The 250,259-nt window shown below is 31.1% G+C and overlaps 14 protein-coding genes and 1 long non-coding RNA gene across 30 annotated transcripts; 5 read left to right on the forward strand and 10 right to left on the reverse strand.

Moving 5' to 3' along the window:
- Nucleotides 1–372: 372 nt before the first annotated feature.
- LOC130451221 (F-BAR domain only protein 2) lies at nucleotides 373–8,672 on the reverse strand. 3 transcript variants are annotated; one of them, XM_056790100.1, is made up of 14 exons: nucleotides 8,143–8,672; nucleotides 7,987–8,078; nucleotides 6,982–7,198; nucleotides 6,253–6,706; nucleotides 4,922–5,089; nucleotides 4,758–4,859; nucleotides 3,863–3,965; nucleotides 3,611–3,774; nucleotides 2,779–3,138; nucleotides 2,313–2,640; nucleotides 1,936–2,091; nucleotides 1,750–1,882; nucleotides 1,470–1,672; nucleotides 373–1,375 (listed from the first exon to the last, which is right to left on the reverse strand). In XM_056790100.1, exons 1-14 carry the CDS (start codon nucleotides 8,179–8,181, stop codon nucleotides 1,048–1,050), a joined length of 2,847 nt encoding a protein of 948 aa, XP_056646078.1. In that variant the 5' UTR covers nucleotides 8,182–8,672; the 3' UTR covers nucleotides 373–1,047. The 3 variants fall into 3 exon arrangements, with proteins under 3 accessions (XP_056646078.1, XP_056646081.1, XP_056646079.1); XM_056790103.1 differs by lacking the exon at nucleotides 4,758–4,859 and having other exon boundaries at nucleotides 5,015–5,089; XM_056790101.1 differs by lacking the exon at nucleotides 4,758–4,859 and having other exon boundaries at nucleotides 8,143–8,605.
- A 1,221-nt stretch (nucleotides 8,673–9,893) lies between these two features.
- LOC130450892 (protein limb expression 1 homolog) lies at nucleotides 9,894–28,020 on the reverse strand. Its single transcript, XM_056789595.1, has 5 exons — nucleotides 27,370–28,020; nucleotides 20,965–21,128; nucleotides 20,243–20,384; nucleotides 19,436–19,821; nucleotides 9,894–13,257 (listed from the first exon to the last, which is right to left on the reverse strand). Exons 1-5 carry the CDS (start codon nucleotides 27,560–27,562, stop codon nucleotides 13,252–13,254), a joined length of 891 nt encoding a protein of 296 aa, XP_056645573.1. The 5' UTR covers nucleotides 27,563–28,020; the 3' UTR covers nucleotides 9,894–13,251.
- A 3,541-nt stretch (nucleotides 28,021–31,561) lies between these two features.
- Nucleotides 31,562–49,213, reverse strand: LOC130450805 (protein rolling stone-like). Of its 4 annotated transcripts, none has more exons than XM_056789440.1 (5): nucleotides 49,052–49,213; nucleotides 37,234–37,362; nucleotides 35,089–35,428; nucleotides 33,198–33,378; nucleotides 31,562–33,020 (listed from the first exon to the last, which is right to left on the reverse strand). In XM_056789440.1, the coding sequence occupies exons 2-5, from the start codon at nucleotides 37,315–37,317 to the stop codon at nucleotides 32,783–32,785; spliced, it is 843 nt and encodes a 280-aa protein (XP_056645418.1). In that variant the 5' UTR covers nucleotides 37,318–37,362; nucleotides 49,052–49,213; the 3' UTR covers nucleotides 31,562–32,782. The 4 variants fall into 4 exon arrangements, with proteins under 4 accessions (XP_056645418.1, XP_056645419.1, XP_056645417.1 ...); XM_056789441.1 differs by lacking the exon at nucleotides 49,052–49,213 and adding an exon at nucleotides 43,537–43,659; XM_056789439.1 differs by lacking the exon at nucleotides 49,052–49,213 and adding an exon at nucleotides 43,508–43,641 and having other exon boundaries at nucleotides 31,563–33,020.
- A 5,831-nt stretch (nucleotides 49,214–55,044) lies between these two features.
- LOC130451006 (uncharacterized) lies at nucleotides 55,045–60,167 on the reverse strand. The gene is made up of 6 exons (XM_056789789.1): nucleotides 59,810–60,167; nucleotides 59,637–59,688; nucleotides 59,496–59,554; nucleotides 59,163–59,319; nucleotides 58,612–58,819; nucleotides 55,045–58,377 (listed from the first exon to the last, which is right to left on the reverse strand). The coding sequence occupies exons 1-6, from the start codon at nucleotides 59,874–59,876 to the stop codon at nucleotides 58,087–58,089; spliced, it is 834 nt and encodes a 277-aa protein (XP_056645767.1). The 5' UTR covers nucleotides 59,877–60,167; the 3' UTR covers nucleotides 55,045–58,086.
- Nucleotides 60,168–61,345: 1,178 nt separating this feature from the next.
- LOC130450958 (solute carrier family 12 member 6) lies at nucleotides 61,346–131,825 on the reverse strand. Of its 3 annotated transcripts, none has more exons than XM_056789713.1 (14): nucleotides 131,204–131,825; nucleotides 78,819–79,336; nucleotides 78,529–78,761; nucleotides 76,317–76,510; nucleotides 75,941–76,259; nucleotides 75,351–75,863; nucleotides 74,851–75,213; nucleotides 74,386–74,791; nucleotides 73,943–74,050; nucleotides 73,821–73,871; nucleotides 73,393–73,512; nucleotides 73,125–73,261; nucleotides 71,276–71,415; nucleotides 61,346–71,089 (listed from the first exon to the last, which is right to left on the reverse strand). In XM_056789713.1, exons 1-14 carry the CDS (start codon nucleotides 131,352–131,354, stop codon nucleotides 70,998–71,000), a joined length of 3,345 nt encoding a protein of 1,114 aa, XP_056645691.1. In that variant the 5' UTR covers nucleotides 131,355–131,825; the 3' UTR covers nucleotides 61,346–70,997. The 3 variants fall into 3 exon arrangements, with proteins under 3 accessions (XP_056645691.1, XP_056645694.1, XP_056645693.1); XM_056789716.1 differs by lacking the exon at nucleotides 131,204–131,825 and adding an exon at nucleotides 98,798–99,178; XM_056789715.1 differs by lacking the exon at nucleotides 73,821–73,871 and having other exon boundaries at nucleotides 131,204–131,378.
- LOC130450959 (facilitated trehalose transporter Tret1-2 homolog) lies at nucleotides 110,818–115,389 on the forward strand. Its single transcript, XM_056789717.1, has 3 exons — nucleotides 110,818–111,071; nucleotides 113,103–113,915; nucleotides 114,776–115,389. Exons 1-3 carry the CDS (start codon nucleotides 110,918–110,920, stop codon nucleotides 115,297–115,299), a joined length of 1,491 nt encoding a protein of 496 aa, XP_056645695.1. The 5' UTR covers nucleotides 110,818–110,917; the 3' UTR covers nucleotides 115,300–115,389.
- A 581-nt stretch (nucleotides 131,826–132,406) lies between the features above and the next one.
- LOC130450962 (secretory carrier-associated membrane protein 1) lies at nucleotides 132,407–139,484 on the forward strand. 2 transcript variants are annotated; one of them, XM_056789722.1, is made up of 7 exons: nucleotides 132,407–132,646; nucleotides 132,761–132,856; nucleotides 136,020–136,151; nucleotides 136,218–136,425; nucleotides 136,670–136,916; nucleotides 136,968–137,094; nucleotides 137,318–139,484. In XM_056789722.1, exons 1-7 carry the CDS (start codon nucleotides 132,590–132,592, stop codon nucleotides 137,480–137,482), a joined length of 1,032 nt encoding a protein of 343 aa, XP_056645700.1. In that variant the 5' UTR covers nucleotides 132,407–132,589; the 3' UTR covers nucleotides 137,483–139,484. The 2 variants fall into 2 exon arrangements, with proteins under 2 accessions (XP_056645700.1, XP_056645699.1); XM_056789721.1 differs by having other exon boundaries at nucleotides 132,437–132,646; nucleotides 136,017–136,151.
- Nucleotides 133,748–135,289, reverse strand: LOC130450960 (isovaleryl-CoA dehydrogenase, mitochondrial). The gene has a single exon (XM_056789718.1). It carries the CDS (start codon nucleotides 135,135–135,137, stop codon nucleotides 133,890–133,892), a length of 1,248 nt encoding a protein of 415 aa, XP_056645696.1. The 5' UTR covers nucleotides 135,138–135,289; the 3' UTR covers nucleotides 133,748–133,889.
- A 708-nt stretch (nucleotides 139,485–140,192) lies between the features above and the next one.
- LOC130450961 (venom protease-like) lies at nucleotides 140,193–147,418 on the forward strand. 2 transcript variants are annotated; one of them, XM_056789719.1, is made up of 7 exons: nucleotides 140,193–140,598; nucleotides 143,387–143,542; nucleotides 143,657–143,713; nucleotides 143,772–143,932; nucleotides 143,988–144,094; nucleotides 145,102–145,519; nucleotides 147,144–147,418. In XM_056789719.1, the coding sequence occupies exons 1-7, from the start codon at nucleotides 140,541–140,543 to the stop codon at nucleotides 147,306–147,308; spliced, it is 1,122 nt and encodes a 373-aa protein (XP_056645697.1). In that variant the 5' UTR covers nucleotides 140,193–140,540; the 3' UTR covers nucleotides 147,309–147,418. The 2 variants fall into 2 exon arrangements, with proteins under 2 accessions (XP_056645697.1, XP_056645698.1); XM_056789720.1 differs by having other exon boundaries at nucleotides 140,262–140,598; nucleotides 143,764–143,932.
- A 2,521-nt stretch (nucleotides 147,419–149,939) lies between these two features.
- Nucleotides 149,940–157,311, reverse strand: LOC130450965 (palmitoyltransferase ZDHHC16B). The gene is made up of 8 exons (XM_056789724.1): nucleotides 157,107–157,311; nucleotides 156,903–157,050; nucleotides 156,644–156,835; nucleotides 156,229–156,346; nucleotides 155,938–156,143; nucleotides 155,705–155,813; nucleotides 152,056–152,248; nucleotides 149,940–150,148 (listed from the first exon to the last, which is right to left on the reverse strand). The coding sequence occupies exons 1-8, from the start codon at nucleotides 157,151–157,153 to the stop codon at nucleotides 150,046–150,048; spliced, it is 1,116 nt and encodes a 371-aa protein (XP_056645702.1). The 5' UTR covers nucleotides 157,154–157,311; the 3' UTR covers nucleotides 149,940–150,045.
- A 1,672-nt stretch (nucleotides 157,312–158,983) lies between these two features.
- Nucleotides 158,984–163,738, reverse strand: LOC130450966 (FUN14 domain-containing protein 1-like). 4 transcript variants are annotated; one of them, XM_056789729.1, is made up of 4 exons: nucleotides 163,570–163,738; nucleotides 161,387–161,562; nucleotides 161,079–161,274; nucleotides 158,984–159,646 (listed from the first exon to the last, which is right to left on the reverse strand). In XM_056789729.1, exons 2-4 carry the CDS (start codon nucleotides 161,548–161,550, stop codon nucleotides 159,479–159,481), a joined length of 528 nt encoding a protein of 175 aa, XP_056645707.1. In that variant the 5' UTR covers nucleotides 161,551–161,562; nucleotides 163,570–163,738; the 3' UTR covers nucleotides 158,984–159,478. The 4 variants fall into 4 exon arrangements, with proteins under 4 accessions (XP_056645707.1, XP_056645705.1, XP_056645703.1 ...); XM_056789727.1 differs by lacking the exon at nucleotides 163,570–163,738 and adding an exon at nucleotides 162,402–162,540 and having other exon boundaries at nucleotides 161,387–161,536; XM_056789725.1 differs by lacking the exon at nucleotides 163,570–163,738 and adding an exon at nucleotides 161,970–162,113 and having other exon boundaries at nucleotides 161,387–161,536.
- On the forward strand, nucleotides 162,886–170,865 carry LOC130450964 (uncharacterized). The gene is made up of 14 exons (XM_056789723.1): nucleotides 162,886–163,136; nucleotides 163,850–163,953; nucleotides 164,012–164,188; nucleotides 164,287–164,503; nucleotides 164,567–164,784; nucleotides 164,843–165,028; nucleotides 165,293–165,446; nucleotides 165,514–165,690; nucleotides 165,795–165,961; nucleotides 166,043–166,225; nucleotides 167,402–167,618; nucleotides 168,987–169,198; nucleotides 169,265–169,444; nucleotides 170,471–170,865. The coding sequence occupies exons 1-14, from the start codon at nucleotides 163,112–163,114 to the stop codon at nucleotides 170,735–170,737; spliced, it is 2,484 nt and encodes an 827-aa protein (XP_056645701.1). The 5' UTR covers nucleotides 162,886–163,111; the 3' UTR covers nucleotides 170,738–170,865.
- A 5,153-nt stretch (nucleotides 170,866–176,018) lies between these two features.
- Nucleotides 176,019–178,399, reverse strand: LOC130451305 (uncharacterized). The gene is made up of 3 exons (XM_056790247.1): nucleotides 178,304–178,399; nucleotides 176,877–177,108; nucleotides 176,019–176,225 (listed from the first exon to the last, which is right to left on the reverse strand). The coding sequence occupies exons 1-3, from the start codon at nucleotides 178,378–178,380 to the stop codon at nucleotides 176,019–176,021; spliced, it is 516 nt and encodes a 171-aa protein (XP_056646225.1). The 5' UTR covers nucleotides 178,381–178,399.
- Nucleotides 178,400–189,586: 11,187 nt separating this feature from the next.
- On the forward strand, nucleotides 189,587–222,475 carry LOC130451658 (uncharacterized). Of its 2 annotated transcripts, none has more exons than XR_008910768.1 (5): nucleotides 189,587–189,743; nucleotides 214,066–214,260; nucleotides 217,648–217,702; nucleotides 217,782–217,896; nucleotides 217,955–219,145. It is a non-coding gene; the product is annotated as an uncharacterized LOC130451658 (long non-coding RNA). The 2 variants fall into 2 exon arrangements; XR_008910769.1 differs by adding an exon at nucleotides 222,325–222,475 and having other exon boundaries at nucleotides 189,613–189,743; nucleotides 217,782–222,270.
- Nucleotides 200,678–220,229, reverse strand: LOC130451656 (major facilitator superfamily domain-containing protein 6-like). Of its 3 annotated transcripts, XR_008910767.1 has the most exons (7): nucleotides 220,091–220,203; nucleotides 219,830–219,984; nucleotides 211,974–213,043; nucleotides 211,156–211,319; nucleotides 204,734–205,105; nucleotides 201,690–201,933; nucleotides 201,050–201,617 (listed from the first exon to the last, which is right to left on the reverse strand). XR_008910767.1 is itself a non-coding variant. In XM_056790812.1 (6 exons), exons 1-6 carry the CDS (start codon nucleotides 220,188–220,190, stop codon nucleotides 200,823–200,825), a joined length of 2,208 nt encoding a protein of 735 aa, XP_056646790.1. In that variant the 5' UTR covers nucleotides 220,191–220,229; the 3' UTR covers nucleotides 200,678–200,822. The 3 variants fall into 3 exon arrangements, 2 of the variants coding, with proteins under 2 accessions (XP_056646790.1, XP_056646791.1); XM_056790812.1 differs by lacking the exon at nucleotides 201,690–201,933 and having other exon boundaries at nucleotides 200,678–201,169; nucleotides 220,091–220,229; XM_056790813.1 differs by lacking the exons at nucleotides 201,690–201,933; nucleotides 219,830–219,984; nucleotides 220,091–220,203 and adding an exon at nucleotides 214,792–215,782 and having other exon boundaries at nucleotides 200,678–201,169.
- Nucleotides 222,476–250,259: the final 27,784 nt, after the last annotated feature.

Raw genomic sequence — 250,259 nt, forward strand, 5'->3', positions numbered from 1 at the left:
CTTGGAATTTTTCTAGTTTTTCAACATAAAAATTACTGTAGTTGGATTGTCGGGGTAGTTGAATAACAAATATGAAGGCACTATTAGTATTACCTTTTATATTTATAAATATGACAACGTCATTCACCTTTTACAAGAAACGATAAAGGAATGAATCATTAGCACTAATAGGCGGTTGAGTCAACACGCTTTCTATATCTGGCTGTCAAAGGCGGGTACCGTGCCAGTAGGGGCATACCCAATCAGCTAGTAAGGGTAATCTATAACAACTAGGGTTACACTTTTCAATAAGCTCTAGGAGTTTTGTAGCAATGGTATTATTAACAAAAATTTAGCTGTAAATTGATCAAGGAAATAAAACCCACAATAAGATAAGATTAAACTTATTTATTTTTTTTTTCATCTCATAATGCATAAATAAAATATCGTATCATTTATAATTTTTAATCAATTTAATAATTAAGCCTACTTGGGGTTAAGTAGAATATTCGATTAAGTCTTTCCAGATTTTATTGAACTCCCTGTATAAATTTTTATAGAAATTACACAAAAAATTAATACTGAAAAGATAATAATAGATGAGTATATTATTGGTATGGAATATAGCTGAAATTCTAAGGAATGAATTTGCAAACAGGACTGTGTTCTCCTTTGGAATTCAAAAGCTTGTAGACCAGAACAAATTGGAATAAATATTGTAACCCTTTCAATGTTGATTATTTAATGATTATAATGTCTAAAATTATTATATAATATATAATTTAGTTATTGAATAAAAATACAAGTAAATTAAAAGCATAACATCATGTCTCTATATTTAATTAAACCAACTCTATAAGAATGGATTTATATCAAATTATTTTTCTCTATTTTTTAGATTTAGAAAAAAAGAAACCCCGATGTGGGCGCTTTATCTTTTATTTGATTATAAAATAGCATTAATAAACTATATAATATATGCTATATTCAACATGGGAATTGTCATAAATAAAAATTAGTTGACTCAACTAAACATACAGAGGTATTGCACAGGATATGTTAGGAATGCTAGCAATTTTGGTCACCAACAGAAGAAACTGTTGACACTGTAGATGGAGTACCGATACCAGAACTAAATTTCTGATCGCCATCGCAAATATATTTTCCAGATACAAAACGTCGCTTTACTAGAGACAATCTGTAACCAGGACCTACAAGTTGAAAATCTATTCCTGACAAAGTTGTGCCTTCACAATTAAACTGTGTTAAAACCGTTTGAGGTGCACCAGGGCCATTTTCGAGGTCGTATCTCGCTGCTACTGATCCTACACCATGATTTTCTGAATGCTGAGATAGTTCTGTAAATTTCCATATAATCCTGTTATTATCGTTAGGCCTGAAATTGAAATATTTTAATAGAGGTAGATCAGAAACTATTTTTAAGTAATTTTATGAATTAATTTATATTTTTATTTATTCATAAATCTTACCATTGAGCTGTGGGCTTTGTTTGCATATTTTTAACTCCTCCGGGAACGGGAACAGCTATAGTGACATTTAATAATGGGGTCGGTGAACTCATGGCATGGGAATTGTACTTGTAATCAATTTTCAAATCTGTATGGGCACTTGAACATTTCCAATAAGCGACTAGTTGAAAAGGACATGAATTTGCCCCTGGTTTTGGTTTTATCTAAAATAAAAGCAAAAAAATCGAAATCAAACCATATCATTCAAATTTTTGTCCAAAATCAATATTTAGTTAATTACCTGATATTTTAGAATATCAACATTAAAATAAGAAGCACTAGGATTTTGTTCAGATTGCTTTTTTAGTAAGGAACTTAACGCAAACATATTAAATTCAATTCCTATGTAGTCAGAAGCAGATTGTCCACTATCTCTGCAACATGATACTGTTAGAATAAATGATTATGAAATGTTTATCATACTTACAAATAAACTAATTGATTATTAGGTAAAATACTATTTAGTTTATGAGTATTCTTAACCCTAAACACTAATTTAGCAGGGTTTGGATTATTCGCAAGAATGGTTACAATACCAGCTGGGAAAGATAACATCATTTCTCCAGACATTTTCACTTGGCATCTAGAACAATTTTAATGGAATATTTTGAAATAATGATCAAATTTCAACTATAATTTTTTTTATTAAACTAAAAATATATGGTACAAGTTCAAATACTGTACACAAATATTTCATTTACGTATTTTGAACTATGGAAGCACTGTCAAATTTAGTTTTGACAACCCATTATTAAATCAGATCTTACAAGCTACTATTGGAGATAAAAAATTGAGAGTAACTACCTTAATTCATCTGCTCCTCTAAAATATGAATGTACTATCTCATGGAAAGCAACAGCAAGGGGTATGGTATCGGCCATTCCAATTGTTAAAGGTGAAGGTCCTCTTGACACACCAATTGGTACCGAAGCAGTACGAAATTCTAAACTATTTATACTGTCAGCTCGAGATATGGTACTTTGATTTATGAGATTTCTGGGAGGATCTGACCTACGGGAAGGCGGTCGTGGAATTGATATACAACCTGATGTAGGTGTAGGTGTTTGTCGTTGAGGATGTTTAGGAGGAGGTTGCTGAAGTTCTCCATCTTCAGAAAATATTTCTCCCAATTCTATAATATTTAAATATATCAAAATTGAAGGTTTTATATAATAACTGTCATTTTATTCTTTAAATTTGTATATAATAAAAATTAATATGCTAAATATCACATGTTGTTTAAATTCATGAATAAATAAATAATCATTACCTGCATATCTTGAAGACACAGACAGAGTAGGAGAGTTCAAAGCAAGTTGAGAAGGGCTTTGGAGAGGTGCATAAGGATGAGAACTGGTTGGTGTAGAAGCATTTGAAGCTGTGGGGCTTTGAACAAAGTTTAAACCTAATAGATCGTTACTAGGTTTTCCTAGTTGTTGTGAAACAGATTGTGATCTTTTCATTGCAGAATCTGTATCCAAATTCGACCCGCGTCTGGCAAATCCGCCTGTTGGAGAAAGATATAAATTTTCTACAGTAGCTCTGAGTTCATCAACAGAGGCTGAGATAGGAGCAGATCCATTGTTCAAAGGCTTTATTTCTACATGTATTTTCCTCTCCCTCTCATCTTCTAAAAAATAATATTACAACGATTTTAGCACACAAATTCATAGTTTACTACAATAACATTGTATATTGCACAAAAGTTATCTTAGCCTCTACAAAAAATAGCTTCGTTATCAAAATGGTTGTCATAGTGTTACTGTTGGTATGGTGGTATTAGCAAACAGTGTGTTTGATATGAATATCACAAATGGTTAAAAAAGTGGAACTTACATAAATTCATAAGGAAATTTAAAAGAGTCACAACTATTTTGAATTATATAAAAAAGGTGTACAGAAATGTCTAAATAATAAGCTTGTGCTATAATTAACAAAGATGCAGCAAAAAACACATGGAAAGCAAAAACACATAAAATGATAACTCAGAAATGAATGAAAAAAAATTTATTTAATTAATATAAAGATGAATTGAGAACTATTGTTAAATTTTGAAGTATAAAATTAACTTTTCTTTATGAAATGAATAGAATGCATTTTACCTGAATCAGAATCTGATGATGAATAAAAACTTCCTTTTTCAGTGTTCCAATTGTGAGCTACCTCAGGTCTTATTACATAACCATCTTCGTCCACTTCTTGAGTTGAAGTTTCAGCATTGTCAGCTGTTGTTCTCTGGCTCTTTTGAGAATCGTCTTTTTCTTCCCTTTGAAAATAAAAAAATATTTTCTCAATTCACTCTTCACTTTTCATATTTTAACTGTTCAATGTCTAAATTTTTTATATATACTCACAAATCTGATTTTTCTTCTTTATTGCTTTGGTTATCTACACTTTCTTTACTCTTCTTTTTGGTTTTCTTTTGTTTTGTCTTATCCCTTCTACTTCGCAAAAACCCTACAAGTATATTGTATAGTTAAAAATGTATACTAGACAGGTTTAGTGATATGAGAAAGTGATAAAAGCTTTTTATAAAATAGAAAATTATCAGCCATCAAAATTTTTTGATACAAGTGACATTTACTTGACTATTTTAGGGGATATAATTTGATGACTTGAAAATTAGAAAGAATTTTATATGTCGCATGAAAAATATGTAAACTAGACATTAAGTGCTGAAGCAATTACTGTAAATGTGCTAGCTACTGAGAGATGTCTTTTATAACAACATTGCACTAGTTTCGATAGTTTTAGTTTCAGAGGTCGACCTTTTCAGTCAATTTTGTATTTTTTTAAAAATTCAATCAACTGAAGAATCGATCTCTGTTATAACAGATGTAAATGTCTGATGCTACATCTTAAAACTTGCCAACACAATGCCATAAAGAATAAACGAAAAATGTCATGCGCCTATATACAATAATCAGTAAATGATAAAGAGAAAGCCATCTAGGTAACTTAGGATCGCGAACAGCTGAAAAGGGAAATATAAATAAAGAAAATAAACCTTCACCAAAAATTAAAATTTAGTTGGGGCCCAGTCATGCAGCTGTGATGTCAGGAACGGTAGAACATATCATTATAAAACTTCTCAAAGCATTCATTGAAACTACTTTTAATTTATGCTCTATAAATTTCACACATTGAAACGAACGAAAATGGAAAATAATACTCTTAAAGCGACCGAAATTTTGAGAATTTTATATGTTCTTATGGTCCTAGTACATCTATAAGGAGAGAAAAATTTACACTTGGATCCTCTATTGGAGTGTCTTGTTAGCTGCTGTTCCCCTTCAGGACTAGTCGGACTGGAAGGAGCACTGCATGGACCCGCTCGACTTTCACGAGATCCTAAAAAATAGCCCAAGCCCCCGTTAAATAGTGCTATAGCCACCCGAAGGCTGTAAACGTACCCTGGGAATTAGACATGAAGAGGTTTAGTAGAGAGGTTGTTCGGCGAGATGTTTTGGCATGTGTTTGCACCAATTGTTCATTTTGACCATTACCTTCTCTCTTTGTTGGCTTCACCTCTGCCTCTGTCACTGTGGGAGACGTCAAAGGATCTTCCAATTCTAAGGCACCTGCATGGAACAACGGTAAATTTATTCAGTTGAATGACAAGAGTGAATTTTCAATTGCATAACAGCATGTAAACAGGACCTATCACAAAATTGGTTGATAAATAACAACTGATAACTATATTCAATATGATGAAATATTTATGAATCTTCAACAGGTATAAAAAAATAAATGCATACATAGGTGTACATGTTTTACATTATACAGGATGTCTAGTAAAAATTGAAAATCAAATTCCCGTCTTTCGTGAATTTACTCCATTTTTATGATTTTTAATATTTATTTTAGAAAAGACAAGCATAATAAAACAACCAAGTTATTTTTTTAATTTAAGTAATTCTTGCTCCACTGCTGCAAGCTGTTTTTGAGACACTTTTCTCTCTGTTTTTTAGTTTTCTTTTCCAGTTTCCAGCAAATTTTGTTATTTTTTTGTCTTTTTGTGCGGTGACTTATTTTTATTAGCCATTCTTCATAGAGAGTATCATACAATTTGAAATATCTTTAGAGTGATCTGAAATAATCTCTCCACAAGCCCTGTTGCAGTCAACAACATATGAAATGACAACAGTTGCACAGATTATTCTGGATTGTTGCCAGTCTTATTGGGAATAAGGAAACTGATTTCTTTAGTTAATTGGAATGCTAAGAGGCATTTTTTCAAAAGTTTGGAGACCGTATACATCAAACTGTGTCTATAACCCTTGTAAAAGATAAGCATGTCCTTATCTTTGATCTTAATGCATGTTTTCATACCCTAAATTGATATCTTGCAGAATAAACCATTGGCAACTTTTTTGAAAATCTATTTTATACATAGGACTGCTTTGAAAAATTTCGCCTATCCTCATCAAGTTATTCAAAACCGAAATCAAGACTTCATAAAGAAATGGACTTAGGGGCCAATCACTTTGATAATTTTTAAGGACCAAAAGAGTGCTAGTTCAGCTAATAGTAGTTTATTATCCAAAAGACTTTTCTAGGATTTTAAAACTTTCACATGATGGCTTTTGATGTGTGTTTTACAGAAAAGAAACGAATTTTTTCAAGTGTGGATATAATGACTGAATTTTGTATCACTATTAATAATGAAGTTAATTAAACATTATCATATTAGTTTTATATGGTACAATTTGGGAAGATTGGGATATTGTTAGTTTAATCTCACCTGGTCTTTCTAATCCAGTGGATTTGCTGCGAACAAATTGTTCCAGTAATTGATCGACAGTTAATTCTATACATTGTTGTCTAAATTCCAAGTGGACAGTTCCCATTTGTTGATGAGTCCAATCAATAACGTCTGCATACTTTGTCAAAAAGTCTTTCATGTGGGTCAAGTGGTTCATTTCCAGATCTTGGAAATTTTTACATGTAACTGACATTTTCTTTTCAAAATCTTCCTTAACACTACTATATTTATCCACAAAGATCTTATAGTCTTCTTGTGCTTTTTTCAGCTTTATTTCAGCTTTTTCTATTTCTTTGGCAGAGGTACTTTCCTTGCGCAGCTTTTCTAATTCGAGGCCTCGCTGTGTGTATGTATCTCGACATTTTTGAACATTCAACGTAACTGATTGCATTGCTTGAACCGCTTCCAGAGTTCCAGACTCCTCTTCTTTAACCTATGAAAAGTAATATAATATCATTTCTGCATACAAAGTTTTATTCACATTACATTTCACATTATGCAAAATACTTAGAATATCATGATAACTTGTTAAAATAGAACATTTCCAAATTTGTCCATAAATACAATTAAGTTTATCACTAGATTTCATGACCTTCAATAATAATTTCAATCAAATAATTTGTCAAACCAAAACAGATGTATTGTTCCACAGAAATAAAAAATGTATTATTTCATTGGAATTGAAATCAAACTAAATAAGTTACTTACTGATTTGTGTTTTTTATGTAATTCCTCGGCATACTTATGGACTTCCTTGACTAAATCTGTAACTTTCTGCACCATCTGCATATGAAGAGCAGATAATCTCTCTGCTGATGCCTTTAAAACTTGCCATAATGGAGCAAATGTTCCATGAACACAACAACTACCTGCTTGTTTTGCTAATTTACTTAGTGATTTTGAGTTATTTTCTTCTATATTTGAACTAAAATTAATTTTATGAAAAAAGTAAATAGCACTTTTTATATTTGGGGCCTTCTGGGGATAATACTGGAATTTATTATTTCACATGTCTGTAAATATGCTAATTTCCAGAAAGATGAGACATAGACTTTGTGATAGAATTGAATAGTGCATTTAAGTTGAGGAAATAAGAAAATTAAATAAAACGTAAATTGAATTTATTAAACACATTATAATATTTGACTTAATTTTTACCAAACTATTATAATAAACCTATTCTGATAAAATTAATCATCAAATTTAAAATAAGTAAAACTTTGAATTGAAACTATAATGAATAAATCTGTCATCATTTCATTATATCATAGTTTCATTTGCTATAGTTTTAAATCATAATTTAATGTTTATATTATCATATTATTTTATGGCATTGTTTAAAAATATATTTGTTAAACATGGTGATTAAATAAAGATAATTTATATAATCAGGCAGGTGAAGTTGCTGAAATAATTGATATTATACGTCTATCTAATATATAGTATAATAAATGATAAAAAAATATGCAAGTTAATTATAAAGGCTAATACAATAAATTTAATAATTGTTTCAAAAAAACATCACCATTCCAAAGTCAAAACAAAAGAAGTTACACAAATATAAAGAATAGTTACCTATTCTAACTAAAATTCAAGAAAATAGAAAAATTTATCATTTACAGTGAAAATACAAACAACTTGACCAAATTAACATGATTATGACATCTTATGTAGGTATATCTTGTGTTTAACAAACGCATTCATAAAACTTACCTCTCTCTAAGGAACTCTGCGAACTCCTTGCTAGCAACTAAGCCATATTTCATGTTATGATACAGCACATCAAATCCATTGTTTTTTTCTCCCTAATTATTATAAAATTGTAGATTTAATGTAGCTAAAATTTAAGGTTATTTATCAATTACTTACCCAAAAATAGTCGTTAAAATCAACCGTCATTGTAAACATGTAATCATGCCAATTTATAAAGAATAACTTTTTATTAAGGGCACAAGAGAGTTCAACTTCTAGATTGTAAACAATTAACTTGACAACCGTTGGAAATCCTAAATAAACTACTTGTCAACCAGATCACATTTTATAATTATTTTCAGCACAAAACAAACAACATTATACGCCCAGGATACAACACAATAATTAAATATTTTAAAACCCGTTTATCAAGACTCCTTTAAATTGTAATATTTCATTTTACAATAAAATTAAAAATAGGGGGCGGAACCACAGACCTTTAGTCTTTTGGGTTAACGATCACAAAACACAAGGAAATCCAGTTCCGGCAAAAACTTTTCAGTTTATCAATAAAATGCAACAGCAATTACGATATGATTTCTCTGACAGAATCATATACGATATTTTTTTATTTTCTCTTTCTCATCACAATTACTGACATTTAGATTAATTGACAAATAACGTCATAGTCGTTTTATGATTTCGACTATTTTTTTATATTTTGCTGTTGGTATTTGTTATCATCCCTTTATGTTGGCACTTATTTGGTATTTGTAATTAAATAAGTCAAGATGTCTCTGAGGAATTTTTTTAAAATTACAAATACCTTTATTTTTGAAAACAGAAAGAAGTAAATGGAATTACACATTTTTCTATTCCACGAAAGATGGCAGGACAAACTCAACTGAGTTAAAATAATGGATAATTTATATTTGTCATGAATATAATGTACAATAAAAGGAACTGTATTTCGAGAAGGTAACTAAATTGTTTTTATAATGTTATTTTAGTAACTGAATTTTGTTAATAATATATTTTAATGACATTTTTTATGTAAAAAGTAATCACAAGAGGGTAAACCCTGCCGCATGGAGATGCCTGTGGACATTGAACTTGTATAGGGTGGAGTGTTCGAGAGAAACGTGCCTTGGTAGCTGATTCCACAGGCTTGCACTTCTCCAAAGAAAGGTATCCAGATAAATTGACATTCTGGGCGTCTGCAAATAGTACTCTAGGTGGTATTATGTTGTAAATCTCTGAAGAGCATCTGTAGTATCGGTACAATAGAGTAAGGTCAGCGACATTTCTTCTATACTCTAAGCTGTCCAAGTTTGTTGTCATCTCTGGATCGCTCGTAAGTCGAATTGCACTCTTCTGTATTGAGCATCCTACTAAGATATTCGATAAGTGAAGACGACAAACCCTACGATCATAATTTTTTTAGAATGTTGCCTATCAGACCTTGTCAAAAGCCTTCGATATGTCCAATGCGATTGCTCTATATTTCCCAATTTTCTCTATAGCTTCCGGCCATACGTTGGTGATATAAGCCTGGAGGTCCCAGGTTGATCTATGTTTACGGAAGCCGTATTGATAGTCGCTGATGATGTCAACCCGTACTTAAAACCGAATTACTTCTTGTGTGGAAGCAGATTATAGTGTTTTTTGGACCTGTATATTGCGATAATTTTCATATTGATGAACAGGTGATATTTGTTAGAAATGAAATAAAGGAAATACAAATGCTATATCAATTCATTATTGTATAGCTTCTTGTTTTTGATCAACTATTTTGTATGAATATTTGAACCAATACAGGTTTCGATTTATGGTAGAATTGATAAGGCCACTTTTGTACAGGTTGATTAAAAAGTCAGTAGTTTTCAAAAATGTAATTGATTAAATGTATACAAATCTTGGTTTAGCGGTATACCAGAAATTAGCGATAAGTGATCAGTCATTATTAAAAGTATAATAAAGAAATAATGCAATAGCTTATACTACGTGGACAAAAAAAACATGTTTACTAAATATTACAGTTTTTATTTAGAAGCACATTATATGACAAACTCAATAGAGTAGCAAACCCTTTCCGCTTATTAATTAGGTTTTAATTGCTATATTAAATCTATCCAGTACATTTATCACAGGCTAAAATGCGAAAAATATTTTTTGTCAAGTATAAACAATATAATGTGTAGTGGGTACTGCTATTTGAATTTTCATTGGAAAATAAAATAGAAAGGATAATGTATGGTCATATAAGGTATGTGAACAGGGACGGAAGTAGACATTTCGGACAGGAATGTGGTCTAAATTACAGTGTTTACATTAAATAATATTTTGATTGTTTCGGGTTTAGATATATAATAAATCTATTTTATTTTGAATAACAGACGTTTAAATAATGTCCATATTTTAATTTTACTCAATTTCAACTATTGAAACAGTGGCACACTTATAAATGTTGCTTCTCCTATTTCTATTTTTTATTTCAAAGTCATATAAAATTCCACTTGTTATGTTGGTGATCATGCAAAAGAAAATGTTTTGTATGAATACGTGCGATGTTTTTTCTTTTATTTTTGTATAAGGTACATTTCGATGTCAATACGAAATCGAACTTCCAGATGATAAGGACATTCTACAATGACACTGATGATATTGGTATCCACCATAGGTTTACTTACATAATACCATTAGTGTTGCGGCTAGATCATTTTCACAATCGGCATAACAATCTACCAGTGGCGATATTTCGTAACAACAGTACAACAGTAATAAAAACTATTTCCACTGCACTAATACTGACAATTACATTTCCATAAGCAAATTATCGTCTTCAGAGACCTCAGAACTAAAACCTATTGACTCGACTTACCTGTTTACCTCAATAATTCCAGCGGGAATACCTTCTACGCGTGAATCATTTATTCCTTAATTACTAAACTATAGAATGGGCTCTAAGGAATATGCCCTTTGTTCTTATTTAAACTGTTCTTACATTTAGCAATTTCAGTGGTTTAAAATTCATCCAACAATTTATTTTTCCGTTCGTCTATATTTTAAATGAGCTATGTGCTCTTTAAACCGGACATAAACACATCTCTTTGTTAGCCTGATATACTTCCAGCCACAATCACCACAGCTAAGTTGATATATACCACTCTTTTCCAAATTTGGTGTTTCATCCTTAGGATTACTAAATAATTGTTTTCATGTATTGTTGGATGTTGAAAATTCCTTCCATTTACTTTGTTTAAACAGGCTTGGGAGGTATCAGAGCAAATTTTTCCTGTTTTTCATTTTGATTTTGGAAAGAGGATTTCTCAAACCTTAATTTTTCGCGAGAAAAAGTTTATTTCTGGGAAAATTTAGTATAAAACAGAAAAGTCAAGTCATTAGATTTTAGTTTACCTTCAGTTTCTGAAGACGATAACTTGGTTATCGAAACGCGCGTCCCACAGTGTAATCGTCAGTGTTGTTGTAGTGGTGGTAAACTCAGTTTACCTTCAGTCCCTGAAGACGATAACTTTGTTATCGAAACGTGCGTCACACAGTGAAGTGTGAGTATTGGTGTGGTGGTAGTGTAAGCAGTGTGTTCAGTATGATTATGACGAACGGTTCCAAAAATTTCAACTTGTTTATTTTGTTTTTATATGTATAATTATCCAATATTTTCCAAGACAACTCTTTGTAGCATGTATGGATTAATCTGTATTACTACTACCACTACTTGATTCATATTCAGAATATATTTTCTCTGTTCTCCGGTATAATATACTCTTATTACCATATGGTTCGACTTGAACAATTTTATATCAAAAGTTAGTACTTTTTAAAAAGTGATGATGATCATTGCTAATAATATTATGGATTGTGAGCAGAGGCATTTTCATAACAAAAATTCCAAATTACACTTGAAATGAATTTTATTTACACATAAAGTATTGTATATATACTTATTTTTGTTTTTTTAAAGAAGTTTTCTCGATTTTTTTGTCCATTTTAAATTTCCTTTTTTCATATAGGACAAACAAAACCAATCATTATATCAAAGCGTATCAAAACATCTGTATTATATTTTTAGTTATCAAATTCTTTCAGTAAATATGAAATTAGAGTCATAAAGCACAAAATATTATATTTTAATAGTGTAATATCAAAATATGGAAAAATACAATAATCGTTGAAATACAACAACCAAAAATTTTAAAATATTTTGTAACATACATTCGTATATTCAAAAAATCACCTCTTAAAATATACAATTCCAGAAAATGTATAAAAAAAGTCAAAGAACGATAAAATTTTTATTGTATTATGCATGTAATTTTTAAAATTATAAAAAATATATTTATGGAATTTTACAAAATTCCAATAAATAAACACAAAATAGAGATCATCATCTAATAATCTTTATTAAAATATTATTGTGGAAAATAGTGTCAGTTAGATTCTGAGGATGAGAATATAATTTTTGAATTTGGTGGGATACATCCTTTTTTAAATAATTTCAAATTTATATGAATGAATGGAAAGAAATAGGACCTGAATAGGAAATATTTGTAAATTAATATGTTTTCTATTAAAATGTTAGTAATCAGCAACAACACTTAAACAAACACCAATATGTTTTGAGAATTTCTAAATTTATTAGTGAAAACTCAATTGCAATGCAGTAGTCCTTCTGTAGCTATATTACAAAAAATATAGAAGTTTGAAAATGCCCAAAAATCAGTGAAATTATACAATATTAGAAATACTACTTTAGATAATGTATTTAAAAAAAGGGAACACTGTATATGTCACATTTATATTCTGAATATATTTCTACTTTGAATTATCCGCATTTAGGACCATTAGGCATTTCCATACTTTATTTTATTACTTACTTTCACTATTCTACTATGCTCTTATTTTGGCCCACTTAAAATCGTGCCAGAATAGTGCCGTCACTATGGTTTACATTTATTTTTTTTTCAAATTAGTTTAAAAATATCTGTTTTTACATGAATTCTTCTGCATATTACTTGACATCATTATAAAGTTTTAAAAAAATTATGATATTAGTTTATGAATGAATTAGTGACAATGCAAATATCTTCATAATTACTGTCACTCTTGACCTCAATCAAAATGAGAAATAACTATGGCAATAATATATGCATTCTCATTTTTTATCGTTTCACATTTATTAAAAAAATTTGATCACATTTGTTGACAACAACATTACAAAATGTCTTCCTTTATTACGACCAACCTTTTTCTTCATCACGGGCGTATTTACAACTGAAAACAAACAAAGAATAAGTTGGAGAATCCTAGAACGATGAAGAGGTACTATAAAATAAACATTTCCACAACTCTTAATATTATATTTATGAATATCAGTGATATGTTAAAAAGAAACACAAAATATTCAAGTTTTATGATCACCAGACAGCATTATTTCACGATTTTATAATTGTCCTTAAAGAAAATACTTTTTGCCTCTTGGAATATCAAAATTATTCGTCTATTCTATCAATGCGACATATTTTCAGTAGGAACTAAGAAAAATATTTTCTTTGTTAACAAAGAATTTCACCTGAAGGCATTGTTGTATTGGTCATGTTGGATATAATGAACTGGCTTTTGCATTCTGGCTTCCCATATCTGCGGACAGCCAGCACACTTTTGAAAGAGGTAATTCTAAAACGCACATCGATGTTACACTCTGCCACACCAGTAACCATAATAAGATCACAAACTGGTGCGTGGAATATGTCAATCCATACACACATCACCGACATATTCGATATCAGATAAAAACGAAGGGAGCAATAAAAAAGAAAAGCCCAAAAAACAGAAAAAGGACCTACCTGTACATTGACAAGTACGTAGAACTATTAAAAAAGAACAATGGAACGAGGAAATACTCAGGGCATATAAAGATGCCTCCAGTAAAGACGATAATAATAATACCTGGACGAAACCATTCTGGTGGAATCCAGAGATAGAAAATGCCAGAATTGAATACAATAGACTAAGACGTAGATACACCCGCGAAAAACAACAACAATTAAAACAGAAATGGGAAGAGGGTATGAAGGAACAAAGTAGATTCCTTAAAAGACTAATATTGCAGGCCAAAATGAGATGTTGGGAAGACCTCATAGTAGATTTAGAAAACGACATATGGGGTCAAAGTTACAGGATAGTAACGGGCAAGTTGGCAAATAAAACACAAGGTCAGCTTAGTGCGAAGAGGAGGAAAAAGATCCTTTGCACACTGTTCCCAAAAACGAGAAGGAGGAGGACACCGCTGGTGGCCAATGACAACGAACCCATACTACTATTACAAGAAAAACCAATGAGTTTTACCAGCGAAGAGCTCGATAAAGCCATAAGAGACATAAAAAACGGCAAGGCTCTAGGATCAGATGGCCTGCCTAACGAAGCTCTGAAAATCGCGGTGAAAACTAAACCGTTGCAAGTCTAGAATTACGAACTTCTAGAACAACAACGGTTTCCGGATAGCTGGTAAACAGTTAAAGTCGTTTTACTCCCAAAAGAGGGTAAAGACCCAAATGAGGCAGGCAGCTATCGACCAATACGCCTAATTAACTCTTTTGGAAAATTACCAGAACGCATGATCGCAAATAGATTAGCTGAGGAGATTGAGGACAAACATCTTCTATCTCCACACCAGCATGGCTTCCGACTCAAAAGATCAACAGTGTGGGCAATAAAGGAATTGAAGGAAATCGTAAAAAATACAAGCCACAAAAGGGGTGTATTTGTGGCTGTAGACATCAAGAACGCTTTTAATACCGCTAAATGGCATAAAATAGTCAAGGCATTTGAAAATAAAAGAATAAGCCCATACCTAACGAGATAGATAAAGAGCTACTTGAGCGGCAGGAGGGTGACTTCCGGCATCATATCACATAAGTGTCGATGGGTGTTTCGCAGGGCTCGGTCCTTAGACCAGTTCTGTGGAATATAATGTATAACGGCATCCTAGAGTTGGACTACGACCCAAAGGTTTCTACGCATACGCGGACGATCTCATATATTATATCGAGGGAAACAAAGAAAATGAGGTCAGAAACAGAACAGAGAATACTATGGCTCTGGCGATCCGTTGGATTACAGCAAACGGACTTAAAATGGTTCCGCAAAAAACGGAGATACTAGTGGTGAAAGGACCCCGAAAAACAAACGGTCCTTTCAAGATGGTTGCGGAGAGACAGACGGTTGTGGCCAAGACAAAAATGAAGTACCTAGGAGTGATCATAACCAAAAATTTCAATTTTTTGGAACACACAAAGTATACGGTCGAAAAAGTCAACAAAAAGACATCACAACTACGGAGGCTGATGCCGAACGTAGGGGGGCCTGGCTATTGCAAGCGCAGGGTTCTGTGTCAGGTAACGCACAGTGTTCTCCTGTATGCGGTGCCAGTCTGGCGCGATGCAATGAACATATAATCTTATAAAGAAAGATTAATGGCTGCCCAAAGGAAAGACTGCCTACAGGACCGTATCGGCTGAGGCAGTTCAGGTTATAGCAGGATTTCCATCGATTGATCCCATGATAGCTGAGACATGTATCCTATATAAAATAGGACGCAAGTTAGTCGGCAATAGACGGACGGCAAGAGAGAGAACATATAAAAAGTGGCAGGAGAGGTGGGATAGATTGGAGACGAAGGCCCAGTGTGGACGAAAACTCTAATAAGAGATATAAGAAGCTGGGTCATCTGCAAACATAGAACCAATTCTTACTACGTCACGCAGATTCTCGCGGGACACGGGCTGGTTCGGTACCTTCACCAAAAGGATCCATAAGACCGTGGATGACACATGTACGTTATGTGGGCAAAGGGACGACCCGGCCCATGTCCTTTACGAATGTGTACGATGGGGTGAGGAGAGAGGTGAATTGAAAGATCAAATAGGAGACTTGCTGAGATCATAGGAGAAATGCTTAATGACAGGGAGACTTGGAAGGCGGTAACGACGTACATGACCTAAATAATGACCAAAAAGGAGAAAAAGGATAGGAACTCCCAAGGATAAAAAGTTGGGATAAAGGAATGAGGATGAAATGACAACTTGTTGTCCTCCCGGCGTACGCAACTCCCAAGGATTTAGGAGGAGGAGGGTGGTTTAGTGGGTGAAAGTCCCACACAAACTTACAGTATTGCACCCGCCAGCTGTGAGGACGGCATTAGCTTCCATCCCACCTCAGGGCAAAATAAAAAAAAGATCTGCGGACGTAACGCTGTGTGACTTATAACCAAAAACGAAGAACTTGATAAACATTAACGCCATCACATTACAAAATGTTTTGAGCATATTTATATTACATATTATATTATTGTTAATGTAAGAAAATTACAAATGTTATGCTTTATCATAGCCACTAGTCCAATGAAATGATAAAAAGGTTAATAGTGGAATTTTTATCAATCAATCTTATAACACTTTTTACCAACTTTCCATACTCATTTCTCTTACTATTTTACTCCTAGATTACTTCAATTAATTAGTATCTATCTTCTATTTGTCACATCTTCAAATAAACTTTTTTTGTCATTTTCTTGTCCCCCTGTAGATTAAATTATTATATTTATATAATATCATTTTTTTACATTTACCCATATATCTATTTCTCATATAGAAACAAAATTTTTTAAAACTTCGCAATTATAATATTATTTATCAAAAAATTGAGTAATTTAGTTCGCTGAACTAATATTATATTTCAAAGCAACTGTGTGAAACTGGGTTGTGTATATACACACTTTAAAGAATGTACGTTATTCAATTTGGGACAATCCGTATATTGATTGACCTAGTCAGTCTTCATTGCATTAAAGATATATTCTCACACGTAAATATAAACTCTAAAATAATTCGTTTCTGACAGCTGGGTTTCTACAAAACTATTATTTGAAATCATCATTCGGCTTATATTGCTTCAGGCGGGTGCTAAATGCGTTCAACCATGGCATAACTGACTAAACTCATGTTATTAAATGTTGAGATTTATAACAATAAAAAATGATTTATTTTTACTGTCTTGATATGTCATAAAAAAATTAGAAATAAAACGTTGTGAGACCGTGAATTAAAAATAGGACAATGAATATGGCGGTGGTGAGTCAATGGACTATTACTAATTTTGATGAACAACTTTTGATAATTATAATAATGTTTGTTACTACTTATACGAACTGTTCAGAGAATGTTTCCAAATCATCCATTATTATAATATCGTTTCAATATACACGAGTTTTTTTTTATTCAAAATTTATTTAATTATTTTAAAGTCCATGCCCTTCTCGTTATCTGCCACATCTAATAGTAATCTTTATTATGTACTCCTTCCTGATGGATGATATATTATTTTTATAAATATCTATATTTTTCCACGGCATTTAGTACTTATAACGAATATTTTTTAATGGAACTAAACAAGATATTTATAAATGACAGCTCAAATTATCGAGATATTAAAATTTAAACAATAGTTATGCAAAATCGAGATGTGATTATGAAAACTAATACGCACTGTCAAACAAGTGGCACCAAGAGAAAAAAATTACCTCTTTTTCCAAAAATATTCTAATCACATTCAATAATAGAATTAAAATTTTTCACTTTTTGAAAAATATATTCAATTCTAGCAGCTAAATTTGAAATACTCTTAAATCGCTCTTGTTACTGATGTTTTGAACCTTTGTCGTAATGATCTTTACACCATTGTAATTTTCAAATCTCCACTGGTAATTCCGCATACACAAGCTAATATATCTATGGAAAGTTTATGGTTTGATGTCATATACTCCTATTACTTTTTTTATGGTAAATTAAGATAAATCAACACTTATTCAACTAACAAGTGTGCTCAATCAATGTTGGAATTTCGTATAAGTTTTGTATGTTCCAAATAAAATATTGATTCAAAAATCCTTCGTTTTATTCACATAAGAACCACTTCTCGTTTGTTAAGAGCTGGCGTTTTTATACCTACTTCTATGGTGACGGTTGATTTCACCGTCTAATATATTGTCCTTGAATCGATTGATATTTTTATCGATTATCGATCAATAATAAGGTACCTACACCAACAGTCTGGATCAAAGTTAATTGGTCTGCTTTATTAGTGCCGACAACAGCTAAAATTTTTTTCAGAAAACTCGATTTTTACGAGGTGATCACTCAATTCCATCGTTTTTTGATATTAAATTTGTTACAATATTTCAAGATTAACGCCTAAATATGAATGACATGTTTTTGTCTATACAAAATTGACGCCTAAATATGAATCAGGAGCAAATTAAGTCGTAGAAATAAAAATTTCGCAACTTGATTTTGATATCGAGTTAAAAAAATTTTGTTTTGTTAACGAATAATTTTTATAAGAAATTGTGACATGTTTTTGTCTATAATGTCCCAGCTGAGTAGATATTAACTACTTCGTTATACAGTCTCTTAACAAACCTTTTTTTATCAAGAATCCCCACCATCTCTTCAAATACGATAAGCGGGGAATTTTTGATTCAATAAATTTTTTTGCCGTTTTTGCACCGTATACTATTTATAAGATAACGTAATCATTTTTATGGATTATTAAAAGCAATTTCAAAAATTACCACCTGGATTCATATCCGGTAAGGTCGGGCGACACGTTCGAAACACCCTGTATACAGACGTTCGATTCATAATAATATTATTAGAATTGAAATTATCGACGTGGGAACATTTATAGCTTTTATATTATTAAACCGTTATTCAATTATTTTACTAATTACTGAGCGTTAATAATTATTTTCAAACGGTTTTATCCAGCTAGCCGCGTTTGCTGTTTACATTTTTTGAGTTGAAATTAGTTATTAAAATTCAAATCCGTTCCTGTTAACAGTTCGATATGATACTCAGTAAACACCTTTCATTCCGCGAATAACATAAATTCACAGATTCACTATCATTGTAAAACTAAAATGAACACCTACGCCACTGATTTTTGAATTATATACACAAACCCCTATATATCTATTAAATGAGAACTTTATGCGTAAAATAGAGCGCAAGTGGAACCATAAAAATTAGATTACAATTGACATTTAGATATGTAATTATCCCCTAAATTCCCATAAGTATTTCCTATTATTTTGAGGTGTGTGTGGCGCCATCCAGAATCATTTAAGTAAAAAGATAATATACTAAAAACTAGATAAGAAAATTAGCATTTGGGCCATCACAAAATTTTCCTCATCAAACTAAGAAATTGAATAGACAAGATATAAAATCGTAGACAAAAAAATTTTGTCTAATAATAATTTAAGCCATATCTTGGTAGTTATTAGATATCTGCGGTAAATTTTATGAATATCTCGATAGATGCCCATTTTTTTATGGTTTAGTTATATATTTTATTTCCCTTTGCAACAATATCGTTGTTAACAAAAACTTACCTGACTATGAGCCAAAATAAGAATGTCCTTTTTTTCTTTGGGAAACCTAAGTTCTCGACTAGCTAATCTTGCAGATTCTAATTCTCTTTCAGCCTGATTAAGCTCTTTCCTGAGCGAACCCGAACATTCTTGTTCCCTAGCTATCCAATCTAATGCCATTTGGGACCTCATGTCATCATCCAAGGCTCTGTTTGAGTAATGGGCTACAACTTCTTGTCTACTACATTGCCGTTCACGCATGGCTTTAAGGCTACCGTTCCAATGAAGAAGTTGAAACACTGTCATTAATTCTTGAAATTCTAGCATAGTGCGCCCTTTGTTCGATTCTAACATAAATCTGAAGGCGCCTATGCCTGTATTTGGATTGTCGGCTTCTTCACTTTCACCTGAAATTTCGATTAACTCTCAATATAAATAACAAGTGACGCATTGCATTCGTGGAATGTCGATCTGACATAGGGTAATTTTTGTTTACTTGATTTTCAGTATACGAAACGATATCATTACCACAAATTTCTAGCACGAACTTCCCAACACATCTCAAAAATATACTCCCCCTTCGTAAAGTGAGTCCAAAAAATCAAAAATCGAACACAGCTTCAAGTTTCTACTTAACACACTAAAAAATTTTTATTCCAAGAAATATCGCTGGAATATTCCCATTCTCATAAAAGTGGGCTCATTTTTGAGTACATTTTTCAAAAAATTCAATATTTTTCATTGATCATTTAATATTCTATAAAATTAGTGGAGTTTCATGAGCTGATATTTTGAAATAACGTATTCTTAAATAATACTCCACATTACCTTTAAAAGATGATCGTGCCTCCGCCACTGCTTTTTCTATAAAATCGTCAGATATTCTTCTAGAAGGATGTTCATTAAAAACGGAATTCATTAAAGCTATTTTCGCTGCACTCCGACGTGCTTCAGCTTTGGTTGGACAGTTCTATGAAACATTCAAATTTAAATATTTTTGAAAAATAAAAAACTATCAAGTACTACAATATTTTTATACGTATATGACCATATAATTAATTTTCTCGGACATTTGAATAACATATTATTTTGAAAGATGAGTAAAATAGTAACAACTTAATTAAAAATATAATACTTTTATTATATAATTATTAAAAACATGATGATTAACTCGTAAATCTTGTCAGTTTGCAATATCAACACTGCTGCATGCTGTGAATTCTTTATTCTGAACATATTCTTAGCTTGAATCGACTTGACACTAGTCGACCAATGTTTGTTTGGTCCATATCTCTTACAAATTATCTCATTATCATGATCTTTCAACGTAGTGTGTCTACACATGATGGTACATCATCCATATCAGATTATTATCATGATATATCCAGTCTGATATACATCAAACGAACAAGATTTCATTCAACAATCGCCAAATTGTTTTAACCTGTTGATTAACTACTTTTTTACAATTACCATTATTTCCAAGAAATTATCTACAAGGTTCGAATGTTTAGTTCGAATTATAAAATATACTTGTAAATTGTACTAACTTGAAAACTACCAAAGCAAGATCCACCTGGTAATGTAACATAACAAACATATGGTTGAGCATTCGAAGGGACTGATTCGTATATTACAAGGGCACCATTACGTAGATCTGCACCTCTGGCTTGTTTCATTTGCCAGAATTCTTGTAAGGCTTCCACTACATTCACTAAAACAAATTAAATATATTTCAATATACGGTTCTATTAGAACGATTTAGATAGTTATTGGCGTAATCATAATAGATCACTTCACTCAATGAAAAAAAGCCAAATCAATTCGAAAATATAAGGGACGAAATATACTGTTTTGAGAAAATTTTTTTTCCTTTCCATTCAACTAATTTTTAACAGTAGGATAAAATATTTGAACAAATAATTAAGCCTTGAAATAGTTTTGTGTTCATACTTGACAATACTTTTACTGATACTAACAAAGTGCCAGAGAATTTCTGGAAACGAAACGACATCTTATTCAAAATTTGTAAAACCAACTCGAAAAAATTTAAAGGATAATTAAGGAAATGTGGTACGGCTCAATATATTTCAGCCCCAATTCCATAATACAGAAGGTAGCAACAAGGATTATTTCTTATTATTACTTAATTAAAAACATTGAATTCAAGTTTTATAATACATCAGTAACATAAGTTCTTCGTAATTTTTTTCATTAAAAGTAATGTTGACTAAAATAAAGATGTTTGTATAGAAATTAAAGTGTTTTTTAAATATAAACTAAACCGAAAAACTCCTTCCAATGGATATGATTGGAATTGAAAGACTACTTTTTCGTTTAAATATATATTACTCTATCCCTATTTATTAATTTTTAAAATGATAGCAGTGAGACCGGATCTGCAGATTCAGCGGGGTTACTAAGTAATCGGTAGCGGGGTATATGTAATGCACTGGTTCGACAACGGCATTTTACGTGACATAGCCAGACAGCAAAAAAGTAACAAACGCGGCATAAATTTAGTATGAACTTTAACTTGTACTATTGAATGTAGAAAAACTGGCCTTTCACAGACGAGATAATAAATAACGAGCCGACGAACTCTTTCGGTTTTGGAATTAGCCCACTTGTACCTTTGTCTCGTACACAAAAATTATCACGTATGCGACAATCAATATGATAAATATAACAAACTACTAGACGAGACACAAGCTTATTCCACGTACTTTTCAGTTGGGTTTTAAATTATATATATATATATATATATATATATATATATATATATATATATATATATATATATATATATATATATATATTTGTATAACAGGAGCAATGAAATGAAAACATGTTTTATAGCCTATAGAGATCATTCTAAGTCTCACGATATTGCATTTAGCAGTGGAATGCGTATAAGGAAGAATGAGTCACAGATTGCGTAGAGAGGTAATTCTGCGGAAAAACTCCTCCCTGCTGGTTAGACAATAATACTGGAACATGTCGCGGGATGGAATTTCGAAAAATTATAGTTTTTTCAAGGCATTCGATACAAAATATAGTAACATTAAGTAGTGAGATTAAAACATCGATACTGTACATGGAAAGAAAACTATTAAATCATCCGGTTCAATATCAATAAGAAATATTAAAAACAAGGATTAATGATCATGTCGAATAACTGAGCTCTTCTCTAATCTAGTTGTGGATAAACCAGCAAAAAAGGGTATCAGCATTCGTATATTATTGGAAGCAATTGGAAAAAAAGAATCGAAAGATGGAATACGACTGCAGGTTCAGTCTCAATGTGCATAGTGGATGGAGTTGGAAGACTCATTAAAGTGAAAGCCGGAGGATGTTTTTATTTATTTATTCAAGGATCAGGAATTAAATAAGTACCGATTATTAGATTTAGTATATATGTTACTGTGAATGTCCGAAATGCAGTATATGTTAAGATACTCTGGTGCCTGTTAACATCCACCAAGGTAGTTGGTGAATGACAGTTATTTATCCTTTACATGTCGACTTCGGTCATTCACCGTTGACTGTTATCAAAGACCACGACGACTTGGTCAATGTTAATTATGATCGAAATTGTGATGCTTACCTGATTAATATAGAGAAATAATGATGTGTGGAAACAGAAGTTCTGGACCAGTATATGTCAAACGAAGTCACAAATTGTTACAAATAAATAGATGGAAATTGTTTATTAATCGAAATCATTAAAACAACATACCTATAGGTAAGTTAGGTTAGGTTAAACAAACATAACCTCTTCGTTACTTGTGTTAAAACAAAATAGCGCACCGACGCATTTTCGACTGTGGTCAGTGAGTGAAGCAGCGTATATTAAAGAGAGAACAGTATATATGACGTTCTCGCTTTTCGAACAAACACTAGCGTTTATTAACATTCACACAAATTGTAAATCGTCGAATCGAAAGTTCACAGTAACTTCTCCATGTAGTGTATGTCCGATTCAAGTATAAATTAAGAACAGTTTTCGAATTACACCATCGAAATTGGTAATTGTCGACATACCTGGTGCATTTTAACATTCACTAATATTGGACATTCACAGTAACATATATACATTCTTCGATTTATTTGTGTATTAAATTTCTTTGAGCTAGATGGAATGGGTCAAGGAATGAAGAAATTGTGGAAACATAGGAAGCAGGAGTTGAAGAAAAAGTCCGATTAGAAGATCTGTCGGTGAAAAAAAAATAGATCTTTGGCATAGTTTGAGATTCAATTGTTGTTATTTAGAACATGCCCAGTCAAATGCATAATTCTTTAATAGGAAATATTATTTTCATTAATATCTTAATATTTATTCTCAGCATTTTTTTAAAGCAACCGAAACATAAGTTCAATTTTTTGTTCAGTGTAATTATTGTACCAACATTTTGATATTATATATTAAAAATATCTAGCTTTATACGTTGTGAAGATTCTTCTACGAAATGGCCTTCATTAATGATTACAAATAATGTGACTACATTTTGAAGGATCATTTATTTTTACTCCTTAATTAATATTTGTTCCGATCTTTAAAAAATACCAAAATAATTGTTTCAAATATTTTTTAAACCTAAAATCATGAAACTAATGCAACTCCCACGTTCAAATTAATCGTTATTTATAATAATACTCAATAACGAAAAAAAAAATAAATAAATAAAAAACTACTTAAAGCATATAGCAATCAACTTACGTAAATAAAAAGGAAAATAAAATTTGACTAAAAATACCAAGAATTTTAATATTTTCTCACTAGTGTCGTTTGCCCATACTTTACATTTTATGCTCATACCTATACCTCGTCTGAATTCAAAAAACATCTCCAACCTATCTAGACATAAAATTTTAATTTTTTTTATAAAATGTTGAATACGTACATTACATCTTTATTAAAAGTGGAAATACGCTTATAAAATCAATGAAGAAATTTAACGATTTGTCAAGCTTTTGGTTTCCAATAATATATAAGAAACGATATTGAATAAAATTAGTGTGCCAAATTTCTGCAATCGTAACAATAGAAGTGATAATTGTGTTAACGTAAACCGAATTGATATACAAACCATGGTTTGTGTCAAACTTGGTGTAGTCGGTTTTAGCGCAAATAAAAGAATTTTTTTATACATTCCACAATTCTCGCTAGACATAATCCATAGGACCTAATTAATAGGTATTTTCGAGTGTTGTGAGTTTTCTAATGAATCTATTTGTCAATTATAAATGTAAAAGTGGATTTCTTTAGACTGTGCCATTTTGTAAAATGATTTACTTATTTTAATAATTGATATAGATTGAAAATAAATTCGAAAATCGAATAAAGTGCAAATTTTTACAGTAGAGCATATTCACAGTCACATATTCATAAATGCTTTCTATAGGAATGACTCTTTAAAGTAATTTCATGATGAATATTTGAGGAATCGCTTCTTTCGCATATTATTTTATTGTCAAGTTGTTAAATTATTTAATACTTGTAAAAGAACCGGTGTCTACTCCTTTTATGATAATCAAACAATTTTAAATTCACAGTTAATATTGAAGGTAGCTATGAAACCTTTATTCTATTCTATATTGGTACTAAATTTCGAAAATATTCTCAAACTTTTATAACCAGTAACGATATCACAGAGATTTTTTCCGTAATTAAGTAATTCAAAATCAGTTACTGAAAAATACCGTAATTACAGTTTCAAACACAAGATAACTCAAAATTATTAATATCTTTTTCTACTTCTTATGAAAATGAGGTTCAATATCTTTCTGTTATAATAATTATGTTGTGGTTCAACTCTTAGCATGAAGCAATAGTCAACCATCATCTCATCTTTCTTGATATTTGTTCTCAATCGTCTTGATGAATCACAAACCAGTTTATTGAAATTATTAAGGATGGAGTTGACTACATTTATTTATTAATTAGAGTTTTTTCTATTTCCTAAAAAATCTTCCACGTTATATTTAAATTATTTTCAAGCGAAAAATTTGCGCATGTCGAATACATCATTTGTAATGTAAAGAGAGAGAGAGAGAGAGAGAGAGAGAGATTCGTTGTGTAAAGTTTGGAAATATAAGGAGAATTTTTTTTGGGGGAATTTAGGTATGTTTGATTCGGCCTGATATAGGAATTTTTTCCTCTGCACGGCTGGGGTTGTGGTGATTTTATTGGGATGTATTTGTTCAGCTGCTTCTAGCGGGGTTATTTTTTGACCGAGAAAACGAGTGAGGCTTGCAAGTAAAAACGGTTCTATTATTATTTTTTTGTGTTTTTTGGTATTTTTTATATATTTTTTTGTTTTTTTGTGCTTTTTTTCCTAATCTAATTTGGTGTGGGCGGGTACAGCTACGACTGTATTATTCCCTTTCGTCGGCCATTTGGCTGGAGAACCGGTTCACCAGGTTGCAGGGAAACAGCAGAAAACCTGCAACACCGACGATTTTGTAATGTATATTTATTTTAACTTAAATACCTATGATTTTAGAAACAATATTTCAATATCTTATGCCTTCTTCTATTTTTATACTCCGTTAACTTAACAAATGAAGTCTTGTTTGTTAAAAGGTTAAGGGCCTATTATCAAGACGCCTACGCGAAACTGGTCCGTACTAGCACATTTTGCTCAAAAAAGATGTCAAAAAAATCTAGCGACGTTATATATGTTGAGAGCTTTTCGATTTTCTACAATAGTCCTGACCTGTTTCAGTGTCTACCTAGGTTCTATTCCTTTATGAATAGAAATTAAGACCACTAAGCGGCTATCGCAATATAAGATACATGATGCACCATTAGTCTTTGGAATATTACGACTTTGTTGGGACGTCAAAGTGATCTGCGAATGATTAGTGTCTACTAATAGTGTTTTGGTCGAATGCATTTCTTTGATAATCCCGTTGGCAACTTTTTGTCAGATTTTCTTATATATTGAAATCCAGACAAATTGACAGATGTAGTTAATTCAAACCAATACTATATGTTACTTTATTACATTATGTATAAATGATTCACTATAATTGTAAACGTTTGGTAGATTGATATCAATTCGCAATCAATTTCTTATCAAGAAGATTAACATTCGGATACCGTAGTTCTATAATGTATCAATGCAGGAATTAATGAGCTCTATGTTAAAAAATTCATGAAGTGATTATTTATCGGCCGCCCATTTACCATATTTTTTGACCCCAGCATATAGGGATGAGTAAAAACTGCTTCAAAAAGCACACTTTGATTCATAAATTTGTTTATGTCCCGCTTTGACAGACATAATGTCACACAATTTGAACATAAAATGAAATAAAAAATATTTATTTTCTGGAGACTGTGTGAACCACTGCCGAGCATAAATGGAAATCATCACATTATCTGCGCCATCTGTGAATCAGTCTCGACGACCAATCGAACAGTATTGTATATAAGTATATGAGCAGATTTAAAAATATTAAAAATAAGACAAATAGAAGTAACCATTGAATGGAAGGAGTATTAGAGGTAATGCGCGATATAATTTCGAAAAAACAAAACGAATTGTTTGTTTGCGATAAGCATAATCTTTGTTGTCTGACGATTCTATTCTATCACGTTCCAGATTTAACGCTTGGTAATTAAAAGATTCTAATTAAATTAAATTAAAGCTTCAGGATAACTAAATAACCGAAAGTACACGGAAATTAATAAATTAATATCAATATCGTATCTACTTCAATAAAGTAAAAACAAGATAAGATTACCACTTCAAAATTTAGGATAAATTAAATAAAACATTTATTATGATGATTTTTGAAAATATTATAGCCGTATAATATTCACGCCGACGAAAGTTGAAAAAAATTTAAAACATACATATTCAAGATTAATTGTCACTAAATAATAAATGAATAGTTTCTGTAAATTGAAATTTAGTAAAAAAACATGTAAATGTATATTTACATACCTCTATAACTGACATCCTCATATAGTTGGAGCATGGGGGCTGTAGCCGAACAGGTCCATTGGGGGTCCGGGTAGACCATCATGTCAGTCCTATTGTTTGTAGTTGCATTAGCCGCGGTGACCCCGTCAGCATCGCCGGAAGGTTCAAGAATGCGCCGCGAAACAAGATCGCGGCTCGCACATGCACTTCGCATTAATAAGTACCACTGGTAGTGCCACTGATATGGTGGGCGCGCTCACTTTTTTATTTTTTGTTTTTGCATCCCGGTCCTGTGTGGTGTGCAGAGCACCGAGTAATAGTGTCCTAGCCCTGGCCGTTGCCACCAAATTACATCGAAACGACAATCGAGAGAATACAAAGCTCGCGAAGAAGGTAAAAACGTTCTTCGTTCGTTCTTCCCAAAATCCGCCGCCGAGAGACCAGAAGTGTCAGTGCCCTGCCTGGTGCCTGCGACCGTCAGCTGGTAATCGCGACCACCTTACTGCACAAATGCACACTACTGAGTAACGAGTCCGCTGTCTTCTTATTCTCACTTTATTCTTCTCGTCGTTCTTCCTTCCTTTTACTTCTTCTTAGTCGTCGCGACTGCCGATATTGTAGTACCTACCCGCGAACGCAAACCACTTGTGTTATTATTTTAGTTGCAACTGTGGTACCGTATATACATCTAGTCTGTTCTGCTCTGGCAGTGCCAATGCCGATACGTTCAGGCCCGAACCGGCAGCAAACCACTACTTCTTTTCTCCTACTCAATATTTATTTTTGACGGTCCAACGCATCACCGGATTAGGAAATTTATTACAATTTTTCATGTTATACGGCCCTCTTACTTTTTCGGTTATTTTTTTTAATTCTCTCATGTATTTATACGTACTCTATGATATTGCAATGTTTAATTAAGGCTTTGTCGCTTTTCTTAACAAATTAATTATATTTTACATTTCATGTCGTCCACTTTTTCTTTTTCTCATTTATACGAAAGAAATTCCTGTTATTATTTTTACTTTATTCTTTTTTCTGTACCTGTTTCCATCCATTTCTTCAATTCTCTTTCAAACACGATTTCATTGGCATCAGATATGAATTATGTTTGCCTCAGATTGGAGATTCTTTTATAAATCTAAAAATCTTTACATTGTTTTAAGCTTTTATTATCTCTATTACTACTATAGGACATAATTTTTATCAGTATTTCAACCTCTCCAAGTTTTTAACATTGCAAAACAATATTTTTATCCATATCAGAAATTTATATTACGATTATAGGCACAAAGTTGTTCTAGATCATGTGTATGAGACGTGTATATGAAAAATGACGAATTTACGACGTTATATACTTTGTTTTGATATTTTGAAAAGGTATTGCAAACTAGTATACGAATCACAACTTGCCAACAAACGTAATGCGACAGCGAATGTTGCTTTGACAGTTACGCACTCTCGAAATATGTGTCTTTTTTCGCAATTTTTGGTCCAATCAAAATTATTAGGACCTCAAAGTTTGCAGGAGACATGAGTTGGAAATTTCAAAAATTTCCAGTACTATTATCCAGGGATAGTATATTTATTGAATGGTTTCCACCATATTCATTTCTATTTACATACAAAGATTTTTCATCCAACAACGTCTCCTTTGTGTGACCTTCTTTTTGGTAATTAGGTGATTCATAATGATGTAAACGACACATTTTTTCTTTATTTCTAATTAATTCATTAGGTATTACTGAGAACACGAAAAGAAAGATTTGGAAATCTCATCCGATACGAATAGTAAATTTTCTGCGTGACAACAGTTACTATGCGACATAAATGGTTTCTCGTTATGTCTACACTTGACATAAATCATGTGCGTCGCAAAAATTTTTGTCGAATGCTACACAAGACTTTATGTGAGATGTGGACCCAGCTTTAGTCGTTTTCTATGAATGTTTTTATATATAACACCAACAAGTTTATATCAGTTTTTTTCTTTGTTTTTATTGACTTCCTAACGAACGTTAATATCTGGTTTTATGTTGGTATATGAAAACATATTTTATATGCAATTTTAATCGCATTTATGCTTTTACATACATTACTACAAATGAAAGGCTCAATTAGTTGAAATATATATAAAAAAAAACATTCTGAAATACATTTTATCACTTTACAACGGAATGAGATTGTGTCTTAGTATTTTAAATTAATCCAATTGTAGACTGTTAAGCCGGTCCTGTTTTTTATTCACTACTGTCCCCTTGAGATCGCCATTAGCAAACCCGCAACCAACTCGTACACTGTTGACATTTTGCAAATTTTCTCATTGTGTAGAAGATATTTGCAAAATCGTTCTATTTTTTATAAATAAGACTTTCATTTTATTAATCAAAACAAGTTTTTTTTATCATTAGCTGCCGATTTATTTAATCCCATAAAAATAAAAATTATATTTAGAAAATAACTACAAAATCATAAAAGTGAACGTAGAAAAGACGAATTCAAAGAATCACTAGATTCAATTTGTTACAGGCAGTTTTTCCATTAAAAGGGGCAATATGTACTGGGATAGATTAATGAAGACCTGTTCGTATGAATGTGAAATAACAAGAAAAAATATCCCCTCCAAAACGACGTAATATTAGCAGAAATAGTGCCCATCAAAAACAATAGTATAGAGTATAGACTGTGCGCGGAAACAACAATAAAAATAATCGTAATAATGTTTTAGTCAATTACAAGAAAGTTGACATCTGGAACAAGAATTATTTGATCACTTAACGCCATATTCGTCAGGAGCGTCAACTAAATATAGAACACTCTGTGGAGAAGATCGAAGCCACTATATTTCGATAGTTTATACCTTCAAATTATTATTTTGAAATAATCTTCTCGAGGTTCGCCTTGCAATGATATTATCATCTATTTTATATTGTCTTTATTATTCTTGAAAACTCTAAAGTAAATTTATTGAAAGCAACAAATCAACGTATTATCGTTTTCATTTTACGTAGAATCACATTTTTTAACACATTATCGGCAACACTGTCTACGACTAAGTCTTCAGCCTCTTAGCCGTCAGAGCAGTCACATGATTTTTGCATCTTACCATTTACCAACTTTTTTTAATTAAAACTGGTATTCCCTCTTAGTGTACCGTTAGTCTAAATAACAGCAACATAATTGTTCAATAGATATCTAGCTCACCCACGTTCGACAATTCATTACCATTTTTCCTATTTCGCATTAATCCTCGGTAATTATGGTCAAATACAATATAAGAAATATGTATAAATGTATAACAATAATAAAATTTTACTTACAATAATTAAGATTTCCGGTGATTTTTGATGTTATTAAAGCTTGTAAAAATTTTTAAATTCATAGAATTCAAAATTCAATATTCAAATTGACGTAGATAGAAATATGAGCGATGAATGACGTATTTTTATAGGTTAGATAAGGATAAGTTTTAGTTAATTTCAATAGGTTAGGTCGTTACGTATGTAGTTCTAGCCAATGACATTCATGACCACCTAACCTATTAAAATTAACTAAAACTTATCCTTATCTAACCTATAAAAATTCAACGTCATTCATAATCTAACCAATCAAAAATTAATGAAAACTCCTATAGAAACCAGAATCAATATTTCAATTAATCAATATTTCTATCAACGTCAATTTGAATATTGAATTCAAATCACTGGAAATCTTAATTAATTACTGTGAATAAAATTTTATTATTGTTATACATTTATACATATTTCTTATACTGTATTTGACTATAATTTCATTTCCAGACGATGAATACATAAGTATTCGAAATCTGGGAAATATATTAAAGTTGGACCAGTTTGGTGTTTCATTGCCACGTTCCCAATAAAAAACTACTATATATATATATATATATATATATATATATATTACGGGGGGGACTTATATAGGAGTTGATAACAGTACAATTAATAATTAGTGAAAAAGTCGTTAGTGTACAATTGTTATTCGTTTGTTAATCTTGTTTAAAAAGTGATCAAATTCCTTTTAAACGCAAAGAATTCACCCTTTCGTCTAATTCAATTCTGTCAATTCGTTGGAATTTTGCTGAAAAATTGGAAATTATAAAACTTACCTTTAACAACCCTTTGGGCATATGATTCCCAAGAATATTCTGTTCTGGAATATATAGAGGACGATGGTCAATAAAACTTGACTAATTTATCCAACTTTTTATTTAATTTCCTTTATATATATATATATATATATGTGTGTGTATATATATAAATTTATGAAAAAAGGCCAAAAATACAAAAAAATTGTCTACTACTTAATGGTTATAAATTCGACTTATTATTTTCTAGTTGGAATTTATTGAAGGAACTCTAGATACTTTCTTTTTCATTACACAAAATTATTTAAATGGGATCTTTCTGAGTCATGGAGTTGCAGATCATATATACAGGGTCCTTCACGACGAGCTTTTCTGAAATGCTCGTTTCAACTAAAATTATTTCAGTTTTCTGAAACCTCCGGTATAACCGACCCAAAGTAGAATGCTATGGTTTTCATTAAATTTTTGGTATCTACGCGAAATTTCTATATAACTTTGTATGAGGCATCGTCCACCATTTTTTAATTATTACACATATTCGAAATTTTTGGATACATGCAGCCCTCCACTAAAAAACTATATTTCTAAGTTTAAGTGAGTCGGGTCGAATATTTTTGGGATTTGGACAAATAACACTTACAGCTTTAAAAATCTGTGAAAACCTTGACAAAAATTTATATAGGGTGTTCAGAAAATGGTGCTGAATTTCGCTATCTAAAAACTTCGAAAACTTAATTTTTTTAAATGGCAACCACCATTTTTCTCTTTACCATTGAATTCTACACTTCAAATTAAATAAACAATGAAAACAGCTTGACGTTTAAACGTTGCAAAATTGTTCATTATGTCCCGTTTAGGATTTATTGATGAATATTATTTCAATTCGCTGGTAATTTTTTAAAAACCATAGTATTCCATTTAAAATAACGTAGTTTCAGTCCACTTGCGGTATAACCGGAAGTTTCAGTCCACTTCCGGTATAACCGGAAATTTCAGAAAATTATTTTAGCTGAAACGTGCATTTCGGGAAAGCCATGCAAGCAAATTTTCAGAACACTAATCGCAGTACTTTCCCATATACATATCGATTCAACTCGTCGTGAAGGACCCTGTACAAAATAAATATTTTCACATAAAATCTCTTTGTAATTCTTTTGGTATATAAAAGTATTTATAGTTCGCACTTACATTTCTTTGTTATACAAAGTAAAGTAAACGTAGGAAATTAGGTGTTTGCCACGTAATTTGAAATACCCTGTTTTTTTACATCTATATAAATATAATATGGCACTAATTAAGAAACTCTAACACGGTAGGTATAGGTCATCAAACTACATTACTTAGCATTGCTTCATTTACAAACGAGGACTGCCTCTTTGTTTCCTTCATGGATATGTCGAATTGTTTACTACAGAATTTTTTTGCAATAGACATTCTGACGAAAGAAATCAGAATAATAACCATATGAAGAACGACCTGGAACATAATTACACCTAGACATACACCTATTGTCTGGCCCGGCTTCGACCAATCAACTATGCTGTATATATATCTCGCACCGCCACTAGAAATAATAATTACTAATCAATAATTAATTTTAAGTGTAAGTGCAAAACTTGTTTTTATAACGATACACTACTAAACTTTTTTATAGAATGAACAGTCTTTTCTATTATTAATAATCCATATTAATTATTCCGTATTTGTTGAATTAAACCTGATATAACAAAAATATACTTACTAGCCAGTGCCTCCTGCGAGATAGTAAATTAAAGTAAAAAGTACGTAAGTTAATCCTAGTACTATTGTATAAATAACATGTAGGAATCTTATCGGGTGGGACACCATACATAAATCCAAAAACATCATTACTGAATTGTTACCGTGAACAAAGTAGTTCATAACACGATATTGGCTATTGCCTGAAATAATGAATATAATTAAATGAAATTTAGTCTATCAATGATCAATAGTAGATAGCATGAATATAACAAAGAAATAAATGAGAGGCGATAGATTTTTTGGAAACATTGTGATTGAGCAATATAATGGAATTTTTACGAAATCAGAGCATCGGATAAACGAAGTAATAGGCGATATTATTTATAATGAACGCTGTATAGATTTGTCTACTTCGAAATAAGAGTACTTTCTCCGAAAGAGACCTTCCATAACGTAACTATCAATTCGATGTCTCATTCTATTAACAAGTTCATCACAATGTTATTTTTAAATTGAATCATTTAGACAGGGTCTTTCGAAACGTTCGCATGTGAAAAAAATCGAGTAGAAATCACCAAACAATCACATCATGTCTATAATGCATAGATTAATCGCAAATTAACAATAAGGTTTAGCCAATAAAAGTTTGTGGAACGTTTAAGTTCCTCCCTATCGAGCGGTCGAGAGAGCCATAAAAGTATTTAGCTGCTGCCGCATTTTTAAATTTACTTTTGTTTCTACAACGTACTCCAAGGTTTACCGGCGCATATTATTATCTATCGTTGAATTGCTGCTCACGAGCAGTGGTAAAAGTCGCAACGACATAATTATCACGACGATCAAAATGACAATGAAAAATAATTTCTATGACAAATTTCCTACTACGCTCTGTATTGGTAATTGATATTGGGCTCGCCAGTTCGGACCCTCGAACGATTTTAGGCGTTTTTAGAGGGTAAAATGCATTTATTTTAATTGCCACTACTGCTATTGGTTAGTTTTCTAGCCAATAGCCATTTTTACAATTTACTTGGGAAGCTTTCTACGTGGTTTTTCGTTTATTATTAACACCGAGAGCTCAGTTGAAAAACCTTCGAAACAAAAGTAAATTAAAAATACGACAGCAGCTAAATACTTTTATGGTTCCCTCGACCGCTCGATACGGAGGAACTTAAACGTTCCACAAGCTTTGATTGGCTAAACCTTATTGTTAATGATTGTGATTGTTCGGTGATTTCTAATCGATTTTTTTTCGCTTAATGCAGTGATATAACTCGCATACGAACGATTTGAAATACCCTGTATTAAACAATATTAAAATTTTGTTCGTATATATAATGAAGAAACAAAAATATTTTCCATTTTGCTAACTTATAAACGAAACACGAAACAGAAATTTTTATTGGAGATATAATAGGTATATGAAAACCATTGACCATGAAATTATGAGAATCGAGTGACGGTTACAATTATGGAATACAAAAGTTGGCAACTTGAGTATGTATTATTTGTTATATGGAAATTCTCGCACTCCGATTCCTCACAAATCAAACTACCGTTAGTCTCGTAACAGACCACCCACCCACCTATTCACATCTAATTAAAAAAAAATAAAATTAAATGCAAAAAAAGTTATATCTTTAAAAAATCCTGATGTATATCTAAGATAGATTTATGAGATTTGGTTATTTCATATTTACAAATGTCAAATTGACAATAAGCATTAAAAAATTAATTATGTAATTATAAAACTTGTGATGATTTTCTGAAAATGTAACAATGTTCAAAGTAACAACATTCAACGTCAATTAGTTGAGTTCTGATCAACTTCAATAAATATTATTGTCACTTTGGCCTATCACACGATCAAATTTAAATCTTGATTTTTAATAAAATAATAATGAAAATACCATCGAATAAAATACTCCAGTAGACAGTTGTAATTGCGAAAGCAGTAGGTGTTGTTACTGTATTCAACAACCAGTAAATTGGGTACAGTTTTAATACCACCTTGTGTAATTTTACCATATTTTGAAAATATATTGCTAGGACAGCCGTTGATAACATGAAAAACGCTAATAACGACTGGATGGTGCAGCCTGTATACCCCCAATTTGTCAGAAAAATAGGATATTTCCCAGCTCCACTTTCCACTATTATCGAATAAATCCAAGTTACAAAGAATATAAGCATCACTATTGTTCTGTACAGAAGATATATTAGGTTCGGTTTAGTTCTATCTTTTTGCCACTAAAAACAATAAATTTGTTTAATTTCTTAGACCTTTTCATATATTAATGCATCTAAATGTTCTTGATTTTACGTCTCTTCTGTTTTAAAATTAGTTTTTTTTGATAATTATTAAAAGAAAGATAAATTTTGAAAAATCGAAACGTCAATTTTTTATCAATCTCTCAAAAATTATCAAAAAAAAATAATTTTAAAACTGAAGAGATCTAAAATCAAGAACATTTAGATCTATTAATAAAAACAATAAATATATGAATATTCTAGTAAATTACAGAAATAAATAATAATACAAAATTATATTATTATCAAGGTAAACACTTTTTTGATCGCCAGGATTTCCTCTATGGAATATAAAATTACTTATTCGATAATATACCATAATGTACCATGATAACTATTTACGTAATATATGAAGTAAAGCTCGTTATATTATTTGTAAAACAAATTAATAGTAGTTCGTTATTTAAAAATATTTAAAAAATCTTAAATAATCATAGGAAATAATAAATAATTTCAATTTTTTGTTGTTATCTTATCAAATATCAATTATCCTGAATTATGATGATGTAATCACTTACAGGTATTATGATATATTAATTCTTATAATAATTGAGTCAGTTAATTGCCAACAACTGGTTAATTTATCACAAGTGTCTTTTGCTAAGATAAAAATCTCAAACAAGGAAAATTATGACTAGAAATTATCCTCAGTCTTAGAGAGATAACTTTATTTCACTTTAAAAATGATTTTTTTCAGCAAAACACCCTGGTATAACCATTTTTTGATTAATACTATTCGGATAATACTTTTTGGAATAACCAAATTGATTTTAATTCGGCAGCTTCGCGGATAAATATTTAGAACTGGGGCTCCACCCCAAACTTAGTCCAAAAATTTTTTGCTATCCTTCAGATACTTTCACGGGATAAAATAAGTTATGTTATGTGGGAGTAATATTTTTTTAACATTTTCAACATAATTTCAACTGTTTCATGATTTGTTTATACATCATTAAAAAGTTATTTTATTTATTATTTGAATTATCAACAATTACAAAATAATTAATAATTACATTTAATATGATCCACGAAATTATAAGTATGATTAACTGTCACGTCCTTGATACCTATAATATTAAATGGAAGGAATACATAAATATTTCACGATGAGCTTCCAACGATTGACCTAACCTAATTTAACCTAAGTATATCTATCCTAACCTATCCTAAGCTAACCTAACTTAACCTAACCTAACATCATATGCTATTGCTTTAGATGACAGCGTATTCCGATATGATTGGATAATTATTGACATTCAATATGCATAAGATAATGAGTGTTATGATGGAAAATCTTAAAGCACTAAAAAACAACCCTATATGCGCGAAAAAATAAATTTTTGGAGTTTGTTTTTAGGATGGAGTCCCAATTCTAAACAATTACCGCTTCTTGTAAATATTTACACAAATATTTAAAAAATAGTATAAATTCATAATTAAAGCGCTATATATATTTTGTTTAACAATTTTAACAGTTTACCCTTACTTACGTCGAATGTTTTTAGAAACTGTAGAAAAGTAATCGAATCAGTGTTTGAAAAAATTAACAATGTAAATGTATGTTTTTTCTCTTATCTTCAATAATTAAACTGCTGTTATAAATGACTAAACATCAAGTTTTTCATACAAAAAGTTAAGTTTATGCCGACATATTATATTATTTAATGTTCGAAGAAATACGCAAACAATAATTATTACTTGTAATGTAAATGTTAATGTCATATGCACTAAAAATATGTACTCACTTGGCAAGTTATAAATATTGTGGGATCATCATGTATTGGATAAAAATTCTTGACTGTTAAGTGTTTCCGTAAAAATGGACCCATACTTCAAATGAATTTATGTATGTAAGCAAATATACGCAGATATATCTAAAAAAGGGAACAAAAGTTATAATTGTATATCGTGCATGACATTTATGAGAAGGTATCTTTTGTTAACACATGACCTACCATAACTCAAAAGTTTATAGTATATCGTTGGCAGATGAATTTTTTTTGTTATTGATTTTGAAGCTCGCAACCATCACACTCGTTCACAATATATGTGACATGAAAAAGTTATAAAAAAGTAACCGGTGCACTGGTAAAATTAAAGGACTTTCTAAGAACGCCGTAAACTTATTCGAGCAATTCGCTGGGAAGTATAAACGAGATATACGGTGTCTCAAAATAATGTAAATCCAATGAGTTTCAAATGGATACATACCCTTTATTCTTAAAAAAAACCGTTGAAACTGTTATCGTTATAAAAAGCTTGGTAAATTATCAAAGTACACAATTTGAAAATATTATAGAGAAAGAAAATAATTCACTTCCCTATACAAATTTTAAATGAAAATGTGTGGCGTTTAATAGAATTTTTATATTCAACAATATAGCCACACTATGATTTTTGAATGTTCAAATAAAAATCAATTATCAATTGCTCAATCTATCTATTAATAGATCTTAATGAAGTTTGAAAATAATTACTACATCTACAGTTATTAAATTATACGCTTTTGAAAAACAAATAAAGACATATTAAAATTCTTTAAAAATATTCTGCAACAAGTTATTCAATTTGAAAAAATTTCCTTAGATTTTTTATTTCAAATAGTCGTACCCCTACAAAACATAAACCTGTGGAATTAAATCGAACGATGTATCGAAGCGGAGACGCGATTTGATTAATTTGTTTACAACAAATAGAAAATCAAAGAAATTATTATTGAGCTATGAACCTTAAAATCGGTACGACTAGGTAACGAAATAAAGTTAAAAAATTGGAGTGATGAGATAATTCATTGCCATAAAAGTATTCTGTTTAGTTATTGTTTTGGAGTGATGCTCATTTGTACAATTTCGATATCTAATTGATGGTTTACATAAATGAATCATTTATTACAACTTCCCGAAGTCATCATAGTTACATCGTATCTAAAGTAATACATAAAATCGTACTTGAGATAAAAAACATGATTTGACAAAAACCTCTTAGTAACTAATCAGGTATTTTCCCGGTGGAAACGAGATTCACAAACGGTGTTATATACATGTTTGCGGTAAAGTTGTAACCCCTCAAAATCACCCCTTCTAAATGAGTTAACATAGCTACAAAATTTACTTAAATTAAAGAATACGGACATTTAAAAAGTTACATCTAAAATTATTTTAAAAAACGTCAAATAAAAATACGACTACATACAATAATTAAATAATTAGGTATTACAATTCAATTATTTTAGGTAGGTATACAGATTATAATATTATTATTTTGTATCAATCAATTTAGTCATATAGGAATTTTGGAGGCAAAAAACAGTTGTTGACTGGACTAATAGTACTGTTTAGACGTCGTATAAGCGTTTCAAGAGGTATGATTAGTACATGAAATATTCAGTTCTTACCTCAAACAGATTATTATTCAATAAAAAACAGATCTGCTTAAGATCAAAGCGTGATTTCAACGAGTAATTATATTAAGTTGTTTGCTAAATTTATGAATGCTTCACCCTATATACCAAATAATGAAGCATTCTTATTACCAGCCAGATAACAAACCACTTCAAAAAATGTCTCCTCGAATTTACCGAATTTCCATTTATTACCTAATTAGTCTATAAAAAGTTGCACTACCTTTATTCGATGGAGCTGCTTGAAATATATTCAACACAGAACTCGTTTTTTCTGTCCCTTTCTCATTATTTCGTGCAATGAATCTGAGGAGTTTTGGAAATAACTCGTATAAAAAAATTTATCTTTAGTAGTCATATAATTGTCAGAATTTTAAAGAACGATAAAGTTGCAATAAACATTAGCCTAGATCTTTGGGATATTCTTAAAAATCTGTGTTGCCGATTTAACAATTATGCTAAATATTTTTCGATATGTTTACTAAAATTAGATATTTATTATGGAAATTATATAATATATATAATATAATCATAATTACCACAACACCTGATATATTTATCGTCTCTTTCTTGTACAAACTATATGGATCTTTGGAAGATAAACTTTATTTGTAAAATCGCATGTATGTTTCTAGGTTCAGGTTTTTTTTTAAGAAAATTTGAAGTAGGTACCATATATTTTATCATCGGTTATACTCGAACGACTTTTTGGTTTGGTTATTCTGTTAAAATTGTAGTAATACAAATTCATCTCTTCGATCACCGTTTTCATTTTGCAATTTTTATCAAACTTTTTCCACCAACTCTGTACGACTTGATTCTCCCGCTCTTCAAGTCTTTTTTTACAAAGTTTCAATCCAAATTTAATGTTTGCCATTATGTCGTATCATTTTATGTACTTAAACTGCTGTTATTAATAAAACATGCGTAATTTTGTAACCTGTCCATAGATTTACATGAACTGAAATGAGTTCGAAACATGGAAAATATATATATCTCAACGTTCAATAGATAAAACTACTCATTCTCTAAAATCAGAGAACTACACAGCTTCGATATGGTACCTATAATGAATGATAAACATAAATCTATGTATTGCTTCCTAATTTCTCAAAAATCATTCCTTATTGAGTTATCAACTTTTTATTAAGTAATTCCCTAATAACAATGAATATGTGAGAGTATTTTTAACAAATAACTTTGTACAATACACAATACACGTTGTAAAAAGACTTACATATGTATCTGACAATTATTTTCATATACCAACCACAAAGGTATGTTGGAAACTACATTGTTTTGAATCACATCATAAAACTTAAAACTATAGTGTACTGACCTTTCAATTAGGTATATATTCCTGAAGAGAAACGGCAGTTTATGGATAAATAAAAAATAGTAACTCGTTAAAATAGCCATAAAACTTCATTTATTGGTGATTTAATACAGGGTCGTACAAATAAAAAGAAATCACGAGATATTAATTATAAAAAAAGTTATAATATTAATAACCTAATACGCTGAACAGTGAATCAATTCAATTATCGTTATAAAACATTCTCTATAAGTTTTGCCGAATAATTTCTATATCAAAATAATTATTACTATAGAAACATGTAATCAATAAAATGATCGTATAGCAAATATAACTGGCCTTACAAGTGTTTCAAGTAGATCAAAGTAATCTGAGATAAGTACGTATATAAAAAAAAGTATAAATATTTTCGCTACCTGCTCTACATTGTAGATAGGACAAAAGAATTGGATTTTAGATCCGTAAGAAAGGAAATACCATATGATGAAGGCCCGAGTCGCGCTTCTTTCGGACGTGGGAAAAATGTTTAGTCCAAGACAGTGGTGGTGTATAACGTAATCATTAGTATGTAATTTATGAGAGATTAAAAGAAAAAATTGTTGAAATTATGGGAAAGTTTATCTGCAAAAAACTGTATATATGATATACTTATCTAAAAGCATTCGTAGGCATTTTATCTCGTAATTTTTCACTACAGGCTAAATTAATCATTCAGTTCAGATAAATATTTGTTTATTTGATGTTAACAACAAATTGAAATAAAATGAGGAAATGTTTTCAACTCTGATTCCGATTCACTTTGTATTTGAGTTGTTCATATGAAAACTTTGAGAAATATCTACCTCGTGAGTCATGCATAATGGAGATTACCTATATCGAGATTTAGAAGAATTTTAGGAGATTTTTATTAATCCTTTTAGCATGGAATTTAATATGTATCTCTAATTTAAGTTTTTATACTGATATGTGTTTGCAATGGTTAAATGAATTAATATTCTAAAATATCTCTTAACTCTCTGCATTTGCTGATGTTAATGAAATGGAAATATTACTATAATTGGTAGTTTTTATTAAGAAGAGGATTTAAATCGTTGTATTATCGCAAAATTCTCTAAATATTACGAAATATTGATTTCCTGGAAGCCAAGCGCGTGGAAAAGGAAAAAGTTTATGTAGTCAATGTAATATGACGTGGAGATATTTGCAATGTATTTATTTTCTTCTAAACAATTTAACTATATCTGATGAAAGCAATATTTATATAATGATATAACAATATACGAGGATATATTGAAAATCTCTTAGCCTACTATAGAACCAAACAAAATTTCAATGTCAAAATATTTCATTACTCAATTACTCATTACTCATTACTTAATTGGATACATTTATTACAGCGAACGATTGTTACATAGTAACAATTCGGTTTAAGAAGTCCACATCGTTTCCAAATCGAGCACATATCGAACGCGATGTTTCTACCCTTGCACGCTTTTGGTTAACATTCAAACGTTTGGGGATCCATTTTGCAACAATTTTTCTCATGTCCAAATTGACGTCAACTACATGACGAACGCGTTCGTATGACATATTCAGTGTTTCAAATCAAATCCGTTTTAGCCCAATTCGACGATCTGATTAAATCATGTCATAACTGTATCGATATTTTCGGGGACTGACACAGGAGCTGGCCTTTCCGATCGGTCATCATCTTCATTGGAAAATTTACCTCTTTTGAAGCTTCCAGTCCAATTTTTCACGGTCGCATACGAAGGACATTGATCACCAAGGGTATTAAGCATATCTTCGTAAATCTGCTATCTGCTTACCTCTTAACCCTTTTAAATACAGGTATTTGATGATGGCTCGAAACTCCAATTGGACATCTTTTTTCTTTTATTTTATTGCGTAACTTTGGTATACTTTTTTAACGTCAAACTTTACACTTACACTTCTAATAAGTTATTGTTCGTTGCTATGGTAACGCAATATTTTGTTTCTGCACGGAACTGGTCTAGGCCAACTAGATATCAATACATCCTCGTATCTATTAGGCCTCAATCTGTCTATTTTTAGACATAGGCCTCTCCATGACGTCTCCACTGAACTATTTGTTTGGTCCTCTTTCGTTTTCTGCACTTTTACAATTTTATCCAAATTTAATTTAGTAAATATAATTTTTGGGAACCGTATGTAAAACCGAGAGTACACACTGCCTAAGAGAGTCCGATATGTTATTGTATTTGCGTTTGTTAATACTCTTGACTGATATTTAGGAATTGCTCTAAGTATGTATTTATTTATTTGTTTGTACAAGTGAATCGGACGAGAGTTACTTATGCTTTTAATTTATAAATTTTTCTATAGCTGCTTCGTAGATTTTTCAAAATCTAAAATAATACAATCTATTCTCCCATTTTATTAATATTCTTCGAACTAGAAAAGTCAGAATTGTTAATTTCTAAGTACCAACGCAATATTTCTAAGTAAAAAAGCAACAAACAGTGAAAAAATTCTCACGTAATTATGGAAGTAGACACTCAAAACAACTAGATTTTCTATTGTGATTTTATGAAATTCCCATTGAATGATTAACCGCAAAGAATGAACATGATCTTCGGCATATTAATGTGTATAATTTTGTATGCTAATAATGTGTTATTGCTGGTTGAATATAAAAATGAATTGCCAAGAGTATTAAAGATTATAGCGCTGCCGTTCATCAGCTCAACTAAAAACGAAATGAATTATTAGTTTGAAAAATATCATTTTATTACTATTACTGCAAAATTTCCGGAAGCAAATATGAATCTCCGATTGTTATTTATGTATATAGCCGACTTGTAGTCGTTGATATGCAGTGGGGAAAAACCAAATGGATACAGAAGCTCATTTCCACTTCCATTGAGTTATGATTTTGATGATGTCATTTAACTACAAAGTCTATTAGATCTCAAACAAGACGATTTTTACTAATTACAAAAATGCTTCATTCTCTCTCTCTCTCTCCCTCTACTTAATTAAAGGATCGCGATAACCAAATAAAGAATTTTTTAGCAAAAAACCATCATAAATATTTTGTTAATTAAATAATTATGCCTGTATAAAATACACAGGTCTATAATTATTAATTTTTTCAATATAGAAATAGCTCATATATTTTCGAAAAATATTCAATATGAAAAATAGGCAATGAGTATGCTTCAAGGTTCCATAATCAAGATGGTTATATATAATAAAATTAGAACTGGTCCTATTATTTTCTTAAATATAATTGTATAGATCTACATCAACAATAAATTACCTCTGAGTTTTTTTAATACGAATACGTACACAAATGATGTTATGTTATCCTTTTCACATTTGCCTTTATTTAATTACCACTTTTTGTGAATACACTATTTGCCAACTTAACGTTATGTGTAGAGTTATTTTAACAAATCATCCTTTATACAAGTACCGATCGGTAAATAGAGGTATGGGTAGATAAATCACTATCTGTATTAGATTATTGAATTTAAATCGCTTATCAGACACACTATCATATATCCAGAAATTCATTTTCATATCCAGGCAAAAGAGTAGGTGAAATTCTGTTTTTATTTGGTTAGTAGATAACCTTAATATTGATTCAACATTTTATCATGATGTATAATAAATAATAAATATTGGAAAATATGGTAAAATAAATACTTATCAATATTAATAGTTTATGTTATTTTTACATTGAATTTTTCTTCCTTTTTACCAACATTTCTACCCATTGCTATGCCACTACTTATTTAATCTGGTTTGTATATCTAACACATAAAGTTGTCACGAGAATTCCAATAGATTAAACAAAAAATCAGAAGATTAATGTCATATTCTGATAGATACGGTACTGCAAAGTAAACTAATCTTGATGCAAATGTCTCACATACATGGGACTTTCATGGTAACGGTTAAAGTGTACATATGAATTATGTAAAATAAACATTGATAATATCCCTAATGAAACTTATAAATAACATAAGAAATATAAACATACAGTGAATTATAAGTACTAAGTCTATGCTTTTTAACTTAATAGATGTTCTCAGAAGTTCGTTTAAATATTTTTAACAATGTTGAATCAGGATATGAGTTCTTTAGGTTTTAAGAAAAATAGGAATGGTTCGAAGGAGACTATAGGACGATTCTGTATATAAGGTTTTTCCAATAAGAGGTGTTATTTTGAACAGCCCGCTATTTCGGTAAATGTCACTTTTGAAGCTGTCATTTTTTGACATTTGACAAGTAGAAACTACGCCATCAATGAAAATGGAACGATACACGCTTCAAAAACGCATTGAAATTATTAAAATTCACTATAAAAATGGTGAAAGTTTGGCAGAGACGGTTCGTAAAACTAAAACATTTTTGGGTCGACGTGAAGCATCTTCTCGGACCGCAATACAGAAATTGGTGGAAAAAGCTGTTGGGACAAGTTAGTGATGTGAAGAATAAAACCTATGCACGTCGCTCAAGAACAACTGAGAATATTGCTGCTGTAGTCCAAAGTGTTGAAGAAAACCATGGTTTGTCCATTCCTCGTCGTTCTTTGGAATTAGCCATTCCACAAATGCCATTACACCGTATTTTGTATTTAAGACTTGGGTCTTAATGCCTATAAAGTTCAGTTAACACAAGAACTCAAGCCGGCCGATCATCAACAACGTCGTGTCTTTGCTGATCGGGTACTTGAAATGCATGAAAATGATCCGGAATTCCATCGAAAAATCATCTTAAATGATGAGTGATGACTGTTTGGTGTGGTTTATGGTCTGGCGGTGTCATTGGACCTTACTTTTTCGAAAATGAGGCTGGAGCAACAGTTACGGTGAATGGATTGCGTTATCGAGAGATGATTAATGATTTTTTATGGCCGGAATTGGATGTTATTGATTTGGACAACGTTTACTTTCAACAAGACGGCGCTACGTGCCACACAAGCAACGAAACCATCGATGTTTTACGGGAAAAACTTCCGGACCGTGTTATCTCTCGAAGAGGTGATCATAATTGGCCACCGAGATCTTGTGATTTAACACCTTGCGACTTTTTCCTTTGGGGCCACGTGAAAGATAAGGTCTACGCCAACAGTCCAGCATCGATTCAAGACCTCAAAGATGGAATTCGTGACGCTATCGAGGACATAGGGCAGCCGTTTTGCAATTTGGTTACGGAAAAATTTCATGAAAAGGAAATGGTCCTGTAAGTGCAGTCGTGGCGGCCATTTGGCTGATGTTGTGTTCCATTATTAACGGGCATACCTTATAATGAAATAAACATCCGATCATTTATCTCAAAAAATGGCATTTTTCTTTGAATATCAAAATAACACCTCTTATTGGAAAACCCGCTATATATGTATATATATATATATATATATATATATATATATATATATTTATATATATATATATATATATATATATATATATATATATATACACGGTGTTTTAAACAAGCGTCGTCACATTAGTAGAATATGCACAACACTACTAAATAAGTAACTAATTCTCGTAAAGGCTTGAATATAATACGAGGATGTATCGATATCTAGTTAGCCATGCATAAACAAAATATTGCGTTACCATAACAACGAAAAATAACTTATTACAAGTGTCAGTGGAAAGTTTGACGTCAAAAAAGTAAACCAGACTTACGCAATAAACTAAAAGAAAGAAGACGTCCGATTGGACTATTGAGCCATTATCAAGTATCTACCTGTATTTAAAAGGGTTAAGAGGTAAGCAGATTTACGAAGATATGCTTAATACACTTGGTGATCAATGTCCTTCGAATGCGACCGTGAAAAATTGGACTGCAAGCTTCAAAAGAGGTAAATTTTCCAATGAAGATGATGACCGATCGGGAAGACCAGTTTCTGTGTCAGTCCCCGAAAGTATCGATGCAGTTCTGAAGCACTGAATAGTTCATATGAACGCGTTCATCATATAGTTCACGTCAATTTGGACATGAGAAAAATTGCTGCAAAATGGCTCCCCAAATGTTTGACCAAAAGCGTGCAAGGGTAGAAGCATCGCGTTCGATCTGTGCTCGATTTGAAAACGATGTAAACTTCTTAATCCGAATTGTTCCTATGTATGAGATTTGGGTACATTTCTACGATCCAGAAACAATCGATGGAATATCGACACTCTGGTTCTCCAAGACCTAAGAAGTCTTGTGTCCCAAAATCTGTTGAAAAAGTTCTTGCTTCAGTTTTTTGGGATTGTCATGGAGTAATCATGATTGATGTTTACTTCGTTATTTACCTTTAGGGATGTGAATAAGTCAACGAAAGTATTGAAGACTTCCACATTTCGGATCTAGTTTCAAAGTGAGCTGTTTCTGTGAAGCTGTTTATGTCTTTTTTCGTACGCCGTTCCATAAAAGAATTATATTCCTTTAAATATTGTTCCCTGGATTTCGCTGGAAGAAGATTCATAGTCGCTGCAGTTGCCGATTCAACAACATCTTCGGGTATGTAGTTTACACTTTCACTTCACTATTATTCTCCATCACTAATAATAAGACTACACTCCTTTCAATTATACACAAAACGGATTTTCTTGAACGAATATCAAGAAATGAAAGTGTGACAGTTTATCGGAGAAACGAATTGACATGAGAAAGAAAGCGTTCACAGCCCACTATTTTAATAAAATAATTTTATAACTGCATTAAAAAAATGACACGTTACGTCACTTTTTTTTAACGCAAAAGCGCGAAAAAAATGAACCGCTACGGTACTTTTTTGACCGATTCAGAAATTACTTTCTTTATGAATGCAATTGAATCAGAAAAAAAAGGTGAATATTATAACGGACGTAGAAAAAGGTATTTTACTAGAATCAACTTCATATTTTTTAGTACCTCATATATTACTAAGAATTTGATATGTGATGATTGCTTTTTAGATATTAGAATATGCAGAACTTCTTTCAAGTATAATTTTTCTTATCTAAAATTATTAATAAATTTTGAACATTGTTCCACACTTGGAGGTGTAGTATATAGAGGATTTACCAAAAAAGTAGCTCCATTACCAGTTAAGACAAAACACTGCAAAATAAGTTACTTAGAGTGAGCTACCTCTATATTACACAATATCCAAAACTTGATGTGAACATAAAATTACGCAATATTGTGGCGATTCATCTAACGACTCTTCTGTAACCAAATCCATAAATGTCGTTACATATTGTGAAAAATTTAATATAATTGTAATCAATATGGGAGGGATAATTCGGTTTGATTAAACCTCTAATTAAAATTCAAAACTATTGCTTAAGTTATATAAAGGATACCGATATTTAAAGTGGGATACAATTTTTCAAAGCACACAACCAACCCATTGTCTGTTTAAGAATCTGGCACTCGCACAATACCTACTTATTCTTCTTGGTCGAAGTAATTGCATAAAGTAATCAAGTTTCAAAATAAATTAGTTTTTATTATGATTAGAAGACGAATTTTATAGACAAACATAATGACGTACTATATATAGTGAGTAAATGGATTCTGTAACTATAATGTAGTATTTTCAATAAACTTTAGTGAACCTTAACAGGAGATTTAGAATTGAGAAAACCGTTTATTTGAGCACCATTTATAAACAATTTTGTATTATGTATTCATTAATATGTGAATTATACAAATAAATTCGAAAATATGAAAGATAAAATTCAGTAAGTAGTTCCATGCTAAAACTGTAATTCTATTACGAATGAGTGACTCCATTTTCATTTTGTGAATATCTTTCGATAATTATATTTGTTTTGAAATCAAGGCGAACACTCAAAATTAAAATAGTGTGAATCTAATAATAAAATATAATCCGGACAATAACGTAAATTGTTTCCCTATAAATTCTTGAGAATTAGGAATTCTTATAAATGCTGAATAATTTTTACTGCTGAAGATATCGTTTCTTTGGCTATGTTTCTTATTTTGACAATAGTTAGAGATTCATTACTTACATGGTTTAATGGTTTAACTTATCGATAAAAACTATTTAAAATGGGCAGTAGCGATGGTGTGCGGGTGTGCAAGACACCACCGCAGTAAAATGTCAATACACATACAAACTTTTATGCTGTTATGAAAATTATGAACAAATTACTCCTTTCTGAAAGCTACACTTTCTTGAAAGGTGAAATTAAAAATATCAGCGAAGTCAAAAGTTTTTTGTCAAATAATAGTTATCTCAAGCATTAAATTTTACTCTTAGAAATTTGATTAATAAGGTACGTTTAGAAATTAGTTTAAAACAATATATGTGTTTCTTCTATAGTTTATTTTAATATTTGGTATTTTCGATTTAGGGTGGCAATAATTCAAGATATACCGCATAGAAACCGACTAGAATATTTCTACAATTTCTAATTAGTGATATGTTGTACTCAATTAAAGTTACGGAAGTCAATTTTGTTATAAACAATGTTTTCCATTTATTCTTAATGAACCACCTTATATATAGTAATCATTTCATGTAAAATATGACAAAAAATAGTATTTTTCCAGTGTATTCTCGTAATCATTTTTTATCGGCGGTTTTAAAAACTGGCATATGAATTTTACAATTTTTATCATCAAATTGCCCATAATATTGATAACATAATCAATTTTTATCATACATTTTCAGTAATTGAACTTAGTTTTTTCCAAAATTTCTACAATGAATGATTATCCTTACTTATATTTGAATTTACTAGTTCGCTAATTTGAATGAATTTCAGAAAATACATCGAAAAATATAATAATCTTTCAACTAATTTCAAATCAAAACAAGTTTGTTGAATTTACTTACTGAACATACCTATATTAGCCTTATGATATTATTTTTTATTTTGCAGTGAGTCCATTTCGATTATTCTTTATTTAAGTCACCACACGGCTGTCCACTATATTTCTTCAATAACAAATCAGGACCGTACCCTTAGAAGTTTATATGCATCTTGGTAGGGACAGTCAATCGTATAAACTGATTCATAGAGATAATAATCAATACATTTTATATACACTTCTTAATGAATTAATGACAATTGGAAGAAATTTTAATTTTTCTATTTAGTAAGGACGCTACTAATTTGAAACTAAGTGCATATTGGAATGCAATCAATTTACGTATGTCTAGTGGATTTTCATTTGAATATATCTAAAAAATACGAGGTGCAATAAAAAAATCACTTCACTACTTTCTTCCTACATCTAAAATACGTTCATTTTTTAACATAGTCCTTTTCCTGATGGGGATATTAATAAATTAAGAAAATTTATATATTTATTCAATTCCGTCAGAACTGAGCCAGCATTTTTTAACAATTTTTGTATATTTAGAAGATTTATATTACTTCATTATAAAAAGTTGATTAATAATTGATAATATGTCATAAATCACATTAAAATAATTCCTAACATTGCTATACGTATTTCTCAATCACATCAAAAAAATGATTACTCACTTTGTTATGTTTACAACTTAATTAACGCGTTTCTAGATCACTATAAACAACAACAAATAACATAATGTAAATTTAAATAAAATTTGATTTGAAACGTGTGCTACTTTTAAGACTATCAAAAAATACTGATACTCATATCTATACCTATTACCCATACACCACCAAATGGGTTTATGTTATGAAATCGTTATGTTGAAAATCTGCAAGGACGATTACATATGAATTTCATAATGCAGTAACAATTTTTAACTTTTCTATCATTAAAATTGATGAATGTAAAGGTTTGTTATTGATTCTATAAAATTTATAATTATTGGATACTTGAAAAATTCAATTAACTATATATTATTTTACGGGAGCTGATTTGAAAACCCCCAGCATTAATATCTCAAATAGACAAATTTTATTTGCAATTGGGGCGCTTTACATAAATATTTATAGCCCGGTCTAATCACCGAAGGATAGTTATTACCCCGAGGGCTTGATTGACACGTTATTTTGATTAATTTTTGCAGAAATAATAAAAACTTGCTAGCACTGAATTTCATTACTGTATTTTATCAATAGAAATTGTTAGGAGTAGGTGACACCGTTGGTCCAACGTTGAATAAAAGCATTAAATTCATTTTACACGTATGATTTTTATTCCAATTAAATATGAAACAATAATGCGCACAATTAAATTAAACTTGTCGATTATATAGTGAAATTGAGAATCTTCTTTTAAAACTGCCAAATAAATGTCATAATACTCATAATAATCTACAAATTATTCCAACAATGCAGTATATGATTAATATTGATAGTTTCCAATAGAAATGATATATTGGAATATCTGTTTTTAATTCTTGGAAAATTTATAATACATATGACGCACCGCTCACGATATATGCATTCACCCATTAAAATTATATCACCATTAAGATATTATATAGCTTGAGAATTCTAGTTTTATGCCCTATATATACTACCGATGAGTTATTAGGCGAAAAGTATCATCTTCGAATCAAAATACGGAAATGAAATTGATTCCTGAATATTTTCCCATTTTTAAATTAAAAATTAATAATTTTTTCATGATCTTTTTGGAATGCTTTTACCTTAATTTCTTTCTATACAACCACTTTGATTTTCACAATATTTTCATTAATTTTTATGTTATTCCATTCAAATTCTTTTAACTGCTTAATATTGAGAAAGTTTTTAACTTTTTTATTATCTAAAGGTATGGTAAATGGTCGCTACATATTATGCTTCTTGGTTACTTTTACTACCATTCTGAAATTGGTAGGCAACGGAAACTGATTAGAATGTATTCTATCGATATAAATGCCATAACACTTTAACTGGGGCCAAGTTGATCATTACTCTGAATAGAATCATTTATGTTATAATATTTCACACGAAAGTTACAAGGATGTATTGATATCTAGTTAGCCATGCATAAACAAAATATTGCATTACAATAGCAACGAACAATAACTTATTACAAGTGTCAGTGGAAAGTTTGACGTCAAAAAAGTAAATCAGACTTACGCAATAAACTAAAAGAAAAAAGAAAACCGATTGGACTATCGAGCCATTATCAAGTACCTACCTGTATTTGAAAGGGTTAAGAGGTAAGCAGATTTACGAAGATATGCTTAATACCCTTTGTGATCAATGTCCTTCGTATGCGACAGTGAAAAATTGAGCTGCAAGCTTCAAAAGAGGTAAATTTTTCATTGAAGATAATGAGCGATCGGGAAAGCCAGTTTCTGTGTCAGTCCCCGAAAATATCGATGCAGTTCGTGACATGATTTAATCAGATCGTCGAATTGGGTTAAAATGGATCTGATCTGAAGCACCGAATATTTCATACGAACGCGTTCATAATATAGTTCACGTCAATTTGGACATGAGAAAAATTGCTGCAAAATGGATCCCCAAATGTTTGAATGTTGACCAAAAGCGTGCAAGGGTAGAAGCATCGCGTTCGATATGTGCTCGATTTGAAAACGATGTAGACTTCTTAAACCGACTTGTTACTATGGATGAGACTTGGGTACATTTCTACGATCCAGCAACAAAGGAACAATCGATGGAATGGCGACACTCTGGTTCTCCAAGACCTAAGAAGTTTCGTGTTCAAAAATCTGCTGGAAAAGTTCTTGCTTCAGTTTTTTGGGATTGCCATGGAGCAATCATGTTTGATTTTTTTGGATAAGGTAAAACAATAACTGGATTGTTTTGTTTTTGCAGGACAACGTCCCTGCACACAAATCTCATGTTGATATGCAAAAAATTCGTGATTTAGGGTTTGAATTACTAGAACACCCCCTTATTCACCAGATGTGGCTCCGGCCGACTATCATTTCTTTCCTCAATTAAAAAAAGTTTAAAAGGTCGTAAATTTTCTTCGTTAACGAGGAGGTAATAAAAGCTGTGAAGGTCTGGTTTGCAGAACAAGAAAAAAGGTCTAGAGACGTTGCAGGTTCGCTGTAATAAATGTATCCAATTAAGAGGAGAATATGTTGAGTAATAAAATATTTCGACATTGAAATTTTGTTTGGTTCTATAGTAGGCTAAGACTTTTTCAATATTTCCTCGTATATTCAAATTAAAACAAAAATATGGAAAAATTTCTAAAACTTGAAGGAAACCTTAAAGTGTGCACAACGTGTGTGTGTGGGTGTTTGTCTCACGGGATTGTAATCACCTGCATTGAATGAATTAACAGTTCGAAGTTCAACATTTAACCCATGTTACTTCAATTAAGATTATATTGATTCCGCTACATAGCGTGTCCAGGAATTTAATAACCAAAAAATTTCGAACTGAGTACAAGGAATGAAAATAATGTTTCTATTTCAAAGAAATTTTTATTATATGTTTCTACATCTACTATTAATTGGAAAACGTACTAAAAAATTCAAGTGATCGATTATGTACATCCGTGTATAGTAATTGGCCTACATTTCAAATCTTTTCCTATAAAATTAGTTTTTTCTTTTCAGCTTCAAGTCTAAAATTTAGAAATGGACAATTTTCTATATGTCCATCGTAGCTTCATAATTAAGCAAAAATAACACCTTGTAATTATTCCGTGATATTCGTTATGACGTAGAGATGGATTGCGTTGGTATATTATCTTCTCAAATACGATATCTTGAGTCATTAAAAGTAATGATACTGACGTGATTTTTACAGAATAAGCCTTTATTTATTCTAGTCAGCTGATTTTTCAATATTATCACTCAATGTCATGTATTTTAGAAATTTTAGAAATATTTTGATTTCATTTTTATAATTATCAAGTCTTTAAACCTGTACTTCGTCAAATGATTATTCTAAGTTAACACCACAAACATAGATGCTTTTAAACTGTTCGATTGTTGTACTGTAGTTATAATCAAATATTTTCTATCGATACTTGTATATTTTTAATTTCAACAAATTTACTATTCATCAAGTAAAAACATCGATTCCGTTACATGATTTTACCATCAAAAACCTTGAAATAATTTTTACTTATGTAATAATTTGAGTTACCTAATCCCCGAATCTTTATTAAAAATGAAGGAATTTCTTAATAATAATTAAAAACTTTAGTCGCGTTTATACATTTATGCTTATAAAAACAGTAAACTTAGCAAGATTGCAACTAACAAATCTATACCCTATACGTTTCTAATTTCATCTAGTTGGAATTCTGCACATACCCAAAACAAATCAAATTCAAATATCATCAATCAATTGACAATACCTAATCAGATTTTTTGGACAAAAATAATAATATGAAGGTGAGTAATCAATGACAAAGACTTTTGAGAGTAAGGAATAAGGTGTACTGTATCAAGTTGACGAAAGTAGACAGAAGGCACACAAATTTCATCATCCATGTATGGTCCGGGTGAAAAAACTTGACGTAAACCAGGACTGGTTTTCATGAATTCATATTTATTACTTTTTACAAGCAACTTTATCAGAGATTGTATAAAAATATGCAAATTTTTAACCAGTGCAACATATAAAAATATTTCAGTGACCGATTTTGCTGCATTTTTAATTCAGGAATGGATATTATCGCCTCACTTTTCGTTTTAGATTTAATTTTATGGTTACGATCTTCTAAATTTAACCGGTCGTCCAACAGTCATGTTAAATAGGTACTCCACAAGCTCAAGCAGACTTCCATCTACATTATTTTTAAAAATCAACTCTTCAGGTGTTTTATTTAAAAATCATATATCAAATATATTATTTATAATTGTGACTTAAATTTAAGCATTTCATCAAAATTAATCTATTAAACGATCAATTTGAAAAAAAAATCTATATTTGTAGTTAATGTGTCCGAGAGTTTGGAAAATAATCGAAATTTATTACCCCTTCCTTCTTAACTAACTACTCAGTCTAAAAGCGGCGTTTTCCTGGGAACACAACAAAAGTAAACCAAAGGTGGTCCTTCAGTAAAAATCTTGTGTGATTCCGTTATGCTAATATTTATTTATTCTGATTCTACCGCCCGTAAACAAACCAATTAACATGTTTTTCAGGAGGCTAAACATGAATATTTGATGAGTTTCAGAATTTACAGGGTGCCACAAGAGAATGACTCGTTGTTCGAAAAAATGGAATTTTGTACAATGACAGTCCTTCCTTACAAATTATAATTTTTAATAGCTTCAAAAAATTAAAAACTAAATAGCATTAGTTTATTAAAAATTTCGATTATCTAAATGTTTTCCAATGAAATAAATAAATATTAAGCTTCAAAGTACATCATAGTCATCAACAACCATCGTATCCTTATGGTTCCATTCGACTTTTACAAAATGTGTAACTTCTAGGTATTTATTCTCGGTCGAAAGAAGATAAAATTGTACCTCTCCTACTTAGCCGTATCTTGTACATAATAAGATTGTGGATAAAGTACCATTTAATAATTTGCGTTACATCATGATAGAAAAGAAAACGAATCCGCAAATACTGAAGGAATAGATAGTTCCAATAAAAGAAATATATGAGTAATAAAAACACAATCACTAATGAAGCTCGAGGTGTTTTTGTCGAATAAATTAATAACACTCTCTGGAAGCAAAAATATGAACAAACATGATCAGAGGGATGCTTATTCTCTCTGTATATATATTGTTCAATTGCATAGAGTCCAATCGGTCAACGATTCCTGCACCTGCATCAAATAACAAAGAATCTCAGACAATTACCGTAAATGGTTAGCTAACAGCATAGCAGTTACAATTTTGTGAACTTCTGGAAAAATTGATTGAGCTCACCATATTAAAGTTTGGATTCTGAAGACTTAAGGATTGGTTCAAAATATGATAGGGATGTAAATGAAAAATTTATTTCGATTATAATTTTATTATTTAAAAAGCAGCACCTAATAATAAGTTACAGTTATTGAATTATAACTTGACAAACGATTTACTATTGCACAAAAAATAGAAATTACAATAACCATATAACTATAATGCTACCAGTCGTATACGACATAAGGCTAGTGTCTTGAGCTGCATGTGTTTCACCACAGAGAAGACATTCAAGTTATTATAATAATTTACTAAACTATTGTTCACTAGATCGTCTAAAATAGAGTCTGCGACAAATTTACAAGAAAACAAAGAATTTCAAATTTCTTTTCTTGTAATAGGACTTAGCACTCAGTCATTATTTGTGTAAAATTTGAACAGACTGCAAAGAAGAAAAATTATAATCTGTATAAACTTATAGTAACAATTTGTAAGTTATTTTTTTGATAAAGATAAATTTTTGGAGAGTGGATGATAGATCAGCACCTAAAAGTTAGTAGTAAATGATATATATAAATTACATATTTACTCAAATATATGATCGAATGTACAGAATTCATAAAACGGAGACTTCTACCACTAGTAAATGGTGGAAGCTACTCCCATATATGCTTCATTGGTAGAGACACTAAAAAATGATATTAATAAAAATATCTGGAATATTTTGATAATTCTTAAAATGACTGATTTATGACAGAAATATTGGGTTTCTACACATCATTCAATAATTTGAATAACAAGATATAATTTCGGTTGTACTATTTTATTGATTGTGCGTGTCTACAGACTACCTAAAACTCTTTATTTTTACGTATTTTTTATTCATTTGTATGTTGATTTTATTGCTACGTCTATATATTTATCACTTACTGGGGATAGACCAGCTTCAAATAAAAATGAGTAAAACTATCAATAAATATAAAAAAAGTTAGTGTAGACACAAAAACTAAATTTTTAATTACCGATGATATCAGATAGGTAAATGTATATTACAATGAAAAATAAATATATGTGATGCACATATATCATGAAAATTCTCGGACCCATCCTATAATTTTCAGAGAGTAAAAGGGTAAATGGAACATCATTAATAGTTTTCAAAAAAAAAATCTTTAATCAAAATATAGGGGTCCAAGAATTTTGACTTTGTATATTTATCAATTGAAAAAACAATAAAATTGTGTTATTTTGTAATACAAAGAGATCATACATATATAATAAAGTTTTTAATAACTTATCTACCTTTTTAATTCTAAAATTTCACATTTCGTTGTCTATTTTATTATTATTAAATCTTATTTCCATAAAATTACCTACAATTTGAGCAGCATAATGTTTTATAATTTTAATATCTATTTTATTTAACAAAATTTCTAACCACACAAAATTGAATTTGTCTTTCAGACCTCCGCATATTAATAGAACTAAAAAATTATCTTTCCATGAAGTGGCTATGGGCGATTATGAAAAAATTAATATAAAAATGTTCTAAAATATTTGACACAAATTTTATCTTATGAATGATAGATTATACCAATCTAATGCAAACTTATTTTTGGGCAAAGAATTTTCTACAGGATATAGTCGGTACCTTCCTCTCAACCTCTTTTCAATAAATACATTTAATTTGGATAATTGAAAATAAAATTTCATAATGAAAGTTTTCACTGAATCTATAACACTGACTGCACAAAAAGTGACTCACTATTTACCATTTTTTGATGTATGATACATTTTAATATTTTCCAGGTGAACTATAGCGCAATTATAAACCAATAATTTTGATTAAAATGATATAGTATCTACAAATTCTATATATACTATTGTCACTTTTTAAAAGTTTTGATTTGCCAATTTTTTGTTTTTTATAATTGCAAAATTGTTATTAAACCAAACTAAAAATTTATGTCACAAAAGTTGTGTGTTGTCATATGAGCCCGGATTTTACTACTTCAAAATGCTACTTACAGTCGATCTTAGGATTTTATTATGTTGACAATGCTCTGCAACTAACATAGACAGATTTTTTTTTGCAAATGTTTGAAATTGCACAAATATATTCCGTAGTACTTTGTGATAATATCAGACAATATTGTTACATTATATTTTGATGATGTTAAGTAAATACAAACATAATCCTGACTAAAATACTATGAAGTAAATTTGAGGAATCATAGAAAGACAAATGCTCGCATCAGCCGCTTTGTTTTATGTTTCTCTAAAATAACGGGGTCTTCTTGAAAATTCTGTGATATTATATTTAATAGGAGATGGACACAATAAGAGTAAAATAGCTTTTCGAACAGTTCAGTGTGCAGTATATATTTCTTAAATATCTTATACCTTTTTTCATGTTTTTGTTAAATCTACTTGATTTTTGACCTCTTTTAAATGTAATTACTTTTCTCAATAGAAATAAATATATTTTGATAAATAGCAAAATTAGGTCGAAATATAAAAAGTAATGTTTAGTGGATTATTAACAAAAACATATTGAAAAAGGTCTAATAATTAAGAAATTAATATATAAATACAAAGATGATTATTGCGGGGTTGTGTAAAATACCAAAGAGTATACATTTTGGTATCGTAAATATATATAATAAATTAATTTGAATTAAAATATTGGAATTTAGATATTTACCAATTCATTTTCACATCCATCACATAAAAAATAAGTAGAATATATATATTGTTTTACAATGTACCTTCCAACGTTGAATAATTGAAAACTAACAATTAAAAATGCAATTTTCCCATCAACTAATTATTAGAACTGGGTATACCAACATACAGAATAAGTAAAAGCATTCAGTTTTTAAAAATTATTGTACAATTTCTGTTCAAGTTTTAAATTGACTAAATAAAAAAATTTCTCATGTAAAAATTAAATAAATATGACGCTTTTCACTTACCCTGTTAATTGTATTTTATATAGATAAAAAAGTGTTATAATCATACAGAAAAATATCTGATTTCACCAGTTTAACCAACACATCCACACTACTCTACTACTCATAATAATATAAGAAACTGATGGACAAGATAGGGCAGTTGTATGGTTGCTGTCGTATTCACATAACCTGTAGAATTTGGCTAGCTTCAAATGCTGTCCCTGGTAAGAGAATTACTGGACTAGATACATGTCCAGCTTCTACACAGACCATATTGGGATATTCGTCATCACCAAAATCTGACATATCTTTAGCTTGATCCACCCATGGATTCCAAATTACTGTATCTGGGAAGTTATATTTCTGAATACGCATCTTACGACCAGACACAACATTGGTTATTATATGCTCTTGAGGAGTATTTTGGTAGATTTTATCAGTCCATTCTCCAATGGTTACAACATCTCTTGCCTAAATTGAAAATTATATAATTTTCTAAAATTCTTACATATTATAATATCACATACTATATACCAACACTCATTTACATTGTCTAATGTTTAGTTTGATAACCAAGTTAATGTTTTCATACAAAGAAGCTCACATTTGTTCAACAGACAGTGTAAATGTTGTAGTGAAAAGTATATCAATTATAAATATTAAAAATAGACACTGACATATTTCTTGAAAATTGAAAATATTTACCTCTTGATATATAGCACCTTCTCTTGTTTTATCCACAAAAGTACAGCCTTGTAATCCTGTAATTTGACAACGTCTCACGTCTGGAACTTTAAAATATGTATGTAGCAACATATTAAAACTGAATGTCAAGTCTTTACTTGGGTTATATACAGCAATATTGAAGTGTAATTCTTTTTCTCGGAGTATCAGTCTATAAGTCAGTCGAAACCTAAAGATATATACACTTGTAAATATTCCAGCTTTATTAATTTATTTAATTCATTTTCAATGACATTAGATTGAACATAATTTGAATTTAGCCATATACACAGAAACCTACATCATTCAATTGTTGAAATTCATACTAAAACATGACACATTTTTTTTTAATGAAAAGTTAAAAATTTTATTGGTAGATAATGCAAAATTTATAAGTTTTAGTTTTTTAAAACTGTTTATTTTTTTGTTAATATTTACTGGAAGAATTTTCTTATTAGCATTCAAATGCACACTTGGTTTTCTACTAATACAAATAAAAATAAACTGATTAAATAGAAATTTCAATTACTCACGGATAATTCCACATGGATCTAGTAAAATCTGTGTCCATAATAGAAAATACAGCCTCTACATCTCCACTTGGCAGTCTTTCAGGTGCTTTTTCCAAGTTCCACCTAACAATTCTAGCAAAACCATGTTGAGGACCAAAATTCCAAGGTCCAAATTGAGCTGAAATATTGCCATTTGATTTAACCAGTATATTGATAATTAATTTTCTATTAATTTATTCTTCCCTCAATAAATAAACTGTTATTATTAGGTTTTTAAAAAACACACTTTCTATCATTGAAGTATAGTTACTTTGTTTGTTTGTTTCTTGAAACTAAATAGTTAATAAAACTTACGAAAAACAAATGGTATGCCACCTCTTATTGCCTTTTTGCCATCAAACACTGCTTGTTTGCTAAAAAAATATTCTTATCACTGAAAAGGTACATTCTGACTACAGTTATATATATTATCAAATGGATCATTTCTTATTTTACCTTACAAATAGTTGTTCTTGATTATTAACTCTCCATGAAACAACAGTGGCACCTAAAAAAATTTGAAAGCGTAAAAAGTGAGGTTATGTTAATTTTTTTAAAGCGGGTATTTATAATTTAAAAATATTGGCTCAACATAAATAAGCTGAAATTTTGTACTAAATTCGCCTCACCATGTAGATTAATAGTGCAGGTAGTATTATTTCCCCTATCTAAGACTACCACACTAGTAGCTGCCATAACCGTTTTTTTTAGCCACAAGCCTGCTTCAGCCGGCTGAAAGATGCTGATGCTCGATGTTTACGTGTTTCTACACTTAAAATCACAATTTCCGCGGTATTACCTGCGCGGACACACCACAGGTGTTAAGTCCCTCTGTCGGTAGTGAAAAAAATAATATAGAGTGTAAAAACAAGTCGCTGCACCACCACCTGCTATATAATACAAATACACTCACAAATGGCATCTAACGATCTAAATATGCAGAAGCTCAAATGATGAGTTTTTCATCTGTATACAAAAAACAGAAACATTTTAGATAATGGTTGGATCGAACGTTTCAGCGTCATCCTTTAGACATCAACGTAACTACATCAGTGCAGATTACTTTAATTTTTAAATATCTCAAAAATATTTTAATTGAAAAAATAAAATGTTACACGGCATGTAGGCTAATATGGATATTATTCACATTTAGGATATAATTTTTACAAAATATAATGACATACATCAGAAAATAGGTTTCTCGGGTATATAAAAGTCATTACAAAATTATGGTGTCTCTGTTCAAATATAGATGTCGATAGAATCTATAGATTATATTTATTTTTTAATCCAAATGGATGTTTTCGAGTTTAGGCGCTCTCTATGAAAATAACAATTAATCAATTTACTAAATTCTCATAGAAAGAATGTACATTTGACATAAACAGAAACTGGATATTATATTATACGGGTTGTAATAATGTTGCAGTTATAATTTGCTTCAATAGATGAAAGCACTACGCAGTGTTTTTCAATAATATTTCAATTAAAATAATAAAATGTTACACGGCACGTGGGCTAGTATGGATATTATTCACATTTAGGATATAATTTGTACAAAATATAATGACATACATCAGAAAATAGGTTTCTCAGGTATATAAAAGTCATTACAAAATTATGGTGCCTCTATTCAAATATAGATGTCGACAGAATCTATACACTATATTTATTTTTTAATCCATCCCAGTTAGATGTTTTCGAGTTTAGGCGTTCTCTATGAAAATAACAATTAATCAATTTACTAAATTCTTATAGAAAGATGTACATTTGACATAAACAGAAACTGGATATTATATTATACGGGTTGTAATAATGTTGCATTTATGATTTGTTTCAATAGATGGAAGCACTACGCAGTGTCATTTTTACTCCAGTAAATTTTATACAGAGTATTTCTAAAATATAAATTATAATAATTTTTTCTTTTAGTGTATGAAGTTTTGCACTCAATCGGATAGATTAATATTCAATTGATCGTTGTTTGCCTTGTAGGTATTTAATATGATTAAAGGGAACAATCCGCAATTTTTAAATATTGCGAAATTTTATAAATACACCAGTACTGTAAAAAGATAGTTTTCAAATTAAGCTTTGGGTTTTTTTAAATAATATTCAGGAACGGATCATACTTAGGTAAATGAATAAAACTATTGAACTTACTATTTAATATTTTATTTCATGTATGTCCGATGAACACATTGTCAATAATTAAACTCAGATTGCGCCATTCATAATGAAGTTTAACATACAATAGAAATTCAATAACGTGTAAGTAAACATGGGACGAAAAAGTACATTCTAGTTTGGCACATATTATGAACAGTGCACTTCTGACATCCCATGTTTATATTTTTAAAATTAACAATACAGTGGTTAATTACGTGAGTACCTGAATAAGAGAGTTAAAAATACATGTCAAAAGAGCTTGCAAGTGGATTTGAAATTGTGGAACGTTTAATAATGAAGAAGAAGGGTGAAATATGAAATTTGAGAAACGTTATAGTGCACATTTCTCTACTAATAATACTAATAACCACGTTTGAAGATAAAGTTAATATTACGTTTGTTATATTCGTAATAAGATCCACTTTTGATTCTATGTATCACTTCAATTTTCTTACAGAACTACATAAAATAAAACCTATATAAAAATATAAACAATTTATTTATTAAACTCATATGAATAACATAGATATTTTAATAGAGAGTTATAATGGCGCGACCTGGGCACTAGCTACTTTAGTGACACATCAATATAAATAAATAGAATTCAATATTTTAAGGTACCTTTAAGGCTAGTCGAGATCACTAGTGCACTATTTTACCCCTACACCTGCGCAGCTGCACGAAACTTAAGTTAAAGATGACCGTCCATGTTTAAAAAGAGTGGCAAAATCTTATATCTGATTTTCTATATCATTTCGTGTTTCGATATTATAGATACAATATACCAAGATGAGACACTGGGTCTGTATCGTGTTTAGCATAAGACATTGAAAAATTCTGTCAAGTCAAATGTTCTCTCTTAATATAGTATATCTACTGAGTATTCTTAAATTTGCGATCAATTCGATTATGGTATTTCCTAGTATATTATAGACCGGTTAATGTATGAACTTGATGAACTTGACAACATTTGAGTTGTTAGAAATTTTAACTAACTATAAGAACACTAATATAGCGTCCTTCACGAGATTTATTCTACCAAGCAGTTAGGGCTATTTCAAAATTACACATACGGAAATAAATACTCATAAAGTACCGATTTATCATAATAATACAAGGAATAACAACATTTATTTATTCGTTTTTTTTTTATCTTGCATCACAAATCTAAGAATTCAGAATATATTTTTTAAAATAATTTTGAACAGTTGTTATACCTACCTACTAATTATTCCTACATCTTTTAACTGGACGTGAAATTCCTATATTTTATTAGAAATATTTCCTATTTTTAAAACTCTTGTAGATAATAAATTTAATTCCTTTGGATAACAAAATTATTAACAATAGATATACATATATAGCAAATAGACGAAACAAATAAAAATAGATACATATTATAAATACTCTGGTAATTTGATTTGTGTAATATACATATAAGTATTAATAAAGCTATATCTTATTAATAACAATAATTAACAGGTCTGAAATCACAATGAGAGATAAAAAATAGTCAGATCACGTTTTATTTTCAACAAAATCAGAAATCAGGATTGAATTGGTTAGTATATTCTGTTTTAGCTGAAAATTAAACATTCTGAAACTACTTAAAGTTACTAAATATTGAAATTTTGCTCACATACCACTTTTTTTTTTGGTTTCTTTTATAAAAATAATAAACTAATTTAAGATTGTCTACAATTCAACGATTAATAAAAATAATAATTTTATTAGTAAAATTGGACACGATAAAGAGTGATTCATTAGTACTGGTAACGGGCCCCCAAAAAAACATCAACTTACAAAAAAAATAGTACCTACTACTTAATTAGATATTCGCAATTTAAATCAGTTTTATTGAATAATGGTTCACTCTGTAAGTTTTCAGAAAAGTTATGCCGATTCAATTGAATATATCAACACAATTTTGTACCGAGATATGGCTGGTCACCACCCCTAATGAATCGCTTTGTACATAAATCAGTTCAATGCAGTATCCAAGCGCGGATCCAAGGGGGGTCATGAACCCCACCCCCTAAAACCCTGATTAATTAACTTGGTATTTGTGTTTCTTATAAAAGGGCGCAAATAGGAATATGTAAAAGTACGAATTATTTTACATCGTGGATAAAGGGAGCCAATACCCCCAAATATTTCGAATATCAAAACAATACCCAATAAAATAAAAATAAAATGCTCAGGAAATTCAAGACTAAGAAGTAGAGGAATCTGACTTGAAACTAATTAATATGAATCAAATCAAACTAATCGGTAATCGGTCTAGGGCTCTATGGGTAAACGACTTAAGAGTTGGTCTAGTTGAAAAAATGAAATGTAAACTAGTAAATTTAAGAATCGACTCACTCGAAGAGTCGGTCAGATTTCGGGACAGACGAGAAATTTGAACTAGTGAGGGAAAGCAAGAAGAGTCGCAGTTCTTTTGGAATCGTTCATTTAAAACGAACGATTCAAAAGGATCGAATTTCGATTCACTCTACGGGACTTAGTGGCTCCTCGGCATTCGAGATCCTAGTCTCGAGTAGTTATATTTTGTGGGTAAAAGGCTTAAAATACCTTTGGGAGATGACTCGTCCTAATACTAGTGACCCCCCCTTTATCAAGACCCTGGATCCGCCCTAGACAGTATCTATAAAATTTTATGGTAATGTGGTTCAACGTATAGATAATATAGAAGGAAAATATTTTATAGGTAAATAGAAATATAGAAAACTTATAAATTTATTTTATATGAATTAGAGTGTTCTTCGAAAATTGTTTGAAAAATTTCTTTATATCATCTATATTAACTACTATACATTTATATATTTCAAACAAAACAAAGTTATGAGAAACTTTTTTTTTACAGAAGTTCTATCACTCTTTGTTCTAAACTATTCAGAGACTTGTATCTCTCTAATTTCGATTGTGTAGGTAAAAACGACCTTTTAAAGTTGAAATTCTACTAATGCAAAGTGTTTTATGAATAATATTTAATGGATCAGAACTTAACTGATCATTTTTGGCTATTGTATTTAGTTTTGTTTATATGCACACACACACATACACACAAATACACATACATAAAGTTGTACCTACGTCATTTTTATTATTATTTCGAGAGATATATAGAATGTTGAGCCGCCCTTTATTACAATTGGCAAAAAACGTGTCTAGAAAAATAGAAATACGAAGTTGCCACACAATCTTATACAACAAGACTCAACATAATCAGTATATCAGTGGTCACATATCACGGAAGTAAATACAATTGTACTGGATCCGATTCTTACATAATCCGTGGGTCGATGAGGAGTAAGCTTCGATATATTTATATAATGATAAATGAAAGATGAATTTCTCACTATAGGCTTAAGTGAAAAGAACCGTAAGTCAGGTGGAGAGGAGAATGGATCTGGACATTGCGATCGAAGACGTAATTGTCAGCAAACAAGGTTGTGTTAAATCGATCGATCAACGCCGTTAAGCAAAAAATGAAAGTCGGGACGAAACAATAATCACGATATTTGTCCGCAAATATCAAAATGTGATTAGGTTAACCACGATAAATATAATCGATTTTTGCAAATGTTAGTAGCGGAAATTAGCCTCATGAAATATAATCTTTTTTATTTTATGATTATGCCAATTTTTGTTCTCTAGATATGTAGTGTGTAGAGCTCCTCAATCACGATATACTGATTTTTTAATAATGAGTTCTTGCTTACATCACATGAGATAAAAATCTATACAACATTCGTGCTTCCATAGAAATGTGCAAATACATAATAAAAATATTGAAAGTCATAGTTTCTGAAGAAAGTTTCCATTTCAGTATGTAGGTATAGATAAGTTTCTCACTCAGAATCTACACATTTCTGCAGAAAAAAAATGTTATTATGACTTACTAAATATAATTCTATCACTCATAATTTGACATTTAATACAGTAAATATTTATTATTTATTAAGTTAATATTGCTCAAAATTCTTAGATTTAAATGGTACGCGATAAACGTTTTGTTAAATTACCACCTAAAAGAAAATATTCGATTGAATTAAATTAGTAAATTATCTGTAAAAGTAACTGAAACGAATAATCCGAAAGTGTTCCTGTTTGTTCAACAATCGTAAACTAATTTAAAATTGTTTTTACGATTCATAAAATACGTTCTCAATGAAAACATTATTAAGAAGTTGACTAAAATGTTTTATACAATATTTTAACCAGTTCACTAATACATATCTTCCTTTTCAAACATTTCCTGTCCTGTTTTTTATTCTTTTCTCATTCTATCAAGCTGCGTTTTTTACTCGGTATCTCCTTGATTCTGTCTATTATTTTTCCTTTATTAAAATACTTTCAGAATTAACTAATCATATATTATTGATAATGGATGATAGGTGATATGTGCATAGTTTTCTTTTTACAGTATGTGTTTTTATATTTATATACCGTAATTTTTTTGCATATCTGTTTACAGTTTCCTTTTCGTATTTTAATTGCATCATATAGAACATACTATTAATAATAGACTAAGAGCCAGTGCCTGCCAGACATATGTTAAAGTATATAATTTGTAACCTCGAAACATCGTTCCCTACAACAGTGAGAATACGCAAAAAAATTTCCACCTTTTATACTTTAACGTATGTCTGGCTGGCACTGGCTCTTAAGCCCATTTCGCACCAAGCCAGTCTAGTCCATTCGCGTCCAGTCAAGTCGGACGCTTTTGCGGGACTTGACGGGACGCGCTTAGTGTGAAACCAGATTTATACATTCTCTTTGTTTTAATTCAAAAGCGTCCGACTTGACTGGACGCGAATGGACTAGACTGGCTTGGTGCGAAATGGGCCTTAGTCTATAAATGGTTTAATTCAGATTCACTTCATCCTCAAATACTTCAAGTTATATAGTTATATATTGATGTTTTTTTTTCTAATAACTAGAGGCGGCCTTACCCATTGCGAGGCCGCCTGGAGCAGGTGTTTACGAGGGCCTTTGTCTTTCATTATGTGATCCGAAAGTAGGTTGTCATGTTTAAGGAGAAATGCTAAAATTATACAAATAAATCAAATTTGAATTTTAAAATATTTTACATTGAAAGATTTATAAAATTAACAAATACAGAGATGATAAATTTCAAAATTGATGTTTGCTGCTTTTCCTAAGACTAAAATCTTTAATTAAAGTACAATAATCTAAGGAATAAGCTACATCATTTTCGATTGAAAGAATAGCAAAGGCTGAACACCGATCTTGTGTCATCGAATTCCTCAAAAAAAAATCCTTTCAACAGACGCAATTGTAACAGGTGTGGAGCAATAATTCTCAGGACTATTTCGTAGTGGGGTAAACTTCAGTTAATTTTTTTTTCTATTATGTATTTTAGCACCGAGGTAATGTCATCGCTTCCTTTATACACACGGATGAACATATTCAATTCTTCGTACAATTCATGTCCCATCAATCACATAATTCTCCTACTGTCATAGATATTTGTAAGTCACTGCATTGCTTTAAAAGTTCACTATAATTAATTTCCTTTATTTTTTTTTATATTATACATGAAACCAAATATGCTTTCATGATATTGAAGAGTCTCAAACCTAGGATAACAGCTTGCGCACACATTGTCGACAATGACATAAAAATAGTTTATTTTGAAAATTCCTTCCGCTTTCAATTCATGAGCTTCATCTCCCCCTTCATAACAAAATGCCTTTTTTTACGTGGTCTTCTGACTTCTTTGAACTGTCTCTCAATATATATAAAAAAATAGTTATAAAATTTTTTATTTTTTAAATTTTGCTTGGGTTGTTGTGCGAGGACCTGGACGATTGCCCTGTTCGCCACCTCCTAAGGCCGCCACTGCTAATCACTATATATATAGTATATGTAATAATTTTTCGCTTATCGATGTAGATATATTAAATATTTTGGTCATCTTTCCTTTTGAAGTTAATGGCTGCCTATAATTTTTATTATTATTTTACTATTGTTGAAAATATTATTTCCAATTGTTGGTTGAATCATCTAATATATTTTTCACCGGTTTCTATTGAGTTTTGTGTTTCTCCTCTGAAATTGGATCTTAAATAATTTTTATTAGATATTTTAGTTGTAAATGAGTAAAATGTTTTTATGATTATAATAACGATGAATCGAAAAAACAATTTGAATTGGTTTCGATTTATATACGTAAGAGTTTATGTAATTTTGAGTGCCTATTAGATAATTTAAAAGACATTTTATAAGCTCTTATTTTTTTTTAAGTTTAACTAGACTAGACATGAATAAGTGTTATTTTCTATCATATACTGTATAATTCGAAACGACAAATTTGTGGAAACTCTCACATAATATATTCTCCAAAATGATTTTTATTGTGTTTCCCAATATATTGCTTTGTTATTCGGGAATATAACGTCAATGAATAATCGAATTCAATATTTGAATAAGAAATTCCAATTAGTGATTAAGCGTGTATTCGTTTATATGATTTAAAAACTTTGATAACGAAATGTAGGTACATTAAAAAAATTATTATTCTCTAAATAATAAGAGTCGTAAAACAAACAACTTTTTCCATTTCAAAAAAACCTTTAAACGATTATTTTATATTGTTAAATACTAGAGTACTATTAGTTCATTGGTGATGCAACTACTATATAAGAACAAATAAACAAAGTTTATTAAATTTTGACTAAACTAAACATCCCAGCGAAATAAAGTGAAAAATAAGGGCCAATACTCACTATAAAGCCGTTCCTAGTTCGTTCTCGGCCCAATCTCGGTTTGATAAAAATATTATGAAGTAAAAAATATATGTGTGCATTCGGAACAGTCAAGTTTCGCTCGAATCCTAGTCCAATCACGATCAGGTTCGAAGAAATTTTGTTTGAGCGAGATCGAACTTATCACGCCATGTACTACCCATAGTGTGAATATTCTTTTGTTTCAGGTTCAGTCAGCTATTACCCGCTGAGGCGATCAGTACATGAAATGCAAAAATTTTATTTTTTTTTCTATTTTTACTGTGATTTTCTTCAAAATCATTTCAAACGTAGTTCAATCCATTCGACAGTACTGTAAGAATTTTTCTTCATCATTAATTAAATGGAGATAGAAAGTGTAATACTCTTCTTCTTTTTTTTTCGTTGTAATAAACTTGGATGCACCCACATTCTTCTCATTGCTTTATATTTTCTTTTTGTCTTGATAATATTATCTTCTTCACCAAAAAGAAGAACTATAGTCGCTAATTCTTCAAACGAAAAGGTTAATGACAGTTTTTCACTGCAAATATTACAATAATTTTCTAATTAATTATCTACGAGCCAAATTCATCCGACTTTGATTATCGACAATTCAAGACTGAATCTTGAACTGAGTCAGATTGTGAACTGTGAACAGCATTATAGTGAGAATCGGCCCTAAAGGTGGTAGAATCCACCTAAGTTGATAATGTGGTAATAGCAAGATATACAATAACATGTGGGTTACTGAATCTTATGTCTTATTCTTAAATATAGTATAGTACGAGAAGCTGTACCTCAAATGTTGAACAAGAGGAACTTTTTTATTATATAAATATTTGACATAACGTTACTATAAACAAAGTTTTTATCTTTGAAATTTTTGGCAGTTATAAGACTAATGAAAATCTTTCGAATTTTATAATGCAAGGACCGGTAACGACTATCACAAACTACTATATGCAACACCAAATACAAATTTTACAACATTTCTAGTACTAAGAAAATATAAAAATTAGTGTAAATTAGTTTCGGATGGAAGAAGATGTTGGGCAAGTTGAAAAATTGATAAAAAGCAATAAAAATATCAAACGTTATGCTATTGAATAAAATAAAAAATCATAAACTTATCCAACAAACATAGATTGTAATAGTCGCACGTATTAAACTACAGGGCGTTCCAAAATTATCTTTACCACTTTCAAAAATTCATAAGTTCGAACATAAACAAGATATTTGATTTTGTCTTTTGCATGTATTACTGCAACTAATAAACTTTTTTTTAATAGGCTGAATAGTTATAAGTGGAGCCGGACGACCCAGCACAATTCCAAAAAATGTGAAGCGAATATGGCAAACATTCCAGCACAATCCGAAAACTTCAATTGTTCAGGCTTCAAGGCAACTCCAATTACCTACAACCACAATCCACAGGGTTCTTTATAAACAGTTGCGTCTGTATGCCTATAAGGTACAGTTGCTGCAGGCGCTGTTACCAACATATCGACGAAAACGTAAGAATTTGCCGTAGACATGTTACAACGTATTGAGCATGATGAAGATTTCTCGAAAAAGGTGTGTTTCAGTGTTTCATGTTCTGAAACCCCTCATGCAGTAGTCGAGTTTCAACGAAACAGCCCAAAAGTTAATGTGTGGTGCGGGCTTATGCACAACAAAATCATTGGTCCTTTCTTCTTCATAGAAACCACAGTTACTTGCTGCGTGTACCTGGATATACCTAGGAATTACAGACGATTTTATTTACTTCCAACAGGACGGTGCACCACCACACTGGTTGACAGCAGTTCGAGAACACCTCAACGAAACTTTTCCCAACCGATAGATTGGACGGAATAGCCCAATTCCATGACCACCAAGGTCTCCAGACATAACACCCCTCGACTTCTTCTTGTGGGGTTATTGTTTATCGGACACCGGTTAATGACTTTGATGACTTGAAACGCCGCATTACACAAGCTTTTAGTACAATCACAGGCGACATGTTACCTGGTTTGAAATTGATTACAGACTTGGAAGTGCTTAGGGCCACCAATGGTGTACTAAAAAAACTTTATTAGTTGCAGTAATACATGCAAAAGATACAATATAATCTTGTTTATTTTCGAAGTTATGAATTTTTGAAGTTGTAAAGATCATTTTGGAACACCCTATATATATATATATATATATATATATATATATATATATATATATATATATATATATGATTTTTGAATTTGGCTACACCATGTATAGAGCTGCCTGCCTAGTTATAACTGTATCTGTTATATGAAATGAATTCCTCAGAAAGATAGGAATTATTAGAAATGATCAATTGCTATTGGAACAAAAACATGACAAACTTGATTTGGTAAGTATTCGATCTCGTCTAGAGAGAAAACATTAGAAAATGTTCTAAGAAATGGAACAAGTAAATTGTAATATTACAGTCGGGAGTGTTTTTTCCATATTATCTAGTTCCATATTATCTAAATATGACTAATAACACTGCACGTTGATTTGCTAATTGTCTCGTAAGAAAATGAGCACTTAGTAAAAGTTGCCTTTTGATTTTATAAATATTACAATAGTTTCAAGAATCACGGTACCCAGCAGAAAGGTGGTTGTAAGTATGCCTGCTAAGTTATTTGTAGTATATATATATATATATATATATATATATATATATATATACTCTATATATATATAAATAATCTATGACATTAATAATAATTAATTGGTGTAATCACTATTCTTGAACATACTAAACATACGTCATTACATCATCGATTCTTTCAAATAGGTAGTGAACGTTTTTTTAATTCCATTTGTATATAATGAAATTTGCTTTGAAATGAACGTTTCACTTCGTAAACTTGCAATTACATATAAATTACGAGTATATTGTTATGACTTCTCTGCCTCCACCTCGTACCATCAATACTCTTTCCAATCCTTCTGTTAACACCTCTAAAAATTCCATATCTATAAAAAAATAACCAAATTAATTAGAATAATATAACACTGATAAATATAAAAGGATCTTAAAAATCCAAGATCTCAATAACCACAAGAAGTAGTGATCTGGTTGACAAACTAAAAACGCATATAACAATGATTTTAAGTTTTATTAAATTTCTATTGATGTTAGTATTGCAAAAATATACTCACAATTTGATTCTCTTTCGATTTTAGTATCTTTAGGAGGTCCGGGCAAATTCAAAATGACTAATTGAGCATCGTGAGATCTATTTACAATCACTTCATTTAGACGCACAGCTGTGTGCATCCGACGAACGTTACCTTCGTCACTACAAAAAGTTTATTTACTTACTGAAAACGCTTTCATCATTTCTCGAAAAGATTAATGAGAAATATTTGAACATAAACAACTAAGACAATCGTGAATAATCAACGAATTAATTTAAATTCAAAGAAAAGTAGTAAATTAGATACATTAATATAAACTCGTGACCATAAATAACGCACCACCCTTTATTTCAATATCAAAACCTAAAATGTTAATCTTTTGGGTTTATTTTTTTTCTCTAACAAAAAGTTAAAGTATCTTAAATGTTAGCGATAAAATGTAGCAAAATTTCTTACTGTTTTTGTGGTTTTTTTAAAATTTTCTTTCATTCTATTGTTGTACCAACTTGTCGACAGCAGTAATTTAAGTCAATCAAGGTGTGTTAAATTCGAGACGATTTAAACAAAAAATGTATAGAATTAGGCAGTTAAGTGAACGCGAAGCTGAAAGAATAGCCGAGTTAGTTGGACAGGGATAAAGTTATCGTGAAGTGGCAAATCTGTTTGGCGTACACCACAAAACCATTAGCAGATTGATGCAAAGGTTTCGAAAGATCTGGACAAGGATGTCCTTCAGTTTTAATTCCTCGAGATGACCGTTTTTTGTAATTAAATTCATTAAGAAATAGGTCAATGACGAGTGTCGAGCTCAACAGTCTTTTACGAGAAGTCCGAAATATAAATATCTCTGATAGATCAATAAGACGACACCTTCTATACAGCAGAAGAGCTCTCCAGGCACTTTTGTTAACCAGGCAGCATCGTATTGCTAGATTAAGATTTGCAAAGCAACATTTAGATTGGAATTTAGAAAATTGGTGCCAAGTCTAAGAGGTCCAGATGGACGTAATCAAATTCGAAGGCGGCGAGGAGAAATATTTGCGCAGTCTTGTATCATCCCAGGAAGCCGTTCCAAGGAGGGTCTATCATGTTTTGGGAAGGAATTTGTTTTGATGCCTGCACAGAATCCTATTAACGCAGCAAGATACATAACTGACATTCTTGAAAATCAACTCGTTCCGTTTGGGCCGTTTATTGGTGATGATTTTCGTTAAATACATGATAAGGCTAGACCATACGCTGCGGCAGATGTTCTGAATTACCTAAACGAAGTAGGAATCCATCTCCTCAAAATTTAAATGAGCTTGAGCAAGCGGCATTAGAAGAATGGGAGAATTTACCTCAAGAAGTGATACAGCAACTAATTGAAAGCATGCCCAGTAGAATGAATTACATCCAGAGGCGGGAATACACGTTTAAAAAAAAAGGAACGTTATTGTTTAGAATGAAAGTTTTATCTTTAAGAAAATTTGGTTTTATTGCAATGTTTTCATTTTTTTACTCATTAAAAATCACTCAAAATTACTACACATTTCTTATTATTGCGTCTAAATGATTGAAAAGAAGTTAAACAATAGTAATATTAATTTAAATTAATTAAACAAAAAAATATTTTCAGAAATCGGTGCTATTTTTGACCACGAGTGTATATAAGTATATATAAATTGGTAGGAATTCGATATATTTAGAAAATAGTACCACTACATGTAAGTAAAGTAAGTCAATTTATTTGTAGAAGTAGATTCTCCAACAAGAGTCTAATCAACCAAAAATCGTGTCTTACAGTTCTTCTAAGTAAAAGTGAGTTAAGTATGAACGGTGATAAATTAATAGTGATAATATATTTAGTACAAATAGTTTGCAAACTTACGGGGTTCTAGGAGATTTGTTATTTTCCTCTGATATAGAATTTGAATGGTTGTGCTCGTTGGTACACTCTTTTTCCTTTTCAGAAGAGTCTTCTTTTTCTTTGGTATTATCACAATCCTCTTTATTATGAATTTTAGGCTAAAATGAAAGTATATATTCAGATAAATCAACGAGGGAACGATAAGGTTTATAACATAAATAAATTTGAATAAGAAGAAGAAATTGTACGAGTGTTAATGTTGAAGCTAAAACTGTAGATGGAAAAATACCTCATTGGTTGGTTCAGCTTGATTTTTGTTGTCCTCATCGGTGCCAGGTTCTTGGAAACGTACTTTGGTTGGCATTTTGGCGTCAACATTTTGATGATGTTGATCTACAATGGACTGGACCTAAAAAAGTTTTATTATAAAATAATTTGACAAAAACTTTTTCAACCAATTCGTTAGAAACATTTATAAATTTATAAGCTAACATTTATGTATATGAAGAATCAGTGCAAATATATGATCAGTACAATGAAGATGTATATGATTCAAGCATTTTCCTTTAACTACGTATTTCAATGTAGTGAGACGATGTGATGTTCTATATAAGATGAAGCCATATAATGATTATATCGGATGAAGTATGATAACAAGAGAAACGTGCATAAATTAAAATACAATAAATCTAGCAAAATAATACTATTTTGCTTTACCAAAGGTATCTTCTCCTCCGCTGACAAAAGATTAAAATCCGCCAGATCCACCTTGCATGTGAGAGATATAAATATTAATTAATTACAAATACGCTATAACCATATTTGAACTAGTTACTTACCACTCCTAAGCTTTCTTTTTTGTTCAAGCGAAGTTCTCGCAACATTTGATTACGTTGTTCCATCATCAAAGTTCTCTCATAAGTATAAGCAGATATATCATGATCCATCTTAAAGAAATAATAATAATAATGTCAATAATTAATCAAGGTTAAAATGAAATTCAGGTTTGAGAAAACCAAACACTCAATATCATATTTTAAATCATCAATCAAAACATTATAATACAGATTAATAGATTAATCAATATTTGAATGCTTGAAATGAGTTCTTATTCATATTAAGGAATATATTTTAGGTTTATTAAGTCGCGTCTTAAAAATAATTGAAAACATATCACATGTAATCATCCGCACAAATATTATGGAGAATATAAAAATAATAATGTCAATAATCTTAATTACTACTCCATTTTAGATTTGAGATAATAATGTAAACTTTTTACCATTTCAACTACTTCAACTTCGGCTTGAATCCTGAGATGATAGAGGAACGTTTTCAAATCCTTTTTCATTTGTATGGAATTGTCTTCCATTTGAGCAACCGTAAATATTCTCATTTTGCAATTCTTCCAGGTTCTGTGTTGTTTCAACAAGAAAGGTAACAGCATAAGCAATCCTCCGTCATGTACTATCCACCAAACATCAATATTTCCTATAACCTTGTCTGTACTGTCAGGAAAGAAATTAATGCCTTTTGGTACAAGTAATGCCATTCTTGCAGCTGTTATATTTCGCACTGTTTCCAAAAATACTTGCCAAGTCCTGTCGTCTTCCGACTGTCTCCAGCCATAAGGCCAACCGAGTATCACGGTATTAGGCTTTAACCCGCCTAATCCTGCGGTTTGAACACTAAAAATAAAAAGTGAATGATATAGTGGCGATGTGGTCAATGATTATTGAAACCTTACAGATCCGACAATCCTTCTGTAATATCTCTAGCTACTAAAATTTCAGCAAAGCCTTTAACTTTTTCTTCCTCCATAGTTTTGCTAAGGCTTTGCTTAGCAGCCATAGCTTCACCATAACATCTTGTAAAATCGCCACCTATTACTGAGGCGCAGATTGTTAACCCTTTACCAGCTTTGAGCTGAGCAGCAAAAGAAAATAATTTCTTATATTTTGGCAAAAAGTCTGAAGTCAATTTTACTAAAATTAAAATTTGCGGTCTCCAATTTTTTGTATGTGGAGGTCCCTCTTCCAAACGTAGTAAAGAAAACCTAGCTGCCGATAAAGCCAATCCTCTGATACCATCTCCCCATTCTTTCTCTGCCCTGAAATATAATATAAATTTGTATATGTATATATATATATATATATATATATATATATATATATATATATATATATATTTATATATATATATATATATATATATATATATATATATATTATTTAATATCGAGCTTACCCTCTATATTCTATGTACTTGTAGATAACTCCAGCCATTCCCATTGCTAGCAAAGCTAGGTACCAAGATGTCATAAACATAACAGCAATGCACAAGGACAGACCAATGAAAGATAAGGACCAGTGATAATACTTGAATCTTGGTCTCCAGTTTGGAGTTCTCAATAACGTTTGAAGGGCGCAAGCAAGGTTAACAAATCCATAACACATTAAAAAGAACATTGATAGTAATGGAGCTAAGATGTCTACGTTTCCTAATAAAATACCTCCTTGGCATATAAGTAAAGTGAGAAGTAATGCTCTAGTTGGTTCGCCTTTACTTGAAGAAACGGCAAAAGGTGCTAAAAATGGGACAATACCATCTTTGGCGATAGCTTGCAGAAGACGTGGAGCCCCAGTCAAAGACTGTAGACCAGCGCCTAGTGTAGAGAGGACAGAACCAATCAATATTACCCATTGATTAGGCCACGCTATGTTCGCTACTACCAATTTACCACCAATTGATGCACCAAATCTGCAAATAATGAAAGTCTCGTTGAAATGACATAATATGATTGTTATTAATTTTTGAATTTAATCATTAATACTTACTTATCTCGTAGTAAAAGATTGTCAACCGTTCCGGCAAATAGAAGAACGCATGACAAGTAGACTGTGGAAGTTGTGAGAATTGCACCAATGGTTCCAATAGGAATAGATTTCTGAGCATCTGCGAGGTCACCAGATCTATTTGAACCAGCCATGATACCAGTTACAGACGGGAAAAAGATACCAATGAGAATAGTAAAAGTAGTGGTAATATCAGCATATATTTGATTATAGTGATCACTACCAACAACTTCCAAATCAGCTGGTAGTTTACCTTTCGAAATGAATTGTCCTTGTTCCAAAAATCCGTCGTAAATGTTTTCTAAACAATAATCGAATTTATAATAGGCGTATATCAAAGTTAATACATAATACATACCGAAAAAAGCGGTTGATGACAATCCTCTTATGCCTTTTATGATGGAAGTATTATGCTGGTCATAATAGGAATCACAGTTATAGTTTGTTTCATCACCCGTACAGAAGATTTTGTGTAGGACACCAGAAACATTTTTATTACAATCAGTGAAAGGATCATCCACTGTTAGTAATCTATTACCCAAGCAACACATACTAAAAAGGAAATAAATCTAATTTGATTATGTTGCTCAATTATAAAGTCCTTAATCGAAATACCCCGTATAATTTGTTATACTTCTTTATTTGATTACTTTCTCAAATGCTTAATTGGCTATACAAATTTCTTAAATATACCCCCGAACTTATCCTTTTTTTTAACAGCTCAAAGTTGTATAATATGATGAGAAAAAAGTTACTAACTTATTCAATGTCCCTCGTAAAAACATTTTATTTAACTGAATAATAATATGTGTCAACACATATGAATTATACACTAGTAGGTACGTTTAATCTTAGTTGATAGTAAATTGTTTGGTATGAGAACAATTTACAATACCAAAAAGTAATTATTTGGTTCCTCTTTAACATAGAGTGTACATCCTAGACAGTGTGGAGAGGTCAAACGCAATAAATTATTTCTGTTATTGTACATAAAATTATAAAAATATCGAAATACTACAAATTGACATTCTTCAAAGAAAAACTCCTTAACGTCGAATGATATTTATTGCAAAAATTAACAAGGAAAAAAATCATAATGTGCAATTGGTTAAAATAACTTGTTAACTAAAACAAACGTTTTAGCCAATTCAAAAATACTGGAATGGTTAAAAAACTAAACTAACTAAAAAAGTATGTTTTTTTATATTCGAGAAATTGAAGATTTTTACGAAAGTTGTAAAGATGTACTTAATCGAAGACATAAAAAAAATTCAATCGACTCATAATTTATTTTTATCATATATAAATAAATTGTTTATGTGGATATAATTTTACACTTTAACTACTCATTTTACTGTATAGGGTATTATATTTGCCAATTTAATACTCAAACATTTTTTCATATTTGAAAAATGTATTCGTATATCATGAGAGTAATATCCTTAGGTTACGTATGAAAAGATAATGAATGACGAAGGTTTCCAATTTAATCGATGGCCAGTATCGTATAAGTTTGCACATATATGAATTATTAACCGATCACAATACACTTTGGGTATTCTATATTTATTCAGAATCATACGCATTATATATTAAATAGCTTAGTTAATATTCATTTTTGATAATCTTTAAATTATTCTTAATATAATGAGTATATAGTGGTTTTTTAACGAAAAAACAAAATTCCATTTCCTCATTAGCTCAATTATTAAACGAGGTTAATTATAAGGAATTTATCGAGATTTATATTTGAAAGGTTTCACAATAAATGCTAATCTTATTCACATTATATATATATATATATATATATATATATATATATATATATATATATATATATATATATAGGAATTGTCCTAAAAATTATATAGGAATAACTACTACACAATATTTAGAGAAACAGAGTAAATGGTCACAAATAAACCAAAAATGCTCTACATGAATTTGATTTTAAAGAAACAAAAATCTTAGCTCAAGACGCGAACTACCAAAAATTATTAATCAAAGGAATGATACACATAAAACAAGATAAATGTTCTGTAAATGATAAACAAGATATAAAAAACCTCAGCTAAATTTACTATAATTTGATCAATTAGTTTATTTCAATCTACCTGGTATAATATCGTTTTATTGAAATTGCGAGGTAAATACACTGATTCTAATACTATCTTTTAATATGGTTTTATCTATTCTACAAATTTTTAAATCATCATATATTAATTATTGTTTTGAAAATGCTTCCAAGGAAGGATCGAAAAGTTGAGTTATACATATAAATGTGATATTTCATCGAAGTTTTATTATTTTATCCAAATAACTTATAGAATATAGAATTTTTAGAAATGGTTCACATCCATAAGAACGAAAAAGCTATAAATGATAAAAAATATCTAAATAATTTAAGTTAAATGTATATGATAAAAACTGGAAATAGTCGAAACGTCAAATTTTTAACTGTCTTCAAATATATTAAAAAAATAATTTTAAATCGGAAGAGACCTAAAATCCAGACGATTTAGAAAAGGTCTAGCAAATTAAAGAAATTTAAATATACATATAAAACTTACTGTAATTTGTCGTTTCCGTTGACATTGACAAATATTCCAATGTAAACTGCCAAAATAGATAAAAGTACACATGCAAGAGCCACTGTTGCGAATTTGTTGACAAATTTTACTCCAAGGTAAACTATGAACCCCATCAATATTAAAACAGCTGTACCGTAAATTCGGAAGTTATTGAATTTAACCTGATCGTCCGTTATACTGCCAAACAATGTCAACTTATCAGTGATGTACAACTGAAAAAAAATTACTAAATATATAACCCAAAAATGTTTTTGAAAATGATCACTAACCAGTACAATCTCGACAGCTCCAACAATGTACATAGCGCCGGCTAAGGTAGTGCCAGTGTAAAAAAGCATACCGACGGCTCCACCAAACTCAGGTCCAATCGATCTGGATATCATGAAGTAACTACCTCCTCCAGGTACCACACCATTCGTGGCGATAGCAGACATCGAGATGGCAGTCAACATAGTAACACAGCAACAACATAAAACTATTAGGAAACCTAGTAAGGCACCTGCTGTACCAACAACCCACGTCAAGCGAATAAATAATATTACACCAAAAATATTCTGAATACAGGGTAAATAAACACCTATAAGGGTACCCATACGTGCACCACCTCCTGCAGGTCTCGCGTCGGGATCGTTTGAAGCTGGTGGTATAGTATTAGAATAATTGGCCAAGGAACTGATGAGAGTTGATACTCGAGGTCTGTCCTCCATTTCCTCGGAGTATAAATATAAATTGGTCTCGTACCCCGATACTTTCTCGGAGGTAAACTGTTGTTCTTCTGTGCCATCTCCTGTAACAAATAATATTGATTTAATTATGAAATTTCTTTTGTTCGCTTTTTTGTTTGTTTCCTCGTTATTCAACTCCAAAAAAAATCTAAAAATATTTATATTTAAAGAAATTTCTTTCTATTCGGGGAGTAATGATTAGCATCCCCTGTAAACCTATCTACTTGTTAATTCCAATCGGTTACGTTAGAGTTTCTGGTCTAATGATTAGAAAATTAAACTTGATTGGCGATTTTATAAAGGAGTTGTTAATTTGGTGCTTCCTTTTCCTATACTTAATGTTAATTTCAACTTCAATTGAGTTAATCGTACTCACCTATTGCATAGTGCTATTTAGAACAAAATATACCGAATGGAACAAAAGTTTGGATACCGTATCCAAACTTTTTTTCCATTCTGAGAGTTATTTCTTTAGCATTTTACTTTCACTCCGAATGGTTTCAATCTAAAACTTACTCTACATGCAATAATATACGTATAGTAGAGATTTCAGTTAATACATAATCTGGAGATCAAATTTTAATATCTCCTAAGCTTAATATGAGTTAGTTAAGTGCTTAATTCAAAAAATATTGGCCAATAATTATGATTTATAATACTTGACGTCAAGGTAAATCAACATTAATTAATTTTCAATAAATGTTGCACGTGTAGAAACAGTTACAGATATCTAATTATTCATTGAGCAACTATGTAAATATTAAATCCATTTTTTAGCATATAAATTATATCTGCAAGCCATTATAACGCGTAAACTCGAAAAACCCTGGTTAATGAAATTATCTTCCGGTTTTCTGATTTCATCATTATTCGGTTCAACCGTCCTTTTCTTGTTATAAAATTTCTCCAGCGTAATCTCTACGTGAACGTGATTCTAAATTAGATGCCAGGAATTTATTTCCGTAACTTTTCAAAATATTGAGATCCTTTCGAAATAAACTTTAAAAAAAAACAAGGAATCTTCTTAAGAAAATACCATTAATAAACTTTCTAAGTAGAACTTGTTCTAGAAGTTGTCAAATTTTAACTGTCCATAAATTAATTTCATAAATTGGAGCAAGAGAGAACATTAAAATTAAGTAAAATAATTTAAAGTAGTACAATAATCACCGAGTGTGATTTTCGGTTTGGGTTTGTATTAGAGAACAAAATCAAAGTTGTATTTGAAAGGTTCCATTGCGATCGAACATATTCAATTTATACAGCTGTGAAATTATTCGAAAATGTCTGAATGCCTTTGAAAAGTTAACATTATAATAATGTTTTGTCTTATTTTTCAAATTAAAGACGTTGGAGAATTTTTCAATCGGATTTCTACGACATAAAATCCGAACTTATACAAAACAAATCATTTGGAATGGGTCATTTAACCAGTATGTAACTGACTTACATATTTTTGTACTTTTTTTTATTCAATTACCTACTCAATTTTACATCAATACGTACTGGTATAATAAATAGTATATAAAGAGTATCCTGCATTTGGGTTGAAGCGGATTATACTGAAACAAATTGAGCTGTAATGGTTTGATTGCTAGAAGGAATTGAAGAATCCTGGATAATCAGCATAAGTTGTGATAGACAATTTTTTGAAAATACTAACTGACCCGGCAAACGTTGTTTTGCTATATAAATTATTTCTAGGGAATTTCTAGTGTAGAAAAAAAAAATAACTAACTTATTGTAAGTGTGTAAGGATGTGGTATAATGTGCGATAGTCATTGCAAATGCCAATCTAATCGGAAACTGAATACGTTTAAATTGAATTGGCACATCTGTAGGTTTAATAGGGATTAAAGGTATTAATATATTTTCACCTCGGAACTTGCCATTTAAAATGCTGGCTTCGATAACGTTTTTCATTAATTTTTTAATGACTAATCGCGTACCGTTGCACAGCCGTGGCGGGTTCAAATTACGAAGCAAAATAATCGGAGATCCAACCTTCAGTTGTAAATTAGGCGGTGGCATGCCTGGCAAATCCAGTGAGTTTAAAATCTCTGTTGGAAAATTGCATCGCATACTATTGTATCTTCAGATTCAAATCGTCAACGTCCACATTTTTTGTCGCTAAAATTTCTCTTTCTGCAAGCCATTCATGATTTATATACTGTGTGTGTACATCGGGAAATATTTGTTTAATGTACAGAAATCGGTCGGTAATTTTACGCATCCAGTTTAATCTATAGTAACTTTTCCATCGCCGATATCTAAGAGTTGTTTTGAGAATGTTCCAGCGGATGGATCTTGAAGTATTTGAACGCACATAGTTACTTTCAGCTGTAGTTTCAGCTGTACTGTATTGTACTTACATCAGCGTTGAACGTGGAACATTCATCCCAGATGATAATTTTACACTGTGGCCATGGATGATTGTTTTTTTATGTTGCACACTGCGTCAGTTAGGGATGGACAACCCTTATCACTTAGGGGTATGAAAAATAGATAGTAGCCTATTCGCAGACTATAAAATTTGATAGAAATTGGTCAGGCCGTTTCGGAGGAGTATGGTAACTAAAATTGTGACACGAGAATTTTATATATACGAGGATGTATTGATATCTAGTTAGCCCAGACCAGTTCCTTGCATAATCAAATATTACGTTACCATATAAACGAACAATAATAACTTATTAGAAGTGTCAGTGTAAAGTTTGACGTCACAAAAGTAAACTAGAGTTACGCAATAAAGAAAAAAGATATTGTGAAAATCGAAAAATTATATTTAAAACTGTATTTAAAAAGGTTAAGAGGTAAGCAGATTTACGAAGATATGCTTGATACCCTTGGTGATCAATGTCCTCCGTGAAAAATTGGAGTGCAAGCTTCAAAAGAGGTAAATTTTAAATTTTCTATTGAAGATGATGACTGATCGGGAAGGCCAGTTTCTGTGTCAGTCCCCGAAAATATCGATGCAGTTCACGACATGATTTTATCAGACCGTCGAATTGGGCTTAAACTGACTATTTCATACGAACGCGTTCATCATATAGTTCACGTCAATTAGGACATGATAAAAATTGCTGCAAAATGGATCCCCAAATGTTTGAATACTGACCAAAAGCGTGCAAGGGTAGAAGAATCGCGTTCGATCTGTGCTCGATTTGAGAACGATGTAGACTCCTTAAACCGAATTGTTACTGTGGATGAGATTTGGGTACATTTCTACGATCCAGAAACAAAGCAACAATCGATGGAATGGCGACACTCCGGTTCTCCAAGACCTAAGAAGTTTCGTGTCTAAAAATCTGCTGGAAAAGTTAAAGAGAAAAGACGCGTAAAGCTATCCAAAGGTGTTTTGTTTTTGCAGGACAACGCCCCTGCATATAAATCTCATGTTACCATGCAAAAAATTATTCACCAGATTTGGCTCCGTGCAACAATCATCTCTTTCCTCAACTGAAAAAAAGTTTAAAAGGTCGTAAATTTTCTTTGGTAGCGAGGAGGTAATAAAAGTTGTGGAGGTCTGGTTTGCAGAGCAAGAAGAAACATTTTTTTTGAAAGGTCTAGAGACGTTGCAGGTTTGCTGTAATAAATGTATACAAATAAGAGGAGAATATGTTGAGTAATAAACTATTTTGACATTGAAATATTGTTCTATAGTAGGTTAGGAATTTTTCAATATATCCTCGTAGCTGCGCTGGATCGACATTTGGGTTGAAGCGGATTATACTGGAATAAATTAAGCTGTAATAGTTTATTGCATGAAGGAATTGAAGAATCCTGGATAACCATAAGTTGTTATAGACAATTTTTTAAAATATTAAAATATATTTTTTAGAAAAGATCATGCATTTTCACTTTTTCACCAATTTTCACACAATTATTTTTATTTAATCCCAATATAGCTTTCAATACTAATAAAACAGCAATTAGTTTTAGTTTGGTTTGCACAAATTTAAAGAATAATAGGTAATTTTCACTTGAAATTCTAATGCAATTAATAACTATGTTGTGTATACAGAAATGGTAATGAAGTTTGAGGATATGTCCCTTTTCATCTGTCACATATAAATTTCCTGTATAATTTGACCAATAAAAGAGCGTGATTAACGATATAAACATGATTTGAACGACCGGGTCTCTATTTATAAATATATCTCATTATTTGTAGTAAAGCTGCCATTAGTCTGCATTATGAAAATGAGACTATGTTAAATTGCCTACAAATCCTGTTAGCTTTTGTTTAAGCCTCAATTTCGATAAGTTTATTTTATATTTTATTTGCTCTTATTACACCTATCTAAATACTAAAAGTTTTTTGTTATTTAAATTATTTGCACAAAGGTTCAGTATTGACTACCTGATTGTGTATTGAAAAATCAAAGGAGCTGATCTTTCATCTTATAAGAGCCTCATCAAGACGTTCTTGTAGTTTGTTCTCTATTGAGCTTTCAAGCAAATTTTACACGAAAATCCCACTTCTACTAAATATGCCATACCAGCAAATATCGTTTGTAATCTTATTCATTACATTCATCAAATTATATACGTTTTAAATGAAAAATATTCGAATGAAAAGAATAATTCAACATTTTAAATAATATAAAATATTATATAATTAAATAAAAAAAAATAAAATACATCTTAATTCTTATTCTGTACGAATAAAATTATTTGGCTCCAATAATTTAAAACATTGAGGCACTTATTTATACATTTTCAATAAATGGTGAAATTATGATAGAAACTGAAATTAATCTATTAATGCTTTCTTTTTAGTTATAATATCAATCATGTATATTTTGAAATATATTTAAACTTATCTTCAATAGCTCAGTCTGTTCGCCATTAAGGAACTTTTCAATACATCGCAATTTGAAAGTTTTCTGAACAACTTTGAAAGCTTTTGGTTTTTTCTTCTTTTAAGTATTTTTCATCAAACTAAGCTTTCTGCGCGTTTTTTTGACGATCAATGTTCACTTTAAACGTCAAAGTTATAACTGCTTAGACAGAACTTTAGAACAGACTTTCAACAATTTTTTCTAATTATTTTCTACTTACAGCTCAGCATTAAGGTTTAAGTTCCTCAATTTTTTTATACCAGGTTATTACCGATTATGTTAGCTATTATATTACTATCTAAAAAATTACAGCTCAGTGGAATACAGAATATGTATAATTAACTTTAAAAGAAAGCCTTTAAGGAAACTTTATGATAGATTCTGGTCAGATTCCACGAGAATATAGATGATGTGCCTAATTGGATACCATTTAAATTCGTTTAAACGGGTGGTACATATCAATTCTCGATACTTCCTTAACAATATGATTAATTATTATTTTATTTTTAAACCCTCGCAATTAACTTTATTTACATATACTTGTGAATATTAGAATATTATATAAAATATAAAATTAATTTGAATGTAACATTAGGTTATTTTATAACCTAAATTTGAATCAAGCATTTAACAAACTTGTGACTTGCTTTAATTAAAAATTACATAAATATATCGAAACTATGAAGATGTCCATCCATATATATTTGTATCGAGATTACAAAAAAAAATCGTGTAATTATGAAAAAGAACAGAAACTTGCGTTTAATGAAGAATCAAGTATTAGAAATATGTCGAAGCTCTCCGATATAAAACATTTCACCTGAATTGGCTCAAGTGGTCTCTACATTAAATATTAATACAAGCAGTCAGTTCAAGAGAATTGATGGTTTGTTTGTTTGGAAGATGCCCTGTGCTGAAGCAATTTCTTTACGGTATGAAACATATCTGAATTTCATAAGTTTCGACCAGTTTCACGAAATGCTCGATAGAACTACTAACGAAATGGAATATATTAGAAATAAAGACGGTTCTGGAAGTTATGTTTTTTGGAATGTTGTATTCAACATCAAAATGTTATATGAATCATCAAAAATTAATTTCACATAGATCAAAAATCTATTAAACGTTTTATTACTGAGGCAGTGAAAATAAAAATGCATTTTATTGAGATATAAGTCATAAATTGAACATTATGTTTAAATTTTAGCTTAGGTACTTACATAAACTGGTCATAGGTTGATTGTTTAAAACGAATAAACTGTTAATCCATATTAAACAACGGCTCTGAGAGAAAAACAAATAATATGATCAAAGTACACAAGATAAACGTTTCTCATCCTCGAGAAAGTAGACATTAAGGAGATTTAGAACATTTAAAAAGCTCAGTGAATACAACTATTAAAGATCATGTAGTTTCTGTTTTGAAAAGTTGGATAATTTCGTTCCGTATTTCTTATTTATATCGTGAACTTATTTTATTCAAATGAAACAAATTAGGTTTTAAAGGAATTTATTAAGTGAGTCAATTATTATCACATAAATAACCAACCTATTCAACATGCAAAATCAATAATATAACGGTTACTTCTAACTATTAAGGAATCCACAATATGGTTTAAAAAGTCAGTCTAAATATATTTGTTTCTTCTCTATTTTTTAAATTTTTGTTTTGTTTTCCTTCGTATTTACTGAAAGTTTACTATTGTTGTTTTTTGTGTTTTGTTATTTAGATGACTGGTACTGAACTCAACGGGCACACCTAGTGTGGTGAAATTTTCAAAAAATCGATTTTTTTTTCCATATTTCGATAGGTTATACCTCTAAAAATACCATACTAAAATTTTAGGCAAGAAACCCCTTTTCTTAACTGAACTGATATCTGAGACCCCCGTAATTACTTTACAATTAATTAAAAAATTCTATCTTTATTTTTTTTTCTATTGATACAAAATACTTACTAATTTAGAAACTTTGCGGTTGGTTAAGTGAGTGAACTTAACATTCTTTAGTCATTAAAATTTATGAAAATAAATATACACATCTCCAAGTCTTGGCCCCCTTTGGTAAATATACGCAAGTTTATTTTAATTTGAGGATTTTTTGTTTGCAAATACTTGTTTATCTTATCCTACAAATAAAAACAATTACAAAGCAAAAACTTGTATTCGTGTAAAAATAAGCAGAATTTTGTAAAATAAAACCGAAAAAAAAAACAAAATAAAATCTTTTTTTAAGAAAAAAATGTTAATACTGGAAATAACATAACTTAATAACTTGTGTTTACACCTCTTCTTGTAATTAATTCTCCAACGCGTCTTGGCATGCCACGAATTAGCTCATCAATAACATTATTGGGCATATTGCTCCACTCTTTTTGAGCAGCTGCAGTTAGGTCCCGGAGAGTTAAAGGGGGGTTTTCTCTATTGGATATTGCTCTGCCAAGATAATCCCATACATGTTCGATGGGATTCATGTCTGGCGAGTTTGCTGGCCAGTTTAATCTTTGGATATTTCCCTCTTGTAGCATATTCTATAACCTTGGTACGCGATGTGGTCTGGCATTATCATCTTGAAAAATGAGAAATTTGCTCCAGATTCGTTGCGCAAAGGTTGTACGATTGCTTGGATAATGTTTTGAGCGTATATGGCACCGGTCATTGTTCGCTCAATAAGAATAAGGGGAGTGCGGCGATAATACATTATACTCCCCCAAAACATAACTGATCCACCTTGATAAGGGACAACGCCTCTTGCGAAAATTAGTCGCTCTCGTCTACCTGGGCCTCTTCAAATTCTTTCCCAGCGACTATCACTCTGTAGGCCAAATCGTGACTCGTCAGAAAATAAGACGTTGCACCATTGGGGTAAAAGCCAATTCCAGTGCTCTTCCGCCCATTGGCGACCTTCAGCTCTATGTCGAGGTAGAAGTCTAGGTAACCTTAAAGGTCTTTTTGCCCTGAGATTTAAAGAATGTAACCTCCTTCTTATGGTACTTCTCGAAATTACTCTTCGGTAGGTATGCAAAAAATGACTTCGAAGGGCTGTTACCGTTATTCTTCGGTTTCTTCAAGTTAAATTAGCCATATACTGATCTTCCCTCTCTGAAGTCACTCTAGGTCGACCAGACACCGACCTTCGTGCAACGCCACCAGTTTCTTGAAAAAGGGTCACTACCTGCCTTATCGAAGTTCGCGGCATATTTAAACGCTTAGCAATCTCATGATTTGAGAAACCCTCTTGGTGTAGGGCCACAATTCTTGCTCGATCAAATTGAGAAATCGGATTTCCTGGCATCTTAGACACACTACAATTCAAAACTGACTTCTTTCACAAAATTCTGAATATTTTCATACGAAAACAAGTTTTTGCTTCCTAATTGCTTTTATTTGTATGATAAGATAAGAGGGTATTTATAAACAATAAATGCTGAAATTAAAATAAACATGCGACAAATAAACAAGGGGAGCCAAGACTTTTGGAGGTGTGTGTACAATAAAACTCAGTAAATATCAAGTGTAATTAATAATTAATAATACAAGTTACGTAAGAATACTTGAGTAGGAATTATTTTTTGAAAAAACATTATCTTACAGGAATTTTTCACGCTTTTTAACTAGTCAAGTTATTCATCTTTTACGTACGTGTGCACGCTTATCGATTGTTAAGTTTTTTTAAAAGTACAAGAATGATACTTCCTACTAAAATATTAGTCATTCTCATAACAAGTCGGTACCCCTAGAACAAGTTATACAGTATCTAAAAAAATTTAAATAAGAACTCGGGTTAGTTAATACGGGCCGATTTTTAGACGTCGTCGACCCCCAAAAACAGTTTTCGTTTATGTCGACTCCTTGGAAACCGATATCGACCACTTTGGCAACCTCTGTCTTAAATAGTTTTTGAGTTACAGCCATTTAAAAGAGTAGCCGCTCGGCAGTTCGGAGTCTGCCGTCTATTCCAACCTTTGTAATACGATTCCGGTCTCTATTGTGATCCTCCAGGTATACAGAAATATATAAGTATAATTATTTCGGTATATTTTTCGTTTACTACCACGTCACGTATTTTCGGAGCCAGATAAGTATGATTTTAATCCATTTATAACAGTGAAAACGATTATTTTATTTTTAAACGCGTTTTTCTTGTAACAGTATTTTTCGAATTTGCTATTACGGAGACAAATGATGCGACCGCTATCAAATGTTTTTTGCATCTTCTCTATATAGTTCTCCATATGATGACTCTCCAGTTTTTCGATCTTAGCAAAAATCGAATTTCGGCAGGCCAAAAACGACCAAAATGTTGGGTAAAATTTAACTTTTTTTTTCAACATGCCGCCATTTTGTCGATTTTTTATTTTTTTGTTCGCCCGAGTGTCATATGTTTTAGTTTAACGAGAATTTTTTTTTGTTAGGTTTTATCAACGGAGTAGGCTGCAATCACTCCAGTAGTGGAGGACCTTTTTTTGGCGCCGCAGGAGATCGCATGTCATTTTAAAAATATTTAATATTTTATTTCAAAAATTTTACTGTGTATTTTCAAAACATGTATAAATATATCCTCGAAATTTTAAAACGATTGATTTACTAGTTTTTTTTAATGCCTAAAAATTGCCTTTTTTAGGCTGTCACACTAGGTGTGCCCCTCAATTTTGCATAAGATATTTGTCACGAGTAAAATTATTTGTTATTAGTAATATTTAGTGCAGTTTCATTTCATTCTAAATGTTTTTATATAAAAATATATTAATAGATTTTTGTGTCAATCTGGGTTCATTTGTTTTCTTAAGATAAGTATTTTTTCTTCAATGTTTTAAAAAATATTTTAGTTATTTTCCCAAATTTCTCTCTAAGTTTTGATAGATATTTTTGGAATTAACTCACCTGCCTATGCAAAGTATCAGGAATAAGAGTGAATACGTATTACCTTGAATAAACGCTGAAATATACAGATACTCAAGAATGATGTATTTTGTAAGTAAGCCCTCAACGAAAATAAAGTTGAGGCATGAATAACAATATGATTACGCTTTGTAATAGTTATTTGCTGAATAACTTGATATCAAAATAATTATGACATTACCTTATTTTTCTTTATTCACATGGATACGTAAATACTTCGACAATAAAAAATTTTATCTAAGAACGTTTGTTCTTTAATATAGCTTTTCCTGTAACAGGAATATGCAGATATCCTGGTTACCGGTTGACTTTAATTATAATTTTTAGTCATGACATTATTGTGGTAGATGCTATTCTTATAAATGAAAAGAATGTTTTATTAATGCATTAAAATTAATTGGCAATAATAGTATTCAGGGTCTTGCATAATGTAAACACTTCGTGCTTTTAACAGTACGCTATTATAGTAGCCCATAGTAGATTAGATAGCACATATGAAATATTACGCTCTACCATTCCATCCTACCATTCCTACAATTTTCCCCAACTCCGAATTGTTAGTTTACCATATACACAGGCTTGTCGCTATATGAGTCTAATTACAGCAATAATATCACGTCACAGCAATAAATCAGCCTGGCTCTTGAGTAAGGAACTGAATTGATGTCTGGCAAATGAATTTTGTACTTATGTATATATAAATAGAACTAAATTGAAATTTGATCCAAACTAAAACGGTATGGAATTTTTATTTTTCGTTCGTAAAAATGAAGATTTACCCATAGAGTTAATAGAGAAAATGGCATATAAAAGGAATTGGACTATTGGAAGAGAAAGAAAAAACATCGGTTTACCACTTCCTACCTTTCTCTACTCGATATTGAAATTAAAACTTTTTATTCCCCTCCTCTACCTGAATAAGTTTGTGTGACTGAGAAAAACACATTTCTTTGACAAAAATTGATTTTATTCATCAATATTATCTCCTTCAAAAACAACACAATCATTCCAGCATTTCTCTAACTTCTAGATGCCGTGTTTGTTGAAGCATTTGTCTTTTGCCTCAGTTTCAGCCGTTGCTTTTTCTTTTTTTTTTGAAATCAACGAATAGCCATTAGTCACTGAGGGCCAGATTTGAACTATATGGTGGATGAGGATCAATTTAACCATAGTTGCTATTGACTTGTGAATCGTTAAAATGTCTTGGTAAAACATTGGTTTTTTATTTAACATATGAGCCCGTTTATCGTGGTTAAGTTTTTATACATAATTGTAAACACGATGCCTTCTGATATCTTTAAGGTGTCAACTATCTGACGCAACTTCAATTTACGATTAGATATAAACAATTTGTGGACTTTCTGGAATAACCACTTCAATTGGACAACCAGAACGTTCACCATAATCGATGTCTGTACGACCACGTTAAGTTCTAGTAAACCAATAACAAATGGTACTTTTCGATGGAGCAGAGTCCGGATAACAGTTTTCAAGACAGTGCTGGGCTTATCCAGTATTTTTTTTTTCATTTAGAAGCACGGTGTGTGTGTCAGTCACACGACTTGTTGTATTCCTCATTCCGAAAGCTTGACGTTATGACGATCAACTCAGAAATGAGTAGAGAGAGGTATATCGCAGTTCTTTCTCTCACTATCAACAGTTAGGATCCACTGGAACAAGCTTCCATATCTCGGTTTATCCACGATATCCGTATATTCTTAGATAATGCATAGAAAATATATGAAAGAGCCAATTTTATTTAATAATTCTGTTTTTTTTAGCTATCTTTCTCTCGTACTAATGGTTTATTCGGAATCGGTGACATTCCAGTCAATCAATACTACCTAATAGGGTCAAAAATAGATTAACTGAAATGCATCACCGACTTCATTTAATTCCCATCTTATTATTTCTAGGTGAATTATTATGACTTCCAAATTGCATCATATAATCCCATTTGCTTTTTACCTGATAACGAAAATAATAATAGTAAATCGTACATGTACTTAAATAACCTCACCTCAAGAAAGGATTTGTCAAGAATATTTAATGATGAATTGAAAAAAGTATATGTGAAAAGAAAAATGTTAAATATCGATCAAGTTATCCTGGGCCATAAAATACTGAACCTCCTCAACAAGACTTGCCGTGTGAACAAAGAGTTTAGTAAGAAACTGTGAAGTATTCTATCCACTATATGTAATGTTTAAATTCACATAGCGTTAAGTATTGTGGAAAAAACTGAGAATAACTAACAATGTTGATTCCTTAAAATTAAAGTACTTAATTTGATGTTGGTTTTTATTTTAAGGCCTCCGACCAAGTGAGAAAATAAAATTAAAATAAAAATGGTGATTTTGTCTGGTTTTGTAGTGTTTGAATTACTACAAAACCCATCCACTTTTAATAAGGAAGTTAAATTAAATATATTTCCCAAGCTTATAGAGCGTCTGGTTTTTACTTGTGATAAAAACCATTTATGTAATTATTATCTAATCGCTTCAAACGAATCGATTATGTTTTGTAACAAATGTTAAAATATATTCCAGTTTAAATATTAAATTTCCTACAAATTTGTTTTTTTTAGATCGGATGGAAAATTTGGAATAACAGATTGTAAATTTGTTTATAAAACGTATAAATAACTCAACTGAAAAGGTTGAAATGATCTCTGGAAGTAAAATGGTGTTTATATGTTTCAATATGTTCAAAATATACTTACATTATATATTGATGAATAAAACGAATAAGAGATCTATTTTGAGAATACTATTGAAAATATTATGATTATTCTTTATAAAAACCGCGAATAAGTGAATAAATTAGAATGGAACTCATATAACTTTTCTAATATATTATATCGTGTTTATTAATCTGGATTTTCCTTAGCACGGTACTTTAATGTCACTCTATCCATCAACATTTAATACGTAAAAATACGTTCACAAACTACTAATCATCCCTCATTTAAAAATCGAAGAGAAAACTCATCTATATCCCTTAGTTCAGCTACAAGCAACAGAATTTCATAGCTACTACAAAGTGAACTCCCCGGCACACGATATGGAATCAAAAATCAATTCAACAATCCAACTGGAACCAACCCGTGTATCATTCTTCTATCGTAACATCTCCTCAAAAAAACACGGTTACCCTTTCTGAAAATCCACGACCTCTTCCGGAAACAACTTACTCATCCGAAAGTTGTAATTCCAAACATACTAAAATTGTAGTGTGTTAATTTTAACCTATTATTAAAATGTTTTGTTAAATAAAGACGAAAGTAGAGCAATTTTTATAGCTATAGTCTATTTCAGAAAGGTATAGAGTAATAAAATGGGGAATACCGTCCAGTTCGGCTCAATTCCGATGTCGGCCATAGGTAGGTCTTGAAATATTGTGTAGAGATTACTTAGGTAGTAGATTATACCGTTTAACCTTCTATTAGTGCCTTTGCCTAATTCCAACCCTATTTCAGATTCGGCTTAACCATGCGCCGTAAGGGTAATGGTGCCTTACCCAAAATTTTAGACCTTTATAAGTATATTTGTTTAGTTTAACGCATCAGTAAGATTAGTAATAAAATGGCGACATTAACACCAACGAAAAGATGTTCCAATAATTCTCCACTATCAGTAAACTTATTTTTTTTAACGTACACGATTGCATAAAATAGGATTACCCGAAATTTACTGTACAAGAAACTGTCGATCGATGTTCCCGAATAACTGGAGTTGGGAAGTCCATCGTTTTTAAATTATTGCGGGGGAGAAAGATAGCAGGCCAAGTGGAACCTCCCAAGAAAAGTCCAGGCAGACCAGTAAAAGTCCTTGATGATGACACCAAAAGTATAATTTTATTTGTAAAAAGAAATACCCACCCTAGATAAGATTTAACCGTAAATCACTTCTACTGGAAAGCGATGAAATTGTTTGCTGGCGACGAAAATACTTAAGAAGTATAAAGCAGTACAGAACGGAGCAGAAGAAAATCTTTTATCTTGATGAGACGTGGATTAATGAAGGTTATACAGTACCAAAAATGTAGCAGGACAAAAATATAACCAGTTCTAGTCAAGTTTTCATGGAAGGCCTGTCAACGGGTATTAAGGTGCCTTCAGGTGAAGAGAAAAGACTAATAATCGTCCATATTGGAAGCGAAGAGGGATTTTTAAAAGAAGGTTTGCTAATCTTTCTGTGGTACTACGAGGACATGGATTCGGATGTTTTTGAAGACTATTTTGGTGAAATGTTGAAATAACTTCCGGCTGATTCAGTAGTACTTATGGATAACGCAAGTTATCATTCTCGACGCATAGAGAAGACTCCAACTTCATCTTGAAGAAGACAAGATATTATTGACTGGTTAACCACCAAAAGTATGGAATTTGAAGATAATTTGATAAAGAAGGAACTATTAACTATAGCAAATTTACACAAACATCGTTTTATGGAATACGTCGTGGGAGATATAGCAGAAAAACACAGTGTAACTGTGCTACGCAAAACCACCATACCATTGCGAACTAAATCCTATAGAACTTATATGGGCGCAAGTGAAAGAATTTGTAGCAAGACACAACACGACATTAAAAATGAAAGACGTTAAGCTACTGTTTGATCAAGCCATTAAGGAGGTGACACCAGAGAACTGGCGAAAAGCAGTCCAGCATGTCATTAAAGAAGAGGAGAAAATGTGGGAAATCGACTACTTAATCGATCGGACCGTCGACCCGTTAATTTAACGTCAAGAGGAGATGACAGTTCATTAGATGACGAAGAATATTATGAATTTTTATAATTTAATTTATGTATAATGTTCAATAAAAAATAAGTGTACCTAATACTATGTACATAATGCCTAATTTTTATTCTGTTAAAATAAAATTCTTTCCTTTTTACGAGTATCCTACCGGCACGCCTTTGGCACACAATTTTCAGTGTTAGTGAATGGATAACAATAGGCTACACTCATAAATTGACCCTAGCCCGGGTGGTACTACCCGCACTTGATAAAAAAAATTTTTACAATGAAATCAATGCCAAACTATGAAAGTGGCTCAAATCTGTGGTCCCTAGTGAGTTTTTATTGCTCTATACATTTCTGAAATAAACTATAAATGGATTTCGAAAATATTATCATTTGTTGTGAAGAATGTTTCTTAATAGATTTATGTATCCATAAAATTGTAAATTTAAAATAGAATTTAGAAATGCGTTCTCTAGCATTGTATACGCATATCCTTAAAATCAACAATCAATTATACATTGTATTGATATACGTATAATTATCAACGTAGAAAAATGATCTAAATTTTTCTCAAGTTTTGAGTGACCCATGAATCATTCTGAGAATCTGTTTTTAAATAAAAACTATTCATGAGGGCAGGTTACTATGTAAATAGTTTTCGCAAACAATCCATTAAGAGATCGTAACCATCCACTAAATTAAGTAGTTTTATGATAATCACTTCGCAGATTTCAGATTGAATACTCTTTTCTCATTACTTAAATAATAATCAATGTTAAGCAATCTACAGAGTCTTTTATATTTCTCAGGGTATGACACAATTTATATATTCATCTAATGAATTAGTACATGATTATATACAAAATACTACCCCGTTTAATCAACAGCAAGTGATATTAATAAGATATTCGAGTCATCATTGGTTATTAAAAACTTCTTATTTACCACGAGCCCCGTCTCATTTCAGTTGGCCCAATTGAAAAAAAATTACTAATTATTGCTTTTTCAGCAAATTGTTTCGTTTTGAGCACTTTATATTTTCTATAAACATTTTAGATACTTTTACAGGAGTTACAAGTCTTAACATATGTTATAATTACAAACCAAAAAAAAATACAAAACCAAAAGTAATCAGAAAAGCTTAAATATTAAACATACTTTTAAAAGTTACCATCCCCTTTATATTTAATAACAGCCGTAATTCTTTGATGCATGGTGTTTATTAAATTCTGGCAGTATTCGGGAGTACAATCATCCCAAATTTCTTGTAGTCTTTCTTTTAATTCCATGACAGTTCTAGCTGGATTTGCATGCAACTGCTTTTTCATTTCATTGTGCCAAAGTGCTTCTATTGGTGATAAATCTGGACTACTAGAAACCCACTCTGAAAGTGGAATATTGTTGTCCGAGAACCATTTTAAGGCCATTTTTGACTTATGGCAAGCTGCTCCATCTTGCCGAAAAATAGAGGCTTTCCCAGCGGTTAAAATTACTTCTCTTATTGGCAACAATGATTCCTTTAAAATATCCTGGTACTTTTCAGTATTGACAATCCGTTTATGAAATGCAGTTTTCCCACTCCTCTTGAAGATATCGAGCCAAACACAATCACAGATGTCGCCGGAAATTTTACTTTTCGTTTCAAACAATCTGGATGGAAAGCTTCATTTTTTGTCGAATAACTCTACTTCGATCGTCACCCAACAAAACGAGACTCATCACTTCAATGTATACAGCTCTACTGTTCAAAATTACAATTTTTATGCTCTTTGGCCCATTTATGTCTATTTTTCTTTTGTATTTGAGTCAATAATGGCTTCTCCTTGGCCTATGTAAAGAAAATTTGACATGTTTACAACTTTCGGAATTTCTGAGTTCTTTTTCCCATTTTTGAATAAGTTTATTATGATTAAACGAATTTTTTCATTAATAACTTTTCCTCTACCCATTTTAAAAATTATACTCACCTTATTACTTCAAAAATCTATCTGTCACTTAAAAAAACATTTTGTGAAAATATCACTTACACAGCCTCTACTTATTATTTGCGTATTTTAGACCTAATGAAACTTTGAACACAGTTAATTGCACTTATTTTAATAATATTTAATTAAATAAGTTTAAAACAAGCACAAAGTATTTCAATCTAATTTTAATATCAAGTTGAAAGATTAAAGGGTATAATAAAATACGAGTAGGTTATATACGTTTCAGTCCTTAAGGATTTCAAGGCTAAGAGGTATTAGATAGAGACGTAACTAATAAAGGTTCTTCCCAAAAAGGGATGTACCCGATATCGCTAAATGAACATTTTGAAACTGATGCAGATAAAAAATAAGGGTAATTATCTAGATTGGGTTACACCCCTCCGATTTCGTTAAAATTTTAGTATTTGTTTTTGTTTATTCGTGTTTGACATTGAATTAGATAAAATTCTATGAATTTTTGTGTATCATCAAATCAAAATTTTCAGCGTAATTTTCTTTATAACATACTAAAATTTTAACGAAATCGGAGGGGTGTAACCTAATCTAGATAATTACCAAAATAAGTAAACGAGATAAATAATGATAATGTATAACTAAAAACACAAAAATAGATGTTTTTCCAATATTTATAATATTTGTCAAATAAATAATATAGCTAAACCAAATAAAAATGATGTACAAATCACTAAGCCCAGGTATTCATATAAAAATAAGAAAATTCTAAATATATTGCAGTTTTTCATTCGATCAAAGAGAAAATGATCTTTAATATTAAAAGATCGTGCGAAAGAAGATGTATATGAAAAACAAATACATTTGCTCCTTCTATTACTTCATCCTATCTTCTTCAATCTCATCTTTTAGGTTCCCTTTTATCTGGTATTTACGTATATTAAAAAAACTGGTTACTCTAAAGTAGAATTGAATTTATGATGACTTTTTTACATAACCTTTGCTCTATGTCAAGCTATAGAACCTAATATGGTATTCTATCGATAACCTAAAAAATGCAAAGCTCTAATTATTACATGATATAAAATTCAATAACTTAGAAGTATCAGTCAAAAAAGTAAACCAGAGTTACGTGATAAATTAAAAAAAAAGATATCCAATTGGACTATCGAGCCATTATCAAGTACCTGTATTTAAAGGGGTTAAGAGGTAAGCAGATTGACGAAGATATGCTTAATATCCTTGGCGATCAATATCTTCCGTGAAAAATTGGATTGCAAGCTTCAAAAGAGATAAATTTTCTATTGAAGATAATGAGCGATCGGGAAGGCCAGTTTCTGTGTCAGTCCCCGAAAATATACATGCAGTTCATGACATGATTTTATCAGTCGTCGAATTGGGCTAAAACGGATCTGATCCGAAGTACTGAATATTTCATACTAACGCGTTCATCATATAGTTCACGCCAATTTGGACATGAGAAAAATTGCTGCAAAATGGATCCCCAAATGTTTGAATGTTGACTCGATTTGAAAACGATGTAGACTTCTTAAGCCGAATTGTTACTGTGGATGAGACTTGGGTACATTTCTACGATCCAGAAACAAGCAACAATCGATGGAATAGCGACACTCTAGTTCTCCAAAACCTAAGAAGTTGGTGTGTCCAAAAATCTGCTGGAAAAGTTCTTGCTTCAGTTTTTTGGAATTGCCATGGAGTAATCATGATTGATTTTTTGGATAAGGGTAGAACAATAACTGGAGATTACTATTCGACATTACTACGTGAAAAAATTAAAGAGAAAATACGCGGAAAGTTATCCAAAGGTATTTCGTTTTTGCAAGACAACGCCCCTGCGTATAAATATCATGTTACCAAGCCAAAAAATCGTGATTTAGGGTTTGAATTACTAGAACACCCCCCTTATTCACCAGATTTGGCTCCGTCCGACAATCATCTCTTTCCTCAACTGAAAAATAGTTTAAAAGGTCGTAAATTTTCTTCGGTCTCGAGGAGGTAATAAAAGCTGTGAAGGTCTGGTTTGCAGAGCAAGAAAAAAGGTCTAGAGACGTTGCAGGTTGGCTGTAATAAACGTATCCAATTAAGAGGAGAATATGTTGAGTAATAAAATATATTGACATTGAAATTTTGTTTGGTTCTATAGTAGGCTAAGAATTTTTCAATATATTCTCGTATATCCAATTATTTCTAATCATATTTTATATTAAGCTAACACGACTGTGGTGGTTAAAGCAATTGAAATAATTGAATTAGGATCATATCAAACAGCTTCCGTAAAAATACCATTGTTATCCATTAAAAGATGAGTGTCAAATTAAACATAATTTAAAGTTTCTTTTTTTTAAAATATTCATTGTTTCATTCCGTATACATATTGTGACGATGTAGACCCAGGACATACTGATCTCAACTCATTTTATTTATTTTGCAGTAATTCTTAACACCACTTTTTATTTACCTTGTCATCATCGGTAATATCTATAATATATACTGTTGATATGTATTAATGTTACATGCTTACTTTGATGGAACTTTGACAATTTCATGTTTTCAATAAATTATTGTTGCCAAAGAAAAAAAACAAAAAAATGATGATGATGATGTGATGAGTTATGCGATGAATTGGTACGATTTATCGAATAATAAATTGAGCGGAACCGCAAGGAATATTAAAGATAATTTCATTATAAATCTGCAAAATGTTTAATTGATGACCGAATAAAAGTTCTCGAAGCCGCACAGTAAGAGGTTTACCATCAAAGGGACGAAATCGATAGGATAGCTGAGTAAAATGTAGGTTAGCAAAAGCATTGTGCCTATGCCAGGGCGGTGGCGGGCGAATCAATACGGTGGCGGTGCCGCTATCTGCTGTGTCTCGCTCGCCAGTCGCCGCCGTTCGCTGGTGTCGATGTGGAGATGTACTTGTCGTTTCCTCGGTGCTCAATTACCACATGCCATGCTTTCGCGTCGACTAAAAGCGATTGTGATGCGGCGCGGATGTGTTCGTGTGAGCACAAGCGCCAAATCACATTGGCGGGAAAATTTAATTTAACTTAATGAGTAAGTACCTGTTTTTGTCGGAGAACAGTGCCCATCAGCGATTGGCTTCTCGGGAGACGAAGGAGGTTTAGAATCCTCGCCTACTGTTGGAGCCGACATATTTCTTTATTACTCCAGTTTCCAGCGAGTAATCATTCGATTATTATTTAATGGTGATGACGACACGGGCTACGGGACACGGTCGCCTCTTTGGACCGAATTACACAAACAACCGTTTATATCTACCGCCGCTGAGTTACTGAGATCGGAGGATCGTCGAGATCCCGAGCGCAGCATCCGCCACCGACAACCCTAGATTCGCGCCCGCCCCCTTTACACCAACCCTTCACTTCCCTCTTCCCTACCGTCGCCGGATCTGATGCCGCTGTATGATGCTTGGCTTGGACCCTATATTCAGGACCGTTCCTAAACTTTCATTTCTTTATTTGCTTTGCGCTAGTTTACTGTTTCGAGGGAGTAGCTAGCAATGATAACGTGCAAGAACTTATCTGCAATTTTTTTAAAATTCATTAATAGAAAGAATATCGAATTTTCAAATTGCAATTAACTGATTTAACATTACTACAGTACTACTTTTAAACTATTTTATATTAGTTGGATATAAGAATTTCATATGAAAATTAGTCTATTAATAATTAATTTCAAATACATGAACTCAAAGGCATTTGATACTTCTGACGTTTTGATGAACTCTCGGTGTGCAGTAAACAGTAACTGAACGTTTAATTTCGAATTTATGTGATTGTTGGTGTTGCAAAGTGCCAGATACTTATTCAAATTTAGATTATGCAAATATGGTTTTTATTTATGGTTTCTGTATTGGAAATGATACAGCTGCTGCTGAAGAATATCGTCAACGTTTTCCACACCAAAGATATCCCGATAAAAACGTATTTATTAGAGTTTTTGACAAATTGTGCAAGACTGGTAAGCTTCCCAGTGCTAACATATCATCTGAACGTGCTACTCGAAGGTAGAGGTTTGGTAGAAGTAAAAAATATTCTGCATCTAGTAGAAGAAGACGAAGACGAAAATCCCCTCGCAACAGTCGAAAGCAATTTTCAACATCGGTTTTCTGTAAATGTGTGGTGTGGTATGGTTGACAGTTATTTAATTGGTCCTTTCATTTTGTAGAATCGTCTCACAGGAGACAACTACCTAAAATTTTTACAAAATGAATTACAAAGCCTACTAGAGGATGTTCCTGTAAATATTAGAATGCAGATGTACTATCAGCACGATGGAGCTCCTGCACATGTCACTCGTCAGATCAAGCAACATTTGGACGAACGTTTTCCAGGGCGTCGGATTGGTCGTGGAGGTCCCATTAATTGGCCTGCAAGATCTCCAGACCTCACACCACTAGATTTTTGTTTATGGGGCTGGATGAGAAATGAAGTCTACAAAATAAAAATGGACACCGGGATGCACTAATTAGACGAATTGAGAATACTGCAGCCCATATTAAAAAAGAAAGAAATGGATCGATTGGAAGTCAATGGCGGTATTTTTGAACATTTATTAAAAGAACGCTATGATTAAGAAAATTTTTATGCGATTAAAAAATGTTTCAAAAAAGTTACTCGAGTAATTCTTTAAATCATCAAGATTAAATGGATTGTGGAATAGTTATTTGTATGCGAATGACTGAAAGTGGACTTTGTTGGAGGAGTCTGAAAATTGCGAGACGAGCGAAGCGAGGCGAGCAACAGACGAGCTCGAACAAAGTAATAGTTCAGCCGCGGCGTACACAACATTTTTAGACAACGCATAAGATCCAAAAATGTTTCAATTATACTGAGGAAAGAAATTAAATAATAGAGAATTATAAACATTTTATTTATTGAACAATATAATATACTTAATGATATTTGCAATGTCAATATTAATTAAGTAATGTTGATTGTACATCCAGGACAATTATTAATATTTATTGAATTGGATGCATATGGAATATGTATATTTCTACTAGATGTTGATGGAATCTCTGTAGATGTGTTTGTGATTTCGATACAATTCGTAGATGTGTCTAAAGTCATCGAAGTTGAACTGTCAACTGTCAACATTAAAGTTTTCTACTCCAGAGCGTTCCGAAAGTATTTTGCAGTGCGGAATTGTCACTTCCACTATATGGAACACTCAAAACGCAATGTAAATGAATACAGAACGAACAACTTTCAGATGGCGTCGTTTAAAATGTATATTGTCGCGCACTATAGTGATCTATAAATGATACGAAATTTAACTCATTCCTCCAAAACAGTTTGGTAAAATAGAATAATTATTATAGTTGTAAGAATTAACAATATTAACAGTACGTCTCTGATGAAGCGCAATCATAGCAATTTGTATAACAAGGAAGGTAAGTGCTACTGTTCCTCCTGAGGATGAAGTTTATATTCTAGTGAGGAAGAAGCACTTTACTTTTATGTTATACATGTGATTTTTCCGCCTCCCCCAAACAACAAATCATTTTTAAACGATTTATACATGAAACTAACAAACAAAATTTATTAAAGAACTAAAACTAAGAAGTACGTACAGGCATGTTATTTTCATTCTCGCATTCCAGATATTTTTAATTTGTGGTAGAATAATTATTCATACTAATGTTAAACGTGCAATTTTGAGCAGTGGTTATTTGAGTACCACTAGAGAGCTAGAGCGAACGAAATTTTCGTGACATTTTCATTAAGAACATTATTATTTAGCAGGTATCCCCCGTAAGTACTTTTTTGCTTTTTTGCAGGATATTGCTGCATGTAAACTTGTTGCTTTAAAGCAAGAATGTCTCCTTCAGAATTTGCAAGTAAATTTACCGAAGTTCTTCTGAAACCATGCCCGGTATAATTCATGGTATCAGGCAGTTCTAAAAATTCCGGAATTTTAGTATTTTCCCCAACCAATTGATTGATATATTTTACTGCTCTATAGCAGACAAATAAAAGTGTCTGATTTATTTCATGGCGTAGCGATAAATATTTTTTTATAAATGTCAATATAATTGATCATTTTATTGAGAAAACTGTGCTTCTACATTTTTCTTTCTTTCACTATATTGTAAACGGCAAATGCTACTTATCCAAATCAGATTTATCGGTATCCGAGATAATTAGGAATTTCCAGAGTTTTGTTCAATTCCGTATAATATTTAGATTGATGGAAGCAAATATTATCATACTAATAATATAGATGAGAGAAGAATTGAATAGTATGAAACTTTGAATGGTATCCGCCTATATTCTCGAGTAATTATCTATTTACATATTAGTACATGTTAAAATAAGAGATTAATTTTCATATTTTATGCTAGGCTGCGTTTTAATAAATACAATTAAAAGATAATTTGTTATTGTGATACTTTATATACGTTGTTTCACAACAAAATTTTTTTATGTTTTATCTCGTTATTTATTAATGATGAAGAATGCAGCTCGATTATTTTGAAAAAAGTACCAAAATAAAGTAATGACCATTAACCTTCCTATTGGAATATGTAAGACAAAACGATATGAAATTGTCACTAATAACAAATATTATCAGATTGGTCAAAAGCATTCAGTTGAAATCTCTTCACTAAATTACTAAAAAACCACATTAATTATTCCTTTAATCTGTTTCGACGAAAGATAACACGTTTTGGTTCCAAAATTGAAGAATTAAATTTTGAAATTGTCGATATTCCGAAAAAAAAATCGCTACCTGGAATTATGCCGATAGCTCGAAAACACTATGTTCTCGATGGTAAGCATATTTTCTTTAGATTTCATTTAAATCATTATTCTAAATTTTATAGCTTATATTTTCTCCAAGAATTTCTAAGAGGCCTTGGAATCAATCAAATGAGGTTATTAATTGCGTGGAGTAGGCATATTGATACTACAAAATCAGATCACTTCTTAGATCAATAAATAAATAGCCACCCTCCACGTCCTTGATAATGTCTTCAAAGACGGTTCATTGAACAACCATGATCGAAAAGCTGAAAAAAATGCGCATCAACAGATTACCAATAAACATGTATACGATGATATATTGAAGAATTCTTAGCCTACTATAGAACCAAACAAAATTTCAATGTCAAAATATTTTATTACTCAACATATTCTCCTTTTAATTGGATACAATTATTACAGCGAACCTGCAACGTCTCTAGACCTTTTAAAAAAAATGTTTCTTCTTGCTATGCAAACCAAAACTCCACAGCTTTTATTACCTCTTTACCGAAGAAAATTTACGACCTTTTTAACTTTTTTTCAGTCGAGGAAAGAGATGATAGTCGGACGGACCCAAATCTAGTGAATAAAGGGGGTGTTCTAATAATTCAAACCTTAAATCACGAATTTTTTGCATGATAACATGAGATTTTAGTGCAGGGGCGTTGTCCTGCAAAAACGAAATACCTTTGGATAACTTTCCGCGTCTTTTATCATTAATTTTTTCCCGTAGTAATGTCGAATAGCAATCTCTATTGTTCTACCCTTATCCAAAAAATCGATCGTGATTACTTCATGGCAATCCGAAAAAACTGAAACAAGAGCTTTTCCAGCAGATTTTTGGATACGAAACTTCTTACGTCTTGGAGAACCAGATTGTCGTCATTCCAACGATTGTTGCTTTGTTTCTGGATCGTAGAAATGTACCCAAATCTCATCCATAGTAACAATGCGGGTTAAGAAGTCTACATCGTTTTCAAATCGAGCACAGATCGAACGCGACGCTTCTACCCTTGCACGGTTTTGGTCAACATTCAAACATTGAGGATCCATTTTAAAGCAATTTTTCTAATGTCCAAATTGATGTGAACTATATGAAAAACGACGCGTTCGTATGAAATATTCAGTGCTTCAGATCAGATCCGTTTTAGCCCAATTCGACGATCTGATAAAATCATGTCGTGAACGGCATCTATATTTTCGGGGAATGACACAGAAACTGGTCTTCCCGATCGGTCATCATCTTCAATGGGAATTTTACCTCTTTTGAAGCTTGCAGTCCAATTTTTCACGTTCGTATACGAAGGACATTGATTACTAAGGATAAATCTGCTTACTTCTTAACCCTTTTAAATACATTTACTTGATGATGGTGCGATACTCCAATTCGAATCGATTTTCACAATTTCGGTGGCTTTTTTTTTCTTTTAATTTATTGCGTCACTCTGGCTTACTTTTTTGACGAGAAACTTTACACTTACACTTCTAATAAGTTATTGTTCGTTGCTATGGTAACGCAATATTTGTTTATGCATGGAACTGGTCTAGGCTAATTAGATATCAATACATCTTCGTATAACAAAATAGCTCCATTAATTATACAGTATCAGTTATCTAACACTGGTTAAAGGTACTAGAGAAATGTAGGTGGTTTCCGAGTGATGGGCCGCTGCCAAGCTTAATAACCCTTTGTCTAATCTACTGCACAAATTTCATTAGTTTCAGTAGATATTAACAAGGAAACTACTATCATCTTATTTATCATAGAATGAAAATTAAATTGTAACCACTTAACTATAATGAAAATTATTCGTATTGGTGTGCGGCAATTGCGGCAATATAGTTTCGTTGACTTAATTTCTCGACTGTTAGTAAAAATGAATTATGGTACTCAAACAGAGACGGGCACAGAAAAACATTATCGATCAATAGGAATGAAAATATATTCATTTTTTATCCAAATTTATTTTAGCGCCCTCGAGAATAAACACCTTAACAAAATAATATACTCACTCTAACGAATACGAGGGTTGTTACGTAAGTTCTGAGATATAGCAATACTGATGTGAATATGTCAAATCTGACATCACCATCATAAAGTTTAATAGTTATTTTTTGGGAACGTACTCAGAACGTGTTGTCATACGAGTGCTATTCGAGTTGTTAATAAATACTTGAAACATGAATCTTAATCAAGGAATGGAATTGAATCTCGAACATTTTCGACATTCGACGTGAGTTAAATCAACAACAGTGTGCCGATAAATTCGCTTCGACTTTTGGTGGTAAAGCACCATCTCTAGTCACCGTGTTTCGCTGTTTTTCTGAATTCAATCGTCGTCGCACTTCACTAGAAGATGAATTTCGTGAAGGTCGTCCAAAACCGTATGTTGTGCCAGACAACAGCGATGATGTGCGTAAACTGATATAGCAAGATCGTCATGTGACATACCGTCAGATTGAGGCATACTAGGGCATTATATCCACTCCTATACATTCAATATTGCATGAACATTTGGCTGTAAAAAAGATATATTCGAGTTGTATACCGCATAATTTGACAATCGCTCAAAAAAGTTCGTGTCTATTGGTGCAAAGAAATGCTGAAAAAATTCAATCGCGATGCTTCAAAAAAATGTCTATAAGATCGGGACAGACAACAAATCATGGCTCTATGCATATAAATCCGAAACTAAACAACAATCGATTGTAGATAGATATCCAGCCCAGTAAAAAAAAATCAGGAAAACCAATCGTGGAAGACGAATTTCTCTACAACGATACTGCGACCTTAAACAAAATTTTTAACAGTCAAAATATCTAAGTGATGAGTCATCCTTGTTTGGCTTCCAAGGATTTCTTCTTAATCACGCAGATCAAATATAAATTGATGCGTTCAAATAACTTCTTTTAGAGGTACCTCAGTCGGAATAGAAAAAATACTTCGACAATTGGTTCAAACGCATGCTGAAAGTGTATTGTTTCCAATGAGAATATTTTGAAAAATAATAAAGCCATATGCAATTAAAAATATTTATGGGTTTTTAAGGGTAATTAAGAAAACGTATTAGCTTATTATACCTTTCGGTAATCCATCAATGTTTTATAAACGTTTATTTTATCTGATATCCAAGCTTTTATAAAACAGCTTCATAATCGTTTTTAAGAGATCCAAGAAAAACTCATTTAATAGGTCAACAAGTCTAGTTTCTCGCATCGTTTGTACACAGAAGCTGCTTTCTGTTTAAAGGATCTATCAGAAGTTTTATATCGTTTTTACAACTATTCTTGTAACCTTCAACAGATTCGATGGGAACGGAGTTAAGTTTTCTCAAAGCACCGTGTAAGTCAAAACCTTGTAACGACGTGTCAGTATTTGAAACAAGGTCATGAAAATCATTTGTTCAATCCTCTAAAATATATCTCAAAAAGATATTAATGATTTGAGTCTCCTGTTTTCTGAGAAAATAACTAAAATAGAAAATAAAAATTTTTTATGGTTGGTACTTCCATGCATATGATTTATGAATGATACAAGATTGTTATTGTGAAATTCTATTGGTGGTAGACGACAACACTGACGTTGACTAAAGCTATCATTATACTAGGATGCTAGCATCCCACTTTGAGTCGAGTTTGTGTTGGGATGCTATTTTATTTCAATTTTTAACTCTTCAAAATCCTCAAAGATTGAGGTGACGACAGATTTCTATGCATTCGGTTTGTCAATCTTGTTGACGTAGCTTTCTAACCTACTATCCCAAATACAAGGATATTTTTCCCACTTCACAATTCAAATTTTCTATGTCCAATTTGTTATCAATATATTTTTCAATACGTTTCAACTCTTCCTTTCTTTTTCTTCTTTAATTCTAGTTCTTTTTGTTTGGTTTTAGGCCTACTTTACTGTTTTCCGTAAGCTCAGGTTCCGGTTCTTCCAGGACGTCATCAAACATTTCACATTCTATCGCAAAACACACTGTACTAGACACAGTAATCACTCGACTCGAGACGACACGTGCAGTGCAGACAGCAGTCTCAGGCCCTCACGTTATCAAACTGCGTGAACGCTCATATGTCACATAGAGCGCCCGCTCGGATGCTAGCAGCCGAGTGTAATGCGCCGCATTTGAACCAATTCCCCACAACCGATTTTATGCATCCCGGGATACATAAAATCGAGCCTCCGGGTGGCTGTTTTAGCATCCGATGCTGGCATCCCTAGTCTAATCGCTCCCATTTGATTTTATGCCCCGCTAACCTCCTAGATGCAGCATCCCTGATGCTAGCATCCTAGTATAATGGTAGCCTAAGGGTTATTTAGGAATAGAAAACAAAATTTATATTCTTTCACTGTAAAGTAATTCCGTATGATGGTAAAGTAACAATTTTGGTTGATTATCATATTATTTTCACGATTTACTTGTTCAAAACTACCTCAGTTTCAGGAGATTTGTCATTGATGCTGATGAAAGTTAGTAATGGTATAAAAATGTTAATTTTCATTTTTGATATAACTTATATGAATAGTTGAATTTGCTTACATTCAATGGGGGTCTTGTGAATCTTGTGAAAAAGTTGTATTTAATAACATTTCATTATCAATAATCTTTATTCTTCAGACGCCACGATGCAGATTATCGAGAAAAAATGACAAAGTTCTTGAATACTTTATTATTCACTTTACATACAGCTTTCAAATCAACAACTTTTTCAATAGATGATAGGATTTGTCACAATATAATATAATTACTAAGCGAATAACTTATGATAATAACAAAATAGTTTTAAAGATGGTGTAAACTAGCTAGAACAAAGTTCTGTTGGGGCTCTACAGTAGCTCTATATAATTGTTCTTTTGTGAATGTTTTGACCAACTCAATAAAACGGTCGAGTGAAATGGTCCTATTCAGATGACTAAGAGCTGTTTAAATAATGTAGAAACGTTTTACTAACTATTTAGAGCCCCGTTCAACTTTCGAAAATTGTTATATAAACTGTTATGTGTTGTTAATAAAACTGATTGTGCTACTTGGGTACACTTGTATTGTTAAGGAGATACAGACATAAAACGTATTATTGTTGGGAAATCGATATAGAAATTGGTGTCATTTAAATCATTTTACCGATATATTTTATAAAATTCAAATCCAATAAATAAAACTTAGTTATAATGTAAATTTATGTAAAGTATTTTATTTTATTCTATTAATAATGTTTGATAATAATGTAAAATCTTGCGTAACGTTGAAATAATTGTTTTTTTTAATAAGTTTTTATTTGGTATGTTTGCAGACAGCCTGGAGTTGTTGAAAATTGTAAATGAAGTATGATTGCCATTACCATATTACTGAATCAAATCCTAACCGATTGAAAAAATGATCTAGAGATATGTTAAAACTCAAGGCATTAATGCAAATAAATATATCAAGTAATGGTGAAACTGTAGAATGTAATGTAAATTTTCTGAAAATGAACTCATTTTTCTAACAGAATTATTCTACGAACTATGAATTAAATAATGAACTGTTTTATATAATCATCTCGGATTGTTTACGACCAATAAATTAATATTCAAACTTCATGGAATGAATGTTTTCATCTCTTTTTATCAGCGATTTTTATGTGCATATGTATATTACTAATTAATATAAATCATTTATCTGCTGATTAATACGCAAAACTTTGTAACTAAGTTCTCATTACGTCAGAAAAGTATCTAATCTACCTACACATGTCTGATATGTATGGACTAACTCAAGGTTATTCATTATAAATTACCTTACCCTTTATACAAAAATTGTATGGTTAGGGTGAATTTGATTAAAATGCTATTGAAAGTAGAGTGTCATGCAAAAAATTTTATTATTTTCAAACCGGCTAAATTTTTTTCTAATTTAATCGAGAAGGTATGAAAGATTTGATCCTGTTGGTTGAAATTTAGTTAGGACTACTAAAAGCTAACTTTTTTTCCAAAGTAGGATAAACTTGTTCAACCATGAATATTGAGAAAACGAAGAATACTAAAAAATAAGGCATAAGACTTAAAACATCGATGACAGAAATAGAATTTTTTTAAACACCGTGGTAAAAGTTCTAAACGCACAAAGACATCAATAAAGCCTATGTCACCAACGTAGGGACGGAAACTATAGAGAAATATCGAAGGCTTTTGACAGAGTTTGGCATGCCACGTATCGACTGGCTTAGTAACTGTCTCAAAGACCAATTCATCCAAGTCGCTATCGATGGACACACCTCCGACAGGTTTGAGTTCAACGCAGGTGTTTCTTGTACATCAACATCGGAAAAACTGCAAATCCGATCTGTAACTTCTTCGACGCTAGCACATTAGTGTCGTCGTTCAAATCAACTGTTCCAATAGTCGGTTAAGACCTAAATCCGTAGGCAGTAATATGTCTCCACCATCAATACCAATTTTGAAAACATTCTGAAATGGGGCGGAAACAATCTGATTGAGATTAATGTAGCAAAGACCCAAGCTGTTGTTTTCACTAAGAAAGCTGACAATGTGGCTTAGGATTTGGCCCTGTCTAGATATAAAATATCACTAGTTCTGCAATTTTGTCTGTTGGATGTTAAGATTGGGAGCAACATGTCCTGGCATAGGCACTTAGCCGAATTAGCTAAGGCAACTTCAAAAAAACTCGTAGCGATCTTTAAGACCAAAAATCTACATACTCCTCAACAGCTTTTAATCCTCTATAACATCTAAATTCGAGCAATTTTGGAGTTCAGCTCCCAAGCATATCCTGAGGATTCTCTACTTAACACAGAAGAAAGCAGTTCGACTTAGAGGCGATCCAGAGTTGACCAAAAACTTGGACAGTTTAGAGCATAGAAGAAATATCGCCGATCTGACTCTGTTCTACCGATACTACCACGGCAGGTGCTCTTCCGAGCTGTTTAACATAATACTACCTAGAGCAATACCTGAAAGACCTATATAACAGGCAGGTGTGGCTCATAAACACCGAATTCACCTGCAGACCTCAAGGGCGTTAATTTATCGGGACTCCTTTCTTTGGAGAAGTGTAACTCTATGGAATCATCTACCAGTTCAAGATTAATGTCTACAAGCATCCCCACAAAGCAAACAATACTCTAATTACTCGAGTGTGATAGGGTTTACCCTTCTGTGCTTGCTTTTTAAAAAAACTTTGAAGGAGTGGATGTAAATACAAAGTATATTGACAGTACATCGACCAGGATTGAAAATAAATGCAATTCATGAACCAACTTATTAATTTGAATCTCTATAGTATGTTTCGTGGGATAAGGATTCGTGGTTTTAACAAACTATGATGTACTGAATTTTCATAAGAATACATTTTAGATTATTATCGAATATCAGATTAAACATTACAAATAAAAGAAATTTATAATCTCCAATAACCGTTTAGTAAAGGGTATTTTATGTGGTTATAATTGTGTCTATAATGATAAAAAGATACATCAACAAAGATTAATGAACATTCACGTTTTACAAAGCTGATATTTATTACATTGTTCTAAATTTTTCAGATTTCACCCCACAAAAAAAAACGTACATCAATATATAATTTTGGTTCTGATAAACAAGGTGAGCTTGTATGTAAATAGGTTCAATCCTTTTTTTCTGATTTCGAAAGTAGTAGCATCAGTTTTATAATTGTTGACTAGGCGGTAAATTGCTTTTAACATAATTATTTTTACTGTTTAAATAACGACTGTGTGTTATTTCATAGATACGTAATCAAAGATAAATTTTTTATGGTAATTATAATAGATAATAAAATATAAGGACTATTTGAAATATGTCTTTGTATCGGTGATAATTCAAAGTGAACTTTGACATAATTAATTTATACGTAGAAATAAAACTAGTTTTATAAAATAGAAATAAATGATGTGATTACTGAACTAAACAACAAAAATGATACATGTGACCTAACCTTTAGTCTAAAATGTTTATATGACGCTAACGAACCACGAACACAAAACATACTACACGAAAATCTAAAAACTAATCAAATATCCTAGCTCAGCAGAAAAATAAATCCTAAATATCATAGAAATCCCAAAACCCCTACTGCCATTTTCTGAGGATGGAAATTTTTTGTACCGTTGCGAAAATAAAATCATTCTAGATTAAATTACATAAAATCTAGTTTGTATAAATAACCAAAAAACCCTGAAAAATAAGAAATTATCCCATCCCAAAATATGCTTAGTAGAAACTACCCATTTTTGGTGAACGTCTCAAGAATTTTGTTCCACTCTGTATATTTTTTGTTCAAGGATTTTAGTATATATATGAAAATATTATAGAGCGACGCTGTGTTATGAAAATTAACCTGCATAATATATAAAACAATACAATGATCAGTTGTATTTGATCCATTATAGAAAATGGTTGATTACCGAGATGGTAGTGATTCTGGGCAAAATGCCACTTTAGAAGATTTAGTTCATGATTGGAAAGATGTTACAGTTAAGGACGTTTATTCTCAGGATATTAAGAAAAAGTCTGATTCGGCTTTTCTCTGTTTTTCTGCACTTACAGGTATGCTCTGGTTGTACAACTTTTATCAACAATATGAATTCTCAAGAAAATAAGTAATTTCAAAAATATTTCATTTGCCAATTTTAACAAGAAATTCCAGTAGTTTACTAATATTTTAATTCAGCTCACCAGTTTTATTCGTGTTATTTTATATTTTGCAACATTTTGTAACCAACTCATTTATACATACATTCACGTTTTAAGATAAATTAGTAATAAAGATAGTTTATGTATTGAGAAAATATTAAAAAAAATCTATTAGAAAAGCTACTGAAAAAACAATAATTGAAAAATAATTATCTTTAAAAATTCTTAATGTTTGAAATATTTATAACACAATACGAAATAATTGATGTATAATCGATTAACAATCAAAACAGATCCATAAACATGAAAATATATAATATCTAACTGCAGCATGTACGGGAATTATTTCAAGTAGTTATCGAATTACTTGCTGAATATGAAATTGGAATAATGACTGAAATTATCAATTAAGTTTCACCTATTAATTATGATGCAGTTCACATTAATAGAATATTGAATTAGGTTATTATTTTGGTTTTGGTACATAGTTGTAGGTCCTGTTTATAGTTTATGAATTTTCAAAAATAATATTCCGATATTCGATACTTCGTTGTTAAAATGAGTAATAATAAGTCTTGCCCCCCCCCTGGTTATTTAAAGAAAAAATATTTTCAAATTCATAAAATGTGCTCAATATACTTTAGTGTAGTAACAATATATGTGAAGCAAAAAAATTTAAATCTACGTAGCCAAGAATATACAGAAAACCAAGTAACGAAAAATGTGCAAAATAGTGTGAAAATTTTTATTTGACAAAAAAGATATAATGTAATAAAAAAACAATTTAATAGTACGTATGACCGCCTCTTCTTGCAATCAATTGGCCAACGCGTCTTGGCATCCCTCGAATCAAGTTAACGATAACATGGTCAACCATATTGTCCCACTCTTCTTCAACGGCAGCAGTCAGGTCTTGAAGAGTTACAGGTGGGTTTTCTCTATTGGATATTGCTCTGCCAATATAATCCCATACATGTCTGGTGAATTTGTTGGCCATTTCATTCTTTGGATATCTCATTCCTCTAGGATGCTTTGTACCATTTCCGTGCGATGTGGTCTGGCTCCATATTCATTGCGGAAGTACTGAACTGTCGGTTTTATAATGTTTTCAGTGTATATGGTACCTGTCATTGTTCGCTCGATGACAATAAGTGGTGTACGGCGACCATACATTATACCCCCCAAATATTACGGATCCGCCATGATAAGGAACAATATCTCTGGTAAAATTGAGTCGTTCCTGTCTACCTGGACCTCTCTAGACTCTTTCCCGCTGACTATCATGTGGAAACTAAATCAGGACTCGGCGGAAAAAAGAACGTTACGCCATTGTGTAAAACCCAATCCCTGTGCTCTTGAACTCATTGGAGACAGGCAGTTATATGACGACGTGAAAGTTTAGGCACCCTTAAAGATCTTCCTGTCTTTAGATTCAATGAATGTAATCTCCTTCTGATGGTACTTCTCGAAACTGCTCTTCGGTATGTTAGCAAAAAGAGACTTTGTGTCTTCGAACGACCGATACCGTTATAAATCGGTTTATTAGGATGAAATTAGCTGTGTAACGGTCTCCTCTTTTTGATGTAACAGGCAATGTGGTGATTAGATAAACCTTCTTGATGTAACGTCACTATTCTTGCTCGAGCAAACTCAAAAATCAAATTACCCGGCATTTTTAACAAAACTTATGTGAACTCGCTGTCAAGTTAAATCATTAAATTTGATTTCTTTTACAAAAATTCATATATTTACGGACGAAAATATTTTGTTACGTTTTTATTTTTAAGATAAGGTGTCACAAAACAAAAAATGGGCTCTACATATAGGCAAACTTAAAAGTTTACAAAGGGGGCCAAGACTTTTGGAGATGTGTGTATAATTATTTCTTTTACTTGTGAAAATATGTAAAAATTCTTATTGTATAACTAGTATTTTTATTTTCAGCTAATGTACTACTCTTCGTTTGTTCAAATTTTCACGTATGGTCGTCTCCTGTCATACCAAAGTTGAAATCTAATAGTAGTGAGATTAATCCAATAGGCAGACCCATAACTACTATGGAAACATCAATGCTGGCCGGTTTACCATTTCTAATAGGATTAGTTGGTTCAATCTTCATAGGAGCTATATCAGATTTAATTGGTAGAAAGAGAGTCATGGTATACAGCGCAGTATTTATATTATTAGCAAGTTCGGTGATTGTATTCAGTAACAACATATATGCGTACATAATAGCGAGATGTGGAATATTTATCGCATATTCTGCCACCCTGGTATTATTGCCAATTTATCTCACAGAAATTTGTGAGGATCACAATAGAGCTAAATATGGTTGTTTGATGGGTATCAGTTTACCAGGTGGACATCTCTTCAGTTATGCAATTGGATCAATAACAACTATACCGATTTATACCTCAATTTGTGTAGCTCCAATATTACCATTTTTAGTAGCATTCGGTATATTTGCACCAGAAACTCCAGCTTTTCTAATTGCTAAAGGACAAACAGAACAGGCTATGAAAACACTTGAAAAGCTTAGATATAATAATACACCTCAAGAAATTGAAAGAGAATACGAAAAGATCAAAGAAAGTTATAATATTAGGAAAAGCGCTGGCAAGTTTACTCTGATAAAGCTCTTGACGTCAAAAGTCACGAGAAAGGCTCTAGTATTAGCTCTATTACCTCTATTGGTTCAAAATTTTTCAGGCGTTACTGTAATTATGCAGTTCATGGCACCCATTTTCAATGAAGCAGGTAATACTTATTAAATACAAATTTATTTGACCTACAAATTTATTTAACCTATAACAAATCGCCGAAAGAAACTACCTTAAAATATCTGTAGTGATATCCCGCTATCCATTCTTATTCTATGAATATTGTTGTTATCAGTTTTATTGATGATTTGATGATTGATGATTGATGATTCATATTACTAAAGTAGAAAAATAAATCTACTAGAACTAGAAACTAGAGGGTGTTAAGTAACAGGTAGCGCACTTTTCTACCAAACTTGAATCTTAGGCAAACAGCAGTCAAGGCGTTTTTCAGGCCGACTTTGTTCTTGAACTTTGTAGATTAACAGGAAATGTATGCAAACATTTTTAGATCAGAAAGTCGTCTTTTTTTTTCTCATAGTAACAATTCATGAAATGTGAGGTTTGTTATTTTGCCTTCAATTAATTTAGTAATAAATTTGAGATGATCTGTTCAGCAGGTGGTGTCCGAAACACCTTGACATCTTAATCATTGAACATTTAAAATATTTTTTAACTTTAAATAGATATGAATTCGGATACTTTCGTCACAAAAATAAACAAACAGTGATTATCACGAAAACTATTTTATAGGCAATAAGATGCTAATGAAAATTAGTTATGCATTATAAAAGTTTCTTAATTTATGATAATACGTATCGCGTTATTATAAAATATTGTATGTATACCTTGAAGTAGCAACACATTTTTGAATCTAACGCTTGTTGGCCTCGGCCAAAAATTTACATTGTAGCCCGGAAATATATTTGTTTCTTTTACTAGATATACTACTGTTAATGCTATAATAAAAATATATAAATAGAACCTATTTGTAACAAAATACCTTTTATTTTTCAGGTACAGTTTTATCCGGAAACACAATTTCAGTAATAGCAGGAGCTATTAAAGTTATAACATTTTTCACTATTGCTATGTTTGTGGAAAAAGTGGGAAGAAGACGTCCTTTGCTAATATCCGGCTATGGAACAGGAGTTACCATCTTCTTTCTTGGATTATTTTTTTACTGGAGGTATACAAAGTGGGCGCACGTGAATCAAGTTCTATGGTTACCATTATTATGTCTTGTTCTAAATTTGTTGTTATATTCCGGTGGTTTGGGACCCATCCCTATGGCCATCATGAGCCAACTATTCACTACTAATGTAAGATCTATTGCCATATCTGTTATCGTTACAATCAATGGAATCCTCATTTTCTTGTTAAATTTCCTTTTTCCCATAATAAGTAACAAATTCGGCGTTCATGTTTGTTTATGGTTATTCACTTTTTGCTGTATGGTAGGTACCACTTTAATCCATTTTTTCTTACCAGAAACAAAAGGAAGGAGTATCCTTCAAATTCAAGAATTACTAGGAAAATAGGATAGCCAATACATTTATTGTACTGTTTAGGAAACATTTTATTTTTGTATTATTTGCCTTTTATAAATAAGACATTGGAGGACAGAAAAACTAGTTGTTTAGTATTTCTTTCGAAAATATTAAAGAAACAGCCACTTCTCCCATCTTCCGGTGCTCCTAATCCTAAAAATAAATAGAATTCTAAAAATTTCAATATTCTAATTAATTCATATTTGGTGTAAAATCTACACCCCACAAAAATTATCGCATCACTAATTATTTTTTAAATATTGTAAATGTGTTGCCTGTTTAACGAATTTTTTTATTATTATTACGAATTAAAACACCGATAGATACGCCTTTTGCAACATTTATTTTATATCAGAGGATTTACAAAAAGATAGGGAATATCAAAAAAATTGTACAAAACATCTATACAAAAAAATGAACGGTGCTTAAACTAAAATCAGCTAACGAATTTCTAATAGCGCGTGTTACCACCCTTCGCTCTAATTACAACTTCCATTCGTCTTAGAAGGCTTTTAAACAGGTTCTGGACGTATCCTTGTGGCATGTTTTAACAGTTAAAAGTTAAAAAGAACATTTTGAAGATCATCTAGTGGTCTTATTGGTGCCGGATGTTGCTCAATTTGCCATCCTAGGTGGTCCCAGACATGCTTTATTGGGTTAAGGTCCGGGCTACGTGTAGGCCAATTCAGGGTGGGTATTTCGACCTCTTCTAAGTACTGTCGAACCACTCCAGCAGCGTGTGGACGGGCATTATCGTGCTTTAGCACAGAGTTGTCACCGATATGAGGCATATAGTCTTCCATCATTCACTGGTACTAACTCCGTGCCACCCTCGAAAGAAATTCCTCCCCAAAATATGATAGAGCCACCACCAAAGCTTTCAATTTGACAAAAATTAACCTGATCCTGCCGTTCACCACGTCGCCTATATACTGGTACACGCCTATCTGATGAATACAGACAAAATCCTGATTCATCCGTGAATAAAATATTGGACACCAATCTTGAATATTCCAATTTGCGTGCTATCGAGCAAATTACAATCTTGCTACTCGATGTTCTTTGGTAAGACGTGGACCTCTAGCTGGCACTCTGTTTGTAGATTTAATCGGACATTACCCAGTTTGCAGCCTTCGAGCAGTGGTATGCCTAATTCTTAACGCCGTTAACCTCAAATAACGAAGTTACCCTTCCGCGGCCTTGTCCGGGTCTTCTGGTTAGCTGCCCTGTTTTTTGGTAGCGAATAACAATGGTGCTTTGTTTAATTCCAATTACCCCGGCGACGTATCTTTGACTGCGGCCATCTTGTATGAGCGCGATGATTCTAGCGGCTTCTTCATTCTTCACATGTCTCGTTAAACGTTGAGGCACATCCATTATTAACGAAATAAATTTAAATTTTCACTATACAATAACACAATTTGCTTAAAAAGTTCTCGATTTCAATGCTTTATCCAAGACAGAAATGATTTTTGCTTCCAAAAAAATTTGTAAGAAATTGTGTGTGTAGGCAAACATATAAAATAGGCCAATAATAAAAGTGTATTAATAATATTAATAATTGGCATTGTCAATTTTTTAGCAGTACCGAATTATTAAAAAAATATATTTTTGTGTTAGTTCGTGTCTAAAACATAGGAGATACCGTGATTTCAAGTTATAAAGTCAGATACCAATCTGCGAATTTATATTTAGGGTTTTGCATGTTTCAAGTTCATTATCATCTATCGATTCGATACGATACGATTTAAACATGACTCTGCTATCCGGAACACATACGAGGTATGGTTACAAATTAACGAGATCGCTGTAAGTAAGTAAGTAACCCATTACGCACGAAGTGGGTAATTTTATGCAAAAATTTCACGAGTGCGTAATGGGCTTACAACTCGTGTAACGTACTATACTTTTTCTACGCCCATTTATTGCATGCTGATTAAAAAAACGTGTCCTATTTTAAAGCATAATGTGCTGCCTACATTTAGGGGCATCACTCTTTCAATCCTAAATACATCTCGCTAATGCTAAAAATTTTTATGTTTTTTAATTGACTGAATTTGTGTAAATAGACCAAATAAAGTCTTGCGTGAATAAAAATTTGATTGTAATTTAATTAAACCAAGAAGTTTAAGTTTTCTTCTGAAAACGCACGTGTATTTATAAGGAATGTTGACAGTGCAATTTTTGACGTTTCCAGACATGGGCGTAAAAAAATGTTTTATTCTGAATTAATAAACTTTTAGTTATTATAACAATGCAACACCTTAACTAATGTTTAAAATATTATTTAATCACCCTCTTCAAGATGCATACCGCTGTCTCTTTTACAACCTTGTCAAATTTTGTCTTATTCCTTCGAAAGCAAATTTTTCCACAGAAAACAGAAGTCGCGCTGCTCAAAATGCCCCAAATAACGCAGATAGTCGATACTCGGATGTTGAGCTTTGACGTCACAAATTATAAAAAACAACAGTTAACTTCGAGTGGTCGTAAAATTATATTATTTGAAGCAATCTTGTGATAATAAATTTTTGAGTCGAAGAAAAATTTGGTTCTTAAACAATAAGAGGACTAAGAAGAAAAGTTTTTCCAAACATCCAAGTCTTTTACCATTAACTCCTAAAAGAATTAGCAATTAACACTGTCTTAATACTCGTTAATTTAATTCGTACGTAATTAAATGAAACTAGTATCCCCTAACGATATTTTATTGTGGGCTTCTTAACTCGTAAGTTATCAACCACAAAGTCTGGAAAGAAAATAAAACAAATGAGCTAACCTAAGTACGCTGAATAAATCGGCAGTATAGGTATATCCAAGAGAGTTTTCAAATACTTAACCCTGTCCTAAGCACGGTTCAAAGCAAAGATAGTGGAGAAAGATTAATCAACCAGAAATATATAACTAATAAATAGCTCAGAATTTAATACATCTGGTATAAACAGGAAACAAGAAGGCTAGCATCAAGGTCTTAGAAATCCAAATCGACTAGCGATCGACAGAATGATAACTATGATCGGAGACTAAATTTGAAGCTATTATCGACTTTAAAACAGACAATATTAAGAAAACACCTGTAGCAAGCTCTAGCAAAACTTGGAATACCTAAGAAATGAATACGATTGGTAGAAATAACACTTAATAAAACCGAAAACAGGAAGGCCAGTTTCTGTGACAGTCCCCGAAAATATACATGCAGTCATGACATGATTTAATCAGACCGTCGAATAGGGCTAAAACGGATCTGATCAGAAGCGCTGAATATTTCATACGAATGCGTTCATTTTGTTCACTTCAATTTGGACATGAGAAAAAATGCTGCAAAATGGATCCCCAAATGCTTGAATTTTGACCAAAAACGATCTGTGCTCGATTTGAGAACGATGTAGACTCCTTAAACCGAATTGTTACTATGGATGAGACTTGGGTACATTTCTACGATCCAGAAACAAAGCAACAATCGATGGAATGGCGACACTCTGGTTCTCCAAGACCTAAGAAGTTTCGTGTCCAAAAATCTGCTGGAAAAGTTCTTGTTTCAGTTTTTTGGGATTGCTATGAAGTAATCATGATTGATTTCTTAAATAAAGGTAGACTAATAACTGGAGATTACTATTCGACATTACTATGGGAAAAAATTAAAGAGAAAAGACGCGTAAAGCTATCCAAAGGTGTTTCGCTTTTGCAGGACAACGCCCCTGCATATAAATCTCATGTTACCATGCAAAAAATTCGTGATTTAGGTTTTGAATTACTAGAAAACCCCCCTTATTCACCAGATTTGGCTCCGTGCGACAATCATCTCTTTCCTCAACTGAAAAAAAGTTTAAAAGGTCGTCAATTTTCTTCGGTAACGAGGAGGTAATAAAAGCTGTGAAGGTCTGGTTTGCAGAGCAAGGAGAAACATTTTTTTGAAAGGTCTAGAAACGTTGCAGGTTCGCTGTAATAAATATATCCAATTAAGAGGAGAATATGTTGAGAAATAAAATATTTTGACATTGAAATTTTGTTTGGTTCTATAGTAGGCTAGGAATTTATCAATATATCCTCGTATATTCAACACTATTCGCAGCAATCGCATATTTTGGCGGGCGGTCTATCCCCTTCGCCATTAATTAAAATAATACATCAACATTATTCAAAAATATTAATGTTATTCATTCATTCCGTGATATTTAAAAATGTGCTTCTCTTCACAGTTATAACGCAATTATTTTTTGTAATTCTCACATTCAATTCTCCACTATCAATAATAATGAACAAACCTTACGCTTTACCCATATTTATCTAACCAATCCAAAAAATTTTGTTTTCTTTACAAATGTGAAAAAATTCAAAGATATGATATCGTGTTCAGCAGTTATAAAAACCAATAGTATCGTAGCTAAACTGATATTCGATACTAAACTAGGAAAATTACCTGATTGATTTACCAAAATAAATCAAACTTGAAGTATAAGTTGTATATATACACTCAAATAGATTTTACGTCAATATCGTTTATTTGCTTTTCTCTTATACCCCGAATTAAAAGTAATTGTCTAATTGCAAACTGATAGAAATATAATAGAACAAATAAATACCTAGATAGAAAGTAATTGACTGCCTTCGAGTGATTTTATGTTGGTTCCTAATTGTAATGTTCCATTTCATTGATTGGGAAAATAAAAATTTGAACGGATAATTAAAACCTATCGCCCTCAAATTCAATTCAGAACAATACGAAAATTAATTAAGATAACATCTTAGTAATTACCATCAAATAATATTAGAAAAAAATAGCGCAAGTAGTTATGGTTTCCAGCATTATTTTGTAAAACCACGACTGGTCGCTCCTAATCACATTTCAGTTCTATTAAAAATGAAATATCGAGACAATTGCGTGGATATATTACAAGAAATACTATCATCAATACTTATCATTGGTACTATCAGCTGAGGCAAACTTTAGCAAAGCTGAATACTATAAATATCCCGGTAAAAACCGTGGTAATGGGGAAAAAACCAACCGAGAACATGTTACATGTCATAAATTTAAACTATACGAGTATACAATAGATAAATATAATTGAAAAAAACGGTCGGAAATGCGTGGATGATACAAGAGAAATATCTTTCTGAAAAAAATGTTTAACGTCAACGGTAAAAACGCAAATTTTCCACAGAACATCACGAGTTCAAATAGATAATGACGGTATTTCAATGAGCTCTGGACGTTGGTGATCGAAATTTAAAAAAAAATACCTACAAATTTAGTAATACATACTTAAAAAAAAGTAATTGATATAAAGAATACATATGAAGTAGAACCAAAAATAATTTAGTGCTATGAAGCCTATATATTATGAACTGAAGATATGTTAACTTGCCTCAAAAATTAGTTTTTATACTTTATCTTATATTATATATGACTGATTAAATAAATAAATAAAAAGTAACGCCTTTAGGAGATACGACTTAAAAAGAATTTTTTCATAAGATAAGTCAACAAACAAGTGAAATACTTAAATTAATGATGAGCAAATAAGAATTTACACGTCAAGTGCATACCTCATCTGAATTCAGTCCGCGACGCGACGGCGCGTTTTGGTTTCGCTCGAATAACAGCATGAAGTTTCGATTTAGGAAAACAAATTGTGTCACGGAACGTCGTATTTGAAACCTGTCAATACTTCGTTGAATATTTAAAAGCAGTTATTGCTAGTATTCACATACCCTGAGTCAATAATTTTAGAATAAAAACGAAAAAGCTAGAATCAGATTATGTCTATCATCTTGACACACTTCGATATTATTATCTATTACTGAACCTGTACATATAAATTACACAAATACAAATGCAATGCACACGGGCGCCATCCTTTAGGGGCGCCAAAACCAAGGGGCCAAAAAAAACAAAAATAATACGAAATTTTATTAGTATATCATCCAGTTACTGTTGATTCCTATGTTGCAAGACTTGCGAGATTATGTCAGGTTTTATTGTATAATACAAAATTTTGTTAACTAATTTTGCTGAATACCTTGTGTCTGCAATTTCAATGGTACAAGCGTTTTTATAAAATGGTAAGTGTTCCCTACTTTAAAAAGTTGTTCTGCTCTTGAAGAACGACTGACAGATCAGGATAATAAGGGTGTAGGTTCCAATGATTTGTTTAATGAAATTAAAACGTTAAAGTTGTTTTCATTACCTGATGATACTCACCGTGACCTTTCACCTCCACCCTTCCAAACGTAAGCATTTCACTTAGAATTCTTCTGACATTGCCTGTATCTCTAGCTTCTGGCGAGCGATCTTTTTCAAAATTATTAAAAATTATTAAAGGTCAACAGTGCTTCAAGAAAGATTGTCTTGGCTAGCAATATTAGCAATTGAACAAGAAATTTTTGATGGTGTAGCGATGTAATTAACGAATTTGCAAGAGCAAAGTCTCCGAAAATATCGCTACAGTAGCGAGATTATTGTAGTAACGACGCTACTACAACAGCTATTTTTCTATTGTACCTAGATATGATTTTTGATTTTATAACGAAGTTATCTAGATTTTTGTTATTAGAAGTATATTTTTTAAAATATTGTAGTATAAGTAGAAAGTAGTACTTATGTACATGTTAATGAAAAAGCACAAAACCTCAGACTTATTTTTATTATAAAAGAATTACGAATATTATTTTGATTCAAATTTGACATCTATTTTTTATTAGTCGATCCTACTCACCATTCTGAACAAACTAATTTCAGGTTTTGCGCTTTCTCATTAGCACGTTGTATATGTCGACATGAGGCAATATTTCTGTTATAAAAATTAGTTTTGGGTTATTTTCTAGTATTTATGTACAACGTGTCTGTACCCCATTAGTTAAGTAAATGCTTTAAAATTAGTGTGAACAAGAATTTATTATTATTATTTCATTTTGATATTTTAGTCTACAAATAAATATGACTTTTAAAGTTCAGTTCTTTGCTTTATTTCAAGCACCTACCTACTATGAAAAAAAGAATTCAAAGTGCCTTAAGGGGCGCATTCAGGTGCCAGTAGCCCTTACGAGGGCCATGCAAATGACGACAAACATTAAGAATATGAAAGATATCTACAATATCATCAATCATCCGCCATCAGTAGATCTTCTAATATATTAAAAAGTGTACTAGACGATATGAAGAATATATAATAACAGCTTAATTCTATATAAACATGGAAAAAGAAATGTGATGTTCATAAAAATGTGGGAAAACGTTTCGTTTCGTTTGTTTTTCAATTGAATTAAATAATGATTATAACTCCACTATCTATGATGTCAGGATTGCAGGATCCTTCTCCACACTTTTTTTCACCGATCTAGCTACCATATGGCACCACGAATTCAAAATAAGTTTGAACGTAGTTCTTATACAAAGCACCACCCTCATATGAGAACTATAAGAGAATTCGCAAGAAAACGCATAGGTTCGTCAGACCACTGGGAACGGTTCTCAAAAGATCTAGAACATGACTACGGATTGCAAAAGGAAATGTGGAGATTTATAAGAGGACAGAGGCAAGAAATGAAAGAAATAGTAGAAGTGAAACATATGGGAATAAAAACCTGGATAACAAGATTGTACTCACAAAACCAACTCACAACAAAAGAACCGGAAATACCAGAAATCACAACTGATGAAGAGGATAAGTACAAAGGAAGTAGAGGAAGCTCAGAGAAAACTAAAAAACCGAATGGCTACGGGCAGTGATGAAATAGCAAATGAACTTTTAGAAAATTACAATAGAAAAAATAAAGATTCAATCTTTTAAACACTACTCTAAAAATGACAAACAAAATTTTAATCCAACTAATAAATCGAGGAATATCTTTCGAGGACAAACAACAAGGTTTTAGAAGTGGGCGATCGTGTACAATTGCAGTATTTGTAACTAGACAAATCCCAGAGAAAGCTCTAGAATATAATCGACCTGCGTTCATTTGCTTAATTGACAAAAACCTTTGACAGAATTGGGTTAAAAAACGTGGTTCACCTTTTATACAATAGACATCATCAAAACAATCGAATATATATAAAGACAACAAAATACATGCTAGAATACACGGATAACTTACAGAGGAAATAAACATAGGCATCGATATAAAACAAGGAGATATTCCTTAAGCCCCCTACTTTTTAATCTCATAATGGATGAAATAATAAAGGCAGTGAAAAGGAGGGAAAGTTATAAGATGGAAAATGGGGAAATAAAAATTCTCTGCTGTGGAAATGATGAAGAAAATGAAGATGATCTATAAAGATTGGTCCACAAGTTTAATATAGTAGCAAAGAAGCTAAACATGGTAATTTCGTCCCAAAAAACAAAAACACTAGCAAAGAACCGATTAGATGTGAGTTAGAAATTGATGGTACCAGATTATGGAAACTAACTACTTGGGCATCACACTATCAAGCTATGGAGATGCAGAATCAGAAGTAAAAAAACAAATACAGAAACATAATAGAGCAGCAAGATGCCTCAATTATATGATATGGAGAAACAAACATATAAGAACGGAAACTAACACTAGAATTTACAAAGTTGTTTTAAGACATACACAGCAGAAACGCGACCAGAGAATCACGGGGAACACACTGAAACATCGAGAATACGAGTGGTTATTGAATAAAAAAAATAATGGAACAACTATACAAGTAGAATCACAGATGATAGGATAGTAAAGATCTCAAGAGACAAATCGGCCGCCCCCGGAAAAAATTGAGCGATAATATAACTTAAAAGATAGAAGAAGAAGAATTTGAGAACGTGTCTTTTTGATTAGTGACTTTCTCAATAAACAGTTTTCAACTTATGACTGGACTTAAACAATAGTTTAACTATTACAATGCAGGGCTGGATCCACGCACGTTGTATATTAATTCAAATTTGACTTCCTTCTCATTGGTCATATTTTCACGCCTTTTCACGCATAATTTCGAAGCTAAAATTATTATTTACTATTATTATTGGAAATTTCACACGACTGGTTTTATTGATTCATGGCAATGAACCGTACTACGTTTCTTTGAAACTTATATTTAGTGTATATTTACATAAACGCAAAAATAACTTATCTGAATTTTTGGCAAGAGTCTAGTTAATTTTACTAATGATTTCGAACACTAACAATTTATATAAATAAAAATGCGTTGAAATAATAATGATATAGTAATTGAATCCTGAGATATCGAATAAGTGCTTCTAATTTTATAATTTCAGTACAAGAAATTACTAATAGGCTAGTAGAGGTACTCACAAATACGAAGTGCGAGATAGCGACAAATCGCAATTCAAAGAAAATTGGAAATAGAAGGAAATTTGAACTCGTTATAAGAACTTCTTCTTCTTCTATCTTTTCTATAGGCAATTCTGCCTGTTTCTTCCTTTTGTTGTTCTTTTAAGTTATATTATCGCTCCATCTTTTTCGGGGGCGACCGATTTGTCTCTTGCGCTCTTTACTACCCTATCATCTGTCATTCTATTTATATGGTTGTTCCGCGTTCTTTTTTTTTATTCAATAACCACTCGTATTCTCGATGTTTCAGTGTGTTCCCCGTGTTTCTCCTCGTTATTTTCATCTCAGCAGCTGTTTCCAGCATTCTTTGTGTTTTGGACGTTTCCGGTTGCGTTTCTTCTATGTATGTCATTATAGGTCTTATAACAAAAAAATTCTAGTGTTAGTTTCCGTTCTTATATGTTTGTTTCTCCATATCATATAATTGAGGCATCCTGCTGCTCTATTAGGTTTCTGTATTTGTTTTTTTACTTCTGATTCTGCATCTCCATAGCTTGGTAGTGTGATGCCCAAGTAGTTAGTTTCCATAATCTGGTACCATCAATTTCTAACTTACATCTAATCGGTTCTTTGCTAATGACCAGTGTTTTTGTTTTTTGGGACGAAATTACCATGTTTAGCTTCTTTGCTACTATGTTAAACTTGTGGACCAATCTTTGTAGATCGTCTTCATTTTCTGCATCACTTCCACAGCAGAAAATTTTTATTTCCCAATTTTCCATCTTATAACTTTTCCTCCTTTTCACTGCCTTTATTATTTCATCCATTTATGAGATTAAAAAGTAGGGGGCTTAAGGAATATCTCCCTGTTTTATATCGATGCCTATGTTTATTTCCTCTGTAAGTTATCCGTGTATTATAGTCTGTATATATCTTCGATTGTTTTGATGATGTCTATTGTATAAAAGGTGAACCACGTTTTTTAACCTAGCTCTGTAAATGGTTTTTGTCAATTAAGCAAATGAACACAGGTCGATTATATTCTAGAGCTTTCTCTGGGATTTGTCTAGTTACAAATACTGCAACTGTACACGATCTCCCACTTCTAAAAACTTGTTGTTTGTCCTCTAAATATATTCTTTGATTTATTAGTTGGATTAAAATTTTCTTTGTCATTTTTTCAAATTGAGTGGGTAATTTAACACTGATCACACAACTACTAATTGCATCAATATCTAGGAAGCTTTTCTGTATGAGAACTAGAAAAAGGTTCAATGCAAAGTGAAATTGCAAAAGATAACTGGTATCGTAAAGATATTTTAAGAAATGTTCAAATTTTAGCATAAGAAATCAATTTTCACAACGAAACAGTAATAACGAGGTAATAAACGCTTTATTAATGATACTATGCTCACAATGGACGACACTTTTTTAACTAATACTAATAATAAAAGACAATTCTTCCAATACGAGAATTAACAGGTGAATAATGGCACGTATTAATAATGGGCAGTGATAATTATTATATAATACTTATTGTTATCGATTCTAAAGGTTCCAGCAAACCAGTACGGTGATGGATACGGGAAGGGCAGCGATCAAATAATGCGAATATATGCAGGAAAACGCCTCCACTTGAGCTAATTGTTAGCTTGTCAGTTTTGTTTGCATTACAATAACAATTTTCCAAAAATATATATTTTGACAGCTATCGATAAAATTTATTTTAGATTGTTTCGAAAATTTATTTGTAAAATCGCATATATAAATATTTTTGAGGAAATTATAGAAATAAATTTGTTTAACATTCCAGTAGAATGCAAAAATGCATCATTAACGTTTGCAATCCGTGGTAAGCAATAATAATTCGGTGAAATTTCTGCATTAATGAATTATGTATGAAACAACTAAAATGAGGATACACGTTTTGTTGAGTAACGAAAAAATTAGTAACGTTCGTGACCTAGAACTAAAAACCCAATCTTCTTTTATCCGGCAATTTTGGACAATTTCGTGTAGATAAATTTACCAAATAGGCTTATTTCTGTCGATAATAATAGTGTCTGTTATCATCGTTATTATTGAATATCAAAAAAATATTGAACAAAACGTTTTCGTTATGACTGAATTTTGTTATCACTGTTGAAAGTTAACGTGCATATCTTATGATTTTTAATTGTGATATACCGATGAAGTTGATTAATCACTGTTTTTTGTACTTTTGGATGGAGTAAATTATGATGTACGAGGATATATTGAAAAATTCTTAGCCTACTATAGAACCAAACATCATTTCAATGTCAAAATATTTTATTACTCAACATATTCTCCTCTTAATTGGATACATTTATTACAGCGAACCTGCAACGTCTCTAGACCTTTCAAAAAAAATGTTTCTTCTTGCTCTGCAAACCATACCTCCACAACTTTTATTACCTCTTCGTTACCGAAGAAAAAATTACGACCTTTTAAACTTTTTTTGAGTTGAGAAAAGAGATGATTGTCGGACGGAGCCAAATCTGGTGAATAAGGGGGGTGTTCTAGTAATTCAAACCCTAAATCACGAATTTTTAGCATTGCAACATAAGATTTGTATGCAGGGGCGTTGTCCTGCAAAAGCGAAACACCTTTGGAGAGCTTTCCACGTCTTTTCTCTTTAATTTTTTCCCGTAGTAATGTCGAATAGTAATCTCCAGTTATTGTTCTACCCTTATCCAAAAAATAAATCATGATTACTCCATGGCAATCCCAAAAAACTGAAGCAAGAACTTTTCCAGCAGATTTTTGGACAAGAAACTTCTTCTTAGGTGTTGGAGAACCAGAGTGTCGCCATTCCATCGATTGTTGCTTTGTTTCTGGATCGTAGAAATGTACCCAAGTCTCATCCATAGTAACAATTCGGTTTAAGGAGTCTACATCGTTCTCAAATCGAGCACAGATTGTTTTTGGTCAAAATTCTAACATTTGGGGATCCATTTTGCAGCAATTTTTCTCATGTGCAAATTGACGTGAACATGATGAACGCGTTCGTATGACATATTCAGTGCTTCTGATCAGATCCGTTTTAGCCCTATTCGACGATCTGATTAAATCATGTCATGAACTGCATGTATATTTTCGGGGACTGACACAGAAACTGGCCTTCCCGATCGGTTATCATCTTCAATGGAAAATTTACTTCTTTTGAAGCTTGCAGTCCAATTTTTCACAGTCTCATACGAAGGACATTGATCACAAAGGGTATTAAGCATATCTTCGTACATCTGCTTACCTCTTAACCCTTTTAAATACAGATAGGAGAGAAACAGCGATTGTAGCTTAAAAATGTGTTTCCCTTAAAACCAAGTACTCCAGCATTATCTTAAGATCTAATAAATACTGTCAAATATCGAGGTGAATTGTTTTCTGTAGCCACTCTGTATTATTTTTGTTGACTACATAATTCTCAGCCAAGGTTGCACGGTTGAAATTTGCGAAGATTATCGATTATCTTTTAATCGATATTTAGAAAAAATCATAATTTGAAAATGAAAAAGATGATTTTGTGGACACTAATAATTAACACTTAAATCAAGTTCATGAACTGTTGATTTTTCATTTCAAAATATTTTTAATGCTATATGATATTAATATTTTTTGTGTTTCGCTTCTTTGTAGTACATATATTACTATTGATTCACTATGTTATTTTTATTTTCTTAAAGGAGTATATGTAGCTATAAGCAGGTATCTACAAAAAAAGGTATATGGTCGATATTTGTTGTATATTTAGTCCTTGAGTATTTTTAGTGTTTATTCAGTAACGTCCTTGTGAATAAATCGATTTTTCTGGGAAACCCATTATTCATAAATTTATATCGTGCTCTAGCAAACAGTAATTTTCAGAAGAAAATCTTTCGATTTTTTGTTTGATTGTATAAGTTCCGTACACCAGAAACATGATAAAAGAAAGTTTCAAATTTTTATTAAGAGATATTACAAAGATCATAGTGAATATATACCTACAGCATGCATAACTAAATTTATTTTAACCCAATTCGACAAATTTTTACAATGTTATATCCTTTAAATCTGGTGGAAAATTTTTTTACATACAAGGTATGAGTATGATTATTATATAACCAGAAGCTTTTCCAAGAAAACCGTAATCGTGTCACCACATTTCTGGACAAGTCTATATATTATGATCTTCTCCAAAAATACATTTTTGTGTGAATTTAATCTTTTATGAATAGATGTGAAACAACCGACGACGTTTCAATTAATCAACAACGATCATCGACTGCATATCCAATGCCCCAAGTGAGAATTTGATATGATGAAGACCCCATTTGTGGGAGACCTGAAAGTTCTGAATCCTCTACCACCAAAAAAGTGTTCCTAGCAAAATTATCAGCTCCGTGACTTTTTTATTTTTCCGGGTAGAGATAGCGCTTACAAGATTTGGGAACAGTTGAAGCAAAACCAATAGAGGCTCTCAAGTAGCTGACAAAAGGGCTCCAGCACTCTTTTTAACAATACATTAATGAAAAAAACTGCTGTCATTAATGACTGAGAATATTGTAGGATTATTGAATAGCCACGCTTCATAGTTTTTTAAAAAATGTTTTAAAACATTTTGTATTTTTCCATTATACTTTTACAAAATATTCTTGAGAGTTTGGAATGTGTTGAATGTTTTTTGGCATGATTACTTCCACCAAAGTCATGGGACATACGATTGCTTACATACATTTTGTCGCCTGCCTTAATTTTAAGGTACTAAGCCGAATACACATGGATTAACTCAAAAGAAACTCATTTCTGACGCAAATCTCTAACTGGTTTGCAATGAATAAAAACCTTTGTTTTTGAATGGAGAACTACAAACAACCAGACGGCAACCGGTTTAAAGAAATTAAACCTATTGATTCGCTGGCAACTTGCTTGGGTTTCCAATGACAAAGGTTTGTGAAGTTCGCGGTGAACATTTCAGATACTTTATTGACGTTCATAGTTTTGACATTATGAAAAAATGAATATTGCAATTCAGTTTTAGAGTGAATCGTAGCTTATTCCTAAAGAAAAAAAAAACCTAAATGAAATATACCAAGCCGAAAATTCCCATTAAAAATTGGGCATTGAAAATAAGGATCATGTTTAAAGAATACAAATTTATAATTTCCGGATTTTTTATGAATATGTACAATAATTGAAATAATGAATTTATTTCATCAAAATTGTCCTTGCTATATAATGTAATAATACCAGGTAATATAATTTTATATGTAGTGATAATTATATTAAGATCGCCCATTTTAAAAATGTAATTGCAAAACTCATAGTGTTTAATGAATATTCATGTAATTATCCTGAACAGACTGTTTACACTACCACTACCACAACACTCACGATTACACTGTCTAACGCGCGTTTCGCAGTGTATTCAGTATGAATATCTACAAGGGTTCCAGAAATTCTATGAAATTAACAATATTGAAAAGTTCGGAAAAGTGATTCGAAAACCATATGTTCAATAATAAGAAAATAATTCATTATACACGACTTACCCTTATCATTATATTTTATTTCAACTGTAGAAGAAAATTTATTTGAAAGTGATGTGGATAAGGTTATAAAAATAATAAATATTTTCAATATAATTCGATATTTATTGAAAAAGGGACGGTACGATTGCCATAAGTAATAAAAATAGCACAATAATTACTTAATAAAATTACAAAGATTAAATTCATTTTATTGAAATAGAATGTAACAGAAACCCCTATGAAGTAAATTAATAATACTACAGGTAGGTACATAGGTTAATTAACTATTACAAAATACAGTAAAGCAGATATTTTGTATGAAAAACTGTATATTATAGGATTATACCTATTGCGCTAATAAAATACGTTTTTTTGTAATAATCACATGACATACATGGAGTGAACCAAGTATCTAGAATTTATTAATTGAGAAAATCGATTAAATCGATTATCAATATCTCGTTCTGGCATGTGATCTACTTGATCATGGATTATAGTTTCCGAATAGTTTTTAGAAGTTGTTTAAAGTGCTCCATATTATCTGTTCATTTCAACTGAGCTTATAATAAATGGAGCATAGAATCCATCGGATATTTATTCTTTGCAAATGAAATTTGTCATTGGTACCGAGGAAAATGTTTCATTATAATATTCATGACAAACTAATGAAAATATTGTGTAAATATGTGGTTGAAAATATCGCCAATGGGTTTGTAAAAGTAACAAATAATTGGAAAAACGTATATAAGAAGTACTTTACATAAAAATGTGTATAAATAAATATCACATATCTTCAGATTCAAGATTTAATAATGTTATGATAAATATATTGAATATTCGAGTATTTCTTCGTGTAAATGAATAAAAATTTTGAAAACAATTCATGTATAGATTAACTCGTTTCAAATAAACTTGACCCGCTGTACGTTTTCAAAAATAGATCAATCCTTCTCAAATTCCTATATTTTAACTTCGACTATGGTTGGATATAGAAAAAATTAGTTAAAACTCAATAAATCCATTAATTTGAATACGAAATTAAGAAACAATGGTTGATAATAAAACATTACGAAATAATATATGATATTTTCAAAGATTAATATTCTCACCTGTTTCTAAAGTTTGAACTATTCTAGCAACATCATTATTTGAAGGTAATAGTTTGTCTTTTACGCGATCTTCATCATAGTCACTAAACTTATAACTATCTTCTTCAAAAGTATCGAAACGCGAAATTTTAAACCTACGCTGATCTGACATATTTAAATAAATTATGATTTGTTTATGAATATCACTAGCATCCGTACACTTATGATTATTATTACAACAAAAAATAATTAAAATGAATTAATAGGATCTGTAACTGTAAGACTTTTGTAGAACCCGCACAAATGCATTTGATGTATTTACGACTATCAAAAACGGCAAATTTATTTATACGCGACATCTACACTAAGCGATCGTCAATAGTTTTTTTTATTCAAAAATTGTAAAGTACGTAAATATATTTGAATCCTTTGACTAGACATTTATTTCCATCTAGCGGCTAATAGGTTAATAACAATTCAAAAATAACCAAAAATCAAATAATCACACTAATTTAACTACTTGAATAAAATCAACCCCCGATCACAAATTGCGCCGAGACTTATGACCACAGCTCGACCATTTGAATATTTGTTATGTTATTGTGGAGTTTATAGAACTGAATACAGCACTTGGATATCGACTGACGATGACGGAAGCATGGGTAAGCTCGATGTTTTGGCGTTCAGACAGAATCGGATTAGCCCTCTTTATCACATGGTGGGTTGGTTTATTCTAACCAATACACAATACGATTAAAAGCTTAAGGAATATGAACAATAACCTTGCGAGTAGACAAAATAATCGATATTCGATAATAAAACTATCAGGTGGAATAGACGTTATCGTTTCCGTAACATTTACGTGAAACTGCATAATGCGACAAATGGTGATTGTTATTCCTAAGGATAACAACTGGTCGTATCTATCATTTACCCTATAAATTCGAAGAATATACTTGGCGGTGATTGCTTCAAATTACTTAATCGATAATTTTTCGCTAAGTGGAGTACTTTATTACTAAAGATATATCTGGTTCCACATGCATTATGATAGGCAACCAACAATACAAATATATAAACATTGTATTTTATATTCGAATCATATCACAATGGGACAAAACATCTAGAAATAATAATTTTTTAATAATATACATAATTTCCTCCAGTATTAATCAATCAACGTCAATAACTCAACGATTGGTATTTTTTTTTTATTTTAAAGTTGAAGCTCCTGACAAGATACGCAATGATTGTGCGCACAAATAAATGTCATTGTCAATGTTTTTGACATTTAAGTTAGCTCTGAAATAAATATGGTGTCCTGTAAAGGAAGATAATGGTGTTTTAGATAAGATAAAACATTTTGTTTGTGCTCACCAAATAAATTAAAAACAAAATATTACCAATATGTCTGGATTTGACGAAAATCCTTTTGGGGAACCCACTATCGACAACCCTTTTGCAGTAAGTATTAAAATCCATTTAAAAAATATTAATTTATCTATAAAAACCTATTACAATAAAATTAAAAGTAGTGTGACGTAGAAATATTAACCAAAGGTATTCGCTTTGTTTTAGGATCCTTCTGTTCAACAAGTTGCCAGAAGTGCGAGTGCCCAACTGAAGGTGGATGATTACAATCCATTTGATAACCAAGCACAAAATCAAACACCGGTAAGTTAAAAATACTTCATTAGTCTAATTTTCTACTGTTATTGCCATTAAAGCATCCAAAATAAAGGAAAATTTGTATTTGTTTCATTAAGTTTGGTTGTATCAAAATATATTTAGATGAATTTCAAATGTTCATCCTTTAAGTCTACTCCCCAAATTCAAGGAATATTTTCAAGAATACAATATTTTTAAATTATTTTAGAAACACATTCATACAATTTTAGGTGAAATATGTAAATAATACAAAGGGGATACTGTTGAAAATATTAATATGCACATGTGTTATTAGTAATGAAGGTCCAATAGGTATAAACATTTTACAATAATATAATTTAGTTTTGATTATATTTGGCCCATCATAATAATATGAATCACATGTTTGTGCGGTTTTAGAATATTTCATTATCTTAATGATTTGAATGAATGTCTTTATAGTATGCACAAACAAAACAACTTTTCAGGATATAAGGATTACATGAATCAGAATAGATTTATGAATGTTTCTTTGATAAAAATGTACTGCTTAATACCTATTTTTATTAATTCATCATATGTCATGATGCAAAATTTACACATTCATTATACCTTATTGCTTTTTTAATATATATCTGGTACTCTAAACCTTTTTGTACACTTTACTAGTACTATGTGTACTATATAGTACACTTTTGGAATATTGATACTTCTGTCTGTTCAAGTAAAAGTCTCTCAGCTCTTTTGTTCTCGAGCACCAAATTTTCATCTTTTATTTTATATTAAATTTGCACCATTAAAATTTTTTCACCTGTGAATCATGATTTGTACTTCGTATTAAGAAGCAGATTAAAAAAATTATATATATATATATATATATATATATATATATATATATATACATAATGAAAAAAAATTGTTAAAAAACGACTTCAGTTTTGACATATGTATATATATTTATAAAATTCTTAAAGTCATATATCCAATCACTTTATTGTACCATTCATCTTGAAAATATAATTGATAATGGACCATGTTTCCACCATTATAAGTAATACTTTCAAGAATATTCAGAGTTAATAGCCCTGCCTATCACAAGTCTTCTAATTTCCGAGGTTCCAGCTCCAATCTCGTATAATTTGGCATCTCTTAGATATCGTCCAGTGGGATAATCATTAATATAACCATTTCCTCCCAAAATTTGTATAGCATCTAATGCAATTTTCACAGATTTTTCAGCACAGTACAATATAACACCTGCACAGTCTTTTCTATTAATTTTTTGCTTATCACAAGATCTAGCAACACTGTATAAATAACTTCTACATGCACTTAATGTGGTATACATATCTGCCAATTTTCCTTGTAATAATGGGAATTCACCAATTCGTGTATTGAATTGTTTTCTAACATGGGCATATGAAAAAGCTACATCACAAGAAGCTTGCATGATTCCTACTGGGCCAGCTGCCAATACTAGTCTTTCTAAATCTAGACCACTCATAAGTACATATACTCCTTTATTTTCTGTCCCTAACAGGTTTTCTTTGGGAACTATGCAATCTTCAAAAATCAATTCTGCAGTATTTGAACCTCTCATGCCAAGTTTGTCTAATTTTTGACCCGTTTTAAATCCTTGGAATCCTTTTTCAATTACAAACGCTGATATACTATGTTGGGGTTTTTTAGAATGCGAATCTGTTTTGGCATAAACTACAAGAACATCTGCATCAGGACCATTAGTTATCCAAAATTTGTTACCATTCAAAATATAATGATCTCCTCTTTTTTCTGCTTTCAACTTCATAGATACTACATCAGATCCAGATCCTGGCTCTGACATTGCTAATGCACCAATATTTTCCCCACTACATAATTTTGGAAGATATTTTTTCTTTAAATATTCACTACCATTTCTGTGAATTTGATTGACACACAAGTTAGAATGTGCGCCATAAGATAAGCCTATCGATCCAGATGCTCTGCTTAATTCTTCCATAATAATAACGTGATCTGTATAACTTCCTCCAGTACCACCATACTCTGGATTCACTGTAATACCTAAAGTCCCCAAGCTGCCCAACTTTTTGAAGAATTCTCGTACATTCTCGAAATTATTTTTTTTGTCTATTTCATTAGCGATCGGGGCCAATTCCTTTTGTGCAAAATTGAAAATAGTGTCTCTTAATTGGATCTGTTCATCCGATAATCCAAAAATATGTTCATCTATGGGATAATATTGAGATAATTGTCTTCTTTGAAAACATTTCACCTTATTAATACCACTAAATAAATTACGCAAATTCATTTTCTTTAATGGACAGATCGTTACTACTAATTAGCACAAATACTGGAATGTACTAAACGTTTTTATCACACGCTACACAAAAACAGTATTTTTCTTCAATTTCTTTATCTATGGAACGATAAACTGACTGTGTTGATTTGCTTTATTTAAAACAACTGCGCGCGCGACAATCTATTTGAACTTGGAACTTTCTAGGTCAGAGGCGTGCATGTATTTATTAATTCATAAAAAATTGTATTGAATTGAAGTGAAATTGCGTATTTCCATATTTAACGAACATTAAATATTTATGATGCAATTTAAATTTCATTGAAACAATTATACAACGTTAAAACTAGTTGGTTTAAAGACATAAAGATTTATTGACCCTCTACCATTCGCTAATTAATAAAAAATATACCTCAATCGGCGTTGAGGACCAAATAGCATATTAAAAACTGTCTAGTGCTCTTATTTCATAATTTTTGTTCTATTTCAATGATGTTAACAAATAAGTTAAATATGAGAAGTATAGATGATATATTTCAGGATGAAATAACAATCAAATCTGCAGATTTAACTGAAAACTAATGCCTGTCAGATGATTTGGGCTTATGAAAAATGTATAACTGGGTTTTAAACGTTGAAAAATGGTAGTACCAGTAGTGCCAAATAAGTGGAAAATAGTTTTACATGTTTAAACATGAATAACGAAACTTCCTATTGCGAAATATTGCACATAGAATTGAAGAATTTAAATTTAATTATTAATAAATTACCTGATTTAAAATTTATAAAAAAATGTTGATTTAAAATACTTATAAATACATAACATTATTTAAAAAATAATAATATTTTGGAATTATGATTGTAATATTTTTTTTATAAACATTATTCAAGCAGATGAGCTATGGCCAAAGCAATACTGGCCCAGCAATTATGCAGCCTACTCAAGAACCACCAGCATACACCAAAAGTGGTCAACAACAAGCCCAAAATATATCAAAACCCACTTTAGACACAGCTGAACTTCAGGTAAATTGAGAACATATCTTAAAGTTTGTAACATACTTTTATATGTATTTTCAAATATTGTTTTAGAGAAGACAAGAGGAATTAGAAAGAAAAGAACAAGAATTGGCTCGAAGAGAAGAGGAAATGAGAAATTCCACATATAATGTAAGGCGTAATAATTGGCCACCATTGCCTGAACAATGCTGCTTTCAACCTTGTTTTTACCAGGATATCCAAGTCGACATTCCTTTAGAATTTCAAAAAATTGTAAAAAATCTTTACTACCTTTGGATATGTAAGTATTAACTGTTTATAGTTAGAATTCAAATCTCATGAATTCATCAGAGATTGATGTTTCAAATTGATATATTTTGTATGTTTATTTCATCAAAAAAAAGAAATACATCGATGTTGCACATCTTTATCAAAAAATAACCTCAATTTACTGTTATCATAAAGTGAAGAATCTTTAACATAAACCTAGATTTCATTTTCTTAATGCAGCTGTAATTAGTAGTAATTTTTTTATCATATTTTAGATCATGGAGCCTTGATGATTGTAAATGTTATTGGTGGAATAATTCTAGAAAATGTTACTATTGTCGGATTGGGGATATTGTACCTTTTATTATTTACCCCATTCGGATATTTATGTTGGTTTAGACCTGCATACAAAGCTTTCAGATCAGATTCATCTTTCAACTTTATGGTGTTTTTCTTCATATTTTTCTTTCAATTTGTTATTACTACTATTCAATTTATTGGTATTCCTAGTTCGGGCACTATGTAAGTAAACAATTTCTTTTTCTCATGGATATATAATTGTTTTAATTTCAGAGGAATTATTACCGCTCTTTCAACGTTTGGAAAGACAGCTTGGAGTATTTTTAGTGGAATAATTGCATTGATTATTGCCATTGGATTTGGATTTGCAGCAGCAGCTGATTTATTTTTGATTTCTAAGGCAAGTTAATAGAATTGTTGTCAAATATAAATACTTACTGTATTATAAATCAATTCAGATTGAATAGCGACAAATGTATCATAAATATTTGAGACTATTATATAAATGTGTGTGTATTCTCAATTGATAATATAACGATTGAATTTGAATTAGTAGAGCAATTTAAATGCTCCTCTTTAATTTTGTACAAATTTTTATGCATAAAGATCTAATTTGATTGTAGATCCACCGCATGTATAGAAGTACGGGAGCTAGTTTGGCAAAAGCTCAGCAAGAATTCACTACAGAGTTTTTCCGCAGTCAACACGTTCGTAACGCCGCCAGCAATGTAGCAGCGGCTGCCGTTAATTCTCAATTAAACCAAAATCAAAATAACCCCAGATACTAGTTTTATTGACTATATATTATTCCATTTAATATTCAAATCTGAAAGACTTTTGTTGATTGTTGAAATTGTGAAAGAATATCATTATTAATCAAAATATTTATATAAACATATAAAGACAACAAATTTTACTTCTTCCAATTCTAAATAAACACACTATGTTTGGGTTCAATATTAATATTTGCAAAATATTCAGTAACTGCTTATTGATATGAAATTTAATTATAATTTAATGTTTCATTATTCTTCATAAATGTTTTGCTAAAAATACTTGATGGTTCTTCCATTTCCTGGTCAAATTTTTCCACCGTCCAAAATTTTCTTATGAGCTTATTAAGTACACGTACATAATTTTTATTTTAATTGAATTAGTCGTCTTGTTACTTGATTCCTTCAATTCATTTCAGTTAGTTGAAATTATATAAATTTCAATCTTCTGTTCCTATAAGCAGTTCTCCTATATAGAGTTGCAATATTGAAATGTGAACCTGTACACCTGATGACGAGTTTTAATATATTTTATATACATCAGTGTCAGGTGTTGACCAGAGGCTGATCTAGCAGTCATGAATTATAAATTTTGAGTACCACTTTGAATAATAAACATTGTGGGCGTCCCTAGGCAAGTGCCTAGTTTGCATTAGCGATAATCCGCCTCTGGTGTTGGCCAATATTTTTGTTAGACAACGATTTTAATTTGTAGATATTTTGACATATATAAGACAGTTTGTTACAATCCTTGTCAATTATTAATATAAAATTGACATTTTATTGTTAAACTTCACAATAAGAATTAGTGTCTTTTGGACAAATTTTCATTTAATTCGTCACAAAAATTTTCTTCCAATGCGCTACTATTAATAGCTTTGCTAAATTTCAGAACCAATGAAATTGTTAAGACTTTTTTTTCCGTAAATAGCTTCTTTTCAAAAAGTTTTTATTGCGATTTACTAACTTGTCAAAAACTTTCATTCAATTAGAAATCCGTTTCTTAGTATTTTTCTGATGAAGATTACTATTTAAATTTCACATTTCTCTCTATTTTTACCAGATTAAATCTGATTATATATTTTATGTGACAATTTGACATTCATTGATGTAGCTATTTCTTATTAGCAAATTTGATTACATTGATAAATTTTATTTGAAGCAGTATTCCATATTGTTACCTGCTAATAATTCCATTTGAAACACTATCCATTCGTACTCATGGTAAGTGACATTGATTATGGCTAATTTAATGTAAATTATTCAAAACTTAAAATCGATTTCAACCCTCTGTCGTTGGTCACGTTATTTTTCTCGTCTTTGTTCCATGACAAAGTGAGAGAAGTAAATATATTGTATTACCCCAAACAAATCATTCCTAAAACAACCATAATTTCATTCTTCGCTCCCATTTACACTCCTTAAAAAAACTACTTAAACTTACTATTTATAGGACTTGGTTGAGAATGTATTACCTTGACACAATGTTACTGACTCTGGCGAGTTTGGAGAGATGGCGGGGGATATCCTCCTTGGAAAGTATTATATTGTTGGTGTCAGAATGTTCTAGATGAAAAAACTATATGTGTGATCTTTTGGACAGTTCGACCGACGACGGCCGTTTGATATGGTTATTGGAAGTTTCTGTACATACTGTCACAAATAAAGAATATTCAAACAATGCCCTCAATTATAAGCTTCAATGGATATTTTTGTATCGTTTATGTAGCTTGTACTTAACATCCTAATTTTGATCATCAGGTATTTTTCTATAGTTGTATTTGTCTGTGTTATTGTATTTATTGGAATGATCATAAGATTAAATATAATTTGCGGCAGTACTAATGTTTAAATACCTATATCGTTTTGCTTACTAGCTGTATATTTATTACTTATGATCAAAATTTTTACGTAAAATTCAGCACTCTGGTTTATTTATTATTATAGTTTCGTAATTTTTTCCTTTTTGTAAGTAATAATAGATATTGTAAATTGAATAATAAAAATGAAGTTACAATTGATTTTTATTTACAATGTAACAAATTCCAATGAAATATTTTATTCAAATTCTCAGAAAAATAATTAATGGAAGGCAGAAAATTTGTCCAATGTCTCTGCTTATTTTGTCCTTTGTGTGCGTCGTTTTAATAGTCCAAATATTTTACATATACAAAGATCAAAGAAAAAACATTTAATTTAGAATTACTCGAACGGTTGCTGATATTTATATCAACACAATGTTTACTACTGCTAAACCAATACTTGAAATTATACTGTGTGATACGCAGTTCAATAGATGGTAAACTTAGATATAGAAGAGAAACGCTTTACCAGGGTAAATTAATAAAAACTGATATCAAAATTGATAGGAGTGATTTTACATTTGTGGAATTTTGATAGGAAGACAGTAAAGGAAGAGAAAGTTGAAAAAGATCGCGTTAAACCATGAATATTTGAGAAAGATCGAGAACTAGAACGAAAAATGAGAAGTTCTTACTTAAAGTGGCAGAGTCTTAGTAGTTTAAGCTGGTTAAGTCTCAATTTTGAAACATCCTGTATATAAGAAAATAAACAATAACCTTTCTGATTGTGATGAAACAAACAAAAATTATTTTTACATGACTACTAAAGAAATCTTTACAGCATCCTTGAACTTAAATTATTTATTATCGAAAATATACATAATTAATGAGTTCTGCACTAGATTAATCTAACCTTGGTAACCAGTAAAATATTAAGCATGTTGAGTATATTTTAATTAAAAACTAAACACATTTACATTCAATTTAATAGGGTAGCAGTGAAATTGTAAGATGTTAACATCACGTAAATTATATTCTTCATAAGTTTGTTACCAAACAAGTTTCTCAGCAAATTTCCAAGTATAGTGACCTGACCGGTTAATTTATGTACTTATTTGTACAAAAAAAACATGTAACGCCTATGGGTTGTGGTCATACAGTTATAGTATTAATTTCTTATATAGGAACAAAAACTTGTAAATTTCGTTAAAAGTATGGTGAATCTCTGTGACAAGTGAAGTGCTGAATTGGTTTCTATAAATAAAAAGACGATGAAAAAACAATTGACCTGTCTTTTTTTATTGATGTACTTTAAAGTGTTTGCTCAAGGTAATTTTAAAATGTATCATAATTTCTTGGTCCTCCAATTTCTTATAAATACATTTATATACCTACATTAATTTTATAAAATTCATTGATTTGGTCTGATTGCAAGGCTATACAACAAATAAACACATATAATTATTATAAATAATCGATTAAAAAGAAAAATGGCATCGTTGTTTACAATATTGTTTATATATGGCGTGTATAAAGATATGTGTAAGTTTTAGAGGCTACAATTAGAAATAATATACGATTTGATTGCAATTGAATTGATATTCGATATGTCTTTTGTCTTAAATTATCAATTAAATATATTAACTCCCATTATCGCGTATGGAAATTCCAAAATCATTTATAAATGATCCGTTTAACACATATATGGATTTTACATCAATTATCAAAACAGGAAACACGTAGATCTGGTTGAAAATAGGTAAATATTTCAAACTATATTTTAACTTATCATATTCAGTGAAAACCCAGTATTTTATACTCTAGACGGGGAGAGTACGATTTCCGTGGCGCGGCTATTTAACAGCTTTGGATTAATTATGCCAAAATAAATCGATAATGAAGAATGAAATTTTTTAATATCTCGCTTCGTTTTCGAGATATCCATACTTAAAGTTATAATCAAACGTTAGTTCAAAATTCGCTTTATTTGAACAGATGGCGTTCAATACTTCGTTTCAATTGAATATTTTATCATTTCAAATTCAATATGAATCTTGTAATTCAATAAACAAAATCTTTTTTATTTAATTTTTATATTATTTACCCTAATGCTCCAAAATTATATTGGAAAAAACAAATTTTTATAGCAAAATCAACCATTTTTGATAACTTTCATCACTCTGTGATGAATATAACTTAACATACAATAAATACATGAATAATTTAATGTTTTTCATGAAGAATTGTCGGTTGTTTTTCATTATTTATAAAATAAAAAAAAATATTTACTGATAGTTTCAAGATTTAATGTAAAAATATCCTCTTTCAGGCAAAAAGTTATTTATTTTCGTTTGTTTTATAACTGAAAAGCCAGACTACTGTAGTATTTCACAATTACCCTGAAAAAGTTCTCTAGCAATAATTTTTGCATCATTTATCCTATTTTTAACGACAAAATCAACCGAATAAGAAAAATGACTGTAAAAAATAGTTCCAAATCTACCCGGCCCTGATTTTATCTGACCCCAATCTCCCCTCTCCAAATTCACCCGTTCCTCTCGGCTTTTGGGCAGTCCGGGATCGAGGGGCGAAGCCCCCCATAAGAAAATAAACAATAATAAAAACATATGTCTAGGCCTATAGTGAAAATAATAATAAAAAAGTAAAACAACTTTTATTACACAACTGCTGCAACAGTGTTCATTTAACATATTATTTATATTGGTAATTGGTTAGGTTGGTATATTTGGAACCATTGGTGATGTTGCCTGTAACTGCGACGATAATTCTTATGCTGATCTAAATCTTGGATACAGCAATTACATTCACAAAACAAGAACAAGTGACATAGAAAGACCTACCTCTAAACCTCACTCACCTTTTAAACACAGATGACCGCCATACTTTAGATCTATTGATAAATTTCATCAATGATATTGAAGTTAATATTTAAATAGATTCAATAAAAAAATTCTTTGGTTAATAGGCTAACCATTTTCTTTCACACTCACAGATTTATCGGATATATTCATACTGAATAAATACTAATTACACCAACACTTACAACAGTAAACTGGATTATCGAAAAGCGTGTCACATTGGGTTGGTGTAATAATAGTAACTCATTCAATTCTACGTACCATTTAATTTTACTAAAATCAGAAGAATTGAGATATTTACCTTTCATTTTACCAATGCAGCACCAGCTTTTGTTTTACTCAGTTCAGTTATTTAAGGAATAATTGAAAAGTATGAGGATATATGTGTTTTTTGATTAGTGCCTAGTGATTAACATCGTAATTACGATTTGAGAGTTTATTTTATTTTACTTTTGTATTGACTAGTGCATTTGGGGTTAGAATACAATGAACTGAATGAATGTCACAGTTTGTCAATCTATTTGACCCACTATATCAAAGTAAGAACAGGCGAGCTGATATTGTTCAGCTCAATTTGAAATAAATCAGATCATTTGCAAAAGAAAAGCTATGATTGTCTTAATCGTAGCTCTTATGTGTCAAGGAGACACATGAAACATTCATTTAAAAACGTATTTTTTTTAAAAAAATGTCTATTTATTATAGATATATATTTTGTGTGAATAGTGTTTCAAAACTGGACATCATATCTTCATAAAGGTGATATGAGACGGTTCACTTTTCGGTTCATTCGGATGAATGATCACTCAAGTGAATGTTCTCTTTTATTTTTCATTCCACGCTCATAAGACACACAAAAAATAACAAAAAAATGAACTTTATTCGCTCATTTCCTCGAATATGTCGTCAAACGAACTCGAATGAACGTTCTCTTCGTGTTCATACGTTTCATTTTTCGTTCATTCGAGTGCGAGTGATTGATGCCGAAATCCAACATAGCTGGATTGGTTCACTAATAAATTCATTTATCACTTTTGATTCATTTAATGCCTAGACGTTGTTTCATTCTTAATGAAAGAAGCTTAATGTAAGACATAAATGAATAAAAAGTGAACCTTCTTAAATATTCGAAAATAAATGCTGGAATTCTAGTTTAAAATAGATTTGAGATAGTTGAGGAAGAATCACTAACCTTCGATAAACACGATAGCGCGTTTCATGAATTTCGTAATTTTTAGATGGTGATAAATGTACATTGAGAGGTACGCGCAAATCGGGCATTTGTAAAATAATTACAGACTGTCCAAGTGCAGTGGAAGAAGCGAAATCAGGAATTGAACAAACGTTATGCGGTTATGCAGACGATTTAATTACGGCTATTGTATGTTGCGAAGGTATTATGACATTTATTGTAATCTTCAAAAATTAAAGTAATCTTCCATTAAATCTTTGTAATGTAAAAAATTGGTGTTGAGGCAATTGGACTTATTGGGTAATTGTAATTTCAGAAAAGAGAATCGTAAACAATTTCAACAAACAACAACAAAAGAGAATAAGCCAAGAAAGTAAGTGAAAATATAGTATTTTCATTTTCCGTATATTTTAAAAGTAAAAGTGTTTTAGAATGTGAAGAATATAATAGACCGGTTACAGCCGTCGTCGGTGTTTTACCGCTAATATCGGATGCGGTTCCTATTACAATAAAAAATCCAAAATGTGATTATAACGTTAAACCTTTAATAGTAGGTGGTGAACCAGCCGAACCGGGAGAATTCCCTTTCATGGTATGATTTCAATGAAATTTTTAATAGATACTAATAATTATATTTTTCATTTTAGGCTCTTGTAGGATTTAATACAACGTCTGAACCTTGGAGATGTGGTGGAACTCTAATAAGTAATAGATTCATCGTAACTGCCGCTCACTGTACTTTTACTACTGACGCGTAAGTAGTACAATACGAGGATATATTGAAAAATTCTTAGCCTGCTGTAGAACAAAATTTCAATGTCAAAATATTTTATTACTCAACATATTCTCCTCTTAATTTATTACAGCGAACATGCTATTCTTGCTCTGTAAACCATACCTCCACAACTTTTATTACCTCTTCGTTACCGAAGAAAAAATTACGACCTTTTAAACTTTTTTTCAGTTGAGGAAAGAGATGATAGTCGGACGGAGCCAAATCTGGTGAATAAGGGGGTATTCTAGTAATTCAAACCCCAAATCACGAATTTTTTGCATGGCAACATGAGATTTGTATGCAGGGGCGTTGTCCTGCAAAAACGAAACACCTTTGGATAGCTTACTGCGTCTTTTCTCTTTAATTTTTTCCTGTAGACTGGTCAGTAATGTCGAATAGTAATCTCCAGTTATTGTTCTACCCTTATTAAAAAAATCAATCATGATTACTCCGTGGCCATCCCAAAAAACTGAAGTAAGATTTTTGGACACGAAACTTCTTAGGTCTTTTTTAGAACCAGAGTGTCGCCATTCCATCGATTGTTGCTTTGTTTCTGGATCGTAGAAATGTACCCAAGTCACATCCATAGTAACAAATCGGTTTAAGAAGTCTATATAGTTTTCAAATAGAGCACAGATCGAACGCGATGCTTCTACCCTTGCACGGAACTGGTCTAGGTTAACTAGATATCAATACATCCTCGTTTGATAACTTTCTTTCTTGTAAATAACTCTGATTACTTGTAGTATTATTTATTTCAATAATTTCAGCAATGTTAGTGTCAGTTTTCAAAAAAAATTATGTATTTCTGTAGTTGTCCATCCCTAGGCTTGAACATCTTACATCCAGAAATACTTGCTGTGAAAAGTTATGTGGAAGCAAAATTGTCAGACTCAAAACTGACATTGGAGTGATCTGGGCTAACTAGATATCAATACATCCTCGTAGCTATTTTTGACTATGATAAACGAACGATTTTTTTTTAGCGGCAAGCCAACAGTAGTTCGTCTCGGTGAACTAGATTTGTCATCTGAAAATGACGGTTCAAAATATAAAGATTATCCTTTAAAAAGAATAATAATACATCCAGATTATTCACCCCCTTCGAAATATAACGATATCGCTCTACTCGAAACTCGAGACGAAATAAAATTTACGCAATTTATTCGACCGGCGTGTTTAAATCTAAACAGGGGTATACAAAACGGTAAGGCTATAGCCACCGGTTGGGGAAGAACCGATTTCGCCGCCGATAATAGCGATAAACTTATGAAAGTCACGTTAAACGTTTATACGAACGAAAAATGTACGACAACTTTTCCGAGCGATGAATCTTTACCGAGGGGAATAGCGTCTACCATGGTATGCGCTGGAGATCTTAAAGGCGGAAAAGATACATGTTATGTAAGTTTACTTTTTATATTGGGTAATTATTTCGAATTGGGGCTTCAGGCAAAAATCGTTTCAAAAAATTTTTCACGCATTTGGGGATGTTTCTGAGGTTACAAATAGTAAATTTAAAGCGGGGGAGACATATTATTTCCATTATTTTAGACATTACATGGTACAACTTACATATAATAAATCAATGAAACCTAACCTAACCAAGATGGTAATTATTTAGAATTGGTTAGGTTTATTATATGTAAGTTGTACCATGCAATGTCTAAAATAATGGAAATAATATGTCTCCCCCACTTTAAATTTACTATTTTTAACCTCAGAAACAACCCCAAATGCGTGAAAAATTTTTTGGGACGATTTTTGCCTGGAGCCCCAATTCGAAATAATTACCTTATATTGAAATTTTTTGAAAGAAAGTCGTAATTTCGAAAATAGTTTTGTGCATTAATCATTTTTATGATTGTAACTAATATTTATCTCGTCTTGGTATTCCTAGATGAAACAAGGCATCTTTTAAAATATTTTCAAGTCACGTAAAATAGTTTTAGTGAACAGTAGATGTTTGAATTTTTTGACAAATTTTTTAGATTCTAAAGTGTACTACTACACTTTTCATTAAATTAGTAGTAAGTAAATCCAAAATTTCATTTTTTCATTCCGCAATTCGAAAGTGAAAGTTATTTATCAAGAATATCAATAGCTAAGTACAATTGAATCGACAGTTTAGTAAATGAAAATAAATTTTTCTATAACGTGTAAGCATTTTTATATTTTAATTCGAATTTCGCGCTCTAGAAAGGAAATTTTGAGTGGTTAGGTTGTTAACACTGATCGAGACTTGGGTCAGACAGATGTAAACACAATAAAAATACAGATCATTTTGAAAAAGTTTTTTTTTTCGAATTTATTCTTGCCATCCAAGAAAGAAGTTTACAGACGGGAAAAAAATCCGACATTTAGTCTCAGTTGTCACTTTTTATGAAATTATTTTTTTCTCGGATACTGTATAGACACATGACCAAAGGTAGATGTTTAATATTAGAATATTTTATTATATAATAATGTCACATTCCTTAAACTATTCAGTACAACAGTTGAACTTTCTTGTGTTGAAATTATATTTTCCCCTGGCACCAAAATTCACTTTAATGTACTTGGTCGTGGATCCGTTGTTATTTCAGCACTACCACACGTTCTAAATACTTTATTAGCTATTTCTGTCCTGTGTCTACCCATTCATCAACATACCCTGAAGTGACTGTTGATGACTTCAACCGCCATGTTTCTTATGTCATCAAGTCTCCCCCCCGATGCATCTAGAAGTGTAGCAGACGATATTCGAAATGAATTAGCATTATCGAGTTGAAGAAAATCAACCCTTGTTTCGGCGACTTCATAAAACTAGTTTTTAACCCACAATCTGGTTGATACATTTGTCATTGTAATATGCATAAAACAGGCGACAATCCTTTGATGTTGCTGGACGAAGGGCCATGTAGGTACATTCGGTAAAATTTAACATATTTTTCGCTAACCACGATTCTCGCGATTTATTAAATCATTTTCTGAAAAAAATATTAGTATTTCGACAACAGATTCGATGTTATTGTTATGGTATTTTTAGGGAGATTCCGGAGGTCCACTTGTAATTACCAAAACTGGAAATATGTGTTATTTTTATTTGATAGGAATAACATCGTTTGGAAAATTGTGCGGATTTAGTAATACGCCTGCCATTTATACTAGAGTATCAGAATATATACCGTGGATTGAGAATATAGTTTGGTAGTTATTTTTGTATCAATATTTTTCTTAATCAAATACTGATATCGATGTTTTTACTGCTTTTTCAAACATTTTTTTGTAGTTTAAACTTTTATAAATAAAATTTATATTATTTATGCGAAGTTTGATTATTCCTGGAAAAATATACTGTGAACTGTGCGATTTTGTTTCATTTCTCAATTATTAATCCGAATATTTTTTACTCCGAATTATAGGAGATTATATTATTATATCCGAATTATATAAAGATGGCGGTGTAATATTCTTAAGCAACTGGTAATGACGTCCTGTTTCGATTTCTAAATGGGCTACCAAATATTCCGCGTCTTATTTTTTGTTTATACATACATATATGGTAAAGGTTTGAGGGTATGATTAAATGTTTTTGAAAATAATAACTGTATTATTTGCTTGAGGATACTTGGATAGAGAAAAAGGAAAAACAGTATCGAGGAATTGTGAAGTACCAAAACCAAAAAAACAATTGGTTTCCATAATTTATAGATAAAACGGCACTAGTAGAGTGATTTGAGATCTAGAAAATCGACGATTCTCTCGACAGACTTTCCGATTTCACTCGAAATTTTTTGTATTCACGAAAACAAATAAGGTTTTGAACCAAGGTTACTGGAATAATAGAAGGTTTGTGACAATAACAAGATGCGCAGTAGGCAAGTGTCGTCACCGGTTCTTCACAGCTGTGAAATTCGTTAGTTAGAAATACAGTCCCTGGCCAAACTATTAGACGCACTGTATTTTTTAAATAATGTTTCTTAAGAGTTTTTATGCAGTAATTGTATATTTAAACTACAATATTATTAATTTTTAATTCGAAGATTTGTTCTAGACTACCCATGATGTAAAGACTTCAAGAATTGTTCTTGCCAAGGGTTCATTTTCGATTCGTTCTGCGCATCTCTTTGGGAGAGAATTCTCATTGGCTGCTTCCCAGCTGGTGTGCTATAGCACACCTTCTAGTCTTTACATCATGAGAGTACCTATTTGTATTTATTTTTAACATATGGCAACACTGTGTTCACAATGTGATACATAAACGTAAACAAGTACAAACCTGTATTAGTTGCGATCGGAATCTTGTAAGGTACGGGCGTGTTTATTGTTTATTTTATTTGTAGTGTGAAGTGAAGTGAAGACCCTTGTGAATGCGAAAACATTTACAAACCGCAAAATTGCACGAAGATTGAAGGTTTCCGAATCTAGTGTACGACGCATAAAAAAGAAAATTGGAGAGGAGAGGAATTAAGTCCAAAAAGAAAGAAAAAATGCGACAGATAACCAATTTTCACTACAAGGTCAGAGAGATGTTTTAAGAAAATTTGTCTAGAAAACAGATTTGCTACCACAAAAATGATAAAATCACAACTTCAGGATGCTAGCGTAAATGCTTCTAAACGCACTGTTCGAAGAAAATTGAAAGACGTAGATTTGAAGGCCTGTCGCCCCACCAGCAAGCCCAAGTTAGCAGCTGCAATGAAAGCGAAGCGCCTGAAATGGGCCAAACAATGGAAAGACAAAGATTTGGACTTATGGAGATCGGTAAGATATTGTAATTCAATCAAAAATTTACACATTCATATCATTTTCAATTAAATAAAGCAAAGAAACATGGAAAGCACATTCGAAATTTTGCAGAATAAAGCTCTGTATGTGCATCGTCGTTGTGGAGAAAAGTTTCATCCTTCCAACGGTTAAACATCCCACCAAAGTGATGATTTGGTCAAACATCAGCGGCAACGGCACTGAACGTCTTTGCACCATAAGAGAAATAATGAGACAAGATCAGTACAAAGAAGTATTACAAAATTACTTGATTCCGTAGCTCAGAGAATGGTTTCCAAATAAAGAACCATTCACTTTCATGCAAGATGGAGCTCCCCGCCACACTACTCGATCTGTCAAAGCTATTTTGGTAGAAGAAAATATTTTCGTGGAGTCTTTTTCATCTTTTAATGAACTTAAAATGCTTTTATCTAACACATTCTATTCGGGACAACCCTAACCTCTCTTAAATTATTCTCGAAAAACATTCTGTCAAAGTTCTTAAGGCTAAAGAGAAAAACATATTATGCAACCCTACAATAAATTAATCTTAACGCCTGTTTACACAGATTTTAGCGTATACTAACAAATATACCTCTGTTGGATTGGCCGGGTGATAGTCTCGATAAGAATCCGATTGAAAATGTGTGGGAGCTAATGAAAAAGGAAGTAGCTAAGGATGTGATTACCAAAAAAACTCCGCTTTTAGAAAAGACTAGTCATGTGTGGAATCATCATCCTCGAATACATGATAGCGGCTAAGGGGGACTCACCTAAATATTAGATAATATAAAAATAACCGAAAAAACGGTACAATATCACTCGTTAAATAATATTTCATACGAAATCTTGCAGCGCGTCTAATAATTTGGCCAGGGACTGTATATTCGTTTGTATAGCCAAATCAGCAAGAGATAACACATATCGTCGTAAGTGGAACATAATTTTAGTGAGGTTATGTTTGACATAATGACGTAGCTGGTGATCTAGCACTTGATCGTTTGTTTACGCATGTCAAAAACCTTCTATTATTATAGTAACCTTGGTTTGAACGATATTATCAATAAGACAACTGTTTAAAATTCGAATAAATCGACTTTATTATTATTATTTCAAAGTAGAGGCATATTTAAAATAAATTAATGATACGCCTTGTTTTATAAAAATGGCTAGAAAAAAAATCATGGCCACTCATCGATGTCTTCATCATGAATTGTATGCCATTTCAGTCCATCACCTAATGGTTTATGGGCTGAGGGAAATAATACGTGACGTACAAAAGTCCTAAAATTCACAATTTTATCGTAAATTATCGTATTATATGATGTTATTAATTTGTAATTTGGTAATTATCTAGATTAGGTTACACCCAGGGCCTGTGCACTGGAATAGGAGAAGTTCAGGACGATTTTCAACGCCATCTCTGTGACTGGCTCATATCTAAAAGCTTATTTTTTGGTGTTTTATTTTTGAATGTTTGTCAATCTGAAACTAAGTTGCAATCATGCATCGAGAAACAACCAAGATTTTTGAATGAACTGTGTCCTTGCAAAGGTGTATTAGATCTTTACAAAGGTGTTTGATATTGTTTGTTTATTAGCTATTTGCATTTTTGTGCATTTGAAAGTTATTATTTGTTGCGAATTGTGCTGTCGTGTTTACTTGCTCAATATGAGTAAACGAGTAAAGGCCTGCTGTGTACCAGGATGCACGAATAAGCGAGTCATAAGGTGAGTAAGTAATATTTACTACTAGTTATAAACATAAAAATATTTAAATTGAAATCAAGTTCATATCTATACGAGAATAACTTTTTTCTTCCTAATATGGCATATGTTAAATATGGAGAATGCTGCAAGGAAGACAACGGTAATCATTAATTATCTATGGTTATAAAATCAGTGTTTTTTATACCATTGTATGTACCATGTACAAACAGAAACATTTTTTAAACACGCCAACATCTCACTGTTGACAGTCCTAAACCTGCTAAAGTGTGAAGGAAAAGTTTTTGTTTGTCGATATAGTTATAAAATGTCAAAAACAAAATAAAAATTATAATAATCATCCTGTGTTTCAATATTCCATCTACATATATCTTATATAAACCATTTAATTTTGAAATTTAGATGGTCGGACCTGGTTGTCATTTAAATTGTAAATGAAACCAAAATATTTTACAAAATACTTCATTTAAACAGCATATTAATTTCAGGTATTTATATTTTCTTGTAAACAACAATATTTGAATTTGAAATGAAAGTATTTTGCATAATACTTTTGTTTCATTCACAATTTGATGCGACAACTAGCTTCGACCATTTAAAATTACTCAAGTTATTTTCAAATTTCCAGCGAAATTAGCATGAATATGTACCTTAGATAAAATCTTTGATTATAGAAATCTTTTTTCTTGGTACGGAGCCGGTCCGAGAAATGTCGGACTAGGATCGAACTTTGACGTCAATTTGTTATACAGAGTGGCAGATCTATCGAGTATATAATCTTTGGTTACAACACCCCTCCGATTTCAGTGTGTCATAAAGAAAATTACTTTTGGTACTTTTTTCCGTTTAAAAAATCAAATGATTGTAATGATTTTTCAGTGATTGTAATATTTAAATTAATCGTTGAAACCTAACCTAACTTAACCTACATACTTCTCTACAAAATGAAAACCAATCACAAACAGGGGTTGCTGTTATCGAAAACTTTTCCATGGTTTTTTCTTGATGAGGTGGTCGACAATAAATAAAATAGATATACAAACTGTATTTGGAATCATCGCTTATTTTATTTAATGTCGACCTCATCAAGAAAAATTGTATTGTATTTCATTTTGTAGAGAAGTATGTAGGTTAGGTTAGGTTAGGTTTCAACGATTAATTTAAATATTACAATCACTGAAAAATCATTACAATTATTTGATTCTTTAAATGGAAAAAAGTACCTGAAGGGATGATTTCCACACCCTATATATGTATATATTCTTGTTCTATTTTCCAATAATTATAATAAATTTAATAATTTATCTTCTTGTCGCAAAAAATTTCCATTTTTTTTTCTATTATTAATACATTGTTTTGATATCTATTGAAATGAATAATTTTCATAAGGATTCTTTTAAAACACTTTTATGGGTACAAATTTTTCAGAATTATTTCGATTTTGATAATTATTGTGATACTTACCTTCCTTGAACGAGTCCTAGGAATATTTTCCAATTTTTCTTTCTTCCAAAATTGTATGGATTCGAATATGTTTTTCCTAATTGTTTCAATCGAACCGTTTCAGCTTTATTTATATTCGCTTCGATACAAGTTTCGCCTTTACTTATTAGCTGACTATGCCAAAGTGAGAGCATACCCAATGCCAGTAATACTCCTTTTAAAAGAAGAAAAATAGTAAAACTTACACACTGGCGAGCATAAAATTAGAGTCACCCTATAATTTGAGAAATTTTGTTTGGTTGTAACATAGTTGTTGACTGTTTGCTTGAATAAAAAATAAGCTTTGCTATGATTTTCGAAGAAACAAAAGAAATTTTAAGGCCTTCAGTAGCCAGTATTTCCTCCTCTGTCACCAGTATGTCACGAAGCTCTCTAGAATTTCTAGGGGACGGCACATATCTCTCCATCTCATTCTCAATGTGTTCAACGGGATTTAAGTCTGGACTGTAAGCAGGACAAACAAATTGAACTCCGTCAATATACTAGGTAACTATCTGAGAATTGTGAGGTCGTGTATTATCATGCATAAAGGTTGCATTGACTAAATAATAACCATGAATAGTAAAACATGGTTTACTAGAACTTCTGTAAGATACCTGTGCGCAGTTAATGTCCCATTCTCGATAAAGACTCACTCCGTGCGAGCGTCAAAAGATATGTCTCCCCATGCCATAGCTGATCCTCCAAACGGAAATCACAAAAAAAGCTTTTTACAACAGAAAAAAAATTAAAATTTCTATAATAACTTCAAATTACGGGATGAGCATAATTTAATGCTCGGTAGTGTATTATTAAAGTGACAAAAACATAACTGCAGAATTGGTATGGGTACCAACTTTTTGTGCATACGTGTATAATTTCAGTTTGTCTTAAACTATGAACATAAGATGATACATTCGATTTGGATGCCTTTTATCTTATCAAAATAAAATTTATACTGTAATTCATATAATCATATAATATATACAGTGCTTTTCAGATAAAAGTATCCACCTTTAATAACTTTTGTAATACTGGTATTTAGAAAAAACCCAAAAACACGTCAATTTATGTTGGAAGGGGCAAGCATTATGGCTTATTTAAACTTACTGGAAAAGCCACCCCCTCACCCCTAGCTGCATCCCCTTTATTTTTTTAAATTACTTGTCATATTTTTTATGTAAAATTTGGATACTCCTCTTTGAGCTGATTTCAAAAATGTATAATACTTGTAGGTTAAAGTGGTTAGTTTATGAGATAAACAATTTTTCTTTTAAGAGCACAAATTTTACTTATTATTTACTTTCACCTTATTTGCCTGTACTAAGATGGGTTGTACAGCAGTTCAAACTCTCTAATCTTTTTAACTGTGCTATTTATTATGAAGTTACAAGAAGTGTTCAAAATGAGTACCATTCACTTCCATACAATGGTATAATCTATTTTGAAATGCCTCTCTGACATTGCTTAATACGGCTGGATTTAATTGTCGACATTCATTTTCTATCCTCTCTCGTAAATCATCCAGAGATTCTGGTTGGGTAGCATAAACTTTTGTTTTTAAATACCCCCATAAAAAGAAGTCTAGGGGTGTTAAATCCGGTGACCTAGGTGGCCACTCCATCATCTGCCCCCTTCTACCTATCCATCGAGCGGGGAATGTTTCGTTTAAAAATTGTCGGACAGGCATAGCATAGTGTGGGGGAGCTCCGTCTTGTTGAAATACCATTAAATCTTCGGAAAGGTTATCATCATTTTCTATTATTGTTGTAATACGTGGGTCAACCCCTTCCCTGAGTAACTCAAGATATGATTCACCATTTAAATTTCCGTTGATGAAGAAAGGTCCGACAATGTGGTCACCACACCAAACGTTTAACTTTTGGGGATGTTGTGTATGGAATTCACGCATAATATGTGGATCACTTTCAGCCCAATATCTACAATTATGCCTACTTACTAAGCCATTTAATGACCATGAGCATTCATCAGAAAAGCAAATATTGTTTAACAATTGTGGATTGTTATTGATAATTTGCGTCATTGATTCGCAAAACTCTAGACGACGATCAAAATCATCTTCATTCAACTCGTGCACCGACTTAACTTTGTATGGGTGGTACTTGAATTTATGTAGAACTCGGAAAACTGTAGAAGATGAAACACCGATCGCTCTACTTATTGTTGACAACGATTGGGGTTGTTGAGCCTCTAAGCTGACTTGCCCTAAAATTGCCACTTGGATTGCTTCGTTATTTACGAGTTCCTCTCGCTTATGCACTTTATTGCAAACAGACCCTGTTGTGGTAAATTTCTCCATCAGTTGAATTACATACTTATGAGTTGCATGTCTTCCGTCAGCTAATTCGTTAAAAATTCTATCAGCAGCTCTTGCACAATTATTATTTTGGTAGTATAAACCTACAATTTCAATTCTTTCTTGCAAAGAGTAAACCATTTCAGAGAAACAAAATAAATAATGTATCATCAAATTACACTATCAATAGTGACTACAAATTCTAGTTGACAATGTCAAACTTTAATAAAAAGTAGAGTTTTTTGTTGTTTGGATTTTTTAAGTAGAATAAATAGCACAGTTAAAAAGATTAAAGAGTTTGAACTGTTGTACAACCCATTTTAGTACAGGCAAATAAGGTGAAAGTAAATAATAAGTAAAATTTGTGCTCTTAAAAGAAAAATTGTTTATCTCATAAACTAACCACTTTAACCTACAAGTATTATACATTTTTGAAATCAGCTCAAAGAGGAGTATCCAAATTTTACATAAAAAATATGACAAGTAATTTAAAAAAATAAAGGGGATGCTGCTAGGGGTGAGGGGGTGGCTTTTCCAGTAAGTTTAAATAAGCCATAATGCTTGCCCCTTCCAACATAAATTGGCGTGTTTTTGGATTTTTTCTAAATACCAGTATTACAAAAGTTATTAAAGGTGGATACTTTTATCTGAAAAGCACTGTATATATATATATATATATATATATATATATATATATATATATATATATATATATATATATTCATATAAAAACTGAAAATAGATCTCTGATTTTGTCATAATCATTGTATGTATTTGAATCTCTCGTTTCTAGTAACACCACTAATTAAAAAAAAATAAAGTTAGCTAAAACTTCTAATGAAAAACTAACAGTTACCTTAAAGTTACTTGTGATCTTCAGAATCTTTGATTGAAAATTTGATGTAGTCTCTTATTTTTTCAAGAGGTAGTACCACAGAAAGGCTTACAAAACTATTTAAATTATTTGTGTAGCCACATTTACACCAAAGCATTAAGGCATGTTATCACGACGTCTAGAGTACGATTTCTGCTTAAATTTTTCGATTTTAATGACTCCATGTTTAAGGGGTGGTGTATGACATCATAAAATAAGTTGATAATAGTCGCTTTTTAACACTAAAGTAGTTTTTGTGTATATTATAGTTTTTGTGTATATTATAGTTTTTGTGTATATTATAGTTTTTGTGTATATTATAGTTTTTTTATTGTCTATTTCAGTTTTCAAAACAAATAATAGAGGTATTATTAAATAACTTATGTAATTTGAATAGTTGGTAGGTGGAATAAAAAGTAATGAAAAAGAAGGAGACATACCACAATTTATAAGCGCCATATAAACAAGTGCTCTTCTTCTCCATGGATTTATATAGTTGTAAGCGGGTTCGTCGTCCAATAAAGAGCTATCTAAATGTGGTACATCTGTCTAAAAATTTTAATATCTAATAATCTGGTAAATAATTTTAAAATTTATAGTTATACTTCTTTTGACAAGTTTAGAGTACACATAATGACAAAAGAAATAAAACATTTTCTATAGTTCAACCTACCACAGGTATAAGAGCTCCTGTTTGATTAAACTTTACAGAATGTCCCTCTAATTCTGGATCGTCTACATCCGAAGGTGTTAACCATATATCTGTATATGCTAAATCAAATCCACAAACAATGACAAACAATACTCCCAATACCATATATACCATGTATAGAAAAAAATATCTGTGGTTTCCATATCCGACGCAATTGTTTATCCAAGCTTTCAAGATCGTCAAGAAGAAATCAAAATAGAATTGATAAAAATAATTTTTTTTTGAAAATTTTGAAATATTAAAAAAGGATACGACAGTGATGATCCATTTTTAAAATACATCGATTACAAGCAGAACAATGATGAGTCCTAGGTGGTTTAGGAGAAATACACTTTTTACATATACTAACTGCTTCTGGTATCAATTCTCCCTTAAAATAGGAATGTTTCAAATATATCTAATATTGTCGTTAATATCAGTGTTAGTAGATTATCAACATAGGCAGATAATTAGTATCAGCAACAATAGATGCTGATTCTCAATTCAAGACTATCAACTGATTATTGAAGGTGAAGCTTTAACCAATCACAGTAACATTAGATTTTGTTTAGAAAAAAGTTTTCAATATAATACTTTCATATTAGAAATGATTCATTAAAATCATCATCAGCTAATACAATAGAATCTGAATCAGCAACAACCATGATTGAAACATTAAAAATAATACCTGCGGTGGATATCCTGGGGAAGTTATGACAGCCATATAATAATGGAATGATATATTCAATAATAACCAATGTCCAACAATCAATAATAATATGCAAATAATAGGATTTCTGTTCCACCAATAAGGTATTCCTATCCAATAAGCTATTATAACTACGGATACCGTTAATCCTATCACAGAAACTACAAATATCTATTAACAAAATAAACTTTCATCATTATGACATTGAACTAAAATTATTTATATTTCGCGTACTTACCGGGCCGATTGTATAAGTAAAATTATCTACAAACCAAAATAATGGTTCCATACATACATCTGCTATATAACTTTGGTCCAAGAAATGATTATAAGTAAGAGATCGACAAACTAAGTGACATTTGCGAAAGAAATTTTTAATACTGAAACTGGAAACAATCAAATGAACGTTATTTTTATTATTACCAATAAAAAAATCACTTACCATGCATATTGAGGAATTCTAGAAAAAGTCCAGTGAATTGTAACCATTATTTAATTTATTATTTTTCTAATTGTGATAACATACCATTCATAATTTATATAATATTTCGTTTCTATTATCAAACATTTATTTATATTATTAATTTACAAACCTGAGAAAATTATAACCTATACTTTATATTCTTCTTTTTCCAATAAGTATTGCTTTCTTCTTAATAAAACATTAGCTAATATACTTTTGTAATGTGAGTTGTGTGTAAATCAGGCTACTATAGCGAAAATATTTTGCACAAATCACACACCAAATTTCTTAGTTGTTTTTATTTAATGTCACATATTGTAATTATAAAATTTTTTTCCAAAATTGTTTGAACAATGTATGTATTAACTATACGCAAAATTGGTACCTGTCCTCATTTCTAAATATTAAAATTATAATGACAAAATTATTAGTTTTAAATTTTTTTGTAAAACGTGGCGAAATATTCATAGTATTCGTTTTATTTTGTCCAATTCGAGAATATTCATCTTAGATTCAAACCAGCCATCGTAAGTCATTAAATGTAAAACATTGTTCCTACTTTGCATTATTTGATATTACTTTGCATAATTTTAAACGATGTATGGATTCATTTTTACTATAATCAACTGTAGTGCAGATATTGTTCAATTTACTGTGAAATCACAAAATAATATTAAATGAGGATTGACGTCCAAATAGAATATTTTATATGATGATTCATTTTTATAGCTTGAAGTATAAACATTACAAATTATATGTATACCATAATAGACGATTAGGTTATCCTCATGGTAGGTAAATTATTGTACCAGATTATTCATCCACCTAGTGTTTAACACGTTGATAGACACTCGTATTATATAAGTCGACCCCATCTTGTCACTTACGTTTCAAAGTTATTTTTTAAAGTATTTTTGTTACATGTTTTGAGGCATAACATATTGCTTCCACAAATAAATAGAATTGAAAAGATATGGATTGTTTTTGCCGTCTTGCCCCCGCAGGACAAGCCTTTTGACGCAGCGGTTATTGCAGTAATAGATAAAAACGAACGGACTAAACGATCTGAACTCCTTTATTGACTATAATACTTCCAACAATTTTGGAATTAGTTATTTATACGAATTTTAGAAACATAGAACTGCACAGAGAGCAGGCTTACTTTGGCATATCTTGCATCTTAGATTCGTCTCTCTCTCTGTCGTGAACTGGTGTAAACTTTACTAAATGACGAGCATTTTTGAGATTGTGATTAATTTCCAACAAAGATTTTATTCATGATTCTTTGAAACTTATAAACTGCAGCTTGTTATTATAAGTTAGTCACTTGAAAATGAAATTGCTGTTTCAAACTGATATGTCCGAAAAATGAAAAATTACCTTCTTGTACCAGAATATCGTTTTTCGAGGAGACGAATAATATGAAATCATTTGGTCGGATCTATATACTCCCGACATGAATTTGTTATATTCAACAACTTCAATGGGCTTTGTTTTTGTTTAACCATGTCGATTTTGATTATCTACTAATGCTGGGTGATGACCCGTTGTGAGAACAATTACATCACGCTTGTCCCTCCACTTCGACACATATACTTTTTTTGCGCTTCCAAATGTGTTTTCCCCAACCAAGTTTCTTCTTTACGACCAATGTTGGATCTCCTCTTCTATTAGAGCGCAATGTTCCAGTCACATGAGTTTGCTTTTGCAAAAGTCTTAGCACAAGAGCTTCAATTTTAGAAAGGTCAACAAAATAAGATAAATTATAATGCATCACAACACGTAATGTTTAGGTCTAATGCGAGTAAATGTAGGTCATGTTCTTTCCAGAAGAATATTTTATTTAGAGGCTATGAAGGGCTGTAACACATAATACAACTTGTTTAGTGGGACACCTATTATGGGTTTCATATACTTATAAGCCTATAAAAATATGACGGCTATAGCAGGCGTGTTCCGGTGAGCAGGACGGCTATATCAATCAATGTGTTAATAACTATTAGAAAAAAAGTTTTAGATAAAAATTCAAGACAGTAAAAATATATAGAAAACTATTTATATTTTCCCATTTACTCTAAAATTTGTACTCTAAGGTATAACATTATAACCATACAACTTTTATTTGAAACATTCCCATCAAATAATCCTATACATTATGATCGAATTCAATATTGAATAAAAATTGGTCTTAACAATATATTTATTTTATTAATTCAATAAGCCTCAATAGAATAATACAGTTAATATAAATAATAACACAGATCTAAACTAATTTAATAAGTGATGATATTGCATTTCTTTTATTAGAAAATAATAGGAGAAATGATGATTATAATTAAATATATGTGAATTTAAGAAGTAGCTATTCCTATAGCAACTCCAGCTATAAAAGAGACTAGGAATATATGAATCTCTTCAACTTGATAATTACTATCTGAATACCATTTATTTGCTTTACTTTTGCCTTTTCTAATAACGTCTTCTGCTTGATCTAGTTTTCTATCAAAAAATCTTTCGGCCTGTAAAAATTCACCATCTTCAGGAAGAACATATTTAATTTCATATATAAATTGAAAAAATATATCTATACTGCTATGAATTAAAGTTAACGTCTTTTTCTAATATGACTCGTGGAATTGAAATTTAATTATAATAGAAAAGAAAATTTTGTATTTTAGGCTGGTAACATAAAAATTTTTTTGATCACCTATACAAATATTTTAATCTAAATTTTCTTGAAGAAACGATACGCCCAAGATCCTTAGTAAGATGTTGGAAAGTAAATATTTTTTCTAATGTGATGCTAAACCAATTAGAAAGCCACCAATGAGTCCAGAAGAGAAAGGAGTGTTATTTCTGGCAAAGTTCATTACCTAAAATAAGGTTTAAAAGAGAACAAAATCAAGAAAAAAATAGTAAAAAGCATTTGGGATTTTCTAGGTTCACAAGAGCACGCTATGCAGAAGGTACAATAAATATTTTATACCATAGTGGTCCACAAAAGACCAATGTAAAAATTTATGGGTATATGTAACTCAGTACAAATCAAATGTGGAGAAGCCAATTTTCAACATTTAAATTTAACTGTAACTGAAGTTTTTGTTCATAGAGGTATATTTAGAAAAGCTAATTATTGACAAATTAAAAAAGCCTATTTTTGGATCATTTAACTCATAAAAACCGTTGCCAAACTAAACTTTTAAAAGAGCCAATTTTTACTTAAAAATTACAATAGCTAATTTTCAAGTGAACTGAAATTAGAAAAGCTTTTTTTGTCAATTTAGACTAAGAAAACTTCAGTTTTGACCATATTACACTCATAAAAACCAGTTTATGGGTTTATTTGACTCAGGAAAACAGATTTTTGAACAAATTCATCTTAAAAACCCCATTTTTAATTAAAATAAATGCTAAGTACAAATAAAGGGAGTAGCTGTAAGAAAATCTTCGTTTTTGATTCGATTATTGAAAGTAGAACTTTTTCAAATTATCAGTCTTTTTCAAAGTGAAGTAATATAATCAGAAGTACTCCTAATTATTCAGATTCTTTTTTTGTCTCCAATTTTTGAATTTTGGAAATTAATATAAAAAGCTAGATTTTCAATAATTCCTATTGAAAATCATACATTTTTGTTTGGAATAAATTAGTCATTTACATTTTCTTGGAATTTATGAAGTTATATGAAAACAATAATTAGTGTAGACTACTTATCTCAATTATCTACCACTTTTGTTGACTATATTTTTAATAAAAAGTGTCGATTTGTTATAATTGAATATCTAAAATCAAAATTTTCATTCTTGCACTCCTCTATTTCCAATTAGAATTTGTTAGTATGTAGTATTTTTCTATTATTTAGTAAACAAAAAACAAATTTGTTAAAAAAATTGTGGTGTCAAGAACAAAGGAAATGAGTAAAATTAGAACAAAGTAGAATATGAAAAATATACTTTATCTATCCAAGATGAAGTTTCACCAGTAATTTGTTCCTCCACTTTATCAACTACTTTGTCCAATTTCTTATTAACTTTATTCCAATTTATCCTAATATATCCCTTTTCATTAGCAACTTGTAGGAGTATTATACCACCACCTAAAGCAAGAGCAACAGTTTTTCCTACTTTCATAGATACAAATCCAGTTATCCTAAAATATAATACATATATATATATATATATATATATATATATATATATATATATATATATATATATATATATATAATATGATAACAAAATTGAATTATGTTTTTACGTACCATCCCGAAGAAGCTCCTAAAATAATCTGTTTAGTAGCCGATGTTTTACTAATATCACCGAAAATTGATTGAATAAATGATTTGGCCTGACTTCCAGTATCGTTCACTGCTTTATGTATATTATCTTTACCAGAAATTGGACGTCTTTCACTAAAAATTGGCATCTTTACTATAATCTAAAAATGTTACACAAATAGTAAACAATAAATGTCATTAAATAATAATAACCTCGAAAAAAAAATCATATGACATTTTCGTTCATACGTAATACTAGAGATGGGTAGTTATGGAAAAAGCTCATGGAAAATTGGGTAGTTGATAATCAATTATTGATATTTATGAAAACTGAAGATTCTATTATTTTAGTTGAACTTGATTAACTACATTTTTACTAATGTCTGCACCTTGAATCGTAGATATAATTTCAAGCTGACAGTACTATAAAAAATGTAAATTTTTAGTCACGCCATAAAGGTAATGAAGTTGGATTAAATATAACTTATCTTTGTATTTTTCAAAGACTCTGAATACTGAATATTATTTATAGATTTTAATAAAAATAAATTTAAAGTTTTATGAATACCTATTTGTCCTGCCTTTCGATCGATCACAATCAATGCAATATTCTGCACAGTGATCTCTGCTCGTTATAGATATCACAAGATTTAAGAAACACATGAAACTACTAGATACATAACTGATTTTCTAAACTTTACTCAAGTAAAATGTAAATATGAATTTAATATAGGAACAGGAATTGTCTTAATATTAATTTTAACCGAATTTATTTTAAATCATGAAAAATTCTGTTGAAAACATGAACATTTCAATTTTCAAATCTAATACTACAATAAATATTGTCAAGGAAAGATCAAACACAACAAAGTTTTTTAGATACGATATGTTTATTCTTCACATGAAATATCAATTGGACTGTATGATTAAAAAAATAATTATTGATGATATAAAATTTATCTAAAAATAGTTGTTATTTTTTATTCATATTTGGTAAAACCTGTTTGTTAAGAGCAACATTCCACGTGAGTATTCCAACGCTGCCGTAAAAAATTGTAATTAACACATTTGATGAGAAGTCACTAATTATGGATTTTCCTGTGACGTTACTATCGACCACTGAATTTGTCGATACCGTGTTGCCAAATTGTTTATTATTTATTTATAATTACTTAAACTAGTTTATGAAGGTTATTATTGTGGAAAAGTGACAATATCACACACACTCTGTTTAGGGAATTGAATGAGAAATGTGGTGAAATACATTTTTCATAGAATTTTAAAATCATTACCATTAAAAAACTACCTCTAAAATGACACATAAGTATTTAGGTATTTCCATTAATCATTATAATTTTTATACCTCATTATTTTCGATTTGAATTCTTATTTTAAAATATATCTGCAATATAAATAATAATATTTGACCTGATAAAGATATGAAATAATGATTGGACAATATCCCGCGAATATTATAGAAAACTATTGACAACGTTGCTTTCATCGACGGCTACTCAACTCAAACTTCCAGACATTATAGACAGCCTCAAAGAATTTAATTCAACTATTCATTATTCTTTTTAAGGTTATATATATTTAATGATTTTGAGGAGTAGCAAAAAATAAACCAATATAAGTGTAACAGTTTATAGTGTGTTTTGGGTCGTCATTTATCAAAAGTCAATAAACATTGTAGTGCATTGTTTTTATATGATGATGTTACTTTTTATAATAGGTAATTATAGATATTTATAATATTAATATTTTCTATTAACATTTCTATTGCCACATAGTTTCATGTTCGTTTCGAGATTAATATAGTCTGCATTTTATAATCATTCTATAAAATTTTTTGAAAATATATATTCACATTGATAAACAATACTGCATACACGCCAAAGTTGAAAAGGTTATTACATATTAATAATATTTGATGATATAAATTCTGATAACCACCTTTTAAATAGGTTAGATTAATGAGTCAAGGAATATTTATTATGTATATTTTAATAAATCAAACTCTTCCAATTAGTATTCATCTATAGCTATGGTAATTTTTTACATACCAATTAATAATAAAAAAAATGTATTTTGTGAATACAAAAATTGTTTGTTATAATTTAATTTATACCACAATAACAGATGAGGTGAATTTAAAATATACTCACTTGTATTCTCACAGTATTTTCTAATAAACTGATTAGAATAAATATTTATTTTTTTTTAAATTAGCCGTCTTCTATTACTATAAGCTTAAAAATCTGATAATGCGCTTGCGTGTACTCTCTGATGCTGCCATTTTTTCTTCTTTTTCTAACATATTAAAAAAGCGTTAAATATATTTATGGTTGCTGGTGCAAATTAAATGTAATCTGAAGTTGTTTTTATGAGGTGTTAAAATATTCTATATAAAGCTGATTACAGTTCTTTAAAAAAAAACATTTCCAGCACTGAATTTAGCAAGTCAAGTTTATTCCAGAGGATTATTCGATACTCAATTACATTTCTATGATCCGGATTTGACAAATTCTTTTGATTGGAGATTTTTACAGGTAAAAATAAATATTCCAAGTTTCAAAATTCGAATACAATTTGTTTATTGATTTACAGGAATTAGCACCACAATATAAAAATGTAATAGTTTCTCCCATTAGTCTTAAACTTATATTAGGATTGTTATATCAAGGATCTGAATCAGAATCTGAAAAAGAATTTCAAAGGATTTTAAACTATCGTAACAAAGAGATAGTCAAAGAAAAATATACTGATATTCTAAATAATTTACAGGTGTGTTTTATTAATTTTGAATAATTTCATCAATGGAATAATTACTAGTTTTTGTTGGTAGTAAAAGTATTTTTATGAGTACAATTTACTTATTTTAGAATGCAGAAAGAACTGAATATTTGCTTAATATTGGAACTGCAATTTTTCTTGATCAGGATTTACGTATTCAACCGAATTTCGAACAAATTTCTAGGCGTAATTTTAGAACTGATATACGAGCGACGAATTTTAATAAACCAAAACAGGCTAGTTCAATGATTAACGAATGGATCGAAAATTTAACCAACGGAAAAATAACAAAAATTATCGACGCTAGTAAGGAGTAGTTTGGGAAATAAATACAATCAAATCTATTGTTTTTTTTTAAATTTTTTTAAGGTGACATTCCACAAACATTAATGGTTATTACAAACGCGTTATATTTCAAAGGAACATGGACGCACCAATTTCCCAAAAATCAAACACGTGTTGGAACTTTTCTTACAACGCCGAATATTAAACGTGGCGTACCTGTTGAATATATGACCACCAGTGATGAATTCCTTTATTACGAAGATTCCAAATTAAACTGTAAAGTTCTTAGGTTGGAATATAGAGTAATTAATTTATTTTTCATTTCGTTTTTGTTGTTTGCAAATTTGATTTATATTTTAGGATAGTTCTTTTGCGATGTTCATACTACTGCCTAATAAATTGGGAGGCTTGGACGATTTAATAAAAAATGTAGATTTATCTAAAATAGGGAATATAAGATTTCAAATGACACAAGAAACTGTACGAGTTACTATTCCAAAATTCAAATTTAATTTTGACGTAAAATTAGCTCCTATATTACGAAAGGTAAATTTTTCTATATTCATTGTTACGGAATAATTTATGGGACAATTTAACGATTTTCTATAATTGAATATTTGATATGCGATGTTTTCTAATATAATTTTGTGCTTAATTTAGAGAATTGTTTTGTATACAGTATCTTATAGGGGTTGTGACGTTACAGAATTTTAGATCTGGTTTTATTTTGTAATTCGATTAAGAATAACGTTTTAAATTTTCAATTTTTTTGTTTTCCAATATATTGGAATTTATATTTTTTCTCTTTAGTTTGGTTTTCATCAAATATTCGACAATATGACTAGTCTGACGGGAATTATTAAAAATAATAGTGCAATACCGAAACGCTTATTTGTAAATGATATTGTTCAAAAGTCTGGAATAGAAGTAGACGAAGAAGGCAGCGTTATATATTCAGCGACAGGTATATTTTATTAAAAAAAAATCTTTATATTTATGGTGGTGTTTTATTTATTCATTTTTAACCGCAGAATTCAACGTGGGTAACAAATTCGCTGAAAATATATTAACATTCAACGCGTCTCATCCTTTCATGTTTTTTATCGAGGGTCCCAATAACACTATACTATTTGTTGGTAAATGTGAAGATCCTTCGGGTTCCTGGGATTCGATAAATTCAAATAATTACGAGTCGGGAAAATTAGAAGGTGAGCTAATGAAAAAATGATGATGATTATAAAATATATAAAATGTTTTGTTTGTATAAATACTTTTCAGAAAATTAATTTTGAAAATCTGGTGTTTATTTTAGTTAATCAATCACAGTACGTTGTTGTAGAAAGTAAATATAATAATCCTCAAGAAAATTTGAATAATGCTCCAACTTTAAATCTAGATCCAGATTCCTACCAACCTCCGGATGACGATATTACTCAGTTAGCTTCTAGATTTAACCTTTTTGATGTAGAATTACTCGGCGTAAGTTTTTTAATAGCTAAAATCAACAATATTGCAAAAATAATTCGTATTCAGGATAGTAACTTAATAATTTATTTAAAGGAATTCAAATATTCTCCCGTCAACGTTTTAATATCTCCGGCTAGTGTTAAAACGACATTAGCGATGATTTTGGAAGGAGCCATTGGAAGTTGCGCTTTGGAAATTAGCGAAGCTTTAAGAATACCCGATATCAATTTAAAAGCGACTAGAACGATTTTACAGCAACTGGTAAACAATTTAAATGTAAGTCGAAATTTATACGAGGATGTATTGATATCTAGTTAGCCTAGACCAGTTTCGTGCTCGATTTAAAAACCTAGAATTTTTAAACTGATTTGTTACTATGGATGAGACTTGGGTACATTTTTACGATTCAGCAGCAATCGATGGAATGGCGACACTCTGGTTCTCCAATACCTAATAAGTTTCTTGTCCAAAAATCTTGCTTCTGTACTAGAGTAACACCCCCCTTATTCGCCAGATTTGGCTCTGTCCGACTATCATCTCTGGTCGTGGGAACCATTTAAGATCTGTTAACCATAAATTAAGTTATACAATATGTCTTATTTTATGCTCCATTTATTTCTGTCTAATATTACTGTGACTGCAAAGAATCATAAATCTACCTACTTACTATTGTATTCGTTTTGTATTGTAAGATTTATTGTAGACTGACCGTTCTCAATGTCTTCATAAGCGATTCCAAGTGTCCCTTAAATACGTGAAGTTCCATCAAATTCCCAAATTACTTATTTTATTGACGTGACGCCTATAAATATAATTAATTATCACCTTTCTATAGAATAGAATCAGTATTTAAGAGATAATAAACTGGCATACAGGGCCAGATATAATAGTGACATCCATCGAGAACGGTAGTCAAATTATTTGAAACCACTTTGTTTATTTAAATTTTATGTTAATAAATAGTTTTTCCAAAATTGTGATTTAAGTTATTTAACTAACTTGCTTTTTAAGAACAATTTATTTATCATACTGAGGATTTAATAATTTAGAGTTACACTAATCTGACTAGCATACTAGACGAATATCAAATTGAATGAACGAAGTATTAGTTTTACAGACTTCTTTATTTATTAGTTCTTATCTTATACAATAATAATTATAAAATTAGATAATTATATTTATGATTCATTATAGTCACATTAATAATAAATAATTGAAGACTTTAATGGGGTTGAAGTGGAATCTATAAAACTGACGGACAGACTAAACATAAACAAATTTATATTAACGATAACTTGATGAGGTTAGAGTTCATAATAATAAATAAGTAATTGATGATGATTCGCCGCTGTGAAGAGGGTTGTTTTGGATTACTTAACTCTATAACAGTATTTGTGCTCTTTACATTTTTTTATTGATTGATATAATATGAGATTTGTTCATTTTATATAGGAAAAAGCGACTGCGAATACATTTTTGGAATGTCACAATGCCGTATTTACCTCAGATAAAGAACGTTTATTGGAAGATTACAAAAATGTTGTGATGAAATTTTATAATGCTTATTTGAAATCGTTAGATTTTACAAACGCTGTTCAAGCTGCCAAAGTAATTAATAAATGGGTATCAGATTCTACTCGTGGAACAATAGATCGAATTATTTCTGAGGGTGAGTTCAACATGATTTAAATGATAAAAGTGAATGTTTTTAAAGGTTTTTTTTTCGTGTAATACGAGGTACGTTTTTTAAGTGAGTATAAATAAGATTGCGCTGTTCGATCAGAATTTTTTAAAATAGTTGTTTAAACAAAAATGAGAATAGAACAAAAAAGTTCGTGCAATTTCGCTGACAATTAAGTAGTGCTTTTATTTAATTTTTTGAAGAAATAGGAAACAAGTAAAAAGTCAGCGCGAGACTTGAACGCATTTATATGAAAAATAAGAAAAATATAAATAATTTCATTTATATAATAATTTTTTCCTCATTATTCACAACTTCTCATAATAATCGATTTATGCAATGAAAAATGACCTCAAATGATATGGATTGACGTCCTTTCGAGCCAATTGACTATTGTCATTTTATGTTGATTGAAGTCTTTATGCAGGGTAGAGGTAAGGAGGAGCATGTCACAAGGGAGCTAAGCTTAAAAACTGTCCGCTTGTAGACGGTACATTATAATTCAAAATATGACCAGAGTGGCGCTTCTATCGGACGAGATATCATATGAACTTAGTTATTTTATATAGATTGAAGGATGCAGTGTTAGAAAATTTCATATTTCAAATGACTAGAGTCGTTAATTAAATATTGGTATACAAAATCTAAACTATTCACGTAGTCGAAAATAATTTTGTAAATATAACCTAGAAAAGCTACTGTGAGATAACGTTGAATGTTAATTAATTATTGTGAATTCGTAAGAATTTTTGCAAGTAATTATAAAGTCTATTATTACAAAACTAAAATTTATACTCATGCTATAGTAGCGCCTCCCTAACGTAAAGGATTTGATAGACACTTTCTGTAGTACAGAGATGGTTCTCCTTACGTCTACCCTCTCTAGATGTCTTATAACGTCGATTCATGTCATTTGGCCAATGGAATCATATTTTTGTTAATACTCTTTAACGTCGCACTCAAGATCTGTTTATAGTATTCGGTTGTGAAAAATATACCCCCTGCAGTCACGATATAACGATTAGTGACTATCACGTGCTTTTCCTCTGAAAAAACTACTAAGCCGTTATGACAAAACCGTTGACGTTAAAACGGCTATATTGGCATGGTTTTCAAGACACAATATTGATGGAAATTTGTTGAAAAGTAGATTAAAATAAAATCTGTCATGATAAAAAAAGATCTACTACAAATTTTATTAAAATAAAACGAATTTCGTATCATCTAAAAGTTTTTTTTAAAGATTTATGTTTATGCTCAATTGCTTCAACAAAAAAAAAGAAAAATATTTTTACAATAATTATATTTTTAGACCAATGAGTGTATGAATATGAGAACTATATAACTATGTTTTAGAAATGATCAGTCCTGAATCGTACATTATAATTTCGAACGCCTTATATTTCAAAGGAAAATGGAAGAAATCTTTTGATATAAAAAGTACAATGAAAAAATGTTTTTATACAAATAAGGGATGCGTCGAAGTACACATGATGCATATTTCCGATAATTTTAACTACAATTACATCAACACGTTGCGAGCTTACGTCGTAGATATTCCGTATGAGGTAAATATTATACGGGGCGATAAGATGAATAAACGTTTTTTTTTGTTTCTTATTATTTTTATTTAGGATAAATTTTCAATGTTATTGATTCTACCGACCGCAAATGCCAACGTACGGACTGTTATTCGTGATTTACCGCATTTTATGTCGACTATTTTAAATAATTTGATGACGTCAGAAATTGTTTTGGAATTACCGAGATTCTCGTTCGAATATTCTGTGGATTTAACTGATAATTTAAAAGCTGTAAGTATTATATATTATTATTTATTTATTTTATTTTTTTTTCATTTTTATGAGTATCTAATTTAATAGTATGGATAGAAAATATTGATAAAAACTAAACGAGCTTAAAAAAGTATTTGAATTTTGGGAAATATTTTTATTTATTAAAATAGGCTTTGATTTATCTCAATTATATTCTTAATTCATTTTAATACCTGTTTAAATGTGCATCACAATATTTCAATAAACTAAATATTGATATTTTCAATAATAATTGGACATTTCAAAAACTACAAAAATGAGGTGAACAGTTCACAAAAATACAAAAAAATTGTGGAAATAGATAAACATATTGAGAGGAAGAAAAAGTAAACGTGAGATTAATATTGCCAGGATGATTTTAATATATTAACACGTTAGCCCAGAAAGAGAGGGTGGACAAAAAAATAAGATCAAGAAGTAAGCAAATAGGAAAGAGAACATATGTAATGAGGAAAAGAAAATCATATGGAGGTTGAGATATGATGTACAAAAAAGGAAAGGTTGCATTTGAAAAATATGCAAAAGGTATCGAAATAATAAGCATGGAAGTAGGAAGTAGAAAAAGAAGAGGTAGACTGAGGAAAAAATGGATAGACTAATAGACTAAGATATGGGGAAAAGCTCTAGATGGAATAAAAAGATTAGTAGAGAAAGGAGAGAATGGAAACATTCGGTACAGGAGGAACTAAAAAACTTGTTGGACACCTGAAAAGATAGAATGAGAATTATACAAGGTATTATAATATTACTAAGAAGGACAATTACACAGTTTTCCTACGAGATACTAAAAACATTTAATATTAAACTTTTGTTCTTTATATCTTTATCAAAAGGCAGTAACATCAAAAATCTTCTAAAATTAATTTCAAATTACTAAATTGAACTTATTCAATCTCTAACAAATTGTTATCAAAATAATATAGGATTGTATGAATAATTAGAAGAAAAAGTATTCACGCAGTAATTTGGAATATGGCATTTATTATTATTATTATTATTTTTTAGTTAAATGTACGAGATATATTTGGTACTAAAGCAAATTTATCCAGAATCGTCCAAGGTAAAGACGCCAAAGTAAATAGACTGTTACATAAAACGAAAATAATGGTTGACGAAGAAGGAACGACCGCATCGGCATCAACGAATGCGATGATTATTCCATTAATGCAACCGATCACTATCACCGTTAATAGACCTTTCGTCTTTATGATTTATCATCGAGATACTAAAAATATTATTTTTGAAGGTATAATACAAAATCCTTTAGAATGAAGAAAAATTAGAAAGAGGCAGAAAAAAAATTAAGAGCGGCGAGAATCGGAGAAGCGGAAGAAAGAAATTCTATTTAAATTATTTTTTTATCAAAATAGTCATATAATTATATAATATTTTTAAACTTTTTCTAGTGTTTTATTTTGTTAGACAAAATTAACTCGATATTATGTATATCGCGTGGAACAAATATGGAATTAAGTATAACAATACTTACGAAAGTTGATTTGAATAGTATAGTTCATTAGATTTTCTAGTTGAACTATAATTTTTATCTCGTTTCAAAATATTACCAAAGCTTAATCATGAACAAATCCAATAACAGGTCGAAATCAATTTATAAACATTCACTTTTCAATTATTTTATTTCTTGTGTTCACTTCTCGGGGTTTAATAAGTATCGAAAACAACGCGTGGTTACATGTTTTTTCTCATGGAGATTCCGAAAATTACATCAGTAATTGAGTTTGAGCAACGGTTTTCGTGAAAATCCAATTTTCACGACTTTTCTCCACAATCGGAGTCAAAAGATTTTTTTTGTCATTTCTATAACAATTTGAAAAAATGGCATACTTCGAAAATATCGAAAAAAACGTGTGCCCGACAAGACACAAACTCTCCTCTCTATTTTACTGTGAGAACTATGTGGAATTAAAGTGTGGTTCGGACATTCTGGCATAGAGGACGCACGTGTTTTGTAGCGCCTGTCATATCCGCAACCCGTTATACGCATAGATACAATAATAATTTGAAAAAATGGCATACTTCAAAAGTATCGAAAAAAATGTGTGGTACAATGTATTTTCCCATGGAGATTCCGAAACAAGTTTTAGAATTTGAGCAACGGTTTTCGTGAAAATCCAATTTTCACAACTTTTCTGCATTTTTTCCCCCTTAATGATTTTTTTCCGGAGAAATTGATAACTTTTCTGGGATCCTCATACCAAATCACCCCCTCGTGCAAAATTCTAGCGAAATCGAAGGCAAAAGATTTTTTTGTCATTTTTATAACAAACCTTTGAAAATTTGAAAAAATTGCCACATTCGAGTTATATGATGAACTTGGTCGATTGGTTACAATACAAAATTTATACAGAGTGGACCAAAGAAAAAAGCCACCTTTATATTTGGCATGTTTCAATATATTTTGGGGAGGTTGAATTACCTCGAATCTTGTTCATTTTCACCATGGTAAATAGCAATTAAATCAAGAAAAAACTAGGGAAAAACTAAGATATTGAAGTACAAAAAGTATAAAATTTGATACAAAATGGGACGTCCTAAAATTTCCCAAATAAAGAATGTAAATGTATATTGGTATGGTAAATAGCTATTTTCTTCTCTATAATTCGAATGTAAATTCATTATGTTAACATTTTTTGAAATGCTATGTAAAAGACTTTTCTTTTAAATCCAGTGTTAATTATTGTTCAATATAAATTATTTATTCAGGGTAATTGGTGATTTTTCAATTGTTTCCAGAAAAATCTGTCGAAAAAACTTCATGAAAACTAGTACACTTTATGAAATTTCAAATACGGGGTAGCGCGAAAGAGAAAGAGAAAGACGCGAAATTCCCGTTTATTAATTTTCCGAAAGTTGTTACAGATAGTTTCCAATATATGTGTCGACCAAATAAATGTCTTTCGAACAATTTTACCATATTTTCGTAAGTTATTGAAAGAAAAATGATGCGAAAATTATCTATCTATAAACTGTATCACAGAAAACTTTCCATATCAGGGTTCCAGATATTTTATTTTCTGTTATTTTCATCGTGTTCGAATAATTGGTAGTTGTAGGAAAGATAAAATAATTTGTTGTTTGAATTTAGTGCTTAGCTGCTTCAATATCTTTTATTTAAATAGAAAAACTTTTGAGCTAATGAAGTTGTCGAGAATGTTTTTCAAGTGACTGATTTGCATTTTGAAAACTGTTCGGTCAAAACTTTCAATATTCACTTTTCAATTATTTAATTTCTTGTATGAGCTTCTCGGGGTACAATAATTCGTAGGTAGGTAGAAGATAGTTTTTAGGGTTGATATTTCAATATCTTTCGAGGGATTGTTATTCTATTTTTAAAATTTTATGTTTATTTTATGGTCCAAATGTAATATTTACGATCGATATTTTGATATTGTGAATTGTGGAACCTTCTCAGACCCTTTCTTTATCGAATTTACTTTTTTTTACTACATTTGTTATAATCAAGAATATAAATGTGTTATTGAAAAATAACACGCCCATGTCAACCCTCTATTACCTACTTTTTATTTGTTCCAAGAATCGATACTAAAATTAATAGATATCTTCGAAAACCAACCACCCTTTTTTGTTTATTTAAACAAACTTATATACCTCTTCTCGATGTTTCCTTTTGTAATTCGTATTCTAAATGGATTTTAGTGATAATGTTGAGAATTATGAAAAAGTTTTTTCAAAAAAATGTTTTTGTAAGAATGGAATTTTTTGCAAAACTACTAGGAAACATATAAATGATCGGTATTTTTCTTATATTGGGAAATACAAATAGTTGAGAAAAACCCTATCATAATTGATAAAAGTAAAATAATGTGGGCCTCTCTGCTGTTAAAAAACTAAAAATCTTAAAATTTTTGGTTGTAAATAACTAATAAAATCAGGTATTGAAACAAAAAAACAAAAAAAGGAATTTTCTGTATAATTGGAATTCGAAAGCGGACGGAATTTTATTTTAAAATATAAGTAGTTTTAGTGAGAATGATTTTGTAGAATTTTGAAGAGATTTTCATTTGAAAATCGCAAATTTAGTGAAAAAGTAATTTTCCGTAAGAAATTATCTTGTTATATTTTGTTTAACTTGAAAACCATGAAGGCGAATTCGACAAATTTGATTAGGTGGGTGATTTTTTACTTTTTTGCTTGCAACTCAGATATTTTTTGTGAAGTACTTTTTGAAAATTTGATTTGATTGATAAAATTTTCATTTATAACTAACACACTCAAGTCGAATAAATTATAACATCTTGGGTTATATAACTTTGAATTTATAATACCGGATATCATCTAAAAATTGTGGACTTGATATTATACGAGAAGGAAAATTTTAATGGCTGACAGATTTAAGAAGTAATAAAAGTTTTTTCTGAATATATAGTAACATAATTTTCAGTTATTATTCATACAGGGACAATCTATATATATATATATATATATATATATATATATATATATATATATATATATATAGGTAATTATAATGTTTAATTGAATTGTTTGACGTGAATAAATAAAGGGGTCACAATTTATGTATCGAGGCAGACATTTGCATATTTTTTTCAATTCTACGCGAAATTTTAACCCGTTAACGAAACGAAAGGTAAATGTAGTGCTCGTTCGATAATGCGGTTTACCAAAAGGTAGGTGATTCTTGGATAAATGACAAAAAAATGATTTTCCATTCTTTATAACAAATATTTCCAACTACATATTTTGACATTTCCAATATTGTAAATCAAGTAAATTTTTCTCCATCAATTGTTCCAAAATTTATGCCGAGAAATTGATATTTTCTACAAAAATTTAATGTAACACAATTTCAATATGATATTGCCTAAAATTCTGAAAGAATACATCAATTGCCGACATCGTTGGATTGATAACTCAGATATTGTTTAAATGTTTAATTTTTTACGAAATTTTTGAAATAAAGTTTCGAAAGTTAAGTATATAATTCACCATGCAGAATATGACTCAGATTCAGTTGTAGAGCTTAACTCACAACTTCTATTGTATTTTGTTTTTTTCTCACTTTTGTTTCATTGCCACATCCTAACAAAAATCACCAAGTTGACACAGACTTATATAATCGTTGTTTTTACATCCTCGTTACTTCTTCTAGTCTGTTTCATGCATAGTATCATTAATACTATCAATCTATTTTAAAACCCTTTTATAAAACTCTCAATCAATATAAAATTTACAGGATTTTATCTTTTTACAAAATATAGTCAAGCACGTTATGCACCGCCTTTCAATTCAATATAAGTGAAAAATTAGAAGACAAAAATATTTTAAGAATGGAATGGAATTTGATTTATGCTCCTCCATAATTCATCTTTCATATAAAAACGATTTTATAATTGTGATCGTACTGAACACACTGTTTACACTATCTATACACCAACACTCACAATTACACTCTCCGACGCGCATTCCTATAATCATGTTGTCTTCTTCAGAGACAGGTAAACTGTTAGATTGGAAATTTAGAATACCTGTAATCATTTGATAACAGATTAAAATAAAACTCATTGAGTCATAATAAAACATATTTAATATAAATCCGAAGACATATGTGTTCAAATTTGTTCCAAGAGTGGCTTACATGTTCTTTGGACCCATATACAAAGCCATTTTTGATAAACATCGGAAAATTTTTGAAAACTTTCTCCATTTACTTCATGTTTTCTGTATCAAAATAATAGTGGCTTATATCAAAATAATAGAGCGTTTCCATAATAAAGTATTGGCAACACACATGATAAAATATGAAATAAAATTTTTGTTGAAATTATTGTTTCAAAAATGTTAAAAAGTAATATCATAAGGTGACAGAACAAAGTAATATTCGATATCAGTTCACCTACCTTAGATACTTAACAATATATAAGTTTGAAAATTTAATTTATTTATTCAATTAAATTTCCAAACTTATATATCGTTGAGTATCAATGGTCACAAATATACTAAAAATACATTAACCGCATTACATAAAATGAAAAGTATGATTTTGATTTCAAAAATACCAAAATTAACTCAAGATAAAAATCATCGAAAATTAACATCTCAAGATTATATATATATATATATATATATATATATATATATATATATATATATATATATATATATATATTTAATGTCTTCTTTCTTTGACCTTTTAATATGTTTTTATGTTTCTAAATGTTCTTGATTTTAAGTCTCTTCTTTTTCACAATTAATTTTTTCAATAACTTCTAAAAGATAGATAAAATTTTACCTTTCGATTTCTCTTTAAGTCTTTCTCAAAATATTAAAATATTTTCGAAAAGTCAAAATGTCAAATTTATCTTTCTCTTAAAAACTATAAAAAAAACTATTTTTAAAATAGAAGAGACCTAAAATCAAGAACATTTAGAAGCAATAATATATCAAAAGGTCTGAGAAATAAGAAATTGAAGAAATTTATATGTATGTATATATTTTAGATGTTGTGAATTGTATATTAGTCTATAGGTATAATCCACTCTCAGAATAAACACTATGTATATTTTTTTGAAGATATCGCATCAAATATCCTTTGAATGGTTGATGATGTCAAACCTGACCAAAGATTAGTTGATTGTGCAGCATTGTTCGATCTTCCGAAAAAATCATCGTAATAGTCATAGTCTGTGGTAATTATGTTGAACTTTGCATAGTAGGCAGCAGCAAGTGACGAATAAATTAGTAAAAGCGCCGTAAATAACTGAAATGAAATAAAAATGTATCAATTGTTCCAGTTTCTATGGTATAATGATCTTAAATTATTTTTTCATTGTGTATTTGTTACTGAATCAAGCACTATGTTTTTGTTTACTAAAATGGAGTAGATCAAACCAGTATTGACTCTATACGGAGAGTTTTACAAGAGAACATATTGTTAACAAACTTATGTTATATTTTATTTGCTGCAATGTTTATAATTTTCGCAGTGTAATCTGTAATTGGCGTATTTTTTTCTATAGTGACAATTGTTGGTATGAGATAAAACATGAAATACTCCCATTATTGAGAATAGGAAACATAAGAGTACTTTACTTTTATCATTTTGAATTAACGATATACATGCACACAACGCGTATCGTTATATTATACGAATGAAAACATTTAATTTTGAATTGAAAAAGTTACTGAAGCGATAAAAATCGTGCTTTATAGGTAACTTCAAGATTCACATACTTTTTAGAAATTTACTCATTATAACGTTCGTCTTCCGGTACATTAGAATTTAAAAATCTATATTGGAAGTAGATTAGAAAAAGTAAATGGTGTACACAAGTTTGGATAGGTATCTATCCATCTATCTCTCTCTTACTACTTCTCTTATCAGTTTTCTACTGTTACAAAGATAGCTTACCTGAAAAGCTGCCCAAAATTTGAAAGATCCTTCAGTAATAATAAATTCATAGTAACTAGACCAACTGTCCACAGCTTGCTTAGTTTCTTCTTTCATTGTTGGAGGGTGATCAACAATGATTTCGTGATCATGATGATTATCATGCACAAAATCTTGAACAACATCCATCATTGCTCTACCTTGCCCTGCATTGGCTGCTGCTTCATCATAGTCTTCCAAACCTTGATCATAGCTATTGAAATTTAATCAATAATTTAATATGATGTCATTATCAAGTGGAAGAGTTCATAGAAAGAATATATATATATATATATATATATATATATATATATTATATTATATATATATATATATATATATATATATATATATATATATATATATATATATATATATTGTATATATTATAAAGATAATCATTGGCTCAGTAATACATTTCAATGATAATTTCAATAAAAATATTTATGATGAGTAAAATTACTATGAATAAGAGAATAAATAGAATTAAATAAAAAATATGTAGCAAAGACATGAATGAGACAATAGGTTGCACTATAACAGAAGAATCATGAAAAATCGAAAACAAAGAAATAAAATTGTGAGGCAATAAGACTTTTTGACTCACACATACTACTTGATTATTATGAAAAATATTTTTCTTCACTTTGCTTTGTCTATAACTCTTCTGTTAATAAAATTATCTGATTTAAATTGTTGTATTAGTGGTTGATGGAGTGAGTATCTGAATACAGTGACTAAAATTAAATAAACTAGTTTTCAAAAAAATATCACTAACCATTGATATCGTCTCATAGAATATATTTAAAACTAAAACTTTTACATGTACGTTTTCATTCTAGAGCAAATTAAATTGCATAATTAATTCACAATTTGTATCATTATTATGCTGCATCTTCACTGTCGGATATAACTTAGTAAAGCTACTGAGATTTTTTGCTACCTCCTTTGCTGAAAACTGTGGTAATCAGAAGCTATCATTTTTTTAGTATTCCGCTTATATATTGAAATGGGAATGATTTTATTTTGGAAATATTTCAATATTGTTTCGATAATTGATGTCCGGTGGTAACGAAAATTATTATAATTAGTTTTCCTCTTATAGTATAGAATGGGCAATAAATCATTTTCAGACATTTCAATATACTCTAAAATATGCCACTTCTGAATGCTCCATCGAATACTAATTTTGAGTGTTTACTGATGTTATATCATCATATTGCAAATTAATATGAAAAAATACATTATTCATAATATGATGATTCTCCAGGTTTTCAATTGTACTACTTTAATTCTGGATTCATGTATTCTAAGCCATGGAATTGGATATAAATCTATATTTTCCGATTTTTTAAATTATTACAAATCAAAAATATTGGAATATATTTTTTTAATCAATTGAAACTCACCGTGATTTTGTTGTAACTTCTGGGGGCTGCTCTGTGGTCGCTATGGGATAGTTTTGAAAGATTCTAGCAGGATGCATTACGTAACAATTCACGCGTGAACAAACAAATATTATTAAAAAACAAATAGGAGAATTGCTCATTTTTAATAGAATATCGCTAACGTAAGACAAAACCAAATTTTGTTGATTGTTGAATTTCAACCTTTGTAAGTCTTGATTCACAAAAATCTTGAAAGACACTATGTGATAATGTTTCAAATGAAAAATGATTAAATTGAAGTGTGGATAACGGCTTTATGAAGTTGTAATACCATCTACAAACAATTTATTGTTGAATTCTGTTATGTATATTTACTTTTCTAAATATGTAGAGTATATCAATATTCGTTAATCGTTATAAGTATTTGAATCAACGTTTCTCACTCTTCTGTAAAATATGAAAACAGAGTTATTGATATAGTAAGGACGACTTTGACCTACTATATATATATATATATATATATATATATATATATATATATATATATATATATATATATATATGTAACGAATTCTTTCCTGAATTATGAACTACTTAAGTATTCATCGACTGGCGATGAATTCGGAAGCTCTTAAAATATATTAAAGTCCACTAGTTTCAATGCCGCATCCCCATACATATATATATATATATATATATATATATATATATATATATATATATATATATATATATTATTCAGGAACTCATTTTTTAAGAATCAATTTTATTGAGTTAGGGGTGTCGATCTCAATTTTGGGTCTTCTTTTTAAAAAGATATTGTGGAGTGTAACAGTAACGTCGTTGAGTTTTTCTGGAGAGGACTTTTCTGCCGATTTTCAGATTATGTAAGCCAGGATATATTTTATATGAGTTCATCCAAGTTTTTGGAGTTTTGTTACAGTCTATATTTTGTTGTTGTTCACATTGATAGCATTGAATACTAGCAGTTCTATTTTAGGTACGTCTAGTTTATTTGGTAAGTTTGGACAACAGTGGTAATCAATCGTTACGGGATGTGGTAGGTGGGAATGTTCGTCGTTTTTCTGGTTCTAGCCTCTATTTTGATAATGCCAACGAAAGCAGAACATCCTGAATATAACTGCAAAATAAAATTTTCATTCACAGTTAATGTTTTGGTTTTTGTGTTCGGAAACCTTATAGTAATGTGTACCGGTTCACCGATCGACCCTAACCAAACATTTTCATCGAGTTTCTGCACATTATAACCTTTTCCGTTAACTATCACACTCTTATAATTTGTAGGAAATGCCTTATAATGTTTTAGAAACGAGATTTCCACATCACGTTGTTGTCTATAGGATAGGCGTAAATTTCGCGACACATCTTTTGATGAGTTGATAATTGTTTGCATCTTTGTAAATCATGTATTGGAATATAGGACAAACAATCATCGTTTGATAGATTATGGTAAAATCCAATTCTATGATCATAAATTAGTATTGGATTCAAGTGAAAAAAAGTATATATTTGTGGTGCGCTCGACATTTCACTAAATTTTTCACCGATAGATTTCGAGATTTGTTGCAATAAGTAAAAGTGATTCGAAAGGACATTATCATGGAGTAATTTGAACCAAAGTTATGTTGAATATAAGATTTTATTGTATACTTTCAAAAGTTTGTTTAAAATCTAATGAATTTTTATGTACCAATAAGGTCCAATCGTCGTTTCAAACCATTACATTGGTTTAGTCGTAGTAGTAGATCCCAACTGTAATGTTTATTGGTTTAATTTTATATTGACATGTTGTTGTTCCGAAAAAATTTAAAAATAAATCAATTTCCAACATAGGGCTTAATAAGTTCAAAATTGATCTTGGATTTATAATTCGTGTATTTATAGGATTTCAAGAAGACCACTAAATTTTTTTTCTAATTTAATTTTAATTTGTGTTTCTTGTACATGAACTTTGTCATCTACTTTATACTTGAGGGGTGATCGTTGGGGTGATCTGTTAAATTTATTTGAATCATCTCATTGAATTCGGAGTGGTGTACGAAAGTGTTCAAGGAAAACAGATTTTGCACTTTTATCCTCAAAAGGGTATGTTCTTATCATAAGAAGACAACTTTTTTGAGGTACTTATAAAATATCAATATTAATGCATTCTAAAGGTATTTTCGGAGTTTCGGTTACAACGAGGGGTTTTTGCAGTAGATTTTTTATTCTTGACAAGCGCGGTATGACTTTATAATTTTCTGTCTCTAATAGCCCAGTCCAATTATATCTCTATCGTATTTACCTAACAATTTCATAAATTCCGTAGTGAAGGTGACTTTCGCCTTAATCTAAAGTAGTTTATATTTGATGTATTCCTTGTTCATTAAAACATTTTGACGAATTTGTGTGAATTTCACATCAATTTCTAATAGAGGTAGATTAGAGTTAACTTTAACTACATATTTTTCTTCTTCTTCACTTCGGTTACTAAAAATTGTTGGTTCACATAGTATAAGAATAATAATTTTTAGTTTTGATGGTTCCACTCCAAATACGTGGATTGTTGAGTAAGAAAACTTGGGGATTCCTTCAAATATATCTTATATTATTGTTTTATGAAATTCTTGAGATTATTTTCTTTAAAAATAGTTGGAATGTTTTTATTTTGCTTGTCTAGTATATGGTTATTACAATATTCTATTTTAGAATAATCGTTTAATGATTTTGTTTTGTATAATTCGACAAAAGATGAGAATTGTTTGAAATTTCCCAGTTTTGGAAGAAAGGAATGGAAATCTTTTACGTGGTTGATTTTTATCCGAAAAAGTGCATCAGCATTTTCATCATATTTACCAGATTTGAATTGGATTCGATTATCATGTTCTTCTAAGAATACTCATAAGCTAATAGGCAAACCTTTTCCTATCGGGCCTTGCAAAAAACCGCGTCAACTGCAAATGCGTTAGCATCTGTAGTCAGAAGGTTCCTCGAAGTTTGGATATATTTAAATCGAAGTAGTAGTTGAATCATTTTTCAATTTTTGATAAGCCTTTTGACAATCGTAGTCAAAGTAGAACAGTACATCTTTTTGTAGAAGTGTTGTCGTCGATTTAGAAATTTTTGCAAAGTTCGATATAAACTTTCAGTAGTAGCCATCGAGTCCCAAAAAGGATTTAATTGTTTCTTGGTTCTTGAGTCAAGAGAATAGAACAGTACATCTTTTTGTAGAAGTGTTGTCGTCGATTTAGAAATTTTTGCAAAGTTCGATATAAACTTTCAGTAGTAGCCATCGAGTCCCAAAAAGGATTTAATTGTTTCTTGGTTCTTGAGTCAAGAGAATTTTTTTCAACATTCAATTTTAGCTGGAAATTGTTTAACTCCATTTTTTATGATTAGATGTTCAAAGTAGACGACTTCTTTCTTCAAAAATTCGCATTTGACATTTGCCCCCGAAGGGGCATTTTTTAAATCATACAGAATTTTAAGGAATTCGAAATGCCCGTTTTTGACTATGCAAGCGGTCTCTGGTACATCTTCAGTCGTTATTCCAATCTGATGAAACCCGGATATAATATCTAGTGGACATTTCCCAAACCGATCCAATAGATATCCAATATTTGGCATATACGACGACACGACATTTTTGTTTGCAGAATATGTCGAATTTGTTAGGCACTACCCACACAGGCAACGGCCATGGAAAATTACTGGGTTGTAAAATATTTTGTGAAAGCATTTTGTTGGTCTGATTTTTCACTTTTTGTTAATGGATTTCAGTGAACCGATATATATGTTTCATTCCATTCGTATAAATTAATGCGTCTCCTCCTAAATAAAATATATCAGATAAATCAGTATAAATTGGAAGATTAAGTCTCGCTCCGCATCGTTGAGATGGTCCAGTCTTAGTTGCTGTTTAATTTTTCATACTCTATCTACACACATTTTTTCGGTGTTTAATTGATTATCATTTACAGTATTTATTTCATATGATCCTAAAATTAGTTTTTGAAATGTTACAGTTCTGAGAATACACTTTACATTTAGGACTGAAACCAAAAATTCTCCTCTCATTTATTTTAACCAAAAAGTTTTGCTCTTTTTTTCCCTTGAGCTATCAATAATATCAATAATTTTTTGATTTGTTATAGTGTGCATATTCACATTTTCAGCAGATCGACTTCCATAAAGTTTTTTGAATTAACTGGTAAAGTATTTTTTATAGGAATATCTGTTCGCAACAATCCGATTCTAGATAGTTCAAACTCATGGTTTAAATCTGTGAAGTGAGATTGGAACCGACAAATTTGAATTTTGTTTTATCGGCGAGTCAAAATTTGGCTCACTATTGGCAGTATCATAGTTTTCCTCAGGAGCATTGGGATTCATTTCTTGTTAGTCAAGTGCATTTTAACAGAATTCATCTGGATTCTCATGAAAATTTTGGCTATTATCAGTATAATGGTCATAACTGTTATGAGAGTTGACTAATTTTTTGATTTAGACCAGTTAATAAGGTCTCTAGGGTTAGTGATTCCACAAGGTTTAGGAACCACCACATTCCACATTTCCTTGTTCTAAATGTGTTTAGGAATCCTACTGACTGCGCAACTGTTATGTTTATGAAATAACAAAATAATAATAGTAACTGACCATTTTACATAAAATTGGACAGTCTATATTCTACATTGGAGAAACGTCAGCATTCATTCAATGGATTTTGCAACTTAGCGATGTTCCCACGAAAGTACGGGAGTCGTTATCATTGTGTAACTGCAAACTTACACATCAGCTTTTTTTATTTATATAACATTTATATTATGTATAAGCTATCTTGATTAGATCTCTGTTAATCAAAATTTCGTTCAAAAGCATATAATATTGACGTATCATCAATTGCTAGATCATGAATATCAAAATACTTATGAAATAAGAATAAAAATCTTTTTTAACGATAAAAATTTCTTTTTCCACAGTTTATATATCTCAAAAAATATGTAGCAGCCATCTATCAAATTAATTGTAGTTGCAATAAATTTTATAAAATAAAACTATAAATTTCATGTTTATTATTTAGGTTATCATTGATAGCTTTTTTCCCACGTATGTGAACTATTTCTACAAATTCTCTTTTTCGAGTATTTGATTCCGTTCCACGAATTTTTCAATCTCCAAAATTGATTGTATGATCGTTAATACAGTTTTACTTTTTTTATCACATTGACGACTTTTTAGTCACTTCCATAAACATTGAGATGTCTCCCCTATGCAGACAACACCATAGTGAAATATTTGGATAATGTATGCTTCCTGAGTTATACTGATACTTATACTAATATAATATTCATTGATATAAACAGTTGTGAGGAAGGTCCTTAGGCATATGGTAAGGAAAAATGTTTTATGCATTGATGTTTTGTTTCTTAATTGATTATAGGATCTATCCATCCGTTTCTTGAATACATTGTTTATAATTTATTTTGGATAATTATTCTCTTCCAATGCATTTTTTGCTTTTTGAATAGCTAAGAAATTCAATGCCTTTCAAAAGAAAAAACGAAATTTAAAAATCCACAATTCTTAAAGAAATCAATTTTCAAAAGATGAATACATAAGTATTCGTAGGTCATTTGTTACGATGGCTTCTTGGAAGACACAATTCAACAGATCTGTTTATATCTAGGCACTTGTTTTCCAGTTCTCTTCTGTAATTTCCTCCTTGTTTACGTTTTTTTTATCAAGAATCTCATTGATCTCTGCGATGTTCAGCATTTTTATACTTCTATCAACATTCTTGTCAGTTTGACAATCTATACTAGAGCCTATTACTTTCTTGGTTTGTGTAGACTCATCCACTGAGGTAATTTCTCTACTTCCTATTGTACATTTGTGTTGCTCTTCCCTCAATTTTCTAAGTGTATCCTGCACTTCAAATGCTCGCAGTTTTCCAGCCTATCGTTGCAGCTTTTTGTATTTGAACTTTTATCTGCCGTTCTTATGAGAGTCTTTGTTTCTTCATTTGTTTCATCTATAGCTGTCAAAATTTTGCATGATACATATTGATTATCCATTATTCGTTGTTCTTTTTCGAAAAATGATTGTTTTTCCACTCGCTTCCGTTTAATGTTTTTTGTTATTACTATTGCTATTGGACTTACATCAAGCACTTAGGTAACTAACTCAAAAGCCTTCTCCCTCTTCAGTCTTTTCTTAAGGTTAGTATTCTGAACACACTACACACACTACAACTACACTAACACTCACAATTACAATATCAACAACCTTTCTTATAAAAACTAACATTCGTCATATCTTTTGAAAAACATTCTATATACTACATCTGACGTGTAGCGTTCAGACCTCACAGTCTAATCTGCTCTAATTCACTAAAATTAGGAGATGAAACAATAACCAATAAACTAACATAGTTTATGAAATTCCTTGTGTTGAAAAATACTTTGGTTAGTCTAAGAGATCACTCACCAGTATTACAAAAGTGACAGGGATTTATACCTTGACTCACTGGCCGATGCTATGAGGGTGTTTGGAATTATACTGATACCATATTTATTGAAATAATTCGATCGTTGTTGAGAAAGCCCTTGTACATACGATAAGAAAAAATATTTTATGTTTTGATGCTCCGTTTCAGTATTGTTTCTTAATTAATGATAGTATATGTTAATCGTTTTTCTGAACATAATACATTATTCAAATATTCTACTAAGCTAAAAACCAAAAACAAAAAAAGTAATTATCAGTGTCAAATCATATGTTGATGAAGACTAAAAGTAGATGAAAGGTGAAATTTTTATCTGTATGTATGTATCCATAATCAGTTGAGAATGCAGATTTTAAATTTTGTTGTTTCTTTCAAAAATCATTGAATTCATCAAATTCAAAAATCAATATTCAAATTAAGGCTTGATAGAAATATTCATATATCTATCTACACAAAAATTCATCAATTTTTATAGAATCATAGAGACAAAGAAGATTTTAACAAGAGAGAAAATTTGTAGACGTACATGATTTTCATATAGAGATTTGACCATACAATATAGAATTATTATTATTAATCTTATATTATCAAGTATATATATATATATATATATATATATATATATATATATATATATATATATACTGTTATTGCCAACTCTGAAAAACATGGATAAAAAGTTACGAGATGGAGTTATTTTTGTGAGTGTTGAAGGATGGTTCAAAAAAATAGTTAGTTTTGTAGCGAATATATTCGTTTCATTTCCATACACTATTTTTCATTCACTACATCGAATTTCCTTTGTTATCACTAATTGCTTTTCTCAGTTCCTTTTTTTTATATTGAAAACACGTCATCTGCATTTTCCTTATGTGCTTTTTAAGAGTATATTCACTATCTGCACAGCAATTTCAACAATTTTCCCCAATGGGAAAAACGCTACCATCAGAACGTTAAAGTTATATGTCAAAGGGTATGGTAGTAGTCAATGTTTAGAGATAGTTCGATGTTCAATAGAAGAAAGTGTTTCATTATCACAATTTATCGATAACTTATGTTAAAAATATATAAAATCGTTTCAAATTGTAGACTATAAAATAAAATGTGTGGAATGTTTTTCCAGTATTACTGCTAAACGATGTCTTTCATTACTTTATTTCACCCAGTTCATAGTATTTAGAGTCAGTGATCAAGTTAATGTTACGACTATAGTTACAGCTGTTTGGATTTTTTCTATATATTTTATTATTTTTTTCTTATTATATATACACTATAAAACTATTTGAATTTTTGAGGTCAAGTGTTATTTTTGTGGTTAGATGGTATCAATGATGATTCCAATTGTTCTCACTGACCTTCTATTCCAATTCGAAACGATTCAGTTTCCCATCAAGCTTAGCTTTGCTGTTAATATAAACAAAGCACAAGGGCAAACATTACAGACTGCGGGAGTGCATTTAGAAAAGTCATGCTCCTCACATGATCAACTATATGTAACCCAAAATTCACACATATTTACATTCGACGGAAAAACTTATAATATAGTCTACAATATCCTTGATCAATATTCTGCATTCATATCTTTCTAAATTGTAAAAAATCAATGTTATTGATTTTGGTTATAGAGAAAAATATTTTAACATATGTCGTTGTATCTCAATAAAGTGTATTTTAAGTTTATGAAATTTCATTGTGCTAAGTAATTTTTAAAAATTGATAATCCTAGTGAAGCAATAAAATAAATTTATTATATTGATTCATTTCTATTGTAATGATTTCTGATACTTATTTAATGGATTCAATGCGAGCGAAGCCGCGGGTAAAGGCTAGTCTTTCATAAAGAAAACGGGAAAAGGGAAGCACTCAATCAAAATTAAAGCAAATTAGCGTCCTCAAATCATACAATCTGTAGAATAGTTTAAACTTTCAACTGCAATGATAACAGTTTTAAAATACAGCGTCTCTCTCAACTCGTATATAACTTGCTAATCGCTTTTTCTTTCTTCTGAGTATAACCGTATTTGAAAATGGAATTCCCAACACTTGATCAACTATGCAAATATTTGGAATCACACGAATTATGAAAATGGGAATCAACCAAGAAAAACCACCAATCGAACTTAAAATAATCAAATTGACTTTTTTTTCAGGCATTAACACTTTAAATACAAATTAAATAAGAACTGTATGAATTAAAATCTTTATTGGAGACTTTTTCTTACATAACATAATGTGAGTACAGTTTATCAGCCTTATCAATAGCTGATGTAATATTTTGATGAACATTATCAATAGCTTCAATATGTTCAATAGTGAAATCTCTAGCACTCCTTGAATTTGCACTTATCCATTCATTTTTCAGTGTAACCTTATGTCTTGCTATAGATTTTATTATAAGAGCAGTAACGTAAAACATGAAATAAATACTGAAATATAATGGGATATACCAAAGTTTACGTCCTAAGTAATAATAGCTGTAGTTTGAGCTACTAACTCTTTTTTTCTCTGGAGCTGGTGTAGTTATTTCATGAGGAACTTCTTCATAAATATGATTTTCATAGTTGTGATCGTCATATAAATATTTTGGAAAATCGTGATTCCCTGTAGTAGGAATATCCATATTATAAACTTTTCCATCATGATCCGCTGTACTTATTATATTCTCATCATGACCTGAAGGAATTTGTTCTTTGAGATTATCTGGAGGATAGTAGAGATCATTTATACTTTTGGGAGGATCATTTGGAAGTCCATTATTTGGAGCTAGATAAGTATTTGTAATTTCCTGCGGCCTGTGCTCACCATAATGAGGAACACTATGAATGACGGAAGGAGACTTAACATCATGGTGAAAGTGGCTAGAGATCATTCTCACTTCATTTGAAATCATCATTGGCTCTTTAGATTTTATCTGGTAATTGTTGGGACTATTCTCAGATATTGGTCCACTAGCATAAAAATCTTCAATTGAGTGGAGGGAGTCAGTCTCAGTTTTAGTTGGTGATTTTTTAGGAGAAAAAATATCTTCATTTACATCGGCTATATTATGATTGATATTGGAAGGTGGATTATATGAGGTGAAAGGCGAGTCGTACAAATTAGAAGGAGGAGGTATCGGCGATGAAGGTGAGGGTACATTAAAATCTGGTGCTGGGAAAGTAGTCAGTGAAATTTGAGGTGTAGGAACTTTTACAGAAGCCGCAGCAGGAAGAGAGGTTTGTGAACCGGATGTTGATGAGACGGCTGAGGTAGAAACTGGAGGTAAGTACGTTGCGGGAGTATCTTTTGCTCGATTGCTATATCCAAAATATGGTCGTACTTGAAAGCGATCTTGAATAACTTCACCAATACCAGGTACTATTTCCACATCAACATTATTTGCTTCATTCAATGATTTTTCATATACTGGATATTGATAAGATATTTGGTTGCCAACACTTTCGGGATTAGAGCTCGATCTGGAAATGAAAAGTTTCTAAATTTTCTTTAGCAATTTCAATAGTGTAAACATTTTTACCTTCCTGTCCAATTAGTTGAATAACTTCTTCCTATTTGTTTGCTTGTATTATTGCTCATAGTACCCCATTTAGCAACATTCGCATACTTGGAAATAAGAACTGCAGTAGGATTTTTTGGCACTCTCATACACTTAGCAATCATAAACATAAATACGATTAGAAAAAAACGCATTGTTTGCATTGACATCTATAAACGATCTTACACAGAACGTGTACGAAATGTAATGATCGAAATATTAACATGCATTTCGTCCTTATTTCACCAAGACTGGGTAGTGCTAATTGATACATATTGATGGTACTGTTATATTATCATCAAAATTCTGTAAACTGACCTATATATTCCATATTATCACCTAACGTTTGTTTCTACGTATTTATCCACTATCTAGGAAGAGTCTTCAATTAGTACTTTCTATTTAGATTTGGGCAAATATTAGAACGAATATTACATGGTCGTTGATCTTAAAAAAATTTTCTTTGAATAAATCTTTAGTCAGTAGTAAAAAATAATTAATTATTTTTATATTATAACATATTGTTAGAAGAATAAGTGATACCGGTACATAGCCTTAAAGTAAACTTTGGAATGAAATTACTGAGATTTATAGAATTATAAATAAGTAAGTTAAGAAGTATTTTCACCTACCATTGATTGGTTCTTGTATCAATTATGACTTAATGTTGTAAAAACATTATCGTACAAGCAAATGCAACAAAAAATGTTTAGAGCATGGAACTGTTTTATTTGAGTAAACTTCCATTTCTTGCGGAATGCGCTTGTGGATGGTGTCATAATGGTTGTTCACTTCACTCACATCCATTTTTGATTGATAGTAGATCCCAGCGCTATATTTTGAAGAAGGTGGCTCAGGATTTGGACTATAAGCTTATAAGCCCATTTATGAGAAAAATTTAGTAGAAATTACGTTTTCTGTTTTTAAAATCGATTTTTTCAAAACACTAATTTATTTGAATAAAAGTTTTTTCTTTATATCTCATCTACAATTTATCCGAAAATCGAGACTTGTACTGAAAAATAATTTTGTGAATAGTAACAGTGAGTGGAAATGAACTATTAACCAAATAAAACATTGACAAAACCGTGTGATAAGTGTTTATTATTGCAATCACAGGCCAATAACAAACAGAAAAAACGTTTCAAGAGTTATGGAGAGAAAATTCTAGAAGGTCATTTTATTAAAACGTAATAGTATCAAATCTTGTAAACACATTGTCAGCAATAATTTTATTATATAAACGGAAGATTGTAAACACCTTGGTAATGTTTTATAGTTAGTTCGCAAAGAAAATATAATTGGCGTAGTCAGTAGGTTAGTGCGGTCGCGAGTTTTACGCTAAGTGCGATAAAAGTTCGGACTAAGTACTTCAGTACCTCAGCACTAAATCCACGAGCTCAACGAGACTTCAAATAATTGTAAGTACCAAGTTTCCTCATTTTTATTCCTTTTTATTATCTATCCTTATCGATTCTGAGTAAGGAAGAGATAATTTATTAATTTTTTTTAAAATCATACGACGGTAACAGAAATATTTTAAACAAATTTATCAATAGATATGAAAAATTAATAGAGACGTACTCGATTTACACGATCAAGATATCAATAATCATGTATTGGAATGTATCCAAGAAAAAATTAATTGACAAAGCTGAGATGATGGTAGAAAATAGGATTGAACTTAATACCTGGTTCAAACTAAAAGAAGCTTTGATACAATGCTTTCTAAACAGACGTGATTTAGACTGTATATTACAAGAACTAACAAGAACACCACCATATAAAAATGAGAGTCTGATAGCCCCTGGAAATAGACTTCAATTGCTGAAAAATCAAATAATCCAAAGAATCAGTAATAATTTAAATTTAGGCGAAATTGATAAAAAATGTCAAATAAACCACTGTGAAAAAACAGCTTTGAACACCTTTATAGCAGGATGTTCAGGCACCATACGTAATAACATGTATTTGAAAAAGCCTGTAACGTTAGAAGATGCTATGGCTTATGTTGACGAGTTCGAAAATTTTGAAAAACTCTGTGGCCAATTTTATGAGCCCAGAGTTAAATATAATAATAAATAATAAAACAATGATAATAATAATAACAATGTTCAAATGAATCGAATAAGTAATAATAGAATCTAACCAATATAGTAATTACAATTCTTCTTACCGACAATACTATGATAATAATTACAACAGAAATCAATCTAATAACTATAATAAACAATCAAAGATATAAAATCGCCAAAAATATAAAGCCAATCCATGAAATTTACAATTCACAAGATCATGTATCAATAGGACTGTTTACAATAATTGTGATCTTTTGTATATTTTTAATAATATTATGGTTAATTCGTAAATATAAAAGAAAATTTATAAGAAAACAGAAGTTCCCAAACATCGAAGAAAATAATAAAGAAGAAATCCAATTAGAAGAAAGAAGAAAAGAAGATATGAAAAGTACCTCCGTCATTTTTCATTCTTAGGGATGGAGGAGTTATGTAGAAAAGAGATTCGCTTAAGAGATTAATTATAATCATTCACCAATTGTAATTTTATATCGAATAAAATTTTCAAAAAACATATTTTTGGCAACGAAAATATAATTCAAGTGATAAGCTAATAGCAATTAACAAAACCATAACAAAATAAATAAAACGTTGCCGGCTTGTGCTTAAATTCTAGAAACATAAACTGGAAACCATAGGTTAACTCAAAGAAGGAAGGAACTTTCAAGGGAAATGTAAGTGCAAGGGGAATATCCTCGCTGCTTTCTTTACTGCTAGAAATTAACACTCTTCTCTTCACAGATTTTCCTTTTGCTAAAGCTTTTCTTTTAATTTTTTAAATTAAAATAATGCTTGTATATGAAAACAGAAGATGAAGATGGAAAATTGACAAATGGTAAGAGGAAAATCAGTAATAGATCGCCCAGAGAGGAATCGCTAGAGCAGCAGCTGAAAAAGGTAACATGCCCAACTTGGAAACGAACTTGGAATGTGAAAAATGGTTCAAAAATCAAAGCAATCACTAAACTAAAGAGAATAATAAACAAAGGAACTAGAGAAGACAAAAATAATATTTAGAAAATATCTACTTGGAACATTAAAATATCGAAAGTGTATATTTTTAGCATAATAGTAACAAAGAAAAAAGAGACCAGAAAAAATAAAACTTGACAACGGAAACATAATACTTTATAGTGGTGTACGCCCAATAAAAAGATCAGATGCAGGTGTAGGTTGTTTAATATATAAAGACCGGGTTCAAAGTATTCACAAATGGTAGCCGCAATCAGAAAGGATAATGATAGTGATGATAGCAGAGCGATACGCTTATACAGTAACAGAAAATATGAGAATCAAATAATTGAAAAGCATTTCAGAAGACTTGAGAGAAACGTGGAGTGTTTTCAACGTGTCAATAAGCGAAGCAATAAGACATGTAAGTAGAATATGTAAAACAACTAACAAAAAATTGACACTATGGTAGACGAACCAAATAAAGGGAAAAATAAGGAGCAAAAAAGGCACATGGAAGCGATATCTTTCCGTAGAACAGAGAAAAAAAGTGAAATAGGGGGTAGCTAAAGCAAAGGAAGAAAGTTGCTTAGACTTCAGTAACAAACTGAAAAGAGACAGCAAAGGAAACCAGAAACTGTTTCACAAAACAATAAATCCGTAATAAAGTGCAAGAAACAAGATAAAATGTACATAAAAAACTAAAATGGTAGAATTTTAACAGAAGAAACAAAAATAATGGAGAAGTCATACTTCAAGCAACTACTAAAAGGAACAGAAGATAATAATGAACTATATAAAGAAAATTATAGAATAAAAAAAGAGGACCACGACGTTAACAAAGAGAATATAACAAAGGAATGAAGAAGCTATAGAAGCGATTAAATGGCTAAAAAAAGGAAAACACAGCAGGATGCGACAAAATAACATTAGGAATGTTGAAAGCTATGGAAGAGAGTGGATTAGACCTATTTACAATTATATTTAACATAGCTCGACACAGATACCAAAAGACTGGGAGATAGCATTGTTATTACCCATTCAGGAGATAACAAACAATGTAACAACTACAGAGGAATAACATTACTGTGTACTTCGATGAAAAATTACGAAAAAATCCTAGATAATAAACTAATACCAAACGTAGAAAATACATTAAATTATGGACTAAGTGAATTCCGCAAAGGTACAACATACTGAAGAAATTTGACATTACAATATATGTAGAATAGACTGCAGTGATAGGCACTCAAACAACATTGAAATAGAGGGACATAGAATTAAAACGGTGACCACACATGTGTGGAACCGATTATATCTGTATTTTTATATGAAAAACTGCATATTCTGCACAATCAGAGTCCTCTGAAGTACAATATACTGTTGAGTGTATCACTGTAACAATTATGGAATACATCATAATGACATTGCGTCAAATAAATTTTATCAAATTATTAGATCTATCTTGTCCATCCCTCGGAGAAGTTTTGAAGAGAATTTATAAAATGGGCGACTTTCATTGTGGTGAAGTTTCTTCTTCGGGTTTTCCTTTTTCTTTCCTGATTTTTTGGAACCTATTTCGTAACTTGTACATTATTGTTATTGTGCCTAGAGTAATAACAGCAAAATGTTAACATTTGTTGTCCAAAAGTGTGTAGTATTTTCATAACGTAAGGTTTGTAAAAGTTGTTATGTATTCTTTGAAGTTCATCTAGATGGATTTTTTTGTTTCTCTGGAGAATAATGGGCGGCTATATGAATGTTTGGATGAGAGAGGTTCTTCGGAACTAACTTTTTTTGTATTGAAATAACTTTCTTCAACTGCAGTAAACTCGTATTCTAACTGTAGCTGAATTTGGTAAATATCTAGGATGATTTGATGATGCTAGATGAACAGCGAGTTGATTTTGGCAGTTGTTGGCAATGGAGAGAAGTCTTGTACAGAGAAAAGCATCAATTGAAATTATATTATAACACTTCAATAAGTTTAATAAGTTTCTTTTCAATATAATATATTTGATTTTTATTATGCTGTTCAACTATCGTATCAATAATAGATTCAATTTTTCCTACTATTATGAAGAGTGTCAATACGAGCGAAACTAATTCTATTTTATAAATCAGTCAATTCTATAATTGATTATAATTATGGATTTAATTCAGGGTATTTTGTATTCTTATAAATTAATCAAATTTGAAAACTAAGTTATCTAAAACTGAATTCATTTTTTCTACTATCAATTTTTCTTCTACAGTATATGAAGGAAGAATCCGAATGAAATTATTAATTGAATAAATAGTTAAAGAAATTTATTGATCGAATTTTGGAATAACATTTCTTTTATTATTTTGGAAAGATTATATAGCTTCATCGTATTTTTTAGCTTCTGATTTATCCAGATTTCCATAAATTGCTCTTATAAAATCACAAAATCCATCGATTATCTCTTAACATGTCGTAGTTTTCAATCTGTGATGAATTCTGTTTATTAATGTCATTTTCGAGTTTATCACTTTTAATATACTGAAATTATTCTTACGTTATTTCCAGATTGTTTTTTGTTTTAACAGTTTTTGTAAAAATTCTTGTAAGTCATAATTAATAGGAGGGATCTTTTTTAATTATCTTGTCTTTTCCTAGAATGCATTTTTAATTAATCTGTTATGTAACTTTCTAATTTTTTCACAATGGTGCTTTTTATAATTATTCAATAATGTTTGATTCAATATTTCGATTGTTATTTGTTAAGTTGGACTGGGTTGTGAACTATCTTATGCTTATATTGCTTAGAACAGTAGTTATTAACCTTTTTAGATCTGTTCCACTTATAGCCTAACTAAAGCCACTGAGTTTACCCCTCCCCCAACTTTGAAATCAAACAATACACAAATACGTAGATAGCTTTATTAAACATAAAAACAATTGCACATGAAAAATTTAGACATATTCACTCTAAATTACAGTCATAAGCTAGGTTTGAGCTAGGTAATTTGTAAAACTTAGCAAACATAAAATAAGTTTATAAATTTTAGTGCTTTTTAGGTTGGTTCTGCTTCGCATTTCCAAGTTTGGTGATCAGAGAGAGAGAGAGAGAGAGAGAGAGAAAGAGAGAGAGAAATTCTTTATTGTCAAAAAATTGTACAATTTGTAGACAAAAGCTTGTAAAAACTGAATAACAAACATAAAAATAACTAAATAAAGATAAAACAAATGAAAAAAAATTCAATATACAGAATAAAACCATAATAAGTAACTAATTTATAGGTAATAGTAATAGGTAATAATTAATAAATGAGTCCATAGCAAAAATTGAACCAGTATGCAGCATATCTAGAATTAAATATTATTATTAGAATAGAAATACATTACACGTACTTTTCAGTAAATATACTCTCAAATTATTGCGGAATGCGGGAAAGATGATATCGATATGATTTCAATTGGCAAGTGATTGTGTTTTTTTTTTGCATTGTAATATATTGAGCCCTTAACTAATTCTGAACGTGGAGTATGTAGGTAAAGGTCGTGCTCCGCGTTCTTACGTAGATAGCCGTGCAACGATCTTTCTGAAATTTGAGAAGCGTGATTACGCATTAGGCAAACGGATTCTCAGATTAATAAGGAAGGAAGAGTCAGGAACTTAATTTTTTAGATAAGGCGGCAATATGAAACTCCCATTTCAAGGAATTGTCCACAACAAGCCCTAAAAATTTAACAGATTCAACGACGTCAATGGTGATGTTATTTAATAAAAAATGCTGCAATGTATTTTTATATGATGAAACTTTAGTTTTAGCAACGTTGAGCTAGAGAAGATTAGAATCGCACCATAATTTAAGGGTGATTAGGTCACTAGATATGGTTCTACGAAGTGCCGTGATATCAGGATTGCTCCAAGAGGAACTAGTGTCGTCTGCAAATACATATTCTACTACTGATGTCGTTTATAAAAAGAAGAAGCAAAGTAGGGCCTAGTACTTAGCCACGGGGCACTCCACATTCTATTGGAATGCAAGATGAGATCCTTGTTTCAAGTTGACTTCTTTTGGTATGGTATGATTTAAACCAAGTGAGAGGTGTTCCCCTGAAACTGTAGTACTGCAATTTGTTGATAAAAATATTATGATGAACACAATCGAAAGTCTTAGAAAAATCACAAAAAGTTGTTGTAGTGGAGTGATGGCTGCTTAGGCTGGAGTACACATTATTAAGGAGGGAGAAAATTTGTACATTTGTTACTTAAAAACCCAAATTGATGGGTAGTAAGTATTTTATATTTAAACAGAAATGTCTCTTTTTGACCAATCTTTCTATGATCTTAGATACGTGGCGCATGTTTTTTATCTCCTCTTGTGTGCATAAGTATAATTATAGCCGTCTCTTGAATTGAAACGTTAATTAAAGTGGTGAGGTGATTTAATGGACAATTGGATAGACTCGAAAACATTTTTGATGTAAGTCCATCAGTTCCAGATGAGTATTTATTTTTGATGTCATTGTACTGGGTAGCTTTGCTAAAACTACGGGCTTAAAGAAGAATCTATGTAATTTAGTATCAGTATCAGGTAGATATGAAAGAGTATCATGAGAATTTGATAAATTTATGGCTATATTTACAAAGTAATTATTCAGGTTATCAGGTGAAGTAGAGAGGTGGTGCGATAAAGATCGCATTTTCTTTGCAGATATACGTAAACCTTAAGTGGACCAGGGTATATTTTGCTCAGAGGTAAGGACTTCAGTAAGGTCAGTAATTTGTGACAGAAAATATGCACGTCAGCGTCAGGTGTTCAATGAATACAAACAATATAGAAGTCATAAGGAATAATAAAATTTTTTTATGAAAAAATTAAAATTTATTTTAGAAGCTAATAATTCGATATTCGATTGAGTTACACGAATCAAAGAAGAGTAACTTTTTTTTGTAGAATTTAAAGCTTTTTAATATTTTTTTATTATTTTAGTTGTAAGTTTAGCCCAAAAAAAGTTTACTTTGATTTAGTTAACACAAACAAGTTTAACTAGCGCTCTCTATTAGCAATTTTAAATTAGAGTGCAAATTATGATTCCTCATGCCAAAAAACGTTATAACTGCCAATTTTCAAAGAGAAACTGTGAAAACATAAACAATTATTGCGAAAATCAAAATTTAAATTTAAACTTTGAACACCCCGTAACTGGGAAACTAGCAATATTTGCATAAGGCATGTTGAGCAGAATTATCATATATATCATCATGAATCTACAGTTCAGAGATTGGACATTCTTAATGAATCACCCTGTATATTTGAGATGTAGGGACCAAGGAAAAATAAATTTTTCATATTAGAACAAAGTTCCAAGTTGATTTCATCCTTATTTTTATATGTGATCTAGAAACCAATATAAATAAGCAAATTGTCAGTCAATATCATATTTTGATAAAGACTTAAAGAAAAGTCGAAACGTCAAAATTATCAAAAAAAAACTAATTTTAGAATAAAAGAGACCTATCTAGAACATTGAGATGTATTAATATATCAAAAGGTCTAAGAAATAAGAAATTAATTTCTTATTTCTTAGACCTTTTGATATATATATATATATATATATATATATATATATATATATATATATATATGTATTACTTTACCTTATACAATTATCTGAAAAACTAAAACATATCCTATCCAAAAACATCATCAATTTATGTCATAAATCAGAAAATATATTGTCCCCATTATATACAAATTAAAAAGCAAAACTAAAAATACGAAGTTAAGGTTACTTACTCTATACCCTTTTTGAATTGTCCAAGAAATTATAAATGAATGACTATGCAAAATATAGAAAATAGGCTGAATTATAATGTACTATGGATGGAAATACCGTCTTGTTGGAACCAAATTGTCATACGTTCTTGTAATGGAAGGTCGTACAAAAAATCACTTACTTGATTTTCTAATAATTGTAAGTATTGTGCGGCATTTAAAGAATCTCGAAAAAAAGAGGTCCAACTAATTTATTTTTGTACACACCACACCATACGTTAGTTTTAAAAGAATATTGGTTCTGAGTTTTTAATACAAAGTTTGGATTACTGTTAGACCACCATCGACAATTTTGTGATAAGACGGTTCCGTTTGAAGAAAATGTTGCCTCATCGGAAAGTATTATAGTTCTTGTAAAAAACGTGTCTTCATCCAACTTTCCTTGGATCAGAGCGCAGAATTCAAAACGAATATTGTAATCCCTTGATAGTAACTTGTCTACAAATTGCGGTTTGTATGCATGATATTTATTACCTTTGAAAATATTTGCCACTTTTTCTTGATGGCATTTTTGGGTGTTCTACGACAAAGTTTGTGTAGAGCAATTCATGCATTTTTGGTGTATTTGTGACCATTTACTCTGTTCTCTAAGTATTGTGTAGTCTTGAATAATTTTACGACAATTCAGACGTGGTAAGGAATATATATTTGATTTCTTAGTGTCTTTGTTTTTTAGTGTAGTGAATAGAGGTGAAAATATGTTGTGTGATCTATGATTCTATTTGAATAGGGGAGTGCTATATATGTATCTTTCTCTTTACTTGAATTTATTTGTATGGTTGGATTTATATTGTTCTTATTGCGTTATTTATATGTGCGTTGTCGGATGATTCTATTAATTTGATTCTATGGATATTGATTATTCTTCAAAGTATTTTTGAGTTTTTTTATTACTTCGCGGTGATATTCTGGAGAAGTTAATTTTAATGCTCTATCTGTTAATCTTATAACGACGCTGTTTTTTTGTGACTTGGGATGGCATGAGTTATAATTAAGATATCTTCCAGACCAAGTTTCTTTTGTATAATTGTATAATATTAAGTGTTTCTTTTATTATTGATTTTAATAAGTGTCATGTCTAAGAAATTCATTTTGTTGTTTTCAATTTCTAAATTGAACTTATTAAAGTTATCAAGGAATTTATTGCATTTGTTACTAAGAATTACCGCTAACAGTCGTCAACGTATCTTTTAAATAGCACTACATCAATATGCATATTATGCAGTATCTTATCTTCTACATATTCAATAACAATTTGCGCTAGACTTGAGGAAATTGGAGATCCCATTGTGCATCCTGTTGGAAACAGTTGTACTTATATTACAAATAATTATTAATTTGAATAAGCCTAATACCTTCTAGAAATTCGTCATAGCTGAGTGATGTATGTTGTTTGATTGAATCTCATCTATTTTTCAATACGTGTGTTATGAGGAATATTTGTGTACATTGAGACAATGTATTGAGATATGATTTTGTAATTGTCAAAAATATGTACTGTATCTAAAAACTGCTTGAGCATAAATGAATCTTTACGTAAAAAAGATTTTTATGGTTATTTTGATGAATTGTTGGTATTTGGATAATTTGTCGAAAGGTGACTGGGTATATGACACTATTGGACGTATTGGTATATTCGGTTTATGTAATTTAAGAAGACTATATAGTTTTTGTGGTAAAGCATTCTGTGTTATGATTACAATATCTCAAAATCATATTTCTAGACGTTGTATCAATGTACACAAATATTCCTAATGATAGGGCAGACCTCTCAATATTTAGAGAATAGATCAAAAGGTCATCAATACCATAAAAAAAATAAAATTGTATTAACGAACCATAAACCGTTGAAAAAACATGAATTCAATTATAAAGATCCAAAAATTCTTGGAAGGGAATCCAATACACGAAGAAGAGAATTTTTAGAATTGGTTCACATTTATGAGAACGAAAGAGCTATAAATGATGAAAAAGACCTTAATAATTCAAGTGAAATTTATAGCTTTATTTTGTATTGCTGTATGGCATAAATTTAAGTGAACATCACATCCAATTCTAAGAATACATAATTCGGTAGTAATATCATGTTATTAAAAGTTTCTTTGATTTCAAATAAGTCTCGGAAAATATATTGAAGCTAGTCCACTTTGGTGTTTCCTTGCCACGTTACCAATAAAAAACGGCTCATAATATAGCTGCCAAAGACTTCTTTACAATTCACATACAAATATGAGATACTTCCAAACCATCTCAAGAACAAGAAAAACGATAACTAACCATGAAATATGAAACAAACATAAATTCAATTATAAAGATTCATAAATGCTTGAAACGGAATCTAATACACGAAAAAGAGAATTTTAAGAAATGGTTCGCAAATTTCTGTTTTAATTTTATTTTTATTCTAATGCTCATGATGTAGGTGATCTATTGTTTAATATAAATATTCAAATTGTCAGTGTCAGTATCATATTTTGAAAAAGATTGAAGTAGGTCGAAACGAATAAGATATTCAGTGGTTTTGAATCGTGTTAATTCCAGTAAAAATTTTAAATTTATAGGTTTTAGAATTCAATATTCAAATTAACGTTGATAAAAATATATCTTTCACAATTTCAATACAAATAATTTTATTTAAAGAAACGGCATCCAATATAATAAATATATATTCTTCGTCAGAGAAGTTACGTATTTTTATTTTTTTCTGCAAAATTTTCAATAACGTAACCATTTTTTTCATGAAATTCTTTATGAGATATTCTTTAAATAATTACATTAATATAGTGAGAATACTTTTCACAAAATTGGTTGAGGAAGTATGTCAATTTTATGTAGTTTTTGTAGACCATAAGTGGTATATCATTATGTATTTTTTATTTGTGAAAATTCATAATGCCATAATTTCCTCATTTTTTGCTTTATGAGTAGCATTGTTCAATTCTTATCACAAAAAACTCCAACTCACAATAAAGATTGAATAAATTTATCAAATTTTTCTGATGTTATACTGTTCATTCCCAACAAAAATAGATTATATTATACAAAACCATCTTGATACCCAAATTATTATAATTTCAATTAATGTCATCCTATCTCAAAAAGAGGATTGGTGATTCTCAATTTAAAAGAGCTATGCAACTATCATATCCTCAAATAGGGTGCATTGCTAGATGAAGAATTGCAAAGAAAAATAATTATCCCGAAAATATGATAAATAATACTTCAAAAGAAGTATGAGCAAATACCACAATCCATTAAGAAAGAAACTTATCCAAACACCTTTTTGCCATATGTTCAAGGACTCTCAACAACTATAGAAAGTATTTAAGATATTAGAAGTTATGAAAGACATAGAATCATCATCAAAATATTTACCTCTACTAGAATCTAGAACACTAGACAATAGAAGGAGTAATATTATATATCAAGTCACTTGAAATAACTGTAGAGTTGTTACATAGGAAAGTTATTCAATATTTAGGAAATAGATTAAAGTCATCAACAGGGTGAAAAAATAAAACTATATTAACAAACTATGAAACAGCAAAAAATATACATTTGATTTTTAAAATTCAAACATATATATATATATATATATATATATATATATATATATATATATATACATATATAAATTAAAGGTTGTTTAAACTGTACCATTCATTGTGGTTCGTTTGAGTCGTTTTTGATTTCGTTATCTTCATCCTCTACTTCGGTGGTTTCATAAGCAGGATTACATATGGCGTCTTCATAAACAACCGGAAGATCAGCTTGAATATCAGCTATTTCAGACTTCATTTTCAAACTCATGGTATCAAACTCATTTCTTGGCTTGACTTTGAGGGTTATTTCAGTGCCTTGTGATGGATGTTTTTTCATATGGCAGTGATAAAAGCTCAAATAGATCAATCCAATAAGCCCGGTAGATATAGCGAATATTTGAAAAGTGTATCGAATTCCAATCATCTTTATAAGGTAACCACCTATTAAACTGCCAATGCCTTTACCTATAATAAAACGTGGTTTTAAATTAGAAATTAATATGATGAAAAATTATACTAGATTTAAGAGCTGATTAGCAGATATAATAGTTATTCCGATATTTTCAATTGGTACCCAAGACATTATTATCAAATTATCAAACTTCTATAGAGAGATGGAACAAATATTATGAGTAAGAAGTATATTTATATGTGGAAGATGTGGGTCACTCGCATCGCCCGGTAAGTTTACAAGTTTCGTCGCTGTGCTAATGTATTCGATTTCCAGGACAGGAGAGAAGAAAATGCATGAGGACATCTGGACCAGAATATTCTGGTCCACCTGGATCCCGCTCGGATCTCCAGGTGGAGGCTGGTCTGGAGGGTCTATCAGGAAAAAATATCTTCTCTACCTCGAAAATATTTCTGCAATATACGAGGTCTTTACGCGAATATAAACGCTGCACACCAACATCTGCAATTAAAGAAATTTCATATTACGACTGAAACAGAAACAAAGGTGGATTCAACAACATCCAAGGTTTACCTTGTATATCCTGGATACGACTAACGCACCCGATCCAAGTATAACTTCTAACTTGCCGTCTTCATTAGGGACGACGTATAATCCCAGAGAATCTTGAGCCTTCATAATTCGATACTAAGTGGCTTGAAATAAGGACTCAAAGAAAAACATTGCTTTTCTTACTTCTTATATAGACCAAGGAATGCCAGATACAAGCGCAGCTATTCCCAAACCTTGCCGATAAAATTGGTTACCTGAAATCAAACTTTCAAACGCAGATATTGTTATCGCTGGTCATTACCTCGGCTGGTTGAATTTTTCCAACAGAACTGACGATGAGGGGCAGGAAGCTGGAGATTTTGCCTATATCGCGCACTGACTCTACTTATCAATGAACCAACCTTGATCAGAATAGTGACTTTTGTACACGACTGTATATGCACCACTTGAAACATCATATCACAAACTAATTTCAGCAATGTGTGAACTGGAAATCCAATCCATAGATCGGCCAAATGAAAAGCATCTAAAGATTTTCTTTCACGTTTCCTTGAAATAATTTTTGCTTCAATTCCAATGACCCCTCAGTGTATCCAAACAAGATTTCGGAAGTAATATTGACAGGTATAGAAGTCTATATTCCTAACTCCTTCAAGGGCTTTGCAAACAATAATCCATGGTTTGATAAAAACTGCACTATAGCAGAAAACAAAAATGCTGCTTATCGCAAATGGTTCTCAAATCATATTGCCAAAAATCTTTAAACTGTGTTGTCTTGAGAAATACCTGCAAGCAGGTTATTTTCAAGGAACGATATATGAGGGAATCAAAAAGAAACTACTCAATTGCCCAAACGGATCAAGGTCTTTCTGCTCTGTGACAAAAACAGGCAGCTCAAGCTTGTGAGTCAAAAATTTCACCATAGATTGAAGAAGATGAGTCAATCGCAGTGACCACAGAAAAAAACTACCATCGAGTCTGCCTAGACCTGGTTCATCGATTCCAGAAATAAATTTTCGATATGGAGATGTGGTAAAACTTCTCAAAGGCTTCGACATCAATAAAGCCACTGGTCCCGATGGAATACCAAAAATCCTATTTAAGAAATGCGCAGCTGACCTAACCAGACCGCTATACTCTTTCCTCCTATATGAACGAGATAGGTCTCTTTCCTGTAAATTGGAAATTTCTCGGGTTGAACCCATATAAAAAAAATGAAAAAAGACGCTTCCGGTTCCCAACAACTAACTATCCGATTGATTTAGTCCCCGTCATTGCCCAGGTAGTAGAAAAGGTCATTAATCAGCAAATCTTGTGATATCTTGAGACTTCTAATATCATCAGCTACCATTAATCCGGCTATCGTAAAAATAGATCAACCGAGCTAAGATCGTACGTTCTGTCGTCCTTATTCGTCGACTGGCTTTGTAGCTTTCTCAAAGACCGATCCATCCAGGTTCCTATAGATGAAAATACCTCAGAAAGGCTTGAGGCCAACGTTGGTATTTCCCAAGGATTCATCGACTTATAGACGACCCAGAGTTGACTATAAACTTGGACAACTTAGAGCATGGAAGAAAGGTCGCTGACCTGACTCTGTTTCACTACTACCATGGCAGAGCTATCCAATATAATCCTACCTAGAGCAATATTTGTAAGACAGACAAACGTGGCTCATAAAAACCGGGTTTACCTGCATACGCCCAGAAAGACAATTTTTCGGGACTCCTTTCTTTGGAGAAGCGCAAGCCTGTGGAATCAGCCACCAAGGCACATTCCGAACACTACAACCTATAAAATTTCAAGATCAATATCGACAGGTTTTCCAACACTGCAAGCACTTATTGTTTTTGTTTGTATACACGAGTTTTGTAAGTTGGTACCCATAGATACAATATACAATAGATTGCTAGAGTAGTCTTCGAAGCAAACAAAGTGACATTTGACAAGAATCCAGAATCCTCAAAAAATCATTCTTTTTGACACACCTGCTGAGTAGTAGAATGTAAGAAGGTAAATGGACAAATTAAAGACTATAATCATCAGTGATATCAGAGAAAAAGTGGCAGGTGTTTCAAATAATAGGACCTGTTTTGAAATTTATAAATAGATACAATAGGAACACATTAGGGTTTGGCAATAAAATGTTTTGATAGTTTATGGCACGCTGTAAGTGTTTGCACAAGTTTTAATTTATTCTCCCATCTGTCAAGTGAATAATTGAAAAATAAAATCTATTGATATGTAAAAGCGTTTTTTATATTTCTTTTTGAAAAAAACACCCAATGGAGTGTTCAATACCCTATTCAACTAGCGTCTCATTATCAAACTTTCAGAACATTATTCTCAACTGACCACTACTTCACAAATGAAAGACAATCTGCACTTCTGTTTCAAAGTTATTATGATATTTCACAGAATTTCTTAGAAGCAATATGTTATCATGTTACCTATATGTCAAATGATATAATATAATTATGTCAAGTGAATTTGTGAAAGTCTTGATTCCAATATATCTATAGCTATTCTTGATTTTCTGCTTTGAACTCTTTGAAATTGTTAAAGTAATGTAGCTACACTCAGCGTCACGTTGACCACAGTTTGATGGAACGTTTTGAATTTCAATATTTGGTGGGGCAACTGGTGTTAAAATAATTTCTTCTATAATGGTCCCAGAGAGATTATTACAGAGTAGATATGTTCTGTAGATGAATTAGAAGATCTATTAACACATCTCTAGCTGCTCAAGATAGAGGATAAGGAAATTTTTATTTGGCGGAAACATTATAAACTTATTTTTACAGATTTTACTTCAAAATACACATTTCTTAAATCTATCCCACAAACTGAAAAAGTATTCTAGCGAATCTCAACACAATCTGAGTACATATAAATCAGTTATGAGCTAAGATTGTAATTATAAACAAAAGGATCACGTATTTAATTCGTTTTCAACTACTGCTGTGGTTTTCTAAAGAATTTTGGAAATATTTTACTCTACAGAAATTATTTGATTTTAACAAAAGGAAAAAATCAATTAAATTATTTGACTGTAGTATACTCACCAACTCCATAATAGAGTCCGCCCAGCATTCCCTGAATGCTAGTGTCAGTGGTAACTGTAGACAACTTGGCAGCATATGTGACAGCAGCGGTGAAGCTTAAACCAAAAGTAACAGATTCCATAGCCTCGAAAATCAAACATAACCAAGGATTGTATATCAAAGAATATCCAGCCATTCGTATAGCGTAAAAAATAAATCCAATAAAAATGACATTTGCATGTCCTAATTTCTTGATAATCGGTCCAGATAGAATGAGTAAAGGTATTCCAACTACACCACCAACTGTTACCGTTAAGCCCATTAAAGATTTAGAGCCGCCAAGATCATCCAGAAGCCAAAATAGGAAACTCTCTATAAAGCCCCAAGCACAACCTACAAAATATAAGATTTCACGGATTTTATTTTATTCTTCCGTATTATATATATATATATATATATATATATATATATATATATATATATATATATATCTTATATATTGAAAAAATTGATGATTTCCATTCCGAGTCCGTTCAGGCGTTCTACCCAATCGATTTGCTTAATTTTTTTTTCAATGAAAGGTATTGATGCCCAGATCAGCCATCAACCATCGGATTTCATCACATTTCATCATTCTCAAGTTATACTCAAATGCGATTTCCCCCTGTACATTACTTATGGGAGTTTTTCACATACACACGTTCTATCCCCAATATCTTAGGTTCTATTCAAGATAGAGACATCGTTTTGGTTTAAGAACACTCGCTGAAACACATTCTTTCTTTTGAGTTTTTGAATACTTAAACCGGTGGAGTTGGAGAGGAGCTAGGCGCTAGTTTTTTTTAATAATGTTTTAAGATTTTATATGTGTTATATGTGAGTGGTCCAACGAAAAGTTTGCACCTAGCTTTTCTCCTTTTTTTGTGATTAAATTCAAAAATACTCGGACTCGCCAATTTTGCTTTTGAGGGAGGCATGTTTTAAACATATTATTCGATCTGCGCCTTTAACCGGGGGTGAGTAACAACCCTAAAATTTCAAATGGAAAGAGAGGTCAACTGATATATTATTTGAAAGGGCACAAAATTGTCTTTCTAATAATACCCTATTTTTGGAATTTTACTAAAATAGTTAATGCGAAAAAGGCTTTAAAGACATTAAGCCGATCATTTTGGTATCAACGAAAAATACAAATAAGTTTTAATTATTACGAGTGAAAACAACTACAATCATTTCTAAATTATTTAATTTATAGGAAAATGGGATTTTAAAAACACGACATTATTTATCAGAACTAAATTCCTCAGCAAAGGTTAGCGTTTGTTGAAATAAAAACTGCAGATACATCTAGGAAAAGAATTTACACAGTTTTATTTTAGTCTCTCCATTGATTCAGTTTGTTTGGTTTCCAAGTTATTTTGATTTCACAATACAAAATGATCTATTCCATTCCAGAGCGAATTGAAATGGTTAAACTTTATTTTCAAAATAATAGTTGTGCTAGACTTATCCCACCAGCCGCAGAAACCAATCAGAAATGAAACTGTGAAGTTGCTGTGTCAGGGAATGTTGAATTGGATCATACTCAAAATATTCGTCAACAAGCTGAAGTCTCAGGTGTCTCCCGTTCGTCCATAATATGAATTTTAAAAGCGAACAAATTTGATCCGTACAAAATCAAACAAGTACAGGAACTAAATGAGGATGATCCTGATAAAAGGCTGCAATATTATGAAACAATGAGCCAGCGTTTAATTGAAGATCCGTAATTATTATATAACATTTGTTTTTCCGACGAATGCACACTTTATTTGAATGTTGCTGTAAATAGGCGCAATTATCGTTACTGGGATGATAGTAACACACATTTATTCCGCGAGGTTCATACCCAATATCCTCAAAAAAGGACATTTGTTCAACTGCTGTATTGGAAAGCACGAGACATACCTGCTGCTGCTGATCCTACTTCAGATCTTTCAAAAGTTATATTTATATTAGGTGGGTTCCATTTACTTATGTCATTTATTGATGGAATTGGGTACATAATGTCTGACAGTGGACTTGAAGATATATTCAAACTCATTTATGCAGATAACTGTGTTCAGCACATAATTTCTGGACATGCATATGGTAAAGCTGTGCGTACTCATTTGCTTGTAATTTATCACTAATAAAAATAATGATAAACTCAATTGAATTCACAGAAAAAGGACGCGATTTACTCGATGATGCTGTTACTGATATCGATCAAGGCGATTAAGAACCCTTTATTCGAGCAAATAACGATCAAATTTGAAAAAACTTTGACTATGCTGAGACTATGCAAAGAACCAACAACGAAACTATGGGTTCAATTTTATAGATTAATCACTCTCTCAAAACATTTTCATGAAACAGAGCGCTCTGGAGATTGGTCTCTCCACTTAAAAACAATCAGACAAATGCTCCCAATTTTTCATACTAGTGTACATTTTTTATATACCAAGTCAAATCAACTTTATCTGCAAGATATGTCGAACCTTCATAAAATAATAGCACCTGAGGAAAATCACTCTTACACTACCAAAGGATACTTCATAACTCGACGAACTGACAAATTTTCGAGTGGAGTTATGTCTGAATAAACTGTTGAACAAACTCATGAGAATGTTCAAATCCTCAGAAGAGTTAAAGCATGGCTGTGGTATCAGTGAAAGCACGTTGGCATCATGGATTCTTGGCAGATAAGCAGATAAGCTTACAAGAAGTTTGCGAGCAGATTACAGAATTCTGTAATATCACGATGGATACTTCAGAAGAGCAAGTGGATTACAGGGATACACATGTCCAGCGTGTCAATGAAGACCTTGAAAAAATTGATCACTGGCTCGCTTCTCATGATTTTACTGTAGGTCGCACTGAATTAATTTGTATATCGAATGGAATAGTTGTTTCAGAAAACATCAATTGTCATCGTGCTTTTGAAATGGGAGAATGATTAATAACATCATAGGATCTCATTTTCAACGATTATCATTTAATCGCAAACAAACGGTGCTTCCGTTCAGTGCTATGACAAGCACTATTGAAGTCAAAAAATCTTCTGTCGTCATCAATCCTTTACTTTTATTTCAACGGATGTGTATTTCAAAAGAAATAGTTGGCGATAGCAAACATATGAATTAGCACCTTTTCCATTAGCATTATTCACTGAGGATGGTATGACGAAAGGTACAAAGTCGTCTTTGTTTAATGCTTTTATACCGCTAGACCAAACCTCTGAAAACATGAACAGAAGTCATTTTGTTATTGATGGTGGTTTTCCATTGCAGAAAGTATTTTGGGATCGAAATTCGTCAGTAAACATTGATGGTTACTCTGAAAATCCTCATATCGCTGGAAGAAAGTCTTTGGAACGTCTGCGTCGCACCAATTTCTTGATAATGAAAAAAAAAAACAAATCGAACTTATAGATCTTCACAAACTTGCTTTTTTAGAAGCAGATTTTCGTGCCGCCAAGCTGTATCAGATGCAGATTCACTAATCGTCTCTTCTGCGCTCATTATATCTTAATCTCGTGATTATGTGATTATTGTACTAGAGAATATTGATATTCTCGTGTTGCTTACGGCAGTAGGTAGAGAACGATCTAACATTTTATTTTTAAAACCTTCTAAACGTCGTGCATCAGATCAGTTATCTAGCCCTACAAGTTTCATGTATGGAGTATGGAATTTGTTGGTTTTCATGCTTTCTCAGGGTGCGATACAACATCAGCAGCCTATAACACGTGGAAACTTACATTTATCAATATTATGGAGAAACATATAGAGTTAGCTGTTGGTGCCGCGCTCTTTTTGCCTGAAAAAGTTTATCTATCTTTGTTGGTTCTTGTTGGTGAATGTTTTTCATAGCATTTATGGCGGTGATAAAGAAGATGATTCAATGAACACCTTGCGATTTAAACGATTTGCCAAAACTGTGACTAAAAATTCATCTGCTTCCAGCCCAAGATGCAGCTCGTTTCCACAATCTTCGAGTATATCACCAGGTCCTGTCGTGGCTTGGGAGATATCAAAGTCCTGAAGATTGAGGCTGGAAGTAGCAAACAAACATGTAGATTCCAATATAAGCTTCCAAGCCTTTTGCACCCCCGGAGCTTATGAAATTAATTTTCTGCAGCAACATCATGTAAATATAAAAGTTCGAGAAGAAAACGAATTAGAAGACGAACTTCCAACTATGACTCCAATTTTAACTCCTATCATTGCCAAACATTTACTTTTGGGACAGATGTAGATACTGACCCTGAAACATAATCTGTACCATCAAAGAGATCTAAAATAGACTAGGTAGTACAAAATGCCAGGTAAATTTAATGATTATTCAAATATCAACTACAACTTATCTGTGGATTAGGCCTACTGGGGATACCACGTAAAAAACACGCCTACGGACTCTACCTCAAAAGTGGCGGGGGAGAGAATCGATTAAAAATAATAAATTATATGTAAGTGTTCAGAAAAATATGTAATGAAAAGGAAAGTGAAAAAAAATTAAAATGATAACAAATTAACAAATATTCTATTTTGACACAATGTGGTGAGCATAGACGCGCCCCGGCACTTTTGGAGTGCTCTAAGAGCCACAAGAATAAATGGAAGTCAAAAAATCCACATATAATATGAATCCTCAAATAAATATCTAAAACATTGTTCTGGGGTAATTTTATTGAAGAATTAAACAATAAAAAGTTATTGCGCAAAAAAGAAATTGTTGACAAAATTTTTGCACGTTTTGCACCCAGCAAACATGGGGTAAAATAAAATTGCGTCCTCAGAAAAATGCAAGGTCCATTGTAACATTTCAATAGAGTGACGTCGATAGAAATATTTCTCCCAATAGGAAAACGCTCATAATCTAGCCGGCAAAGACTTCTTTACACTTCTGGACAAAATTAACGCACCACTTTATACAGGGTGGTCCAACGAAAAGTTTGCACCTAACTTTTCTCTTTTTTTTGTAATTAAATTAAAAATGCTCGTCGATTTTGCTTTTGAGGGGGACACATAGTGCGGAGGTGCTCTATCTTGCTGAAATTGAAGTCGATCAGCAGTATGATTTTGGTCATCTTCAATTATTTGTGTTATTAAAAGATCAATTGTATTTTCAAGCATATTTAGGTAGACTTCTCCAGTGAAATTTCCAGGAATAAGAAGTTGTCCTATGATATGATTTCCTAATATACAACTCCAGACGTTTACTTTTTGAGGATATTGAGTATGAACCTCGCGGAAAAAATGTGGGTTACTAGCATCCCAGTAACAGCAATTGCACCTATTTAGAGCTCCATTCAAATGAAGTGTGCATTCGTCGGAAAAACAAATATATAATAATTACGGATCTTCAATTAAACGCTGGCTCATTGTTTCACAAAATTGCAGCCTTCTATTAGAATCATCCTCATTCAGCTCCTGTACTAGTTTTATTTTGTACGGATGAAATTTGTACGCTTTTAAAATTCGTATTATTAACGAACGGGAGACACCTGAGGCTTCAGCTAGTTGACGAGTACTTTGAGTATGATCCAATTCAGCATTCCCTGACACAGCGACTTCCACAGCTTCATTTCTGGTGTTGTTGTTGTATTACATTACAGATAGATCCGGTATCTGCAAACATTTTAACTAACTTGCCAACCTACACATCATTCATATTTTTATCGGGATTTTAACTATTTCAACTCGTTCTGGAATGGAATAAATCATTTTGTACCATGAAATTAAAATAACTTGAAAAGCAACCAAACTGAATCAATAAAGAGACTAAAATAAATGGTGTAAATTCTTTTCCTACACGTATCTGCAGTTTTCATTTCAACAAAAAAACGCAAATGATTAGTGAGGAATTTAGTTCCGATAAATAATTTATAAATGATTGTAGTTGTTTTCACTCGTAATACCAAAATTATTGGCTTAATGCCTTTGAAGCCGTTTCCGCAATAACTGTCTTAGTAAAATTCAACAATTATCATTAGAAAGACAATTTTGTGCCCTTTCAAATGATATATCAGTCGACCCCTCTTTCAATTTAAAATTTTAGGGTTGTTACTCAACCCCGCTAGGGGGTTAAAGGTGCAGATCGAATAATATGTTTAAAATGTGTCCCCCTCAAAAGCAAAATCGACGTGTCCGAGAATTTTTGAATGTAATTACAAAAAAAAAGAGAAAAGCTAGGAGCAAACTTTTCGTTGAACTACCCTGTATACTATACCCCCGTAATTAGTTACGCACTAGAGACAGTGCCCTCATAGTTTTTCTAGCAAGTTCTATTAATTTATTTTGAAACACATGTTTTTTTATTAAAGATCTCCATTTTCATATATTGACATCTAACGGTTTTGTTTATGTTATTACAATTATTTATATCTATATCATTATTCTAGCTTTAAGAATGATACTTACCTAAAACAACACAGGATAGAAACAAAGCAATTAGTTCAATTTTCTTGAGTATTTCCACTACTTCGGCAATAACACTGGAAGCTGCTTTCTTGAATTCTAGATTAATGAAAAGCATCAAAACTCCACTAATTATCTTCAAAGCAGCATATAAAAAAAACACAGGTCTGTAATACATTTAAAAATCAATCATCAAGGTTATTGATCAATCAAGCAAAATGGGATTCTATTTAAATAAAAACTTTTGGAATACTTACAGCAAAGATGCAAAATTAATAGGTATGAATATGGAAGTAAAAGAAATTTTATAGAAGATATATAGTATGAGAGAATCTAAACAGAAAACCAATATAACATGAAATCGTAAACATCTACAATAATTAGCAGCCTAATATAAGATATATGAAATTTTACTCGAACAAGAAGTATGACACAATAAAAATGATGACAAAGAAGAATATGGGAATAACAAGATGTGAATAAAAGACTCGCTAAGAAAAGAAAGAAACATCTTTGAAATGACGAGCTACAGGTCCATTTCAACAAGTTCTACATCTGAAAGAGTAGAAAGATCGAATAAATACTGATATAGATTGGAATGACTACATTGAAAGAACATCGCTGGAAAATATTCACAAAGAAGTTTTGTCTATATGCAAAAAATGTAGCTGTTAAAAAGAATCTACATACTGGTTGAGAGGAGAACGATTTCATATTTTCCTGATAATGTACCAATTCTTTGTTAACCACGAATTGTGACATTGCAGCTCACAGTGGATATAAACATTACAACAGTACATAGCTGGACATAAAAATCTCACCTGAAGTCAGTATAGCCTTTGCCTTTGCTAGCATAGTCTATCATCCATCCAGATACCGGTGAACTTATCATTCCTCCGATAGTTGCATATATTCTCTGAAGACCATAATCAGCCTTGTGTTCTCGCAATAAAGCTATCACCGCACCTTCAAACATGGCAAAAGATGTACCACTGATAATTCCAACAAAAACTCGAATACAAAGATAGGACCAAAAGGTTACATTCATATTTAGTTCTATAGTAGTTTTTTGGTTAGAACAGACGTTCTGTCTTCTAGATGTAGCTAAACATCGGTGTGCACAGCTACCCAGATCCAGATGTCTAATAGTAGATTCATTGAAATTTATTGGAATTGTTACAGAGATATGTTTGCCTACCATTCCTGTATTTTCTAAGCAGGTAATATTTTTTTCTTTCTTGGAATTCACATATTCAATGTTGTAAATCTGTATATTTTCCTCTATATTATTATCAGGTGAAATATATTTTATTCCTGCTTTCCAAGGATTTTTCATCCTCTCGAAATTAAATTGATCACTACTACCTAAAACACAACTAACTGTAGCTTCCTCTTCCAAATCACAGGAAAAGTTGTACATAGAAACTGCAGGAAAATAGAAAGAACTCTTAGACAACTTTCTTATGGAGGTACTATATTTGTCATTATTCAATATCTTTTTGCTTTTTGCTTCAGTTACTGGTGCAGACTCGAATCTGTACTCCTTAGTAAGTGAATATGTGTAAATCAATGTCGAATTTTTTTTAATGTCATAAATTTGTACATCGTATCTTTTTGTATTCATAATTGCTGCAGTGTAGTTATCACTTAAAACCGCTTGACAAGCAAATCCACATGATTCCACTTCCAGTTCAGTATCCATCTGCTTCTCCATATCAATTGGAGTACATGGATATTCTTGATACAAGGAAACTCCCGGAGTGTAATTTGTTTCACAATATAATCCAAAAATTAGACGATCCGGGTATGTTACTGTAATTCTTCCAACAGGAACTAACAAAAGTAACAAAGCCGAAGCACCACCTATACCTGAGAATGCTGCTAGTAATATCTGAAATGAATAATGTTTTTGTCATATTTTTAATTTTCTGGCCTTTGTTTTATCGACGATTGTTATACATATCGAATTTCAATGCCTATAAACTATATTTTTTTCAAATTCACTTTGGTTCTTGTTATATAAACAGAAGAAGTTGTACTATATAATTTTCAATAAGACGAGAGTTATTTTTGGGCAAAAAAATATTTTTTTCAATAAAATAATAAATGAAATGAACAATAAAAATGTAAAATGAAGAAAACTTCAAATTTCTTATTAATTTTGATACCTGCATAAGTTTCTTGTCTATTATTAATTTTGATTCAAAAATAACTTGATATTGAATATAAATTTTGTTATCAATCAGTGGATCATTATTGTTTGTCTTCTTTTTCTAACGAAGGTATAAATTTAGTCAATGCTAAATTCAACGCTGGATTCAACAGGAACAAATCATTTTAAATACACTTATGCCAACTGAATTTGTTGTACACTAAAACTACTTCCTAAAACTAAATTTTAGACAATGAGACTTTAAATCTCGAAATCTAAAGAAAGTCTAATGTTAAAAATATTTGAATTAAAAATGGTATCATGCTTCCTTGTATGTTCCCTCAACTCCTCCGCCTTTAAACAAAAATTCAAAGAGTATCTGAATTTCAAAGTTCAAAATTCTCTGTATATACTGAATTTTTTGTCTTGGGTTTTTTATTCACGTTCTTCTTGTTGGAATAAATCCTACAGTCCAGTACGAAACAATTAATTTTATAATAAAATATAAAACAGTCCTAATACTGAAACTTAAGACTATTGGTGGTGAAATTGTGCGATTTTCGATTTTTTGTTTTTGAATGTGTAGGGCGCTTTGAACATTTTGAGATTTATTCAACTTTATTCAATGGAATTCAATTGGATCTTTTTTAAAATCTGATGATTCGCATGAAAATGTTAAGTTTGGAAAGTTTATAAATTAACGTTCTAAAATAAATGAAGCTGGCTGATTGTCTGCTAATATTTCAGTATTATTTTCACAGGTCCTAATGCAGTTTTGAAGAAGTGTATTTTTCTGTTTGGTCACCTTGGACGGGAATACGCTCATAGAAATTGAAAGCAATCAAACTTGCCATTGAATATGTTGCTGATTTTCCAATTGGCTGTTACTGACGTGATAATATATCATTATAACAGCTAATTGGTAGCTAAAGTATCTAGTATATCGCCAATTCGAGGTAGAGTATAGCAGTCTTTTTTTGTAACATTGCTTAACTCATGATAGTCCATGCGGTATTTTGTTGTTTCATAACAAGCACTACTGGGGACACTCATGGACTAGTAGATGGTTTTATTAGTCTCTTCCATCTCGCGAATTATCCTTTCAGCTTCCTCTCTCTTCGCTCGGGTGAGTCTGCGAGCTCATTACTTGATTAGCTTGGCATAACCAGTATCGATTTAACGGCTGATATTTTTCCAGTAGAACAGTATCTTCCTACTAACACAGAGTGGCTGTCAAATGAATGAAGAAATACCTTTTCAGAATCCATTTTAATGGTTCTGTCAATATAAGAGGTGGTTTGAAACGATTCTGTATCGGTGCTGCCCGTAACTGACCTGTTCTAGTTTTTCAGCTACTTTTTTCAAATCAACGATCTCTTGACTCAGGCTAAAGTGCCAATTTCTTCCAACTTGTGTTGTGTTTGAGGCCTGCAGAGTTATAAATGTTCGGTTTTCTGTTTTAATTTAAGTGTCTTTTGCTCTTGTACCTGTTATCTTTTTCTATAGTTCCTTGATTTTCTCCTCCATAGTTATCATCTTATCCGATCTAAGAGATGAAACTTCATTTGTCAATAATGACAATTTTGAATGGAAAATATCGGCGGAAATATCGTTCTTCGTAGTTAAAATCTTCTCATTCGTATTAGCAGAAATATTGTCCTCCGTAGTCGAATTCTTCTGTTCTATTTTAGTAGAAATCGACGAGATCGAGGCGGAAGCCTCTTATCTGAAATAAAACTTTTCTGAATTAAAGCCGTCACTTACTAGTGCCACTTTGAGTCTTTATACTAATTCACTATTCTCACTAGACGTTTCCAACTCTTAGTCATTTCTAATTTATTTTACATTAACAGGTTTTCAATGATGGGGTGAATTTATAAACACGCTGTATTTTAATTACCCAATTTATTTATAAACCAACCACCAACTTCCGGAAAGTCAGATGTTTGCCTCTTTATGGAAGCTCTTACGACAGCTTCGGCCTGTAACAAAGTCCTCTGTAAAAACTCGCAAACCTAACACCATAGGTATCATACCAAATGATGGATATAGATTTAAAAACTACAAATCCCGCATCGATATGGAATGAGCTTGTAAACGACATTTGGATTATTATAATATAGAAAGGGGCACTTTATAGCTTAAAATTAGCAATTCAAATTGCTCACTCTAGCATTTCTAGTTACTTTTAATGATTTATCAAAATTCGAATATATACGTCGACGTCGCTCCACTCGTTTTCCTTGTAGCGACTCAGCCAGTTAGCTGAGTAATCAGCGCTGATTGCCTGAGAGAATTAGTTTCACATAGAACTTATTATTATTATGTCTTTGCTGTTGTATGTGTTTATTTATTATTATGGTTTTTCGTGATGAAAATAAGTTTTTAGAAACCATTGACAAAAATGTTTCGAAATTAATTTACACAATAATACAACAATAGTACCATACAGAAGACTGAAAATGAAATCTCTTTGGAAGCGTCAATAAACAGTATATATTATAGATTGAATGCTCATTATAAATTTGTTCATTCTCTAAAAGTGGTGCATTTTCTAGGTCCATAACTCCTCCCTCCTTGAGACTGAAAAATACGGGAGTTATTATTTGTTTTTTTATTTCTTTTTTCTAATTTCTTCAATTTTGTTTTCTTTTGTTTTTCTTGATTTTTCTAGATTTGCTTGAGGTTTTCGTTGATTTTGCCATAACTTTAATTTTAAATTATTATAGTGATTATTTGATTTTGTTGTAGAATAAATATTACTTTGTAGCACCTTCTCTGTCATCGGAATCAAGTTTGGTGAAAAACCATTTCTTATCTTTTCCTATACTATTTATAAGCCTTCTCTTTTTAATATTTTGTGGCAATTATTTTTTATTTCGCCTAATAGCGAACGGCAGCTCTTCGTCTGGCGGCACTGGGTCCTGGTTCGATTGAAAAATTTTGATAGTTACATGTAATGTTTTGAACGTCACTGAATTTTTGATGGCATTGAATTCAGAACCCTCTTAATTATTTGAGATATAATATTATGAAACAATAGTCAAAAATGATTACCACATATACTTTATTTTTAAAAGTGAGCGATAATAGTGATTACGTACAATTATATACAGTGGTGATTGATTGACAAAAAAATGTGATTTTCTGGAATGGAATCCAGAATGATTAACAAAAAAATACCTATCTATCTGAGTTTCTCTCATATAACCTGACCTCCTCGATGATCGTAAGTTTTAAAGCTAGTTATCCAAAGCTGAACAATAATGGACAGGCAGGCACTCAAAATCCAGACAGCTACTCAGATCGACCTTAAACTTTGTATCGAAACAGGAAAAGGAACTCACAATCTGTGGATCTTAACAAATATCCAGGTGAACCATAGTAACGTAAGGTGAGGACGAAATGAGCCCTCGACTAATATTGAAGTAGGCCCTCCGGTATATAAAAAAACTCCCCCTAGAAACAAAAATAGGCTGTTCAACGAGAAGCGTACTTGAACATCCAGTAAAGGTGAAATAAACGTTCTGGTAAGGGTGAAAACAAACCATCCGTCAAGACCCTGTGAAATAGGGTGCAACATGTGTTGAGTAAAATAAAGAATAAGGTATAGAAAACAAAAAATATTCTAATAGGATTACTAAAAAATACCTCTTTACTCCAGTGGGTTAGGTTAGGTTAAGCTAGAGACAATAAGAGATGAAAACATTTATTCCCAGAAGTATTTCCTATATATGTAATACTTCTATATGGACAGTTGATATAGGAAAGAAATTCCCTACGTTACAATGCCGACAATATTCATTTTTTCTCTCGTTCGAGACACTTTATTTATACTGCGCCTGCTTGAGAATGCACAGAACCGAGCTGAAACCTTGGAAGATAGAGAAATCGTTGTCATTCAGTTTTCCTTAGTCGGAACACTTATAGAAACTGTCCATATAGAAGTATTACATATATGGTATTTTCTACCTTCCTCTCTGACCTGTTTCCGCCCAACCAAAAATTTGTAGCAGGGGAGAAGTGACAATCTATCTATATATCTCAATAGTCGAAAAATTTAAATAACGTTTCACTCATTCAAACGAGGATAAAGTGAGACAGGTACGCTACAACAATAAATATTGAAAGAACCCAGATTTCGCTCCTAGTAACCTGACAGTGAACGAAACGAGCCTAGCTTTAGAAGCGGTGTTATATTAGTTAGGAATATTAGTTAGGAACCGCTGATAGTGACACCAACCATTCCCCAGGTTAACCTATACTTTCGAAAATCAAACAAAACATTATCATCTCTAAACATGATCCAAAGCCTTCAAAATTAATAACAAATATTATTTCAGGAACCAAGAACATAATAATACAAAGAAGTAAATAAATAAAAATAATAACACTTTGGTAAGTACAGTAGTTCGGTAACAATCGTATGATTCTAGAATGAGTCAAAAAAAATTGAACAATTTTTATTTGTTTACAGGATCAACCTCAATGTAAGTGTTGCTCAATTCAGGACTATGATCATTTTAACACAAATGTATATACTAAATGGTATAGTTTTAATGGAAAACCTAATTGATAATTGAACAAAACAGGTGAAAGTAAAAATGGTGTGCAGTGGGTGAGAAACTTGATAGCAAATTTTTATTTCAGATTATGATATAGCTTTTCAAAATTGTAGTCAAAACTTGAATACTAAATAAGGACTAGAGAAAAATATCCATCAAGAGAAATAATGTTAAATAAATCTGTTTTAACATAGACGAACTTTGGAACTGAAATTTATGTATTTTATTTTATTCATTTATGTATAGCGTAATTATATCATTTTATAACTTTTTGTATTGAAACCCAAAACAATGCACGAAATTTCTTGTTGAAATTCATATAATTTAATCCTAATATTGATAGAACCTTTAGAACTCAAGAACATATTATATTCTTAGCAGTTCACATCCAATTTTTTCAAGAATCTTCTAATTTCTTTGTAGTCGCTATAAAGTCGGGATTCGCGGTTTTTCAAGATACTATCATCAAAACTTTTTCACCTGCATACTTCTAATACGCGAACAGGCTAGCGGGTATTTGATTTGGTCTGAATACATTATGTTATGGTCCAAAAGTTCCAGTATTAGTTGGATTTTACATCAATTATCGCTATCGTTTAAACTATTATCGTTTCTAATGGTTTGTATAACTAAACTCTCCAATAACTGGGGTCTATTCTCAAAATTCTTCTTACAAAATGCAATCCATGTTCCTTCCTCTTGCAAATTATTGTATAAAGGCATATGTAATTTTATAATTTTAAAAGTATCAAACTCATCCTGATTCCAATTATAGCTTCTACTTTCCCTTTTCATTTTTCCTGAATACATTGTAACACATGGATATTAAGTTCCTATTAAACGCTCATACTGTGTTATGAATTTATTTATAGTATTATGGTCACCATCATATGGCTTAATATGTTTCAGTTTCAGTCCCAGTCAATTGCAATAGGTGATTTAAATCGGGTCATTTTAAAATTATCGCCGAAATCTGCATTTTTTTAACTTTTATATTTTCTGATGCGGATTCGATATGTAAGTTATTGAAATATGTTGACACATTTTCTAATTCATTGATATATTGTATAAATGATTAGAATTAAAGTTTCCATTTAATTCGATAAAGTTGAATGATATGGTTGCAAAAAAATATAAATTATGAATTTCTCAGAATTTAAAAAATGTTTTAGTGTTCTCTTAACCACTATCTCTCCTATACTCTTGGAAAAAGGATAAGAAAAGACAAATAAACTTGGCACTTACAGAAATTTGAAGCACTGGAGTTTCTTCCGCATTTCTTCAGCTTATTTTTTTCTCCTTTTCACTGAAGTTGTAGGTTCTTCAGGATTTAGACTTTAATGTGAAAACACCGTGATCACATAAAGTTTTGCCAACATGATGCGAAAAAAATCTTTCCACTACCCGCGCGAATTCTACTGACTGCGTCAATTATGATTTTCCGTAATTAAAAGCAAATCTTAAAAAACACTCATAAAAATGTATTTTCAAAAATATGAAATATTGACTGAACAATGTTTCGAAATACAATCAAATTATACAATAATACAAGAGTAGGATACAGAAATCTAAAACAGTACCTTTCGCGTCGCTAAAAATTTCTTAAATATGGCTATTTATAAATCACTAAACACGGAAACTATTGTTTAGTTAAAACCAAGACAAGAACTGGGTTTCAAGAAATTGAGCACGAGAATTTGGTAGAATCTTAAAGATTTGAAAGTACCAATAATTATCAGAGACCCTCTATCACCTGACGCTGTAACGTTAACACTAGCACCATGTAACATTTGGCCCTAATAAAATATCACTGTCTGTTAATTTTTGAAGATGTGACTGTTTAGTCTAATGACATTTGTGTCTGTATTCAACAAGTATTTTCAATATAGGTAAGTATTACCAACTTATATTGAGCAAGAGTATAAGCGATTTAGAAATAATAACAATAAATTATACTTACTCTGAAATTTCCTATTTTGTCAGCTATCATCCCTGCAATTGGAGGCATAAGAATTGCAACTGCTGGGGTTACAGCAGACATTATAGCTGTTTCTTCTACATTTATACCGAGTTCTCTCATATGGATCGTCAAATAAGGATACAAAACAAGGATGGCTACAATAAAACCCACTCGTTTTGGAATATATAATTTTTAATAGTACAATCGCGGATTGAAAAATTAATAAAAAAGTGAAATAGTACTTAGACATTTTGTACTTACTGGATGAATGCATAAAGAACAATAATTTCAATGGTAAAAGTTCTTTCTGCTTTAAATCTTTTACAACTCTGTAGAATAAGAATTTGAGGTAGTTATTCATCTTGAAAGGTATTTTTCTACAAAATCTTCATTCAAAACTGGAAAAAATCATATAGATTATTAGTGAGCATGTTAAATATCTCACAAAAAAAATCAGTCTTGAATTTAACTTATGCGATAGCTCCATGTTGGTCGCTATTAGAGAAATAAAACACAGTTCAATATGAATTGATGTTAACACTAGTCACGGGTCGCTGACCATTTGTTTATACATGGTACTGAACTGTGGGCCATCATAACATAAGTTGCTGATCAACAATTCAACAAATACTTCATTGAACTTGTGATCTTTTTGAATTATATATTTTTTGTTTAGTTGCATTTATTTTTTGTACATAAGACGAATTAATATTGTACACCGTCATTTTAGTTGGCTTTTTAAAAAGTAGCTTATGTGGCGATACCCCTTAATTGGCGCGGTCAGTAGTATAGTGCAAGTGAAATTTCACTTTTGACCACTAAAAAGAACCTTTGAGAAATATTCAAGTCCATCTAAAGGTGTTAAAAAGAAACAAGGAGTAATTGAAAATAAATTTAAATTGACAGGATAAGTGATCATAAGTTGAGGAGAAAAAAGAAGCCTTTGGAAAACAAGTATTAGAATTCTGTATTGCAAGAACAAATTAATACAACTTTGCGCTCGATAAATAATATATTTAATAGGACTTTGTTACAGCTGAATTAGACAGATAAAATAGGTGAAAGAGTCTGCATTTAATTGACCTACATATGTTATTGAAACTCTTGGAAAATGGAATAAGATTTATTTTTCAACATACACAAACTTCGCGACTCCGATTGTTTCAACATGTACGCTTGAAAAAAGTTCCTCTTCTCTAAATCTCTTCAAAACTGATTAAAAAAACTCTACAAGCGTTAATGTCAAGACACCCCAGAATTAACATCGACAGCGAGAAGGTAATTGATTCGTTTGCTGTAAAGGAAGCTAGACTACTTAATTTAATTTTGTAATTAAAGTCCAATATTCTTATTAGGGTTATTACAAATATATCATTTGATGAGTAACATAAATAGATTTCCTTCACTAAAACAATTTTGTTGATTCGCCCGCCCTCTTGAATTTTGTTTCTGGGTCTAAGACATTGAAGATATCCAAGCGTAAGCTGTTTAAATTGAAAGAAGACCTCATTTCCATACATGTTCAACTGTTCAAGGAAATAGGAAATTTCATTTCAATTGATGCAGCCGTTACCGGGCTTATGTTGTGCTTTGTTAGAGTATTATGTGAATATTATATATACTAATATGATATAAGATATAAGTTTCTGATGAAGTTTTATGATTCTCATTTAAATATAATAGTGAATATAAAAGCATAATTATTACTAACTAAATAACGAAAAAACTGTTACAAGTACCTGAAAAAAAGCCAGCGTTAAACTATTATTTTCCGTTAATAGAACTTGAAATAATTAATATATAATAAATCAATATCTTTAATTTCTACAAAATTTCTCTCACCTGAATATTATAAAATCGCGTCTTTTATTGCGTATTCCTCTTGAAAGTCACTTATATTAAAGTTTACTCTAGTATTTAGCAAATTGACTTATAATATACAATTAGAAACGCAAAAAGTTTATAAGTAGGGATATGCCTCACAGGAAAAAAATGTGTACAATTGCTATCGTCAAAATAATAATTCTTGCTTCGATAATTATGTTGATATAAAATATTAATTGTATGATTGTTTGCACATACCTATGAAATTAACACGTGTTTGCTACATTTCGTTGGAATTGAATCCTAGAAATACGCGTACTTGAGTCCACTTAATTTTATGCTAAAGAGATAATGATTTTATCTGCAAATATTTTTATTTAAAAAAACCATCGTATCAAATATGAAAAAAACTTCATGTAAAATAATTAATACTTAATTTGTTGACCTTCCTCCGTTTTATAAACATTCCACTCAGTATTAGCTACATGTGTACCATGTGTATGGATCATTCCTCTAGCCTCCTAGAAAATACTTTTCTTTTGTATAAAATAATTTTTCTCTTTTCTTTCTTCAGATAACGATAATTTCTAGTGTAATAAGGCATTTTTCATAAAAAAGTAAGTTAAGACATTTTGAAAAACTTTATAGTTCAACACAAGCTAACGTATTAGAACAGGAATTACCCTCCGAAGATGAAAACATCAATGGAATACAAAATAGGATTTTCTCCCTGCATAAAATACAACAAATGATAGCCAAGATAAAGAACAGAAAAGCCTCAGGCATTTACACCAAATTAAAGGTAATTTTTTTCTGTATTTAATTTTATAAAGGTGCTTGTAAAAAGAAAACCGCAAATTGAAGTTTCCTTAATTTAAAGACGCCAGGTATTGAAAATAAAGTGACAAAGAGTGAGTGCACGACGTTACTGGTTAGACAAGGACGCTGAATGCCAGCTGTACGCGTTTTTTGAGCTATTGCGCATGCCTCGATAAATAGGGTTCTCAACTAGCGGTCTAAATAGTCAAAACGACTCTAATTAAATGCTCTGAAAAAAATAATTAGATAAAATATTAATAACATTAAAAAAAATAATATTAAATAATTAAATAGTCATAATAATAAAGTTGGATACATAATCTGAAAAAAATTGGACTTTATGAAGTTTTGTTTAGTAATTTCCAAAACCATATTAAGTAACAAAACTTTTATTCTAAAGTAAAAAATCTAATTCATTAAAAAAAAATCACAAGAGCATACTTATCAAAAATAAAATCTTGATCATTCATCTGAACGAAAATTTCAATATATAAGTTTTGTTTAAGCTCTAAGATTTTATTTATATTTTTACTGGAGTCACAAATGACACATTATTGGCACTCAATATCAGATGATTGTAGAGTTTTAATAATAAGTTACATAATAATCAACATTTTGTACAGATAAAACAGAAGAATCAGATAAAAAAAATAGGTTAATTTTTTTAATAAATTATGAAATCTGATTCCTTGTCATTTATTCAAAGTCAGATTCCTCGCTGCTTTCACTATCATCGCACATAAACAATAATAATATTTATTAAACAACAACAATAAAAGTATTACGTATTACGAGCAGCAAAAGAGTATTGTTAAGATTTATAATCAATATAAACCTTAGCTCAGCTACTTGAATGAGAACCCTATTTATCGAGGCATGCGAAATAGCTCAAAAAACGCGTACAGCTGGCATTTAGCGTCCTTGTCTAACCAGTAACGTCGTGCACTCACTCTTTGTCACTTTATTTCCAATACCTGGCGTCTTTAAATTAAGGAAACTTCAATTTGCGGTTTTCTTTTTACAAGCACCTTTATAAAATTAAATACAGAAAAAAATTAGCTTTAATTTGGTATAAATGAAATTAATATACATAATGAACGAGAAATTTTTACAAAATCATACCTGGCTGGTGACAGAAGATACGAGGATGTATCGATATCTAGTTAGCCTAGACCAGTTCCATGCATAAACAAAATATTGCGTTACCACAGCAACGAACAATAACTTAGAAGTGTCGGTGTAAAGTTTGACGTCAAAAAAGTAAACCAGAGTTACGCAATAAATTAAAAGAAATAAGATGTCAACCGAAATTTTGAAAATCGAAAAATTAGAGTATCGAGCCATCATCAAATACCTGTATTTAAAAGGGTTAAGAAGTAAGCAGATTTACGAAGATATGCTTAATACCCTTGGTGATCAATGTTCTTCGTATGCGACCGTGAAAAATTGGACTACAAGCTTCAAAAAATGTAAATTTTCCATTGAAGATGATGACCGATCGGGAAGACCAGTTTCTAGACCCAATTTTTTTTCATGGTATGTATAAACTCAAGGTTAGTAGTCGACTTAGATGAATTCCAAGGAATTCCATAGATTACACTAAGGTTATTTAAATAATGTTTTCAATACATTGATAATTTTAAGCAAAGTATGCTGTTTCAAAAAGCAGGCTTTTTTTAGTTGTAGTCAAAAATTTGACAGATTCATAATCCATAAAAGGATTGAAGTGTCAAATTTTTTTAGTAAGCTACCTTCAAATTGTATTGTTGAAAGATTGTGGAAATATTGGGATTAATTGATTTTATATATGGTAAGGGTGTATAAATAGGTAGACTAGTACTTTCAGAATTAGTATTGCTTTCTCGTCTGATGTCAAGTTTTCATAAAAGTCTAAGAAAAGTTTGTACAGTATTTTGAGGTTAATTTCATGAAATATTGAATGAAAATTCATGAACTCTATTTTTCTTCTGTTTGATTAAATTAATAATAATTAATGATAAATGATATTATGAGTAAGAAATAAAATTATATCATCTAAATACTTTTCAATGAAAAAAATCATGAAATACCTTGGAATCCACTTATATCGCAGGTAAACAGTAAGATAGTTGGTTAATTGGAAGACAATCCCAGCTAAATTTGGAAAATAAGCTGCTGATATACAAAGCTATATTAAATTAAATTAAAATTAAATCCAAGTACAGCTAATATTCAACAGTTCAATTCTTGAAATTCCATCTGTGAAAAACAAAGTCAGCCGTTATAGTGAAAGTTACAAAATCAGAAATAATGCTCACAGTAATGTGCTTATGCGCGAATTGTTTAACACATAAAACGACTTACGATATTTGAAGCGGCAACAATAGAAAACATATGGAACATGAAACATTTCAAAGCCACAGCCAGCCGTTTCCCATGTGCATACAGATAAAAAATCAGCCGTCAACAACAAAGAAGTATAAAATCTGGAACAATGTTTATACTGTAGAATAAATTTCAAGCCCCCAAAACTAAAAAGAGAAATAGTACAATGTGCAAGATGTCAATTCTATGGGCATACAAAAAAATATTGCTACCAAAGACCAAAATACATCAAATGTACAGTGGACCATCTAACCGAACAATGTTTACGCAAAAGAAAAGACACCAAACATCCAAACATTAAATGTATATATATTTATTTGCTTCTTTCAACCCTTTAAGTAAACATAAATGTTTTTTTATTATTTTATCTTGACGTGTCGCTGTCGTTGAAAATACTAAAAAATATGATATTAATTCGATACAATATGAAATTGAATTTTTTTAAGATTATTTTTTTTAAATGTAAAAAGTAATGTCATAATGTGACAAAGAATATAGATATCAGTTCACCTACCTACTTCACAACAGATAACTTTGTAAATTCAATCAATTAAATTATAATAAATTTTACAAAATCATATATCTAGATTTCATCTCAATGTACACCAATAATTCAAATGATTTAATAGTACATGTTTTAAAAGAGAAATGGAATTCAATTGAACAGCATACACCTCTCAGTTACAATGAATTTCTAGTAGGCATAATGCATCCAAACGAATAATTGTTTCCAATTTATAGATAATTTATATCAACAACTGAATGGTTGTACAATGGAAACTCTTTTCATAATGCTTCTAGTCAGAAGCCAAACCTCAAAATCAACCTAAAAGCTCAAGAAGTTTTAATTTTCAATAATTCAAAGAAGAAGAAAAAGGCAATTTTTCATCTCTACTCCTTTAGATTAGATTATGATTATCCACCGTATACAAGTTCAAAATCAACTCAAAATAAATTGGCAACAAATCAACTGGAACTAATAAGATAGGAGAAGAAGAAGAAGAATAAGAAGTGAAAACTCGCGATATTAGTTTCATCTTATAATCTCAATATACAATTAAGTTTCAACAACTTAGAAAATTATTATTTTATTAACCATTTTCTTTTGATTGGAGCCTTGAAGGTTGCAAAATCCTTCGAAACCTTGCTATAGTATAAAAAAATTGAAAAAATCCTCTCATGACTGCATGACCCTTAATTAAAAAATTGTTTTTATAAAGGACAAAACAATGGACAAACATTTGTCGAAGGTTTCGATAAACTTTTTTGTTAGACAAATAATGTTCACCGGTGTTTTTGATGTGGACGCTATCCCAAAAAACATTTCATGTATGGAAGGAATAGGGGCCGCCATTTTTGTTTGTCTAGAATGTTCCCGTGCTAGATCGAACATTGTTTGTCATTGACTTCTACCACCTGTTTGGCATGTTTTAGTGTATTTTGAAGTGGTTTTCCCGCGTAATTTTTGGATATAAACATTATTATTTGTATTTTTTTATTGAAAATATTCAGTGGAAAAGTGTGTGTGTGTGTGTGATTTTTCCGCAAAATGAGTAAAGAGTTTTGGAGCCAGGAGAATTTGATAAGGTTAATTAACGTTTACGAAGGTAAACCTTTATTGTGGGACACTAATAATGATGATTATAAAAACAAAATCAAAAGAAGAGATGCATTAGATAACATTGCAAAAGTTTTAGGTGTAAATAATGTCGCCGAGATTAACTAATAGAAAATAAATACATTAAATCACCTACACTCAAGCATAGTCCTTTTACCAAGGTACCCTGCCACTATCAGAGGAGACCGCAGCAACTAACTCCCATTCTTTGGGTGTTGAAGGTGTCTTTACGTACTCTTTCAAACAGTTTACAACTGCGTATAATTTTTGAAATGCTTTGTTGGGATACCTTAAATAAATACATCAACGAATGATAGGAATCACCAGAAGCCAAAAACCTTAATGTTATAGCCAGACGATCTTGAACGCTGATTGCTTGGCGAAAATTAGTATTTTGATTACTTATCACTGGTCCTATCATCGATATTAACAATTCTAAATACCTATTTGAAATTCTCGTAAAACACCCGGCTGTCAAATAAGTTCAGAAGAAATCATCACCACTATATTCATAACGCCGTAAAAACAATTGTCTCTGCCACCACAGACGAGAACGAGGTTCTTCCATTAAAATATAAGTTGCTGCAATGCAGGCCAGACGACGGCGGCGGTTCAAATCACCCATTCTTCGACAAAACCTGACTGACTAATGTTTCATGCCGAATCGCAATTGTTTGGTGAAAATGTTTACTGAAAATGTTTTTCAAAAAATTGTTTGTTGATATAAGAATTGTTTGTTAAAACTGCACTTTAATCAACGTGTTTGACAAACTTGTTTCCCCATTGTTTGTTCAATGGAGACGCACCTCCAGAAGATGGAAAATTATTATTCGTGATTTTGTTTTCTAACTAGTCAGTTGTGACCAATCACCAGTACCACATTATATATTAGTCGTATAACAGTTTGGTAACATCTCCAACGATCATAAATCCAGATTATAGGTACTCCTGAGGTCTCATCACAAAGGACATGATGATTGTTGTTGACAGAAATATTTCTCTTGTAATACCACGATTTCTAATGAATAGTTTGTTAAATCAAATATTCAGTTTCCATGTAGACTTGATTTCTCAACCATTACCATCTTAAGAATAGATTAAGTAGATTTAAAAATTCATAATTCTAAAGTAACATTTTTAACAGTCTCATATTTGGTTACCAAGGTCGCCAGAATTACGTAAAGTGATTTAACAAATTATATCTTTCCCTTTCTATAAAATTAGGTGATTTCTCCAATAAATCTGTTTCAAAAAGTGAATACATATACCCTTCAATTCAAGCTTTTCGCAATTACGCACGCAGTGTGTTTATTTTTTTTTTTTTTTTTCGTATCATACACAATATTAATAACCTAGTTTCACTAGAACAAATGAATAGTTAATGTTTTAATCATTAATCTCAGATTCATCTGTCCGTATTTTTCTCATTATTATTATCCTCTATAGTAACAATTTGATTAACTTTTTAAAGGTTATAATGAACATTTACTACATTTCACATAAGTGAATTGTTCACACATTTTTCTAGTCTAGTTAATCTGTTTTTAGTCTTTCTCCATTCAAAAATTTGAATGATAGATTCTAAGCATTCCAAAGCATTACTGCATTCATCTTCTTATGGTAATTACAAGCTTTTTCCGATTTGAATTGTTGCTATCCCTTTCTATATAATATGTAACTATCGTAGTATTTCCATTTTTATTCGATTTAAAAATGTAAATAATCTACGCCTTATCTATGTAGTGAAGTTTTCTTAATTATATCATTAATAATATCATATCTAGTACAATGTTCCTTATTGCTTGTCTATGTACTTCAGGATTGAGTATATGACTCAAACAATTTCCATAACTTTTAACCAAACTATCTGTGGTGCTTTCACGCACGCCTTTAATTCTTCCCTCTTGTACTTCCCATGAATTTTAGTTTAACATATTATTCAGTGAATAGATGACCTCTGATCGCAACTAACTCATGCTTTTGACTATGACTTTTGACTACACTCCAACCATTTTACCTGTGCACTGTGATTTCTTTTATTTTTTAAGTATAATAAATCTATAGCTGTTTATAACTAGGTTTACTTCTTTTCTAACATTTACGGAATCATTAAATAACCATTACACTTTCACATTCAATAACGACTATCAATATGTCGATCATAATGACATGATAACAACTATTCACTTTGATAAATAAAACAAAAGAAAAACGTTACGATCGTGCAAAGTTATCACTGTTTTTCTTCTCTGCTATAGAAGAAAATATTGAAATAGACGAATGATGAAATATTGATCCATTCTACGCTGCTATGATTTATAATAAATATAAACATTATTCTAATTACAGGAAGTGATTTATAAATACAAGTACTGCTTTTTTTGACTTATTTAATGACAGTCATCCAGTTACCGGTAACTGGGCTAACATAGATGTTGAAATAAGTATTTTGTACATTCAATAATCTTGGGAAGCTGATAAAGTTATAAATGACGATGGGAAGACGGTGTATCTTAGTTCTGTATTATTTTATAAAGTATAGTCCTCAGCCGATCCCATGAAGATATGAAATATTGAGTATTATTCATTTTACCATTTATGATTCACTCATCAAAATTTATTTTTTTCATAAACTTTGTTGACAATTATTGTCTCAAGTCTAGAACCCAGCAAAAAATGAACACGACTTTTTCTTTCTTTTTTTACTGATTGAGTTGTGGAGCTAATTTCATTTTCGTTTGTATTCAATTAAAATTACGAATGCTAAATGCCTTGCATGCACTCGTTTATGGATATGTCAATAACAACACCTTCTAGGCTAAACGTATGTGTACCCAATGATAGCCAAAAATCCTTTTACAACGTTTTCAAAGGTTTACATTGGACTCACGCTTTCGCTGCATCAGCGATAATTGGACTGGAACGCATATATGATTATGCATATGCAAACCGTTGCATAAAACGAAAATCTTCACAATATCAAACATCAAAATAGGTTGTAATATTTTTTGCAGCGCTCCTAGCTTTTGCAAATTTATTCTGAAATCAAAGTTATTTTGGAAAAAGCTACTTGACCTAAATGTACACATACACATCTGATATGAAAATTAAAAAACTCTTGTTTTTATCCTACTGTGTTTACTTCTATCATATTATTAAAACATTGAGCACACTGTACCTTATTGGTGAGCAAGAATTATCAGACGCGAAGCAGATATTTGTGGATAATTCACAAAAGTTGTATTTTTTATTCTAATCGCGCCAAATGCTTTTCATAATAGATTTTCTAAATAGGTCCATAATTAAATTCAATTTTTTTCTTCAAATCTATTGTAATTTTAAATAAAATTTGAATTAAAAAGACATGAATTAGTATAGCAAATGTGACTGTGTTCACCAGATACCAAATACGGTCTCAGCATGACCAAATTTCTAGCCATCCGACAATTGTTAATAATTGCACATATAATTATATCGTTATATGACATTTATTTTTGTCACTTAGTACTAACTGTCAACCGGATAAATAATTTCCACAAATTAAAATATTACTTGAATCTTTCATTCGTCGACTACCAATAACAACATAACCAAGATAATACATAAAAAAAACAATGTTCCATCGTCTGTCTGTCTGTTACAGGTAGCATAATTTACTATGAACAAAGAGTTGCTGACTTCACAATCTCTGAACTAGAGAAAGTGAGAAAATATAAATGTGAAATATTATTGTAATGTAAAATGGTTAAGCAAAGGAAAATACTAAGAAGATTTTTTGACCTTATATAGAATATAGCTGATTTTGTGGAATTCAGAAATCAGAAATGATTATACGATTTCGATTTCTAGTTGCTATCAAGGGTCATTGGAGCGAGTTAAATTTTCAAAACAAGGTATTATTGGAAATACAAATGCGATCTGCAAGTTGTTTTTCAGATGTATCATATGTGATTACTCTTAATATTATGGACAACTAAAGTCACTATCGATACAATTTTTAACAGATGTTTCAACATGTATAACTGCTTGAGCCTTTATTGCTATTCAGACATTGATTACTTTTTTTCTCAAGTTCAAATCAAGATTTCCAGTAACATCTACGGTTTGTAAGTAAGTACTAATAATTAATAATTTATATGAATTATATGCTATTATTGTAATTGATATAAAACATTTTTTTCGCAGGGGACTGTGAACTCGAAAATTGTGAATTTGAACACTAAAAAGGACTTTTCCGAATATCACTAGTCCAAATTTCCTTATTTCGGGATCGCAGCTCCTCATTTTCCACCCACATAATTGAATATGGAGCAAAAGGCTCCTTTAGAAAAGGATCTCATCTTGCGAGCGGACAAGTGCTACCAATACAACAGGCAACGACTTCATTAAAAACACCCTGCCATCAACCGGTATAGTTGATGATTTCTTTTCTCAGTACCCAAGAGGAAATTATCTGACTTCCCTAATGTCATTGACCTACGATGACCTTCCCTAAAACTACCCGGCGTTCCTACACGAATTCTCTTTCAGTACAAAGTGAACCACCACACACTCAAACTTCTCCCCATACTAGCTATTGCAGGTTTTCTGGTCTTACCCAGAACGCCACTTTCTTCATTTACGCTTATTGTTTTAACGAACATTTCTCCATTCTCACCTTAAAAACCGCACACGCCCCCACACGGTTTCTTGTATCCTTCTCAACATAAACCATGCAGAGAATCAATATCTTACATCAAGGTGACCTATTATTAGAATAATCCGATATTAAAAACTACCCAGAAAAATTCAGAGTAAGCTTTATTCTGTCTCAATAACTTATCTACTGTTTTGAAGTAACGCTTGAGGCCATTTCAATTTTCTTATTAACCCTTTTTTAGGCTTGAAAGTAGAATAATCTTGTAAACCGTATTCAGTAGTGCCACAGATATGACTACCGATTGTATTATTCTAATTACAGTTGGAAAGTCCATCTCTCTCCACATATTTACCTCTTTGATATGTGTTTCACTCATCCAATATTGATTTTCTGCTGACTAATATCCATAATTTTGTCCCTTAATTCAATGTTAATTTTGATTTATGAGTAGAGAATTCTACTACTGAGATCTACACCATTTCTGTTCAGATTATTCATTAGTGTTATTGCAGAAATCCGTTTCACAATCTGGATTGTTTTTTGATAGTTTATGCACAAAGCTGAATTTTCGTAGATGAATTATTTTCATTACGGAGACATTACTTTGAAGCACTTTCGCCCTGCAAATTAATAATAATAAAAGAAGAGTTGCCACTTTTTAGTAGCCTCATGATATCCTCCCTGAGAGGCTCTACATATAGTAAAAGAATGCAAAGCTCCTCATGATTTATCCTGTATTATTAAAACTGAAAATTAACTCGTTTGAAACAAAAATAACTATTAAATCATTATAATAATATGCAGTAGTGAGAATATACGAATGGATGAAGAATAAGAAATACTAACTACAAATGAACAAAAACTAACCAACACCAAGAATGGAAAACCAAAATTGGGGAAACAAAAAAATGGGAAATTGGGAGTAAGAACTGAAACAATTGGAGAGATTTCTTTCCTATTCTACCAACTGGACCCAGAAGGTCTCATCCTTAAGCACAGATGAGCTGAGAAGAGTGATACACTCACTGGTCACCGGGAGTTATATTTGATGCCGCCATAACAATTGTACTCGCAGCAAAAGCAACACCGTATCTGTATAATTTTTTAATGAATTATAATAAACAAATAATATTTACTTTCATGAAAATATCACGTTGTTGGTCAAATCAGCATGGTGAATTGAACTTCATCTTCATTAATGTTAGCAACAGTTCATGAAATGAATGAATGAATTCTACAGTTTCATCTTCATGAATTAAGCATAGTACATGGAGAATTAATCAAATCGTTTTATTAGATCGTTGCCTCCTTAAAGCCCTTCTTTAGTAGGATTGACACTGGTCACTTTTCAGCTGCTATCAGAATTGTTTCTGTATTGATAGATAGTTTTTGGAAACCAAATTTCTAATTTTTGTCCGTCCATTAAATACCTAGTGATTTTATAAGTATAGAAAAATGCTCATATCCATATCCATTATATAAGCCGTGATATGTCAATTTTAATTAGTAATGAATCATTTAAAATGGTAAAATAATTGCTTGATTAAAATTATAACTTTCGAGATTTTTTTTTAATTGAAAAAACATATTGATTTACTATTATAGTTACATTGAATTCCACAATTCCGCTTTAACCTTATAAGTGATTGAATATAAATAATTTCACAAATTTAATAGCACTTAGAAATAAGTATATACCAATGAACCTACTATCAATCAAATTAAATGGAATTTTCTAAGAAATTCGTATTGATCAAAGCTGAATTAATATACTTAAAGAGTATACATTTAACCATGAACATGTTGCGAAACAATAATGAACAGTTGAATTTCATATGGATATACCAAGTGTCAATTTGAAAACGTACTACCTTTCATATTTTGACCACCATAAAAAGGTTAGAAATATGTGAAATCACGTCAGGCAGTTTGTAGGCTGGTTTTCAAACGAGTTACGTGAACCCTCTAGCGGGACTGAGCACAACCCCTAAAATTTTAAATGAAAATTGAGGATAAATGCCTTATTTTAAAGGTCGTTCAACATTGTCTTGGATCATAGCAAATACTTGATATTTTTTTATAACTTCGAAGAAATCAAATAAAAACGCGAGGATATTGTGAAGTATTTGGCAATATCATACAAGGATGTATTGATATCTATTTAGTCTAGACCAGTTCCATGGATAAACAAAATATTGAGTTACCATAGCAACGAACAATAACTTATTAGAAGTGTCAGTGTAAAGTTTGACGTCAGAGAAGTAAACCAGAGAAATTGTGAAAATCGAAAAATTGGAGTATCGAGCCATCATCAAGTACCTGTATTTAAAAGGGTTAAGAGGTAAGCATATTTACGAAGCTTAGTACCCTTGGTCATCAATGTCCTTCGTATGCGATCGTGAAAAATTGATCTGCAAGCTTCAAGTGTGGTAAATGTTCCAGTGAAGATGATGACCGACCGGGAAGGCCAGTTTCTGTGTCAGTCCCCGAAAATATCTATGCAGTTCATGACATGATTTTATCAGACCGTTATCGAAGCGCGCGTCATACAGTGTAATTGTTAGTGTTGATGTAGTGGTGGTGTAAACAGTATATTCAGTATAGAGACAGAGCTAAATTTACCGAACTTAACCACTACATCCACGACATTCCATGACTTGAATTATTATTATATTATAATATATATTTCATTACATACTGTTCTCTTGATGTTCCATTACCACATCTTCATACCACTTATAAGAATAATTTCAGTTAATTTTTGAAATATAAAAAAAGAAAGAAATGATATTATATCGAAAATCCAATGTGAGTGTTATACCTGCACTCTTTTTTACGTAATAACTTGGACGAGTACCTAATAATAATTTTTAACTTTTATTTATTTTTTATTTAATTTATAAACACTGTCCCTCACGTTCTTAATTTATTTAGACATTTTGGACTACACTTATAGTTTATTTCAGAAAGGCATAGAGTAATAAAATCTCATTAGGTATGCAAAGGGACCACAGAGTGACCCAACGAATATTTAAGCCACTTTCATAGTTTGGCATTAATTTAATTGTAAAATTCTTTCTTTTTATCAAGTGCAGGTAGTACCACCCGGGTTTGGGTCAATATATGGGTTTAGCCTATTGTTATCTATTCACAAACACTGAAAATAGTGTGCCAAAGGCGTGCCGGTAGGATACTCGTAAAAAGGAAAGAATTCTATTTTGACAGAATAAAAATTAGGCATTATGTACATAGTATTGGGTACACTTATTTTTTATTGATATTCCACATTTTCTCCTCTTCTTTAATGACATGCTGGACTGCTTTTCGCCAGTTCTCTGGTGTCACCTCCTTAATGGCTTGATTAAACAGTAGCTTAACGTCTTTCATTTTTAATGTCGTGTTGTGTCTTGCTACAAATCATTTCAATTGCGCCCATATAAGTTCTATAGGATTTGGTTCGCAATATTATGGCGGTGTGCGCAACACATGTTACACTATGTTTTTCTGCTATATCTTCCACGGCGTATTTCATAAAACGATGTTTGAGTAAATTTGCTATAGCTAATAGTTCTTTTTTTATCAAATTATCTTCAAATTCAATACTTTTGATGGTTAACCAGTCAATAATTTCTTGTTTTCTCCAAGATGAAATTGGAGTCTTCTCTATGCGTCGAGAATGATAACTTGCATTATAACTACCACCGAATCAGCCGGAAGATATTTTATCATTCCACCAAAATAGTCTTTAAAAACATACGAATCCATATCCTCGTGGTAATCTCTCGTATGGCACGACTGAAAGGTTAGCAAACCTTCTTTTAAAAATCCCTCTTTGCTTCCAATAAGGCCGATTATTATTATTCTTTTCCCTTTACCTGAAGGCACCTTAATACCCGTTGCCAGCATTCCATGAAAGCTTGGCGAGCACTGGTTATATTGTTCTGTTGCCACATTTTTGGTACAGTATAACCTTCATTAATCCACGTCTCATCAAGATAAAAGATTTTCTTCTGCTCTGATCTGTACTGCTCTATACTGCTCTATTTTCGTCGCCAGCAAACAATTTCATCGCTTTCCAGTAGAAGTGTTTACGGTTATGCTTTTCCCAGGCAAAATCCATATTTCTCAAAGTGGTCCATAAAAGTTTTTTAGCTATCAACGGAATACTGTCATCCTGGCCAAACTCCATTAAAATCTTATCTAGGGTGGGTATTTCTTTTATAAAATAAAAATATTGAACTTTTCTTCGAATTACACTTTGGGTGTCTTCATCTAAGACTTTTACTGGTCTACCTGGACTTTTCTTGGGAGGTTCCACTTGGCCTACTATCTTTTCCCCCGCAATGATTTAAAAACGGTGAACTTGAAACGCCAGTCATTTGGGAACATCTGTCGACAGTTTCTTGTACAGTAAATTTCGAGTAATCGTATTTTATGCAATCCTGTACATTTATTGGAACATCTTTTCGTTGGTGTGAATGTCGCCATTTTATTACTAATCTCATAATACTGTGAACACTATTTACGGCTTAACAGCAAATACTGATGCGTTAAACTAAACAAATATAAAGATCTAAAAATTTTGGGTAAGGCACCATTGCCAATACGGCGCATGTTTAAGCCGAATCTGAAATAGGGTTGGAATTAGGCAGAGGCATTAATAGAAGGTTAAACTGTACCAGTTAAACTCAAAACGTACCTACTACCTAAGTAATATCTACACAATATTTCAAGGCCGAAATTCAGCCGAACTGGATGGAATTCCCCATTTTATTGCTCCATTTCTGAAATAGACTATAAATAACTTATAATAATTAACTTATCACTAATATTTAACCAACTTATTGATTTGATTTCTACGGTTACTTATCTATTTCGTTCTGTTCACAGAAACAAAGCAAATTAATAAATAGACCTTTCTAGAAATTGATACAAAAGAAACAATATAAACAAACATCAAACGAATTCCTCGGCTTATTAAAAGTATATCAAACGAATCTAAAATTCCATTTTAGCCGGATAGGGCAGGCTCCAGGACTCATATTGCAAACTTGTCAGTAGCATTACTCCTTACTTAGATGGAAGTTCCTCCTGGAACTAATGGATAGCCGAGAGTGGATGTTTAAATTGGCAAATGGACCCATTCCTGCACTTTCCGGTCATATGGAAATAACAGGACACAGTCTTTACCAGGTACTGATGATGGGGTGGATAGCTGAAAATTAATATGTGCAGCCCGGTATCCTGGAATATCACCTCTACCATGTTCCTAACGACTCGCCAATAAAACTGGTTACTCGCTATCTTGGTCATAGCCAGTTTCTTTCTTGCTTTCTTTCGTTGGCTTCCAACACATGGTCACGGAGGCTTTGAAGCGTTTCCTACACATCGCGGTAAGTGTGGTAAGTGTATTGATCTTGAGCCATTGGCAAATGGGGATAGATAATGATCCCAATCACTCTGATGGCTGGAGACTATTTTGGACAGATATCTGCGAATGGTCCTGTTCATTCTTCAATCTGAAATAATGCGGTTATTGTGGTCTTTTTTATTCCGAGTTTGTCGCAGATTTCCTGGAACACATGACTCTCGAAGTTTCTGGTTCCATCCTTTTCTTGACGAACAGTACCCATCGACTAGTAGAAAGTTCTATTACTTTCTTCTCTTCCATCTCTCGAATTATTCTCTCAGCTTCCTCTCTCTTTGCTCTTGGTAGTCTGCTGCGAGCTGATTGTCTGATTAACTTGGCATCACCAGTATCGATTTCGTATGACGGCTGATGTTCTACCAGTCTACCCTCCTCATTCTCTTTTTCTCAACTCGATTCAAGGATTGACCAGCTACTGATATAATCTGTTCGAATCGATCATGCGATTGTCGGTTGTCGTCGTTTGGTAGACTATATACGTTTCTGGTATCCTGAATCCAACCCTGGCTTTCTTTTTAATGGTAATCGAGTAATCGTTTACATTTATCGCGCGTATTTCCTTCGCCTCGTAACTAATGCTTATCCAATTAGTACTCCTTTGCCAACCTCTTCGTCCGTCGTGGTTCTATGGCTACATCATAACCGATGTTCTTCCATGGCCCCAATAGCCGCGCTAATATCATGGTTTTGCTTCGTGCGGGTAGAAAAATCTTTTCCTGTAAAGATGCGAACACCATGTTACTCTAAGATGGATGGAAGAATACTTTTTCAGAGTCCACTTTAATGGTTCTGTTTCTAAAGTCCAATTGGAAACCATGAAGATTCATTACGTCCATTCACAGAATCTCATCATCTTCAATATCAGCTACGATTACCTGATGTGTGAACTTTTATGCACCAATTGCCAACTGGAATTGTGTTTCTTCGTGAACATTGGCATTCTCGCCAGAGACAGTCCGTATTCAAATTCTAGTTGGCAGTAGCTTAGGGTCTTATGATGGTTCTAGGTGCTTCAGTGTGTAAGAGAAGGTCTTTGGAACGATCCTGGGTCGATGCTGTCCCCTCGTAACCGACTCCTCTAGTTTTCAAGCGTGTGTGTTTTTTCATTTCAGGAGATTTGGGACACTTGCACGAACTCCGTACATGCTCTCTTCAATTCCAGTATCTAATCTTCTTTGGTTTTCTCTTAACCATACCTTTTATCAAATAAACCATTTTTTCAAGTTTGCTCTCGTCACCCTATGCATGTATGGTTCTGACCTTGTTATATGAAGCCATCGTGGCTACTTCATATCCAAGAGCAGCAGTCAGGACATATAACTACTGAGATTTTTTGATGGGTTAATCTAAGGGTCCTCCACATATTACGGTCGTGCAGACCGTCAGTGAATGCCTGGATGCACAAATATTCCATCATGTTCTCGGGTGCTGATGGATATGCGAATCGGACAAGTAGGGCAATATCTACCTCGTATTTTTGAAGAGTTGCGATTGGTACAAGTGTTTAAAATGTTCGTGACCATATCTCATGTCCAACCTCTTCTTCAGCTATTCTAAGTCATCAGTCTCTTCAAAAAATATCGTCTGAAGTACATCCAAGGCGTCTCATCGTTGTGCAATTGTCTAGTTCACTGTTTTGTTTCATCGGATCAATTATTCACTTTAGCGGTTGCCTCAAACTGTTTAACGTAGTTGGTCCGAAACGTCTTACCGTCAAACGTTGGGGCCTTGACTCGTGTAGAACTGCTGTCTTGAGTAGTGCTTCTGGATTACAGGATTTCATTTGCTTGATCTTCTTTTTTTCTATTAGAATATCTTCTGTTCTCGAATTGGCAATCTTTCTTTGTAACTTCTTTTCTTTTATCTCTTCCATCTGATTTTTTATCGTTGTCATTTCATTCTGAAATTAGAGAGATTTTGTTTTCCAGATCAGCAGCAATGTCAACTTGAAATGATAGGCAGAAATATTACTTCTTAATCCTTCATTCTTCATACATCTTCTCATCCACATTGGCCGAAATATCATTCTTCAGAGTTGAATATCGTCCTTAATGTTCGAAATATTGACAGAAATATCGTTTTTCAATGTTGAAATGTTGTCCTTCATGGTCGAAATCTTCCATCCATTTTAGTAGAAATTAACGAGATATTTGAATAGATAAGTTTCTGGATCAAAACCTTCACTTACCAGTGCCACTTTGAGTCTTTTACCAATCCATTATTACCGGATGTTTTCAACTCGCGATTCTCCATTTTGGCTTTCAGTTCCCTCACTTTCTGCTCACCAAGTCTTTTAGTCATGTTTATGTCACTACTTATATACAATATCCCACTTGTGACACCAATGTAATATATTTCTTCATTATTTACACTATTTCTATACATGGGGTGAATTTATAAACACTGTCTCTTACGTTCTCAATTTATTTAAGCACTTCACACTATATTTAACAAAATATTAATTAACTTATCACTAACACTTACCTAATTTATTTATTATTTTTTTTTCGGTTACTTTTATATTTCGTTACTATGACTATTATGAACTAACTAACTGCACCCAACAAACTTGTTTAGATATCCCAAAAGAAATTCTCCAAAAGTTCTAAAAAATTAAGAAACAAAAGAAATAAATAAATAGACCATCCTAGGAATTAATTCAAAAGAAACAATGTAAACAAACATCAAACGAATTCCACTGTTCATAAAAATTATATCAAACGCGCCACGCGATTGCCGAATTTTAGAATTCTATTATAGGGCACAAACTGGACCAATATCGCGGACTTCTTCGTCGCATTAATATTATATTTCTTTACTATTTTGCTGCAGAAAGCATTAATTATTATATCCAATTACAGCCAATAAGCACCGTCTTTATATTATATTGAACGTAACAAATATATGAATTTATTGCATGTATCATTTAATTATTATATCACTATTAAGAGAAGAAAAAAGTTTTAGTCAATTATTAAGTAGAAAAGTTCACCAGTACGGGAACACAGTGCATAAACAGTCCATTGTCTAACGCGCGAATATGATCGACGCCGACGGCTTAAAGTTACATTTACCTACTAGTTCATATTAATGCCACTATACATATTTTAAAATCTTAATAACGCGGAGAAAAATTTAATTATTCTTAAATAAAGTAATTTAAAAAATATAGGATTGATCCAAATTTTAATATATTATATTACTTAATTATCATTCAAACGCTTGTCCTCGTGCCTTACATCTATAAAAATATTCAAACATCAATTTCTTATAGTTACAATTAAACCAACTTTTTAGTGAGAAGTAAACATACAACAAGAAAAAGTTATTTTCAAGACAAGGAATTTGTATTAAGCCTATGACGTTTTCGGGGAATATACTCAAAATTAAGGAACCAAAGCGACTAGATAGTAATAATGTATTATGGGGTATGAAAAAAACTTATCAACTAAACGCAGTACTTGGAAAATTATTCTTATTATCACAGTGAGTAGAATAACAATTAGGAGGAATAACATGATCATAAAGTTGTCCTAATAGCTGATAGAGAGAGACCAAAAATAGCATGGATAAAGATCTTTAATTTAAACCAAAAATTACGCTTCTGAAGAGAAGTAATAGTGTTTCATCATGGACAAATATCAGTGATTCTAGTGATTGCGCAAATGTCGTTATTCTATAGCTCTTGCTGTAACATACTCGCTGGAGCAGTATGGTAAGTATTTTAAATAAGATAGCAAATATGATCTAAAGTACATTAAAATAAAGAGAGTTCAAGTCAATCCAAGAAAATACATTATAACGTGAAACTTCGTATCGGCAACGGTTATACTGTAATAAATAATTGAGAGAGAAAGGAATGTAACATGTTACACGTTATTGAACAGGAGATGAGTTCACCTTCAATTTAATTTAAGTATAATCTATTCAATGATATAGGTAACATTAACAGAGGTTTTTATGTATACTTTTAACAATATGGTTTGTCATCAAGGTTGACACAAATATATAGGGGGATTCTTTTCTATCGGAGTATTATATCCAGGTAGCACGGTGTCGTCTTTTTAAAAAAATGACAAAGCCAAAATATCACAAAATATATTCCCTAGCCTGAAAGGAGCCGTTTGTGTATTTTGTAGGCTGGCGCTTTTCTTTTTTTACTTCTTTCTCAAACTTTGTCTGGTCGCTCGTTTTTTTTTCTTTTTAGGCCTGAAGCAGTGTAGTTACAAATCAATCACAGCCCTACCAAGGAGCAACTTCTATATCAAGGCCAATTCAAATCAATCCTGCTCACTATAAAAAATTTCCTCATACCACCCAAATATATCCAACGAATCTCTCTGTCTTTCTCTCTGCACCTGTTTTTTCCAGTCATGTTCTCCTATATTCTGCATATTTTGCACAATTTGATCTTCCTATCTATTTTTTGGTCTACCAGGCAATCTTTTCTCTGTTATTTTTCTGCCGTTTTTCCATTTTTTCAATGTATCCGTACCATTATATTCGTTTTACTTTATTGTATTTACCATATTCTCATTTTCTAATATATTCTCAATTTCATAGTGCGTAAGTCGTCTATTCTTATTATTTCCATCTTTCATTGATCCATGACATCCATACTCTGTGAATGTTTATAAGGCAACGTTTAAACCCACTGTACTCGAATGAATTCTAATCTCATACTACTTGTATGATATATTTATAACAAAACTGTAAAGTTGTATAACATTTCTACAATTGAACGCTGGCTGCACTTGTTCAATTGTTTTATTTTTACTACTTGCACTACACTACATGCAAGCTGGTATTTTATATTTAGCAAAATGTAAAAAATCGTTAAGATGTGAGCCATTGTTTTGAATTTGTGTCTTTCAAGTTGTTCGAGTCTTTGAATAAGCTTCGAGTAGATACTGTTCGTTCCTGGCGTGGTTCTCGCTGTAAGCAACTCATTGAACTTCAAATACCTACGATACATGAGTTTTTATATGTACAAAGGTAGAAAATATATAGAAGATAATAACTTCACTCAATGTAATATAGATTATTAAACTTATTGTATGTTTTGCATAACTAAAATTGTAAAAAAATATTTGTCTAACCATAGGTAACATGAGCGGCAGATCTAGAGATACGGGTCGGTACTACTCTTCTGAAAGTGCTACGCGTAAAGCAAAAAATTTAAAAATTGTTCGAATTTTTTAATACATATCTCATCTTAAAATTGTGGTACTACCACTGTTTCTGATGACGCTACATTTTCTATAAACAAAGCTGTAGTTGAAGAGGCAGCAATTTCTCCTAATTCAGCTATATCATGTTCTAACCAAGAAGAAGAAATTAAAAGTATAGCCAGTCTTTTCGATCCAGAGTCTTCATGTTCAGGCCAAAAAGAAGTAGTCGATGGCATATTATTACGTGATTCTAATATTACTACAGCTTAAAGTCAAAAACTTAACGAAAGTAACATATACTCCAAGGATATTGGTGAATGGCCGAGCAACTTTGACAGAGATTATTGGATTGTTGAAAGAGCAAGTCCACTGCAACATATAAATAGTGATATTTTGTCTTCAAAGATAATTTACGAGAACGAAAATAAGCCACGATTCTTCCAAAAGTCATTTTTCAGTTATGAACATAAACTAACGAATAAAATTCAGTCAAAGACTTTGTTTGCAAAGTTACGAATTTAGATAGTTCATCACCACGGTTTAGGAAGGACGGATTAGATAACTGGAAGAATACGCACCATTTGTTTACAAGACGTGAGGAAAGCACTCCGCATAGACAAGCCGTAATTTTGCTGTTAAACCTCCAGAACAAATTGAGACTGAGTAAAAGGCCACTTCTAATACGAATGGCGAAATTGTTGGTTTACCTCACAATGGAAATTATTTAGGATTGCTAGAAATAATAATAAAGGAAAGAGACATACGTCATATTTGTAAAAAAATAACTTGCATCAAGCATACTGGATCAAATTATTAGCGAACTGAAGAAATGCAAATATTACTCTGTTTCATTGGATTCATTCCCTGTCTTGATTATTCATTAAATTTGGCTACTAAGTGCACTGAAGACTGCTGTACTGCAGTAACGATTTCATTGAAAACATCTATACATTGTTTTCGGCTTCTACCTATCGATGGGGTCGTCTTACGAATACATTTGAAGATTCTGCTCCAAAAATTCCAATTTTAAAGAGGCTAAGTGGTTAGCCCGAACTGATGACTGACTATTAAACAAGTTTTAGAAGAGATTTTCAAAAACGTTAATCCAAAAGCAGAGTGCTGTAATAAGGCTTACGGATTAGTTTCAACGAGGAAATTGGAACAGGAATAATTCTCTCATCTGAGTTCAATATCATAAACTTAAGAACCTGATGCAAACCAAGAGCCCTTTGCCCGAATTTGCTACAGGCCCCGCGTTAACTAGGGGTAGGCAAAATAATCGATTAATCGAAAAATAATCGATTAAACGGGTGATCGATTTATACTATTTACAATATTTACGATACTATTTTTTTCTCATATAAAAAATTACCGGAAACTTGACGATACTGAATGAGTTTCAAAAAATAATATCATCACAATATTAGTAAACATTATTCATTCATTCATTTTTCTTTACTAATCCAAAATAGTGAATCGGACAAACTTAGATGATCTATTCAAATACAATATTTGTATTTATATGATTAATATTGTTGGTTAATTTGCGTTCACCTAAATTTTTTGCATATTATTTTCTAATCTTTTCTTCTAACATTTCAAAAATATTTTTTAATATCTATCATATGGATAAAACTCTAATAATTATTACAATAATTAATCCTTTCAGCAATTGATGGTTTTAAAAACTAAAATTGACAGTAATGTATTTTAAGATGGCTTATGGTTTCTTGTTCAAACCAAATATGTAGGTATATGAGAAGTTCAAGATGCATTGTTTCACAAATATAGCAGTTATGGAACAGGAACTTATAATAAGAAGAAATTGAGATGACAAGAGAAAATCGAGGAATAAGATGCAGAGAATTGAACAAAAGACGCGGAATAGGAAAGAATGGAAACTGCGGTGGTAAATGAAGCCCACGTAATGACTCAATTCCAGCATGCCTTACAGCTGAAAATGCAGAAAGACTCAGGATTGAGTAAGTTCTCTACGAATTGCAATAAAGTCGCTAAGTAACTAGCTTGCTCTAGAGCAGTTCTAGATCACTTAGATTTGAAACATCATTCATCATATTATGTGTCTTATCGAGGCAAATTGTTGAAAACTCAATCCAAGGAAAAAATTGTCCTTGAAACTTCTTTTTTGGAGAAAAAAGTTTAGAAAACTGTAGAAGGGGTGAAAAGTAAAAAATACAAACTAAGTTAGTCAAAGTAAGAAGTTAAATATTCGAATCAACTGATTGTTATGTTATGGGCGAAGTAATTCAAACATGAAATATGAAAAGCAAAAAATATAATAAGCTTACGAATATACAAGAAAAATCAAGGATAATTAATAACGAACCAACAAAAAGTACTTAGACCTAACAATCAATTATTATTAATTGTGATAAAGGCCGATATTGATACTAAATATTGGAAAAGTCTTCTATAAATGAATATAATAAAATATATATTTATCAAAAAAATCTTGTTATGTATTGAACTATATTTCCCTCATTTTACATTTGTTTGTGTGCATATCCTTCACACCTATAAAATCAAAAAAAAATTATCGCAGTTTAATCAGATCAATTCGTTGATTCACTGGAGAATGGAATAATAATGGATAAATAAATTGATAATATTCACAAAATACCAACAATATTAATCGATGAAAATCTTGTCAAAATGAGTTCCTTGAATAATGTTTTGATTAATCAACGATTAAACCAAAGAAGTTCGGTAGAATTTTCATAGATTGTTTCAGAAACTGTTTTTGGGAGAAAAATGTGAATTGAATTGGAATTTGAATAGGTATTTTCAAAGAGGATTAGTAATCTGATTATTTATAGAGACACTACATTCCAAGAAATTCGAAGGTATGTATTGAAGCAACGTTAATAAATTTTTAATCGGCTCGAAGACCGTTACTATGTATAAAGCACCAACAATATTGGGTATTCCACAAACCTTATTTTTTTAAACTAAGTTGATTACATCATTGAAATTCTAAGCAAAATAAGCTTAAGATAATGATGAAAATTAAAAAGAAAATAAAAAAATATTCATTTCAGAACTAACAAATATTATATAAAATCTACTGTTATTCTAAGATTTAAATTGATGTATTACCTATTCATTTTATAAATCTTTCTGCAACAATATCATCTGCTTAATTAGAGAAACAAATTTATTAATTCCGATAATTTAATAAAACGTCAAAAAGTTCAACAAAAATAATTTTGTAGTAACAAATATCAGTTTGAAATACATTTAAATGAATAAACGACTAGCTCCGCGCCGGTAGAGTGAAAATTGGGGCAATAGGCCGCCGAAAGTAATAAAGAACTCACCAAAAATCCCCACTATGTTCAGTTGCAAACCCAAATGTTAATCACCTCATGTATAAACCAAATGTAATCACACCTTCAAAAACACAATTTGAACTAATGTAGGATGAGTTCAATTGATAAATGTACACTGGTCTAGCAGCACTGTGAAGCGGTGGTAGGTATATCCGTGAGTGTGAATATACCAATATCTAAACTGCAGTCCTATTGGAAACTATGTGTCGCTATAATGCTTTGAAAAGAATAAAACGGACAGGGTTTTACAGAGCGTATTATGAATATAAAAAATTAGGCTTATAATTTAATGAAGTAAATATCCAGTAACATTTTATATAAAATTAGAAAATTCTTCCACAGTTCCACGATAATAACGTTAATAATTTAGTCAAAAAATAATTTGTCATTGACAATTTTCTTATTATATAAATAAATAGATCACCACAACATGAATATCAAAATAAAAATTGATTTTCAACCACATTAAATAATTTTTTATTCTAAGTTGTTATGTCTCAAAATAAATAGCAAAATTTAATTAAATTATTCATAGCTAGAATGGAATTATGAATTTTACTTAAATTGTTGATGTCTTTTTTATTGTTAATAGCTATTTTATTTTTATGTATTTAAACCATTTATAAAAATTCTCTTTTTCTTGTGTTTGATTTCTTGTAGGTATTACTAATTACTAATTTCAACCGAGTTATTCAAGTGTGAAGAGTTACGTACTATATATTTTTAAAATTAACTATATATTGTTACAAACACACATTAAATTTCAACATGGATTAATTATTTTAATTCAATTTCCTTCTAATTCATTGTTATTTTGGTCCTTCGAAAACTATAACCCGGGTACGGGTAGATCACATCAGATGATTGCGGATTCTAACACAAAACGAGATTTAGATCACAGTTTCCGAACGTCGCGTTCAATTTTCGGTAAAAATTTCAAATTTAAAACATGATCTACAAGAACTTTCGATTATAAATACTTTTTGTGTGTTAATTCTTCAACGATATTTATTTAGTTGTGTAATAGATTTTAGATGTTTAATAATAGACAGCCTAAAGGCCGATTCACACCATAGTTCAGATCAGATCACGCTCCAATCAAGGCGCGATCAATGATTGTGACATGGTATTTAAATGGTAATATTCATATTTGGCGGTCCGCTCCCGCTAAGCTCAGGATCTTTGATCGCGGCCTTTCTTCTCGCGGATATTTTGAATGGCACGTGAGTGAACCGTTGCGTCAGTGTGTACGAGGTAGCTTCAGGCGGCGTTCATTTTTGTCTATTTTGTATCACTGTATTCTCGTGTAGTAGGTGGTGACTGTATCAGCAAAATGGACGAGCAGTTAATAGAGATAGTTATGAAGAATAGTTTAACCTTGGAGACAAACATTATTTTGACACAACAGTAAAAAATAAAACATGGAGAAGTTTTCTGAAATAAATTCGAAACTTTTGAGTTAAAATTCCGAAGCTATTTTCCACTATGCAGCGAGCACGACAAAGGCGATAATTAAAAATACGTTTTTCTACATCTATAATAGTTTGCGGTTCTGGGTACGGTCTCATAATATTTCTTTTTAATGGAAATGCCGAATCGCCTATTATTACATATGGTGCCGTAGTGTTAGTTCCTGGAAGCATTTGGTCTTCGGGAATGTGCAATGTTCCATTACTCGGGGCTTGGTTTGATATTATAGCAGTACAAACATCCCTTACAATTTCGTGGACGGTGGAGTGGCCAAGGCAATAATTAAAGGCAATCGTTCGAAATGAATACCCTGTTGCTAAATATCTGGAACAAAGTAAAAATAATTTATTCAGAGGTTATCTGGGAGGATAAAATTAAGTTCCCAAACTATAATATACGAGGGTGAATCAAATATAAACAAGACTTATTTTTTAAAATATTTATTTTGATTTTAAACGCACAAATAATCATAGTTTATTTTTCTACATAATCTCCTGATTTAGAAACACATTTTTCCCAGCGTATAGGTAATTTTTTAATTCCTTCCAGGTAAAAAGAGTCAGGTCGTGTTTGTAGCCAATTGCGCACATATGCTTCAACCTCATTATCGCTGTGGAATTTTTGCCCTCCCAAAGCTTCCTTGAGAGGACCAAAGACATGGAAGTCGCAGGGAGACAGGTCTGGACTGTATGGAGGGTGTTCCAGTGTCTCCCAACCCAGTTGCTCCAATTTTTGTACTGTCAGGGCTGCCGTATGGGGGTGAGCATTGTCATGGAGGAGAATCACTTTTCTCATTGGAAGGTGTCGTCTTTTGCGGCGATATGCAAGTCTTGCATATCGCAATTGCAATATCCCAAGTTGTTAGACGCCTCACCTTCAACAAGTTGACGAACACTGTCGATGTTGCCCGCTGTAATGCTGATGCGGGGTCTGCGGACATGGCTCTCATTTTCAACACGTTCACGGCCCTCAACGAACTGCTTATGCCAAGCAAACACTCTAGCTCGCGACAGCGTCTTTTCCCCGAACTGTGCAGTCAATCTTCTCAAGATTTCGGCCGGTTTTACACCTTCTGCAGCTAAAAGAATACAATACGTTGCGCAATAGAGGGAGGTACCTCCTGCTCGGACATCGTAACGATGGACACTGAGCGAGTCTATGATGATGAGTCACGTGCTTCCCCCACTCCTGACAAACCAACCTAACAGCCAATAACAGCGGAACGTTCTTCCATCACTATTGCGCGCGCAGGTCCAAAAGTCTCGTTTATATTTGATTCACCCTCGTATTACCCTAAGAACGTCAAAATTGCTCAGTTCACTTTTTCACGGGGGGTGGAACCTCAAAAATCGACGCCCTGCCCCTCCTATGGCGAATACGATACATATGAATACTAATTTTAAGAGATTTGGGTGACAAGGGAAGAACGTATAAAAGAGTTACACGCATATTTAATGAATTTAATCCGCAACACGTCAATATAATAGATAGAGCGTTTTTCAAACTGTCAAGAGATATATAAATATTACAAAATATTTTCAATCTAGCGTGCTACAAATGCTGCCACAAAACTACTTCAAGTTGAAGAAATCCTTAAATATCTGGAAATCAGTTGACGCTAGACAACTATATGGCTCAGACGCCTGTGGTGAGATTCATAAATTCACAAAAATAGAAAAGAAATCATAAAAAATTTCCTACTATCAAAAAATTACAGTAGATAACTAAAGATATTCCACAAATCTAGAGAATTTATATAATATTTTTCGGTACCACTCTGTATATTAGGTTTAACGCGAAACGTTGCTTCTCTTACAATCTGCAGCATCTGTAAAAATCTTTTTCCTATACTTTTTTATTTGAGAGTTATTCAGATGTTTCCATCATTGAAATCATCCTAATAAGTGACCACTTCCACCTGCTTTATCATATTTTTCGCTAGTCAGTTTTCTAATTTCCTTCAGGAAGAGCGGGTAAATTGATATTTTTTCATGGTTTTTCATATTTGTTAGGTTCTTACTCTTACTGTCATCAGTATTCTACAATCCCAATTCTCTTTATAGAAGCATCAAGAGGGTAGAAACTCTTTAATATTATTCTGTCTCTTATGTATGCTAAAACCATATTGTGATTTCTCAACCCCTTTCTCTTTGATTCTGAGATTTCAGATTTCATTCCACCTGGATGGATTCTTTTTTGGAATGTTTCCGGTTAAATGGCCAATTTGGTTTGCGACTTCGTTGGATTACCATCTAGAAAATAATGCATCGTCTGTAATTCAGGATAGGTTCACTTGGAAACAATCATGATAAATGAAAGTTGTTGATAGTACTTCGCCTGGTTAACCACGATCGATTATTACTTATTTTTTTGAAAAAAGTAACAGTGATGGAAGTATGTTTCAGTTTGTTTTTTTTTAATCGTAATTTTGACCCTTTAGCTAAGCTTTATTTTTTATTTCTTCCAGCTGATGAATGCAAGCAAAGGTGGGAATCACTTCGATCCCAACGCAGAAAAATATGTAAGGTTCGTGAAACTATAACTGGTCAGGCCGCCAAAAAAAAGAAAAAGTGGAGGTATGAAGACGAGATGGCCTTTTTGTTACCTCACATGAAGGACAAAGCGCGTGTGTCTTCACTATTAATCGATAACAAGGCCGATGAAGACGAAGGCGAAACACAAGCTGAAGATCTGAATGGCGGTAATGAAGAAGAGCAGGATAATCATATTTCTGCTGAGACAGTTACGACGGTGCCTCAGCAAAATATTCAAAAAAAGAAGAATATACCCCGAAAGAAGCCCCCTACAGAATCCGCAAGTTCAAAACTAATGGAATATATTCTTACCCAAAAAAAAAGATGAAGAAACAAAGGCAGTAACAAAAGAAAAAGACGGCGTGGATTTATTTTTTGACAGTATTAAGGCCACTACTCGCACTTTTTTACCTGTTGATTTTCATACGGTAAAAACAAGAATTTTTAATATAGTTTCAGAAATGGAAAGCAAATATTTCTTCTTGCGTTTTTTGTTTTGTTGCTCTTCATCATCCAAACATATGGCAATTGCAGCTAAGTCAATTATGGAAAATTTGTCCATGGTATGTGTTTACGCTTCATATTGACTAAAAATTGAGTGTCAGTTGAACATAATACTATCTCCAATCTTTGATTGTTAGCGGAACGTGAGCGTAGTTTGACTGCGTTTTGAGTGAGCGCCTAGTGTGAATTCACCTTAAGTCTGACGTCACGGAGACGGCGGAGCTTAAATCGACTCCAAACAATTTCGTTAATAATGGTAAATGCCCATAACTAATTTTCCATTTAGTGTTTTCGTAGATAATGTGATAAATTAAGACTTTCAGTTGAATATATTGTCGAAGGAACGTACTATTTAAGAGGTTTTTATTAGTTTTTCGCCAGGTGAGTTAATTTAACATTAATTCTGCTTTAAAACTTGTTGAGGTTATGTCTATTTTATTTTTGCAGTACCTCTTTGTTTTATTTGCAGATCCTTTGGTTGGTAAGAAATTAATGGCTGTTAAACATGTCCTAAGACTTTCCAGCATCAGTGCTTTTATAGATGACACAACAAAATTATAAAAAGGGGTGAAACGCCTGAAAGTCCAGTCATGTGGAGAAAATGGACATTGACTCTGATTTGCAGGTAATAAGAGAGGAAGTATTTGCTAGTATGAAAGACAAAAGCTACAAGGTATCTATAGGTAGGTATATATGCCTTTGTTAATAT

Source organism: Diorhabda sublineata, chromosome X (assembly GCF_026230105.1).
Source record: "Diorhabda sublineata isolate icDioSubl1.1 chromosome X, icDioSubl1.1, whole genome shotgun sequence".
NCBI classification, from domain to species: domain Eukaryota; kingdom Metazoa; phylum Arthropoda; class Insecta; order Coleoptera; family Chrysomelidae; genus Diorhabda; species Diorhabda sublineata.

What these genes read in the sequence shown, in the direction of transcription:
- LOC130450965 (XM_056789724.1), bottom strand. Translation starts at nt 157,153, where the DNA reads ATGGTTACAATTCACTGGACTTTTTCTAGAATTCCTCAATATGCATG. An exon ending in AGAATTCCTCAATATGCATG is followed by an intron (nt 157,051 to 157,106) that starts GTAAGTGATTTT and finishes GATTGTTTCCAG; the next exon opens with TTTCAGTATTAAAAATTTCT. An exon ending in AAAAATGGATCATCACTGTC is followed by an intron (nt 156,144 to 156,228) that starts GTATCCTTTTTT and finishes CGATCTTGAAAG; the next exon opens with CTTGGATAAACAATTGCGTC.
- LOC130450964 (XM_056789723.1), top strand. Translation starts at nt 163,112, where the DNA reads ATGATGATGTTACTTTTTATAATAG. An exon ending in GATGTTACTTTTTATAATAG is followed by an intron (nt 163,137 to 163,849) that starts GTAATTATAGAT and finishes AAACATTTCCAG; the next exon opens with CACTGAATTTAGCAAGTCAA. An exon ending in AACTGGTAAACAATTTAAAT is followed by an intron (nt 166,226 to 167,401) that starts GTAAGTCGAAAT and finishes CATTTTATATAG; the next exon opens with GAAAAAGCGACTGCGAATAC.
- LOC130450958 (XM_056789713.1), bottom strand. Translation starts at nt 131,354, where the DNA reads ATGTCAGATCAGCGTAGGTTTAAAATTTCGCGTTTCGATACTTTTGAA. An exon ending in GAGCTGTCGAGATTGTACTG is followed by an intron (nt 78,762 to 78,818) that starts GTTAGTGATCAT and finishes ATTTTTTTTCAG; the next exon opens with TTGTACATCACTGATAAGTT. An exon ending in AAGTACATAGAATATAGAGG is followed by an intron (nt 75,214 to 75,350) that starts GTAAGCTCGATA and finishes ATTATATTTCAG; the next exon opens with GGCAGAGAAAGAATGGGGAG.
- LOC130451221 (XM_056790100.1), bottom strand. Translation starts at nt 8,181, where the DNA reads ATGTTTACAATGACGGTTGATTTTAACGACTATTTTTGG. An exon ending in GCAGAGTTCCTTAGAGAGAG is followed by an intron (nt 7,199 to 7,986) that starts GTAAGTTTTATG and finishes AATTAATTTTAG; the next exon opens with TTCAAATATAGAAGAAAATA. An exon ending in ACAAAGCCCACAGCTCAATG is followed by an intron (nt 1,376 to 1,469) that starts GTAAGATTTATG and finishes TTTCAATTTCAG; the next exon opens with GCCTAACGATAATAACAGGA.
- LOC130451006 (XM_056789789.1), bottom strand. Translation starts at nt 59,876, where the DNA reads ATGGCAGCTACTAGTGTGGTAGTCTTAGATAGGGGAAATAATACTACC. An exon ending in TGGCATACCATTTGTTTTTC is followed by an intron (nt 59,320 to 59,495) that starts GTAAGTTTTATT and finishes GCAATATTTCAG; the next exon opens with CTCAATTTGGACCTTGGAAT. An exon ending in AAGGTGCTATATATCAAGAG is followed by an intron (nt 58,378 to 58,611) that starts GTAAATATTTTC and finishes TTTTCAATTTAG; the next exon opens with GCAAGAGATGTTGTAACCAT.
- LOC130450805 (XM_056789440.1), bottom strand. Translation starts at nt 37,317, where the DNA reads ATGGGTCCATTTTTACGGAAACACTTAACAGTCAAGAATTTTTATCCA. An exon ending in CAATATTTATAACTTGCCAA is followed by an intron (nt 35,429 to 37,233) that starts GTGAGTACATAT and finishes TATTGTTTTTAG; the next exon opens with TGGCAAAAAGATAGAACTAA. An exon ending in CTGGAGTATTTTATTCGATG is followed by an intron (nt 33,379 to 35,088) that starts GTATTTTCATTA and finishes TCATTATTTCAG; the next exon opens with GCAATAGCCAATATCGTGTT.
- LOC130450960 (XM_056789718.1), bottom strand. Translation starts at nt 135,137, where the DNA reads ATGAATTTGCGTAATTTATTTAGTGGTATTAATAAGGTGAAATGTTTT.
- LOC130450962 (XM_056789721.1), top strand. Translation starts at nt 132,590, where the DNA reads ATGTCTGGATTTGACGAAAATCCTTTTGGGGAACCCACTATCGACAAC. An exon ending in CTATCGACAACCCTTTTGCA is followed by an intron (nt 132,647 to 132,760) that starts GTAAGTATTAAA and finishes GCTTTGTTTTAG; the next exon opens with GATCCTTCTGTTCAACAAGT. An exon ending in AAGCACAAAATCAAACACCG is followed by an intron (nt 132,857 to 136,016) that starts GTAAGTTAAAAA and finishes ACATTATTCAAG; the next exon opens with CAGATGAGCTATGGCCAAAG.
- LOC130451305 (XM_056790247.1), bottom strand. Translation starts at nt 178,380, where the DNA reads ATGCATCCTGCTAGAATCTTTCAAAACTATCCCATAGCGACCACAGAG. An exon ending in GAAGTTACAACAAAATCACG is followed by an intron (nt 177,109 to 178,303) that starts GTGAGTTTCAAT and finishes AAATTTCAATAG; the next exon opens with CTATGATCAAGGTTTGGAAG. An exon ending in AATTTTGGGCAGCTTTTCAG is followed by an intron (nt 176,226 to 176,876) that starts GTAAGCTATCTT and finishes ATTTCATTTCAG; the next exon opens with TTATTTACGGCGCTTTTACT.
- LOC130450966 (XM_056789725.1), bottom strand. Translation starts at nt 162,064, where the DNA reads ATGTGTTTCTTAAATCTTGTGATATCTATAACGAGCAGAGATCACTGT. An exon ending in TCGAAAGGCAGGACAAATAG is followed by an intron (nt 161,537 to 161,969) that starts GTATTCATAAAA and finishes GCCAATTTTTAG; the next exon opens with TGAAAGACGTCCAATTTCTG. An exon ending in TTAGGAGCTTCTTCGGGATG is followed by an intron (nt 161,275 to 161,386) that starts GTACGTAAAAAC and finishes ATTATATTTTAG; the next exon opens with GATAACTGGATTTGTATCTA.
- LOC130450961 (XM_056789719.1), top strand. Translation starts at nt 140,541, where the DNA reads ATGAAAAAACAATTGACCTGTCTTTTTTTATTGATGTACTTTAAAGTG. An exon ending in CTTTAAAGTGTTTGCTCAAG is followed by an intron (nt 140,599 to 143,386) that starts GTAATTTTAAAA and finishes CGTAATTTTTAG; the next exon opens with ATGGTGATAAATGTACATTG. An exon ending in GGCTATTGTATGTTGCGAAG is followed by an intron (nt 143,543 to 143,656) that starts GTATTATGACAT and finishes TTGTAATTTCAG; the next exon opens with AAAAGAGAATCGTAAACAAT.
- LOC130451656 (XM_056790812.1), bottom strand. Translation starts at nt 220,190, where the DNA reads ATGAATAACTACCTCAAATTCTTATTCTACAGAGTTGTAAAAGATTTA. An exon ending in GTTCTTTATGCATTCATCCA is followed by an intron (nt 219,985 to 220,090) that starts GTAAGTACAAAA and finishes GTTTTATTGTAG; the next exon opens with CCATCCTTGTTTTGTATCCT. An exon ending in TCTATCCTGTGTTGTTTTAG is followed by an intron (nt 205,106 to 211,155) that starts GTAAGTATCATT and finishes TATATTTTGTAG; the next exon opens with GTTGTGCTTGGGGCTTTATA.
- LOC130450892 (XM_056789595.1), bottom strand. Translation starts at nt 27,562, where the DNA reads ATGCGAAGTGCATGTGCGAGCCGCGATCTTGTTTCGCGGCGCATTCTT. An exon ending in TGAGGATGTCAGTTATAGAG is followed by an intron (nt 21,129 to 27,369) that starts GTATGTAAATAT and finishes AATTTGTTTTAG; the next exon opens with TGAATGTAGTGGAAGCCTTA. An exon ending in GGCACGATCATCTTTTAAAG is followed by an intron (nt 19,822 to 20,242) that starts GTAATGTGGAGT and finishes TCGAAATTTCAG; the next exon opens with GTGAAAGTGAAGAAGCCGAC.
- LOC130450959 (XM_056789717.1), top strand. Translation starts at nt 110,918, where the DNA reads ATGGTTGATTACCGAGATGGTAGTGATTCTGGGCAAAATGCCACTTTA. An exon ending in CTGTTTTTCTGCACTTACAG is followed by an intron (nt 111,072 to 113,102) that starts GTATGCTCTGGT and finishes TTTTATTTTCAG; the next exon opens with CTAATGTACTACTCTTCGTT. An exon ending in ACCCATTTTCAATGAAGCAG is followed by an intron (nt 113,916 to 114,775) that starts GTAATACTTATT and finishes TTTATTTTTCAG; the next exon opens with GTACAGTTTTATCCGGAAAC.